At 44.4% G+C, this 248,850-nt stretch overlaps 8 protein-coding genes across 17 annotated transcripts; 2 read left to right on the top strand and 6 right to left on the bottom strand.

The window, feature by feature from the left end:
• Positions 1-14,378: 14,378 nt before the first annotated feature.
• MXD4 (MAX dimerization protein 4) lies at positions 14,379-41,034 on the bottom strand. 3 transcript variants are annotated; one of them, XR_014007560.1, is made up of 7 exons: positions 40,646-41,034; positions 40,171-40,258; positions 26,754-26,783; positions 23,478-23,592; positions 23,010-23,169; positions 16,617-18,037; positions 14,379-16,572 (listed from the first exon to the last, which is right to left on the bottom strand). XR_014007560.1 is itself a non-coding variant. In XM_081191919.1 (6 exons), the coding sequence occupies exons 1-6, from the start codon at positions 40,707-40,709 to the stop codon at positions 17,895-17,897; spliced, it is 600 nt and encodes a 199-aa protein (XP_081048045.1). In that variant the 5' UTR covers positions 40,710-41,034; the 3' UTR covers positions 14,379-17,894. The 3 variants fall into 3 exon arrangements, 2 of the variants coding, with proteins under 2 accessions (XP_081048045.1, XP_081048046.1); XM_081191919.1 differs by having other exon boundaries at positions 14,379-18,037; XM_081191920.1 differs by lacking the exons at positions 40,171-40,258; positions 40,646-41,034 and adding an exon at positions 39,121-40,147 and having other exon boundaries at positions 14,379-18,037.
• Positions 41,035-42,740: 1,706 nt separating this feature from the next.
• CFAP99 (cilia and flagella associated protein 99) lies at positions 42,741-81,559 on the top strand. The gene is made up of 16 exons (XM_081191958.1): positions 42,741-42,853; positions 44,260-44,390; positions 46,870-47,014; positions 47,851-47,945; positions 49,015-49,127; positions 58,866-59,034; positions 62,330-62,410; positions 63,249-63,320; positions 65,284-65,337; positions 65,786-65,874; positions 68,388-68,592; positions 69,761-69,902; positions 74,178-74,329; positions 75,508-75,713; positions 77,573-77,753; positions 81,043-81,559. The coding sequence occupies exons 2-16, from the start codon at positions 44,277-44,279 to the stop codon at positions 81,199-81,201; spliced, it is 1,977 nt and encodes a 658-aa protein (XP_081048084.1). The 5' UTR covers positions 42,741-42,853; positions 44,260-44,276; the 3' UTR covers positions 81,202-81,559.
• Positions 81,560-84,462: 2,903 nt separating this feature from the next.
• ZFAND4 (zinc finger AN1-type containing 4) lies at positions 84,463-110,911 on the bottom strand. Of its 5 annotated transcripts, none has more exons than XM_081191640.1 (10): positions 110,721-110,911; positions 107,549-107,860; positions 103,424-103,499; positions 103,268-103,335; positions 95,309-95,495; positions 94,083-94,230; positions 91,988-93,142; positions 88,285-88,336; positions 87,702-87,815; positions 84,463-84,826 (listed from the first exon to the last, which is right to left on the bottom strand). In XM_081191640.1, exons 2-10 carry the CDS (start codon positions 107,730-107,732, stop codon positions 84,657-84,659), a joined length of 2,154 nt encoding a protein of 717 aa, XP_081047766.1. In that variant the 5' UTR covers positions 107,733-107,860; positions 110,721-110,911; the 3' UTR covers positions 84,463-84,656. The 5 variants fall into 5 exon arrangements, with proteins under 5 accessions (XP_081047766.1, XP_081047769.1, XP_081047768.1 ...); XM_081191643.1 differs by having other exon boundaries at positions 87,698-87,815; positions 110,721-110,910; XM_081191642.1 differs by having other exon boundaries at positions 87,702-87,812; positions 110,721-110,910.
• Positions 110,912-112,837: 1,926 nt separating this feature from the next.
• Positions 112,838-151,823, bottom strand: LOC308585673 (WASH complex subunit 2-like). 4 transcript variants are annotated; one of them, XM_081191582.1, is made up of 27 exons: positions 151,649-151,823; positions 149,892-149,985; positions 148,447-148,505; positions 148,170-148,214; positions 145,626-145,727; positions 144,667-144,739; positions 142,883-142,936; positions 141,574-141,683; positions 139,401-139,473; positions 136,288-136,344; positions 135,588-135,755; positions 134,875-134,993; positions 132,647-132,736; positions 132,238-132,333; positions 130,156-130,242; positions 127,900-128,054; positions 125,439-125,550; positions 124,464-124,595; positions 122,553-122,669; positions 121,525-121,650; positions 120,673-120,774; positions 119,800-119,904; positions 118,422-118,484; positions 117,848-118,039; positions 116,627-117,235; positions 114,659-114,833; positions 112,838-113,265 (listed from the first exon to the last, which is right to left on the bottom strand). In XM_081191582.1, the coding sequence occupies exons 2-27, from the start codon at positions 149,932-149,934 to the stop codon at positions 113,126-113,128; spliced, it is 3,204 nt and encodes a 1,067-aa protein (XP_081047708.1). In that variant the 5' UTR covers positions 149,935-149,985; positions 151,649-151,823; the 3' UTR covers positions 112,838-113,125. The 4 variants fall into 4 exon arrangements, with proteins under 4 accessions (XP_081047708.1, XP_081047707.1, XP_081047710.1 ...); XM_081191581.1 differs by having other exon boundaries at positions 124,464-124,592; positions 151,649-151,782; XM_081191584.1 differs by lacking the exon at positions 118,422-118,484.
• A 1,497-nt stretch (positions 151,824-153,320) lies between these two features.
• On the bottom strand, positions 153,321-157,744 carry LOC308586129 (WASH complex subunit 2-like; the record flags this gene model as incomplete). The annotated part of the gene is made up of 4 exons (XM_081192404.1): positions 157,462-157,744; positions 155,019-155,183; positions 154,235-154,304; positions 153,321-153,373 (listed from the first exon to the last, which is right to left on the bottom strand). Exons 1-4 carry the CDS (start codon positions 157,642-157,644, stop codon positions 153,321-153,323), a joined length of 471 nt encoding a protein of 156 aa, XP_081048530.1. The 5' UTR covers positions 157,645-157,744.
• Positions 157,745-158,587: 843 nt separating this feature from the next.
• On the top strand, positions 158,588-170,559 carry MSMB (microseminoprotein beta; the record flags this gene model as incomplete). Its single annotated transcript, XM_081192403.1, has 4 exons — positions 158,588-158,620; positions 167,820-167,907; positions 169,568-169,670; positions 170,430-170,559. 4 exons carry the CDS (start codon positions 158,588-158,590, stop codon positions 170,557-170,559), a joined length of 354 nt encoding a protein of 117 aa, XP_081048529.1.
• A 14,191-nt stretch (positions 170,560-184,750) lies between these two features.
• Positions 184,751-190,476, bottom strand: NPY4R2 (neuropeptide Y receptor Y4-2). Its single transcript, XM_081191207.1, has 2 exons — positions 190,126-190,476; positions 184,751-186,774 (listed from the first exon to the last, which is right to left on the bottom strand). Exon 2 carries the CDS (start codon positions 186,695-186,697, stop codon positions 185,591-185,593), a length of 1,107 nt encoding a protein of 368 aa, XP_081047333.1. The 5' UTR covers positions 186,698-186,774; positions 190,126-190,476; the 3' UTR covers positions 184,751-185,590.
• Positions 190,477-195,648: 5,172 nt separating this feature from the next.
• ANTXRL (ANTXR like) lies at positions 195,649-248,460 on the bottom strand. Its single transcript, XM_081191702.1, has 18 exons — positions 248,245-248,460; positions 239,343-239,414; positions 239,161-239,232; positions 236,996-237,077; positions 236,197-236,227; positions 234,621-234,700; positions 234,195-234,263; positions 232,173-232,253; positions 232,025-232,085; positions 229,470-229,568; positions 227,961-228,030; positions 227,167-227,245; positions 223,854-223,949; positions 218,114-218,152; positions 215,925-216,023; positions 212,451-212,618; positions 210,156-210,236; positions 195,649-197,372 (listed from the first exon to the last, which is right to left on the bottom strand). The coding sequence occupies exons 1-18, from the start codon at positions 248,430-248,432 to the stop codon at positions 197,145-197,147; spliced, it is 1,695 nt and encodes a 564-aa protein (XP_081047828.1). The 5' UTR covers positions 248,433-248,460; the 3' UTR covers positions 195,649-197,144.
• Positions 248,461-248,850: the final 390 nt, after the last annotated feature.

The following is a 248,850-nucleotide window of genomic DNA, read 5'->3' as shown; positions in this document are numbered from 1 at the left end:
TTTGCCTTGTGACAGTCTTTAAACCTCTTTTGTTGACCACAAGTGTTATGCTTTCCATTTTTAAGTTCTCCTAGTGTGGAACCCCTCTAATGACCCAATGGATTTTGTTGTTTTGGGGCACAACTCAGCCTAGGAAGCAAACCTTGCACTTAGCTATCTCTGCTCATCCATAAGTTTGGTATAACCTGCCCCTGCTTCTTCAAGAGGCAAATCTGGCTTGTAGATTCAGCAGTGTCTGCCTTATACTTTTTTACTGTTCTGGCAATGAGCATTGCTTTTGGTTGCCATAGCCCTGGTTTACGGAAAGCAAGTGGCACCCTAATAAAGGCAAAGGGACCCCTGACCATTAGGTCCAGTCGTGGCCGACTTGGGTTGCGGCGCTCATCTTGCTTTATTGGCCAAGGGAGCTGGCGTACAGCTTCTGGGTCATGTGGCCAGCATGACTAAGCCGCTTCTGGCGAACCAGAGCAGCGCATGGAAACGCCATTTACCTTCCCGCCAGAGTGATGCCTATTTATCTACTTGTATTTTGATGTGCTTTCGAACTGCTAGGTTGGCAGGAGCAGGGACCAAGCAATGGGAGCCCACCCCGTCGCGGGGATTCGAACCGCCAACCTTTTGATCGGCAAGCCCTAGGCTCTGTGGTTTAACCCACAGCGCCACCCTAATAAGTCTGCCTAAATGTACGTTTGTGCCTATGGGCTTTCAGTAGATTCCTCGACCTGGCATTGCCACTTCCACCACCATAGAACTCTAAATAATAATGTGGCTAAATTGCTGGTACTTGGAATACTTTGGCGAATTGGTTAAGTTGAATACTTTGGCTGCGTATCGGTAGCAGAACCTCTCTCACATTGTTAAGTTGTGGGTGAACATATCAGACGACACAGCGATTCTTCAAACAGCTCTTGTTTATTCACAGGCCAGAACTGAACTGAACTGGTTCAGCCAGCCCGCTTATATAGAGCTCCACTAGAATGCAACAGTAACCAATTTCTGTAACTATCCAATCACTGAACATCACTTTCGATCCCTTATTTGCATATGTGGACCTGAGTGAAAAGTATCCCCCTGCTGGCCCAGGGTGAGAACTTCAGTACATAACACACACAATCAGCTCACTAATGCCAAAGACGGCCGTGACAGCTGATGTGAGTTCTTTCTGTTGCGTTGTATAGATGACATAGTCAACCAAACCCAAAGAGCCTTGTCTGGCCATTATTTCAACCCTAAATCTGGGAATGAACGGGTTACTTACACAAGGTGTGGCGCCATGATTTGTGGAGGGCAAAAAATCTCTCTAAGAATAAATATTTTTATTGCTTTTCCAATAACAGCCTTGTTATAGCAATGCCAATTTTATCCAATGAATACAATCATTAAAACCAATTGTTTATATACCAAATTCTACAATTTAGTTAAAGTGGCCTCCTCATGTGCTAGATTTGATGGCAGCTTCCTCTTTGTTTGTTTTCTGTGTTCCAAGAGCTTAATAATTTCAATCACATTCTCTTCAAGATAATAATCCCTTCTACAACGGTTACCATCTTATGGTTTCAATTCATGTTAATATATTAAGTACTTTATAAAGTTTCAAGCGAGGTACTCCTATTGGATTCATAGTTCTTCCTGAGTATGGCAATTCTCTCCCCTCCCCCCCCACCCAATGATGTTGTCCCAATGGTGTTTTGTCCTTCATTCTTCCAACTGTTGATCTTTCCCGTCATGACTTGGGGGAAGCGGTTGTGTCACAGTTTTCCAAAAGCCTTCATCGCTTTGTCCCATGATTCAGAATCTTGTCGAGACAAATAAACTGTCCTCGCCATTATTATTTTTCAACCTAGGAAGAGTGGTCCTGATTCCGGAGGGCAAAAATTCCCATTCTCCCTGGTTGAACTTGTGAGGTCCTGTCTGGTCTGCCCCACCAAAGTTGTGATCAATGATGGTGCCTTAGAACAGTGAGCTGCCTTTGAACTGTCCGATCTGATCTGGTGCAGGATGTCAGTGTTGTCTAACCACTCAGAAACTATCACCACAGCACAATTAAACTGAACATGAGTGAGTAGAATGTTTACCAGAAATTATGAACTGAGTGGTTGGCTGCAGTGGACAGAAACAAGCTTTTCAAGCTCTCAGTATTAGAATTTAGGTTCTTCAGATTAAGCTGATTTGTGATAGGTTAAGGACTCAAAAGGAAGAGCTTCATGTGAAGCAGAACTGGCATACGGAAATCATAATCACAAAATATGGGGGTTGCCACTAGCTTAGATGGTTTCTAAACTTGGCCCTATCTTGCTTGCAAATATGTGCATGCCCAAATAACAAAACAGAAGGCTGAATCTTTCTACGAATGAGAGCTGGAACTGCCTTTCACAATCTCCCATCTTTACAGATTCCCCATAATACCGCTTGCCATTCTTCCAAATCTCCAACACAACCACCTTTGCCAGACTATTCCTCTTTCGTTATTGCTGAACCTCATTTCATAGTCCCTTGGGTCTACAGTTTTGATGCTCAGTTAGGAATAATTTTATATTTCTGCTTTAGGCAAACGGCGACTCCTATAATTCCACTGTCAGTGAACAACTAGTGCATTGACTTCTAAAATCACAAAACCAAACACTTCAGGCTGGCAGGGACAACCTGTAGCAAATTGCCTCCTTTCGCACCTCATTCTTTCTTACTTAAACCTTTGAAGTCTTACAGTGAGGGCCAAATGCATCTAACATCTGTGCCTGGATCTTCTGATACACTTTTCTGAAAAGCAGTCACAGATTGTCTGATTTGCACGGGGGTCATGGCATGTAACCTGTTCCCCATGTATGAGTTTCCCAAAGCAAATACACCCCCCAAGAGCTGCTATTATCACAACTATTGAATTCACACCTGTTCACACATTCTGGGGAGTAGTGAAAAAGCCCACATAGAAAAGGATCATGTCATTGTGTTTGAAGACGAAAAAAGGAGAGCAAACATTGTTTTGATATTTTAAATCACCAGTAAAATTAGAGGGTTATACCAGAAATGCTTATGTTTTTCTATTCTGTATTAAGTCTGTTAGATATGTGATTTAACACATTTCCAGTAGTATTGTTCAGACCCAACTGGGAGTTCAACACAAACTTACGAAGAGATCCACAATCAGATGATTAGTGGCAGGCAGAGAAGTTGCAAGAAAGACAGCTTATCCTCTTTTGCCAATGTTTCCTCTAGCAAGCATTCTCAGTTTACGTTAACAGATCCTCCAAGCATATTCCAAAACTGAGAATATGCTGAATTCAAAGGCTGCTGTCTTCCACCATCTGCGTTTCTCTAGTGATGTGTGGAGGGGACAATATTGGATGGATTTACGTCTGTTCAGTGGACCAGTGAAGGTGGTGAAGGTCCTTTGTGAGTGTCTGGAGACAGCTGGAAGATGAATGGTGGCTAACAGATTGATGTTGAATCCTGACAAGACAGAAGTACTGTTTTTGGGGGACAGGAGGTGGGCAGGTGTGGAGGACTCCCTGGTCCTGAATGGGGTAACTGTGCCCCTGAAGGACCAGGTGCGCAGCCTGGGAGTCATTCTGGACTCACAGCTGTCCATGGAGGCGCAGGTCAATTCTGTGTCCACCCTACCTGCCTGTGGACTGTCTCGCCAGAGTGGTGCATGCTCTAGTAATCTCCCGCTTGGACTACTGCAATGCGCTCTATGTGGGGCTACCTTTGAAGGTGACGCAGAAACTACAGCGAATCCACAATGTGGCAGCTAGACTGGTGACTGGGAGCAGCCGACAAGACCACATAACACTGGTCTTGAAAGACCTACACTGGCTACCAGTACGTTTCCGAGCACAATTCAAATTGTTGGTGTTGACCTTTAAAGCCCTAAATGGCCTCGGTCCAGTATACCTGAAGGAGGGTCTCCACCCCCATCGTTCTGCCCAGACACTGAGGTCCAGCGCCGAGGGCCTTCTGGCAGTTCCCTGGCTGCGAGATGCCAAGTTACAGGGAACCAGGCAGAGGGCCTTCTCGGTAGTGGCACCTGCCCTGTGGAACGCCCTCCCACCAGATGTCAAAGAGAAAAACAACTACCAGACTTTTAGAAGACATCTAAAGGCAACAATCAAGGTACAAAAATACCTTTATAGCATTCTAATGTCAGGAAGGTGAATGCACTTGGAAACCTGTGTGCAAGAAACTCTGGATTTCTCAGGGTTCCTGACAAGAGAGAACATTTCTCAGTGCATTCAAGGGAACACACTTGAAAAAACCTCTTCTGTCCTTGGACCTAAAAGTACGTATGCCTAGGGATGTTGTCTCTGTTCACAGTTTCTATTCAGGCAAATGCCTGAATATAGTTTGCATCTCAACAATAAAACATTGACTGAATGTATTATTTCCTGTGGTGGAAGAGAAAGGGGGGAACTATTTTGGGAACATATTTGGACACTTAATACTGAGCAGGTATCAGTACTTCAGCCAATGTTCAACACGCAAGCTTTTCATCAATTTAGATGTTTGATACTTAGCTCTGAGCTGCTTCCCTCAGCAGCTGGTGGTCAGCACTCAATCTTCCATTGCCACTTTACTGAAATAGTATATGTACGTACGACTTAAATTATTGTTAATTTGCCTCAACAAACATTGGGATAAATGAATTGCTTGGTACTTTTCAGTAGCCGCAATAACTGAAAATCAAGCAAGTTTTGCTGTGGTTAAAAATTGACTAAGGGTCATTTGGTTTCATTTTATTACGTGGAACTGGAAAAAAATAAAAGGATTATACTTTCAAGTGCCACTTCTGTAAATAATGAGAGGGTGGAGTAGAAGAGATATCACTGATAACATCTTTTTATAAAAATTCATTAATTGCAGCCTAAACATCTATTACCTTCCCCCAAACAATTTAATATATGATCTACTGATCTTTTAAATATGTTGTTCTTTAGTCGTTTAGTCGTGTCCGACTCTTCGTGACCCCATGGGCCAGAGCACGCCAGGCATCCCTGTCTTCCACTGCCTCCCATAGTTTGGTCAAACTCATGCTAGTAGCTTTGAGAACACTGTCCAACCATGTCGTCCTCTGTCGTCCCCTTCTCCTTGTGCCCTCCATCTTTCCCAACATCAGGGTCTTTTCCAGGGAGTCTTCTCTTCTCATGAAGTGGCCAAAGTATTGGAGCCTCAGCTTCACGATCTGTCCTTCCAGTGAGCACTCAAGGCTGATTTCCTCAAGAATGGATAGGTTTGATCTTCTTGCAGTCCATGGGACTCTCAAGAGTCTCCTCCAGCACCATAATTCAAATATATGTATTTAATAAAAATTGTGCTGCTGGTAAACTTTACACTCCTATATTTTGAAAACAGACACTTGAGTCTTGCAGAGTTATAAAAAGACGGCAGTTGTCTTTGGCAAACATATCTACAACTAAACATTAATGTTTGCTGTTTCATCATAACGGAAATTTAATTTCTTACATATTGCCCTATGGTTGAAGTGGACCACTTTCCAACTTCCTACAAAACTCAAATCCCTATATTCCTTGTAAGGCTCAGGATCTGTAGATGACTTACAGAGGGCAAATTCTCCATCACAGTGGGATTTCCCCCACAATCCTTTTGGGGGCCAATCCCCATCCTTGGTTGCCATCATTTTTAATGGAGCACCGTTAGCCGTTTGCATTCCCATGTTTCCTCAACAATTTCCTGTTTTGTTCCAGATCTGATTTCTTGCAATATTTTTGTGACAAGTTCCATCCAGAATGCATTGGTCTTAAAGCCGTATTATGGCTATTCCGGGCTCTTCCAGGGTCAAGACAGAGGAGACGATATAACAATGAAACTTGCAGAAAGCTTGTGGAATATTGGTTATAATTTATCTTTAAGACTAGCTACCTCATTGTTAAACCACAGAGCCTAAGACTTGCCGATCAGAAGGTCGGTGGTTCGAATCCCCACGACGGGGTGAGCTCCCTTTGCTTGGTCCCTGCTCAGGCCAACCTAGCAGATCAAAAGCACCTCAAAGTGCAAGTAGCTAAATAGGCGGGAAGGTAAACGGCGTTTCCGTGTGCTGCTCTGGTTCGCCAGAAGTGGCTTAGTCATGCTGGCCACGTAACCTAGAAGCTGTACGCCGGCTCCCTCGGCCAGTAAAGCGAGATGAGCGCTGCAACCCCAGAGTCGGCCACGACTGGACCTAATGGTCAGCGGTCCCTTTACCTTTACCTTTACCTCATTGTAGGCCCATTATCTGGTGAAGTCTTGGTCTTAGTCCTGGAATATGCACTACATTTAAGAAGTTCGGCATCTTTCATTAAATTGCATTCCAACCAGGGCTTTTTTTTCAGCCGGAACTCAATTCTAGCACCTCTCAAGTGGGCATCATTGCCGTTCCAAGAGAACAAGGGAGGCGTTCATGGTGAGTTCCAGCACCTGTTTTTCTACAAAAATAACACTGATTCCAACTCCCATATTTTTTGCTCTATAGGACGCACCTGACCATAGGACGCACCTTGTTTTAGAGGGGGAGAACAAGAAAAAAAAACTCTCCCTCTCTGCGCAGCGCCCTTTCAGCGAAGCGGGAGGAGAAACGGAGCCCCTTCCATTTCTCCTCCCGCTTCGCTGAAGGGGCGCTGCACAGAGAGGGAAAGCTGCGCAGCGCCTCTCCAGCGAAGCAAAGCCAGGAGAGCAAGAGGGATCGGTGCGCACTGACCCCTCGCGCTATCCAGGCTTCAGTGAAAGCAACGTGAAGCCTCCAGAGCGCAGCGGGAGCGCTCCCACTGCGCTTCAGAGGCTTCTTGTTGCTATCGCTGAAGCCATGGAGCCTGCATTCGCTCCATAGGACGCACACACATTTCCCCTTAATTTTTGGAGAGGAAAAGGTCTGTCTTACAGAGCGAAAAATACGGTATTTTAAAGGCACCACCAGACCATGAAGTACAGGTCCTGAGTGCAGTGAGGCAGCCAGCCAAGCACTTGGTGCGGGCTTCCTCAACCTCGGCCCTCCAGATGTTTTTGGCCTACAACTCCCATGATCTCTAGCTAGCAGCACCAGTGATCAGGGATGATGGGAACTGTAGTCTCAAAATATCTGGAGGGCCGAGGTGGAGGAAGCCTGACTTGGTGCTTTGGCACTGGAAGAAGTAATAGTCTTCCATGTAACAGTGAATTGATTGTTCCTGTTTACTGGTCTTGTTTGAGCACAAAGAGGAATAGAACCTCAATTGGCCTTTCTTGAGAAATACGTAGCGTTGTCGGCCATCCAGAATATTTGTATCTACAGTTTATATGGTCCAAAACACATCTAACCCATGTTCCCCTTTCCTCTTTTGGCTGCCCCTTTATATATATTTTTGTTCATAAGTTACTTGAATTGTATTACTCAAAAACTGCCATAAAGAAAAACTTATGGAAAAGGAACAAAAAATAAATAACAACAACAAAGCCATAGGAAGGAACACAGCTACAGCAAAACTCTATGGAATTTGTATGTAGACGGTTGTTGGTTTAATTTTGGGGCATCTTCCATTCAATAGACAGAAAACTCTTGTCCTCACACATGGCTTGCTTGTAGGGAGCAAAGGGGAACGACAGGGGCTGGCCCCCCAACATATCTTACATGTGGGGCTCGTGTGAAAAGTAAGCCGAACACACAAGCACTGGCATAATTGGGGGGGGGGGTTCCCCAATCACATGGACCTCCTAACTTACACGCAGGAGAAAGGCAGCACTTTTTGCTCTGCAGACTTCAGACCTATGCAACTAAATCTAGATGCACGAGTCAGCGGGAATGGAAGTTTATCAGTCAATTATGTCTGCATATCAATTAAGCAAATAACTGCAGGACATTTCCATTTCTTACATTTTGCGCATATTTTCACGTTATCATCCATCTGCGCGCACACTGCCTAATTTTGTCATAGGCATTCATGGGTCAGGAAAACCATCATAACGCCTGAGAGGCGGCTCAGAGCATGCCCACATCAATGAAAGATTTCTTTGACAAGCTCGATTAACGGACATCGCTCTTTTTCGCGCAAATCGGTGTGCCCGTTCACATAAAGTAAATGTGTCGCTTATCAGCACATTTTAACTGCCTTTTACTGGTGGTGGCAACTCTGATCAGGATTCGGTGGAAACTTAGCACACTCATAGACCACATCAATGCCAAATTACTAGTTCCGCTGGTATAATGTTGAGGTTCATATGTCTGCTTTTCTTGCTGCTCGCTTGGCAGTTTGTGTGGCCTTTTCGTAAATGACCTAGAATAATAGAATGATAACATTGTAGGGTCAGAGGGGGATCCTGAAGGACATCAGGGATCACATTCATTCAGTGCTTTACCAACTGCATTGGCTCCCGGTGGAGTACAGGGTCAGGGTCAGGTTTAAGGCTGGTTTTGACGTTTAAAGCCCTATGCGGCCTAGGACCCACGTACCTACGGGACCGCCTCTCCTGGTATGCCCCGTGGAGGACCTTTAGGTCCACAAATGACAACATTTTGGAGATCCCAAGTTGCAAGGTGGTTAGATTGGTCTCAACTAGGGCCAGGGCCTTTGCAGTACTGGCCCCGACTTGGTGGAACGCTCTGTCACAAGAGACTAGGGCCCTGCGGGACTTGACATCTTTCCGCAGGGCCTGCAAGACAGAGCTGTACCGCATGGCCTTTGGTTTGGACTCAATCTGACCCTTATGTGTCCCTCCCCTTATGGTTTTGATCTGTGGGCTACTTTTAAAATGAGGCTGCATTTTAAATTGTATTTTAACCTGTATTTTAAATTGGTGTCTGTCCCCCCCTATTATTTTTTTACTGTGATTTTACTGGTGTTAGCCGCCCTGAGCCTGGTTCTGGCCTGGGAGGGTGGGGTATAAATAAAATTTATTATTATCTTTTTTTAAAAAAATAATTTTATTCATTTTAAAACATACTAATTGTCATACATACCACAAAATTTCACATCTTATACAATTTTTTGGACTTCCATCAGCACCTTTGATGATCCCCCATTTTTATGATTTCTTCTGCATTTCTTAAATTCATATTGCTTTTAATTATCTTAACTAACGTCTTCCTTTTCATCCAATTATGCAATAATTCAAATTATTCACCTCACAAAACTTCCTGCAAACCTACAAATGTATCTGATCATCACAATTACTTTTCAGATAGTCTGTAAATTTATGCCAATCTTCTGTGAATCTCTGGTCCCGCCGGTTTTGAATTCTTCCCGTTCGTTTATCTAATTCTGCATAGTCCATCAATTTCATCCTCCAATCTTCTTTCCTCGGTAAATACTTCTTGCTTCCATTTTTGTGCCAATAATATTCTTTCTGCCGTCACTGCATATAAAAACAGCTTACAATCATTTCTATTTATATCATCCCCTACAATGCCCAATAAAAAAGCTTCTGGTTTTTAAAAAAATGTATATTTGAAATGTTGAAATATTATTATTATTATCTTGTCCAACCCCCAGCAACGCAGGAAATAGCTCACCCCTTTATTCTGGCCTTGAAGAACTGATCTCCCTTCTCTGCCTTCCCCCTTAGTCCCTTCCCTCGTGTGTTTTGTCTTCTTAATTTGCAAGCATCATGACAGATCTCCCTCCCTTCCCGGGGCATTCCACCAGGTATGTACTGAGCTTTTCAGCGCTATGGGGAGGAGGGGGAAGCCCCATGTATATTAAACGACGAGTAATAATTATTTTGCCCGGCTTGTTTCAGTATTGCCTTTCATTGAATAAAACAAGATACTGAGAAAGCTTAGGAGCCTCAGGAAAGATGTGTCTTAATGGCCGTTCTACTTAGATTGGTTGTGTTGCCAAGGGGTCGATATGGTAATTTTTCATTTCTCGCTTGCTGTAATTCAGCCGTGTGAGGAAGCGGCTCTTTGCTAATTGCTCTGGCTGCAGCGAAATGCTACGACCTTTGGCTTGGAACCAAGGGAAGTGGAATTAAGTTTGAAAATTCACATGCAGGGGATTATGGGTGCTGTAAGCGGTCCTGCCGAGAGCTGTTGCCTAGCAATTCGGTAAGGAATCAGACCAGCCAATAAGGAAATTTATCTCTGCCTGAAGTACACCACCCTGATTTCCTAAGGATTACACAAACGACGATAGGGTTGGCTGGTTGAAATCAATATGTGAAATTCACAGGGTGTTCATTCGCAGGGGAGGTGGGAAGAGAGGAATACCAGGCAAGCTGTCGAGGAGAACTGGGAGTTGAAGGAGACGGTTGTTTGGTTAGACTGCATGAAATATACTCGGAGTCGAGAGTGGATTTCATGCTCTTTATTCAGCTCATAGTGGTGAGGAGGAATGGAAGTTCCCCCACAATATCTGCTTTATATACATTATTTACACAATGGGCTGCACGTGATTGGCTAATTCCGGGATTCTCCTGTAGGCCAATCAGGTTGCGGATTCACTTCCACCTGGAGCTGGATTGGGTGGCTCCTGCAGACCAATCATACTGCTGCATTGTTCTAGGACCAATCAGACTGCTGCATTGTTCTAGGACCAATCAGACTGCTGCCTTTTGGATCCTATTCAACTCAGTACATAACACTGCACAAGTAGGAGAAACTGGCTGGGCAAAAGCACTGCTGGGACCTGGGCCAGCTCACCTATGAGGCAAGGTGAGGTAACTGCCTCAGGCGGCAGGATCCACGGGGGCAGCAGATCCTGCCTCCAAGTAATGCATTGCCCACTGCTGCTGTTGCTGCCCCTCTGCCTCCTTCTCCTTAGCAGCCGTCCAATGCCATATCTACAGAGGGTTTTGGCGAAGAGGAGGTCCTGCTGGCCTCATTCCCTCCTTGTTCCTGGTGTAGATCTTCACTCACCCCTTATTCCCTGGCTGGGGGTGGGGTAGGGGAGGCACCACTTTGTGGGGCACTACTACTACTATTAATAATAATAATAATAATAATAATAATAATAATAATATTACTTATACTCCGCCCATCTGGCTGGCCTCTTAGCCACTCTGGGCGGCTTCCAACAGGATATTAAAAACACCAAACATTAAAAACATCCCTAAACAGGGCTGCCTTCAGATGTATTCTAAAAGTGTTTATTTCCTTGACATCTGATGGGAGGGTGCCACTACCGATAAGGCCCTCTGCCTGGTTCCCTGTAACCTCACTTCTCGCAGTGAGGGAACCGCCAGAAGGCCCTCGGAGCTGGACCTCAGTGTCCGGGCTAAACGATGAGGGCGGAGACGCTCCTTCATGTATATTGGACTGAGGCCGTTTAGGGCTTTAAAGGTCAGCACCAACACTTTGAATTGTGCCCGGAAACGTCCTGGGAGCCAATGTAGGTCCTTCAAGACCGGTGTTATGTGGTCTCGGCGGCCGCTCCCAGTCACCAGTCTAGCTGCTGCATTCTGGATTAGTTGTAGTTTCCGGGTCACCTTCAAAGGTAGCCCCATGTAGAGCGCATTGCATTGGTCCATACTGATTTCGACTTCAGGTGCCAAAACATCTTGGGAAAGCCCTGGCCAAAACCAGCAGCTAAGGGGAATGGGGCAAGGAACCCGAGGGGAAAAGGTGTGGCTGGGACAAAGATAAGGGAGACCTAAGGAGAAAGCAGAACCAGGTCAGAACTTCATACTGGACAGACATGGGAGAAGTAAAAAGACCATGGAAGTTTGGGCGATAGGGGTCTGTGGGTCAGGGAGACAAAAGGGGATTAGGCCAAGGCTCCAAAAGGACTCATCAACCTTGAAGTCACATAGAAGTGGGCTTTTGCTAGCTGTTGTTTATAAAGCACACAAAAGATTTCTAGAGATTTAAGTGCAAGACAAGCCCTCTGCAGACACTCTTATTTTAGATTAAGTAAACAATCAAGGGAGAGGTTGAGGATTCCCCATGCAATTTAGAACCATGGTTTTCAGAGCTGCTGTCAGAACCTCTATCGGCATGAAGAAATCCTGTTGAATTCATGAAGCACCACCGGTCTGGAGAGGAAATTCATTTCGTTTCGCATCTTAAGGCAGACTTGCCTAACCAGCACTTTCCTGAACAAGAACCAAAACACAGCCATCCTTTGACATTTGAATTTTTGCAATCGTTTTCCAGCCACGTAAAATGCATTGTTGAAGACATCCAAAAACGCACTGTTTTAGGGGAAATAAATGTGTATATGTCAGGGGTTTAGGTGCAGAGGCACGGGCAAGGGAGGAAACAGAGAGCGAAGGGGAGGAGACAGAGGAAAGGATGAGTGATGACGACGACCCGAGATCTCCCAGTCTTTCCAGTGAATCAGAGGATTCACAGAAAGGAGCACCAGTGGCCAGGGCAAGGGGGGAGTCTAGGGAGGCACCCCAGGAAGATAGAGCCAGAGGAGACTCAGGGGGGAGCAGCTGGAAATCGGGACCAGCGTCACCGCCAGGAAGCAGGGAAGAGGAAAGGAGCCAGGGGGGAAGCGCTGGCAGCTCACCACAGGAGGGAGGGCAGGAGTCAGGAGTGGCCACACCTCCATCGGGGAGCGAAGAAACGGTTAAGAGGAAAGTGGAAGGTTGGGCGCGCGCGCCAAGTTCAAATGCAGAGGAAGGCGGCGCAGTGAGCAGCCCCGAAAGGGAACCAGGTCCTAAAGCCCGGCGCAAGGAGGCAGAAGGGTCCGGGTCAGCGTCAGAAGAATCCCGGAAGGAAGAAGCCCCGGGGGGTAGAGGGACCCAGAGGAGGACAGTCAGGAGGAAAAGGTGGAGCAAGGCTAGGATATTAAGTTGGTGCGCACGGGGCGGAGACTCAGACGGAGCCTCGCCGATCTAGCTAGTAGACGTAGAGTTGCAGACAGCAGCGTGAGAATGGAAACTGTAATTCAATAAAGACTTTTACTTAATGACCGCTGGCTAGCGTGATCCTCTGTGAGCTAGGATCTTGAAGCAGCTCTGACAGTATATTAGGGGAAATGGCACCAAGGGAGACCTGCCATGAAGAGAAATTAACGCTAAGATGCTTTTGAGTTTTCATGAAGATTTCCTTTGAAAAATTCAGGAATCACAAGACAGAGAAACCAGTAGGAGAATAATAATAATAATAATAATAATAATAATAATAACAACAACAACAACAATTTATTTATACCCCGCCCATCTGGCAGGGCTTCCCCAGCCACTCTGGGCGGCTTCCAAAAAAATATTAAATTACTATAATACATCAAACATTAAAAGCTTCCCTAAACAGGGCTGCCTTCAGAACACTTCAATCTCCCAGGACATTCTATACAAGATCTCAAAGTAGCTGTCTTATTACAAAAGAATTTCAGAAATAGACTGGAAAAAGCAGTTGCTGAATTGCAACTTATTACCAAACTTAAAACCATGGAGAGACCTGGTCTGAATAGAGACATTGAATTCTTATCTCATTATACACGAGAAAGCTATTTTTAGCCATTTCACCCCTTGCTTTTTCCTGTAAGACCAAAAGCAGTTGTTAACAGTCGTCAACAGGTTTACCACACCTATCAGCCAATCACCCATTCCCACCACCCTTCTGAGCAATACCCCTCCCCACCCTCTCACTATATATAAGGGTCTGGTGACTTCTGTTTCAGTGTATCCGAAGAAGTGTGCATGCAGACGAAAGCTCATACCAATAACAAACTTAGTTGGTCTCCAAGGTGCTACTGGGATGCGGGTGGCGCTGTCAGGATGCGGGTAGCACTGTGGGTTAAACCACAGAGCCTAGGACTTGCCGATCAGAAGGTCGGCAGTTCAAATCCCCGCGACGGGGTGAGCTCCTGTTGCTCGATCCCAGCTCCTGCCAACCTAGCAGTTCGAAAGCACGTCAAAGTGCAAGTAGATAAATAGGTACTGCTCCAACGGGAAGGTAAATGGCGTTTCCGTGCGCTGCTCTGGTTCGCCAGAAGCAGCTTAGTCATGCTGGCCACATGACCCAGAAGCTGTATGCTGGCTCCCTCGGCCAATAAAGCGAGATGATCGCCGCAACCCCAGAGTCGGTCACCACTAGACCTAATGGCCAGGGGTCCCTTTACCTTTACCTTAAGGTGCTACTGGAAAGAATTTATTTATTTTGTTTCAACTATGGCAGACCAACATGGCTACCTACCTGTACCTTTGAAAAATTCGCACACTGATGTGGAAATGTCAAGAACGGAACTTTATAGTGACGTGGTATTGAGACATAGTGAGAAACCAAAATGGACAAGATTCGCCTGCCCTTAGCAACAACAGGCCATGGTGGTTGGGACTGATGGTAGTTGCGTATCAAAACATCTTGGGGAAGTATTCCTTAGGAAATTCCACTTATGTGCGCAAGACTTTGGAACGCTGTGTACTAAGTTAAGCTTTGCTACCTGAAAACGTTTCTCACGTTACCAATATGCCTTGGCTTTCTAGAAGTTATCGCAGCAATGATTGAACAAGGAGAAACCAGGAAAACCTTTTTATATGCAACTTAGAATACTGGAGTAATCTTTATTGAAAATATAAAAGATATACAAAGCCACTTATACCCAGCATGGAAGAGTTCATTAAATTGTACACATTCATTATTATTTTTAAAGAGTAGCATAAAGTCAACAATGTTTTACATGAGATCTCTTTTCCATTCGCTCAGATTTTTATGTTTGAAATGTTCTGTGCAAGAGCTGCTTTTTTATGAAAGCCAACATTTTACAAGCCATGAATCCATTCATTATATAGTAAAAGAAACACAACAACGCAACTGTTTTCCCCAGTAACAGTTAAAGTAAACTTCTAAAAAATAGATATCATGATTTTCAACATTAAATGCAATCAAGAGGAGCTAGTAATTAATGCTGCTTTCCACTACACACAATGCTTATATTGCTGTGTATCTTTTCTCACGAAAGGTTTTAATCATATGCAAAGTGTACAATGCAAGAGCATTAACAGAGGTTTATTTCCAATTTAGCTGCCGGTTTATAGCTTTAGGCGCCTTCCCCCTGGTTAAAGGAGGGATGACTACAAAACAGATGGCTGCTTTTGAAGTAGCATGGTTTGGTTAGTAAGTTCCGGGCTAACAAGGTCTGTAAGCTGCCAAAAGTATAGCCGACCTTTTGTTTTCCGCACTGTGAGCACCACGGGGAAAATAATACGCTGAGTATTAAAGGAAGCAGCAAAGGCTGCAATCTTAAGGTGTGTTTTGAAAATGCTTCGCCCTACATCCTGCTGGGGCTTGAGCTGGCAGAATGAAGAGCAGGACACCAGCATGCCTGCCTCCGTCTATTTCTAGGCTGCCTGATTTTAAAAAAATGTTAAAATTCCCACTTGTTAACCCCCAGTTTGAAAATAGTAGGAAGGAAAGCGGAAAGGTTTATTGATGCTCAGAAGCAGGAGCTGGCAGTGATGGGGGCAGGTCTTGATGCCAGAAAGGCACCCAAAATATTTTGTTTCACCCTTCTCACCAGTTCGTTGCCGTATAAAATTTAGTTCAACGCTAAGACTATTCCATTGCAGCCTTAGGTTGTAGCAGCTGACAGCATGGCCCTGATCCTGCGGTCTACTCAGTAGACCCCTGTCCCTAGAGCGAGTCTCCCAATTAATTTAAACGGAAAGAATAGTTTTCTCACAGAGTGACCCCTCTCCGTTTAAATCAGGAGCAGAAAATATCCTTATGTGCATCTGAACACATGGACTTCTGGAACAGAGTTTATATGGCTTTCTTGGAAGCCACTGATCAGAGACGCATGAATATTACACGTTTTTAAAGTGGGGTTAAATTATTGGGTATAGGCATTGGAATGATTATTTTCCCTGCACTAAAAGCATCTTTTTTAAAAAAAACAAAGAGGTCTCAGAGCTTCACCTTCAGCAAGATGATACACTCAAACATGCTGACTGGTGCTTAGTAATCACACTAAGGTTTAAAAACAAGGAAAGCAAAAGGAATAGATCAATGGTCACCAAGGCACAATTTGACTAAGGTGAAGAGTCCCTGAGACTCCGATTCAGGTATGTAACTATTCCCTTTCTCTATATGAGCAAATGGGAAGAGTTAGGAAAAATATAATACAGAGTATTTAATAGGAGATGTATTTACAGGCAATATAACATGTCTAAAGTCTATATAGCTTTTAATCTTTTTCATTTATTTAAAAAAAGACCTTAAAGTAGCGATGCAAAGATTGGTCCATTTTTAATTACCAGCAAGTCAAACTCTAATGACTTCACTAAGCTTAAAGTGTATTAAAAGGCAAAGTCGCAGTATTGCTACATTCGGGGTAATTATATTCTAAACATATTGATGAACGCTAAATAAACGATGCAATTTTACAGCATTTTCTTTGCATTTTGTAAGGAATTCAAATTTCAATGATAGCATACAAAAGAAAGAAAGAAAAAGGTTTAATATGAATACTGTAATTTAAAGCCATGCCTTCCATTTAAGTGTATTTGCAGCTGTAGAAAGCAATATAACATTAAAAACAAAAAACCTTAAGCAAACAGTTTTGCTTTCTTCTAAACAACTATTTGATAATCCAGCTCTGGTTCATTCGAGCTCTGAATCCTTCACGAAGAATACTGAAATATTGAATGGTAAACATTAAAATCAATTAGGAAAAAAAGAGTGTGTTGGCCCCAATCCAGCTTGTCCCATCTGACTACGTGAGACTAAATGACCTGAATGGAGATACATAATGCAATGTACACCTGACACTTCCATCAGTTAAAACGGGAACTAGATAAGCATCATAATATATGATATGTATCAGCTGCAGACATGGGCCTCCTCTGCTGAATTGACATTCACTCGTTTGGATGTGGCACAATCATCAGAATCACGGTCTGAGAAGGCGAGAATAAATGCAAATACAAAAAATGAAAATCCTGAGGGCCGAGTGCTACATACGCAGTCAAAGCATTTCGTGGAGAGTAAAAACAGGAGTACGAGAAACAACCCTTGCTAAAAATCATCAAATGAGAGGCAACTGATCTTTGTGCACAATAATCCTGACCCTCAAAAGTTAGCAGTGTGTTGTTTTTTTTACATGTGCAAGCAAACACGATTTATTTTTTCCTGGAGTTAGTCACTATAAAAACATAGAAAGCTAGGGTCATTGCACATTAAGTCCTGATTTGAATCAGCTTTCCCCTCATCTTTTGAAGATGAACAGTACGCTTGATGATAAATCAAGAGAATATACATTTTTTTGTGTGTGTCTCAAAAATATCGAAAGAACTTCTCCTATAGGAATATTTGCTAACCAAAGTTGTTTGGGTTTTTTTTGTAAAATGATAATGTACTTTTAAAAAAGTATATCCTCCCCACTAACTTTTCAATCCTTGGTCCACTATAGCCAGAATCCAAAGAACGAGGGGGTGATCCCAAGCAAACCACGAGCAGAGATTTAGGGTTAAGTCCACGCTTCCATTTGACCTGTGCAAAGAAATGGTCTGAGCAGTTTTGCCTTTGCCATGCCACTTTCTCCTGGAAAACCCGCTCTTAATTCAGAGAAATCCCAATCAGATTCAGCGGTAAAAAGGAGGTTTTCCTGGGAAAGACTGTTGTGGCAAGCGGAACTACGGACGAGCCTTTAACGCGCCGTTTCGGCTACAGAAGTTCCTATTGCCAGAGACAAACCCATTTTTGAGTGGCTAACAGAAAATCTCCATCTTCGTGTGTAAATATTTGCTATGCCCACTTTGTATTTTAAAATATTTTTTAAAAGCACACACACACACCCAGAACTAACAGTGTGTACAATGGCTACAATAAAGGACTTTAAGCCGCAAGTGTATCTAATCACATTTTGTAGGGAAAAAAACATGATTTGCAATTTATTGAATATACCAATCGTCGTTCTGCGAACCCTGGGCACGAAACCTCCTTTCAGATTACTGTGGGCTGAGGTTTTCTGGAAGAATGGCAGTCCGGCATATTTCGTGTAAGTGCTTTAGTCAGAACGTCCTGAGTTGAACGGTGCCCTTCGACGCTACAGAAGCCTGGCATTGAGTCTGTGCGAATGTGTGTAGCCGCTGTCGCTTGAGCTCCCTTGCAAACTGTCTTCCGCATCGCTGGGACTTCTGCTACTGTCCATTTCAGCTGGTGGGAATTCCATTCCTTCGATGTCTACTTCTAAATTGAAACGGGAGAGAAGACGGAAGTTTCAAAACTGTGACAAGCAGAACCGAACCATCTGATGTTTATACAGTGCTTTAGAGCGTTCAAGTTAGGATTTGAAAAAGAAATATCAAAATTCGATAAATACTTAATACAAGAAAAATAAAAAAATATATATCTAAATGGTATAATCTGATCTTAGAGTGGGAAACAAAGGATGAACTGGTTAAAGCATCCATGATTAAATGGGAGCAAGATATTGGGAAAAATATTATGTTTGAACAATGGGAAACATTGTGGAAAGAAGATATGAAATTCCCTATGTGTTATATATTGAAAGAAAATTACCTCAAAATACAACATAGACGGTATTTAACACCCAAAAGAATAGAAAAAATGAATAAAAATTGTACCGATGTCTGCTGGCGATGCAACACTGGAAAAGGTACTATGATGCATATATGGTGGAATTGTTTAAACATCAAACAATTTTGGGAAACAATATATAACAAAATGAAAAAAATGTTCAGATATTCATTTAGGAAAACACCAGAAGGTTTTCTATTGGGAATAGTACCAGGAAGAAGACAAGACATTATATTTATACACAACAGTAGCCGCAAGGCTACTGATTGCGAAAAATTGAAAAAGTGGTATTATACCAACAAAAACAGAGTGGCTTGCCAAATTATTGGAGTATTACAATATATCCAAAACAATGGGAGAAATTGGAAGGATCTCAAAAGAGAAGATAGATAGGGACTGGAAGGTGTTTAAAGGATGCTTACAAAACCATATTGAAAAATCAGAACTCCTATTAGAATAAACAAGTTCTGTTTTAAAAACTGAAATACTAAATAAGATGGATAACAATGTGTAATAGAAAAAGAAGCATGAAATTAGGTTAAAGGTGTGTGAAAGAAAGCAATAGAAGTGGAAAGAAATTGCAATTGAGTAGATTGGAAGTCTAACACAAAGGTGGGGTGAGGGCTGGTGGGTGGTGATGGGAAAAGGAATTATCTGTGGGATTGAGTGTAGGTATGTTTGAACATTTTTAAGGATTGTATGAAATGTATGTTTGTATGCTTGTATATTCGCAATATGTGTGTATTAATGCTGAATTATTTTAATAATAAAAACTTTTTTAAAAAATAAAAATAGAGTGTTCGGAGGGACCTTGGTTGCTGAACGGCTTAGTTGTCGAACAAATCGGCTCCCGAATGCCGCAAACCCGGAAGTAAGTGTTCCTGTTTGCGAACCTTTTTCGGAAGCCGAACGGCCGCCGCGGCTTCCACTTGAGTGCAGGAAGCTCCCGCAGCCAATCAGAAGCCACGCCTTGGTTTTTGAACTGTTTTGGGAGTCGAACGGACTCCCAGAACAGATTAAGTTCGAGAAACAAGATACTACTGTAGCAATATTTACAACTTTGTAAGGCAGGTCATTGCAGATGGTGACAGCAGTCACGAAATTAAAAGATGCCTGCTTCTTGGGAGAAAAGCAATGACAAACCTAGACAGCATCTTAAAAAGTAGAGACATCACCTTGCCAACAAAGGTCCGTATAGTAAAAGCTATGGTTTCCCAGTAGTGATGTATGGAAGTGAGAGCTGGACCATAAAGAAGGCTGATCGCCAAAGAATTTATGCTTTTGAATTATGGTGCTGGAGGAAACTCTTGAGAGTCCCATGGACTGCAAGAAGATCAAACCTCTCCATTCTGAAGGAAATCAGCCCTGAGTGCTCACTGGAAGGACAGATCCTGAAGCTGAGATTCCAATACTTTGGCCACCTCATGAGAAGAGAAGACTCCCTGGAAAAGACCCTGATGTTGGGAAAGATGGAGGGCACAAGGAGAAGGGGGTGACAGAGGACAAGATGGTTGGATAGTGGAACGGATTAAGTTCAAAAACAGTATTCGGCGCTTTTGTTTTTGCTATTTATTTTGTGGTTGTTGTTTTTTTGAGGCTTTTTCGGTTGACTTGTTTTTGTGACTGTGTGGAACCCAGTTCAGCTACTGATTGATTGATTGTGTGACTGCGGCAATGGATAAAAGCGATGACTATCATCAGTGCAGGTAAGAAATTTTTTTAATTTTAATTTTATCATCTACAATACTGTCTTATTTATTTTATAGTAAATTCATTATTGCTTTCATTTTCTAGTTCAGTTGTCTTGTTAAATAGTAAATTTCATGTTAAATTGATGTTTTAGGGTTTGTTTTTAAAGGTCTGGAATGGATTAATCTGTTTTGCATTACTTTCTATGGGAAAGCGCGCCTCGGTTTTGGAACGCTTTGGATTTGGAACGGATTTCCGGAACGAATTAGGTTTGAGAACCAAGGTACCACTGCATACAGAAATCTGCCAAATATGGAGGAGGAGAAGTGGTGGTTGGCAAATCCTATCATGATATCAAGAATCCTGCTTAATGCCAGCTGGGATTCAGGCCCTTTTTGTTGACTATTTGGGGCTGAAAAGCTTTGTTCGTAATTACAAAGCAACTTGATATGTTATGTTAGAGCCCAGGACCCAAATTTAAGCACTGTATATTTCATCTGCTGCATACATCCTCCCACGTATTTACTTTCGTTATGACTAACATCCTACACCAAATTGCTGACTGGCCCAAGCAAAATATAAAAGACAAAGTGACTGACAGTTTACTGGCAATCGTCTTCTGCCTGCTTAAAAGTGTTCCACAAAAAAAAATTATTATTATTTTGAAGCCACATTGTTTTCATCTTACATCCTTAAATATTTGATTTTGGATTTTGACCAGTTCCACTTATAAGCCAGTTAATACAATGGTTGCAAACTATACAGCAGGACTTTCCGAAATGGCTCGTTCCAAGTCCCTCTCAAAGCTCTGACTTCTCATGAACACTAAGGAACAAAACTGTTCCAAGCCCCCTCTGGTCTGTAGCTGTCAACCGTCCCTTATTTGGCGGGAAACTCCCTTATCCCAGCGCTGTGTCCCGCTGCTGTCCCTTATTGATGATGTCCCTTAAATTTCCCAGGTTTCAAAGGAAGCAGCTCCTCTCCCTCCCTCCCTGCCGGCCAGGGAGGAGGGAGGCTCCAACTGTGTTGCTTGGCTGCGTTGCTCACCCAATAAGGAGTCTAAGAACGACTGGGGGGTGGAGCTTGCATGCCTTGTGCCGATCAAATCGGCCGCGTTGCCTGGGAACTCGCCTTTGCTCAGCGCTTCCCAGCGGAGAGGTGACGGTGGTTTCCTTGCTGCATCCCCTTTGCCGGGTTGCTGCGCTGTGGGAACCACTGCTTGAGGCTTCGTTTGGCTGCTGGCTGGGCTTTCTGCCTTTGGCTCGGAGGGGCTCAGAAGTTGAAAATACCTGTGCTCAGAATCGGATGGATACGTCATTGACGTATATTGTAGAGTTGGAAGGGACCCTGAGGGTCATCTAGTCCAACCCCCTGCAATGCAAGAATCTCAACTAAAGTGTCCATGACAGATGGCCATCCAACCTCTGCTGAGAAACCTCCAAGGAAGGAGAGTCTTCAAGAGGGGGTCTGTTACATCGTCCAACTGCTCTTGCCACCAGAAAGTTCTTCCTGGTGTTTAGCTGAAATCTCTTCTTGTTCAGTTCAAGCCCTAGCCTTCAGAGCAGGAGAAAACAAGCTTGCTCCACTCTCCATGTGACAGCCCTTCATATATTTGAATATGCCTTAAAAGAAAATGTGATGAAAACGATGTATAGATGGTATATTACACCTGTTAAATTAGCTAAAATGTATAAAGTGAGCAATAAATGTTGGAAATGCAAAGAAAAAGAAGGAGCATTTTATCATATGTGGTGGGAATGTAAAAAAGTGAAAAACCTCTGGGAAATGATATATAATGAGATGAAAAAAATGTTGAAATATACATTTATTAAGAAACCAGAAGCATTTTTACTTGGCATTGTAGGAGATGATATAAATAGAAAGGATTGTAAATTATTTTTATATGCAATGACAGCAGCAAGAATATTATTGGCACAAAATTGGAAGCAAGAAGAACTACCGACAAAAGAAGAATGGAGAATGAAACTGATGGACTATGCAGAATTAGACAAATGAACAGGAAGAATTCGAAACCTGTGGGACCAGAGATTCACAGAAGACTGGTGTAAATTTACGGACTATTTGAAAAGGATTTGTCATGATCAGATTACGCTTGTAGGTTTGCAAGAAGTTTTGTAAGGTGAATTATTTGAATTATTGCAAAAATGGTAAAGAGGAGAATTGTTAGTTAAGATAATTAAAGGCAATATGAATTTAAGAAATGCAGAAGAAGTGATAAGAATGGTGGATCATCAGAGGTGCTGATGGAAGTCCAAAAAGATTGTATACATGTACTACTGGCAATGCAGGTGACCTCCATCTTACATTTGGCCGCTGGTTCTTCCTGCCTAAGTGCATAACCTGTCACCTGTCCCTGCTGAAATTCATTTGTTTTGGCCCAGTAATCCAATCCGTGAAGGTAATCTTGAATCCTAATACTGTCTTCTGCGGCATTAGCTACCCCTCCGAGTTTGGTGTCATCTGTGAATTTGATGAGCATCCCCTCAATTCCTTCACCCAAGTCGTTTATAAAGTCGTCGAACAACAACAGACCCAGGACAGAACCCTGCAGCACCCCACTTGTCACGAGAAACCATTAATGGGTACTCTGTGGGTTCAATCAATCAACCAGCTACAAATCCACCTAACAGTTACCTTGTCCAGCCCACATTCTACCAGCTTCTCTGCAAGAATATAATAGGAGACTTTTGTCAAAAGCCTTACTGCAATCAAGTTACAGTACATCCACAGCATTCCCCTGATTTATTGTTTTTTAAAGAATTGACTATTATGCTTTGAACTGTGTCTACTTCCGGCGCTGGACATTCTAACATACATGCTTGTTTTGGGATGCCCAGTATATACCCCATAGAAATATACAGTCTTAGTTTAGTTAACAGTCCCATGGTGATTTCTAGGCCCCACCACCTACCTTGCTCAGAATCCGTAGATATTGTTGATCCCAGGCTGTCTGTGCGAATTCGTTCCAGGCCCTGCATGGAGAGCTGTTCCAATCTACGCTTGAGGTATCGATGTTCTCGCTGTAACTGTTCTTTAATATTTAGAGCTTTCCGGTCTTGTTCTTCCAATTTCTATGGAGTTAGAATAATTTTAACAGTAAAAACAGTATTCTGGCTGCACTGATTATCCGGTGCTCTCATTAAAAAGCAAAACCAAAAAAACTGTTTAAAAAGTGGACAAGTTCTCCATTCACTAAATTATTTGGGCTTTAGCCTACCACATCAGCATCGAAGACTGAAAAAGGTATACCATTAAGTAAGAGCAGCACCTTTTAAATTAGGAAATCTACAATCCCGCCCTCTCACAAAAAAAAAGGGTGTGTGTGTGTCAGATTGTTGTTTAAGTAAAACAAAATAAAAGGTAACTTGCTTTTTTTTACCTTAATATGCATCTTGGCTCTTTTCAGCAGACTGAGTGTAGTGTGTCTAGTGCTATCTGCTCCCAAAGGGACAAGTTGTTTTAACTCTTCTAAATATAGTCGTAGTTTAGCTCGTCTGAAATGAAAAAAACCCAAACACATTTAGTGTTGTTACAGTGCACTTTAGCTCACTAGAGTGCAATAGATAGCATATAACTTTAGGATTTCTGCACAATGCTACCTTCAAACAAGCAAAAAGGACATTCATCCCAGCACTAAAATGACAACCCTTGTAAAGATCTGATGAACAAAGTTCAAAGCATCAAACCCACTTTTTCTCGTCATAGTCCCCCCCCCCCCCGCCCCCAATTGTTGCACTCTTTGTTTTAACATATTTATATCCTGTTTTGATTTCCAGGGCAGCTGGCACCGTGTAAAAGACTCAACACACTAGAAGGACACAGAATGTTAAGAGGCAGAGGAGAAAATGCAACAAGGGCTCGTTCTACGGTTGGAAGCTTCCCCTGGACTAAAAGCTAAATGATACATTGACAGTTATAATAAGAACCTGTGAAGACCCCCCCCCCCCGACTGCTCAGAAATTGATTGGTATCAGTGAAGACTTATTGGGGTTGCTAGGGCAGAGCCCAGAGGGAAATCGCTAAGCATTTACCCAAAATCTCAAAGCCACTCTCTCCTGCCCTTCCTACACTGATACCAGGGTCGTCTTTACCAGGGGGTGTAAGGGGTGCAGGGCACCTGGGTGCCAAATTCTGGCGGGCGCCAATTGTATACCTACTGTATACTGGTCCCTCTCGATCGGCGGCAGTGAAAAGCAATGGAGCAAAAGTCCCCACTCCCCTCCTCTGTCGCTCTGTTACTCCGTAGCATCAAATATCAATTTTTTTCTGCTGTGTTGTTGTTACAGGTGAGCAGCAATTCCCCCCTCCCCAAAAAAGCTCAACAACTTTGGCTTTCCCCCTTCCAAAAAAAGCTCAATAAAAGTTAATTTGGGGGCGGCTAAACTGGGTGGCGCTGTGGATTAAACCACAGAGCCTAGGACTTGCTGATCAGAAGGTCAGCGGTTCGAATCCCCATGATGGTGTGAGCTCCCGTTGCTCGGTCCCTGCTCCTGCCAACCTAGCAGTTCATAAGCACGTCAAAGTGCAAGTAGATAAATAGGTACTGCTCCGGCGGGAAGGTAAACGGCATTTCCGTGCGCTGCTCTGGTTCGTCAGAAGCGGCTTAGTCATGCTGGCCACATGACCCGGAAGCTGTACGCCGGCTCCCTCGGCCAATAAAGCGAGATGAGCGCAGCAACCCCAGAGTTGGTCACGACTGGACCTAATGGTCAGGGGTCCCCTTTACCTTAAACTACATTTGGAGGCGCATCTTTGCACACCAGCAGCACATATGCTAAAGACGGCCCTGATCAATACCCTTCGATTTCCACCTAGAAACTCCCTTTGTTGTTGTTGTTTAGTCGTTTAGTCGTGTCCGACTCTTCGTGACCCCATGGACCAGAGCACGCCAGGCACTTCTGTCCTCCACTGCCTCCCGCAGTTTGATCAAACTCATGCTGGTAGCTTCAAGACCTACATCTGCCAATCAACCAACCAACCAACCAACCAACCAACCAACCAATCACAGAACAATGTTATGGCCTGGTCCTTTCTACCCATCTCCAGGCAGATGTTTTGCTTTTCAAAAACAGCGTTTTTCTAGGGCATCTGGACCCTACGATCTTGCAGACTTGCATTTCAACCCCACCAGGATGCAAGGATTAGCGTCTAAGATAGCCACACACTGAACACAGGGAACAGGGTGAGGGTCACGGCATTCCAATTAGCGGGCCATGCCTTTGGCTGTTGCTCCACTGAGCTTGCATAGACTGACAGCAGCAGGCTTTGAGATCCAGGCTGCAGGAGGCTCCGCTCTTGTTCGGAGCATGCCTTCTGTGCACTGTCTGCTGCTGCCTTGGCCCTGCCTCCTGCTGAAACAGAAAGAGTTGTGAATGAGTGAGTGAATGAATGAATGAGTGAGTGAGAGGGACAGCCAGCACACAAGCACCAGCCTACTGGTGCCTTTTATTTGAGCTCCAGTGAACAGCAGGTTTCCCCAGTAGTGATGTATGGAAGTGAGAGCTACACCATAAAGAAGGCCGATCGCTGAAGAATTGATGCTTTTGAATTATGGTGCTGGAGGAGACTCTTGAGAGTCCCATGGACTGCAAGAAGATCAAACTTATCCATTCTGAAGGAAATCAGCCCTGAGTGCTCACTGGAAGGACAGATCCTGAAGCTGAGGCTCCAATATTTTGGCCACCTCATGAGAAGAGAAGACTCCCTGGAAAAGACCCTGATGTTGGGAAAGATGGAGGGCACAAGGAGAAGGGGACGACACAGGACGGGATGGTTGGACAGTGTTCTCGAAGCTACCAGCATGAGTTTGACCAAACTGCGAGAGGCAGTGGAAGACAGGAGGGCCTCGCGTGTTCTGGTCCAGGGGGTCACGAAGAGTTGGACACGACTAAACAACAACAATGAACAGCAGGTTGGTTTATTTAATCTGGGACCCGTGTGTTTGTGTGGGGGGGCATGGGCACTAGCACTAAGTTGGAGGGTGAAATCAAGTTGCTGGAGCGAAATTCTATTCTCGACTATGTGTGCCCCTACATCTAGGAGCCCAGCACCAATACGGGGAGGCAATTTGTTGCATTGATTCTCTCCCTTTCTCCTCACTCCAGCCCTTATTTCTCCAGCTCTATGTCTGCCCTTGCTGAAAGAATGCATTGCAAATGCCCTGTCTGCCTACCCTGTTAACTGCTCAAACTTTCTGGTGCCCCTATATACACCCTTCAGGAGGTGTGCTGTCAGAGGTGAGAAACCATGTGCAATTTCTCTCTCGGCTCTCTGTAGTCGCTAGGCACTGCCTTACTTTTCTAGTGTCTGTGGAAAGGTGCCATTTGTTTCTGGTGCTCCAGCAAGCAACAGAGCTGCCAATTATTAGCCAGGAACGTGCCCCTTAAGAGCTACAGTGGACAGATTCAGAAATATTTTAATGTCATTGAAACCTTAAGTATAAACAGCATTATTCACATAGTATAGTTCAACGTTTAGATGCCTGTTTCTTAAAACGAGTGGTTGGAACTTGATAGCAAACACTTTCATAAAATAAACACGAGTTAAACAGATATAATTCCCTGTTATTTCCAATTTAAAAATGTTTCTCTTGCAGGATTGTGCCACGGCAGAATAATAGTGTCCGTACTGGTTCTGTTTGATTCGTACTACTTACCTATGCTTTTCTAGTTCATTATGTGAAGACCTATAGAAACAACAACAACAGAAAGTATGATATATTATAGAGTTTTACTTGCTAATAACCCAAAATTCAAATAAAACAATGCACTTTCAATCAGTTCCTGTCAGAAATCCATTAAAAAAATATATATTAGGGACCTATTTTGACATATCCAGAACACTATTAGCACATCTTATTTTCTCCCCCAAGGCTCAACCTTGAATCTGGTTGGGATTTTTATATTTCACACTTCACAAAATTAAATAACCCCTCTGCATACAAAAATAGTTTAAAAAAAAAAGGAAGATGGTTTTGTAGGACTGAAGTCTGCAGGCCACGTGTCTCTTAAACAGCACTACAGTGGTACTTCAGGTTAAGTACTTAATTCATTCCGGAGGTCTGTTCTTAACCTGAAACTGTTCTTAACCTGAAGGACCACTTTAGCTAACGGAGCCTCCTGCTGCTGTCGTGCCGCCGGAGCACGATTTCTGTTCTCATCCCGAAGCAAAGTTCTTAACCTGAAGCACTATTTCTGGGTTAGCGGAGTCTGTAACCTGAAGCGTATGTAACCCGAGGTACCACTGTATTGCTTATGGCAGTTAGCTATTCTAGGAGCAATGGTGCCCCCAGATGTTGCTGGACCACAGCTGCCTTTGGACCCAGCTGGCATGACCAATGTCAGAGCTGATGGAAGCTGCTTCCCAACAGCATTTGGGGGGCACCATATTTTCTACAATAAATGCCAAATGTAGTACACTTAAGCCGTATGATCAGCGGAAGAATGCTCTCATGTTCCTTTGGGAACAGATGAACTAATGTCTGGCAATCAGTTACAGATAGGTAGCCGTGTTGGTCTGCCATAGTCAAAATAAAAAAATTCCTTCCAGTAGCACCTTAAAGACCAACTAAGTTAGTTCTTGGTATGAGCTTTCGTGTGCACTTCTGAAGAAGTGTGCATGCACACGAAAGCTCATACCAAGAACTAACTTAGTTGGTCTTTAAGGTGCTACTGGAAGGAATTTTTTTATAATGTCTGGCAATGTGAGCCTGTTATGTGGCAGATCCTACTTTGGACAAGAGCCACAAGACGCAGCCTATGTCATTGCAACTGTTATCAAGAGAACATTTGCCCTGTTATGGTGGGAAGGCCCATCATTTCACAGTTCCAAAACCAGACAGTTTAAGAGAGAGGCTGGGAGAAGCTTCCCACTTTCGCCTGTTACCTCAGAAAGGCTCACGGAGCGGCAACAGGGGGGCAGGGGCTTTTGGGTTGTGGCCCCGCCACTAGTCTGTGGAATGCTCTCCCAGCAAAGCCCACCAGGTGTCTCTTCAGCACCAGGCGTGTGAAGGCAAGTGATTGGGGTTGTTTTTAAAGACCATTAATTATTTATTTGGTTTTGGTGAACCGTATAGTCTGCTGGTTTTGATTTTAGGACGGGGAAGTGTCCTTTTAGTATCATATAGATTCGTTATTTTTACCGTTTGTGGTTTTAAAGATTGCATGTTTTCAGTATTTGATCTTCCTGTAATTTGACCTCGGGTGGTTTCTGAGAAAGGTGGCGAAGAAATTTAAAAGGCAAATTCTTTGGGTCAGGCTGTTTGCGAAGGACACAGGCGGCGGCAGCGCAACTGAGTACTATATGAAACTTTTACTGGCACACAAGCTGAGCAGCGAAATCGCTAACCCTAACCATGTGTAAGCTAGTCCCCATCTCACCTTTTCTTTGGCCACCCCTTTGGCCCTGTCTGCCAAACATTTATTTGCTCAAGTCCCCGGATTTTGTCCCTACTCCTTTATCCATCCTGATTTCTCCAGCCTTCTCTGCCCCGCATTTTTAGTTCTTCCATGCTCCCTGTTGAAACATTTAGCTCTTCTCCACAGACATTGCAAGAGCTTAGTCTAACCTGTCCACCATGCTTTCGTTAATCCTTTCTTCCCCCTCCACATCAACTCAGTAAACAGATGCCAGGAGGTTCTTTACGACCGCAGCTCGTGACAGTCACAAAATCTAGTGGCGTATTATTAGTATCGGCTAGTAACTAAGGCTGCCACTATCTGAAAATCTCAACCGTCTGAAGACTGTTACTGATTCCACATGTTATTGCACACTTAGATCATTGAAGACCTAAATAAAAATAAAATAAAATAAAATAAAAGACCTCTCAAGTCACAATAAGGATTTGTTTTTTAATTTTAAAAATCACGGCATAAAAAGTTGATACCACCCTTCGCCCGAAGATCACAGAGCAATTTACAATATAAAACACAGCTTTAGCCTCAAGCTCTCCGTTAGCAAGCCAGTGCCTTATTCTATTGGTGCAACTTTATAAGGCTGCTACCTATCAAGGGAGGAGAGTCAACATTGTTAATTTTGTAGGAAAATGCAGAAATGCCTGAGCTATATAGTCTGGAACATCAATGTATTATGAGACAGAGCATGAGTCCCACCAAAATGCGTTCAGCTGAGTGCTTTCCATAATAAATAAATAAATTAATAATAATAATAATAATAATAATAATAATAATAATAATAATAGTATCAGCCTCTTTCTCCCTTTGCTTGTTTTCCTGTGGTTAGCTTACTCTAAGGTAGGGGAAACCTTTTCAGCCTGAGGGTTGAAACCTTCTCAGCAACCTTCCATGCCATTAAAGGTAAAGGGACCCCTGACCATTAGGTCCAGTTGTGACCGACTCTGGGGTTGCGGCGCTCATCTTGCTTTATTGGCTGAGGGAGCCGGCGTACAGCTTCCGGGTCATGTGGCCAGCATGACTAAGTCGCTTCTGGTGAATCAGAGCAGCGCACGGAAACGTCGTTTACCTCCTGCCGGAGCAGTACCTATTTATCTACTTGCACTTTGACGTGCTTTCGAACTCCTAGGTTGGCAGGAGCAGGGACCGAGCAACGGGAGCTCACCCCGTCACAGGGATTCGAACCGCCGACCTTCTGATCAGCAAGTCCTAGGGCTCTGTGGTTTAACCCACAGCACCAAAAATGGGCAGAGCAATGAATGCAGAAGGTTATCTTTGCAGAGTAAGCTTGTTTCTACACACGGCCGCATACCCGTTTCTGTGCACTACCCAGGCAGAGAAGAGGTCCAAGGATGAAACCCAGCCAGGGGAGAACACGCAAGGGGGATGCAGGGCTGGGGAGGAGTGGGTTTCAGAAGGGTGGGTTCAGAGGGCCAGACAGAGCGGCCTGGAGGGCCACAATTGGCCGCTGGATCTGAAGTCCCCTATTCCTATTCTGAGAAATGCCTCCTTTTTCTCGACAGCGCTCCTGTGTCTTTAAAAGCTCCATGGCTGGCAGAAATATGCTTTCCAGAGGGGTAGCCTTGTTAGGTCGCTGCAGCAAAAACAACAGTCTGGTGGTGCCAAATTTAATATGGCGGAAGCTTTTTTGAATTGAAGTCGGCTTCACTGGATGTGTGAACTGTGTTCACCCAAGCTAGAAAGGCAGAAAAGCAAATGTGTAACACAGAGAACAATACTGCTGTGGATGCTCAACCTACTGCCAATGAGCTTGCCTTGCCTCTCCAATGACATTTCAATTTCTTTGATGGGTCAGGACTGGAATACCCAGCCCATGATTTGCTGCTTAACCCGCAACCCTCATCCTGTTGTTGTTTAGTCGTGTCCGACTCTTCGTGACCCCATGGACCAGAGCATGCCAGGCACTCCTGTCTTCCACTGCCTCCCGCAGTTTGGGCAAACTCATGCCGGTAGCTTCGAGAACACTATCCAACCATCTCGTCCTCTGTCGTCCCCTTCTCCTTGTGCCCTCCATCTTTCCCAACATCAGTGTCTTTTCCAGGGAGTCTTCTCTTCTCATGAGGTGGCCAAAGTATTGGAGCCTCAGCTTCAGGATCTGTCCTTCCAGTGAGCACTCAGGGCTGATTTCCTTCAGAATGGATAGGTTTGATCTTCTTGCAGTCCATGGGACTCTCAAGAGTCTCCTCCAGCACCATAATTCAAAAGCATCACTTCTTCGGGGATCTGCCTTCTTTATGGTCCAGCTCTCACTTCCATACATCACTACAGTGGTACCTCACAAGACGAATGCCTCGCAAGACGAATGCCTCGCAAGACAAAAGAGTTTTCCATTTTTTGAGTCGTTCCGCAAGACGAATTTCCCTATGGGCTTGCTTCGCAAGACGAAATGTCTTGCGAGTTCTTGCAAGTTTGTTTCCTTTTTCTTAAAGCCGCTAAGCCGTTAATAGCCGCTAAGCCGCTAATAGCCGTGCTTCGCAAGACGAAAAAACCGCAAGACGAAGAGACTCGCGGAACGGATTAATTTCGTCTTGCGACGTACCACTGTACTGGGAAAACCATAGCTTTAACTATACGGACTTTTGTTGGCAAGGTGATGTCTCTGCTTTTTAAGATGCTGTCTAGGTTTGCAATCGCTTTTCTTCCAAGAAGCAGGTGTCTTTTAATTTCGTGGCTGCTGTCACCATCTGCAGTGATCATGGAGCCCAAGAAGGTAAAATCTCTCACTGCCTCCATTTCTTCCCCTTCTATTTGCCAGGACGTGATGGGCCCAGTGGCCATGATCTTTTTTTTTTTTTTGATGTTGAGCTTCAGACTATATTTTGCGCTCTTCTCTTTCACCCTCATTAAAAGGTTCTTTAATTCCTCCTCACCTTCTGCCATCAAGGTTGTGTCATCTGCATATCTGAGATTGTTGATATTTCTTCCGGCAATCTTGCCTCCGGCTTGGGATTCATCCAGCCCAGCCTTTCGCATGATGAATTTGCATGAACCCTCATCCTACTGCGGTTTGATTCAGATTTGTTTGTTATATATAGCTTCCATCGCTCTACCTGGGCAATCCCATGGCAGCTCTGCCTCTTCAGGATTATTAGGTTGCAGACCATGAGGGGACCCTTGTACTCAGCGACTTCCCATGAGAAATTTCACACGGTGAGGTTATTCCTACCCTAGTCTTCTAGTTCCACAAAATGGTGTACGAAAGAAGCAAACGTGGCATTTGCAAATGAAGGACGAGGTTCTCAACCTTGCATTTCCTTGTGATGTTAGCTGCCTTGAGGTGTTTCGTGTTAGGAAACAAAAGGTAGGGCTTATTCTTCTTCAGTATCGCTGAATGAATAATATTGGCCCCCAAGCCACAATTTCTTGCATGCACCAGTGTCGAGCACCTGTTGGGGAAAGGAAATTTTAGGGGAAATTTCTTTCCCCACCCCTGCAAGCAATGCAGTTTAATTAAGGGCTGGAAAGATTAATTTGAAGCAGGGAGAAGTGCACCCATTTTGTTCAGTCCCTCTCGTAGCAGTTTTTTCTTTTTATGAAGGTACATTGGGGCAACGTTTTACGGATCTATACGGAACATCTAAAATATGCGTTTGATATTATTACACCGTTATCGCTTTTGATGAAGCACAAAAATGCAACGGATGCTCTTAAAACAGGATATTTAACTCTGAATATATTGAAAACCCTGCCTGCCGAGAATTCCACACACCTCCCTAATCTGAAACGGTGACCCCACAATGCACAGAAGAGACTTTGAATTTCTTGAGGCTGTGCATACTATTTCTTGAAAGTGAAACAACTGGAGGAAGGTTGTCTGTATCAGGGTGACTGAAATGTTGTTGGACTACAACTGTTGACAACCCTGACCATTTGCCATGCTGGCTGCGGCTGAAGAGAGTTTGCTCCCAGGGTTTTTCTGCAGGTACTTGCAGAATGCATGGGTCTTCCTTTAAAGTCTTCCCGCATCTACAAGGTGGACTTCCAGAAACAAAATTCGACATCAGATTTTTGAGTTGATCCAATTACAAAGCAAAAAACAACGTTCCTTTCCTATGGCTAAAACTTCCATCTGCTGCTGTGTCTTTGAACCCAGACAGGGGAGCAGACTTGGATCCCAGGTTATGGGTGCCCAGTGCGAGACCTTGGAAGTTGCGCAGGTAACCCTAAGGTGTGGATACCTGAGCATCCACAACAAAGATTTTGTGGGGGCTCAGGCATCCAGAGTCCCCCATAGTTGGCACCCCTGAACCCAGATATTGTTCAGTTTCGGTTTCAGTTTCTGTTAATTGGTTCTCGTGGGAAACTTGCAGATTCTAGCTTCACCAATTAACTCCAGCTGGTGTCAATTTACTCTTGGCAGAAAGCCCAGGTCTGCTTGACCTAGAAACTACTCACTCTGATTGGTTAACGAGCAGCACTCAACTCTGTTATCTAGGGATTGCTAGCACAGTTTGATGTGAGGTGTGTTAGGAGTTAGAAGTGCTGTGTATGGTTTTGAGAGAGAGGAAGAGAGGGTTTATTTTGCTTTTATTTGTATGCAGAAACTCTGCTGGTTTTATTTTCTCCTTTTAATAAATCCTGTAAATAGTTATTCTGAGTCTAGCTGACTAGTCATTACTGCCGCAACTAGCTTCTTCGCTGTGCAGGAAAACTCTGCTACGTTTGGGCTAAAGCCAGTAGGGCTATGCCTGACACTCCAAAGTTCCATGAGGTTATGGGCATTGTGCTGCCAGCCTGAGTTGCGGTGGTGTCAGCATCAACGGCGTTGGTTCCAGTAGTTCCAGAGGTTGTTGTTCCTGGCTGGTTCCTGACCGTGGTGAGCTGGTGACGCAGCGGACACAAGGACAACAGCTGCAGCGTGTGAGTGCTGGGTGCTGTGGTTCCTGTTTTCTCTCTCGGTGGTCGTGAGTAGCTGGTTCCGGGTTCCAGGGACATCGCTCTCAAGATGGCCTCACAACCAGTTCAGATGGCTTTTGAGCGTCTGAATGACTCCAATTACTTGCTGTGGTCGGAACGCATGCAGGCAGTGCTGCAGAGGGATCGTCTCTGGCAAGTGGTGAGTAAGTTTCCTACGAAGCCTGATGATGAAGACCTCGATAAAGACCAAAGAGCAAGGGCCACAATTGTCTTGGGGCTGGAAGATTCCCAGTTGCCGTATGTGAGGGGAATCAAGACAGCTAGAGGTGTGTGGCAAGCACTTAAAGAACTCCATGTGCGTGAGACAGCGGTTTCCAAGCTGTTCATTCGCAAGGCATTGTACAAGGCAATGTTACAGCCTGGGGTTACAATGCAGGAACACCTACACAGTTTACAGTTAAAGTTTGCTGCGCTACAGGAAAGAGACTGTGCATTAGACCAGCAGGAGAAGGTGGCTATTATTTTGAGTTCTCTCCCGGAAAGCTGGGATAATTTAGTTTTGTCTCTAGAAGGCATGCAGGAGCGTGATTTATCAGTCAGTTATGTTACTGGGCGTTTGATTGAAGAATGGCAGAAGAGGCAAGAAAGGTTGTTGGCTGCAGAGGCTTCTACAGGTGGGCGGTTTGGAAGGAGTTCTCATGCCGTGCCAGAGGTGAAGCAAGAGCAGCGTACCGGTGAGGAGTCAGCGTTTGCTGTTAGGCGTTGTTTCCGATGTGGGTCTTCAGCGCATCTAAAACAACAATGTCCGGAGTTGGTCAAGTCTCAGTTGCCGGTGCAGGAGCAGAGACGAGATCAGCAGCAGCAGCAGCGTAAAAGGAAATTCTTCAAACGAAAACAGTCGGCTCAGCTGGTGACCGGCGAGGTCAAGAGTGCTGATGAGAAACAAGCGGTCTGGGTGGTCGATTCGGGAGCATCTCGCCACATCGTGAATTCAGATGAATTGTTTGTTTCCAAGAACTCAGCACAGCGCAGCCAGGTGGCTCTAGCAGACGGAAGTACTTCCGAAGTGATTTCGGGGGGTGCAGTTTTTGTTCCTTGTCTTCGTGAATGCCTGCAAAATGTACTTTGTGTGCCTTCATTAAGGAGCAATCTGATGTCTGTAGATTGTTTGCTAAAAGCTGGGTTTAAAGTGCATTTTGAAGGAGACAGTTGCATTATTAAGAAGGCTGGTGAGATTTTAGGCACTGCTAAGTCAGAGGGAGGCTTGTTTTGGCTTAAAGCAGGATCCCAAGTTGCAGCAGTAGTCAGTAAATCTCAGCCTGCTAACAAAGCTATACATGACAACTGTGTGCACTTATTGCATAGGAAAATGGGGCATGCTTGCTGGAAAAGTGTACTAAAAATGTCTGAATTAGCTGATGGGGGTAATTTAAAGAGTTGTAACAAGTACCTTGATTGTAATGTTTGTAAAAAGGTTAAAACCCACAGAGTCTCTTACCCCAGAAGTGACAGAGTTAGTGAGTCACCGCTACAGCTGGTTCACATGGATGTAATTGGTCCATTTGCTGTAAGCAGGGGTGGATCGCGCTTTTCACTAACAATTGTGGATGACGCCACGCGTTATTCTTGGGTTTTTCCCATGAAGAATAAGGGTGACGTGTTCACTAAGTTTAAAGGCTGGGTGGCATCTGTGGAAAGATTTCTGTCCATTAAACTCAAAAGGATACAGACGGACAGAGGCGGCGAGTTTATGTCAAATGCCTTTAGAGATTGGTTACAAAAGCGTGGCATTGGGCATAGAAAAACGAACGTTTTTTCCCCTGAGGAGAATGGCGTTGCAGAGCGAAAAAACAGATCTTTACAAGATATGATGTTTGCCATGCTTGAGGATGCTGATTTGCCCATGTCTTATTGGGGGGAGAGCATGCTCACCGCGTGTTATCTCCAAAATAGGCTCTTTCATCAAACAATAGGTACAACCCCGTACTTTAAATTGTTTCAGAAAAAACCTAAAATTGACCACTTGCATGTGTTTGGATCAAAAGCCTGGGTATTAATTCCGAAACAAATGAGGAAGAAGGGAGATCCTAAGACCAAACAGTTAGTGTTTGTGGGTTACCAGGAGCTGGGAAAAGGTTTCCGCTTTGCTGAAGGGACAAATGGCATTGTGATCTCCAGGAATGCCAGTTTTTGTGAACATAGTGGCTGGGAGAGACTACATGCCAATACTGAGGTTTGGTTTGAACCTTCCCAGGAGCTTCATGACTCTGAAAGTAGACACAGAGAATCAGAGTCTGAGGGGGAGGAAAGTTCAGATAAGAGCTCTCAAGAAAGTGGAAGACCAGTTGCTAAGCAACAAAAGAGAGGTCATAGTTCTGAGGAGGAAAGTGGGTCAGAAGAAAAATTTTCTCCCAGAAGATCTAAAAGACAAAACAAAGGAGTGCCTCCGGTGCGTTTTTCCCCAGATACTGCAAATGTGTTTAGTGTAAGTGCAGAGCCCAAAAGTTTTCAGGAGGTGTTAAAGTTACCAAAAGAGGAGGCAGAGCGCTGGAAACAGGCAATGGAGGAAGAGATGTCCTCTCTGAATGAGCACAAGGTTTTTACACCAGTAGCAGCGCCTGAGGGGGCAAAGATTGTAGGCTGCAGGTGGGTGTACAAAGGACTTAGGCCCGGTTAGGACATATCTAGGGTTGGAAGTGTGCTGGGCCCAAGATGGCAGCTGTCTAATTAGTCAGCAGAACAAAGTTAAACAACTACTGACTACGTACAGGATGCAGGATTGCAAAGGGGCAGCGGTGCCTATGGATCCAGGTTTCATAAAAACACTTCACATAGATGAGAGTCCTGAATTTGAACATCCTGATGTATATCACTCTGTAATTGGAAGTTTATTGTATATAGCACAGTGGTCCAGACCTGATATTAGCTATGCAGTAGGCATATTAAGTAGATTGGTCTCAAAACCCACACTAAATGCCTGGAAAGGGGTAAAACAAGTTCTGAGGTATCTCAAACAGACAATTGGCTATATGTTACAATTAAATTCTTCCGAGGATGAAATGTTGAGTTGCTACTGTGATAGTGACTGGGGAAATTTGCCAGATAGAAAATCTGTCACAGGACTAGTTATAATGGTCGGTGGAGCTTTAATCAGCTGGCGGTCACGCAAGCAAGACGTTGTAAGTGTGTCATCAACGGAATCAGAGTATGCCGCATTGAGTGAATTGTGCAACGAGGTGATTTATTTCAAGCATTTGTTAACAGATTTAAATGTAAATTGTGGAGAACCAGTACAAGTTTACATTGATAATCAAGCTTGTATAACCTTAAGTAAAACAGAGGGTTTCAAATCGCGTTCCAAACATATCTCTGTAAAATACCAAAATGTACGTTGCTGTGTACAAGACAATGTAATCACCTGTACTTATGTGTCAAGTGAAGAAAATGTAGCAGATGTGTTAACTAAACCATTGGCAAAGATAAAGAACAAGCGAATGTGCAAGGGTTTAGGTTTGCTGGAAAAATGATCTCCTACATAGGTGTATTTGGAGTTAATTGTTCAGCAGAATCTGTGAGGGGGTGTTCAGTTTCGGTTTCAGTTTCTGTTAATTGGTTCTCGTGGGAAACTTGCAGATTCTAGCTTCACCAATTAACTCCAGCTGGTGTCAATTTACTCTTGGCAGAAAGCCCAGGTCTGCTTGACCTAGAAACTACTCACTCTGATTGGTTAACGAGCAGCACTCAACTCTGTTATCTAGGGATTGCTAGCACAGTTTGATGTGAGGTGTGTTAGGAGTTAGAAGTGCTGTGTATGGTTTTGAGAGAGAGGAAGAGAGGGTTTATTTTGCTTTTATTTGTATGCAGAAACTCTGCTGGTTTTATTTTCTCCTTTTAATAAATCCTGTAAATAGTTATTCTGAGTCTAGCTGACTAGTCATTACTGCCGCAACTAGCTTCTTCGCTGTGCAGGAAAACTCTGCTACGTTTGGGCTAAAGCCAGTAGGGCTATGCCTGACACTCCAAAGTTCCATGAGATATGGTTTGTGACAAGGTTAAGAAAACTGGGTACTTAATTTTGATTCTGGGAGGGACAATAGTAGGGGACGGATCACTGCCTTGTCGTGGTGAAGGGGCCTGAATAACTCAGAGAAGCTATGAGCTATGCCGTGCAGGGCCACCCAAGACGGACAGGTCATAGCCGAGAGTTTAGACTAAATGTGATCCACCCGGAAAAGGAACTGGCAATCCACTCCAGTATTTTGCCGAGAAAACTCCATGGATATAAAAAAGAGAAGCTATGAGAAGAAATTGAGAGTTTCCTATGCATGCTCTGGTCCATGGGGTCACGGAGAGTTGAACACAACTAAGATGACTAAACAACAACAACAAGTGCTTTCATGTTCTTTTTGTAGGCTTCTTAGAGTCATCTGGGTAGTTAATGTGAGAAACAAGATCTGGACCGGAGAGGCCTGTGATCTAATGCGACAGGGCTCATATGAGTTGGAAGAAGCCCTGCATTTAATTGTATATTAAATGTTGCAGTACAGATATATTGTGGTGCCTTAAGTATCTAATTGGCTAGAGTAATAAAAATGCATCGAAACATCACTAGACTCATTCCTGATTTCAGTTATACTGCAACGTTTTGTTGGCTGCACTCAGGAACAGCAAGCGAGTGAGAAGTTTGTCTGATATGGCGAGCGCTTGCGATTATTTCAGATTCCTTTGTAGGTAGTTTTTTCTCTCTCTCCAAGATGATATTTTGCATGAACAAAGAGAAGGATAAGCGAAGGGGGGCAACAAGAACAATGAATAGGTATTTCAGGAAGTCAAGGAAGAAGCAGGCACGTTCTTTAAAACACAGGGTGTCCTGGACTTTGTTTGGGGCAAGCCAGACAAATCTGCTGAGTTTGCAAAACAATCCTAAGCAGCTCCTTCTGATCATTAGGACAGGAGTCCCTGCAAGGGGGGTGGGTTTGAAGGGTGTGTGTGTGTGTAGTTTGTGCTTCACAAGCTCCTGCTTCCAAGGCCTCCCTGGTGCTCTCTTCAACAACCAGTATAAACGGCCAGATGAAACTCCCCTTTCATACACTTACTGTATATAGAACAAGCAAAGAATAAAGGCACCATCCCACTCTATCCAGGAACAGATCCAGTTAAGCAGAGCAGGAAAGCTCAGAGTAAAGCATCCAGAGCCCCCGGGATGCACTTTTAATCATGTGTCATTATAAACCTGGATAGGGACGTGGGTGGCGCTGTGGGTTAAACCACAGAGCCTAGGACTTGCCGATCAGAAGGTTGGCGGTTCGAATCCCCGCGATGGGGTGAGCTCCCGTAGCTCGGTCCCTGCTCCTGCCAACCTAGCAGTTCGAAAGCACGTCAAAGTGCAAGAAGATAAATAGGTACTGCTCCGGCGGGAAGGTAAACGGTGTTTCCGTGCACTGCTCTGGTTTGCCAGAAGCGGCTTAGTCATGCTGGCCACATGACCCGGAAGCTGTACGCCGGCTCCCTTGGCCAATAAAGCGAGATGAGCACTGCAACCCCAGAGTCGGCCACGACTGGACCTAATGGTCAGGGGTCCCTTTACCTTTATAAACCTGGACAAAGATAAGGAGATGCAAGGAAATATTAAATAACTCCCTTTATGCCAGTCTTACAGCGTTCTGCCACCTTGCTACTCTCTTAGTGCATCTATTAAGTTGTACTTTTTATAGAGACCATGCAGAATCTCACCTGCAAGTCCCACTGAATCCAGTGGAAATCACTTCCAGGTTAAGCATGCAAAAAAAGCAAAAAACAAACAAACACAGAAGCTTACAAGTGTGGTATGTGGTAGCAGCGGGGCTGGCATAATCATTAGGATGCAGACCTCAGAGGACACAGCTTTATACAGATTAGTTTTTGTTATAACTGCCTGATAACATTTTACTTTTTATTTTTAATGCAGTTTTCCAAAGCTCAAGCTTACATGCGATCAACAATCTTGCAAAACTGACCTGTTGGGGTGGCAACTAATTCAACCCGTATTTATCAGCACTCGGCCCAGAGGAACAGGTGACAAAATTTGCAAAGTAAAGGTGCCCAAAGTGCAGTTTTGATGCGCCTGTAACTGAAACTCGCAAGATACTTTTAACACCACAGTTCCCAAGATTGTTCAGAACGATCTGTGCGCTGAAACACCTTTTTGCATTTGAGAAAGATAATCAAAGATCGCTGCGCTGCTTATTCTTGCAATTTAAAACAAGTTCAGCAGGTTCGACTTTCGTGCTTTTCACCCCCCCCCCCCGGCACCTGCTTTTGAAAACTGAAGTTGGCAATTTTGGGGTGTTAGCGATCCTGCCCTCGCCCAAGTCGAAATCCCTGGAGCCAAGGAGCAAAAGGGGACTGCGGGGTGGGGGTGGGTAGCATCCAGTGGAGGTTGCTTGGGAGAAAGGAACCCACGCTGTACGCGTGGCAGCTTCTTCAGGAGAGACCAAAGCATAAACCCAGCCCAGAAAAGAGGGGTCGGCAGAAGGAAATGGCGACCTCCTGCTTCTGTGCTGGTGCTGAAGTCGCTGCAAAATACCTTCTGCTAGTGCATCAACACGGCCTCTGGGTCCTATCAGGTGGTGGGAGGACTACAGCTCCCATCATCCTCAGCTAGCAGGAGCAGAGGTCAGGGATGATGGGAGTTGTAGTGCAGAAACACATGCAGCCCACCCATAAATAAGGCCGAGGGAAGAGCTGCATTTAAGCAGAGGGCTCCTGGGTGGGGGGTAGGGGATCGCAGCCCCCCGCACTCACCGGCTGCTCTGGGGCTTCCCGGCCTTGCTTTTCCTCCTGGCGTAGCCGCTGTCGAAGGGCAGCACCGAGGCGTAGCCGTGCTCCGCTTCTGGTTGGGGGGAAAGAGGCAAAAAGACACACACAAAAGCTGAGCTCGTGACAACTGCCGCGTATTGCTGCTGCTGCCTGTGCAAACGTTGCAAGCAACTTATTGCAAAGGGAGGAAGCAGTTGCAAAGGGAGCGAGTTGGCGGAGAAGGGAGCAAAGGCGGACCTGCAGCGCCACCAGACCAACGGTGGGGAGATTTTCCTTCATTTCGTGGCTTTTGCTTTTATTTTATTTTTTTAAAGTCCTTCTTGCAACAAAACAAACCCATCTCCCCACCCCCCACCCCCACTCAAGGTGACTTTTCAATAAAAATAAATCCGGGGTGCATCGCAGCCCTGGGGTGGGGTGGAAACCCCTCAACATTTGCAGGGAATCTTGCTGTATGTACCTCTCTCTCGCCTTTCCAAGTATTCCGCAGCTTCCAGCAGCATCAGCAGGGAATTCCACTCCATTTTCACAGCCTTTTGCTTTTTTTGCAATTTAAGCAGCAAGGTAGGAAGGGAAAAAATAACAGCAATAGTAGCAATTAGCAATGGTTTTGGTGTTGTTTTTTTCCGCACCCGGGAGCTCACAAACGCGCGCAGGGAGGCTCCTCCAAAGTGTTGCTCTCTGAGCCCAAGTCTACAAACCCCCACACTTTGGGCATATTACTTTCCCAGCTGACGGACGGCTGGCTGGGCCAGTCGATAGCGTCACCCGCAGGGTCCTGAGACATCGCGGAGCCAATCAGAGGCGAGGTGGGTGGGAGGGGGAAGGAAGGAAGGGGGGAAAAACACGCACACAACCCAACCAGCTGCCCGCCCTCCCTCCCTCCGGCGCAGAGAATGTTGACAGATCAAGAGCCTCGCCCTCTGATAGGCCGGCGACTATAGCAACAACTTCAGAAGCCGAAGCTTAGCAACAGCACGTGGTAGCCCGGCCCCCCGGCTCTGTGAGTGGCCGGCCGGGCTCCATGCAAAACAAGCGGCGGCCAGTGATTGGGCACGGGGAGCCCATGCAAATGAGCTTTGAAGTTGAACGCCTTCGCGGGAGGTGGCGCCTCAGTTTGGGATGGGAGAGGGCGGCGCCGGGAGCACGGCTGGGCGCGCTTGCGCAGTGAAGGAAGCGAGCGGGCGGAACTGTCGAGGCCGGGGCCGCCCTGATGGGGGGGAAATTAGCCTGGGGAATAACCAGCGTGCTCTGGTCTAATTGGTGCATGGAAGGGGTTAAAAGCGTAGAATGAACTATTTCATACTGATATAGGGACACAATAAAAATATATAGTGACATACAAGAAACCCCGCATTTTAGTACAGTGGTACCTCGGGTTACATACGCTTCAGGTTACACACTCTGCTAACCCAGAAATAGTGCTTCAGGTTAAGAACTTTGCTTCAGGATAAGAACAGAAACCGTGCTCTGGCAGCGCAGCGGCAGCAGGAGGCACCATTAGCTAAAGTGGTGCTTCAGGTTAAGAACAGTTTCAGGTCAAGAACAGTTTCAGGTTAAGAACAGTTTCAGGTTAAGAACAGAAACTACTTGAAACTACTAAATAGGCCTAGGATGAAAGTAAGAGTTTAAAATAACTGAGATTCAGAACTTCAAGAAAAGTTAATAAAATTAGAACTTAATTGGAATAATGATTTTTAATAATATTAGAAAACCGCTACATTTAGATACAAGGAAATTCAGATGGGAGAGCTCAGAGGAAGTCCAAACTATGTTAATGACGTTAGAGGTTTGAGCAGCTAATTAATTTGTATGGTCTGGGTGTTGGTCAATATGTATTTTTATTTTCTTATATTCTTTTTTGTTTATATTTGTGATTTTGTCTTTATTTTTGTTGTAGTGTGTGGTATATTTGTAAGAAACTTAATAAAAATTATTTTTTTAAAAAATGAAATAGCTTAAGGAGGCCAGCAGAATTTTGGCTACAGGGGTGTAAAGGCTGGATCTACACCTGCAGCAGAATTGTCAATGCACGTGGGGAAAATGGGTGAGATGAATCAAGGATGGGCAGGCTTCAGACTTGTGTGATCCACTTTAAGCCACAACCTCAAGCTCTGCCAGGCAGAGTGAAGTGCAAAAAGACCTGAGCACATTCTGAACCGTGGGAATTGGTTTCCATGTTCAGAACTGAACTCCCTCCGTTTCTCACGGGACTCCACTCCTGCCTCTGACCCGCTTTCCCTTCGGGAAAAAAAGCACGTGGCGTCTCCCTCGAACTCGGATCTTCTTCCTTCACGCTCGCACACCCCATCCTCACGTTATATTATACACCCGAAGCGGGAAGAGCAGAGCCGGTGGGTGAACTGGGACCCGGGACCCTCTATCCAGCGGCAGCTCCCGGAGCAAGAGGGCGCAGGAGCGGGGCAAGAGCGCGCCGGTTCGGAAGAGGGAAGAAGCCAGCTTTCTAAATCCCGCGGCCGGGCGGCGTCGGGCTTCGCAGGCCGCCGCCGCCGGCCGCTGCCATTGGTTGCCAGGCAACCGAGGCGGCGTCCGCGAGGGCGGCCATTTTCTCTCGCTCGGGACGGGGAAAGCGTCTCTCTATCTCTCTCTCTCTCAGCGGAAGGTGAGAGAAGCGGCGTCTCTCTCCATCTCTCGGGTCGTCGGTCAGGTGAGTGCCAGACTCACCTGCTGGATCAGGCCATTGGCCCAGCCAGCCCAGCCTCGCAGGTGCCCGACCCAGGCAGGAGAGAAGCATTTCTCCACATGAACTTCTATCAGGGCGCCAATTTGAATTTTAAATATATATATATATATTTTTTGGGGGGGTTGTCAGCTAAGCCCTGTCCCGCATAATGAATCACACGATGCAGCACACAAACACCATTTCAATGGCCATCAACTTTTTTTGGGGGGGGAGGGCAGCTTCCCCAAATATTTTATGGGGGGGAGGGCAAAGGGACCTCGACCCCTAGGTGTGGGATCCGAGGACTTCTGTCATGTTGCCTCTTCATCGCTTTTCCTAGTCTAAACCAAGTGGTTCCGAACCTTTTTTTGGCCATGCCTCACCTAAGCATCTCTAAATTCCTGATGACCCCCCCCCCCACATATAATTCTTATTATTCAAAAAGTGATCTCCTATTCACGTGGAGTAAGCCTAAAAGGCCATAAACTTGGTCTGAACAAGCTCGAATTGCCACCCCTTAAAAATCAAATTGCCCCCCTGTTGGGAAGCACGTCTGCAACTGTTCCTTACAAGGGAGTCGCTCCAATCCCTTGATAATTTTGGTGGCCTTTTTTTCTGAATCTTTCCCAGCTCCTTGAGGTGAGGCAACCAGAACCGTACGCAGTACTTCAAATAGGTCACCCCACAGATTTGGATAATTGGCATTATGATATTGACTGTTCCCTTTCCCCCAATTTCTTTGTAGTGTGGAATTTGCCTTATTATTTTTTTATGGCCACCTCACACTGGGTCAACATCTTCATTGAGCTATCTAGTATGACCCCAAAGTCTTATTCCTGGCATCATGAATGTGGAGTCTCAACTTAATATTTAGTGTGTAAATATTAAGTAGGAACTTCTGGCGTATTCTGAGCTCCCACGCCCCAGTAAACCTTTTCAGTAGCATCCAGACTTGCAGTGCACAAGGACACCCAGGCAAGGAAACTATTATACCTCCTCCCCTGAAATCTGGGAGCAGGGGCTAGATACAACAGAGAGTCCATAGTTTAGGGCTTTTGAAATTTTATTTATTTAACAATTGTGTTGTGAACTCAAGAGTACGTACCTCGAAATAAGCAAAGTGGCATTAAAGAATTAAATGCATATTTTTGAAAAGAAAGAAATTGAAACGTCACAAAATGTATTTTAATAGTAATTGTAAAGAAACCTGGCATTTAGAATTCAATTCTGAAAGTCCCCCCCCCTCATCTTTTCAAATACTACCCCCTTAGCATAAATCTCAGCATATATTTGGAAGAGTAGCAACACTGGTATATTCATGAAAAATAGTATCTATACTTAGATTAAACTGCAACTGATGACAATATGTATATATATTTAATGATTTACAGGAATCTTGCATGTGAAGATGGCCAGCCAGCTGAAGCACATTGAAATTGTAGTCCAGCAGCTTAATCGTTTCAATTCTGAAAATGAGAGTGTTGGGCATTTCTTGGATGAAACAGCTGCTAAAGCATTTCAGGTATGCAGAATCCTACTTCATCCTGCACAGTTTTCACATTTTAAGTTGGCTTTCTTCCTTTCTTAGAACTAAGCAAGATTAATCTTAATGTCACCAGATATCAAAATGCTTTAAGTGGATGGGGGGAGAAGTAGGAGCAATAATAATAATAATAATAATAATAATAATAATAATAATAATAATAAAAAATTTTATTTATATCCCACCCTCCCCAGCCGAAGCCGGGCTCAGGGCAGCTAACAACAATAAAACAGTACAAAAGTACAACACAACACAACACTCTAAAATCATTCATTATAAAAGCAAACTAGATCAAAATCCCATGGTGGTGGTGGTGGGGGAATAATCTGAAATATCTGGCTTGGCATGTTGTTAGACTAGTCCTCTGAAATATTAAGTGCAAACACTTAAAGTTTGTTATTTTTAAGCCTCTAGATAAATGCATTAGTTATAGGTTGGATTTCCATTTAAACTAGTAAGAAGATTGTATGCCTCTACTTTAGAAGAAGGAAATTAATTTTAGGAATAGCACAAGAATATTGACATAAACAGGCCTGAGTGTGATGCATTAATGGATGCCCAGGTGTCAGTTGCTGGACTGTGGAAATTATCTTACAAGCTCCACTTGGTTTGGGATGTATGCCAACCATTCCTTTCTTTGTCTCTGCTACTTTATATGATGGAAAGATAAGTGGGGAGACAGGAGCAGTGGGGGAGATTCTTAAAAATAGAGTCCTCAGCCCTTTGTTGATCTTGCCATGGAATCCAGGAGAAGTGTGGATTCCAAAGTGGACCTACGTCAAATCTGCTCATTAATCTTGGAAGTGTGGATCAAGTGAGTCTGCTTTGGAAGCTGAATTTGCCAAATTCCTTTCCTATTCCTAATACGTTTACACAGAAATCTCATCCATTCACCTTGACAGAGCATTAATCAATCCTATTTTGTCCCCTCTCCCTACATCATCTCTCTGCACAACTGTCATCAAGTGGGTGAAAGGAATAATGCTCCTGTTTCTTATCCCTATTCCATTCTTTCATTTGCTCTTTCCCCATAAATCTCCTACTCCTATTCTTCCCTGTTCCCCCTTTTCTGCCCGTTAGCCTCCTTTCATCCTCTTCCAGGTCCTTAATATGCTCCAGAAGTGCTTCCTCCCTAGAACATGTGAGATCTTAATCCCAGACCGACTGACAACCTTCCCTCCACAGAAAGAGACTGGACTGCAAAGCTGGTTGTCAAACAAACCTTTGTTCCTTTAGCAGCTGGAACATTTGAGAGTTCAGTGGCAACACATTAGCTCACCATCCATTGTCAGAGGCTTCTGTGCCACAAGTACAGAATGTTTGCATTGTTATTTTCCACCACTGCAGATGTTGTTGCAACAGGTCAGGGGGCAATAGAAAGCTTGACCTGGTCCACAGGCCTGAGATCCACTACCCTTCTCTAAACCCTGACTTGTTGTCTTGATAATTCCTATTAGGAAGCTCAGATTTTGCTGTGAGGAACTGTAGTTCTTGATTAATTATCAAAATATATGTATCATTTGGGAACATGTATGTGTTGTTGTGCATGTGTAACAGTAAAATGCACCAGCTGTGGTTTCTTGCTTTAGCACAGGGGTCAGCAAACCTTTTCAGCAGTGGGCTGCTCCACTGTTCCTCAGACCTATTTTGGGGGAAAAATGAACAAATTCCACAAATAACCCAGAGATGCATTTTAAATAAAAACACACATTCTGCTCATGTAAAAAAACCAGGCAGGCCCCACCCACAAATAACCCAGAGATGCATTTTAAATAAAAGGACACATTCTACTCATGTAAAAAAAAGCTGATTCCTGGACCGTCCACGGGCAGGATTGAGGAGGCGATTGGGCTGGATCCGGCCCCCAGGCCTTAGTTTGCCTACCCATGCCTTAGCACTATGAGATGAGGGGCAACAACACTTTGCAGAGATCTCACTTTGACAAGCATGAAATAAATTACACAGCAACTGACTTCAGAGAGCAGCCCATCATGACAAACGTCACTGTAGATTTTGTTATGGGACAAAAGGAATTGGTCCACCAGATGTTCCACTGTTACAGAAAATGGTTTAGAAAGAGCTACAACATAGAGCACAAGGTGGAATACAGGAAACACTCCTCTACACATAAAATGATGTTTGTCCACTGCAAGAACTGGACCAACCTCTCTTTCAAAGTAATCTTGAACCATATGGCTGACCTCACTCAGAGTAGCTATGCTGGAAAAACTCATGAGCACAGTGCATAACAAGGAGCTTCCTTTTCCAGCAAATTATTTGTGGGCTTCATCTTGTCAGAGACCTTGGATTGTTAGCTCTATGGAGTAGTGACTCAAGCCAGTGGCAATAGTTCCTTCCTTAATGGCCAATCCATGTTATCATTGGGCAGAGAATTGTGGTGTTTTGTTCCATGCGTTGGACTTTGCTCCCCAAATTGTAATCAATTTAATCTCTACAGGATTTCAGTGTAACAGATGAAACCTTTTTGATGGCAACTTTATCTGGCTGTATAGAATATAAACCTCTGTTGGATGTGGTGGTCAATGCATTTTATACCAGAGATGGAAAACATTGCCTGTTGTCTGAGCATAATCTTTACGTTGGTAGGTATTATCTAATCAGAATATAATGATTTAGTGTTGGGTATTACATAATTACAATATAATGACATAGGAAATTTACATGGGGTTGTCATTATCATTTATTTGCAGTCAACAGACTATATATATGTGTGTGTGTGTGTGTGTGTGTGTGTATGCGAGCCATAGGTTCGCCACCACTGACTCAGGGCCTCTGGATGAGCATATTCTGCCTAAAATGGTGAGGCTGAGTCATGATACCTCTAGACACACTGTAATGAGCTTGAGAAAAGCTGAACCAGAGAACTCCTTGCCACAAGAAAATCACTGTGGCAAAGAAGTTGGGAATTTCTCCTGCCAACCTAGCAGTCCGAAAGCACTTCAAAGTGCAAGTAGATAAATAGGTACCGCTGCGGCGGGAAGATAAACGGTGTTTCCATGCGCTGCTCTGGTTCGCCAGAAATGGCTTAGTCATGCTGGCCACATGACCTGGAAGCTGTACACCGGCTCCCTCGGCCAATAAAGCGAGATGAGCGCCGCAACCCCAGAGTTGTCTGCGACTGGACCTAATGGTCAGGGGTCCCTTTACCTAAGATATCAATAGAAAATAATGTCTGTCATTGGCAGCTGACTATGCCAAACTCTAATTCCACCTGCTACAATTATGTGATGTGACATGCTTTGCTTCTGCACCATCATTTTGTAACTGGTGGGCCTCAGTAATTTTCATGTGACTCCTGGGGATCAAAAATTTGAGAACCCTTCTATATACTAACTTTGCACTATTCCAGTAACGTTATCAATTTTGTATCATTATCCATATTCATCCATATAATGCAAATCTATTTTGTTTCTGATAGTTGTTTGTTATTTGGCCACTTTTCAATTGGATGAACTTGGACTTCAGCAGTTCTCAAGAATGGTTAAGGCAGCAGATCCTGTTAAAATATGTAAGGTAAATAAAACTGATGTAGTTAAGCAATTAATTTTTTTTTAAAAATCCAACATTTTTGTTATCCATTATGGGTTAACTGGTTCCCCCCAATAATGTATTAAATTACATATCTGGATATCAATAATGAAAAGGTTTCATTGTCAATCAACCAGACAAAGGTTGTCCACCATATAATTACTTGCCTCAGCAAATGGCAAGCTACCCCTCCTAGTGGTGCAGCAATAAAACTGCTGTCACATTTGCAAAGCTAAGCAGGGTCCTTTATGGTTTTAAATTGGATCGGAGACTGTTCAGATTGCTGCATTGCAGAGGGTTGTACTAGAATCACTAGATGACACTTGGGATCCCTTTCCAATTCTATGATTCTGTACCAGATGGGTCGGATCCAGAGTTGTTTGTCCACAAAAGGAAGGGCTTCTTCCATTCACAGAAGGCACTGAGATCCAGTGAAGGCTGTTATTTTCAGTTCCCCCTGCAGCCTTCCCCTGCCTCCTCCCATATTGCTCTGTACTTTCTCCCAGCCTAGTGAAACAGATTTCTATTACACAGGGGACTGCAGGAAGAAGTAGAAATCAGCTAAAATTGCCTCTCAACTTCTTCTAGATATTTATTTATTTAATATATTGCCCAATACCCTCAGGTCTCAGGGTGGTTCACAGGATAAAATCAGAATAGAAAACCACAAAGTACACAATCAAAATAAAAAACCCCCCAATAACCCCCCCACCCCCAATAACTCTCAATCTAACCCTGTGGTTGCAGGATATTCAGTAATCTCAACAGAATTCAAATAGACATAGGAACGGATGTGGACTGGTTGCAGTCAGTGCTTTTTTTCTAAAAAAAATGTTTAGGGGTACTCTCATTTTCCTACTCATATTGAAATACTGCCCCGCAATGAGGCCAAACTTAGATTCACAAAATGTTTAGGGGTATGCGTACACCTGCGCCCCCCCCGAAAAAAGCACTGGATGCAGTTCTTAGGACAAACAAAGTAAAATATCTGACCCAATGTTTAAGGCGGCTACTGGGTTTTCTCTGATTTTAATTCAGAGCAAATTCTTTTTAGTTCCTTAGATTCTTTTTCGATGTTGTAAATTTGCACACATGGATAAAAGATGAATGGAACCAGATATATGATTCTGCCTATGTAAAAGAAAACTGGATCGAACCATTGCTAAGGTAAGCAATAATCAGTACAATCCCATTCGTGTTAAATCAGAAGTGAGTCTCATTATGTCTGATGGTGATTACTCCCAGAAAGCGGCATAGGATTGCAGTTTGTGTCTGTTAATAAATTAATGATAATTAGAGTATCTTAAGCATCACTTGCATCCCAGAAATTCCAGTTCGCCGTGGTTAGTTTATAATTTATATATTTATTTGCAAGGAGGCTGAACTGTTTGTTTTACCAAGACTTGGGTAAGCAAACAGGATGGGGTTGGTCTTACCTGGGTACTTGATGCATCATCAGGGCAGATTTGAGGGGTAGGGTGGGGCTGTAGTCTGTAGGAATTCCATCTCTCTTCCAGTCTGCTTAAGTTGGGATCTAGTGTATCTGTACTGGGAAGTCAGGACAGATTAGGGATTCTGTCGGTTTACCACCTGCCCTGGTGCCCAGTTGTCTTCCTGCCTGAGCCGACAGGTGGTCTCAGATGTGGTCTTGAGGACTCCCAGACTGTTGGTTCTGGAGAACTTTAACATACATGCCTAGTCCACTAAATCTGAGGTGTCTCAGAATTTCATGACCACCATAACAACCATGGGTCTGTCCCAATATCATGTGGCAGTCCTCAGCATAATGTCAACCCTCCCTTATTTGGCGAGAAAGTCCCTTATCCCAGCGCCGTGTCCCGCTGCTGTCCCTTATTGATGATGTCCCTTAAATTTCCCGGGTTTCAAAGGAAGCAGCTCCTCTCCCTCCCTCCCTGCCGCCCAGGGAGGAGGGAGGCTCCAACTGTGTTGCTTGGCTGCGTTGCTCACCCAATAAGGAGTCTAAGAATGACTGGGGGGTGGAGCTTGCATGCCTTGTGCCGATCAAATCGGTCGCGTTTCCTGGGGACTCGCCTTTGCTCAGCGCTTCCCAGTGGAGAGGAGACGGTGGTTTTCCTTGCTGCATCCGCTTTGCCGGGTTGCTGTGCTGTGGGAACCACCGCTTGAGACTTCGTTTGGCTGCTGGCTGGGCTTTCTGCCTTTGGCTCGGAGAGGCTCAGAAGCTGAACATACCTGTGGCCGGAAAATCCCTTATTTTCGCTGCTGGTCCCTTATTTTCGAGGCTGCTGGTCCCTTATTTTCAAATCTGTAAGTTGACAGCTATGGTCCTCAGCCCTGATCTGATTTTCTCAACCAGGTAGAAGGAGGATGATCTGAGAATGCAACAGGTGAGATCACATCCTGCTGAGATTTAGCGAAGTTTTTAATGACTGATGTTTTAATGTATTTTTAATCTTTATTGGAAGCTGCCCAGAGTGGCTGGGGAAACCCAGCCAGATGGGCAGAGTATAAATAATAAATTATTATTATTATTATTATTATTATTATTATTATTATTATTATTATTATTATTATTATTATTATTATTATTATTTATGGCTTCAGCCATTTCCCCCCTCCTCAAAAGTGGAGGCCCTGATACAATTATCTACCCTCAGAGGTTAATGGCGGCAGCTCTGTAGGATTTTCCATCTGATGTGACTGGCAGTCCTGTCCAATCCCAGGATGACCCGTGGAATATACAGCTGAACTAGGCCACTGACATACTCATCGCTAGGCACCCTTTCTGACTTGCCTGCTTGTTATATTCCAAAGTTTAGGGCAATGAAACAGGCTGGGCAGTGGCTTGAATGCCAGTGGAAGAAAACTCAAGACGAACGAGCCTATTCATTGTTAGTGAAGACAGCGAAGAAGAACGTAGCTGTTTCACTATGCCACCCAGTGGAGTTTTTCTAGGTAGTAATGAGGCATTTTACATTACGGAGGTGGAACAGACAGTGGCCTGCTTTGAAAAACATTTTGAAGATAAAATTGCTTGGACCCATCATGACTTTGATTAGGTTATCATCACAAGTGAATCTCAAGAAGTCTCTAGAGTGCAGTCTAGTCCTGTTTTGTTGCCAAAATTTCAGTTGGTGCGACTCGAGGACAAGTAACTTGGACCAGTATGGAAAACTGTGGCTCCTTGCTCCTTATGGCTGATAAAAGCTAGCAAGGAGGTTTGGGTCAGGGAGCCTATAGAAAATGGTCCTTTTGTATCTAAGAGAGCTAAGAAGCAGGGTTCATTGATTCCGCTTTGCTGGAGGCCCAGCTCCATCAGGCAACTCCTGGGCGCCTTTTTGGCTGAAGAGCAGGTACAAATGCTCTAACTAAGTAAATAAAGTAAAGACAGCAGTGGTAAGGAAATGCCTTATAAATCCAGAAAATTAAATTAATATTGTCCATTTCCTGGGCAGGATTTTTGAGCGGGTGGTCACTAACTAGCTCCAGGCTTTCTTGGATGTAACTTTTTTTTTTTTTAGCTCTATTTCAATCAGAATTCAGCCCTGGTTTTACCATGGAAGCTGCCTTGGCTACCTCTGTGTTGTTGAGCATTTTTAGGAATTCATACTGTATTTTGTTTTTACATTTTCTGGCTTTTAATGGATTTTATCTGATTTGTATTCTATCTCTTTAACTTGCTTTTAAACCTTTGTGTATAGCAACTAACAAATGTAATACATAATAACAATAACAACAATAACTAATAATAAGCAAGGAAAACAAAAGTTATTCAGAATAAAACGTAAATATATGACTTTATTAGTGACCCAAAACAAGCAGAAGCAGAAACTTTGAACATTGAAGTTATGAACAGTGCAAACCTATGCATATTTATTTATTTAGTAAGCTGTGTTCCATAGAGCTTACTCCCAGGTAAGTGTGCATAGGAAAGCAGCCTAAGTAACTGTAGTGCATTGGCCCTCCTGCTTTGCCATACAGGAAGTGTCTGAGTCAGCTGTTGGGCACTGTGGTTTCCGCATCAGTTTGGTGCTGTATGACCTTTTCTCTGTAAACCTCTTGTTATTAAGGTTCTTAGGAACAGGGGAAGCTGCCTTATACCAAGTCAGACCATCGGATCCTTTAGCTAAGTGTTGTTTAGACTTACAGGCAGCAGCTCTCCAGGGGTTCAGACAGAGAAATCCTGGTGGGTTATGTATCCTCTGCTTGGCCTCCTCTTCATGATACTACTTACTAGGGGTAGTGCACAGGGACCAAAATTTATCTTGTATCTGTGTTTTAAACAATAATAACAATCCAATATTGTCAGGGAACTGCCATCGGAGGAACAGGTGGTGGAGGGGCTCAGGGAGGTAGACAGAGACTCAACAGCTGAAGCAGGAACCAGCAGGGGGAGGAGTGGCTCTCTGAGGGAATGCGAGCAGGTGGGAGGGCTCAGAGACACTTCCAGCGAGAACAGTGGGGAGGTATCTGAAGCTCCCATAGGGAGACCCACGCCTCGCCGGAAACTGTCACGCCGTGAGTCCAGAAGGCGGGTTTCCGTTAAGGAGCTCTTATGCTGGAAACGATTCCGAAAACAACCACTGTCGGAATCTATGAGTGACTAGGGCAGACATGTTTGAGGAGCTCTGTCACACACAGAGGTTTGTGGAGTTGCACAAACTCTGAGGGACCACGATTTTACGCACAAGCAGCTAATCATCCCATCACAGCATTCCGACAGTCTCTGTACGCTGCCTGTGCAGAAGAAGGCATCATGAGCGACCCAGCCGGAACCGAAGGAGCAGGGGTTGGAGCTGGTCCAAGCTTGGAAGAAAGGTACCGAGCGTTGGAAATCCAATTGGCGCTGCAGACGGCTAGGCTTGAGGAGAGAAGGGCTCAGGATGCAGACAAGAAGGGGAGAGCCACCCAGTTCACCAGAAAGGTACCAGGATTGGTGCAGAAATTTGGGGGGGACCCCAAGGACTACCATGCCTTTAGAACAGAGATGCAATATGCCCTCAATGTGCAGTTTGATGAATTCCCTGACGAGGAATCGCGAGTGGCTTTTGTGATTGGGCATCTTGAAAAAGGGGCGAGGGACTGGGTTAGACCCCTGATGGCAACGCATAATGACGTCCTAAAGGACACCATGAAGTTCTTTCGTGCAATGGATCTCATGTTTTCCAGCGATATTGAGGAGGGAGTGGTGCGCAGACAGTTAATGGCTTGCAAGCAGGGAAGCCGATCTGTCCGTGAGTACTGGACTGAGTTCACCATGCTGGTTCACAGATTGGGGTGGGATTTATCGGCGGCACCCATTCAGATGCTATTTGAAGAAGGTCTTTCTTCGGCTGTGAAAGACGAACTGTCCCGGAGCCCCAGAGCGGTTTCTATGGATCAGCTGACCAAATCTGCGCTGACCATAGGAGCGCGCCAGGAGGCGAGAGCCTGGGAGAGGCGGGAAGGTAAGGGGGAACGTTGGAAGGAGTTCCGCATTCCAGACATTCCTGAGCCAGCTTTCCCGCCGGCAGAGCCGATGGAAATCGGAACAGCGCGTGCGCGCGCAGTTTCAAAGCCCAGTGAAGGGGGTAGGAAGGAGGGAAAAGGCGCCCGGAAATGCTATCTCTGCCAACAGCCAGGTCACTTTGCCAGAGTCTGCCCCCAGAGGAAGGAATGGCAAGGGATGGTGGGAGCTGTTGAGGGAGGAGTGGAAGAGATATCGGAGCAAGTAAAAGCCAACGCCTGGCTGCCACCGTCGGGGCACAGCAGCCAGGCCAAAGAGAAGTGAAAGTGCCCACGCCAGAACCTCCCAAACCTGCCCTAGTGATAGAAGTGTCACTAGAGTTGCAAAACGGATACCCTCTGAAGATTAAGGCGCTGTTGGACTCAGGCAGCTCCTGCAATTTCATGAGCAAAGAGTTTGCAGCTGAACACCAGATACAGACGATCCCTTTAAGCAACCCCCTACAGGTGACCACGATCGATGGCAGGGAGCTGTTGGGAGGGGAAGTCAGCTTGCAGACCGTCCCAATGATAATGAAGGTGGCAAGGCACACAGAACTGATAGCGTTTAATGTGGCCACCTTGGGAGGGGCTCCCATTATTTTGGGGATGAGCTGGCTGGCGTTACATGATCCACTGGTGGGCTGGCATCAGAGAGTGGTTTCCTTTGGTTCCGCACATTGCTTAGAACACTGCAGGGAGGGAAAGGGTTCAGCAGGAGCCCAAGCTACCCTAGCAGGGACAGAAGTAACGGAGAAGGTGAAGGTACCACGACAATACGCAGATCTCAGTGATGTGTTCAGCGAAAGGGAAGCTGACCAACTACCCCCGCATAGACCCTTCGATTGTCAAATCAATTTACTGCCTGGGGCGCAGCTCCCCGCAGGCAAGTTGTATGCCATGTCAGACAGAGAAATGCAGGAGTTACGAGAGTTCATTGACAAGAACCTGAAGAGGGGTTTCATCAGAGAGTCAAGAGCGGTGGGAGGTAGTCCAGTGTTTTTTGTGGATAAGAAAAACACGGACAAGCCGAGACTTGTGTGTGACTTTCGGGCCTTAAACGCAGTGTCAGAACCATTGGCCTTTCCCATGCCTAGAATAGATGACATTTTGAACAGGGTGCGGAAGGGAAAGATTTTTACCAAGCTGGACCTAAGGGGGGCGTACAATCTGATACGTATAAGGAAAGGGGATGAATGGAAAACCATCATGTTCACCCCTTTGGGGGCATTTGAATATCTCGTTATGCCATTTGGATTACAAGCAGGCTCAGCGTGCTTTCAATCGCTGATGAACCACGTACTAGGGCCTTTGCTTTACAAGAATTGTGTGGCCTTCCTGGATGACGTGTTGGTGTATTCTGAGAATGAGGAGCTAAAAAGGGCCTTCGCCTCTGAAGAACAACTTCTGCATGTGGATTTACAAAAAAAGATGAGAGTCGAAACAGACGCATCAGACAGAGCCATAGGGGCGGTGCTTCTTCTGCAGCCAGGGAAGGAGGAGTCAGAGTGGAGACCGTGTGCTTTTTTTCCGCGAAAGCTGAACAAATCCGAGAGGAACTACACGGTGTACGATCGAGAACTTCTTGCTATTCATGAGGCTTTTCGGAGATGGAGGCACCTGCTAATTGGCGCACAACATAAGGTGCAAGTGTGCACTGACCACAAGAACCTAGAGTATTGGAGAACGGCACGAGTGCTCAACCAACGGCAGTTGAGATGGGCCCAGGAGTTCTCCAGATTTAACTTTGAGATTTGTTATGTGCCAGGCCCAGAGAACGTTAGGGCGGACGCTCTCTCACGTAAACCTGAATATTTGGAGGGGGAGGGAGCACCCGAAGAGAGACATGTCATTCCAGAGGACCGCTGGGTGTGTGGGGCGGCATTGGTGGGGCAAAGAGAACTGGTAGAGGGAACGGAGAATGATGAATACGCACAGGACAAACTCAGGGGACTCAGGAGGGAGGGAGATAAACCCGGAGGTTTTGAGGAGAGAAACGGGGCGTTGTACTACAAGGGAGCGTTATATATACCTGAAGGAGAGTTGAGGGGGAAGGTACTCAAGCAGCTGCACGATAGCCCCACAGCGGGGCATTTTGGGCAACACAGAACCATGTGGCTGGTGACCAGGGAATTTTGGTGGCCCAAAGTCAGGGAAGACGTGCGGGAGTATGTGAGGAGTTGTGACCAATGCCAGCGCGCCAAAGGGGAAAGGCGAGCGCCGGCAGGGTTGTTAGAACCGCTACCCACACCAGAAAGACCATGGGAAGCAGTGGCCATAGATTTCATGACTGATCTGCCAAGGTCCAGAGGGAAAACAGCCATCATGGTTGTGGTAGACCTGTTAACCAAAATGGCACACTTTATAGCCTGCTCACATGCGGTCACGGCAGAAGAAACAGCTAAATTGTTTGTAGAAAATGTGTTTAGGTTGCATGGCGCCCCCTTGAGGGTGGTTTCAGACCGAGGGAAACAATTTACTTCCAGGTTCTGGAGGAAGCTCATGAGCTTACTGCATGTAGAGGTTAATTTCTCGACTGCCCGGCATCCTGAAACCAATGGGCAGGCGGAAAGAGCCAATGGCATCCTCCAGCAATATTTGAGGTGTTATGTTAATGACAGAGAGAATGATTGGGTGGAGAAGTTGGCATTGGCGGAATTTGCCTACAACAATGTGGAGAACGTGTCCACGGGGATGAGCCCCTTTTTGGCTAATTACGGGTGCCATCCCAGGGCTTTCCCAGGGGGGGAAGGGGAGAGATGGAGCGTTCCAGCTGCCGAACAGTTCGTAGAAGAAATGGAAGCGATCCATCGCCAGCTCCAACTTAACTTAGACAGGGCCAAGGAGGAATATAAGAGGCAGGCAGACAAACACAGGAGAGAAGGTGAAACCATTAGGGTGGGGGACCAAGTGTGGCTGTCAACCCAAGGGTTACCCTTCAAAGGGGGTTGTAAGAAGTTAAGACCCAAAAGATTGGGTCCATTTGAAATCACACAACAGGTCAATCCAGTGGCTTTCAGACTCCGGTTACCGAACCACATGAAGCTGCACCCAGTTTTCCACAGGTCATTGCTGTCACTGTATAAAGGGGACAGAGAAGGGAGGGTCACTCGGGGACCAGCAATGGAGGAAAGGGAACAAAGCTACCATGTAGCGGAGATCCTCGATTCCAGGTGGAAGGGAGATCAAGTAGAGTATTTGGTAATGTGGGAAGGGGAACCGGAGTCGGAAAACACCTGGGTCAGGGCAGAGGATGTCAATGACGAGGTTTTAATAGAAACTTTTCATCAGAGGTTCCCACGTAAACCTCAGCCTGTAGCGAGGTTCCGGAGGGAATACTTTGCCACCACCAACGAAGAAGAGGAGTTGGAGGGGTTCACAGATTCCGAGGAGGAGGAGGATTCAGCGAGCCAGGACGGCGATCGATGGAGGGAATTGTTCGAGACGTCTGAAGATGAAGAAGATTCTTTTCGGGGTTTTACCTCCTCACCTCCCAGAGGAGAGGAAACGGGAGGGGGTGAGGGGGGCCCTGGAGGGGAGGTGGATGTCAGGGAACTGCCATCGGAGGAACAGGTGGTGGAGGGGCTCAGGGAGGTAGACAGAGACTCAACAGCTGAAGCAGGAACCAGCAGGGGGAGGAGTGGCTCTCTGAGGGAATGCGAGCAGGTGGGAGGGCTCAGAGACACTTCCAGCGAGAACAGTGGGGAGGTATCTGAAGCTCCCATAGGGAGACCCACGCCTCGCCGGAAACTGTCACGCCGTGAGTCCAGAAGGCGGGTTTCCGTTAAGGAGCTCTTATGCTGGAAACGATTCCGAAAACAACCACTGTCGGAATCTACGAGTGACTAGGGCAGACATGTTTGAGGAGCTCTGTCACACACAGAGGTTTGTGGAGTTGCACAAACTCTGAGGGACCACGATTTTACGCACAAGCAGCTAATCATCCCATCACAAATATGTTTTTGACTCGCTCTGTCCATTTTGATTTGTAATTTAGATTCCAAGCTAGGTAAAGGTAAAGGGACCCCTGACCATTAGGTCCAGTCGTGGCCGACTCTGGGGTTGCGGCTCTCATCTCGCTTTATTGGCCGAGGGAGCCGGCATACAGCTTCCAGGTCATGTGGCCAGTATGACTAAGCCACTTCTGGCGAACCAGAGCAGCTCACGGAAACGCCGTTTACCTTCCCACCAGAGCGGTACCTATTTATCTACTTGCACTTTGACGTGCTTTCGAACTGCTAGGTGGGGAGGAGCAGAGACCGAGCAATGGGAGCTCACCCCGTCACGGGGATTCGAACTGCCGACCTTCAGATCAGCAAGTCCTAGGCTCTGTGGTTTAACCCACAGTGCCACCCGGGTCCCAGATTCCAAGCTACTCTGTATAAAATAAAGCTCTGTGCCTCTGGCTTCACTCTTCTAGGGAATTTAGTTATAACTTGCTCCCCGTTGGGCAGAATTAATTATTTTTTTTAAGGCACAGGAGTGCCCCCCCCCCGAGTGGATTAAACCTCCCAAATGGCAGACATATAGGTCCAGGGGTTTTTATGGGGAAAGTAAAAGGGATTCACTTTTCCTCTGTAATCCATATTATGGAGGGCAACCCCTTCCTTCTTTAAGCCAACTAAAACTCTTAAATTCATATTTGTTTTATGTATTTGAGGGGAGGGGAGCGGTGGGTTGTCTCTTGTACTTTCCTACCTTAAAATAAGTAAGAGGTGACTGAGTGGTGTGTATTCTTGATTGTACATTTTTAAAAAGATTAGCAGCTTCAGATTGGTGCTTTTTGGTGTTGGGAGAAGACATCCTCCAATAGACATTACAAGATGAGGCTGCCCTTTATTCGGCCTGCTGGATTCTCTGCTGGGTAGCAGGGAGACCTCATTATCTTGCTGTTGGGTAGTATAGCATCACAGGTACTTCCCAGAATCCAATTGGTGCATTCCATCGGAAATGGTATGTTGAGGAAATGTGGATCTCAACATCGAATACTTGAAACTGTACTTCCCAAAAATTTACTACAAATTGGGTCATTCAGGCCACATATGATATGGTCATGGATTTCATGAAACTGGAAGACATTCTGCATTAATGTTTATATTATCCTCAACCTAAAAGACAGGGTAAATAAAATTTTAAAAGGCATTGGGGAAAACTGTATATAGTTTATATTTACCAAAGTTAACAGGCATAAAGGGACTTGATTTTAACCATGTCAGACTGTTTCTCCACCTAACTCAGTTAGATGGCTGCAACTCTCAAGGCAGAAGTGTTTCACATGACCTGATTCTTTTAAGTGGAGGTTCCAGGAATTTAACCTGGAAACGTCCACATAAAAAAAATGTACTTCCCACTGAACTGTGATTCCTCCCTTCCATAGTCTGTTAGAAAAGAATATAAGATTAAAAAAATGAAAATAAGGTTATATATTCTTTTTGTTTGAAGATGGCAGCCCAAAATGAAACAACTGATTGATCAGCTTGATGACAAATCAATTAAATGCACTGCTACAGCGTCAAAGACAACTGAACCAAAGGCGTTTAACTTGACAGTCCCTCATCCACGAACTATTATGGTTCCTGAGCTAATTCCACAAGTAGAAAAAACGAAGCCTGTGAGTGCTGCTTTTTTTACCAAAGAAAGTTTGTCTGATTTCTGATAATATCTGAACCGTAAATAAATTAACAGACTCTAAAAGGCAAACCTCAGTTGAAGAAAGCGCTACGTATTAGTTATTGAAGATAAATCCTATAAAAATCGTGTTTTTCTGTAGGGCAGTATCACTGCTGCTCCCATCAGCCCCAGCAAGCACGCCACTGGGCCTTGCCAGAGCTACCTGCAGCTGTGGGGGCTCCAGTGGGCCTCCCTGGGCCATATGTGTACATGCCAGGAACCCCTGAAGTTGGGCGATACCCGGCACCTATACTTTCTCATAATACTATAATTGGGACTGGAAGTAGATTCAGAAAAGAAAGTACATCAGATGCGCTGGTGGCCACGGCTTTAAAAGAAGTTTAAACAAATCCATGAATGATCATGGAGCTCTCAATGTCTGCTTGTCACGATGACTGTATGGAAATTGTAGATTCGAAGGCAATATGCCACTGAACAGGGTGGATGAAAATCAATTTTATATATATATATATATATATATATATATATATATATATATATATATATGCTTTCGTAGATTTTCACGGGTACAGGAATGTAGGTTTTGGTGTCTTCGGGTGTCTTCCCGTGTAAGAGTTGGGGTGTCTAGGCGACGTTTCGACGAGGTCTCACTCGTCATCTTCAGGCTGGTGCTTTCGGCTTCTTGTTACTAGAACAGAGCCAAGCTCTGTTCTAGTAACAAGAAGCCGAAAGCACCAGCCTGAAGATGACGAGTGAGACCTCGTCGAAACGTCGCCTAGACACCCCAACTCTTACACGGGAAGACACCCGAAGACACCAAAACCTACATATATATATATATATATATATATATATATATATATATATATATATATTTGCTTTCGTAGATTTTCACGGGTACAGGAATGCAGGTAGGTTTTGGTGTCTTCGGGTGTCTTCCCGTGTAAGAGTTGGGGTGTCTAGGCGACGTTTCGACGAGGTCTCACTCGTCATCTTCAGGCTGGTGCTTTCGGCTTCTTGTTACTAGAACAGAGCAGGATCTCAGTGTTTGAGTTCCTATAAATACTGTTGAGGGGGTGTGGTGTATAGCCTCCAACGTTCTGGGCAGAGAGGGAGTTCCCAGGTTAGTGTGCCTTTTCTTCTTTTGTTCCTTAATTACTTGAGGGATATCTTGAGTGATTTCTTGAGTGATATTCTGAGTACCACTTAGGAGGGTCATTAGGTGTGGATTAGTTGCTAAAGCTTTCGTGTCTTGACCTCTTGAGCTTGTGAAAAGTTTTTCTGAGAAGATGGCTGTACTGCACTTAGTTGTGCTCTGGCTTGGCTTCGTGTATAGGGGCGAGCTGTGGTTTTGTGCCCTGTGCCAGCCAGATCTGTGTAGGGATTGCAGGGGGGTGCAGCATCCGGAGGTGCCACTATGGTTTGGCTACTGGATGGTATCTGTACTTTATCTGTTTTTGTGGGGAGGGCTAATTTCCAGATGTCTGGCAGGCGGGACGTGTCGTCACGCTTGTTCATGTTGTGAGGGTGTTTCTCTATCTCGATGGCTTCCATGATTATTCTCTTGTGGTGATGTTCCATGTTAAAGAGCAATTTGGAATCTGCAAAATTAATTTCGTGTCCTGTTTCTTTCATGTGTTGGTAAAGAGAGGAAGTTTTTTCTTCTTTTTTGACGGCATTCTTGTGTTCTGCGATACGTGCATTTATTCGTCTGTTTGTTTGTCCAATGTACGTGGAAATTAGCCCTCCCCACAAAAACCGACACCAGAACCAGAGACACACAGAACGCCATCTCCAATCAACCACACCAGACCCAAACCCAGACCCTCTCCACAGATAAAGTACAGATACCATCCAGTAGCCAAACCATAGTGGCACCTCCGGATGCTGCACCCCCCTGCAATCCCTACACAGATCTGGCTGGCACAGGGCACAAAACCACAGCTCGCCCCTATACACGAAGCCAAGCCAGAGCACAACTAAGTGCAGTACAGCCATCTTCTCAGAAAAACTTTTCACAAGCTCAAGAGGTCAAGACACGAAAGCTTTAGCAACTAATCCACACCTAATGACCCTCCTAAGTGGTACTCAGAATATCACTCAAGAAATCACTCAAGATATCCCTCAAGTAATTAAGGAACAAAAGAAGAAAAGGCACACTAACCTGGGAACTCCCTCTCTGCCCAGAACGTTGGAGGCTATACACCACACCCCCTCAACAGTATTTATAGGAACTCAAACACTGAGATCCTGCTCTGTTCTAGTAACAAGAAGCCGAAAGCACCAGCCTGAAGATGACGAGTGAGACCTCGTCGAAACGTCGCCTAGACACCCCAACTCTTACACGGGAAGACACCCGAAGACACCAAAACCTGCATATATATATATATATATATATATATATATATATATATATATATATATAGTTTTTTTAAATTTATTTTTTAAAAAAATTTAAATCGGATTTTTAAAATAAAATGCTTTTGAGGGAAAAATCTAAAGATAGTTATCCATTTAAGTTACATTACAGTCCAAAGGCTATTCATCAGGAAATAAGGATTCCTTTTAAGTTTTTCATGTGTGTTAAAACTCAGTCTAAGTTTTTTTTTAATTGTTTAACCACATCAGTTAACAAATATGGATACATATGCTATAATGTTATTGTTTTAGTTCAATAAATTGTTATTAAGGAAATGATTATTTTTCTCCTTCCAATAAAGCACAGCAGAAAAGTTGTCCAGATATAAACTGTTAACTTATGAAACCTTACAATAATTTCATAGTTATCTGTCTATGTAATTCTCATAGTATAACCAAATCAGTAATTTTTGATATAACTGTAAAAACTACTCTGAAAATTTATTATTCCAAAAATGAAACCTTCATCTGGTTGTAAGTATTAAGATGATACCAGCAAGAATGAGTCTTTCTGTAAAAAAATGATTTAAGTCAAGTCTTACTGACTAGTGATTTAAACCGTGGTTTAAATAAATTTGATCTAAATCAAATCCACCCTGCCACTGAATACTAGTTGCTGGCAAGCAATGGGAAAGTGGTACTTACTGTGCTCACGCGTTGCTTGTGGGCTTCCCAGAAGCAATTGGTTAGGCATTGTCAAAAACAGGTTGCTGGACTAGATATGCCTTTGGTCTAAATCAGCAGGGGTTTTCTTTAGTTCTAAAGCAAACTGTTGACATATATGTTATTCAAATCTTTTCAGACCTCTTTGTTACCTAGTACTTTCTAACTCTAAATTATTGTTTCTGTGTGCTTAGGTTCCTAAAAGTACTTATAAACCCCAAAAACTGAAGCAGCAGCTAGAAGGAATTAAACTGAAGAATCGTCGCAAAGCAGAGGCAAGTTCAGTATTATCTCTTTATAATCTATTTAGGGCTTGTCCGCACTGCTGTTTGCCCCACAACTTTCCTTCAGGGGAAACTAAACGTCAAGCAGGTTTTCTGTGGATTGACATTTGCTCCTTCAGCGGCAAAGAGCAGAAAAGAGTGGGGCAGTTGGAAAACCACTTCCAAAAGTTGCTTGCACGCACAAATAACAATGGATTTGCAATAAAAATGATGTCTCAGGGGACCTTTAGACACTCTACTTTGCATCTTCAATTCATCCCAGTCCTCTACCCTGGATGCATTTGATCTACTCCTCCCACAAACTGTTAAACCTTTTCATCCCTGTTGATGTTTAGTTGTTTAGTCGTGTCCAACTCTTCGTGACCCCATGGACCAGAGCACGCCAGGCACTCCTTTCTTCCACTGCCTCCCGCAGTTTGGGCAAACTCATGCTGGTAGCTTCAACAACACTGTCCAACCATCTCGTCCTCTGTCGTCCCCTTCTCCTTGTGCCCTCCATCTTTCCCAACATCAGGGTCTTTTCCAGGGAGTCTTCTCTTCTCATGAGGTGACCAAAGTCTTGGAGCCTCAGCTTCAGGATCTGTCCTTCCAGTGAGCACTCAGGGCTGGGGCTGATTTCCTTAAGAATTTTCACCCCTAGCTTACCATTAATATCTTTATTGATGTTTTCACACAGCCAAACATCCCTGGAGGAGAACTAAAGGAGAACTAAAGTGTTAGCCAACTTCATCCACTTTTAACTTCATCTTCTCTTTCTACACCCGCTGCGCCCCCACTGCACAAAGTGGGGAAAGGTATCATGTTACTAAAATTATTGTGTCCCCTATAGGAACTGCTGCTGGAAGCAAATGTTAACCAGTTCTCCTGTGCAGCCCCCAAACCTGGATGTCACTGTGGTGCTGTAAGTAAAATCAGCATGAATATACATATTCAGTAGTGTGGGAATGAATAATAAGTCTGCCTCTAGTATTGGGATGTTAGGATCAATCATTTTATTGAGATTTCCTTGTTGAGATTTCCTTGTTGAGATCATAATATTGAACTGCAGTTTTTGTATTGACTATTAAAAAAAACACAACTAGAATAGAAGAATGACATACAGTGTAATCCTTACTTGGATTGCAGCTATGACCAGGTAGTTCCTACTACACATCTCATTGGGGCCACAAGCTCACTAAGTGGCCTAGGCAAGACATTTCTACCCCAGCCTCAATCCCACCTCCTTGGCCTGTAATAGTGGGGGGAAGGATATAACTCTGGACCACCTTATTGGGTTGTTGCAAACATTACATGAATAATGTAACCTATCACACATTCCCCATAGCCACTTCCGATCTTGGGAGGAGGTGGTGTTGCAGGCTTCACGCCCCCAACACGTGCTCGGAGGCTGGCTTCCAGCCCCCACACGATCAGGGGAATCCTTGGGCCGCGTACTCCCCTGAGCCAGCCAGTCGGCTGGCTCGGGGTGTGTGGCTTGCCTCATTTAAGGCAAGCGCGGGCCCGGGATCTCCCTCTTTGGCCACTCAGCTGCGTTTGTTTCCCACCCGCCCACCCTTTAAGTTTCCCCTTCTGACCTTGCTATGGACCTCGGTTGGTCGTCGTTGAGGGGCCTGGTAGGAATTTTTTCCACTTGGGAAATTGGCACCGGTTTTTCGCCTACCTCATAGCAAATTGTCACAACTCCTTTGGTTTGGGCAGTTAGACATTGGTAGGGGGATTGTTATGTAGATGGGTTGGGGGGGAGGAGCGCCATCACCTCCCCCAAATATTGAAGGGTAGTCTGGTAAAGGATTCCGGGGGGCGTGGCCTCGTCCGAAGCCTATGGAGGTCAGGGCCTAAAGCACGCCCCCGAGCGGTGACCCCGGGGGAGTCCCTAGTTGATGTGCATCAGCAGGGCTCCCCCTGCTGGTGTTAACCCTTCCCCGGCCTTCAAGCAAACAGGCTGAAGCCGGATAGTCGGATAGGACCAATGCCTAAGCCAATACCGCTCTTTACCTGTAACCAGTAAAGTTGTGGCCAATTTAACCCATTAACCTAAAATGATGGTGTCATGTGTCTTTATTTTTACTGGTGGGAGGCGGGAACCTGCCACACAACCTGTCATAACCCTAAGTAAGCAAATTGAAGGCTTTCTGGGGGGAGGAAGATGGGGCACTTTGCTTCTCCAGCTACGGTTTCTTTCTTGCCCTTCCTGATCTATCGGCTGCCACATTTTCAAGCCCCACAAATCTTGCTTTGACAGAGCAGGCCTTTTGAGCCTTAACCTTTGAAGCCTTACTCGTTTTAGGATCCATATATTTACTGGACCTCCTTCTCATGTTTCAGTCTGCTGTAATGGTCACCTGGGGCTTTCTCTGGATGGCCCCCGTCATTTGAAGTGCAGTATGGTGCCACCTGAAAGGAAAGCCTTTTCTGTGAAATGCCCTCGCCAAGGAGGCCCACTGGGAGACCTCACTGCTATCATTTAGGCACCCGGCAAAAGCATTTGTTTCCCCAGGCTTCCAAGAATTGCTGGTGTTACCATTTTAAACTTACCACAGTGTGATTTTGCTGTCTATTTGAGTGGTCTGCCCCTGCTTTAGTTCTTTTGAACTTGCTATATTAGTATAGTATAGTATTAGTAGCATCAGTGTTATTTTTCTTACTACTCTTTTAGTTACCATCGGGACATAAATTTATGGAGAATGTGTGCGATAGAACTTAAAAATAAATAAATACTGACTTTTCGTGTTCAGAGGCAATATACCACAAAATGAAATAATTTTTATATTATATTATATTATATTATATTATATTATATTATATTATATTATATTATATTATATTATATTATATTATATTATATTATATTATTATATTTTTAGGGTATAATTCAGACTGTTGCGGAGACCTTTCAAGCTCAGAAGATCCAAGGGGAGGTGAGCAACTTGTTTGATTATGTTATCCAGGACGTAAGAGGTAAAATTTCAGATTTGGTATGAAAGTTAATAGTTCTGCATTTGAGAGGCACACCTCTCTTTAATAATTAAATATCTTAGTTAGGTAAGAATCCTGGTTTTAATGATACTTTCCTTGTCCATCATACCCTTAGCTCAGTGTAATACATGGGGGATACTGAAGTGTTCAGAATACAAATTAAGGTATTACATTAACCATTTGAAGTCCTTAAAAAGTTCTTTAGAATTTTATTGGCTGGTTTTATTGGCTGAATATCAGCTGTGGATTCAAACTTTCAGAACCATTTATTAAAGTTTTTCTAAACTGCCTTTATTATATTTAAATCATTCCAAGATTCGTTACTGCTTTTGTAATTCTTTTTGTATTGCTTTTTGTAATTCTCTATTGTTGTGCTAAATTTCCTGGCAGATTGACAACGTACCTGTGAAACTAAACACAACAGCGATCTTAAGAGAAGGTGTCCTTTACCAACGAAAAGTGGAGCAGGAGCTTAATAGGTACTTTTTACTCTTTGTGCATATGCATTAACTGAAAGATGTCACAGAATCATAGAATTGTAGAGTTGGACAGTACCTCAAGGGTCATGTAGTCCACACCCCTGTAATTCTGGAATCTCAGTATTGCATTCAAGTGAATTAATCAGTTGTTCTTAATATAATTATTCGCTTCTTTTCCAAACCTTCATGAAAGATTCCAGAAGCCAGCTCATCAGAAGCTTGTTGCTTGTTCAGGTGATGACAAGGCCAGAGCCCTGCCTGAGGAGAAGGCATACTAAGAATATGCCATACAGTCCTCTACAGTCCAGCCCAAATTTGGGGTGGTGAAGGACTGCAATGCAGGCCTCTTAAATAGTGCTTTACTGGTAATACATTACAAAACAAATCAATATTTCAAATCACTGTACCCCAAGATCACACTGCTGAAATACAGTGGTGCCTCGCAAGACGAAAAGAATCCGTTCTGTGATTCTCTTCATCTAGCGGTTTTTTCGTCTTGCGAAGCAAGCCCATTGACGGATTAGCGCTATTAGCGGCTTTTATCGGCTTATCGGCTTATCAGATCAGCTGATAAGCGGCTTAGCGGCTTAGAAAAAGGGGGGGGGAACCCGCAGGAACTCGCAAGACATTTTCGTCTTGCGAAGCAAGCCCATAGGAGATTCGTTTTGCGAAGCACCTCCAAAACGGAAAACTCTTTCGTCTAGCGAGTTTTCCGTCTTGCGAGGCATTCGTCTTGCGGGGCACCACTGTACAGTCAAATATTTTCCAAAATAATAGGTATATGCCGCCATGGCTTGATAGAAGTTTATATAATTATCTGTATAAAATTATAGAGATAATAGAAAGTTTTCTCGTTCATAGTACAGTATTACGAGTTCCAGACAAATGGCATTGACTGACAGTAGGTTTTTTATTTTTTTATTTCTATACCGCTTTATATTTTTAATAAAATCTCAAAGCGGTTTACAGCATATTAAATCAATAAATCAATGAAACATTAGCCAGGCGATGTTCCTCCAGCCTCATGAGGAGCCTCTTCAGTAGGGCTGGTGAGTGTAGGTTGAGGACAGGCAAAAGGAATGATTTCAAACAATACATGGAATTCACTAGCACAAGATTGGTGATGCCCAGGAACCTTGTTGTTGTTTAGTCATTTAGTCGTGTCCGACTCTTCCTGACCCCATGGACCAGAGCACGCCAGGCGCTTCTGTCTTCCACTGCCTCCCACAGTTTGGTCAAACTCATGTTTGTAGCTTCGAGAACACTGTCCAACCATCTCGTCCTCTGTCGTCCCCTTCTCCTTGTGCCCTCCATCTTTCCCAGCATCAGGGTCTTTTCCAGGGAGTCTTCTCTTCTCAGGAACCTAGACAACCCAGGAACCTAGACAGCTTTTTAAAAAGGGATTAGTTATGGACATTTATGGAGGAAAGCTCTATCAAATATTTGCAGAATAGATACATGTACAGAAGTGGGATACCTGTGGACTAGCTATTGGAGACAAAGAACACGTAGAGGCAATTGTTCCTGCCCTAGGTAGGAGCTGACCACTGCTGAAAACCGAATGCTTCATTAGATGAATGAAACAAAAACTAACTGAAGCAAAGACTTCATTATTGGACAACAGAGACCTTGTAGCAATTACCGTATTTTTCGCTCCATAAGATGCACTTTTTTCTTCCTAAAAAGTGAGGGGAAATGTCTGTGCGTCTTATGGAGCGAATGCGTGGTCCCTGGAGCCGAATTGCCCAGGGGCAAAAAGCAGATCATGCTTTTTTTTTTTAAAGAGGGAAGTGGGTGTGGAAACAAAGCCACTAATCAGCAAGCGATCGGGGAGGGAGATAAGGGATACTAGCAATAAAGGAGGCTGCCTGGGAGGGAGGAGGTAAAGTACAGCAAACTTGCAAAGGGCGGAAACAGGAAGACTAAATCAATGAGGAGAGAAATTAGAAGAAAAGGAGGAGCAAAAAAGTGCTCCAGCTAAGGAAAAGACACTAAGGCAAACAAGAGGGAAGGGAGTGTTGAAAGGAAGCAGCTGATCGGTGGGATTGGGAGAGAGATAAGGGACGCTAGGGGAGGCTGCCTGGGAGAGGGGAGGTAAAAGCCCATGGATCCTCAAGATTTTTACATTGGGTCGCCCCAAATTCACCAACAAATCACATAGCATGTCCATGACTATAGCCTGCACCAAAAAAATCACGCACCCACTGTTTCGTTCAGAATGTTTTTTCTTGTTTTCCTCCTCTAAAAACTATGTGCGTCTTATGGTCAGGTGCATCTTATGGAGCGAAAAATACGGCACTATACATTTATGAATGGGATTTTTATTTTCACTACTTGTGAACTCTGAGGTAATGTTTTCAGTGAGTTCTTTACCATAGTCCCAAAATCCTCCCAAGGTAGCCACAGACCAGTTCGGGCACCCTGATTTTAAAAATATTTTTTTTGCCTCATTTAAACTCACTTATTATGTTGTATTATGTTCCTCAGAGTAGCCTGTTTTCTTTTCCTTACAGGATTGAACAGCTTTTACGAGGGGCTCGGGATCCTTCTGAGTTTCTGGACTGGCAAAAAGAAATGTATGAGAGAGATTTGAACCAAAAGCTGGCAGAAGCAGAATGTAAGAGGCTGCAAGGACAGCTAAGCCACGAGGAGGCCATTCTTGCACGTCAGAATCGCATTCTGGAAAACCATAGAAAAGCTGAGCAGAAGAGGGAAGAGGTACTTTATTAGTATACTGTTCGTATTTTATCTCACCACGACTCCTGTGTATGGGTATGTTCAGTGGCAAAATGAGGAAAAGGGTGTGCAGAAGAGGCAAAGTCCACATCAAGAGACAACATCGATTTCAAAAAGGAGTGGGAACCATCTATAAACTACCGTATTTTTTGCTCTATAAGACTCACTTTTTCCCTCCTAAAAAGTAAGGGGAAATGTGTGTGCGTCTTATGGAGCGAATGCAGGCTGTGCAGCTATCCCAGAAGCCAGAACAGCAAGAGGGATTGCTGCTTTCACTGCAATTTTTATCTTGTTTTCCTCTTCCAAAAACTAGGTGTGTCTGGTGGTCTGGTGCGTCTTATAGAGCGAAAAATACGGTATATAAAAAGACGGTATAAAAATTTGGACTCATTGGCAGGTTTTGACTAAACTTTTACAACTATATAATAGGTAAAACCAGCAGGGTACAGAATTTGTTTAATAAATCAATACGGAAATACGGGGGAAGCCAAAGAGGGGGGAGGGGAGAAATATGGATCTTTAAATTGTTCAATTTAGATTTGTAGAAAATTTCTACACCATGTTTGACCAACTTCCTTTATCTGCCTATTTAATGCTGATGTCAGTACTGTTTGAGAGGCAGTGGGTGGCATCACACAAGATTAGTTTTATAAGGAGTGCATCTGCCACCATGCCCAATCAGTAAAGAGCATATCAATAATCAATATCAATAAAGAGCATCATTTGCCACTCAGCGGCTGCCTTGTAGAACATGATGCAGTCTACAGCCTCAGAAACAATACCGGTATCAGAATTAAAGAAATGGACAAAGGAGATCCAAGAATGTCATAATAAAGTTGTTAGCCTTTAAGGTACAACAGTAATCTTTGCCGATTTTGCTGCAACAGTCTAACCCAGGTAATCTTCAGCCAGGTGTAGGAAAATGATTAAAATCAGGTTTGTTTCTTTATCTGTAGCTCTAACAATCTCAGGTTTAGGGCTTTCATTCAGATTTGAAAGAGTAAAGAATGCTTAGCGTTTTAAGGTCAAGGAAGCTTGCTTGCTTATTTATTTATTTTAGAAATGCATGCTTAAAGTTTTTTAGAAAAAATAAAGCAAGAAGCTTTCATTGTAATTAATTTATCTGGCTTCAATTTTGCTTGGAGTTTAGGAAGCGGAAATGAGCCAACAAATTGCAGAAAGGCGCATTCAAGAAAGGAAGGAAAGGGAAAAAATGGTGCAGCAAGTGGTGGAAGGACGCAAAAATGTGAAGCAAGCCCGAATGAAGCTCCAAAAACAGAAGCACCAAATAGGTACGAGTAGGGCCAAATCCGTATGTCTTTTTAAAAGGTACATTTTCTTCTGATTTGCTCAGCAAAGCATTGCTATAGAGAGAGAGGGATTCAAGTGCCGTGTTATAAATAGCTATTGAAAAGCTCCTGTTGAGAGATATACGAAATCCTGAGAAATTCCACCTATAAATATGTCTGCACAGAATTTGAGAGCCAAGTGACAAATTTGCTTTTGTTGAAGGATTCACCTAAAATATGCTTACTGTGTGTAGGCTGGCATGGGAAACATGATGGCTTGCTTGTCCTGATTTGCCAAGACCTTGTGACTTTGCAGATTAGTATAGCATCCTTTCTATAGTTTCCTTCCAGTGCTTTGTCCTTGCCCCCCCCAATATATAAAATCAGAATAAAAACAATAATCCTATAACATGCCCCCCCCCAAAAAAAACCAGTCACATTTTAAAGGGTATAGGATGTTGATTAGGTCAGCCAAATGCCTGGTTAAAAAGGAACGTTTTTGCTGGGCGCCTAAAGGTGTATAATGAAGGTGCCAGGCGAACTTCCCTGGGGAGAGTATTCCACAGGTGGGGAGCCACTGCAGAGAAGCCCCGTTTTTGTGTTGCCACCCTCCGGACCTCTCAAGGAGGAGTCACATGAAAAAGGGCCTCAGAAGATGACCTCAGGGTCCAGGTAGGTTCATATGGAAAGCGGCGTTCTCTTTGTTTCCCCTCCATTTTCTTGGATCCCTTGCTTCGCACAGCTATTTCTGACTCTTTCCCCCTTGATGTGTGTGTCTCACACACATACAAAGTCTTTACCTTTCTTTCCACTCCTCCTCTTCTCTGTCTTTTCCATGGCGCCTGCAAGCAAGGACGAGCTAAATGAGTCAGTCATACCTCCCAGACGAGCCTTTCATCTCTTTCTCCAGGCAAAACAACCCACAGTTTTAGTGGCATCTGAGGGAGGGGGAGCACCTTCAACACATCTATTATTAGTTTATTCCATAAAATTTATTCAGTGGATCCTCGGGTTATGTACCTCTCTGGATACGTAATCTTTGGGTTGTGAAAGCGGCAAACCCAAAAGTATTTTTCTGGGTTTAGCCACTCGCACATGCGCAGAAGCGCTCTGTGCGCATGTGCAGAAGTGGCGCCTCTGGTTACGGATATTTCGGGGTGCACACGGACCCCCAGAACAAATTAAATCCGTATCAAGAAGGTCCACTGTATAATGCTTGATTGTATGTATGTATATATGAATAAATAATCAATCTCCAAGTGTTTTACAAAATGTAGAGAGGTCACATATTTGCTAGGGTTTATCTGTAATTTGTGGGTAATAAATAAAAAAAAATTTGGATCTCTGTGGCTCAGCAGATCCTTCCGTTGGCAGACAAATAATGCACAACGTTCTGCCTCCTCAGTGAAGAAGAGCCCTGCACACAGCATTTCTGTAGCTCCAATAAGTCCCGTCATGTGGATGCCTCAGCCAGCCTAGGAATGAAGTACTGATGCGCTTACATTGAATGGGGCTTCTGGGCTGGCAGAGTGAGCCATCCCTTCTCCCATTTCTAGTTGCACTCTTCACAGCCTAGGACCCTCGTACCTATGGGACTGCCTCTCCCGGTATGCCCCACGGAGAGCCTCTAGCAGTGGCGTAGCGTGGGGGGTGCAGGGGGTGCCGGCCGCACCGGGCGCAACATCTGGGGGTTAGGGTTAGGGGGCGCAAATCCACGGGTTAGGGGGCGCAAATCCACGGGTTAGGGGGCGCAAATTACTTGCCTTGCCCCGGGTGCTGACAACCCACGCTACGCCACTGGCCTCTAGGTCCATAAATAGCAACACCCTAGTGGTCCCGGGCCCTAAGGAAGTTAGATTAGCTTCAACCAGAGCCAGGGCCTTTTCAACACTGGCCCCGGCCTGGTGGAACGCTCTGCCTCTTGAGACTAGGGCCCTGCAGGATCTGATTTCTTTCTGCAGGGCCTGTAAGACAGAGTTGTTCCCCCTGGCCTTTGGCTTGCAGCAAATTTGATTCCCTCCCCCTCTTTCTTTTCCCTTTTTCCTTTCTCCTCCTGTGATGAGGCTGCATTTTAATGTTTCAATATTTTACTGTTTTTTAATCTTGTTTTTAAGTTGTATTCATTCAACTTGTTTTTATTATTGCTTGTTAGCCACCCTGAGCCCGGCCTTGGCTGGGGAGGGCGGGGTATAAATAAAAATTATTATTATTATTATTATTATTATTATTATTATTATTATTATTATTATTTATTAATGCCTCGGTCTCATGAGTTTTCCCCCTTAAAAATAGTTTTATTGAAGATTTTCTTGTGTAATAAAAAAGCACACCCACTTTCAATGCATAGAGTCGTTTTCACAGTTTACAAGCGGTAGGAGACACTTGTCATAGACATTACACGGTTGGGGGAAAAGATAGGAGAGAGATGGGGGGGTGTGCTATTTTGTTCTATTGCATAGCGTTTGTGCAGTGGTTTTGTGTCCGCGTCACTCGAGAAGGTCCTTTGTTTATACAGTGGTGCCTCGCAAGACGAAAAGAATCCGTTCTGTGATTCTCTTCGTCTAGCGGTTTTTTCGTATTGTGAAGCAATCCTATTAGCGGCTTAGCGGATTAGTGCTATTAGCGACTTTTAGCGGCTTATCGGATCAGCTGATAAGCGGCTTAGCGACTTAGAAAAAGGGGGGGAGGGGGAAAACCCCGCAGGAACTTGCAAGACGTTTTTGTCTTGCGAAGCAAGCCCATAGGAGATTCGTTTTGCGAAGCACCTCCAAAACGGAAAACTCTTTCGTCTAGCGAGTTTTCCGTCTTGCGAGGCATTCGTCTTGCGGGGCACCACTGTATATTTCTTTTTGTTGGCAGTGCAAGAGATTAGAGGATGCAGAGCTTGGTTGGTTGAGTTCAGGTGGTTGCTGTGGGGTTTGTTTGTATGCAGGATGGGAAGTTGGGTCAGATTAGCCATATCGGTTTGTATGCTGTTGTCGGGGATATGTCATTGCTTTGTTGTGCTGCATATGTGATAAAGGGGAGCCACACCGGGGTGAAGACATATGCCTGAGTCTCATGGGTTGAAGGGGAGGAAGCCACTGTAGGGGTTGGTCTGTTCTGTGGATTTTTCTTTCTTTCTCTGTCATCCTTCTTCTGAATCCGACTTAGTCAGAGCTTTGTCACATACAAAAAACTGGGTAAAGGTAAAGGACCCCTGGACGATTAAGTCCAGTCAAAGGCGACTATGGGTTTGCAGCACTCATCTCACTTTCAAGCCAAGGGAGCTGGCGTTTGTCCACAGACAGCTTTCCGGGTCATGTGGCCAGCAGGACTAAACCGCTTCTGGCGCAACAGGACACCATGACAGAAACCAGAGCAAATGGAAACGCTGTTTACCTTCCTGCCGCAGCGGTGCATATTTATCTACTCGCACTGGTGTGCTTTAGAACTGCTAGGTTGGCAGGAGCTGGGACAGAGCAACGGGAGCTCACCCCGTCGCGGGGATTCGAACTGCCAACCTTCCGAATGGCAAGCCCAAGAGGCTCAGTGGTTTAGACCACAACTGGAGGGAAGGTGGAAGAAGGATGCTAAATTAATCTGCAAAATCACATGGCCACTGCTCAGGTGAATCGAGACAAATAACTCATCATGTGGGAGCTTTGCTGTGTGAGCTCAGAAGGCTCATTCATGGTAAGCGAGTCAATGGGCCATTCCCTGTGCAAACATGCAACTCCTATGTCACTTTCAGAGTTTACAGGATATAATACAGCACTAACTTTGAGACAATGAATAATTGAGGCTTCAAGCTAGTGAGCTACTGAGGGATTTTTGAAAGCTAGAATCCCATGAATTGTCCAGCCATATTTTGCTTGAAAATTGGAGGTAGGGGCCTCAAAATGGGTTCGGGAGCCTTGTTGGGTCCAGAGATTTCCATAACACCTAAAGGTCTCACGGGGCCAGCCCAAATACTTTTTGCAAATTTCGGTAATTGTGTCATTAGAAAACTCCAGAAGCTAGAGGTCTCTGGATAAGCAAAGGTAGAGGGGAATATATCCCTGTAAGTCTACACTGATAGAATCAATAAGCACAGTCTCCTAAACACCAGAGAAAAGGGTAGATTTTGATATGATTGCCTGAAAGATCACCATGTGTTCTGCTTACTGAGAACCCCAAATCCAATTCAAATTCCAGTCTTGACAGAATTGGACAGCATCCCAACTTACATTACTAATCCACTCTACTTAACCTTATGCACTGCTATGGAGATTGCACATCTTTCCTACCATTCTACAGCTCAGGAAGTTGCTGAAGAAAGCCAGGAAATCCTACTTCAGAGTTTGAAAGAAGAAGAAGAGAGATTCAAAAAAAGATATGAACTGATTCAGCAAATAAGAGCGATAGAGTATCTGCCTTTAATGAAGCAAAAATTTGTTGACTTAACTCAGGTGAGTTCATTAGACAGATTACAAAAGTGCATGTGTGCATTTATTTGTTACTTTCCCATCTTGTTCTTCCTCCAAAGATCTCAATCCATCACCTGACTTTACAGCTCCTTTGTGAGATAGATTAGGATGAACGAGAGTGGCCTTCTTGGAAGTCTCCAGCCATAGGTTGCTAGGGCTTGACAGCCTTAAAGCAACTTCTGGTCAATGCAATAACTAGCCATTTCTATACCCAGTCATGGTTCTCCATTCCAACTCAAACCTCAAATAATTTTCTAATGAAGTCAGAGTTGTGTGTCATTTAATGTGCAGGCGACTCCCCACTTATAGGGGGGTTACATTCCAGGCCGCTGTGCACATAAGCAAAATGCGTGTTAGTGGGGATCCTTGTCAGAGCAGAGCAGAGCAGAAATTTCTTTTCTTTTGCAACAAAACATTCAGAGCTGTTCCCAACCCTACATAACCAAAAGCAACCCATACTCTTAACCTTTGCCTCCAGAGCACCAGAAACGGCAGGGAACAGCACGCCCAATCTTGCCGCATTACAGGTTCCCTGCCCAACAGCGTGGTAGCAGTGAGAGCTTCCACATGCCATCTTGAAACCCATACAGTGGTGCCCCGCAAGACGAATGCCTTGCAAGACGGAAAACTCGCTAGACGAAAGGGTTTTCCGTTTTGGAGGTGCTTCGCAAAATGAATCTCCTATGGGCTTGCTTCGCAAGACGAAAATGTCTTGCAAGTTCCTTGGGGGGTCCCCCCCCCTTTTTCTAAGCCGCTAAGCTGCTTATCAGCTGATCCAATAAGCTGATAAGCTGCTAAAAGCCGCTAAAAGCCGCTAATAGTGCTAATCCTCTAATCCGTCAATGGGTTTGTTTCGCAAGACGAAAAAACCGCTAGACGAAGAGAATCACGGAACGGATTCTTTTCGTCTTGCGAGGCACCACTGTACATTATTTTTAAAGCCTTTTTGGGCTCCGGGAAGGGGTTTCTCACAAGCCACGAGGACTTTCCAGCTCTCTCCTGCCATTTCTAGGTTTGAATTGAAATCAATTGGTTGACTCATTGATTGATTTTCTGGTACTGCACACATACGTGGTCACACGCAAGTTGATCATGCATAATTGGGGGGGACGCTTGTATAGTAAAAAAAGATAGAATTTGCCGGTTTCTCTTCTCTATAGACTCCTAACCATGGTGTTCTTGGTGAGATGTCCATCGTAGAACTGCAGGAACGCTTAGCCTTACTGAAACAAGCTCAGAAGAAGGCCGAAGAGGAGAAGAGGGATCAGATAATCCAAGAAAAATATGCGAAGGAACAGCTTCTTTTGGACAAACTTGAGCAGATCTCCATGTTCAGAGACCAATTTGGAAGAGCAGCTGCGCTGAGGTTGGTTTCAAGAACTGTAGCATTTATAATACATAATTGTGGATTATGTATTTACAGAAACAAAACAAATAATTGCTCTTCAAGTTAATAGATAGGAAATAGCTGTATTCTGAGACGAATTTCAGAAGTTTAATTAATACTGCTTTTTAGTAATATTCACAAGTTGAGGGACCCAGCAGCTAACATGAGTAAGTTTTGACATTTAAATAGTAAATCTGAATTCTTTGTGTTCTCACTTGATGACCAGAATCACCATTTCAGAGGTAAAGGACCTTGCATGTGGGGGAAATGTCAAAAACAAGTCTCAAGAGTAGATTATTCTGTCATTCACCCTTTCAGAACAAGAACCACTAAATGCCTTCAAAACAAAACACAAAAGCCAGGGTGTGTCCTTACAGAGGGGACAGAAATGGATGTTTTGGGTAATTTTTAAAATTTCATTCTATAATGTATATAAATCAGAGAGAACAATTATAACATGTGCCAATTAAAAGATGAAAATAAAACCATTGAATAGGCATGTAGAATAAGTGGTTACATATCACACCCCTCAGCAGTCCTGAATTAAGAGGGACATCCTGGAATTACAGAAGCCATTCCGGGTTCTGATTGTATCCCGGAATGCCTTGCAGGAATCAGCTGGCTCACACGAGTGCCAGACCAAAAGACGCTTGGGTTTTTCCGTCTTGCACTCTTTCACAAATCACCTGGCTCCTGCGAGAGCTCAGGACCAAAAAACAAGCATCTTTGATCAGTGGGTCAGTGGGATTTTGGAGAGTGTGACATACGAGTTAAGTAGCAATGTCCAAGCCATTAAAGCAAAAATAAAAGTTGTCTTCATATAAAGAAATAATATTAGTGCTGTTTTATTGTCAAGTATAGTTGCAAATTTGCCATGCTTGTGATGATGGTTGTCTTAAAAGGATGCTTCTGCTGTTTATGTAATGAAGGAATGACAAACCATATAATATAACAAGTGTCTGGAGGCTCTAGTCGTCGTCAAAATATGCATAATTTTCTCTATCATAGCTATATTCCATCGTGAATGGTACTGTGTCCAATGTAAGATTTGGGGCTGTTTCCCATTGAGTTGCAATTAATACAGTATGTGAGCTGCCAGGACCATACATGAGGCCAATTCTCATTTTTATATATCTACCTTTATATCATGAAAAATATTCCATATCTGTAATTTTGGACAATAGTTTATTTAGTAATATTTATCCTTTCTGCCAAAATTAAATTCCAGAAATCTTGTACCAATGTGCATTGTCACCAGAAACGATAAGCACCAAATTTATTGCAGCTTCCCCAAGAATTAGGTGACAGAGAAGAAAACATTTTGGGCATTTGCAAAGTAATGCGATACCATCTGTGTAGTAATTTCAAGGAGTTTCCCCGAAGGAAACTAGAAACAGATTTTAAGGGTTGTGATTCCCAAATTTTATTCTAACCTTTGGGGAGAATTCATGTGCCAATATCATGTTCCTAAGTTGCATTAAGCAACACAGAGTGCAACTTAGAAATTAATCCTTTTTGCTCTCTACGCATTGTGTTCAATAATTTTAAAATTGTGTTAAGGGTCTCAGAGCTTGTTTCTTAATTGTTATTTTATGACTGAACTATGAGTTTGATTAAAATAAGTTCGCATTAAGGTTTGACAGAGCTAATTTTATCTGGTTGGTTAATAGGTGTAGGTTGATTAGCGGTATAAAAAATCACAATGTGTGTAAAATCTTTGGATTCCCATTGTTCAAATCACTTATTTCTCCCCTGCTAGAAAAAATGGGTCATCTGATACTGTGATTAATGGGAAAATAACAGCATTTGTTCTTACTTTTTTCTTATTTGCACTGCAGGCTGGAGGAAAAGAAAACCAAGCCACCACTTCGCGAACGCATTTTGAAAGATCAACAAGTTTTGGAGCTGAAACAGAAGATTATGGAAAAATCTATGGAGCGTAAAATGCAAGCTGAGAAAATGCAGACTGCATCCCTAAAGTACGACGAAGGGTCAGTCACATCTTGGAGGCCAAAGAAAGTAAGAAATTTCTTGTTCTTGTGTAACTCACTGTCCAAACATAGCGTGGAAATAAGTTCTTTGCAGCTGGAACTGGACACAGTGTTCCAAGTGTGGTGACACCATAGGTTTGTATAAAGACATTGCAATCTTCAGTTTCACTGTCAGCCACTTTCCTAATGATACCTATCATGAAATTTGCATTGCACAGCTGCCACACACTGGATCATGTTCACTGAGCTGTTCATCGGGCTCCTAATATCTTGTCTGGTCAGTCACTACCAATTCGCACCCCATTAATGTACAGTGGTACCTTGGTTCTCAAACGCCTTGGTTCTCAAACAACTTGGAACCCAAACACTGCAAACCCGCAAGTAAGTGTTCCGGTTTGCGAACTTTTTTCGGAAGTCGAACGTGGTCCATTTTGAGTTTCACACTTCCGTTTTAAGTGTTACGCTGAGGCCTGTCTGTTTTTGCTAGCTATTTATTTTGCGTTTTTGTGGCTGTTTTTTGTGTGACTGTGTGGAACCCCGTTTAGCTACGGATTGATTGTGTGACTGCAGTACATTGTTTATTGCTTTCATTTTATGGAACAATGGTCTCGTTTAGATAGTAAAATTCATGTTAAATTGCTGTTTTAGGGGTTGTTTTTAGAAGTGTGGAACGGATTATTCTGTTTTGCATTACTTTCTATGGGAAAGTGCACCTTGATTTTGGAATGCTTTGGTTTTGGAGTGGACTTCTGGAACGGATTAAGTTTGAGAACCAAAGTACCACTGTATATTTAAAGTTAATATTCCTGCTCCCCCCCCCAAAAAAAATATCACTTTATATTTGCTTATGCTAAACTCTTATTTGCCACTTTACTTTTTACCACCTCGAACAATTTGGTGCCTGCAGCAAACTTGCTCCCCTTACTGCTGATCCCTAACTTCAGATAGTTTGTGAACAAGCTAGAAAGTACCATTCCCAGTGCAGGTCATCATTGGCGGGTCTCACATCCATTGTGAGAATTGTCTCTGCTTCCTGCCTTTACTGATCCGTAAGATGACCTGCCCCATGACTGCTAAGCTTACTCAAGAGTCTGGTGAGGAACCTTTTGAAGATTTGTTAGGAGCTATTTGAAAGACGGCGGAAACGCCTCTTTCTGTTCACTTACAGACTTACTGGAGAACTCTTCAAGGTTAGTTAGAATAGGACATAACCTGGTGGAAGCCATGCTGATGATTCTTCAGAAATACTTGCTCTTCTGTATGCTTGGTAATTTTATCTTTAATAATATTTTCCAGAACAGATGTTAAACTAACTGGCCTGTAAGGTTAGCAGTTTCGTATTTGAGTTCTTTAGAAAGCTCAAGTGGTTACCATCTGGGTATGGGTATTTGTTAGCTTTTAATTTGTCGTTGCAGCTTAGAACTTCATGTCTTGCCACCACTATTTGCCTGAGTTTTTGAGACCCTTTTCCTGAGCAGTCTGCTGTATACTGCAGTGAAGACAGAAGCAAATAATTCAGTTTCTCTGCAGTCTCCCTTTCCTCCTAAGCGCACCTCTAACTCCCTTGCTATCCAATGATCCAACTATCCCCCAGCCACTTTCCTGCTTCCAATGTTTAAAGAATTGTTTTGGCGATCTTTTCCCCTCAAAGAATCATTCCTGCCTCTGATAGCTTTCGTGACTCTGTTCATCAACTCTGCTAGCAACCTCTTGGACTTGCCAGTACCTTTCCTGATCTGCAGAAGCTTCTCTTAATTGTAGTTTTGAATAACCACCAAACCTTCTGGAGATTTGACTCTCTTGACTTTCCCCTTTCAACTTGCTTTTCCCCAGTCTCCTCGTTTTTGAGAAGCTTCCTCTTTTGAAGTCAAATAGGACCGTGAGATTTTTGATTTTCACAATTGTTCAGTTATGTTGAATTTGATAGCACTGTGTTCATTCTTGCCAGTTAGTTCCACAGCTCTTAGTTCTTGTGCCAGGTTTTGGGTGCCCCTTAAGATTAAGTTCAGGGCCTTCATCTCCCCTCTCATCAGCTCCATAAGCAACTCTTGTAAGGCACTGCGATTTACCGTATTTTTTGCTCTAGAAGACTCACTTTTCCCCTCCTAAAAAGTAAGGGGAAATGTGTGTGCGTCTTATGGAGCGAATGCAGGCTGCGCAGCTATCCCAGAAGCCAGAACAGCAAGAGGGATTGCTGCTTTCACTGCACAGTGATCCCTCTTGCTGTTCTGGCTTCTAAGATTCAGAATTTTTTTTTTTCTTGTTTTCCTCCTCCAAAAACTAGGTGCGTCTTGTGGTCTGGTGCATCTTATAGAGCGGAAAACACAGTATATTTAGAAATGTTACCTTTTTGTTGTGACCAGAACATGCATTTACCCAATCTATGTGAGGGTGTAATTGTGGTCACGTTACTACAACACACACTTCTTGGGATGCCTCCTTACTTTCATGCTCCATCTCAAATTTTTGGTCAGGAGGTGATACGATGATAGTATGTCACCTGTGCCAATTTCCTTTTGGTGCCTGGTATTGCAGTTTACAATTCTGTGGAGCAGTCTGCCTCTGGAGGTTTCTAGCTTGTTTGCCTCAGTGTCCTCTAAGCAACACCCACCACCTGGCATACATCTGGGATCTCCTGGATATTACTGGGATCTCAAAGGCAGAAGTGATTCCTGGGGGGGGGGGGAGAATCTGTGGAAGGCAGTGGGTTTTTTTGGTGTTTCCGTAAAAAAAAGCTCAAGAACTTTGGGGTTATTCTAGAAAAAAAGCTGAACAATTTTGGGGTCTTCCTGAAAAAAACCTCAACTTTCAGGGTGTCCTGCTTTTTTACTCTTTGAAATATGACATCTCTCCCCTTGTCTGTCTTTCCAGTAGAATCTGCATGTAGAAATAAATATCCCACTGGTTCTCTCCGTTCTACTAGGTTTGTTATTCCCAGCATATAGCCAGTGTGGTATAGCAGTTAGCATGTCGGACTAGGACCTGGGAGACCAGGGTTCAAAATCCCTATCTGGCCATGAAGCACACTGGGTGACCTTGGACCAGCCACTGCCTCTACCTCACAGGGTTGTTGCGGGCATTAAATGTGGAGGAGGAGAATCACGTATGCCACCATGAGCTCCCGGGAAAAAACAGTGATCCCTTCCCCACAAGCAGTATCCAGGAAAGCTGTACTGATGCTGGCAACGGGAGTGTGATTCTGCTTCTAATAGGACTGCCTCTGATCTACATTTGTGGTGGACGAGACCATAAAATGCTTTTATCTTATTGAACACCTTTGTACCAGTACTAGAATATTCTATGTGTTGCTTCCACAGAAATCTCAGCGTGAGGATCACTGGAAGAAGTTGGAAGAAAGTCAACAGCAGCAGTTCAAGATGCTTCAACATGGTTTTATGGCAAGAGAATTGACTCAGAAAAGGATGACCAATGAGACTTTGAGAACTGGAACCAAGGCTTGTATATTGCGCTCTTAAGTCAGACAAAGCTATTTCTACGTTTATTTCTGTTTATGAGACGTTTACTAGGTCTTTTATACTGTAAGCACCAAGAGCTAGTTTTGGTTCACAGTATCTCAGTATTCTTTTTCAGCTGTTTCCTACCATTACAAGATTTCCCTCCCATTGATATCAATGGGAGAGAGAATTAATGCACTAAGGCTTGCGCCCTCCCTCCCTCCCCAACCCCCGCCTCCTACTCCTGCCCCAGCCAGCACAGCCCCTTTTTGTCATTACCTCCATTGGAGCATCAGTGTCAGACCAGCAAGAGTGGTGGAAATTTCCATGTCCACAGTGGGGAGGTTTGTTCCATTAAAGATAACCCACATTGTGAAAACGTGTCTGGCTGAGTATGTCCTCCTCATCACATGCAATTTACAATGCTCTGCTAAGGCAGTGCCCAGACCACAAATTTGGCAAGAATTCTCTTGCGCTCCTCCACTGCTTGACAATCTCTAGGCTTGCCGACACTAAAAGGAAAGTTACCAACTCTCAGTAACACATAATTCTTGGGAAGAAGCCCTCCTGAATATGATGGGATTTATTTTTGAGTAGACACGCACACCAGACTTTGGCGTAAAACAGGTGTTTTGAGCTGGTGGGAGTTAAACTTGTTTTTATTCACCCCCTTCACTGTTCTGCCAGGCTTCAGTGCAATGCATCAAAAAGTAACCGGGGTCCACTGTGCCAACCAGTCATTCGGTCCTGCCTTTGCCAGTTAACCCCCTGATCCCTGATAAATGGTGATTCTGTAATGCAGAAAATAAGACGGTAACCTACATTATGACCTCTTGATCATATAAGCTCTGTTAATGCATTCAAAGGAATGCATTACACATACACAGCTTAAACGAAGCTACTGGGAGGTGGGTTTGTAGCTGGTTGACTGACCAAACCCAGAGTGTGCTCACCAATGGTTCCTTGTCATCCTCAAAAAAGGTGACAAGTGGAGTGCCACAGGCTTCTGTCCTGAGCCCAATATTGTTCATCATCTTTGTAAAATGACCTGCATGATGGAATTGAGTGGATGCCCATCAAATATGCAGATTACACCAACCTTCCTCAGCTTTCAGGAACTAGTAACAATAGATATAGCATTAACTATATAGCCCTGTTTAGGGAAGTTTTAAATCTTTGATGTTTTATTCTGTTTTCAATCTGTTGGGAGCCGCCCCAGTTTGAGCAGATGTCTTATCTGAAGCTGCGTGTCCATTTTAAAAGATACAGATGTGTTTTCTTAGCCTTTAAATTGTTTGCACTGAAACACAAGCAATAGGGGAGACTTTTCACACACACACCCCCAGCTCCTGCCCACGTTTGCCATGCTTGAAAGAGGCTTCACATTTGCTCACAAATCCTCCTGTATGTGTGGTTTTACGATGATGCCAACTAGCCACATAAGGCTACTTTCCAAGCCTCTGAAATAATGTTTCAAGTTTGGGCTTTTCAAATGGCTGGTAGTCTGAGGAAGACAAAAGTATATTAGCAGGATTATTGTCTCCCAGTTTCCCATTGTCTTTGTGGTCCAAGGCGTGTGCAAAATTCAAGGAAAACTATGGGCAAGGTAGGTGAAGTATCTTACTCTTTTTTAAAATCATTGGCCATTTCCATTTCTTCCGCATCTTCACAGATGTGGTATATCGCACCGAGTTTCTTGATGTACTGGAAGAAGGGAGGACCAGGGTTCAAATCTCATTTAGCTATGGAGCCTGGGCCAATCGCTTTCTCAGCAAAACTCGCCTCACAGGATTGATGAGGAAAAGGGCGGGTGGTGATGATTGTGAGAACTTTGTACATTAGCCTGAGCCCCTTAAAGAAGCGGTGGAATCAAAGTATAATAAATAAATTCAAATTGAGCTCGCAAATGCCTTGGGGGGGAAATACAGTGCAACATCTTAGCTGCAAAAGGCGAGAGCTATGCCTGCTGCCTTTTAAGCACCCCCACTGCACCCCCACCACCAGCCTATTTTCTAAAGAAGGGTGGATGTGTGCTCAGTTATCAGGACAAAACTTGAGCTCAGCCTGCAGAAGAGCTGAAGCTGACTCGGGAAAGGTGGAGAAGTGCTGTCATGAATGTGTGCGCTATCATTTCACGTTCTTTAATGTACCGAGTAGACCTGTTGCACCAAATTGCAGCCATGTTTCAGGTCTCCTGAAAGTGGCAAAAAAGGAAGAGTCCTCATGCTCTTAGGAATCCTACACGTTGCCAGCTGCACATATATTTCCAGAAATAAATGCAACCGCAGATAAGTAAAAACTTCCAGCAACTGACAGGTAATTCGGCGAAAGTAGAGTTATGTTTCTGCTAAAGGAAGGGGGGGGGGGGAGAAAGGAAGAAAAGACAGTGTTAACAGTCACTAAAATCCCCTCCATATTTTTGTGAAAGTAGAAAGGAGATCAAGGCTGCTGGTGCCACTCCTATGTGGATTCAACATTTCTGAGAAAGCCAGAAATGTTCAATGAGGAATGCCAGAAAAAGGCGTTAAGAGTCAGGAGGATGGCATGTGAAGATTCTGACGGAACCTGCAACCTAGCTGGGATACTTTGAAATTGCCTTGCAGTACAGCACTCTCTGCAGTCTGCTGGCTTTCATATGTTTTAATGGGATAAACAATGGCATAGCTTCTTAATCATTGCTCCTACTTGCCATCAGCCTGTAAAACAGTAGAAGTCAGTTGCTCTGTTTATAACTGCATGAAAATTTAATTTTAATAGATTCTCCCCGCACCCCCCTAGTAATAGCACTCAACATTTTTAACAAACCCAGTCTTTTGAAAAAGGGAATTACAAAAAGGTAAAATAAGTTGTCTCTTCTATTTAAGGGCAAGGTAAACTTTCTCTTTTGTAAAAATGTGAAAACGAAAGAACTGCCTCCTAAGAAATAGCAGGATTAACATGATATGTTATTTGAGACTGGATCACACAATGTATGTATGGCTGACCATCTGAATGGAACCTAGTGCAGCCGATAGAGCACTTTCTAAACTCTGAAAGGGTAAGGCTTGATGTGCTGGGAAAATTTATACTAAAATAACTTACGCCCCAGAATGGACAAAAACCAAGGTAGAACATAGAAGAGATTACATGACACCCTCATTACAGAACCTCCTCAAGTCTCATTATAAAATTTGTATTAAAACTTAGTAAAGTGCATCTTTTAAAAGACTTGTCTAGTGAAAGAGCATTTGGAAAATATAAAACACTTAACACAAGACATATAATAATAGTTAAATCAGAATGTACATTTTCAAAAACTACTTTTTTAAATTTTTTGATTCACTCAAGAATAAATGGTGTCAGCTACAGTAGTGTTCACATTATTCTTCAGTATTATGCAGCCTCATATGATTTTGTTAGTTGGCAATCTTTAGATTCGGAGCATGGCAAAAGAAGCAGTCTAAACCACCGCTACTTCTCTCTGTGTAATAAGGCTCCTATGGCAGACAGATGCATGCCATAAAACCATGCTCAGATTTTGGGAAGCTTTGGTGCACTGACCACAGGATTGGCCTCCTGCAAGTACCTCCGCCCTGCATTCTTGTAGTCATAAGTACATGTGTGAGTCTCTGCATAGCGGTGAGTTGCACAGAAGTTGTTTCCACATCTGAAAAGAGAAAGGCAAGTGTTAGAGATCTTCCACAAATCTCATAGTCCAGATACTGTCCCGGAAATAAAATAATGCCGTTTTTGATGGTTGAAGGTCTCATCTAAACGAGTTGAGCAATACAGGAAGGCTAGTAAAACCAGAGAGACAAAATCACTAACTCTTGATGCGAGATCTGCATTCTTTGTACAGCACAATCTACTGTATGCTCACTGGAAAAAAAGTCCCATTGTGTTGGATAAGGAAGAATTTGGGACTATGCAGAACTGGCAAAATCAACAGCAAAATTAAGAAAATCTAATGATGAGTGTTTTGTGGAAGAATGGATGCTTTTTCAGACTACTTAAATATTATATAGTATGGTGAACATGTGAGCAGGATTTCAGCTATAAGAAACAGAAGTAATTTGATTGTAATAATTGAGTTATGTTTTGATAGATGGAAGATAGGCTGTAGCAGAAGGCGAATAAAAACAACTGCATGGGAAAAGGGGTGGGAAGTCAACAAAAATATGAGAAAAGGCGAACTTGTGTTATGTTAAAAATGTTGAAACTCAATAAAATATAATTGAGAAAAACCAAGTCCCACTGTGCTGAATGAGGCTCACTCCCAGGAAACTGTGAATCAGATTCCAACCTAAAAGGGTTAAAAGTATAGCACTAGAGGAGGAACACTGGCTTTGGATGGAAAGGGGGCGTTGGGAGGAAGAGCACAACAGAGGAGTGGAGAAGAGAGATGCCATAAGCTGGATGGGATCATGCTAGGGGTTCTATCCTTGCTTGTGGAGGCCCATGCTAACCACAAATAGAAAGGGGAAGGTTGATTTCTCTTGCAGTCTGCTCTGTTACACCTCACAATGTCCTCCAGGGTCACGTGAGTCCTGACCTTCTGGAGCAAATTTCTGAGCGGCATTGGGATCTACAGGGAAAACTGCTGAAGACTGCCTCCCGCCCACCTCCCAAATCCATTCACAAAATCCACCCTCTGCTGTTGTTATCAGAAGCCCTTCTGAGGATGGAAGGGCACAGTAACTTAATCTGAGGCAGCAGCATTCGTAAAGGTAAAGGGACCCTTGACTATTAGGTCCAGTCGTGGCCGACTCTGGGGTTGCGGTGCTCATCTCACTTTATTGGCCGAGGGAGCTGGCGTACAGCATCCAGGTCATGTGGCCAGCATGACTAAGTCGCTTCTGGCGAACCAGAGCAGCACACGGAAACGCCGTTTACCTTCCTGCCGGAGTGGTACCTATTTATCTACTTGCACTTTGATGTGCTTTCAAACTGCTATGTTGGCAGGAGCAGGGACCGAGCAACGGGAGCTCACCCCGTCACGGGGATTCGAACCGCCAACCTTCTGATCAACAAGTCCTAGGCTCTGTGGTTTAACCCACAGCGCCACCCGCATCCCAGCAGCACTCATACACCGGATTAATAACCCGGGTTCAGACCAGTCAAATGGAGGTACTGGACTTTGATACTGATGAACAGTGGGCAGAGTCAGTGGGACTGAGGTTTATGAAGGCCTTGAGAAGATAGCAGGAGGTGACAGTCTGACAAATGTTTCATGTTTGCAAATGAGGAACCTAATGAGGCGATCGTATTTGCTTAGCTTGTCTGGAACAGCAGGGTGAGAGGGAGTCAATCAAAAAGGAATATCTGAAGTTGGAGAGAGATAGAAAAAGGGGATAAAAAGGTGACGGTCAGAGACAGAGGAAAAACTACCTAGAGTGGGACCAAGTAATCAAGACAAGAAAGAGCAGAGGAGGGGGGAGACCAGGGTCAATGAGAGTCACTCAGGCTTGCAAATTCAGAGATCATGATGTCTAAGAACCAATAGCTTTGTATTTGTGGCTTTGTCTCGCGTGTCTGCTGTAGCTGCAGCTTAACAACATTGCAAAGCCATTTGAACTTGTCTGACCTGTCACTGCTTGGTTCAAACAGTGAGAAGAACGCTAATGGATTCCAGGTATGCACTTCAAACAGGGCGATAGTGTCCCTGCCGGGGTCCTTTTATAAAATGCCACAAAAATCCCCACAACCACCACTTCGAAGTGTCTATCAAACAGCTTGTAGGAAGGAAATAACTCATTTCACCAATTGTCTTGGCCAGCCAATTCCACTGGATTAGAGCAGGCATAAAGAACTAGTGCCTGAACACAATTTGGCAGACATTTTGCAATTCCCTTTGTCGTGTATGACTTAGCTGAGATTCCTGCATAGAAGGGGGTTGGGCTAGATGACCCCTGAAGTTCCTTCCAACTCTACGATTCTATTGTATCTGGAAGAAGAGGGTGGTTTTATTCAGCGTAAGCCCACTGAAATTAGTCATGGGGGAGGGGAGAGCAGAAGAATCCAATTATTTTAACAGTAGGGCATACATTATGGTTTCTCCCAGCAGGACCAGGACTAACTCCTGGACACGACAACTTTCAACTTCCAGCAGCAACTCTGGTAAATTTCTGTGATTCCACAGGGCCTAAGCGTGCCCTCCATCCCATTCACACAAATCTCTACCACCTGTAAAAGGAAGATCAAGGTGTGACCCCTTTTAAATGAGATGCAAAATATTTGGAGATATTTTACAATGGACAGCCCTTCATCCCTTGGAGATTTACGTCAAGAAATTTCACATATAAAATTTAGGGAATGCGTAACTAAAGATTAAATATGGATGATTAACAGAGAAGCTGAAGGAAGTCCAAAAAGAGATATTCTGTGAAAATCTGGATATGGAATTTTTGTACATTTGTATTGGAAATCAATAAAAATTATTATAAAAAAAAGAAATTTCACATTTTATCAATGAAGAAATAATAACCATTAATAAGTGACAAAGTATGGCAACAAGCTTTCGTTTGCAAACTCAACCTACCTACATTCATAGCTAGTAGCTAATCCAGTTTTCTTTCCACAGAAGAAACAGTGCTTTGTCATTTTCTTTTTAGGCTGAACTGAACCATTCACAGGTGGGAGATGAGTTGCATCACCTGCTTTCCAAAAGCAAAACGTTCTCAATTTATACGTGCTCTCAGAGAAATGGTGTAAGAGAGAAACAGCACACACGGAAAACCTTGCTTCACAGGTGAAAAACAGTTTCTTGTTTCAAGTGACTTTTCTACGCCCCCCAAAATTACATAATGCAAACTTTGGCAGCAGTAAACATGTTAGCCTGACACATGTTGTTTGATTAATGTGTTTTAATAATAATTAAATACTGCATATTTTTTTGTTAGCGCAATACACGCTATATAGAAAACTAAGTAGTTTTAGTTATGTGAGATCTATGCTGCCCAGAAGAACTACTTTTTTTATTTAGAATGATTACCTTTGAAGAGTTTTGGTTCCAGAACTGCTGTCTATAGAAAAGAGAGTTTGGATACTCCCTCTTAGATCCTAGTTCAGTTTCAAATGAGACAAGCACTTTCTAGCTGATAACAGCTATACGGATTTATTACTCACCTATTCTTTTTCCTGCAGCCACAATACTTCCATTCAATCCAAGTCCAGGAGACTAAAAAGAGAGAGGTTTTTTTGTATTAGTGGATTAGGTGAAAAAAACGCTGGGTTGGGAAATGGGCACTAAAGCAAGATAAATGCATTAAGCTGTAGCAATTCAAGAACCAGTTGATGAATTTGAACCAAATTTGGTACGTAGGACTCTCATAGTGTACATAAGCACGGATTAGTTTTTGCTTGAAAAAACACAGTGGGAGGTGGATAAAATATTGCATTTGCTATCACACCTTTCTCACAGGGTAGGACCCAAAGTGGTTCACAACATGAGTTAAAAGCAAATACAGCTAGAAGACACACCAGATGCAAATATAAAAAACAATTAAACAAGTTGCCGTAGTATTGATATATATATATATATATATATCTTCAACTTACATTTTTTTGCTGACGTGAAATTTCATACAATAAATTGTTGGAAAGAATGCAAACCCCTCCACAATTTTTTAATGACAGCAACTTGTTCAGGGTTTAATGTCAAACTTTAAAGAGAAAGATGAGGGTGATGACGCCCTGACTATTTTAGTTCAGGAAGAATTTTATTTATCTAAATATTTACATACCGCTATTTCATAAAACACATCAAAGCAGTTTTACGACAGAAGTTACATTAAACCATACGGTAAAAACCATATAAAAACGATTAAAACCAGACATCGATTAACTATAGTGTGGAAAAATGCATTGCAGTATATGCAAGATTTAGAAGAATTAAGGGTGTTAAACTGTTACACATGTCATAGACAGCATTCCATACATCTGCTGCTACTACTTTCTACAAAACCCTAGCATGAAAGAGAAATATCTGTGTATCTGAAGAAGTGTGCATGCACACGAAAGCTCATACCAAGAACTAACTTAGTTGGTCTTTAAGGTGCTACTGGAAGGATTTTTTTTATTATGAAAGAGAAAGAAATCATTCCTCGTTTCCTCCACAAAGAACTTAGGGAACGAGGAAGTGACTGGGGAGGAAAACACCAGTAAGAAGCATTTTTCCCCTTCCCCCCCAGGCACCTGTTATCTCCCATTATCCCCTGCTTTATTTGGGCACCAAGATACACAGAACAATCTCCTCTCTTCTGCTAGTGATGCTATGGGAGCCTTATCCTTCACCAGGCAAATTGTGCTGCTTGTTAAACAAGGTGAACTTATGTAGGTAAGGTGCGGAAAGGGAGCAGGGCTGCAAAATATCGGTTTCATGTTAAACAAATCATTATATTCACTTAGAGGTAAACAACTGCTGGAATAATTGTTATCAGCGCGTTTTCTGCACTTACAACTTTTGGTTAATGGACTGTTAATAACATAACTATATCACTATAATAACATAATTATATCACTGTTTGTACTTCTCTGCATTTCACATCCCTCTGATCTGCTTACAACCACTAACGATGAAGTAAATCCATGAAACTTGAACCAGAAAAGTTTTGTCAGTTCTTAAGGCGTTACAAAGGGACGCGGGTGGCGCTGTGGGTTAAACCTCAGCGCCTAGGACTTGCCGATCACATGGTCGGCGGTTCGAATCCCCGCGGCGGGGTGCGCTCCTGTTGCTTGGTCCCAGCGCCTGCCAACCTAGCAGTTCGAAAGCACCCCCGGGTGCAAGTAGATAAATAGGGACCGCTTACTAGCGGGAAGGTAAACGGCGTTTCCGTGTGCGGCTCTGGCTCGCCAGAGCAGCTTTGTCACGCTGGCCACGTGACCCGGAAGTGTCTGCGGACAGCGCTGGCTCCCGGCCTATAGAGTGAGATGAGCGCACAACCCCAGAGTCTGTCAACCTTTAAGGCGTTAGAAGACTTTTTGAAGTTTTTGCTGCAACGGCCTAACAAAGTACAGCAAGCACTTTCCCGTCCTTCCCCTGCCCCACAAACATTGCCAGGCAATATTCCCATCACCAGCCCAAACCAGGGAAGAAATGTAAAAACACATTATCTCAGTAAGACCCTAAAGCGAATGAGACTTTTATGTACAATTTTTGTCGTTTTTGTGTTGCCCTTGATATGGTTGGCGTCAAAAGCTGAGCAACTTGAATCAAAACAAGAGGCCAAGAACTCAAGAGTCATATTCAGCCATCAACGCTCCCAGTACAATAAGCATTTGGGTAAGGGGAGATTTCTGATCACAGGGAGAGCCTAGGGGCGTTTCAGTGTCTTACTTTTTGCAGATATATCCCAATGCTTGGTTGGCAACTCAAGAGTCAGTGGTTATAGTTCCACACTCTCACTTGTACAATTTGCTTATTGGAGTGTGAAATATCTGAATAAGGCTGATGTACTGAAGATGGGTGTTTTATATCGCCTTTCAGTAAAATTCCCATGTGCAATTTGCATAAGCAAATGCAGATTAATTCATGCTCCTGGTTTCACTGAACATGTTGATAGGCGAGACTTGGAGGTCTCTAGTGGGCCACAGTGCATCAAAATAACAGTTCCCTTCTATATTACTCATAATTTGGATGTAGACAGCAGTAAACTATTAACATGCCTTAGAGGAGAGCGCAAAATATGGTTTGAAGCTCAACATCAAAAAACCGAAGATCATGGCCACTGGTCCCATCACCTCCTGGCAAATAGAAGGGGAAGAAATGGAGGCAGTGAGAGATTTTACTTTCTTGGGCTCCATGATCATTGCAGATGGTGACAGCAGCCACGAAATTAAAATACGCCTGCTTCTTGGGAGGAAAGCAATGACAAACCTAGACAGCATCTTAAAAAGCAGAGACATCACCTTGCCAACAAAGGTCCGTATAGTTAAAGCTATGGTTTTCCCAGTAGTGATGTATGGAAGTGAGAGTTGGACCATAAAGAAGGCTGATCGCCGAAGAATTAATGCTTTTGAATTCTGGTGCTGGAGGAGACTCTTGAGAGTCCCATGGACTGCAAGAAGATCAAACGTATCCATTCTGAAGGAAATCAGCCCTAAGTGCTCACTGGAAGGACAGATTGTGAAGCTGAGGCTCCAATACTTTGGCCACCTCATGAGAAGAGAAGACTCCCTGGAAAAGACCCTGATGTTGGGGAAGATGGAGGGCACAAGGAGAAGGGAACGACAGAAGACGAGTTGGTTGGATAGTATTCTCGAAACTACCAGCATGAGTTTGACCAAACTGTGGGAGGCAGTGGAAGACAGGAGTGCTTGGCATGCTCTGGTCCAGGGGGTCACGAAGAGTCAGACACGACTAAACGACTAAACAACAACAACAAAGAACCGCATATGGCTTAGCTAATGCAGCAAAGTGTGAAACTGGATAGACAGATAGGAAGATTAAGCAAAAGCTTTTTGGATGATCAAACTGGAAGTCACAAGAAAATTAATGAATGGAATTTATCACCAAGATAGAAATTAAATGCCAAAATTATGAAGTCCTAGGCTTCTGAAAAGTATGGCTGATACCTACCTGAAAGGTAGTTTTCCACTGGCAGTGCAAGGCTATTGGGTTGGGCTTACTGCTTGAAGAGGTGGTCAAAGGCACCATGAACAAGCCCAACATGCCTAAGAAATACTGATACAAACAGTACTGAACACCCACATTTAGTTCTCAATTCCAGCTGCAATCAGCTTTGTGACTCTTAACAGAAACAAACACTAATCAAGCCTTCTAAGGAACACAAAGAGGAATCTCATCTATTTAGAAAGCTTATGTACTTACTAGGAAGTATCCGGGCATTTCATTGTGGGGAGCGGCCATGTTGTAGCTTTCTCCTTGAAAATGTTGGAGGTTTGTAGTCCGCGCAATACCAGAAGTCCGAAACCTGCTTGTCCCACAGGAATTCTGCGAAGCATCTCTGTTTGCGCTCCGGGCCAGCGAACTTAGGAACCCCACATTATTTACAGAGACAACAGGATCTTTGGATGCCTTGACCGCTACTTCTGTGACTTCCCGTGCCTCCATTTTAGAAAGGAGGTCGGGTCTTTTGCCGGGCGAGTCTAAACCTATGCCGTGGAATTTGGAAGTCCTTGGGTATGAGGAGTCGGCTAAATTGTGCAACTCCAAGGATCGCAGAACATTTGGCGAGGCAGCAGGCCTCAAGTTACCAACCTCGAAAAACTTGGACTGAGCTGGAGGTTTCCGAGGACTGTAACGTGTCATCTGCGCGGAGCAGTGAAGAGGCGACAACTGTGTGTTCTTCTGGGGACTTAGTTCGCAAGAATTAAGAATACTAGTATCTGCTGCTGCTGCTGCAGGGGTCAGGAGTTTTGTAATGGTCTTGTTTGGAAGATCGGCAGAAGCAGAGTCCTCATCCCCCTCGGATAAATGGAGCTCTGTGTTGACTTTTCCTATTCCATATAAATCACTGCATGGTTCAGCTAACAAGGCAAAAGTGTCAGAGTTTGGTATAGCCTTTTCTTCTGCAGCATACAGCTTTACATTGGTGAGATTTGGATATAAGAAAGGACCAGCTTCATTTGTTGCCGAACTGTTATCTATATTTCTCCCAGGGTGCCTAAGTGGAGCAGGGACCGGAAGAACCACGCTGTTTGGAGGAAGCTTTGAATCTTCTTTTTCCATGCGTGGAATTTTAGGGGGCAGCCTAAGGCTGCTAAGTGACTGTGGAGCGGTCTCCCACCTGTCATTTTCCTTCACGAAGTCATTACTAGTGGAGGGCATCCTTCTGCCAGCAGATGGTAAAAACGAAAGTGCATTTTGAGAAAAGTCTGAGGTATTTGAATTCCTAGGAGGTAGGCACGGTTGTCCCATACGGCGGAGCGCTCGCAAAAATCTCTGGTGAGCAGCTGTGACTGAGCCACTAGATGGGCGAGGAGCCAATGGAGGGTGGGGGTTCACTTTAATCATTTTTTTAGGCTGTGAAAAAAGAAAAAGGAGACGTGGTTATTATTACTTTTTCTGCATTACAATATCCACAAAAATTCCGAGATGACTTTTCAAATTTAAAAATAGCCTCTTCTCACTTTCTTTAACTGCATACCTTTCCAAGCATGGCCAATTAAGAAATTAAGTGAATTTAAATGTTGCTCAGTGTCCAGATTAATAAAAGTTCAAAACTATAAGCCTGCATAGACGGCAATGTTAATAACTAATTCTTTTCTAATAAATAATGAGAATATTGGGGGGAAATCAGACACTAAATAACACCGCTTTGCATTTATTAAGTATAAAAACAGATTCTCATTTAGAAGTTGTTTACTATATACAGTCGTACCTCGGCTCTCTAACGCCTTGGGAGTTGAACATTCCGGCTCCCGAAAGATTGAAAACTGGAAGTGAATGTTCTGGTATTTTAACGTTCTTCTGAAAGCCGAACGTCTGATGGGGCTTCCGATTGGCTGCAGGAGTTTCCTGTAGCAAATAGAAGCCACGCTTTGGAAGTCAAACGTTTCGGAAGTTGAAGGGACTTCCGGAACGGATTCTGTTCAACTTCCGAGGTACAACTGTACCTTATACTAAAAATACATCTTTGTAAGAAGTGGGACACACATATATTCTGGGCATATTATATAGTAAAGTGTTATCTTTTGTTGGAACAATGTCTGCTATTGAAATAAAAAAACTGCTACAGGCAGATCAGGATGTTTTTGTCTCTCCCTTACTAAAGTTTTGGTCCAATAAAAGCAGCCTTATTTCTATATGTTTCCTCGCTTTAAGGCCAACAAAGCAATAATTCCCTCTAACAGTTCTGTGATGAATACTTGTAGTCCATAAAGGTTAAGGCAGTCAGCTAACTCTTCAAAAGAAATGAATATGCATACAGTTCTGTATGGGATAGAAGAATCTGTGCCTTCACCTTTTTACTCAGATTCATGTTCTCCATCTTTGCTCTAAGAAGCTTCATTTTATTCATCGTAATAGAATTCTCAATAATCTGTTCACCAGAAGGAGATGCCTCTGTATCTTCTTCATCATCCGCATACAAATTATAAACAGAACCACCACTGGCAAGGAGAGAGTGCAAATTTACATTTAATATTAGGTATTTAAGTTGTAAATATAGATGCCAAACATACAAAGCAATGGGGGGGGGGGGGAGGTGTCAAAAGCTTTCAAAATTAAGCAGGATAATATGGGAAGAGGTGGTACCCTGAATACATTTATGGCTCTGAAGGTAAGCCCTGACACTCTGAATTGTGCTTAGGGACATACCAGGGCAGCTGTTTCAAGATCAATATAACATGATCTCATGCGCAAGCACTGGACAACATTAACGCACTTGGATCCTGGACCGAGTAAAGTTTCTGAAGAGTCTTCAATGGTAGCCCCAAGCAGAGTGCATTGCAGTTAACGCAATATGGATGTGTGTTACCACAGCAAATTTGACCTCATCAGGAACATGTGTCACTGGTGGCCCATCAGGCTGCAACGCAGAGGGAGAGAAGAAAACCAGGGCTATTCCACTGCCTCTTCTGAAACAGCCTTTGACCCTTCCTCTATCATCACTCCATCAAGGCTACCGGAACTGCTTCCATCCCACCTGGTTATTCTAATTTTTAGAACTGGTGCCGGAGCTTGCTTTCTCCCTCCTTCACCTGTCAAGCCTCTTCTCCTTGAGTCTCTTGACTTTTGTGTTGTAAGGACAGGGCCTAGTTTTTGTCAGCTGCTCAAGAAATCTTTTCAGCTGAAGAGCAAATATATAAGCAAGCAAGCAAGTTGGGTGAAAGGCACTTCTGGCTACAGCTGCCACCTGAATCCAGAGGTGTCCCAAACTTGTGAACCTGATTCTTCAAAACATCCAAAACAGTTCCAGTCACTGTACTCTGGTTGCACGCCCCCAAGGTCTTTCAACGCCACATTTTCAGGATCCATTGTTGCATAATTTTAGAATTCTGTGCCTTTTCCTTCCCCCTCAAACCTATGGGCCTGTCACGACTCCAATCTGCCTCATCAGCTGTAGCAAAAAGTTGAAGCGCTTCTTCAGAATGGGGGCCCTGCAGATTATTCCTACCAAATCTGTAAGAAAAGTTTCTATGTTAGACATTTTTTTACTTTTCCGAAAAGAAGTAAAACCCAGTATACCTTAATGATTCAGACAATGGTGTTAAAGTTCCATCTCCCTTGTCTATAATACGGAAAAAATTCAGTTGATCTCCTTCGCGGTATACTAAGAAGGTAACCTGTTTGCTGGATGGAACCTTCTCCCAAATATCGTCACAACTGAGATCCATGTATTCTGTTATTTCCCTAATTGGGTCTCCCACAGGAACTAAGAGGAAAAACAACCAGAAATATTTTATTCTCTGAAAGCAAAGATGCACACTTATCACCTAGGCAACATACTGAAAAGATTTATCTCCTGAAGCTATCTTAAAGTGTCTCAAATAGGCCAAATTAAGTGATTGTCCACCTAACTTCCTCAAATAAATAACCTATGATCAAGTTACTGTCAAGTAAGAACCATTTTCAAATAGAAATTTAATAAATAAAATCAATAACTGGCTAGACCTTGTAATACTTCAGCAAACTTTACGGCAGCTCAGAAAAAGAGACAGCCCTTTTACCCTTACCAGCAAAATTGTCAACAAAAAGACTGGGCTGCACTTGCAGACAGATCTCTAGAGCTGACGCAGGTCATTGTGTGGGCCAGAGTTTGCCCATCTTTTTGGGCCAGTGGCCACATTTCAGATTTGAAACTGCTATGGCTGCCGGTCATGACATGAGGGGCATGATATGACACAAAATCAAGAGCACTGTCATTGTTGCTCAAGACTACCTTGTGCTTACCATGGGAAGCCAGCTATGTCCTGCTGGTCTTGATTGTGGAGATCACACAATATAGATCTCTCTCGCTCACATACACACACGCGCGCACACACACACTTTACTGGGGTAATGCAACTGCTAGCTCAAGACTGGCAGGCAACAAGCAAGCAATGAGGCAGGGGGGTGAGGAAGCCTTCTCTGCCATCTCCCCCCCCAAAAAAAAAGAATCCTTCCAAACCAACCAGGGCAAGGGGCAGACCCATCCAGCTCCAGCAACCACTCTGAACTGTTCTGCCGTGTAAAGAACCAAAGCAAACCAAAATAATAGTAATAATATATACAGATAGATATAGATGGGTGTAGATATGCAGTGGGTTGCCAACCCAATGGGGACGTGAGTGGAGCTGTGGTCTAAACCACTGAGCCTAGGGCTTGCCGATTGGAAGGTTGGCGGTTCAAATCCCCACAAAGGGGTGAGCGCCCGTTGCTTGGTCCCAGCTCCTGCCAACCTAGCAGTTCGAAAGCACATCAAAGTGCAAGTAGATAAATAGGTACCGCTCCGGCGGGAGGGTAAATGACGTTTCTATGCGCTGCTCTGGTTTCGCCAGAAGCGGCTTAAGTCATGCTGGCCACATGACCGGGGAAAACTGTTTGCGGACAAACGCCGGCTCCCTCGGCCTGTAAAGTGAGATGAGCGCCGCAACCCCAGAGTTGTTCGCAACTGGACTTAACTGTCAGGGGTCCTTTACCTTTACCCTTTTTTAACTAACCCAATGCCCATGACAAGGTTGATAAAAGGAACCTGAGGCCTGGTGGGCCCCAAACTGACAATGCTGGATAAAGGAGCACCCCCAAACTGTGAACCAACTCTTTCAGGAGAAGTGCAATGCCAAACAAAGCAAGATAAAACACCAAAGTCCTAGGAACTACCTGCTCATATCCTGTCTTATCAGGATTCAGTTTTAGTTTATTGGTTGTCATCCAGCCCATTATGGAGTCCAGATGATGCACCTGTACAGCTTCACTCAGTTGCGTGGTGAGTTCCCACCTCCCACCAGAAGAAATAAAGACACGAGACACCATAATTAAGGTTAATGGGCAAAAATTGGCCACAACTTTATTGGTTACAGGTGATGAGCGGTATTGGCCTAGGCATTGGTCCTAATCAACTATCTGGCTTCAGGCTGTCTGCCTGAGAGGCCGGGAAGGGTTAACACCACCAGGGGGAGCCCTGCTGATGCACATCAACTAGGCACTCCCCCGGGGTCACCGCTCGGGGGCGTGCCTTGGGCCCTGGCCTCCCTAGGCTTTGGACGGAGCCACGCCCCCCGGAGTCCTTTACCGGACTACCCTTCGCAACCAGGGGAGGTGAAGGCACTCCTCCCCCACATTCATCTACATAACAATACCCCGACCAATGCCTCGCCGCCAAACCGTGGAAGTTGTGACAATTTGCTACGAGGTAGGTGAAAAACCAAGTGGCCGGTGCCAATTTGCCAAGTGGAAAAAATTCCTACCAGGCCCCTCAACGGCGACCAACCAAAGTCCATAGCAAGGTCAAAGAGAAATCTTAAAGGGAGGGTGGGTGGGAAATTCCCCAGCTGATCGGCGACAAAGAGGAAGCTCCTCTGCCGCGCTTTCCTTAAATGCGGCAAGTCACGCCCCCTGATCCAGACAATAGGCTGGCCAGGGGATGACGCGGAAGAGGATTCCCCCTGTACACGTGGGGCTGGGAGCCAGCCACTGTGTGGGTGTTGGGGGCGGGAAGTCCGCAACCCCACCTCCTCCCTAGGGTTGGAAGTGGCTTTCCAATATCAGAGGGAAATAGCTCAGTCATGACTCTGCATTCTAAGCCCTGGGGTGACCTCATGCAGATACTTCATATTGGTGTCTAAGAGCGTGGGGGATAAGGAGGAATCTAGCTGAATCCCACCCCCTGTGCCATCTTCTGAAACTAATCTTGGTTTTAGTACCAATTAGTACAAATGTTTTGAGTTTAGTGGCTTCATCTGTACTTTCCGAAAGTTAACTACATTTTCTCAGGATTAAGGAACCCCCTCATAGTTCTGGTCTTTCCTGCAGTGGCATAGCGTGGGTTGTCAGCACCCGGGGCAAGGCAAGTAATTTGCGCCCCTAACCCGTGGATTTGCGCCCCCTAACCCGTGGATTTGCGCCCCCTAACCCGTGGATTTGCACCCCCTAACCCTAACCCCCAGGTGTTGCGCCCGGTGCGGCAGGCCCCCCCTGCACCCCCCACGCTACGCCACTGCTTTCCTGCAGTATTTATATGACCTCTCAGATGAAAGCGTCAGAACCAATGAGAGTTTATATGTTGCTCACAAAACTATACCGCACCCATCCACCTGCGGCCGTTTCAAGTTATAGAAAGGCCAGATGAGGGTATCTGGACAAATGTATCTGGCACATTTTCCAAAGTGAATGCACAGCCCTAGTGCGTATGGTAATACAGGAAAAGCTGTAATACAAGGAAAAGGAGACGCACTCTCCTTTCTGCCCCCATTCTGCTGTCCTGTCACATCAAGAAATCCAAGTTTGACTGTTGGAGTGGCATACAAAGGATGAACAAGTTAAATCTGTTATGATAGACTGGGCAAGAGATGTTGGACACAATATAATGTTTGAAGACTGGGAAAGGTTATGGAAGAAAGGGGTTAAGTTTACTGCATGTACGGTGTTAAAGGAAAACATTATGAAATTGATGTATCGATAGTACTTAACCCCTGTAAAACTAGCAAAGATTTACCATAAGAGTGATAATTTATGTTGGAAATGTAGAGAAAAAGAAGGTACTTATTATCATATGTGGTGGACGTGTCCAAAGGTGAAAGACTTCTGGGAAAAGATATATAATGAGTTGAAAAAAATGTTGAAATATACATTCATTAAGAAACCAGAAGCCTTTCTACTTGGAATAGTGGGTTTGGAATTGCCCAAGAAAGATGTTAAGATTGTTTTTGTATGCCACAACTGCAGCTAGAATTTTGTTAGCCAAAAATTGGAAATCACAAGAAATACCAACAGTGGAGGAATGGCAGATGAAGATGATAGACTTTTTGGAGCTGGCTGACCTGACCGGAAGAATCCGCGACCAGAAGGAGGAGGAGTATCAAGATGAATGGAAGAAATTTAAGGATTATTTCGTTAAATAAGTTAAGATAACATAATTAGAATCACTTGTGAATAACAGATAGGCCTAGGAGTTAAATATGTCAAATTGCATAATACTATGGATAGAAGTCAATATGAAAAGGAAGAAAGACGTTAATTGCCAAGTAAATTTTAATGGAAAATAGTGTTGGAAAACTGCTATAATGAGCTACATGGAAACTCAGCTAGGGGGATTTGAGGAAGTCACTCAACAATGTTAAAAAAAGGGGGGGAGTATAACAGTTAGGAGTAATGTCTGTTTATTTGTTTCTTTTATATTGTAATGTTTTTTTCTTTATTATTGTTATGTTTGTTATAAATTTGGAAAATCAATTAAAAAAATTGCGGGGAAAAAAGAAGAAATCCAAGTTTGACATCAATGGCACCACAATATTTTATTAATATAGCACCAGTAGCTAGCAAAGCATGCTTTCACTATGATTTAATTATGGATGCAGCAAAACTGGACTGAAACAAGCAGGCTCCCTCTGACCCTTTCGATATTACTTTTGAAATTATTACTTTTTTGCCCATGGGGCGGAAAGGTATTTCTCAATATTTCAGAGTTTCCCCTAGACTGGTGCTCCCAGATGATGTTGGAGTAAACTCCCATCATCCCTGACCATGCTAACTACAACTAATAATAATAATAAAAAAAATTATTTATACCCCACCCTCCCTGGCCAGAGCCGGGCTCAGGGTGGCTAACACCAGTAAAATTACAATAGAAACATAATAGGGGGGAAAAGAAAAAAAAGAAACCCAATTTAAAATACAGTGGTGCCCCGCAAGACGAATGCCTCGCAAGACGGAAAACTCGCTAGACGAAAGGGTTTTCCGTTTTGGAGGTGCTTCGCAAAACGAATCTCCTATGGGCTTGCTTTGCAAGACGAAAATGTCTTGCAAGTTCCTGCGGTCCCCCCCCCCTTTTCTAAGCTGCTAAGCCGCTTATCAGCTGACCCGATAAGCCGCTAAAAGCCGCTAATAGCGCTAATCCGCTAATCCGTCAATGGGCTTGCTTCGCAAGACGAAAAAACCGCTAGACGAAGAGAATCACAGAACGGATTCTTTTCGTCTTGCGAGGCACCACTGTACAGGTTAAAATGCTATTTAAAATGCAGCCTCATTTTAAAAATAGCCCATAGATCAAAACCATAAGGGGAGGGAAGACATAAGGGTCAGACTGATGCGTGTTGCAATGCAAAGCATTTGCAAAGTAACAGGATGGGGAAGGCTGGCCTATCAAGAGACACTCTAAAATGGGTTTATCTTGTGCAAACCCTTGCCTTTTTTAAAAACACACTTCCAGGCATGAGGACTCTGATAGTGCACTACAGAGTGAGGGCTGAGAGATTTCCTGGGAGAGTCGATCTGAGTCATCTCTAATGATAAAATTGCCACTCTAATGATAATTGGGATTTTTAACATCCATGCAGGTATCTGCGCTGTCACAGGCAGTATCATTGAATGCCTGTTTTTGACTTTGGGCTACGGATTCAGACACTATGGATGATTTGATTTGCTGGATATAGTGATTTGCTGTGAGCACTGCTAAAAAGAATGATTATGAAACCACAGTTGTGTCTTAGGTACTAACACTAAGACCCAGCCTCTCCTGGCATGCTCCGTGGAGGACCTTAAGGTCCACAAATGACAACACTTTGGAGGCCCCAAGTCGCAAGGTGGTTAGATTGGTCTCAACTAGGGCCAGGGCCTTTTCAGTACTGGCCCCGGCTTGGTGGAACGCTCTGTCACAAGAGATTAGGGCCCTGCGGGACTTGACATCTTTCTGCAGGGCCTGCAAGACAGAGCTGTTCCGCCTGGCCTTTGGTTTGGACTCAGTCTGACCCTTATGTTTTCCCTTCCCTTACGGTTTTGATCCATGGACTACTTTTAAAATGAGGCTGCATTTTAACCTGTATTTTAAATTCCCCCCTATTATGCTTTTATTGTAATTTTACTGGTGTTAGCCGCCCTGAACAGCTAATAATAATATTATTAAATTATTATTAATAATTATTAAATTATTAAATAATAATAATAATAATAATAATAATAATAATAATAATAATAATAATAATAATTATTATTATTATTATTATTATTATTATTATTATTATACATCTTCTGTGATAATGATAAAGTAAAGGGTAAAGGGACCCCTGACCATTAGGTCCAGTCGCGGACAACTCTGGGGTTGTGCGCTCATTTCGCTCTATAGGCTGAGGGAGCTGGCGTACAGCTTCCGGGTCATGTGGCCAGCATGACTAAGCCGCTTCTGGCGAACCAGAGCAGCGCACAGAAACGCCGTTTACCTTCCTGCCGGAGCGGTACCTATTTATCTACTTGCACTTTGAGGTGCTTTCGAACTGCAGGAGCAGGGACCGAGCAATGGGAGCTCACCCCGTCGTGGGGATTCGAACCGCCAACCTTCTGATCGGCAAGTCCTAGGCTCTGTGGTTTAACGATACTTTGCAAATAATAATGCTAAGGGCTTCCAATGTGGGAACCAAAGGTGCCCCATAGTTAGAACATGCTTCCCACTGTCAGGTGATATGCCCATAGAAACCAATCATCTGTGTGTTTGCCCAGCATATTGAAAAGGGGAGGGGGAGGGGAGAGAATTGCAGAACACATTTGACATTTACTCTTCAGCATTAGGACTTCTGTGTTGGTCAAATTGCTGAAACTATCTGCAGTAGTCCATTGAGTGCTTTGAACACTCATTCTCACTTTTAATTTTGTATACAATGATAGACATTTCTGTAAATACGAGGGATCGAATGTTTGACCCACTTAATAATAAAGTAAACCACCTTTCTTTCAGCACTTGGTTCATACCACTCAGCTTCATACAATATTTATGGGTTTCTTTTGATGCAAGTTACCAAGAGTAACTACAGAGCAAATGCAGTAACATTTGAGCGAGCGCTAAGAACACACGTCTCACAATGTTTGTTTCTTCATTTCACTGATTTCGGAAATAAAAATGTTGTATCTTCCCTTGCATGTAAGTGTAGTAACTGGCCACTTTGCCTGCCTCCGCACCTACTATTTCATTGCAGACATTACAATGGCAGAAAGGACGCAAAGTGTAGTTTCTCCCACTTTTCTTTAAAGAATTTGTAAAAATAAAATTGCAAATATGTTGCTGTTATTTTTCCTTTTTTTTGGAAAGCAATTAGCTTTTAATATGATTGTCCAATTTAAGTCTAGATTTGAATCTAACAAGTCAAAGAAATGAATATACTTTTGGTGTTCCCCTTTTCGTTCCTCAAAGACAGGCTGTGGCTACCCAACAATTATCCTCTTTTAGGTACACCAAGGCTTGTGCTGCAACAGCTAAAGGAAGATGTCAATGGCACGCAAAAATTTCAGCCCAAACTACACAGCGATACTTTAGTGGTGAAGAGAGAATGATCCAATAACTCTTGGGGCGAGATATATAGGTTGGGCCTTTTACCAGAACTGGGAGCCTATTGCCAAGTTACTAAAAAGGTAAAGGTAAAGGGACCCCTGACCATTAGGTCCAGTTGTGACCGACTCTGGGGTTGCGGCGCTCATCTTGCTTTATTGGCTGAGGGAGCCGGCGTACAGCTTCCGGGTCATGTGGCCAGCATGACTAAACCACTTCTGGCGAACCAGAGCAGCTCACGGAAACGCCATTTACCTTCCCGCCGGAGTGGTACCTATTTATCTACTTGCACTGGCCTGCTTTCGAACTGCTAGGTTGGCAGGAGCAGGGACCGAGCAACGGGAGCTCACCCCGCTGCGGGGATTCGAACCGCCAACCTTCCGATTGGCAAGTCCTAGGCTCTGTGGTTTAACCCACAGCGCCACCCGCAGGCAGAAGTATATAGAATCAATTACCACAGCACTTTAACTCTTATGTCACTGGGGTGTAATTGATTTATTACTGAACAGAAGCACAAAAAGGAAAGAAGCTCTCATTCACTTCAATAGTTAAGCATGTGATCCATAATGGGAAAGTGAAGCATGTGCTTTACTCCCTCTCACCCGTCAGTGGGATCATAGTAAGTTTAGCTTTCAGGTGGATTGTACTGACTTTGCAAAAAATACTTCAGAGACAATTTAATAGGCACCTACCTCTTCTAGTATTAATAGGTCCACCTCGCATTGCCAATATCAACTTCAAAGTGCAGCCCTCTGAAATGCTGTAAACCAATCAAAAATGTTTTGTAGCCTTTTTCCCACAACAGAAATTGTATTTAGAAACATCTGTAATTGCATTTAAATACTCACTTGTAATCATTCAAGCAATAGTCGTCCTCCAGCTCTACATTATTCCAGATTAAGTGTTGCTGAGATACGGGGATACCTTAAAATGACATCGAAAAAATTTAATTGGCTTACTGACCTTGTAAAGCTGTGCCCCAAATCACCATGGTAAACCACTGAAATTAATTTTAAGTATACTTGGTTATGTAAATTCATTTAGGTTAAAGGTACTAAAGAGCTGAAAAGATGTGAATACGTAGTAGAAAGTGCCTTGAAAATATATAAAGGAACATCCTTACATTACTATCAAGTGAACACAAGCTACTGTCCTTTTCTGTCCTTGAGATTAAATGGTAACAACATAAAAACAGAATACAGTGGTACCGTGGTTTAAGAACAGTCCGATTTAAGAACGATTTGGTTTAAAAACTCCACAAAACCGGAAATAGTGTCTTACTTTGATAACTTTACCTCGGTCTAAGAACGGAATCCGAATGGTGGAAGGGCACTGGCGGTGGGAGGCCTCATTAGGGAAAGCGCGTCTCTGTTTAAGAACGGACTTCTGGAATGGATTAAGTTCGTAAACCAAGATACTACTGTAGCTACTTTGCTTGAAAAGTACATGGTTTGAACTAGCCTGCTTCCAAAAGCAAGGAGCCAGATGCAACAAGAAACTTACAAGTGACACGCTGTGCAAAGTGTGCCTTTCATCTATCTTGAAATTACTACAAATCAATTTCACTCTACGTACAAAGTAGGAACCCACAGGGTGGCATTCTAGAGGTTAGTGCCACCACTGAAAAGGCTCCATCTCCAATTCCTCACATACCATGCCATTCTCTAAGGCGATCTTATGCAGGTAGAGTTCACGAGAGAAGGAAACAACTGTATTCTCTAATTTGGGGTTATGCTATTCTTTCTAGGAGAGCTGTGTGTGTTATGCCATGCCCACACCACAGCCATTATGTGTTATGCCACGTCCCCATGGCAACCATTTGAGATCACTGGACTCCTCTCCAAAAACCGTATGACCATCATTGCTATTTACTGTTGTTGCAACAGAGACCAGGCAAATTTAACCCATATGATTTGGGAAGGTTCTGTTCTTATTTCCTTTTGGGCAGAGGTTGTTGACTGTGTCAATGTAGTATTGAATATCGCATTTCAATGTAAAGAGATCAATATGAAGTTAACTGATAAGAATTTTTTTTATGCTGTCTGAGAGCACTCATGGTGGCTAAAGAGACTGATCCTATAACACTAGAGCTACAAATCTTGGCTTGCTGTGTACAATGCTGGGGTGCTGAATTTTGCACTAGCTGAAACTTCTGAGCACTTAGATGTTAAAACTACTACCAGTGAGTACTTGGGTTCTTGTGAAAGCAAGCACTAATGATGAAGAACTCTCTGAAGATACAGTGGTACCTCAGGTTAAGTACTTAATTCAATCCGGAGGTCCGTATTTAACCTGAAACTGTTCTTAACCTGAAGCACCACTTTAGCTAATGGGGCCTCCTGCTGCTGCCACGCTGCCGGAGCACGATTTCTGTTCTCATCCTGAAGCAAAGATCTTAACCTGAAGCACTATTTCTAGGTTAGCGGAGTCTGTAACCTGAAGCGTATGTAACCTGAAGCGTATGTAACTCAAGGTACCACTGTACTTCTATAGCATGAACAGTTGATAGATTACTCATACAGAAAAGTGTAGATATTTCTAAGAATAAGTTACTACCAAAATGTATCAGCTATCATTTAAATTGGCTAATTCACTGTCTTTTTAAATATCTCAATGATATACCTCAATGAGAATTCTAAACTTATGTAAAAAACAAAATACCAGTACAATTCAATGGATGTTGTTGAATGGATGCTCATCAAATTTGCAGGTGACTCCAAACTGGGAGGGGTAGCTACTGCCACAGAAAACAGAATCGGGATTCAAGATGACCTTAACTGATTGGAGAACTGGGCCCAAACTAACAAAATGAATTTCAAAAGGGACAAATGCCAAGTTCCACACTTAGGCAGGAAGAACCAGCTGCAGAAATATAGGATGGGAGACACCGGGATGACCAGTTGTACAAGTGGAAAGGGTCACGGGGTCTTAGTAGACCACGAGCTGAACATGAGTCAACAGTGTGATGCAGCAGCAGAAAAGGCTAATGCTATTCTAGGCTGCCTCAGCAGAAGCACAGTGTCACGATCAGGGGTCGGCAAGGCTTACCTGGCATGGGCCAGATCACTCCCACGGAGATCCTCTGTGGGCCGGGCTGGTGCAGCGCTGGAAATTGCACCTGCGCATGCCCAGAAGCGATTTCCGGAGCCGCGGAAGAGAGTCCCTGCGCCACTCAGCATCGGTTTAGCGTAGCGTGCGGGGACTCACTGAGCGGGCGGCTCGGTTCGGGGGTGGCTCATGGGCCGGTTAAGCGACCCTCATGGGCTGCTTCTGGCCCATGGGCCTTAGGTTGCCGACGTATGGTCCAGATCAAGGGAAGTAGTAATACTACTCTATTCTGCCTTGGTCAGACCCAACCTGCAATCCTGTGTCCAGTTCTGGACACCACAATTTAAGGATATTGGTAAGCTGGAACCGGTGCAGAGAAGGGCAACCAATATAATAAAGGGCCTGGAAACCAATCCTTATGAGGCATGGCTGAGCCTGGAAAAGAGGAGCCTGAAAGGAGATATGAGGGCTGTCACATGGTAGATCCTAGAATTGCAGAGCTGGGATCTCGAGGGACATCTAGTTTAACCCCCTGTAATGCAGGAATCTCAATTAAGCATCCATGACAGATGGCCACCCAACCTCTGCTTAAAACTTCCATCAAAGTATACCACCTTCCAATGGAGTCCGTTCTATGGTCAAACGGCTCCTACCATCCAAAAGTTCTTCCTGATATTTAGTCAGAATCTCCTTTCTGTGGCAGGAGAAAACAAGTTTGCTCCATAGAATCATAGAGTTGGAAGAGACCACAAGGGCCATCGAGTCCAACCCCCTGCCAAGCAGGAAACACCATCAGAGCACTCCTGACATATGGCTGTCAAGCCTCTGCTTAAAGACCTCCAAAGTAGGAGACTCCACCACACTCCGTGGCAGCAAATTCCACTGTCAAACAGCTCTTACTGTCAGGAAGTTCTTCCTAATGTTTAGGTGGAATCTTCTTTCTTGTAGTTTGGATCCATTGCTCCGTGTCCGCTTCTCTGGAGCAGCAGAAAACAACCTTTCTCCCTCCTCTATGTGACATCCTTTTATATATTTGAACATGGCTATCATATCACCCCTTAACCTCCTCTTCTCCAGGCTAAACATGCCCAGCTCCCTTAGCCGTTCCTCATAAGGCATCGTTTCCAGGCCTTTGACCATTTTGGTTGCCCTCCTCTGGACACGTTCCAGTTTGTCAGTGCCCTTCTTGAACTGTGGTGCCCAGAACTGGACACAGTACTCCAGGTGAGGTCTGACCAGAGCAGAATACAGTGGCACTATTACTTCCCTTGATCTAGATGCTATACTCCTATTGATGCAGCCCAGAATTGCATTGGCTTTTTTAGCTGCCGCGTCACACTGTTGGCTCATGTCAAGTTTGTGGTCAACCAAGACTCCTAGATCCTTTTCACATGTACTGCTCTCAAGCCAGGTGTCACCCATCTTGTATTTGTGCCTCTCATTTTTTTGCCCAAGTGCAATACTTTACATTTCTCCCTGTTAAAATTCATCTTGTTTGTTTTTGCCCAGTTCTCTAATCTGTCAAGGTCGTTTTGAAGTGTGATCCATCTTCCAGGTACAGTCATACCTCGGGTTAAAATAGCTTCGGGATAAGTATTTTTGGGTTGCGCGCTGCGGCGACCCGGAAGTAATGGAGAGCGTTACTTCCGGGTTTCGCCGCTCGCGCAGACGGTCAAAATGATGTCACGCGCATGCGCAGAAGCACCGAATCATGGGTTGCATTCGCTTCTGGATGCGAACGGTGCTCCGGAACGGATCCCGTTCGCATCCAGAGGTACCACTGTATTTCACACTGCTAGCTAGCTCTTTACACTGATCACCACTGCATTACAGATCACAATGGCATGTTTTCTATAAAATAACCGCCTTTTCAAGTGCTAAGTTAAAAACCTTTCTAGATTTTTATAGCTTAAAAGGACACAAACCTTCCAATCTCTGGATTTTAGTTTTCACAGAAATCACTGTTTCAAAAGGAGATACCAGCAACTCAAAGTATGTTCCTGTTAGAGTTTCAATGAAGAGCTCCATAGTCTCATAGAAAGCAAATTTGTAATGGCATGGTCCCATGTTATTATCATTGTAGAAAGGAGGTTCTTTCTTGTTGGCCATTCTAGGTACTTTAAAAATGCCTTGTGGGGAAGTCAGTTGGGAAGCGTTGGGCACTGAGCTCCACGACAAGCCAAGTCAGCTCTGAACACGGGACATGGGTGATGCTGTTCATGTTTCAAAGTTTGCACCTAAGACAGACGCAGAGTCAGTAAACATGGTATTTGAGGGAAACAACATTCTTTAAAAAACAAACAACAAACAAACAATTGTCTCTGAACTTCTTGTGTGAGTGGTGACACAAAATAGTTACCTGACAACAGGCTACAGGTCAAAAGAAGGGACTGTTTATGGGCTGTGCTTACCCATCAAAACATTTGCTTGTCTGGGGCGTTATTTGACTCGGGAGTAATTTTCTCAGCGATATTTAAACAAACTAATAAATCCATATTAAGCACTGTTGTATCATAACCGAATTCTTTTCTATTCACACATGCAGCACATAACCACTCGCTTGCAAGAAGTTAAGGAGATAGAATATCTGCAAAATCACACATACTGGTCAAGAGAGACAATGCAGTATGCCTCTGGGGATGAAGTCAACCCAGTGTCTGCAGCACCAAAGTGACCTTCCATGGTGTGCAAGCCTGGACAGTGTGTATGGGGGGGGGGGGTCCTGGGCTGCCCCAAAGACAAGACACTCCTCTTGGTCTTGATGATGTGGTCCAAAAGAAAGCAGAGCACTACGTTTGGCAACAGCTTGGCTGCAGGAGTTGCCAGGAGGAGGTGTACAAGACGCCATCCAATCGTCTTTGGGACTGGATTTGTGTATGGTTTTCTCCTTAGCCTTTTCTTCTCCTGAAGATATCCCTCAAGGCAGCTGAGGTTTGGGGCCAGAGTTTTCCTTCTCGTAGATAGGCTACCTTACAGGTTGACAAACTCCATCCGCCTCTCACTTCCCTCTACAACACACTGGGGAAGTCCCTAACTCACTGAGGGTTTGACACCCATCAGCTACCCTCACCCGATTTAGCTTTAAATTTGAAAGGTAGAAAAATTAATTACTGGGTTATTTATTATTTTCAAAACTGTTCTACATTTTGCAACACATAAAGCAGCATACTTGATAACTTGGACAGATTTTTAGCAAGCCATGAAGGCAAGCACACGAGTTAGGCACTTGGAAAGTTCACTTTCCTTGCTTCACATCTGATTTTGGGCCAAATTATAAACAGTAACCAAACAGGTACGATAACTTAAGCCTACCTCCTGCTGTCCCAAATGGAAGCAGCCATTTAACTGCCAGCTGTATGCTCTAGGCTGCGCCGATTGTTTTGTCTGTCTGTCATTGTAAAGGCTTCTAGAAGTTCACACAAGAGATTGCTGTACAATCTCTAACATCCCAATTCCATGCACGTTTATTCAGAAGTATGAACAATTGCATTCAACATGGCTTACTGCTAAGTAAACATGCACGGAATCGCAGCCTAAGTCAATCAAAACATTTCAGTGGGAAGGTGGCTAGAGTACCTGGGCTGAGCAGTGGAAACAAGCATGAACTTTTTTCTTCACTAGCACAATTCCGCCCAGATTTATGAAATCCAACAAACACTGTGTGGGAAATGGGGCTTTGAAACTGAAACACTTGTGAAGCGGTTGCACAGAGAAAGAAGCAAAACCCACAGCTTCACCACTGCCAACCTGACTATGCTCATTAGCCTTTCACCAAAGCAGCCTTACAGCCGAGTGCTGTGAAGTCTAAGAGGTTGAAAACTGCTATTGCTCACTCTGGATGCCCAAGGAGGAAGAGGTCTCCCATTATGAACCTGACACTTCAAGGAGCGGCTTTGGGCTTCCGGTTCCGACTGGCAGCCTCTGGACTAACTTCCAGTTAGTGCAGTGTGCCAAAGGTAGTGCTGTGTGCCAAAGTGACAATTGCCTGCAGCACCCTGCAGCTGAAACATGAAGCCTGTATAGCATGAGTAATTTATTAAGGGTCTGTTTTTATCTATTAACAATCTCAATAATACTAATAAAAGGAAATCATAAATAAACTTGGGATGGGGGAATCATTTTTTGTTTGTTTTCTATTAACAATCTCAATGATATGGATAAAAGGGATGTATGAATAAAAATGGGGGCGAGGTTCACCAGAACCCCACCACCTTTTGACCTTTTTTTTTTTGCCAAGCACATAAAGCCGAATGCACACGAGTTCAATGTGCGCAAGCTGCGCATTCAATGTGCATAAAATTCCATTTGCTGCGTTGGCATCAAGAAGGAAACGTGAACACTTGTGTTTCAACCACTGCCGTGTGAGGCTCGTAATACTTGGCTGCGGGAACCCTTGAAAAAATAATAATTCAAAGGGTGTGCATGGGAGGATGCGCTTTTTGTATTCTTTGCAAGGGAAAAGTGAGGGAACTAAACACTGAGGTGAAGCATATAGATAGGAACTATCATATATATATATATATATATATATATATATAAGTCTCTCTCTATATATAGTTACATAAGTATATATAAGTACATAGCTATATAAGATTATAACTAGATCTATATAAAACTATCTATAACTATATCTAGATCTATATAGGAACTATATTTAGATCTAATAGGTTATTGTATTTTAATGTTATGTTGGAAGCCGCCCAGAGTGGCTGGGGAAACCCAGCCAGATGGGCGGGGTATAAATTATTATTATTATTATTATTATTATTATTATTATTATTATTATTTAAAGCTATCTAAAACTATATATGGATAGTTATATAACTAAATCTATCTATATCTATAAAGCTATAAAACTACTTTCTCTCTCTCTCTCTCTAAATAACTAGTAGCCTTCCTTGAGTCCGTCAGGACAAAAAGGTGGGGTGTAAATAAATATATAACAAATGACATAACAAATCCATATATAGTTAGTAGTGCTAAGAATGCCAATTCCCAAAGCAAAACTCTTTTGGAGGGCGTCTAGTCACTAAACAAGCGCGTCCCGCGAAGGAGGGAGGAGGGGAATGAGCGCAACGGCCGCCTCATCCTCCTCACCTGCCTGCCGGTCGCCTCCGCCTCTCCCCCCTTCGGTCGCTGGACGGGGCGGGGCCAAGCGCCGCCTCACAGGACCACCGGTGCCGCCGCCGAGCACGCGACCATCACGAGAAGGCTGGGAGGAAGGCGCGGAAGGAGAACCGGCGGCCGCCGCTGCCGTTAGCCGCACTCACTCACTCCCGCCCCCGCCCGCCCCCTCCCCTCACAACGCGGCGCGCAGCCCGCCTCCTCCCTCGTCCGCCCACCGGGCCTTTGTGACGCGGCCAGGCGGGCTCCGGGCCAAGCCGCCCAGAGGTCTCCGCCCTCCCGAGCGCCGCCGCCCAATCGCCGGGCGCTCCCGCGGCTGGGAAAGAGCGGGGGGCGGGACTTCCCGCCGACGCCGGGGTGCTGTTGGTCGTTAACGGAGCGTGGGAGGGACACCGGATGTTGGGACCCCGTTGCCGCTAGCAACGCGCCCTCGGCGCTTCCGCAAGGCCCGCAAAAGCTGCCGGGAAATGTAGTTTCGGCAGAGAGCCTCGCCCGCGGTAGCCGAGCCCCAGTTAAAAAAGGTGGACTACTCGCGTCTGGCATTTCAGTAACTAGGAGGGAGACATGCGGTCAGGACAATGGGTTAGCGCCTATCACAAAATCAACGCCAAAAAGATAAGCTCTCAGGTTTGCTTCCACCCTTGGGAGTCATAAGAACAGGCATAGGCAGCCTTTGGCCCTCCAGATGTTTTGGCCTACAACTCCCATGATCCCTAGCGAACAGGCCCACTGATCAGGGATGCTGGGAATTGTAGTCCCAAAACATCTGGAGGGCCAAAGGTTTCCTATGCCTGTTTAAGAATATTGGGAGGCAGGAAATAAGCCCCCATCTGTCTGGAGAGACAATGGAGTGCGCCTTTGGGGGTGAACTGCTGCCCAGACACACTGGGCATGGGGGTCCTGGGCTGCCCGGATGACATGCCTCTCGGACTCACTGATGTGATCCAAAAGAAAGCAGAGCAATACATTTGGCACCAGTTTGGCTGCGGGAGTTGCTGGAAGGAGGCGTACGAGATTCCTCCTTCCACTCTGGATTTGTGTAGGACCTTGTTGTTGTTGTTGTTTAGTAGTCTAGTCATGTCCGACTCTTCGTGACCCCATGGACCAGAGCAAGCCAGGCACTCCTGTCTTCCACTGCCTCCCGCAGTTTGGTCAAACTCATGCTGGTAGCTTCGAGAACACTGTCCAACCATCTCATCCTTTGTTGTCCCCTTCTCCTTGTGCCATCCATCTTTCCCAACAGCAGGGTCTTTTCCAGGGAATCTTCTCTTCTCATGAGGTGGCCAAAGTATTGGAGTCCTTCCAGTGAGCACTCAGGGCTGATTTCCTTAAGAATGGAGAGGTTTGATCTTCTTGCAGTCCATGGGACTCTCAAGAGTCTCCTCCAGCACCATTCAAAAGCATCAATTCTTCGGCAATGCCTTCTTTATGGTCCAGCTCTCACTTCCATGCATCACTACTGGGAAAACCATAGCTTTTACTATACGGACCTTTGTTGGCAAGGTGTAGGACCTTACTTAGCCTTTAGAGTTTGGATTTGATACCCCGCCTTTCACTCCCTTTTAAGGAGTCTCAAAGCGGCTAACATTCTCCTTTCCCTTCCTCCCCCACAACAAACACTCTGTGAGGTGAGTGGGGCTGAGGGACTTCAAAGAAGTGTGACTGGCCCAAGGTCACCCAGCAGCTGCATGTGGAGGAGCGGAGTCGCGAATCCGGTTCCCCAGATTTCAAGACTACCGCTCTTAACCACTACATTACACCACACCACACTACACCACACTTTACTCTTCCCAAAGATAGCCTTTCTCCTAGATGAGCTACCTTTCCAGGTTGACGAGCCCCATTTGCCCCTCCTTTCTCTCTCCACCTTGACTGTTGGACTGACTGTCTGAGGGTTTGAGACCCACTGGCTACCCCCATCAAGTTTAGCCAGCCATTCGAAGCCACATCCTGGCAGCATCCAGGAGCCACAGGTGAGAGCTGAGTGCAGGGTGGGGACCCAAGGTGCAACCCAGAAGGAGCATGTGTCCCCCACCAGAGGTCCTACCCCTCTCCCCTAACACCCCATACACAAAAACTGGTTTTACAAATTGTATTTATCAATATCAGATTTATTTTGACAGTTCTGATTAATAAAATCTATACTCTGTACAAAAGATTACATTAGCAGGTCAATGTATAAGCTACTGAACTGGAACAGAAGTGCTACAGGGTACTGAAATTATTTTTGGAACACTATGTTTCTTTTGATGCCCTGGAAGGAGAAATATTTAGATGCGAGCCTGAACAGCTCCGTCATACCAGGAGTTTAATCGGAAAGCAAGGGAATTAGTACTGGGCAGGATAAGAGTGTTACAGAAGAGTCAACGGCTACATTTTCATTGACCTTCAAATACATTGAGCGGGTCTTCAAATGTACTTGATGATCTGATTTCGGATTTAGTTCCTGAAGCTGCCTGAAAGGACTGGGCCTTCTTGATGGTTGTCTTGGATTGACTACTAGGTGAGAAGATATCATCTAAAGACACACACACAGACAGACAGAGAGAGAGAGAGAAAGGGAAATGGAAATACACAATTACTGCCAATGGTAAAAAAAAGCTACATTTGGCTGAGAATGTTGTCTGTGTGCAAGTGTGATGAACCTGGTTTATATTGCCAATGACTTCTAAAGTTTTGCCAAATTGATATTGCTGGCTTCCATTTTAAAAGGGAGACAGACACTACTAGGTTTGTGTGTTTTGTCACCTTTCACCACCACCCTTTTCTGCCCATTGCTGAATTGTTTTAAGGCAATGGTCATGGAAAAGTCCCAGCTCCTGCTCAGATTATCTCAGACTCAAAAATTACATGACCTGCCTCAAGTATTAACTAGACAATATTCTGTCTCTTGCCATTTTAATGATCTTGAAAGATACTCATCAGTGCACATTACATGGGAAGATAGTAATCTTTTCTATTTTTTCCTATTAAAAGGCAGAACTTTAGTTTCTATAAGATTCTTGTTCCTTGAAACAACTGCCGTTTCTCCCATCCTGTCCCTTAGGCCTTAAATTGCCTTCCAAATAGTCTCTATGGAATTTCACCCTTATTTACGTCAAATCCCTCCTCAAAACTCACAAAGCCTTTAGACCATTCCAGATGTAATTTCCTACTGTAACTAAATGTGTAGCAGAAATAATTGCATCATATTTGCCCATTTAGTTTTGTCTCCATTTGCTTCTCTATTTTCTATTTTTGGATAGTGTCTCTAGCTATATAAAAAACAACAAAATATCAAGTATGTACATATTTGCTGTATTTATTTTTTTCTGCCATCCTAACTATGGATACCCCCAAACCTCTAGAGAATGAGAAGGAAATTATTACGGTTCAAATGGAGTTGTGAAAGTCAAATAATAGGTTTTGTGACTGGTGTGAATTTAACCGGATACAAAACAAGGTTAGTAGCTATGGCCCGGGAAGCAACACTGAACCTGCTCATGGAATTTAGTGGGTCAGTAATGACAGATACAGGAGCTGTTGACTGTGCCAAAAGCGTTTGAGCCAAGTACTGAGATACTTTGGATGTTTCACATTTTAGTCTATTCTGTAAACACTGTTAACACCAAAACTTTGTTGGAAGTAACAGAACATTTGAAAACACAGCACCCCTCTGCCGTGTATTAACAAAAAACACACTTTCACATTATGCAGGCTTTTCAAAATGCAAATATAGCATCATCTGGGATGGGGACTGATTATTGGGATAGCTACAGACAAGCAGTGGGAATTTTCTTTCAATGGGAGGATATCCTTTCAATGCAAACTGCTCATTCAGAGGAGATAATAAATTTTCTCTACCCTATGAAAACCACCACTTGGCACTTGTAACCATATTACAGACCTAATTGCTTACATTAACTCCTTACCTATCTCCTCATCAAATATAGATTTAGATTCCATCTTCTTTTTGGCGCTCCTTTCTTTTGGTTTTACTGCAAGATCAGCAAAGATGTCAACGTCATCATCAAACAGGTTCACTTCCAGCTCTTTTGATTTTGCTTTGACAGGCGGCTTAAGAGCTTCTGATGCAAATATATCATCCTTGAATAAAAGAAGAGAAGTTTCAGTATAGGACAAGTTTGTGTAGCCACATTTCCCTACTCTCGCTACTTGGAGGCTGGTAATTCAGAATACAGCTGCTCTCATTCTGCCTGGTTTGGGGTTGGAGGGAATGAGTATTACCAGTTTTCCGTTTGTAGTGTCTGTGCCATTTCTTCAATTTTCAAATGTACCTTGGGACCCAATAAGGTTGGCGTCCCCTGCTATAGGCAATCATGGTATTTATCAAATTTCTATCCCACCCCTCCTTGCTTAATAATCCTAGGGCAGATCACAAGTCACAACACAACAACTCATACACAACAATTCAATTCTAAAATCGCAAAAACTGCAGTAAAAAGACATAAAACATCTATATATATATAGGAACAAAAGAAGAAAAGGCACACTAACCTGGGAACTCCCTCTCTGCCCAGAACGTTGGAGGCTATACACCACACCCCCTCAACAGTATTTATAGGAACTCAAACACTGAGATCCTGCTCTGTTCTAGTAACAAGAAGCCGAAAGCACCAGCCTGAAGATGACGAGTGAGACCTCGTCGAAACGTCGCCTAGACACCCTAACTCTTACACGGGAAGACACCCGAAGACACCAAAACCTGCATTCCTGTACCCGTGAAAATCTACGAAAGCATATATATATATATATATATAAAATAAAAATCCTTAAATGTTCACAGTACAGTAGGCAATTAACTGGCAACTGGCCTCATCAACTGAGCCCACCCCCCAAAAAAACAAAATTCTGGGCAAAGAGGCATATCTTCAGCTGGTGCTGAAGGTAAAATGTGCGTAGCTCCTTTGCAGTGAGATTTGCAAAGTGTACCTATCTTTCTCTGGCATCAACACATTTCTATCAACATGAGCAAGTTACTTCTTTATATGCTACATAGCAAGGTTTTTAAAAAATAAATAAAAAAGAAGTGTGATGTGAGTTGGCAATGTTTCTTTTTGTTGTATTTGAAAAATAATTCCAAAATTAAAAAGTGGGAGTTTTCAGGCTACCTCTGTGTGTGATACCTGACACAGATGCCAGTGGTACAACATAGAATCTAGCCAAGTTGAATTCTCTTCCCTGCTACTCCAGTAACACATAAAGCAGCCCATTAATAACTTCTGCCGAATGTGTAAGAATTTTAAAGCACACTACACATCACAACAAAATCTACATAAATGCTTGATAGATAAATAAAGCAACTGCCTCTTCACTGAGAAAATCCAGTGGAGGGGAAAAATGGAAATGAACTGGGTGAATTGTACTCAGGATTTGCCAAAGTATCATCATGTTTCAAAGGCTGGCCCAGGAAAGAAAACCCACAGAGACCAGGTAAAAGGAGGAGACTGGCAATGAAGAAGTTAAACATGCCTATGTTTCCTACACCTTTCCAGAGTTAATCAAGATTTCCAAATCACAACATAGCCACCTCCCCATTCTACAATATGACATCACACCCTTGTGCTATCTAATTTTCAGAGGAATTTATGCAGTGGACTGTAAGCCCATGCTTACAGAGTTGCTGAGCCAGGAACAGAGAGGCTGTGGTCTTCCCTATGTTGTCTGACTCCAACTCCCATTGGCCCCAACAAGGCCAATGGTCAGGAATGACGGGGAAATGGAGCTCAACATCTGGAAGATGCACATTTCCCATCCCTGTGCTAAGCAAAAGTAGCAGAGCACAAAAGAAGCCATATCCAGGCCCGAAGGAACAAGATTCCAACATTCACATACTGGCAGGTCTCTTCCAACTCTAAAATTCTATGTTTCTATATTACCTCAAAAATATCTGGGACGGAAGGATCCTGGACTAACTGAGGAATGGGTTTTGGATCTTTCCTCTTCACAGTTTTTTTACTGGTGGCAAAGAGATCATCTTCATCCTCCAAGAATGGAGTTGGGTCGGGTTTCTTTGAGGGCTTTTCAGCCTGGAAGAGGCCTTCACTATTTGCACCATCCAATGTCAATGGAACAGGCAGACCTTCCCCACCTTTAGGGACCTGGCTCATGAGGCTTTCCGTTTCCACCTTTGCCTTTGGTCTCGTGGTCACTTTAGATGCTATGCTGTCAGCAAAAATATCATTTGGCTCAAAGAGATCATGCACAATAGGCTGGGCTGCTGATTTTGAGCCAGGGATACCAGCTGCCTCGTGAAGCTGCTCACTGCTGTTGGTTGGTAGAGGCGATTGAGATTCTTCAGTGTTTTCCTTCCTATGCAGTTTTACGTTGGAGGGATGCAATGTGGCTGGTGGCTCAGAGCTTTCTTTGAAGAGAGGCGGGGATGGATCCTCAGCAATGTTCATGTCATTCAAGTTATCCCGTTGAGCAGCCAATCGCCTGGCATTTCTGGTAGGTGGCCTTCGTTTCCCAGTCACCTTGATTCTGCACTGCAATAACAATGAAGCCAAGGTGACAACAGGACACAAAATGAGAAACAAGTAAACTTACTGTATTTTTCGCTCTACAGGACGCACCCGACCATAGGACGCACCTTGTTTTAGAGGGGGAGAACAAGAAAAAAAAATTCTCCCCCTCTCTGCTCAGCTCCCCTTCAGCGAAGCGGCAGGAGAAACGGAGCCCCTTCCATTTCTCCTCCCGCTTAGCTGAAGGGGCACTGCGTAGCTCTCCCTCTCTGCTGAAGCCGGGAGAGTCTTGCTCTCCTGGCTTCAGCAAAAGGAACCCGAAGCCTGAGGAGCGCATCGGGAACTCGCACTGAGCTCCAAAGGCTTCAGGCGGCTATCCCTGAAGCCTGGAGAGCGAGAGGGGTCGGTGCGCACCAACCCCTCTTGCACTCCAGGCTTCAGCGAAAGCAACGCAAAGCCTCCGGAGACTTTGCGTTGCTATCGCTGAAGCCAATGAGCCTGCATTTGCTCCATAGGACGCACACACATCTCCCCTTAATTTTTGAAGGGGAAAAAGTGCGTCTTATAAAGCAAAAAATACGGTACATTCCAAATAGCATCAAGGATGCTGCTGCATGAAGTATTACAAAGTTATACCTTGTTGGCATTTTGCAGTGTGTCTGCTTGCATGGGATCATCAAAGCTGACTCCCATCTCCTTATTACTTCCTACAGCAGAGGCTGTTTCAACATGCTGTACGCCATGAGGTTCATGAATCGGAGTCTTTGGATACAATGAAGGTGGCTTCGCACTGGGCAGCAAAACTGCTGGATTAATATCCAAGCTTGCCTTAGAAAGGGATGGAGAGGCCATTGTTAATGGGAGCAGTAGATAAGGAAAATATAAATGTGAAATCCAAGAAAAATAAAATCACCAAGAGCATTTCCACATTTGACAAAGATCAGGAAAAACAAGAATAGTGCATGCGCACAGAAGGACATGCCCTCTCGCCCTTTCCCCCTCAGTTTAGGAATTTTAGTCCTGTCCAGAGACATGTCTTTCCCAAAAGGAAAAAAGCACATCCTGTGAAACATGCATTTACAGAAAGCAGATGTTGCATTCACAAGAAAGGACTGAAGCCGGAAGTGGGGGAAAAAGAATTTTATTGTGGAAGAACCACAGTTAGCAGGAAAAGTACACTGAAAGCTAAAATGCCAGTAAAATAAATTACTTGTAATTTTCCAATCCTAGATGAGGACTCTCTATGTTTACTTGCACCAAGGCCAGTGGATTTCTGTATAAAAATTACATTAGATATACATTAATCCAAGTGAATAAAAGTAATGCACTCAGTATTTTACAGGAGCATCTCAGAAGCAGTATGATAGCCCAGAAAGTATGGTTGCCGCCCCCGCCCCCCCACCTGAGCCCTTTCTGCAACAGCGCAGGGTGGCCTGCAGCCTATGGGCCTCATTAGATTCAATAGGGGGAGGCCTGAATTTAGCCCACAATGCCATTTCCCCGAAGGCCATAAAGCATCAGGTGTGAGACAGGAAAATACATGGTTGAAAAGGAACCATCTTGAAAATGTGCTCTTGGCTGTTCCTTGACATGTGGGTTACAGATTCACTGTCTTCTAAATTTGGCGTGAAATGTAACCCCAACTGGGAACTTAAAAGCCCCACTTTGATCTTCCTTTGCAGCACAGCGTGACTTCAAGCCATGCTGGAAAGGAAATGTAAGTGACCTAACATTGTGGCACCATGTGATTTGAGAGGTCGGAAGGCCCACTCAGCTGCCAACATAGCCTGCTGGGAGTGAAGAACTAAGGAGCCAGCCCTCCAGCAAAATCCTGTTCCCCACCCTTGCCTTAGTGACTAGGTGAAGAAGGGTGGAGAAAGGGCAGGATCATAGCTGTCAACTTACAGATTTGAAAATAAGGGACCAGCAGCCTCAAAAATAAGGGATCAGCAGCCAAAATAAGGGATTTTCTGGGCACAGGTAGGTTCGACTTCTGAGCCTCTCTGAGCCAAAGGCAGAAAGCCCAGCCAGCAGCCAAACGAAGCCTCAAGCTGTGGTTCCCACAGTGCAGCAACCCGGCAAAGGGGATGCAGCAAGGAAAACCACCAACACCTCTCCGCTGGGAAGCGCTGAGCAAAGGCGAGTCCCCAGGCAACGCGGCCGATCTGATCGGCACAAGGCATGCAAGCTCCCCCCCCCCGTTGTTCTTAAACTCCTTATTGGATGAGCAATGCAGCCAAGCAACACAGTTGGAGCTTCCCTTCTCCCTGGCCGGCAGTGAGGGAGGGAGAGGAGCTGCTTCCTTTGAAACTCGGGAAATTTAAGGGACATCATCAATAAGGGACAGCAGCGGGAAACGGCACTGGGATAAGGGAGTTTCCCGCCAAATAAGGGACGGTTGACAGCTATGGGCAGGATGCCAGGAGGCAGTTAAAGGAGCAATGAGAATATCTATGTAGATTGCAAAGAGAATATCTATGTAGATATTTGAGTGTCTTATGTGCTTGCTTAGATAGAAAATGGGGGTAGTTCAGGAACTGCATTTAGGAACAAGCTCTCGAAGCTCTCTAAAATTGGAACTTACAAACCTCAGTGGCCTTTAAGTTTGATTCTTCTTGTTTGGCGTTTTTATTACTTTCCGGAACTTCACTATCCTCTTCCAAAGAGGAGATTACTGTTTTCTTCTCTGCTACCTTCCAAAAAGTAAAATAAAGAAGTGTAAGTGAACAAGAAGAGGAATACCCTAAATTCTGCACACTTATATATATTTTCCCATCTTAAAAATGAATACTAAGATGGGGGTGGGGAGAGGCAATTTGCATTGGGTCGGCAGCGCGTGGGGGATGGTTAACGGTAATTCTCCCCTCCTGTGCTGGAACCTGTTCTGATTAGGCAACATTCAAAAGCAGAAAAGAACCACACAGACAATGTGAGGAGCCTGGGATATTCCTTTTCCTGTGCCACATCTAGCACAAATGTGGAACTCGAAAAAGCTGCTGTGCAGAGTTGTTGGCTGCAAAGACTGGCTGGTGAGGGTTTTTAAAAACAAACAAACAAACAAACAAACAAAACAAAACAAAACAAGAGGAGGGCTGCTTCATCCTAAAAAGTACAGTACAGCCAACTCCCATTAACTGAAAGTATGAGGCATTTGTCTCATCTCCTCCCTGTTTTCAGGAGAATTTCCTTGTTCAAAAAGAGCGGAGCTGAAAAAAATCAGTCTAGCTCTAGTCCCAAAATCTTCTTTCCACAAAAAGTGAGTCAAAAATCTAAATCCTGCAACAATGAGCAAGAACACTACTTGCATGAACAGTGCATCTTCCCAATTTGCTTAATTTATGTGGCTGCAGAACAGGTTTTTTTTAAGCCGTAACATTCCATGTGATTAATATGCAAGGCAACGGGCAACTTTGCTCTGCGCATTACTGCTCCTCAAATTCTCAGGACAAAATGGCAAGTACCAAGGGCTTTGCTTTAGAAGGGCTGAATAGACCATCATCACCATCATCATCAGCTCCAAACAGCCCTCCATCAGATGGAAGTTTTACCCTGGGCTTTGGAACCTGAAATTAATAATGGAAATAAATCAGTCTCTTATAAGTAAAATAAAGCAAAATATTAAATTCCTTTACAGAACAGTAGAGGCAGATTTTTTGTGTGGTTCTAGACTTTTTTTTACCTTTTCTCACAAAGAGTCACTTTCTGACTATGTCCCCTTTAAACCACAGATAGGGAATATTTAGGGCCCAAGGACAGCTTTCCCTCCCAAGCAGATTTCTGGGGGCCACATTCCAGAGGTGGGCAGGGCCAGAGGCAAAAGAAGGCAAAGCAGCTGATGTGAGTCTTATCTCTGCACAGTAGAGGCTACATTCCAGCAATGCAGAAATCTCAAGTTTCTCTACTCTGCCCCTTCTCAACACACTCCTTTCCATTCCCCAACCAGGTAAGCAAGAGCCATTATCACTGCTCAGACACATAATCTAGACAGGCAAAAGCACAAGAAAGGAATGTAGCCCAGGAAGAATCTTAAAGTCCATTTAAACCAGCTTGGAGGCTCCCCACTAAATGGGTGGAGGGCTTCTATGATGCAAGAGTCTTCCACAAAAAGACATTGAATTGACTTAAGATTTCAACTACTGTTAATTTTTTTATTACATGCATATGCATGGCCGCCTTGATTAACTGCACGAAGTCAGCAGGGTTTGAATAACATCCTTTGTAAAGTTCTTTCTGCTAGTGCTCTAACAGGAATTGTTCTTTTTGGTTTTAATTTTTTCAGACACCCACTTTAAAGGTATTTTGGACTGACTGACCTCTTTTTTGCTGCGAGCAAAAAGATCAACATCAGGATCATTGTCTTTCTGCAGCTTATGACTGAAGAGAAGTTCTTCATCCTGAAAGACGCCTGTGCTCTTGGAAGGGATACTGTTCTCGGAGGGCTGGAAAAGAAGCAAGGCTCAAGAGGCTTTGTGGACTCCTTAATAACTTGAGTTTATAACATCTGTCAACTTGTAAATTTATTTCTAAGTTTTTAATTCAATTTTCCAGATACCTGCGTGAATGCACATGACACGCTCGTGTACACAACCTCACCACCACCTAGTAGCAGAGGTCCCTTATCCATGCTTGCCTGCTCCCTGATTCATGATGTTAATTAAGTAATACTGATTCAATTTTATGTGTCCTTAAGTAACTGTTGCTGCTATGTGTTTACAGTGCAGACATCTTTCTTCATAGCCGTTTACCTTCCTGCCGGAGCGGTACCTATTTATCTACTTTCACTTTGACGTGCTTTCGAACTGCTAGGTTGGCAGGAGCAGGGACCGAGCAATGGGAGCTCACCCCATCGCAGGGATTCGAACCACCGACCTTCTGATCGGCAAGTCCTAGGCTCTGTGGTTTAACCCACACAGCGGGAAGGTAAACAGCGTCTCCGTGTGCTGCTCTGGTTCGCCAGAAGTGGCTTAGTCATGCTGGCCACATGACCAGGAAGCTGTACACCGGCTCCCTTGGCCAATAAAGCAAGATGAGTGCCACAACCCCAGAGTCGGTCACGACTAGACCTAATGGTCAGGAGTCCCTTTACCCTTTAAACACTTGGTTAGGAACTTTCTCTTACCTGGCATCTTGGCTGTGAGCCCTGGAAGATGTGCTCCCTGACTTGTAGACATTTTCCCAATTGGCCTGGGAGGGCAAAGCCCTGACTGACTCCAGATACAAAAGCTACTGAACAGACTCTTGGGTTGTAGTATTGTTTAGGGTGTTTCGGTGGTGTTTTAAAAAATTTTTTTTATATTAATTGTTGTATCTTTATTTTTAGGATGACTCCAGTATCACTCACCTTTTCAATTTCCCTCTGTGTCATTTTATCAGCATCCACAGCTTCATTTTTCTCCTCTTCGTCAAATAAACTAAAGACACTTTTAATCCTTTTTTTGACATCTTTCTCCAAAAGGGGCTAAGAGTTATCAAACAAATGTAAGTTATCCACTGGATCTAGAGCAGATTGCGCTAAATGCTCATGCTAGATTTAGAAGTAGTTGAATTGATTTTACACCCCCTTATCCAGTACTTGGAACAACAAATTAAAAGGTTCCCTCTCTCATTTATTAATTTACTTTCTGTTTCTGTTTTCCCTACCACCATTCAGAAAATATGCTCAAGGTAGCAATAAACTGTCTATTGAGTTGCACGCTTAAGGTGCAAGGTCACATCTGCCTGGAACACACAAATGATCATGGTTCCCAAACAAACCTCAAAACTCTCTGAACCTTCAAACACATTCATTTTTGACATTTCAAAGGCCAGTCTTCTCTCTCTCTCTCTCTCCCCCCCTCTCTCTGTATACACATATAAATGTACATCTATATGTAGTTGCTGAAAGTCATCTGTATATTACTTAGCAATCTGTAGACACCTTTCCTTTTTTTTTTTTTAAGTATAGTGACCCCAACATCGGCTGACTTCCTTGCCAAAAATGGCTACATGGATTGACAGCTGATTTCTATAACTGGAGGTCTTTGGAGAAATTGTTACACAACAATAGCTACCACTTACTTTCATGACCGCTGTCTTTCATTACATATTAATTTTATAGGCAGTTTCATTCTGTCAATTGATACATCACTTTTGGACTATTTTCACTGCTTTGGCAGTTCCTGTGATCTTGTCCGTGGTTTCTCCCTATACAGCGCTGCAAAGGTTCAGCTCTTCCTCTGTTCCCTCACTGAAACCTTCAATTTATTCTCTATTACAACCTTCTCTTTCACTCTCACCTCTAAGATTCTGTTTCCAAGATGCTTCACTTGTCTCATATTCACGCCATGTGAAAGATCTCTTTAAACTCCTGCATTGCTTTCTTGCCCACTCCCATATATAATGCAAATTATTTGTCCTGGCATTTAAAACCTTCTCAGCCTTGACCCATTATACAGATATATCTCTGCTCCTGACCTTTCCTTCTTCAACTTTGACATCCTCAGCTACCCAAAAGATACCATTCTCCCTTAAACAAGACTGCCTATTCTACCTTACTACCCCTTATTCCTAAAACACCCCTCCCATAAAGCCACCTCTCTCTCTCAACTCTGCCCACAAAGCTTAGTTTATGCTTGTAGACCTTGTTCTCTAAGACAACTAAGCCCAAGCATATATTGCTACACTGGTTCCTACTTTTACCCCCAACATCTCTGCCTAACTACCTCCTGGCCTCTCCCTTCAAAAAAACTCAAGACAGTAACATCCTTGGGGCAAGAGCCTATAATTTTGCTTACGTTACTTTGTAAACTGTCCAATGGTGCTAAATATATTAAAATAGCGTTATTAAAATAGTGAACTTCTGCTGGAAGAAAAGATTTCTGTACCAAAGGTTCCTTGGTTACTAATCACTGATTTACTGATGTCTGAATTTACTAATACTGCTTCTCTGCCCTGCTCCCCAGCAATACCATGCCTTAATATATTATTTTATTAGATTTTATTCTGATATTGTGTTTAATTTTTGAATGCTGCTTTGAGTCTATTTTAATACAGGACTTGTCCAATACAGCTAAAGCAGGAAGAGCTAATGTCCAGGTCACAGAAGAGGCTAAAAATGGCAGAATGTGACTTATTTAGTGAAAATCAAACCAAGTTAACAGGATCAAAGTTTCCTAAGACCAACTCTAACAACTAGACTCCACTATCATTGAAGAGATACTTGCCAAAGGAATGTTTTTCAGGGGTTTGTTCAACATAAATAGATTTTCCTTACTTCATCCTTCCTCTGCTGCTCTCCTGCATCCCCACCTCCAAGATCAGACCTGTGAAGTGTACCAGGTTCACCCAAAGGTCCTGCCTTCTCTTCCACTGGTTTCTTTTGACGTGTTCCCAGCAAATCCTCCTGCTGATCAATAAATGAAAGTTTAAAATCTGAAATGACTTAGAAGGTGAATGTATTTATAGACATATGGTGCTTCTGAAAGGGGGGATTGTAAAAAAAATAAAATAAAATAAATCAGCTATGTATGAATCGCTGTTTATGACTGGTATATACTATAAATAAAGAAAACCACAATAAAAAAGAGCTAACAATGAAGGGCAAGGAACTCACCCCTTTCTCAATGGACTTGGAAAACTTGCCAATTTCAACAATGCAAAATGGAGTGTTACAGAATCACATTCAGTTGAGAATGGCTGACACGTTTAAGATAATTTTTACAGCAATTCATATGATGAGGTTGCTTCTGGTCCATAAATGCTTTTGCCATAATAAATTTGTCAGTATTTAAAGTGCGACAAAATTTCATTTCATTTTTGCTGTTTTTCTCGGATTTCTCTAAGGAAGGCACTATCTCCCACAAAGCAGCCTAAGGATAAGCTATAGACTGCAGCTGCCTGGCTTTCTCTCCAGAATCCTCACTGGATGTGTAAAGTTGGGGAACCTGTAGTCAACCAGATGTTGCTGGAATTCAGTCTTCCACCTGTTGGAATTCATTTCCATCAGTCCCAGCCAGATTGGTCAATGGTCAGGGATGATGGGAGTTGTAGTCCAAAAACATCTGGCAGGTTACAGGTTCCACGTTTGTGGTGAAGAGACTAGGCAGAGGGAGTTAGAGCATGTCTCCATCCTTTGAATAGCAGAAATAGGTGGGGATTAGAGCAGAGCTGTGAAGCCTCTGGAAAAAAGGTTGGGAGCAAAGTGTTGAGAAATTCCCACTTTAGAACACTGTATTTGAGCTGTATATACCGTTACTTCTTGTACACCTGATGGAAGATGGGACGGTTGAATGCTGAAGAATGAGTCTCCATTTACAGCATCTTCTTGGAACAAGAGCGCAGCTTTGGGCAGTTTTCTTTGACTGCAACAAGTAAAAAAAAAAAAAAAAGCCCCATTAAATCACACAAATCAGATTATCAAATGTTGCAGTTCTTGATAGAAGATCCAAGCCCAATGCCTACCTGCTGATTACAACAGTGGTAGGATAAGTAACCATGGCCCTTCCCTGAAATTTAGGCCACTGGTTCCACACAGGGGGACAAACTTCTAGGTCATAAGCAGGGAGCCTCTGGCCTGTGGTTTTATGCTTTCATATTGCTGTATACGTCTGTGATATATATTATGATGCAGTGGGGGTGGGGGTGTAAAATAGATAGATAGACAGATAGATAGATAGACAGACAGACACACAAAACAAAGTATTGGAAAAATATTAAAGTCATATTTATTTATTATTAAAAAGGCTACTTCATAAAGTCCCCCTCCACTCTTTTCCTTTTAAATGATGGGAAAGGATTAGGGGGGGAAATAGAAGAGATTTCCTATACGTTGACCACAGCTAAAGTATTTGTTGCAAAAGAATGTGTAGAAAAATTGTGGCAGTTTGTTAAAAAGAGTTAATTTGACTATTGCATCAAAAACAGAGGGATGATAGTTTTGCAACAAGGTGGAATAATTTTGTTAATTAAACAACGTAACATGATGAATAGAAATTAAGTATGTTTTGTGTTTCAATTCAACATATACTAGTGGTATTTATCGCTTAATAATTAACTGTTCTTATGTGTTCCCTCAATCCAGAGCTAACCACAGGCTCAAGCAACATATGCAAACCAGGTTTGTTGTGGGACCTCTATTGTATATTGTGCACCAGCAACATAAAGTTATGTTACTAAAGTGGCTAAACAAAGTAGTACAGTACAGTGGTACCCCGCAAGACGAACGCCTCGCGAGACGAAAAACTCGCAAAACGAAAGGTTTTTTCGTTTTCGAGTTGCCTTGCAAGACGAATTTCCCTATGGGCTTGCTTCGCAAAACGAAGCTTGCCCCGGGGACAGCGGGTCTTCTCTTTTGAAGCAAGGGGCGGCGGGGAGAAGCGATCTTCTCCCTGGAGCCCCAGGTCCGGGGACAGCGGGAAGCGCTTCCCGCTGCCCCTGGACCTCTTTTGAAGCAAGGGACTGTGGGGAGATCGCTTCTCCCCACCGCCCCTTGCTTCAAAAGACGTCCGGGGACAGCGGGAAGCGCTTCCCGCTGCCCCCGGACCTCTTTTGAAGCAAGGGGCTGCGGGGAGATCGCTTCTCCCGGTGCTCCGAAGCCGGGCGGGGGGGAGGGAACACCTGCCCCCACCGCCCGGCTTCGGAACGCTGCTCCGAAGCGGGGCAGGGGGGCGGGAACACCTGCCCCAGCCGCCCCGCTTCGGAACGCTGCTCCAAAGCGGGGCGGGGGGGCGGGAACACCTGCCCCAGCCGCCCCGCTTCGGAACGCTGCTCCGAAGCGGGGCGGGGGGCGGGAACACCTGCCCCCACCGCCCGGCTTCGGAACGCTGCTCCGAAGCGGGGCGGGGGCGGGAACACCTGCCCCCACCGCCTGGCTTCGGAACGCTGCTCCGAAGCGGGGCGGGGGGGGCGGGAACACCTGCCCCCGCCGCCCGGCTGCGGAACGCTGCTCCGAAGCGGGGCGGGGGCGGGAACACCTGCCCCAGCCGCCCCGCTTCGGAACGCTGCTCCGAAGCGGGGCGGGGGGGCGGGAACACCTTCTGAAGGCGGGCGGGGGGCGAAAGTCTTTGTCCCCCCTGCCTGCCTTCCCAGGGGCTTTTAAATCGCCCCGGACAGCGGAGAAGTCCTCCGCTGTCTCGGGGCGATTTTAAAATGCCGCCCGCCAGCATTTTAAGATCGCCCGGACAGCGGAGAAGTCCTCCGCTGTCCCGGGGTTTTTTAAAATGCTGGGGGTGGGAAGAAAAGCCCTTGTCCCCCCCCCCCAGCCTTCAGAAGAGGTCCGGGGACAGACTGTCCCCGGACCTGGTCTGAAGGCGGTTTCCCTAGGAACGCATTAATTGATTTTCAGTGCATTCCTATGGGAAACCGTGCATCGCAAGACGAAAAACTCGCAAGACGAAGAGACTTGCGGAACGAATTAATTTCGTCTTGCGAGGCACCACTGTAGTTATATAGAAAGCACTGTAGTGAAATAAAGCATACAAACCAACAGAACAAACTAAAACTGCAAATGTACATTCAAATAGCAGGCAAAAAGTCCAAGCTGCTTCAAGTTCAAAATTTTGCCTGCCTAGGCAGTAGACAGAGTTAATCCACTCTTGCTTGGCTTACTCCTGTGGGAAAAGTGTTTAAAAAAAGCACTATATCCATTGCCAAGGGAAGAACTAGACACAGCAGCTGCAATAGAAGATAGATTTCTAATGCCCACATTTTACCTGTCTTTAGTGATAACAAACAAATCTTCTTCGCCTTCTTCCTCAAAGAGGCCGGTCTTAACTGTGTGGCTGGCAGCAGAGGCAGATTTTGTAGGTTCCTTTTTCTGGATGGATTCAGAGGCAGGTTTGACCTCTTGGCCAATATTCCAGTGGTCCTAAAAATACAGCAATTATTCATACCTTTGTTGTCCTACAGGTTGTCTTTTCATCCCATTCCTCAAATTCACTGGGTTAAGCATGTATGAAGTATTTCTGAACACAGTGATTAACCAAGAAGCTACCAGAACAGTGAAACACAATGATCAAGTTCAGCCAAGTCAACCCCCCAGAATGCTTAGCATTTGCCTCTCTTGGGTGCATTAAATCAAAGCCAATTTAAGCTGTAGCATAGTTCTCGTACGAACATATGAAACAGTCTTGCACCAAATCAAGTCACTGGTTCACCTAGCCTAGTTTAGTCTAATAATAATAATAATAATTTATTCTTTATACCCCGCCCATCTGGCTGAGTTTCCCCAGCCACTCTGGGCGGCTCCCAATCAGTGTTAAAAACAGTACAGCGTTACATATTAAAAATTTCCCTGAACAGGGCTGCCTTAAGATGTCTTCTGAATGTCAGGTAATTATTTATCTCTTTGACATCTGTTGGGAGGGCGTTCCACAGGGTGGGCGCCACTACCGAGAAGGCCATCTGTCTGGTTCCCTGTAGCCTCACTTCTCGCAATGAGGGAACCGCCAGAAGGATCTCAGTGTCCGGGCTGAATGATGGGGGTGGAGACGCTCCTTCAGGTATACAGGACCGAGGCCGTTTAGGGCTTTAAGGGTCAGCACCAACACTTTGAATCATGCTCGGAAACGTACTAGTCTATTCAGACTAGTTGTTCTACAAGACCTAAGATATGGGTCTTTTCTTTTTTTATATAAATTTATTTGTTTTTTCAAATTAAAAATTTACAATCACAAACATGCAACATAAAGACAAGATTCCAAAGAATCTCCTGGACTTTCCCCCTCCCTTTGTGGGTCCTATTATTAATCATTTCCTCCTGCATCTTTTATAATAATCCTAATCTTTTACATCTCCATCATATCTAAAATTCACCATTAAACTTCAAGTGCTCAAGATATGGGTCTTTTCCAGCTCTGCTGTAAGATAGCCTTTCAGCAAGAGATGCCAGGGATTTAACTAGCAGCCTTTGACAATAACGGCATATATTCTATCCATGAACTATAGACCCTTTCACATCTAGAAGCTGATGGGTGGGTGAGCACGATTTGGGGGAAATGGCGTTGTGGACCAATACTGGCCCACCCGTTCTAATGAGACAACATGGACTGTGATGTCTTATACACATGTACTTCAACAAAGCAATTTCCAAAGATGTTGTCAAGTTATTCTCTCACAAAACCCTTTGGTGTTTATGCTGCACACTACTTCATAATGGTTCCCTAATTGCTCAACAATGGAGTTAGCCTGGACCTGACACTTTTAGAAGGACAGAGGTTTTACTAGTTATGTCAGTTTCTCAAGCTTTGAAAATTTGCAGGGCAACTTTTCTCTGTCAGACCTTTCCAACAGAAATTCTCTAGATCCCAGATGTTTCTTCTATGTGCCCAACTTCTCATCTTCTGAACAGAAGACCCAGTTTTCAGAAGATGCTGCCTGGAGTTTTTTAAAGAGATGTTGCCTTGAGTTTTGTAGAGGCTGTTAGTTTTGAATATACCATATTTTTTGCTCTATAAGACTCACTTTTTCCCTCCTAAAAAGTAAGGGGAAGTGTGTGCGCGTATTATGGAGCGAATGCAGGCTGCGCAGCTATCCCAGAAGCCAGAACAGCAAGAGGGAATGCTGCTTTCACTGCGCAGCAATCCCTTTTGCTGTTCTGGCTTCTGAGATTCAGAATATTTTTTTTCCCTTGTTTTCCTCCTCCAAAAACTAGGTGCGTCTTGTGGTCTGGTGCGTCTTATAGAGCGAAAAATACGGCACTTATTATAGGGGGTTTAGAGTACTATCTCAGATTTGACAACAACCTTTTTTTTAAATTAACTCAGTGAAAAGCCTTCCCATTACGGCTGCTTGTAAAATCTTTGACTTTGAAGCAGTACAGCTGAAATAAATATCTTGCACAGACAGCTCTGACACATAGCAGCGGAAAACTAAACCCGAGAGTGAAAGTTCTGTATTAAATAATATCACTTTCACTTAACTGAGAGCTATAAAACCAGCCACCCTTTAACAACCTCTGCACATGTTACCTCCTCATCACTGCTGAAGAGCAAACTGGTTGCTTTCTTTACTGGTGGTTTTGAAATTTGTGCCTTGGGCGTAGACCCAAAGAGTCCCTAGAAAATGCAAAGGGAAGAGATGGTTACTTTCCCCAAAGATGCAATCACTGTGGCATTCAACGAAAAACTGTAGAGGTAGGTGGGAGCCATGCCCCTCTAGTGTGCATCAAGACAGTCAAGGGTGCCCCCCCCAAATGCTTCATTGCCTAGTCCTAAGTCCCAAATGTTGCTTTGAGCAGGTTCGGAACCCTTATGTGAGACTGTTCCAAATTTCCATGAATGTGCTCTTTATTGCACAATATGTTGAGGGCACATCACAATTTGTTTGTGTTTAATTTTTTTTCCATACAGACTGAAATAGCTGCTGGCTCAATAGTATTAGGAACCAGAGAAAACCAGGGAAGTTACTGTATTTTTTGCCCCATAGGACGCACTTTTTCCCCTCCAAAAATGAAGGGGAAATGTGTATGCGTCCTATGGGGCGAATGCAGGCTTTTGCTGAAGCCTGGAGAGCGAGAGGGGTCGGTGCGCACGGACTCCTCTCGCTCTCCAGGCTTCAGGAAGCTATCCGCAAGCCTTGGGAGCTCTGCGGGAGTTCCCGTCGGGCTCCCAAGGCTTGCGGATAGCAGCCTGCATCCCGAAGCCTGGGGCGCGCTGCACAGCTTCGTGCAGATATCGGGCAGCCCCAGAAGCTTGGGGGATAGCGGGGAGGCGGAACACCGCCATCCCGCTATTCCCCGACCTGGTTTGGAGGCTGGCGGTGGGGAGAAACGCGCTTCTCCCCACCGTCAGTGCCACAAGCTCGGGGGACAGCAGGGAGGCGGAGCGCCGCCATCCCGCTGTTCCCCAACTTGGTTTGCAGAGTTGCCTGCATCCCGAAGAGAGATGCCTGCATCCCGAAGCCTTCGGGCACGACTTCCCGCGGGCTTCCTAGGCTTGCGGATAGCAGTCTGTTCTGGGGGCTGGGGTCGGGGGAAGCTCAGGCTTTCCCCGCCCCAGCCCCGCGCCTGGGGGGGAAATAAAAATTTGTTTCTTTATTCCCCCCCCCAAAAAAACTAGGTGTGCCCTATGGGCCGGTGCGCCCTATGGGGCGAAAAATACGGTAATTTATTGGACTTGGAGCCAATGAAAGCTAGTGGGTGCCTTCAAGAAAGTGTTTTTATCCTTTTATAGATAAAAATGTTACCCAACTCCTCTTTCAGTTCCAAGCAACCATGAGGACTAGGTACTTCAGAAAGGAAATTGGAATTCTCAGGATTCTGTACCTATGACTAAATTAAGTATGTCTTACATTCTGCGTTCCGAGATACCCTCTAGACATGGCTTCCCATCAACGTCAGGCTTGTCTAGTGGCCCTACTGTCAAATAACTTGTTTAAGCAAGACTGGCTCCTGAACAATCAAATTCTGAAAGAATGAAGCTGAGCTCTCCCCTGCCCCCCCCCCCAGCTGAAGACCTGTATGTCCAATGCTGTATTGGGGCTCCTCAAAACCTTTGTGTTGCTCTCTGATTGAGATCCTGCAACTTCCATATGTGTTAAACTCTATTTTGTTGTTTGCTTCATTTCTCAGTCACACCTGCTTTTCTTCCTTTAAGCTCCTTATTTGCTCTTACTGCCCTCCGTGCTCCCGGTTCTTATATCCACTCCTCCTTGTTGAAGTTTGTGGCACACAAGGCTCTTTCCCCTACCCAGCAATTAAATCAACCTAGAGAGAGTCTCAGTTGCAGATACACCATGACCGGCTGGCAGGCAAAGAAGGCACCAATTCCACCAAATGCCAGCAAGTCCAGGAAAAGGAAGAGCAATATTTCCTCACGCTCATTCTCCATGGTTGTTGGGCTCGTGGGGCCAGGCAGTTAATTTCCCCACAAAGAGGTAAGAATGGGCTGCAAACAATTGATGTTTGGAAATCCCCAGTAGGGACACAAATGGGGGGGGGGGAGAAGGGAGAACCACAATCAGCCCACAGGCATTGTGTCATGCAGGCCTGCATCAGAAAGCATACTTTGCTCTGAAGTAGAACCTAGTTTCTGCTTCCAGGCAACACCTACTTCTTCATCCTCATCCTCAAACAAAGATAGTGATGTCTTTGTTGTCACTTTGCTAGAAGATGAACTCTTTGATTTTGATGGATAAGAAAACAAATCCTGTTGGACAGAAAAGAAAGCTGGCATCAGCAATTTCCACCCCCAGAAATACATTTACTCTTCTGGAATATTCAGCATCAATGGGCAGACATGAAGGGTAGCATTCTCTCTTTGTGGACTTCTGGGAACCTTACCTTTTCCTCCACTACTTGTAGTTTTGCTCAGCTGATTAGACAACAAGGGAGGCACAACTGCAGACAATCAACATAAAGGTGGACCAAACATCTTTTGTGGCATGCAGGCCAAATCCACTGACAAGTTTGCAGCTCAGTTGGGTTTGGTGCAAAAGTGAATGGTTAGGTTAATAACTTACTTCAGAATCCTCCTCATCAGAAAACAGGCTTTTGTGGCCTTTGGAAAATGTCTGAGTTGAAGACCGGACGTTTTCAGCAGACGGTTGACTCTTAAACGACAACAACAAAACACACACACATTTATGTTGATTTGCAAAGGTTTTGCAAATAATCATGCTTTGGAATTGGTTCTCAACTAGTCGTTGACGAATGCCTTGCAACTCAAACATTTTGGCTCCTGAATGCCACAAACCCAGGAGTGAGTCTTCTGGTTTGCGAACGTTCTTTGGAACCCAAATGTCTGACATGGCTTTTGATTGGCTGCAGGAGCTTCCTGCAGCTAATCGGAAGCCGCACCTTGGTTTCCAAATGATTTATAAGTTGAATGGACTTCTGGAACAGATTCTGTTTGACTTCCGAGGTACCACTGTAATTGCTTTTCCAATTTTGCGACTCAAAATGTGCCCTTTTTTGATGTCAGTTTGTTAGCTTTATCTTTGTATTCTTTTTCATCTCTGCAAAATACTGCTGCTGCAAAAAAGCCAAGCCTAGAGAAACCCAATACCCGTGTCCTGCTCATATAAAAGAAGACCACGCAGAAGAATGTGAGAAGTAAAAATGCCGTGTGGGTACTTTCTAAGGGAATTTGGAATCATTATTGGCAATTCACTGATCCTAGACCCCAAATTGTGTCTTCCAGGAATAAATGCTTAAAAATCTTTGGCAATTTCCCTTTCAGTTACACTCAAGACTGGTTGGGGAAGGATAGATGTTTCTGTTATTAATGTGAACTGCTGGCATAAGAAAGCTTTGTTCTTAGTTGTCTCAGAAAAATTAATCCATTATCTTTAAGGTTTGAAGGGGACTGCTTAAACTGGAGCTTTCCAAACCGTGTTGCAACACGTTCGTGTGTCGGCAGCAGTATGTAGGTGTGTCACACGAACACTCCCCTCGGTCCTCCCAAGGCTGGAGAGGGGTTAGTTTAACCTCTGGTTTGCTAGTAAAACTGAATTACTGTGTCACGAAATAATGCATGTCTAAAAAGTGTGTCACCAACTTGAAAAGTCTGGAAAGCTCTGGCTTAAACCAATGGATTTGCTGCCACTTGGAGGACTTTTATGATGCACGTAAGCAAACAACATAGAAAGCCACTTATGCTAGTGAAGTTATGACTATCTGGCATTACCTGTAACATATAACTTTGCTTAACTGGTGCAAATCATGCCACCTTCCCCTGATGCCACGAAAAAGACTATGTTCCTCCTTTTCATTTATTGCCTTCTGCCTCACTCTCTGTTTTGTACTTACCTAGGTTTTCTATTAAGCCATTTCAATAACTTTTTTTGTTCTTCTTCAGTACATCTTGTGTTATTGTACAGTAGTACTTCAGAGGGACGCAGGTGGCACTGTGGGTTAAACCACAGAGCCTAGGACTTGCCGATCAGAAGGTCGGCGGTTCGAATCCCTGTGACGGGGTGAGCTCCCGTTGCTCGGTCCCTGCTCCTGCCCACCTAGCAGTTCGAAAGCACGTCAAAGTGCAAGTAAATAAATAGGTACCACTCCGGCGGGAAGGTAAATGGTGTTTCCGTGCGCTGCTCTGGTTCACCAGAAGTGGCTTAGTCATGCTGGCCACATGACCAGGAAGCTGTATGCCGGCTCCCTTGGCCAATAAAGCGAGATGAGCACGCAACCCCAGAGTCGGTCACGACTGGACCTAATGGTCAGGGGTCCCTTTGCCTTTACCTTTACCTCAGAGGTTGAACAGAATCCATTCTGAAAGTCTGTTGAACTTCCAAAACGTTCAGAAGCCAAAGAAGCCATGTCGGACTTTCGGGTTCCAAAGAACGTTCTCAAACCAGAACACTCACTTCCGGGTTTGCGGTGTTCAGGAGACAAAACGTTCGACTCGCAAGGCGTTCGGGATCCAAGGTACAACTGTATTAAGATTTACTAGTGCTGCTGTCTTTTTAAAGTCTTGATAGTAAAAAGTTTTGTTGTTTTTTTAAACACAGCTTTCTCCGGAGCAAGATCTCACAATCCTTTCAGAAAGAGTAGATTTGTCAGCAGCTATTGTTTTGAACTGCATGCCAGAAATGTCCAAGGAAGAAGCCAATGGTGAACTTAATGATAGCCAAAAGTGGGTAAAACCACCCCTTTCTCTCCCTAGGCTGCTGGATAGTGGAAGATCAATGAACTGAGAATCTGTCATTCTTATTATTGTTTTTTAAAGTTTATTTATGTTGATTACCTTATCTCCTGCTGTAAAGTCTTTATTTTCTTTAGCTGCTTTGTTTGTAACAGTGGTAATGTCAGGCTTTTCCTTGAACAGATCTTCCTCACCTTCAAAGAGATCAGTTGCAGGTTTGGCTGTTTAAAAACAAAAGGTTTAATTCAGGGAAAACGTTAACTCATTAAGAAAGAAGTCAACTATCAAAGACACTGTGTATATTTTATTGTATTTGCAATGGCTTATGGCTAAAGCACCATATCATATCATACTCATCAGAAAAACAGTGCATAGTCACAAACCCAGGTTTATTACTCAATACATGTCAAGGACCTTTCAACAGGAGCTTGTAATTCAAACATATTACAACGGAAGCTTTTCCCATCATTTTACTTTCACACCAACAAAAGCTTCACCTGCTAGATTTATGCATGTTGAGGCACTGTCAAAGGCACAAGGCACTAAAAGAAGTGGCAGTCTTAAATATAAAGAGACCTCTGGGTCTAGGGCAGTATCTAAATTCAACAAATAATAATAAAGGGTGGCTTTACGTTGCTTGGATTTGCTTGGCATTGCTTGGATGATTAAATAACCCATTGCTGCCACACTTCTCCTTCCAAAGTTCTAACCAAAGACTTCTTCAGCACTTCTGTTCCAAGCAAGGCTTTGTGGGAAGAACAAGTTATCAGAATGCTTAAAGGAAGATTCCAAATGAATGAAGTGTAGCAGCTTACCTGAAATGAAACTTTTCTTATTTGACTCAAGCTTGCCGCCATCATCATCATCATCATCAAAAAGCCCAACATCTTCATGTCTAGGTGCTTTATCTGTGACAGGTTCTGCCTGTTTCTTATCCTCTTTCCCCTTTAGAAACGAGGAGGGGCTAAACACATCATTTCCACCTATAGAGGACATACATTGTCATCTCATGTTTAACAGAAGTTCCTATTATTGTTGAAACTAATTAACTGTTGTTTATAAAAGTTCCTCCCAAATCTCCGATGCAAATATTGGACAAGCTAATGGTGACTTCTAGACCTCGCTTTTTAAAATCATTAGGAACATTATCACTTGGTATTTAACACCAGCAGCGATTAACAAGTAAATTGGAAAGGCAAATCATCATAATTGGAGAACTATATGAATATGCAAGCTTACTGATTCCCAACCCCACTCAGTCGTGACTTAACATCACAAAATAAAACAGCTGGGAATCTCTAGCCTACAAGCCAAATGTGAACCTGTAGCCTCCCAATTTCAGCTCCACCCAGTTAGGCTTTCCTTAGGGGAGCAGATGAGATCAAATGACCTACAGGTGTCCTAGAACTTACCCTGGAATCCACTGTAATGCACAGGTGTTTGCAACAGACACATTGATGTGAAGGTAGAAAGTATAAAAAACACTATTTTAAGTCAACTCTAGATTACTCATACCTGGAAAGAGAGATACTGCACCAGCAGGAACTTTCCTTGTAGGTTTTGACGATGGCTCTAAAAAGCATATAATGCGGTCAAATTGAAAATGCAAAACATTCACTTCAGAGTTACTCCTGATCGATTATAAAATGGAACACTAGAAGGAGCATTTTTCTAATAAGTTAACCAGTTTACAAGGAGTGGGGAGGTATAACTCGAAGAAAATACAAGGGAAATCTCACAGGTACAGTTTGTCCTATTTCTACTTTTCTGGCTGACATTAAAGGCTCTTAACCCTCCACTCAGTAGCTGCTTCAAGGGTAATAAGAATGACCTCACCTAGAACAATGTTACATTCAAAACTTTGGACATTAAGACATATGAGGTCCCCAGACCTGTTCAGTGAACCCAAAGAATGGATTGCAACCACACCTACAAGTCACACCCTCTAAGACAATTGCACGTTCAATGTTAACCTGAAGGAGACCTACACCGTATATCTGAATGCATGTACCGTATTTTTCATTCCATAAGACGCACCTGACCATAAGATGCACCTAGTTTTTAGAGGAGGAAAGGGGGAAAGCCCCATTTTGGGGGGGATCAGCTTACAGTTGTGCAGCTTCTTTTGCAAAGGGGAAAAGCCCCTTTTTTGAGGATCAGCTCAAAGTTATTGAGCTTACTTTGCAAAGGGGGAAAATCCTGTTTTTTTGTGGTTCAACTCACAGTTCTGCAGCTTCTTTAGGAAAGGAAAGGGAGCCGTTTCTACAGTTTCCAGACAGATAATCTAATTAGTCAGTCACGTCACTGGGAAAACAAACAGTCTCTGTCTGCAGAACGTTCAACAATGGAGGCCTGGGCAAGGAGCTGGGGCCCGAAAGGGAGCCAGTGATCGACCACACATTTGCTCCATAAGACACACAGACGTTTCCCCTTACTTTTTAGGAGGAAAAAAGTGTGTCTTATCGAGCGAAAAATACGGTACATCCCCCTTCACATGAACACTGAATATGTAGGTACTGGGGACATGGCTGGTGCTCATTATCATCCCCTTCACTGTATACATGGGGGAAAAGAGTTAAACTCCTCTTTTATGTCCCTAAGTTTGAGGGAGATAAAATGCCCTGCTCATACAGTTCTAATAATCAAGATGGCTTAGATCATATTCAGATCAAATCTCTATCTGAAGTACTTAATCATAGATATTCTCACCACCATCACCCATGGTCTTTATAAATATCAGTACAGTGGTGCCTCGCAAGACGAAATTAATTCGTTCTGCAAGTTTTTTCTTCTTGCGAGTTTTTCGTCTTGCGAAGCACGGTTTCCCATAGGAATGCATTGAAAATCAATCAATGCGTTCCTATGGAGACAGTCCGGGGACAGAGGGGAAGCGCGCTCTGTCCCCTCTTTTGAAGCAAGGGGCTGCGGGGAGAAGATTGCTTCTCCCCGCCGCCCCTTGCTTCAAAATAGATCCGGGGACAGCGGGGAAGACGCGCTGCGCTTCCCGCTGTCCCTGGACCTGCGGGGAGAAGATCGCTTCTCCCCGCCGCCCCTTGCTTCAAAAGAGGTCCGGGGACAGCGGGAAGCGCTTCCCGCTGTCCCCGGACCTGGGGCTGCGGGGAGAAGATCGCTTCTCCCCGCCGCCCCTTGCTTCAAAAGAGGTCCGGGGACAGCGGGGAAGACCCGCTGTCCCCGGAGCTTGCGGGGCAAGCTTCGTTTTGCGAAGCAAGCCCATAGGGAAATTCGTCTTGCGAGGCAACTCGAAAACGAAAAAAACTTTCGTTTTGCGAGTTTTTCGTCTCGCGAGGCGTTTGTCTTGCGGGGCACCACTGTATATGAAGACGGCATTCAGCAAACTCACCCCATTCTGGTCTGCTAATAAAGGTGTGTGAAGGAGAACCACAACTCCCACAGCTGACTACAGCAGCCTACATGTGGCTCTTGGCCTCTAATAGCTGCCGTCCTGTGGTGAAATGGGTCAGTGTGGCTGTTAAGCAGAAAGTTGGTAGTGGCAGGATTCCTGAATTGCAAGGAGTTGGACTGCAAACTCCTTCCAACTCTACAGTTCTATGATTCTATGAAGCACCGTATTTTTTGCTCTATAAGACGCAACAGACCACAAGACGCACCTAGTTTTTGGAGGAGGAAAACAAGAAAAAAAATATTCTGAATCTCAGAAGCCAGAAGAGCAAGAGGGATCGCTGCGCAGTGAAAGCAGCAATCCCTCTTGCTGTTCTGGCTTCTGGGATAGCTGCGCAGCCTGCATTCGCTCCACAAGACGCACACACATTTCCCCTTACTTTTTAGGAGGGAAAAAGTGAGGCTTATAGAGCAAAAAATACGGTAAGCATAACCCCCTTAGTTTTGCCTGTTTTCGTTTTAAAAGTGTCCCATTTTCAAAGCCTTGCTCCAGGACTCACTAGTTGCTTTTAGGGGTTTGAGCATGCCATTTTTTGTTCCTTGCCCCTGCACTCTATTTACCGTCCCACCCCGCAACCCCTTCAAAAGACATCCTAGTATTCCTTGCCTCAACTGCTCTCAACCAGAGACTTGATGGGCAGACCGTGAAAAAAAAAAACTTCCGGTTCCCAAGGAAGCTTCCTATGTTCCTAACATGTAGGCTCCTACCTATATCCTGAACCTCCTTAAGACTCCTACTTCAGATGTTACAAGGAAGCAGCACTAGCCAACTCTGCAGTGACTGTGGTTCAGATGTCCGAAGTTGCTGCTTTGCAGGTGGGGCGAATCCTTGACTGTCAAAAGCTACTATGTCAAGGAGAATGATTGCCACGTAAGTTTCCTCTCCAGCATGCCATTTCCCCCAAATTCAATGCGTTTTTGTCACCTAAAGATGTACACTTGAAGGGATGCTCTGCTTCCTAAATGTCAAAACTGGCTCTTGATTTGACCCATCATCAGATGCTACTTTCAAATTTGAAAGGTTTTCTTCACCACCATAAGCACTTGGAAAGTTGCACATTAGAACTCAAGCCAAGGTTTTCTGGCTTCTAATGTATACATCATATAATCAGCACTATGCTCATGTCCAGCATTCCCAATTAATATATCTCCATTACATTTAGAAAATCTCCGTAGTTCAGTCTGTTCCACATTTCAGAAATCCTCACCATCATTTATTGGGACCCGCGATTCTTTTTCCATCACATCTTCCCCTTTTGGCAATTCAGAGAAAAGGTCACTCTGGATGAAAAGAGAGAGACCAACAGTAAATAGTTTCTGCATGAGATAAATGGTAAATAGGGTAACTGCATGAACAATAGGGACCAAATGCTACAGAATAAAACAATGCTAGACTCAAAAAAGGTGACATTTTGGAAATATACTTCACAAGGACATGTAGCAAACCACCATTTTGCTTCCTGGCTATTAATGAGACTACCGGGGTAAACAGCATTAGAGAAGGAACCATTTTAATTTAGTTTTCCTTACTGGCTGCAGATTGCAACATGAAAAGTTTAGATTCATTGGGTGCAGAAATCAACCAGTGTGAGATAATAGGACATCCACAACTTCAGGATTAGGTTATCAAACTATGGGATGAGATATCCGGGAATGATACTTTGTTGCCCATTTCAACATACCATTTTTATTTATATTTATTTATTTCAATCTCATAACATTTATATACTACTTGATTGTAAAAAAACAACAACCCTCAAATTGGTTTACTATCCCTTATCTTCAACCCAAGCAGGAATTCTGCAAGCTACATCTAAAAGGTGCCACTCAATTCCTAACTTTGGAGAGTTGCCCTGGTACCACAGTTTCATCTGCTCTTCTTCCTTTTAGCACTGGAAAAAATACCTGCCTGTGTGGACTGAACTTTATTCGCCAGATGCTCAAACAGCCTGTGACAGTCACTCAATGCTCTACAATGACTCAATGATATGAAACAGTAGCAACAGAATTATATACTTGTGGTTACCTAACTGTGTTTGAAGAAAGCAAAAGGACAGGATTAGATCCACTGCCTTTAAACTGGATCGCCTTCAACAACCATCTGGATCTCCTGAAGCCTTAAGTGGTTTCCTGCCATTTACAATGATATTGAAAGTGGCTATACCATGCAACAACGGCAGGGAGAATGCTACTAGCTCAGAGATGGAAGGAAGGAGAAGTACCAGCGAAAGAAAAATGGCAGATGAAACTGATGGAGTATGCAGAGATGGCGAAACTGATGGAGATCTGAAACCAGGAAGATCAAGTATTTACTAAAGACTGGAGTAAATCTGTAATTTACTTAAAAGACCATTGTAAACAGTTAAAATCTTTGGCAGGGATGTAATGACACTTGTAATGTGGAATTATTTATGATAACTATGGTTAATTAATAGATAGATGATGGTAAAAGATGTGGAAAACTTATATTTAAATATGGAATCCATGGAGGGAGGGAAGGAGGTCCGAAGGTTCAAAAGAACCTTGTATTTGAATGTTTGAAAAGGTTATGTTTTTTATGTATAAAATTATCAAAAACCTAATAATTTTTTTATATATAAAAAAAGAAGAAAAGAAAGTGGCTATACCATGCGGATGCCTCAACTGAAGCCAATGGTGCAGCATAATATTTGGGGAATTGTAAATGGGCTCAGCATATCTAAGAATGCTGAATATGAGAGAAATAAGTGACTTCCAAAAAATGTTCAGCTGATGATGGTAATTGAGACGCTGTGTTAGGTATAACCATCTAGAGCAGGAGGGTATCATCTCTGAGCTCTTTGTTTGATTCTGTACATGGATTAATACTACTACTACTACTACTACTACTACTACTACTACTACTACTAATTTATTATTTATACCCCGCCCATCTGGCTGGGCTTCCCCAGCCACTCTGGGTGGCTTCCCAAAAAATATTAAATTACTGTAATACATCAAACATTAAAAGCTTCCCTAAACAGGGCTGCCTTCAGATGTCTTCTAAAAGTCTGGTAGTTGTTGTTCTCTTTGACATCTGGTGGGAGGGCGTTCCACAGGGAGGGCGCCACCACCGAGAAGGCCCTCTGCCTGGTTCCCTGTAACCTCACTTCTCACAATGAGGGAACCGCCAGAAGGCCCTCGGTGCTGGACCTCAGTCCCCGGGTAGAATGATGGGTGTGGAGACGCTTCTTCAGATATACTGGACCGAGGCCGTTTAGGGCTTTAAAGGTCAGCACCAACACTTTGAATTGTGCTCGGAAACGTCCTGGGAGCCAATGTAGGTCTTTCAAGACCGGTGTTATATGGTCCCAGCGGCCGCTCCCAGTCACCAGTCTGGCTGCCGATTTGAATCATACCAACCTCTTCATCATCAAAGAGTCCTGTCCCACCACTGAAGAGGCCATCTTTAGAGCAAAATGGTGAGAAGTCTTCATCCGTCAACTTGGGGGGCTTAAAAATATCCCCATCATCTAGGAAGAGGGAATACATGTATCAATGTATTTTACAGTTACTGGAAAAAAAGTTCACTATGTGTCACAGAGTGAGCCAGTTAGTAAATTACAGTTCCAAATTGGAGTTAACTCTTTATTAGCAAAAGCAGGATCTTCACAGACTTGCCTGTTTCAGGCCTAACTGGCACGGCAGCTTATTCCCTGTAGGCCTTACTCCATGAAATGAGTGGCCAAGACTAAAGGTCCCTGACTACCCATAGCCATCTATGTCTTCTCCTTTCCAGGGCTTTTCCCAAACAATCAGAGACTGTGCTTGTATGCAGCCTGTCTTTGCTCTTCCCATTTCACGTCTCTCCTTGTTCTGGGAGTCAGGGGGAGGGAAGTTTGTTGCAGCGGGAGGGGGAGACACCCATGACTCTTCACCAAACCGACCCATCTCTGCCTCTTGACCTCTCCCACTCGCCTGCTTCAGCTTCTGCATCTGATTTTGGCCTTCTCTCTGCCACAGACTCTCCCAACTCACTGAGCCCTGTTACTCCTTCAGCTTTCAACACTTCCTCTTCCTAGTCTTCTCCCTCTGACCACTCATCGTTGTCCCACCATCACTCCCCGGACTTCTTCCCTTGGTGGTTCCCCAGCTGGCTCGGCCCACCATGCCTGTGCATACAACCAGCCCATGACATTATGAAGAACTAAGTCATCCACCCCAGAAAGAAGCCAGGAACAACTCTGACAAATTTACTGTCTGAGGGCCACAAAGACTCAAGCTTCCCCTCTTCCCACTCCATTGTATTTGTGGCTATACAGTTCAATGGATAAAGTAACAAATTGGGACTCAGAGATGAAATTACACTTCATTTGATTCACTTTGGTGTCAAGCTCTTTTGTAGTTCCTTGTTATGTGCAAAAGGAGCAACAAGGGTCTAAAAACGCAATAAAGGGCATCCTCATCTCAGAGGAAACGTTTTAAAACTTAAGAACAGCAACAACAAGACTGAGGTCACAATAAGACATGCAGAAATTGCTCAACCTTCTCCATATGCCTCTTCTGTCTTGGCACTAAAAAAAGGGAACCTGAAACTTCCAACCCGCAGTAGTATTCATTAAGATTGAGAACATTAAGAAATTTAGAATAGGAATGACTAGGTGATGCCCCCATCAATTCCACCTCCATACGTCCAAAGAAAACTTAACACGTGGAAAAAACCAACACTTACCATCTGATGAGACACTTTCTTCCTTATTTGTCACTGTGGTTTTATTTTTTGTATCTACCAATGGTTGAAGTAGAAGAAAGTTAATTGATGATTAACTGTTCTTTGCCAATGCATCATTTATAGAAACATTTGACAAGCAATAAATAGAAAGCCAGGAAAAAATGAAATATTTATAAATCACCTTTTATCACAGTTCCCCTCAAAGGGCCTTCCATAACAGTAAAATACTATCTATCTATCTATCTATCTATCTATCTATCTATCTATCTATCTCACAAAGCCAACATAAGAATCAATCAGCACCATATCACTGAAAACCAGAAAGAAACCATAATGTTGCACTCTTATGCTTGGGTCTGTTAGGGTATACCCACTTTTAACAAAAATAATCTAAACAAGTGCTATAAATTTTCGTTTCTACCTCTCTTGGGGGGTGGAGGGAAAGGGGAAAGCTATTTTCGTAACAGAAAGACTTTACCCAAATGGAATATTTTTCAATCTTCTTTCTAGTCCCTGATCTCTCTTTGATAGCAGCTACTGATGGTTTTTTGAAAATTAGTAAAAATATGTAAAATGCCAGGCTTATGTGGTCCAAACAGCAGCAGGTACACACAAGAGGGAAGTGTCAAGAGGTTCAGGTTAACCTCAGGGTTTGCAGAAGAACGAAGCACCGTATTTTTTACTCTATAATACGCACTTCCCCCCTCCTAAAAAGGGGGAATGTGTGTGCGTCTTATGGAGCGAATGCAGGCTCCATGGCTTCAGTGAAAGCAACGCGAAGCCTCCGGAGTGCAGCGCCAGCGCTCCCGCTGTGCTCCGGAGGCCTTGCGTTGCTTTCACTGAAGCCAGGAGAGCAAGAGGGATCAATCCCTCTTGCTCTCCTGGCTTTGCTTCGCTGGAGAGCCACTGTGCAGCGCCCCTTCTGTGAAGCGGGAGGAGAAATGGAAGGGACTCCACTTCTCCTGTCGCTTTGCTGAAGGGGCGCTGCGCAGAGAGGGAGAGCTGTGCAGCGCCCCTTCAGCGAAGTGGGAGGAGAACAGAGCCCCTTCCATTTCTCCTCCTGCTTTGCTGGAGAGGTGCTGAGCAGAGAGGGAGAGAACATTTTTTTTCTTGTTCTCCTCCTCTAAAACTAGGTGCGTCTTATGGTCGGGTGCGTCTTATAGAGCAAAAAATACGGTATCTTTAGAAAAAGGCCAAGGGTGGAGGGACCTGAAAGACTGAGTATGTGTTGAGTAATCATGGTGGGCTGACTGTTGAGAGGAAAAACACTGAAAATTGGGTGGAAATTGAACATTGGAAAAGGACAAAGCAGTACACCAATATGAATACTTGTCCATTCTCTAGTTCTGTCAACAACTTGCTCTGCAACGTCTCCTGCCTGAGAAGAGAGAGATCTGAAGGATCACATTTGTTCCCTTTATTTCCAGAGTTCAGGCCGAAAGTGAACATCGCCCCAATACAAGAGGGAGGGGACAGCAGCCTTGGGATAGAAATACCAAAAAATCCTTAGGAAAAAACCTATGAGTTGAACCCCCAAACTGCCCAGTGAAGGTGAAGGATGTTCAGTGGCCATGGAATACTGACTGACTAGTTTGGGAAGGAATGAATGAGAATGAAATGGGAGTAGCTGAAATCCCCAGCAGCAGAATTCCACATTGCAACATTTTGCTGCAAGTCACACTTGTCCTGCACGTTTCCAAATGCCAACAGAAAATGTTTTTCACACCGCACACATGCATAAAATTCAACTTTATCAAAGAAAAAAGCTCTGAGAAGCAGCTTACATGATTGCTCTTCTTCTTCCCCTTTGATACGAGCGGCAAGCTCATCTGTAAATGATGTGGGCCTTTTCTTTTTCTGAAGTAGTCATATGCGAATAGAGGGAGGAGGGAAAGAAGGAAACATACACACATATTTCGTTTCAATTTGGTTTCAGAATTTTTAAAAAACTGCTGTTGAAAAAGGTGTATTTTTTTTTAGAAAACTGACCGTTTTTTCAGACTATGAAAGGAATAGGAGATCCCAAGAACAATTGCTCCCACTTCCCAAAAAATGGGTCAGGCGCCCTACTAGTTAACATCACTTTACCATCTAGATTGGAGATTCTCCCCTGGATTATCCAAAGAGTTAAATTAGTCTTAAGACCGCTCTCAGAGAATAGTCAGCGGGAAGCAGATTTGTAGAAATAGCACGCATGTGAACAGAAAACTTGCAGTTCCAATAAGCAACGTTTTGTATGAAAATAGTCTGTTAGTATTATTTTAGATGATTTTCTGTTTTTCAAAGCTATATATACAACCAAATGCAGGTTACTCGTGATCATTTAGGTACATAGCAGGGACTTTTTGGTCCTGTTCTTGGCTGCAAAACACATGGTGGTGTTAAAGCCTTAAACAAAGAAAAAGATGTAGTATAAAACTATTATTATGATTTTACAAATAAGAAGTCTTCAGTACAAATATATTATATTGAAACATTCTGCTGGGTCATATGCCAAGCAGAAACTAAGCAGGTTTTACTTAGTGTACTTTTAGATGTCATAACTAGTCTTAGGCTATTTACAGCACCAAGAAAGAAAGCCCTGCTTTGAGCCAACTGAACTGTATCAGAGAGTTTTCTGTCCTTTTCTAAACATGGAAGAGATAATCCATCAACTATGGTCAATATTTTTCCCCCATGCCTTTTTTTTGTCCGAAGTTTTTCTGAATAAAACTAGAAATGACGTCAGGCAGCAATCACTTACCAGCCTTGCGTTGTTCTCTTCTAAATCACCTTCTTCATCATCGTCTTCCCCTTTTTCAGAGTCACCAAAAAAATCATCTTCGTCACTCATCAGTGCCGTTCTCTGACAAAACAAACACACACCACACTTCATGCTCCAGGACACTTGAGACAGAAAGTTGTACTTTATTTTACTATTTTTCATTTAGTGGCTTTATAATAAATCTTCATCAAAAGATCTGAGAGTAGTTCACAATAGAAAAATACAACATAAAAAAGCACAAATAAATCATTAAAACAGAAACAACAAAACAATAACCCTCCCTCCCACAACCGCATTTAAAAGTCTGCAGAATATTAATCAGCCAAAGGCCTGGTAGAACAGGAACATTTTCACCTGGCAACAAAAAATATATAACGAAGGCATCAGATGAAGTATACTGAGCCAGCTTTAGAGTCAATGCTTGTTATGGAGTAGCTTTCCTTTCTGACAACAGGAGCATTCAACCTGCTGTCGAAAGCTGTATGACAAGTAGAGTATTCTTCTCTCACAAAGTCTTATGTTTCATTTCCATGAAAGCCTTTCCCAAGGCAGATATTGTCAGTTGAAGGGCCTGAAATCACTTTTACCTGCTAAGCTACACAGATTCAAGCAGGGCCAGTGCCACTGGTCATAATGGTTGGGCATTTGCCAATGAACCTAGGGTTCAGAAGGTTCCCCCATTAACTGTGCTCCCCAGATGGCCATCAGTCTTGGGGGCTAATCTGATCTTCACAACTGCAGCAAAAGCTGTAAGACCATACCCCCATCCCCATCATCAGGAAAATCAGCGCTGTGTGTGTGCAAACGTAGCCTGCCATAAAATAGCATCCAGGTACCATTTTCAGGAGCATCCACTGCCAACCTAACCCAACCCTGAAACAACTTCGTGATCTGCCTTTCTCCCCGCCAGAAATCAGCTGAGTACACTGAGCATACCTAGTATTATTTAGAGCTGGGTAAGGAAGCTGCAGGTACGCAGGTGGCGCTGTGGGTTAAACCAGAGCCTAGGACTTGCCGATCAGAAGGTCAGCGGTTTGAATCCCTGTGATGGGGTGAGCTCCCGTTGCTCGGTCCCTGCTCCTGCCAACCTAGCAGTTCGAAAGCACGTCAAAGTGCAAGTAGATAAATAGGTACTGCTCCAGCGGGAAGGTAAAAGGTGTTTACGTGCGCTGCTCCGGTTTACCAGAAGTGGCTTAGTCCTGCTGGCCACATGACCCGGAAGCTGTACGCCGGCTCCCTTGGCCAATAAAGTGAGATGAGCGCCGCAACCCCAGAGTCGGTCACGACTGGACCTAATGGTCAGGGGTCCCTTTGCCTTTGCCTAAGGAAGCTGCAACAGTGGTCACATGCACGCATATGCATACACAGAGCTGTATTTTGGCAGGCTGATTTTGCAAACCACAACCTCCACTGATTGTGCATCATGTTTGGTTGTCAAAATTGACAACTTCTCTACTTTTATAACAGTAGCTGCCGCTTGTTCTCAGTGCTGCTTGCAGCTTTCTTAAGGTTTTCCATTAGACAAGTGGAGGAATAGAGTGTGTCTCTGCTCAGAGCTGGAGCGTATCAGGTTTATTTGCTCTTTTTTATAAAAAAAATCAAACCTAAATAATCTAGCAGGGAGGAAGGCAAAGTAGAAGAAGGAAAGTCCTTCTTTTCTCTCAAAGCCATCAGGCCTTGCTTGCTCCCATTCATTTTATGGTTAGTTCCCCCAAACTCATACAAAAGGAAAATTTATTAAATATCACATTTAAAGTTAAAATCTTTAACCAGTGAACTCTGAACAATTCTAAATATATCCTAAATCTATTGAAAACATGTTAAGATTCTTTGATAGTCACTTTTACATCTCTTTGTTTCAGTTTAACAAAAAAAAAAATGCTTTCTATGAACGAAAAGCAATGGACTCTGTTCTGTAAAGAAAACTTGGGCAGTTAAGACAATAGCTACCTAAAATTATTTGTAGAACACTTTAAGAAAAATCAGTTTCCTTTTGTCTCTTTTTAAACACACACACATTTTATTAGGTTTGACCCATGATCTATGGGTTGCATTCAACATAGCACAAAGGCTAAGGTTCTGTCAGCACAATGATTTTCTCAAACAATGAAACCTTCCCCCCCTTCTGCCCCCCCCCAAAATTGTTCCAGGGTTTTCCCCAACCCTTCAGAGAAGTTTTAGGGATGGCATGTAGCACATGGAGGGGAGGAAAGGGGGGGGGAACCTCATTGTGCTAGCAGAAATCCTTGTGCTGGCTTCTGCTAGAGCAACAGTTTAGTTAAATACAGCCCTTTATCTATTTTGTACTTTTAAAATATTGGAGTTCAGTAGTCAGATCTAACAAGGAAGGTGCATATCTTAAAGAACATTGGAAAGATTACTATTTGCAAGATACCCCATGAGGCCATTTGTACACTTATGCCACTGTTAGATTTCTAACACTCAAAATCCATGGCCCACTCCCTACCCTTGGAAAAGTTGAAGGTTTACATTAGTAGAGAGTACACATGGTGGACTTCTTACCGGTTTGTGGTCTTCCTCACTTGCATTTTCAAATTCCTCCAGGTCCTGAAAGGCAAAAGCAGTTTCAGACTAAATTAAACAGCATTTATACAGGCTTTAGAATGTTCACTTCTTATGTCCACATAATCTTATGGTCTATACCACAGATAAAGTCGGGGACCCACCAACATGAAAATCCATAAATCCCTATAATTTCCCCAAAATGTTTCAATTTTACATTTTAAAGCTGGGGGGGGGGGGTGGATATCCAAGGGGAAAAAAATTCATGCCTTCTTACCTCTTCATCTTTGCCTTCGCTGTCAATCATGCTTCCACGATCACTGTCTACTGAACCTTCTGTTTCATAGAAGGGAAACAAAGAAGACTTAAGTGCATATCATCTTATTCACTATATACCAGGATCCTTTCCCCAGGTAATAATTATACACAACTATGCATATAACTTTCCACCTGACTCTTCTGTAACAATATGAAAGAGCTGACACCTGATTTACTTTTCCATCTGTATCATGTCTCCTACATTATTAAAAATATGAACTGTTTTGAGTGCTTTAGCAGAAAAGCAGTATATAAATGTAGTAAATACATAATCAGACAATCCTTTTCACTCACACAATGAATCACTTTCCTATTCACTTGCAACTTCAGTTCTTCAAACCCAGAGATATTGAGTGGAAGAGCAGTCCTCTTGGGTTCCCATGTCTAAGATGGCAGTGACAAGAAAAGTATTTTCTTTGCAAGAAAACTAGCAGTGGCTGCATGGATTCCCACAGAAAAGTTTCTGTGGATATCAGCACTCTGCATTTCCATGAAGGAACCATTTTTTTTGTACGCTTTCAAATTCATCCCTACAGCAATCAAATTCTGGATCCTGCAACACAGTCCATTTCCATCCCTGCACTACTGAATGAAAATAGGTTTCCTTTTTATTTTTGCACTAATCAGGAAACATAACCAGTGGAGCAAATGGGAAAACCAGGACTTCTTTTTACAAAGAACGTATGTGAGAATATACAGATCTTTATTCTTGAATGTCTGAGCACTGTCTTTATAACAATTTACCATATTTTTTGCTCTATAAGACTCACTTTTTCCCTCCTAAAAAGTAAGGGGAAATGTGTGTGCTTCTTATGGAGCGAATGCAGGCTGCTCAGCTATCCCTGAAGCCAGAACAGCAAGAGGGATTGCTGCTTTCACTGCGCAGCGATCCCTCTTGCTGTTCTGGCTTCTGAGATTCAGAATATTTTTTTTCTTGTTTTCCTCCTCTAAAAACTAGGTGCGTCTTGTGGTCTGGTGCGTCTTATAGAGCAAAAAATACGGTAGTTTGTATTCTCTGACTGCATTTGCTTTTGTTTCTTTTTGGAAAATTTAATAAGAACAACAGCAACAAAATTATGTGAGGGAGAAAGTTCATCAGAAGATACCCTGATAGGTTCCATAAGGACACAACTGAAAAAGATATGGTTTTGGGTACTCAAACATATTCAGTAGCCATCTCACACTTAAGTCATAACCAAAGTATCTAGTGGATTGTTCAAAATACTAAGACGAAAAAGCGACACATTTTTCAAAGCGTCAAAAATTAGCCATAGACTAGGTTTTCCAAGCTAGTTAAGATTTTCTCAGGCACCCTTACAACATTTTTAGTAATGAAGTATTTGGCCTGCCACAAGTCAAACACAAATCAATATTTACCAATACATTATTAATCCTATCACACACCTTCACTGGAGAGATCGCCAAGCCCAACATCATCTTGCTCCATGAAGAGCTGAGAACCAATTAAATACGGTAAAGGCCTGTCGATATAAAGATCCTGTAAAAAAAGGCAAAAAAGTATTTTTAGATTTCAAATGAATATGCCACAGGTCAAAATTACACATTTCATAGATAAAACTCCAAAACACATTGAATGATTTGTAGTGTCCTGTCTTGATGGTAACTCCCAATTCCAGGTTTGAAATTCGGTACTCGGACACCACCACGGAGTACAAAATTACCTCCAGGTGAGTCTCATCTTAGCAGATAAGGATAGAAGGAAGAATGAGAGCGCCTTACTGAATTAATTGCCAATTGGGATCTTCCTTCTAACTGTAATGTACAGTGGTACCTTGGGTTAAGAACTTAATTTGTTTGGGTGGTCCGTTATTAACCTGAGGTACCACTTTAGCTAATGGGGCCTCCCGCTGCTGCAGCGTGATTTCTGTTCTCATCCTGAAGCAAAGTTCTTAACCCGAGGTACTATTTCTGGGTTAGTGCAGTCTGTAACCTTAAGCGTCTGTAACCCGAGGTACCACTGTATATCAGCTCCCTAGGGCTAAAAGAAAAGACCAAAAGCTTCAGAAGTTAAGCACTGTGCAGACTCTTTGGGAGAGGGCTCTCTTCTTTGTGGTGCTGACAATGCCAAGGTTGCAGGTTCGATCCCCGTATGGGACAGCTGCATATTCCTGAACTGTAGGGAGTTGACCCTTCCTACATTTCTATGATTCCATAATTCTTGCTTTCTGCTAAGTCTCCAAGAGGACAGGTTCCCTTTCCTCTTTGGTCGCTGAGCTACTATCACATTCCATCTCCTGTCTTCATCTGCAGAGAAGGTGCTGAGTGTGTCTATGAAGACTGGCAGGGTGGACCAGCTCAGGCAAGAAGAATAACAGATAGACAGCACTGCCTTGATACTCTTCACCCCTCCACCACCATTTATAACACATTGTAGCCAAATTATTATGGAGGCCTGCTGTTGCTTCTAGTTCAGGATGTGAGAGCAAGACTCACTTGTTCAGCAGGTTTGAGGGAGACAGTGAGGACTTGCCAATCTTCAAGTATATGGCAATGATGGCTCACCAATGCCTGGATGTCTGTCATCTACTCTTTTGTGAATTGTCACTGCTAATAACTCTCTGTACTTTTCTGCATTTCACAATGGTTCTGTCTCAGTAACCCTGTAAGTAGAGACTTCAGTCTTGCTCTCCGCAGGGTTCTGAGCAGGATTTAACCCCACGGTCATCAAACTGATGAGCAGGGGATTAAATCCTGTTGCTTCTGCTGTGCATGCCAGTTCCCCTCGCTGTTAACATCACGCCTGTCAGAATGACATGAGGGGGTGTGATTTTGGGGGAATGGCATCACAGGCCAAACTGGACCCCGTGGTCGGTCAAGAGTGGCCAACAGGCAGGAGGTTACTCATCCCTGCTTTACTGTGTCATGAGCTTTCAGAGTTAATGTTACTGAAATTTAGAAATGCACCCAGATCAATTTCTCCGTGGTCTTATTTTCCAAGGTACAAGAGAAAGGCTATCAGTATTTACAGCTAAAAAATGGTAAAGGTAAAGGACCCCTGACAGATAATCAGCAACACCTTTCAGAAGCAGCGCTCACACTATTGTGTATCTTCCACTTTCCATCCTTCAAGTGTAGTTGCTCTGCAAAGTCTGAAATTAAAACATTGTAAATTTACTCTTTTAGAGACAAAGTTACATTACCTTTGGCTCCAATATTAGTTCTATCCTTTCATTAGTTTCTTCTTCAGAGTCTGAGTTCCCTGCTTTGATGTCCACCTGTTCAAAGGCACTGTCCAACACCTGCAGCCCATAATTCACAGCTTCTTGGATTTTGGGAATCAGATCGGCTTCTTTCTGTTCACGGGTTTTCTCCTTTAGAATCAAAAGAAACACATTTCATTGTTAATTTCCCATTATACTCATTTTTCAAAAATGTGATGGGGAAAGTTGGGATTTTGGTCAACATGGCTTGACCACTCTTAATGGGATGCATAACTAAATATGGAGCTAAAACGTCCTGAATAAATGGAATGCCTTCATAAAGCTGGACTGTTTTTTAAAAAAAATGCCCTCCTTTTCCCTTCCATGAAGAAGTCACTTAAAGTGCCTAACAAATAAAAAGCAAATATGCAAGCAATAATAATCCAATCATAAAAACACAAATAAGCTGAACTTAAAACTGCAGCACTAACTAACCATGATAAAAGAAGTCAACAGAACCTGATCACCAATAGTCATTTCCTACAAGACATGGAAGGGACGAGTACTCAGAATTGACAGTAATGAGCAGCAATACTGACAATCATGAGGCTGGATCAGAAAAGGGGAACCTGTGACCCTCCAGCTATTTTTGGACTTTAATCCCCATCAGCCCCAGCCAGCATGGCCAATAGTCAAGAATGATAGGAAATATAGTACAATAACATCTGGAGAACTACAACTTCCCCACCCTGGGCTAAATACACAAGGTTAAGGCATATATGGCAAGACTGACTTTAAAAGAGAGAGGAAAGAAGGTGGAAAGAAAAGCTTTCTTGAATCACAGGACTGCAAAGTACCTTTGTCTACTCCGGGGGTAGACAATGCAGTGCCAGTGGTCAAGGAGGATGGGAGTCCAACAATTTCTCAAGGGTACTACATTGGCTATCTCTGATCTAGTCCGATTCTTGTCTCAGTGCAGAATCTACAGGAAGCAACTACAGTATTCCTGACAGATGGCTATCTAGTTTCTATTTAAATACTTCCAGTAAAGGAGAGTTCACTACCTCTCTGTTGAACAGCTATTACACTAGGAAGTTTCTCCTATTTTTTAGTCAAAATCTGCCTCCCTTGAATTTTGGCCCATTGATCCTGCCCTCTGGAACAACAATGAACAAGTTTTAACTCAAATACAGGCAGATTTTACAGGACTAGGGCCAGTCCTTGAAAACAGTCCTTCTCTAATAAGTAAAAAGATTGTAATGGACAAAAAGAGCACTTGGAGCTTTTAAATTCAAAAGCGGCAGCGTGAATTGTGCCTGCAAGCCAGCAGTTTGCCAATTCAGTAGACTCAAGCCAAGTTGAATAGGCTTAGATTGCAAGAGGACATTCTGCACTGTACAAACAGCCTTTGATGGCAGCTCTACTTAAGAGCGCTCATTTTCCCATCAAAAGTGAAAAACAAAAGGACCCCAAATAACATTTACAGTACCCAACTGCAGAACTACTGCTTGGCTTGAGTGATAATTATTATATCTAACTGCAGCTTGACTAGTTGATGACCAGGTTTAGACATTTGCTGGGGTGAGAATTTTCATGTGGTGGTTAAGTGGGTACCCCTCTTTCTCACCACACAAATAACTTCATGCGTGTTATGGGCAATCAACATGGGTTCTCAAAACTGATGTTTCTCCATTTGCGACTGTGCAGAGAAGTTATCCACACCAGCTATCCACACAACTGGGAGCATGAGTGGAGTGTGTATATCATATATCATGTTGGGGAGGGGATGGGATGATTTCAATCTTGAAACAATTCACAGTCTTTGACACGTCTGCCTTTTAAACTGCACTCAAGAATGATAACACAACACAGGGCAGGAAATGCCAAAGATGGAATTACAGTCTCTCTTGAAGACTAAAGCCATAAAAAATAGGATCTTTAGCACTCAGGAACACTGTTCATCTGAAGGCTTGCAAATGGAATGATTCACCTGTGCCTGAAGCACATGAAATCCATTATTACACATTAGAGGAAGGAAGTGGGCAGCTGAGAGGGGAACAAAATACCATTGGACACCACCCTCTGAAACTATGTTACCTATAGCTCATCCTCCTGAACCTTTCAATAAGCAGACTCCCACCCTCCCCACCTCAGAGAAAGGAAGAGAATGGTGGAAAGAGAAAGGTAATTTGGGAGGTGTAAGGAGGCAGAGCATGCCCTCAAAGAGATTGAATGTGCTTGCCTGGCAGCTCCAGAGAGGACGTAGGAGCTGGTAGGCAGGAGGTGGTTGACACACACTGACTACTCTCAAAATATAACAATGGCCTGCAAATATTGCAGTTTTGCTCTTGCAGAGGAGAAGCTTCCTACCAGCCATCACTGCCCTCTGCATCTGAATCCTCCGTGATTAAAGCAGAACTCATTTTTTGGCAAGTGTGGGGAGATTCTGTCATTGATAAATACCTCTTCCCACCCTCCCTGAACTTTCAGTTTGTAATCTTCAGCATTGCAAATAAATATTGAAGGTTACCATTACCAATATATTGCATATTCTTATGTATTATTACATATTCTTATGTAACCCACTTGCCTGTTCTGGTCTGTCGCTCACTTCAGGTTTGGATATGGTTTCTTCCACTTCATCGTCATACACTCTCTATAAAATTAATTCAATTTTTTTTATTAAGTTTCAGCATCTGATACAAATAGCCTTCACAAGCAAAGGCAAATCACCATGCTACCTGTACTATTAATACTTTTCAGTGAAAGAGCTGAACAGCAAGTGCCCAATGAAACAAGATTACGGCATCTGTTTAGCCTGCACCATCACAGATAAAGTGGGTGGGGCGAGCTTTCAAGCCAAAGAGCCAAAGGGACAAACAATACCCCCTCCCCCATAGCCCCTCTCCTAAAATGATTCTTTTACTTCATGTACATGATCCCCAAGTGGAAAATATGATAGTGAAGAAAGGAGCTGGGGGTTGTAAATCTGGTGGTCTGTTCAGCTCCCCTTACCCATGTACTTTGGCTCCCTTTCACTTAAAACTAGTTATGCTATAGCATAATCTGAAAATTTACTGTTCAACAAGTCAGCCATTCCTCATTTTTCATATTTGCATTCCATTTCTTACACATCTCAGAGAGCAAGAATCTATCCTTGCATTATGGAATTCAAAAGCACCCAGTAATCAATTACATGCTTACATGATATTGTACTCGGAGTTGCAAGGGATAGGCACACAAATCAGATCTATTAGAACTATTGTGTTCATTACGAGCACTTCCTTCTATGATGCCTTCTCATACTACACCAGAGTTGGCTTAAGCATATCTCAGTTCATATCATAGTATTCAATTACTGCACACTCACATTTTCAATGAACTGTGTATTTGAAAGCATGAGGAAGCCATTGAAGACATTGTGCAGCCGGCAATCTACACTTTTGGTTTCATGGATCAGCCTGTCCATTTGCTTCTTGATTTCATGTGTCCTGGAGATAGTTTGCTGGGAGAATTCTTGCAAAAACCGCAACAGCTACAAAAACAGAATATGCACTTGCTCAGACTTTTAAGCCATAGCTTAGAAACTGAAGTAATGATGTAAGACAAGGAGAACAGGAAAGTGTTCTTCCTACAAAATAATCAAGCTTGCTATCTAGCAACTAAAAAATGCAACACAGGCAGTTTATAGAAAGCAGCTAAAAATATACTACCGACTGTGTAACAACCATATTTTGGGAGAATGAACTGAGAGTAGAATCTGAACTGTAATAAACAAAGATGAAGCTCATGGTGCTCTATGTACTATAGAAGGTGTGAGGAAACTCCAGCCCACAGGCCAAACTTGGCTCACAGGCCCATTTGGCCTACAAGGCTGTTCTCCCCAAGGAATTCCACAGGCAGAACATGGCTATTGGGAAGAGCTCTTATACCCTACCACACCCCACATGTCGGACATTAAGAGGGTTCAGATGACCACCACTCCCGTACACATTGTAAAAACAAGTACGTGCTTGCAGGGATGCATAGGTCAACCCTGCCACTCCCACCAACACATCTGGCAGCTAGCTATCCTTCTGGCATTTATTGAGTGCAAGGAAGGACCCTAATCAGATCAGGATCACTTGCAAGGAGGAGTATTATGTTCAGAGCTCTGGGTAGGGGGGGGGAGATGGCTGCTGTGTGAAGTGGGGTGGGTATGCATGGATTTATGTTGGGCTGCAGGACTTTTGTTGTGGGGGGCAGAACCAAACTATCAGCAACACGAATGGTCAGTTAGTTTAGTATTTTTATTTTTCTACTTGATTTGGGGGGTGGCAGCTGCCCCCCTGCAACTCCCTGGCCATGCCCATGTGGGCACAGTTTGCCACACACACACATTCTTTCCATGGGTGTGTGATGCACAAAGCAATGGGGTGAAAGGCTGCGTCCATCTCCTGGGTGATTTGCAAATGTTCACACTTGCAACACACAGGTGGTAGTGCCACAATTCGGCATCCCAACTGCCTTTAGGCACCACCACACTTAAGGAAGAGAGGTGGGGCACTAACATCGCACCACTTTTGCAACTCCACCGCCAGCGGAAGGATGGCTCATTTCTGAAAGGAAGACACAAGCCACTTCTTCCTTCTGTTCCGACAGCAAAATGGGACTTGCTTGGAAGGTGGTGGACTCTCCTTCATTGGAGGTTTTTAAGCAGAGTTTGGATGGTCATCTGTCATGGATGCTTTGTAGTTAAGATTTGGGGTCCCTTACAACCCTACAGTTCTACAATTCCTCTTATTCTTCTGGCAGTGCATGCCTGCTACCTGGAGCATGTCGTGCCCTTCTCCCTATGGCGGCCAAGCCTTTTAAAGCATAAGAAGTAGGGTTTGCCACCTTTGTTCTGGCAAAACATAGAGCGGGCTGGGTTTTTCTTTTCTTTTCTTTTCATCTGGCTCTGAAGTGACTTCAAAACAATCAATTACATTACAACCTAGAGCAGCCTAACGGGATGGCCCCTCTGGAATTTGTCACGCATGCATGCACACAAATTCGCAAATCTTGTGCTTGGCTATCTGGAGCTTAAACACACGACATTTCACACCCCCTTTAAAAAACCACATGCTTTTGGCCAAAGAATATGAAGAAGATTGGCAAAACAACTAATGAACTACGCAGGACATATTACACAATTTGAAACCCAAGAGAGAAAAGGACATCGGTGTGTTTTTTAAAAAGGCAAAATGTTTAAGGCATATATTGCAAGCTTTGTGTATAGGTTTCCACATTAGTCAAACTTCTAAATATCACTTGCAACAACATGAGTAAGATTTTAAAATTGGACTGTTAAGAATATAAGATTCTATAGATGTTCATGAATAAGTATAAAATAATGGAACCAGGACTGGGAGTGGAGAGAAGTCAATTAAGATATATGAGTTAAATTTTGGATATGATGTTATTTTGGTTTTGTTGTTGTTATTATTACAAAATTAATAAATTGTATCTATAAAAAAACAACACAACGCGCTTTTGGAGAGGATCCCTAACTTGGCAAAGAGAGAAAGAGACCTGAAATACAGGACGAAAACTGTTTATCAACACAGGACGTAGCATTTTACATTGAAGCAGGAGGCCATCCCGTATTACACAGGACAGGGGGCGACCCTAGCAGGACAGGGCAAGGGGAACGACAGCAACGCCCCCCGCCCTCCGCAGGCACCCTGGGCACGGGCTGCGCTCTCTGCACGCGCTCAGGAGCGCTGTTGCCGCCGCGAGGGTGGCAAACCCCCTAACGACGCGTTTATCCGGCAGCGGCCCCGGCCTCTCACCCCCGCGTCGGCGGCCAAGGACCAGCACGGGCTCCCGGCTCGGACCTCCTCCAGGGACCAGGCTCGCTCCCACAGCAGCAGCGCCGCCGCCGCAGCCGCCGTAGCCCCGGGGGGAGCCTCCGCCGCTGCCCCCGACGAGGACGACGAGGACGACGCGGGAGGAGAAGCGGCCGACGACGACATGGTCGCTGACAGGAAGACGCTGAGGCGCCCCTCGCGACGGCGGTTTAACTGCCGCCCTCGGCCCAGCGGTCAGCTGACTCCTCCCGGGCGGGTCGCGTGACTGGGCTGCCGGCTGTTAGAGGCAGGGGAAAAAAGGGCAGAGCCGCCCCGCGCTCCGCGGCTTCCGGCCTCATTTTCGAGATTTCGGAAGGGGGGGAACCGTGAGGGCGCCTGCGCGAGAAAGGGCTGGCGCGTGCGCACGCGCGCACGCCGAGGCTGGACGTTCCACATAGAGCCCCGCCCCCTTCTCATGGAATCGTTCAGAAAGGGGAAAGGGTCCCATGGGTCATCTAGTCCACCCCCGCCCCGGCATAGCTGTCAACTTACAGATTTGAAACTAAGGGACCAGCAGCCTCGAAAATTAGGGATCAGCAGCCAAAATAAGGGATTTTGGCTTAGCTTATACAGAAATCCACCACTGATGGAGCCCTGCTGCTTGGGCTGCCACTGACTGTGTTTTGCAGGGGTTGGACAAGATGACCCTAAGGGTCTACAACTCCCACCAAAGAAGAGGGGCAGACAAAACTAATGGACGACGTCCAGATGGCAAAGCTTACAGGCAGAATTAGAAACCAGGAAGAGGACCTCTTTAATAAAGAATGGGGACAGTTTATAATTTATTTGAAAAGCTATTGTAAAGAGTTACATACATTGGTAGGATTGACAGAAAACTTGTAATAAAAATTTGAACTGTGGATGGACAAATGATTTATAAAAATAGAGTTATGAAAGGGATGCAGAGGGGGAAATCACTACATTAAGATGCTGCACTGGTTGGAGGGGATGCTAAGCAGCACGGCGGGGCTGCCATTGTCCTGGTGCGAGGAGTTCCATTGGCCCTTCCCCGCCCAAGAGAGAGGGAGGGAGGGAGAGAGACTCTGCCCATGCTGCCCGTGAGCCCGGCATGAGGCAGATGCGGCGCTACCGCGGCCCTGAAGTGCCGCCCTTCTGCGTCCCTCCCCATCTCCTCCTCTTCCTCCTCCCTCAGGCCGCCTTCTCAGCTGCTGCCTCCGGCTTCCCCTGGCAGCGCAGCGGAAGTCTCGCAAGAGAGGGGCTGCTTGCCCGCCCGCCGCCACCCATCTCCTCATGACGCGCCCCTAAGGGGGAAAAGGGAGAGACGGAGATGCGTCAGCTTGTGCGCATGCGCTCTCTCACAGTGGAGGACCCTGAGCTGAGCTTCCCTCCCGAGCCGGGCGAGCATGAAACACGGGAAATTTAAGGGACATCATCAGTAAGGGACAGCAGCGGGACACGGCGCTGGGATAAGGGAGTTTCCCACCAAATAAGGGACGGTTGACAGCTATGCGCCCCGGCAGTGCAGGAATCTCAACCAAAGCATGTGGGGTTCTGAGGGTGAAGGCAATGAAGAGGAGGAAGATATTTATTTATAACCCGCCTTTCCCCCCGGCAACTAAAATAAGAGCAGCTCAAAACAAACCGGAGGACAAAGAAAAGAAGAAAAACCCAAGCTATATTATATATATTACAATTTAAAATACTCATTTTACATCCTTATCAATGACTTCGTCTCCTCTTTCCATGGTTCGTTTTACGTATCATAAATCCCTGCATATTTTACAAAAACTATACTGTTCAGTATTCCATTATTGCATCCATCAAAACCCGTTTACACTGTTGAATTTACAAGAAGAACCAAGTGTTTGTTCTGTTTAATTTGACAACTTTTTACAAATCCGTTGCATTCCATTGCCGACATTTACAACATTTACAAATTGATTCAAGGTCTCTGATTTTTTAAAATTAAATGTAACATTTTATTGATTGTGAAAATTGTATAGATATGAACAAAATGGTATATTATTTTTACAAAAGTTACAAAAAAGAAAACTCACATAACAGTAGGTTTCAAAACTCTTCATGATCAGTGTACCAGTATATACACTATCTTGTAATAAACATGTCAAGAATTATTCCAGAAGGTCTTACCAGCATGATTCCAGTGTAACATCTGCACCCTCAAATCCGCACCCTCAAATTAATTGTAATTAATGTTGGAATCTGCAGTTCTGCCCTTTGGAATCCAGAACTCAGCTTTGTGATCTTCCGGTACCTAGTTAATAGTGTACTGGATGGACTAAAACCATTTTATGTGGTGTATCTTGCAAGTCTTAGGCTGAACTCCTACAGCAATTCTGCAGAGTACTGTATATGAAGGCAAAAAAGTTTTTGTTTTTAAAGCCCGTTGGGTTTACATGAAATTACCTAGTCTTGGCCACAAGGTGGGGCAAGGGAACATGGAACCTCTGGAAGTGACTATTGATGTGATCATGAATTGGGCAACTTGCAAAAAGCAGGTGCAAAAATCCTTTCTTGGGCTGACTGGCAAAAGCAGTTGGTTTGTGGCCCTTTCCAGTGCTGTTCTCTAGCCGTCCCCTCACTGAATTACTCTTGGAAATGCCAAGCAGTCTGGAGTATCAATTTACTCTGATTTTGAGTAACATTTTTTTCCAGAGACATAGGTTAATAAACATTTCCTTGGGCTGTACTGTATTTGATACACTGATATATAGATTTTATTGGATAGGGGTTTACTTCATAAACACTCTCCATCAGTTCCAGTTGAAAACTTATCTTTAAAAGCCTGAAAAATAGTAAAAGATTACCAGAATCCTCTCTAGCCTTACATCACCAGGGTGGGGGGGGTTTCCACAATCAAGCATCCAAGATTATTTTATCAAGACAGCTTCCCTCACCCTTGAATTAAGTAAGCCTCAAAAATGTGTTTCCCTGTCTCCCATTCTAGCAGGCAAGAAAAAAGGACTAGCTGTTCAGACATTCAGGCTCCTTTCATCCTGTTCTTCTGACATAATTAGTTGTTACAAGGGGTGAAATGATAGCGTAGACATATTAACTTGTTCATTCTCAATTCTTTTTTCCGTTTCTGAAAAAGGTTAGACACTCAGGCTCTTCAGGCTAAAATAACCAAAGCGGACTCTTCCGACAATGCAATTAAAATCTCAGCTCCAGCCACGGAGCCATGAAAGCTCTGGCTCAACTATCTCCCTGCCCTAGATCTCAGTCTAACAAGTGAGGGATCAATAGGTTCATGGCTGGCCCAAGAGATTTTGGCAGCCGAGGTGAACGACAAAATGACACCTTCCCCATCTTGGGTGGAAGGGGTGAAGGAACCTATACATTGGGAACCGGGTGCGGGGATAAAGATCTACTTTGGGAACAAGCAGGAAGTGGGAATCAAAGGGCATTGCAGAGGGGAAAGGGGCCTGCTCTGTATTATATAGGACAAGTGGCAACCCTATGTGTAGATCCTGCTGCCTGAGGCACCTTGCCTCATGGGTGGGCCGGCCCAGAATATGTTAGCTCAAATGTAGACTAGGTGACCCAGCCGTAGTTGGTGAGCATATTCAGTTGCAAGCATATTGGGAGTGGGGAACATCAGGAGCATAGCTGTCAATTTACAGATTTGAAAATAAGGGACCAGCAGCCTCGAAAATAAGGGATCGGCAGCCAAAATAAGGGATTTTCCCAGCACAGGTATGTTCAACTTCCGAGCCAAAGGCAGGAAGCCCAGCCAGCAGCCAAACGAAGCCTCAAGCGGTGGTTCCCACAGCACAGCAACCTGGCAAAGGGGATGCAGCAAGGGAAACCACCGTCACCTCTCCGCTGGGAAGCGCTGAGCAAAGGCGAGTCCCCAGGCAATGCAGCCGATTTGATCGGCACAAGGCATGCAAGCTCCCCCCCCCCAGTCGTTCTTAGGCTCCTTATTGGGTGAGCAACGCAGCCAAGCAACACAGTTGGAGCCTCCCTCCTCCCTGGCCGGCAGGGAGGGAGGGAGAGGAGCTGCTTCCTTTGAAACCCGGGAAATTTAAGGGACATCATCAATAAGAGACAGCAGCGGGACACAGCACTGGGATAAGAGACTTTCCCACCAAATAAGGGACGGTTGACAGCTATGATCAGGAGCTGCTCTGGGAACCAGTAGCATACAATAGTGATGAGAAACCTTTTGCATTATTATCGTGGGTGCCATTTCCTTGGGGCCCACATGCCTTGGGTAGTCCAGAGCCTGCGGTGGGTGAGACCAGAGGCCAGAGGGTAGAACCATCCCTTTTCTCTCTTGTTTTCTGCTTTCTCCTTCTTTTGCTTCCTCCCATCCAACAGGCTGGCAGGAGAAGGACCAATTGCTCTTTTCAGAGAGGGGGCTTCTCCCTTCCTTGTCCCACCATCCCACTTTAGTCCCACCCCCCACTTTGCCCTTTCTCTCTCCCTCAGGGCTCCCAGGCTGTTATATACCGGAGTTCTCATTAACGGTTTTCGGTAATTCTCCATTTTGTTTATCAAAGGCTGCTTCACTCCACCGACTGATGTGACTCAAGGGGTTAAGTGTTTCATTTAGGAAATTGCGCTGTTCTCTGTGCTACTTAACATCATTTCGGACTCCATCTGGCATTAAGCTTTGACATCTGGGCTTATAGATGGACACTATCAAGGATTTAATTGGATTTTGCCACCAGGGGAAGAAATGCTCAACTTGCTGCAGCAACATGGTGGAAAGGAAGTGATGCCTGATCAGAATCCAGCACCAGTTTAAAGATTCCTGCATTTAGGATTCACCCTAGTCGCAGATTTCCAAGATATTAAATGGGTTGGTTCAGACAAAGCTGCTGAGCCAATGGGCAAAACATACAGGATGAATAACTTGCATGCCCTCCATGGCTTCTCCATGGCTACTGCTGCCTGCCTCCTCCCTTGGGCTGCAACCACCACAGCCCAGCCCCATGCAATACACCAGCTCTGGGGGGGGGGCAGGCAGAGGTTAGAGCCCCCAGGGTGGGAAGAAAGGGGGAGTGGAGCACAAGGAGTCTTTATTTTATTTTATTTTATTTTATTTTATTTTATTTTATTTTATTTTATTATTTTCAATGTTTTGTGCATCTGCATCTAATTTTGTTTCCTTCTAAAATTTATTGATTGGCATGTGTTTTCCTTTTTGTTAATCTACCAAAGAACAGTACAGAATAAAATAAAATCAGAATTAATGTGTTTTCTCAGGACTGGGAAGGGGGTGCGTGTGTGTCGTTGGTATAAGGGTGGTATAAATGCTCTGGGGGATGACAAAAAAATGGAACGGTCAAGGAGGGTCAGTTGGCAGGGGGGGAGTGAGAAATGTCCCTATTTTCATCTAAGGAATGTTGGCAAGCTTCCTCAGATGAACTTGGCAAACGTGTTCACAGATATGTGGTTGTTGTTGTTGTTTAGTTACTAAGAATGACAGGGGAATTCCATACAAATCTGGGGTGGAGGAGGAGGCTAAATGCAGAGCGATTTCCAAGAAAATACGCTGCTGGTGTTGTATTGGAACCAAGTGGAAGGAACCTAACACGAGGAATGGTTCTTGGGTTCCATAGATTTCAATATAGAAGCTTTGCCACCCGCAGAACTGAGTTTGGTGGAATTGTCAGCATCAGACGCTCTCAAAGGTTGCTGGGTAAAGAATAGAGGGCAAATACATCATTTTCTCAGAACTAGCAGGAACCTTTTCTTTACCCGTCCTGTTTGTTTAAAGCAAATTTTTATTTTGCAACACTCCCACCATTGTACCAAGCTTTAAGGCTGCAGTTTACACTTGTCTTGTTTTAATTAAGTATAAGGTCAAATCGCAACTAACACACTGAGCCAGAATTTCAGGGCAGCAAAGGAGCTTGCATCAAAGAGCTCAGTTGCTGAATGTGGCGTTTCACTGGTCCATCTGGCCTGACATTGCAGAGTTAGGTCCTCCAGAGTATGGGACTTATTAAAACTGATTTTCCTTCAGCTTTCGTCACCTATTTAACTTCTCCACCAGTAGGAAAATTGACTTTCAGATGTACCCCAAAGAAAGCCACACAAATAAAATGCCTCTTGAAAGTTATTAAGCAGGACACCATTTTCAATTTAAAAACAAAAAACCCATGACTTTATCATCGTAAGACCTTCCGTTTCCCCAAAAGATAATATAATTACACATGAATCATCAGGGTCAGCAATATGCCACAATACAAGGTACAAAAAACCTATTTGTTGTCTAAGTAACCTCACAGTTTAAAAAAACACAAACATGGTGTGCCATTAACATCCATATAATTATAACATTAAGGGATGCGGGTGGCTCTGTGGGTTAAACCACAGAGCCTAGGACTTGCCGATCAGAAGGTCAGCAGTTCGAATCCCCACGATGGGGTGAGCTCCCGTTGCTCGGTCCCAGCTCCTGCCAACCTAGCAGTTCAAAAGCACGTCAAAGTGCAAGTAGATAAATAGGTACTGCTTTGGCGGGAAGGTAAACGGCGTTTCCGTGCGCTGCTCTGGTTTGCCAGAAGCGGCTTAGTCATGCTGACCACATGACCCGGAAGCTGTACGCCGGCTCCCTTGGTCAATAAATCAAGATGAGCGCTGCAACCCCAGAGTCGGTCACGACTGGACCTAATGGTCAGGGGTCCCTTTACCTCTACCTTAATTATAATATTATAACATTATAACACAGGGGGTGTTATTTCCCACTGATAAGCAGCCCTCCTCTGCTCAGATTTAATGTTAATATACCCAAACTGAGGACTTAGAATTCTTCATATATTCTTCTTGTGCAAAAAGAATTTAGCAGAGAGAGTATTTAAGAGAGAGAGCCTTCTGGCAGTTCCCTCACTGTGGGAAGTGAGGTTACAGGGAACCAGGCAGAGGGTCTTCTCGGTGGTGGCGCGCGCCCTGTGGAACACCCTCCCACCAGATGTCAAGGAAATAAACAACTACCTGACTTTTAGAAGACATCTGAAGGCAGTTCTGTTCAGAGAAGTTTTTAATGTTTGATATTTTATTCCGTTTTTAATATTCTGTTGGGAGCTGCCCAGAGTGGCTGTGGCAACCCAGCCAGATGGGCGGCATATAAAATAATAATAAAATTGTTGTTGTTGTTATACTGAAAGGCCTTTTTGGTATTCTTACAAATACGTCCGTTTATTCCAGGACTGGCCCAAAACATTTTGGCCCCTGGGGCAAACCCCCAAATGGTGCCTCTCCTCCCCACTAGAGAAGAAGGGGTGAATGATGATCTACATCAGGAACAAGTGGGGAAGAAAGATTGACATCAGGATCTGTTGCCCCTGGGGATCCTGCCACCCGAGGCAGTGGCCTCACTTGGCCTCATGTGTGGGCCAGTCCTGGTTTATTCATAAGCATATGCTTCCATGTTTCGGTCAACCAAGGTAGCTGATCTGTTCACTTATTTTATTTTAGCAGCTTTTATCCTGGTTATATTGCTTATGCTATGGTGACAAAAGCAGCAAACTTAGTTACGGTAATTAGAAAGACAGATAAAGGTTGAGAGAGGGGGAATGGCATTTTATACTGGAAAATAGGAGTCTAAGACGGTAGTCCTATACTCAAGTTATCCAGCGGTGAGCTCCATTGAGCTCAATGGAGCAGACATGTAGGACAGTGATCTAGTTTATTGTGTTGTCAAAGAACAGAATGCTGTTGGGACACTTGTTATGGTCACTAAAACTGAACATGGAATATTTAAGCCATTTTTAGAACAAATGAGAAAGTCACATAGGCAAAGAGTTCAAGTCAAATAAGCAAATAAAATAACTTTTTATTCATGCGTTTTGGAATCAGTGGTCTAGAACTGAAATGTCTCATTCCTATCCAAATAAAACGACTATCACATAAAACGACTGCGAGGGGTAATTCATTGTTTGTTCCAGGGGACTTATTTAAACTTTGAATAGCTTACTCATAGCAGGTCAGTGCAACAATAGCTTTCCCCAAATGTGCTCTCCCCGACATTTGCGCTTTCCCCAAATAGCTCTTTGATGGTCTGCCAGAACACAGATCCCTTGAACTTAATTCTTCTTAATTCGCTTATTTTTGAATCAAAGTGAGGTGACTGCTTCATCATTCTCTTGAGGTTACAGGCAAACACAGGTGATCCGTATTAATGATCCATTGGCCTAACACTACGGTTCTAAAAATAACGTTGGAAGGCTGCCCTCCTAGAAAACGAGGCCAGGACAAATGAGACAAGCTTGCCCATTGTCCGATTGTGTTCGGGTTCCTGCAATTTGGCAACTATTGCTGATGCCCCCAGTATAAATTCACAAACAATGTTTGGAAAAAGCCTCAGAGGTCTCCGGACGTGTGGAACACCGCTGTGATGGTGAGTCACTCTCTTGTGGAATGTATGGTATTAGATTAAGAATGTGATCTTATATATACTTTCATGGAAGCAACTCATGATGACTTCAGTACTTTCAAATATCACTCTGATCCTTCGCAGAGTTAGGCACACACAAAGTCATTGATTTAAATTGGCTTAAGGTTTCCTAGGGATGTATAAGGCATTGATTTGTGTTCTGCTCTGCAGTCTTTTCATACAGCTCCGTTTCTATTCTTTTGCTGTCCAGCTTCTGATGAAACTATTATTATTATCTTCATTATTATTTAAATTTGTATACTGCCCTATACCCACAGGTCTCAGGGCAGTTATGTCATTAAACTCTCTATCCACTAATATAATAATACAGTCGGTTGTCGAACGTACAGTGGTACCTCGGGTTAAGTACTTAATTCGTTCCGGAGGTCTGTACTTAACCTGAAACTGTTCTTAACCTGAGAAATCACTTTAGCTAATGGGGCCTCCCGCTGCCGCCGCGCTGCCGGAGCACGATTTCTGTTCTCATCCTGAAGCAAAGTTCTTAACCCGAGGTACTATTTCTGGGTTAGCGGAGTCTGTAACCTGAAGCGCCTGTAACCTGAAGCGTATGTAACCCGAGGTACCACTGTCATCCGTTCCGGAAGCCCATTCGGCTTCTGAAATGTTCGACAACCGAGACATGGCTTCCGATTGGTTGCAGGAGATTCCTGCACTCAAGCGGAAGCTGTGTCGGACGTTTGACTTCCAAAAAATGTTTGAAAACCGGAGCATTTACTTCCAGGTTTTCAGTATTTGGGAGCCGAAACATTCCAAAACAGAGGCGTTCGGGATCAGATGTTTGGCTGTGTTATAATTGCATCAATCCACACCAATGCAAAGGAAACAGAATGCAAATCTGTGGGAGCGGGCCATCAGCCATGTATCATTTGTGAATAGCAAATACCCAACCTATTATCTGGATTGATAGCCATCCTGCGCGTGGGATGAATAAGTGAACATTGTCAATTTCTATTCCCGTCAGAATTCTCTGACATCTCTGTGTGCCTAACCTTCTGTTGGGTCAGTGGTCATGGGTTCTAGGAAAGTAAAAGAAGGAGCAACGCCTCAAATGGTCCTAAACAATGATGGTTGAGCCTTTTGTTGTTGTTGTTGTTTAGTCGTTTAGTCATGTCCGACTCTTCGTGACCCCATGGACCAGAGCACGCCAGGCACTCCTGTCTTCCACTGCCTCCCGCAGTTTGGTCAAACTCATGCTGGTAGCTTCAAGAACACTGTCCAACCATCTCGTCCTCTGTCACCCCCTTCTCCTTGTGCCCTCCATCTTTCCCAACATCAGGGTCTTTTCCAGGGAGTCTTCTCTTCTCATGAGGTGGCCAAAGTATTGGAGCCTCAGCTTCAGGATCTGTCCTTCCAGTGAGCACTCAGGGCTGATTTCCTTAAGAATGGATGCGTTTCATCTTCTTGCAGTCCATGGGACTCTCAAGAGTCTTCTCCAGCACCAGAATTCAAAAGCATCAATTCTTCGGCGATCAGCCTTCTTTATGGTCCAGCTCTCACTTCCATACATCACTATTGGGAAAACCATAGCTTTAACTATACGGACCTTTGTTGGCAAGGTGATATCTCTACTTTTTAAGATGCTGTCCAGGTTTGTCATTGAGCATTTTACTTTCATACAACTAGGATTATCTTCCTAGGAGCAGCCTTCTCCAAGCTTTGGCTCTCAGTGTTGTTGAACTACGGTAACCCGCTTCTTTTCTCAGCACTGGCCAGGCTCTCTGGGGGGCAATGCTGGTTTTGGAGACCCAAGGTTGGGGAAAGGCTGTTAAAAATGTTTAATCTTCCAGCAATATTTTTAGACTTTACTTCTTCTTTTGCTTTCTATGGTGTTTGCTGCTTCGCATGTCCATTCCAACAATTCACTGTAAAAACTGAGATGCTTGTTCCAATTCTGTCTCTCTCTCCCCCACAGAAGTTCCTGCTGTTCTCCTTCCTGATCCTTGCCCTCTTGGGGACCTTGTGTAACGCCCAGTGCTCAATAAAACCAGCTGACGAAAAGGGTAAGAATTCAGTGTTTGAATGTTGCCATGCTTAGAAAAACAGGATTTACGGAGGCAGAAGATGCTCCTCACGATTTTTCTCCAGCATGATCTAGGGTTGCACAAGAAGGACAGTCCCATGAGTTACTCTGATGCTACTCAGAGTAATTGCTGGAGTGATGCCCTGAGCTTAGAGTCTCTCTTTGCAGCCAGTGAGAATTGAGCCTTTTGCTATCTATATCGCCCAATTCCACCATAGGAGAGGCATGTCTTCTGATTCTAGGGTTATGCTCTACTGCAACCTTTGCCAGGTGTTTTGGATTACAGTTCCCATCAGGGTTAGGTAGAAAATTGTGGAGAAGGAACTTTGACAGTAAATTTAGAATTTGGCATATTCGGAGTGAATATGGGCTTTCAAAACCTTTTGCTGGGTTGGGAAGCGGCAGGCAAAATATCAGCCCCATTTTACCTGTATTCAAAGTTTGGCACCTCGGTGCCAAAACTATCATGGCAGCAAATAGTGGGACCAGAGGCAGCAGAAGGGCCAGGAAGAGGAAAGAGAGAGAGAGGGAGGGAGGGAGGGAGGGAGGGAGAGAGAGAGAGAGAGAGAGAGAGAGAGAGAGAGAGAGAGCTGGCACAGGTAGATCTGGCTGGCTGTTTTTGTGTAAACAGAAGTGATGTATAACACAAGAAGCAAGAATGGATGTTCTGAAGTTGAGACTCACACCGTGGGCTCCAAGATATTCTAAATTTATTTATTTATTTATTTATTTGACAAGGCTTATAAACAGCCTACAGTGGTACTTCAGGTTACATACGCTTCAGGTTACAGACTCCGCTAACCCAGAAATAGTGCTTCAGGTTAAGAACTTTGCTTCAGGATGAGAACAGAAATTGTGCTCCGGCGACGTGGCAGCAGCGGGAGGGCCCATTAGCTAAAGTGGTGCTTCAGGTTAAGAACAGTTTCAGGTTAAGTACGGACCTCCGGAACGAATTAAATACTTAACCCGAGGTACCACTGTAGTTGTTTTTTTAAAAACAACTTCTAGGCAGCTTACATGGAATGGTAGAAAACATTTGTTTATTTATTGCTTCTTAACATTTATATAAAAGGGATGCATGTGGCGCTGTGGTCTAAACCACTGAGCCTCTTGGGCTTGCCGATTGGAAGGTCGGCGGTTCGAATCCCCGCGACGGGGTGAGCTCCCGTTGTTCGGTCCCAGCTTCTGCCAACCTAGCAGTTCAAAAACACGTCAAAGTCCAAGTAGATAAATAGGTACCGCTCCGGTGGGAAGGTAAACAGTGTTTCCGTGCGCTGCTCTGGTTTCGCCAGAAGCGGTTTAGTCATGCTGGCCACATGACCCAGAAAAACTGTCTGCGGACAAACGTTGGCTCCCTCGGCAAGTAAAGCGAAATGAGCGCCACAACCCCAGAGTCGTCTTTGACTGGACTTAACTGTCAGGGGTCCTTTACCTTTTTAACATTTAAATAACAGCTTGATGGTAAGAAAAAGAAGCTCAAAGCAGTTCATAAGCGAATAGCAAAAAAGTCATGGACAGGTGGACTGAAGCTTCACTGAAGCAAGTCGTCTTGTAGCAAGCAAAAGCCCCAGTTTCTGACTCTGGTTTTTATAAATTTCTAGAGTCTGACCAGCATTTTTTGTTTGTTCTGCCCATTTCAGGGTGCTTTAAACATGGGAGGTGGCACCGTGTGAATGCTGTATGGAAAACTAACAACTGCCAAAGATGTGAATGCAAACCAAAAGAACTGATATGCTGCAGCTTGTAAGTTCAAGTTCTAAAAGCAAGTTTATGGGTGTTTTTTGTGTTTTTTAATTGCTGGCATTTCTTTCTAAGTACCCAAGAACATATGAGACACGTGGTTACATATGCAACCCTAGTTTATCCAGTACATGCTTGGGGCTGCAATGCTATTTATAGCCTTACCTGAGAGTAACTCCATAGAATGTAACAATTTTCTAAAACTATCCAATCATTGAACGTCACTTTCGATCCCTTATTTGCATAACTATCTACAGTATCCCCCTGCTGGCCCAGGGTGAGAACTTCAGTACATAACAATTGGAGAAACGTTGAAGGGTATGGAATAGGACAGGCATAGGCAAACTCGGCCCTCCAGATGTTTTGGGACTACAACTCCCATCATCCCTAGCCAACAGGACCAGTGGACCATCAGGGATGATGGGAACTGTAGTCTCAAAACATCTGGAGGGCCGAGTTTGCCTATGCCTGGAATAGGATGTTCCTATTTTCATTGGATAAATATTGGAGGGAGTGCACTTGTATGTAAGATTGCTGGAAAGTAACGCCTGTAATAATTAACATGTCAGGTTAGAGATTGTTTTCTGCTATTGAATGCATTCGCATGCCTCTGAAGTGGTTCTTCGTCTAAATTCCATTCCTAAAGTTTAAAACCACAAACGCTGCGGCCCTCTGGAGACTGTGCTGATTTTGACTCTAGTCCTCTTAGTTCTCCTGTCATCTCTGCCATATGGCCTGACTCTCTGTCTTCATTGTTTATAGAGTTTTCAGACCTATCAACTACGACAGGGAGAAGTGTGTTGCCATGTTCCACAAGCGAAGCTGCTCTATCCGTGTGGTGAACAAGACCGATCCTGCAAAACGTTGCGAGGTCTTTGCTGGCGTTGGTTAACACTTGTCTGTGGGTTTCTATTCTGGCCAGGTCTTTTAGGAAGACAAGGGGCAATAGGTCAAGGAATGTAATTCTCCACATTTATTTAGGGAACCACAAATGTACTAATTTCAACCTTTCCTGGTTGTTATCTTCTCAAATACTCCACCTCTATTACTAAGCAGCTTCTGATTTTGTAAGATGAGTTCATTCATTGTTTTTTTAATCAAAAAAAGAATCGCAGCTTGATTACTCAAATGCACCAAAAAGCTATCATAGATCACTATGCGATGATTTAGTTTGATTTCCTGGTCATTCATTATCTAGTACAGTTCCTGAAACAAAAATTCCCCTGTAGGAACGAGCTACAGAAAACATTCTCTAACTACTCTAGTATGAAAACATTGGAAAGCAAACTGAAATTTTTCAACATGGGAACAATCAGGTGTCAAGTCAAATTTCAAAAAGAAAGTATATCTTTCAATACTTGCATTAATATTAAACCTCAAATATCTGAAAGACCGTCTTTATCTCTTCAGACCAACTTCCATATTAAGATAAGCTGAAAGAGATCTTTTGGTAGTTTCAGCATCCAAAGAAATGGAAGAAATGGTGATCTGGGAGAGAGATTTGTCTGTGCTGAGGGGTGTATGAATATGCCTGAATCCATTCCAATATTCATTTGAACTGACACTTGGTATTTTCTATTCTACTGCGACTGGTTTATTTTGCACAAGTTTGCGTTCTGTTTTTTATTTAGGATACAATAGAAAGACATATCCCAACCACCAACAGATATTTACAAATCCAGTACTTTCCCTGTGTGTTCCAGAGGGGCAGCCCCATTAGCATTTTGCAGCAAAAATAAATAAAGAGTTTTAAAGACAAAATGAACTAAGTGACCCACCACAAAGCCATCCGTGGCCGCAAACCTAACAAGGGGCAGGTCCACACCACACACATCTAATGCACATTTAAAGCACATGATTTCCCTCAAAAAATCCCAGGAACTTCAAATGATATGAAACCTTTTGTGCAAAATTGTTAAGGGAACCAAGTAGCCCATTTTTTAAAATAATCGTTTTTATTAAGTTTTCCATTTTAACAATCCAATCACATCACATTGAATATTCCAAATTGTACAAATACATATCATAAAGTCCAAATATGTTGTCAAATTATATTTTTTTTGTTGGGGGTTCCCATGCTTCAAGTTCAGTAGGGTCCAATCATCTCATGTTTCTACTGCCTTGAGTGTCCACTAGTCCCTTCTTTAAATTTCCTGACAGTAAGAGCTGTTCGACAGTGGAATTTGCTGCCAAGGAGTGTGGTGGAGTCTCCTTCTTTGGAGGTCTTTAAGCAGAGGCTTGGCAACTATATGTCAGGAGTGCTCTGATGGTGTTTCCTGCTTGGCAGGGGGTTGGACTCGATGGCCCTTGTGGTCTCTTCCAACTCTATGATTCTATGATTCTAAATCCCAAGTAGCCCATTTTTAGCCTGTGGAAAGCATTAAAATGCTCTTGTACGGCAGTTGCAAGAAGGGGTCTTCCATGTTGATCCCTGCCACCAGTCCCTCCCCACGCATGATCTCCTAACTGAGGGCCTTCTGAAGCTTCTCTCGCTGTGAGAATCATCAAAATCACAGAATTGTAGAGTTGGAAGGGACCCCAAGGATAATCTAGTTCACACAAACAGATTGTCTGAAAACTTGTTATATATTTATTGGTCTGTGTTTGCCTGAGCTTGAGTCTGGACTAAGGATTCTGAGCCCCTGTGTTCTCGATACATGATATCCAATCACAGAACATTTCAGGATTTGGGCCTCTGCCACTGGCCCTTAAACTCCGAGTCATGATTCACAGCTTGGAAGTTTAGACAGCCAATCACATAGGGAGTGGGAGTGGCCCAGGCCTTCAGAAATGTATATAAGCTGTTACTTTGCCTCTGTTGTCCAGTTCTGTTGGTTCAATAATGGTTCTTGCTGTCGTTGCTGTGTCTTGCCTCTTGGGAACCCACCTACACTTCAACTTATATACTAAGTAAAACTGAAATAAAAAGGTGTCTGTGCTGGTCCCGAGGGCTAACCATGCGGCGAGGTCTGAGTCCAGTCCGAGGTCAAGGAGGCTGTCCGTCAAAGCTGAGGCAGGGTCCAAGGCAAGGAGTCGGGTGAGGTCAGGAACTCTTGCAGGAGAGCAGGACAGGGTTCAGGCAGGAACAGGCTACCAACAACGTTGCTCCCACAACCTGGGACTGGGACTGGGGCTGGCTGGCTGGCTTTTATCTGCCCCGAGGCATAGGGCGGCCCCAGTCCACAGGTGATTCGCCTCCCCTGGCCTGGAGGCGAGCACTCCTCCTGCGGGAACTTAGTTCCCTCTGCCTCTCTGCCCTGAGCCTCTGTAGCTCAGGAGAGGCTGGAGGGTTACTGGACCCAGAGGCAACCTCCGCCTCCCCTGATGGGGCTGAGAGTGGAGCACCTGCAGGCAATGGGTCCTCCATCACCCCAGGAGCCAGAGCAGACTCAGCTGGTGCCTGCACCTGAGGATCCAGCACAGGTGAGGACCCTTCAGGCTCAAGCCCCAGCCCCAGCTCAGCTGGTTCTGGAGGCGGGGACTCCTGTGCAGGCTGGGATTCCTCAGGTTCAGCCTCCGAGTCCGAATCCCAGGCCATCACAGTATTTATGGAAACCAATAAGGACAGATTCACCCATCCCAAATGCAGGCATGCAGCAGCCTGGGTGAGGGAGCTGCCGTTGTGATTAGGTGATATAATATGCTCTTTCTCTCCTCTAGCACTTCTAAAGGTAAAGGTAAAGGGACCCCTGACCATTAGGTCCAGTCGTGACCAACTCTGGGGTTGTGGTGCTCCTCTCGCTTTATTGGCCAAGGGAGCCGGCGTACAGCTTCCGGGTCATGTGGCCAGCATGACTAAGCCGCTTCTGGAGGACCAGAGCAGCGCACAGAAATGCCGTTTACCTTCCCGCCAGAGCGGTACCTATTTATCTACTTGCACTGGTGTGCTTTCGCACTGCTAGGTGGGCAGGAGCAGGGACCGAGCAACGGGAGCTCACCCCGTCGTGGGGATTCGAACCGCCGACCTTCTGATCGGCAAGTCCTAGGCTCTGTGGTTTAACCCACAGTAGTGAGGGGCGAGGATGGGTTGCTGGTCCTATCCTAGCCCTCGCCCCGATCAGTGGAATTAAAATGTGAATTGAACCAAATTTCTCCCCTATCTTTAAAAGACACGTAACAGATCTCGCAAAATCTAACGGATCTTGCCAAATCCAAGGAGTAATCTGGAACTAAGCCGTTCCATGGGACGATACCTTTTAATTTGGTATCTTATTACTGATGGAGAATGAAATCGTTCTATTCATTAGAGGCAGCGCTGGAAATGAATGGGGAACATTCCACGGTAATGGGCTTTAATCAAATTTCCGCACAGCAAATATTAGCTAGGCAGGAAGCAAGCTGTGGGAAAGCTGTAAAAGTCTGTAAAGGTAGACATTAGAAAAGACCACGAGATGATCATTTCGTAGAAGCTGAATATTCATTCCTTATCACCTTATATGTTTTGTAAGTTTATTGCGGGCGGGATGGGGGGGGGATATTCAATATTTCTGCTTCTGACTTTTAGCTAGCTGCCAAGACCCAGAGTAATTGTTCCCCGTGTAGTATGGTAATGGTCCGTGGAAATGGCAATCAAACATTGGACATTCCAGTGTTTCTGCCATGTCATCGGGATTCCAAGTCAGATACAACGGAGTAAAATGGTTTTTACAGTATAGTTTCCCATGAAAATATCAAGTTCAGTGTATTTGGATTAATATTATAATGGAGCTGCGCTTCAAACAAATTAAGCAACATTGATTGTCTGAATAAGCAGTTATTGCCAGAGGAAATGGGAGGGGAAGCTGTTTATTTTGTGTCTCTCTGTGTACACTGACACCGAATGTACAAGAGTCAAGATGAATCCAACCTCCACTCAGAGATTTAACCTCTAGAGATCTGGCAGGAGCCGAGGTCCAAGGAATAGCCATCTCTCCCTCCCACTTCGCAACTCTTAGGAAAATATTTCCAACATTTCTATGTAAGGCAAAATAGGGACAAAGGGAAACAGAAAATTAAAACCGTCCCTCGTTAACAGAAACAACCCAAGCATATAAATCCTTAAGTTTCACAATAGTGTGATTAACTTTGCGTTTTCTGCCAGATGTTGCAGCATCCAAATTTCACATTTCCCCATATCAGTCTAATTCTTACAGAGTTCCTCTCAACGCTCTGCATTTGTAGCTTTGAATAACTCCTGCCCTGTCTTGGCCTCTTATTTGAATTCTTTCATAACACCAACATAGTCCATCTTGCTCAAAGCTATATAGGCAGCTTCAGCTTTTGAGATGACTATATCCATTCTTTGCACACAAAAAAGCAACAACAAAGAATTGAAGAATGGAGGTAGCCCGAAGAAGAATATAAAATTACCACAAACCGAGCAAAACAGCTATCCATAGCAACCAAGGCCGGAAATCGAATCAGCGTGCTAATTGAAAATGTTTGGTTAGCATCAATTACAGCCATTTGGAGGAAGGGAATGTCACTTGGAATGAGCTTGGCCAGATCATGTACTTAAGGTCATGTCTTGTTGCTAGATACATTTCTCACAGGGAATTTAAGGGCATCGTTATGGCACAAGCAGCCACTAGAAACTTCATGACATGGAGTTCCAGGGCTTTCTTTCAGCCGGAACTTGCCAGAACCTCTCAGGTGGGCGCCATTGCCATTACCAGGAGAACAAGGGAGGTGTTCATGGGGAGATCTGGCACCTCTTTTTCTAGAAAAATAGCTCTGTGGAGTGCTAGGGATGGTGGAGGGATCTCTCGACACAAACATATAGATGATAGATAGATAGATGATAGATAGATAGATAGATAGATAGATTTTAACATATAAATTATAAAATATACCACAAAACTTATACACTCTTTTTAGACTTCCATCAGCACCTCTGATGATCCACCGTTTTAACCACTTCTTATGCATTTCTTAACTTTATATTGCCTTTACCTCACTTAACAAATCATCCTTCCCCTTCTCCATTTTTGCAATACTTCCAATAATACTCCTCACAAAACTTCTTGAAAACCTACAAATGTTGTCTGATCTTCACAAATACTTTTCAAGTAGTCTGTAAATTTACTCCAGTCTTCCGTGAATTTCTGGTCCCGCCGGTTTCGAATCCTTCCTGTTAGTTTATCTAGTTCTGCATAGTCCATTAACTTCATTCTCTATTCTTCAATCGTCGGTAATTCTTCTTGCTTCCATTTCTGGGCCAGTAATATTCTTGCTGCTGTTACTGCATATAAAAAGAGCTTACATTCCTTTCTATTTATATCACTCCCCACAATGCCCAGTAAAAATGCTTCTGGTTTCTTTATGAATGTATATTTCAACATTTTTTTCATCTCATTATATATCATCTCCTGTCGACACAAACTTATCAAGCAGATTTTCTCCTGCCTGCCCATCCTGGCATGACTCCTGCCATGAATGCTTCCCTCACACCCCTCGTTCTCTGCAATGGAAGGTTTTTGGCACCTGAGTTGAACCACACTACGGTAAGGTTACCAGATTTTTTTTAATGAATCCAGGGACAATTTTCAACTTCAGTGGATTTTCTATGGGGACTGATTTGTAAATCTGGGGACTGTCCCTGGGAAATGGGGACATCTGGTAACCTTACACTACGGCACCCCTCCTCTCCCCTAGGGAACGAGGTGGTGGTGGGGATAAAGATCTACATCGGGATCTGCTGCCCCTGTGGATCCTGCCACCTGAGGCGGTCACCTCACGTGGCCTCAGAAGTGGTCTCACCCTGCACTGATAGATAGTTGCTGCTGTTCCAATGGAGGAAGGGGTCTCATTGCCTCTCCACTTGCCCTGAAGTGTTGCTTGTTGACTTTGCGTGCGTAGAAGTTCCTCATCGCTAGACGGGTGCTAAGGCTGAAAGCCGAACCACATTTACGCAATGGGATTTGCCCTCAGGTAAGTGGTGTTGTGACTGCAGCCTTAGTTTGCTTTTTACCACAAATTTTAAAAACCAGTAGGACGCATCACTCGTTATACAGTGGTACCTCGTGTTACAGACGCTTCACGTTACAGACACGTTAGGTTACAGACTCCACTAACCCAGAAATAGTACCTCGGGTTAAGAACCTTGCTTCAGGGTGAGAACCAAAATCGCGTGGCGGCGGTGCTAAAGTGGTGCTTCAGGTTAAGAACATTTTTAGGTTAAGAACGGACCTTCCGAATGAATTAAGTTCTTAACTCGAGGTACCACTGTAGCTGTTTTCATGTAGAAATCTCCATTGTTACCTGTGTAGACTTCAACTGTGTTCCTCAGTTAAAGTCTGAGGTTTTCAAGCCGTCAAACACAGAAGCATGTTCATGACAAATATTTAAAACCCATTACTTTGTGTGTCTCTTGCCAACCTAGCAGTTCGAAAGCACGTCAAAGTGCAAGTAGATAAATAGGTACCGCTCTGGCGGGAAGGTAAACGATGTTTCCATGTGCTGCTCTGCTTCGCCAGAAGCGGCTTAGTCATGCTGGCCACATGACCCGGAAGCTGTACGCCGGCTCCCTCGGCCAATAAAGCGAGATGAGCGCCGCAACCCCAGAGTCGTCCGCAACTGGACCTAACGGTCAGGGGTCCCTTTACCTTTACATTACTTTGCATGTTACGTTTCAACAGATGGGCACGAACTCATGGTCACTTTGAGCTTCACATTTATGAAATGTTGCATTACAAAGGAGACTTATATAAGTGAATTAAACTGAGCAAAGGAGAAGGCCTGTAAATGTTTAATATGACCACGGGAATTCATGCAATCCAGGATACAAAGGTGGTCTATTTAGTAAAATATCAACAGGGTGCTAAACTGCCCTTTCATTAATGCCTGAGTGAGGGAAATGAAATCGGATTCAGTTCACACCAAAGTGTAAAATCAAGATAGCTAAATTGCAATCCTAAGCCTACTTACCTGGGAGTGAGCCCCACTTAATTCAGTGGGCTTTGCTACTGAGCAGGCATGGTGCGGTTTGCTGCCCTAGATGAGTTTGTGATGGGCCATTAAAGGTAAAGGGACCCCTGACCATTAGGTCCAGTCGTGACCGACTCTGGGGTTGCGGCGCTCATCTCACTTTATTGGCCGAGGGAGTTGGCGTACAGCTTCCGGGTCACGTGGCCAGCATGACTAAGCCACTTCTGGCAAACCAGAGCAGTGCAAGGAAACACCGTTTACCTTCCCGCTGGAGCGGTACCTATTTATCTACTTGCACTTTGAAGTGCTTTCGAACTGCTAGGTTGTGCAGGAGCAGGGATGAGCAACGGGAGCACACCCCTTCGCAGGGATTCGAACCGCCAACCATACGATCAGCAAGTCCTAGGCACTGAGGTTTTACCCACAGCGCCACCCACGTCCCCGTGATGGGCCATTAGCCACATCATTAACTTTGCCTTTAAGGTGCCAAGACTCTTGTTGTTTTCGCTGCAAAAGACCAAGAGGACACCCCTCTGCAAATTCATTACTCTTGAAAGGAAACACGCAGGGGAGGTGATTTATTTGATTTGCTGATGGTTGAGATATGCATGTCTATTGTGTTCTATAATAGATGGAGTATTTTTCCACATCACTGGATGATGAAACAGAAGACCTGTGCAGAATGGCGGGGTGGGGGTGGGGAACAGATGAAAGTTTGAATGAGAAAGGCTATGGAAATAAACGCCAAGGAAAAATCTGTACCTGCTGCCTCGTAGAACATCTTCAGGAGAAGAAAAGGCTATGTGAGGTCCTACACAAATCCAGAGTGGAGTCCCTAATACGGCTGGATGGCGTCTCGTACGCCTCCTTCCAGCAACTCCTGCAGACAAGCTGGTGCCAAACGTATTGCTCTGCTTTCTTTTGGATCACATCAGCGAGACTAAGAGGCCTGTCATCTGGGCAGCCCAGGACCCCCATGCCCAGTGTGTCTGGGCAGCAGTTCACCCCCAGAGGCGCACTCCATTGTCTCTCCAGACAGACAGATGCAGACAGTTTATTTCCTGTTCCCCAGTGTTCTTAAGACTCCCCAGGGTGAAAGAAAACCTGAGAGCTTATCTTTGTAGAGTTGATTTTGTGATAGGCTGATCCATTGTCCTAGGGATGCGGGTGGCATTGTGGGTTAAACCACAGAGCCTAGGACTTGCCGATCAGAAGGTTGGCGGTTCGAATTCCTGCGGCGGGGTGAGCTCCCGTTGCTCAGTCCCTGCTCCTGCCAACCTAGCAGTTCGAAAGCACATCAAGTGCAAGTAGATAAATAGGTACTGCTCTGGCGGGAAGGTAAACAGCGTTTCCGTGTGCTGCTCTGGTTCACCAGAAGCGGCTTAGTCGTGCTGGCTCCCTCGGCCAGTGAAGCGAGATGAGTGCCGCAACCCCAGAGTTGGCCATGACTGGACCTAATGTTCAGGGGTCCCTTTACCTTTAACCCATTGTCCTACTTCTGACCGCATGTCTCCCTCCTAGTTACTGAAATGCCAGACGCAAGTCCACCTTTTAACTAGGGCTCGGCTACCGCAGGCAATGCTCTCCAAAACTACATTTCCAGAGGGGAGTTATGTATTGAAGTTCTCACCCTGGCCACCAGGGGTATTGTGTACAGTCATACCTTGGGTTGAAGTAGCTTCGGGTTAAGCATTTTTGGGTTGCGCTCTGTGGCAATCCGGAAGTAAAGGAGTGTGTTACTTCCAGGTTTCGCTGCTCGCGCATGCACAGACACTCAAAATGACATCATGCGCGGAAGTGGCAAATTGCAGCACGCGCAGACGCACGGATGCAGGTTGCATTCGCTTCAGGATTTGAACGGGGCTCCGGAACGGATCCCATTTATATACAGTGGTACCTCTGGATGCGTTTTCACTCAGGTCCACGTCAGTTAATTTAGGCGGGAAACCCTGGGTTGTTGTTGACAGCCGGCTGAAAATAAAAGCAAGCCGGCTGAACTGTTTGCTGTTCAGTTCAGTTCCAGCTTACTTATAAAGAACTACTTGGAGAAATCTCTGTGTTGTCTGCTATGTCCACCCACTACTTAATAGAGTCCCTAAGATGGCTGGCAACTCCCGCCAAATGTATTGCGCCGCTTTCCTTTAGACCACATCAGTGAGGCTGAGGGGGGTCAGGTTGTCTGGGCAGCCCAGGACTAATATACACACTGACCAGGATTGCACCCTGAGGAGCTCATCTGAGTGCTGTTAACGCAGTGGTTTGACTTCACCTCCGGAGTCTCAATCCATTGTCTTTCGAGACAGACGGATGCCTACAACAGTAGGATGCGTTCAAATTCACCACTGAATATAATCAAATGCTTTGATCACTTCCTTTGGGATCCCAAGTGCTATATGATAGGCTGAAATCTTTTATTCCCCCTCCCCCACCATTTATTCACATATAATATTGTTTATTAAAAATTGGTTTAATATGACATAGTGATATGGAATTGCATTAAGGTAAACATGTATTTCGATTGTCTTGCTTACACAAACACACCAAATAAACCGTTCAGATCAACGGAATCATATTTAGCAAGGCTTTTGGCGAAATTCTAGCAACAACAACAATTTGTTTTCGCGTCTTAAAGGTTAATTGCCGCACCCCAGTCTTGTGGAGTCACCTATATGTACTGCCAACCCTAACACAGCATCTTAAATCGATTTCTTATGCTATACTACTCCTGGGGTGGGTGGGAATTAAATAACTTTCCCTTTGCTCCTGTTCCTTTTGAATCAGCTTCTGTATACAGAATAATATTTATTCATGATAGCAATAATCATAATGCAAACTCCTTTCTACTGTCCCAAGCAAACACTGATTAGCTGGACAGAGCCATATAATTTGCTTTTCTAATAAACCAAGGGCCCCTGCACTTCTAAAAACCAGCATCCTGGTTTCAAATCTGCTTTCATATCAGATACAAGAAAAGAGTCGAGTAGCTCCTGTCACTGTTTCCGAGCTTTTAATAGCAGCCTGCGTTGCGCAAATAAATCTAGCGAAGTTTTCCAGTAGCTGGGATTCACTCTCTTCCTAAGTAGGAAGCCTAATAAGGGTTGCCAAGTCGTTACTGGATTGCCAACTGACCAGGAAAAACACCACCACCAATTGGCCTTTCTCTTCACATTCTCCCCTGCAGGGTGTGTTTCGAAATAATCATTTTCTTCTACTGCCATTTCTGAAGCGGCAGCCATTTCTGAAGCAGTACAGTTGTCCTTTCCATCACTTGTCTTCTCCCCAGAGCTGTCAAGCGTCCCTTATTTGGCGGGACAGTCCCTTATCCCAGCGCCATGTCCCACTGCTGTCCCTTATTGATGATGTCTCTTAAATAAGCTACTGAAGGTAATGGGGCCCTTTCTATGTGCAGCTTGCTTTGTCAACAACAAATTGTTGCTTTTTTGTGTGTTGAATATATGCTATATGGTAATTTATGGACCTAATAGGTATGTAAAGCCATTTGCACACAACAAAATATGTATTTTATAACAGTAATTGTTGATCCCTTATTTTGGCTGCGGATCCCTTATTTTCGAGGCTGCTGGTCCCTTATTTTCAAATCTGTAAGTTGACAGCTATGCTTCTCCCCATATCACAAGATCCAGCTTCAGAGTTTAGGTGGGGTGGGGGTTTTTTTGCAACAAGCCTTGAAACAACAGCGAACCAGGGCAAACACTGCAGTTCAGAATGGGGTTACTATTTGCTGCAAACCAATGAATGACGGGGTGGGTTGTGTGCACACAGCCTACAGGCGTGATTAGGTGCCTTAACGAAGACAAAACTGCACGCCACATCCTCAGACTTTGACGGCCAAGCCCCGTGGACAAATATTTCCATTTTGACTCTTTATCGACTTTCCTGGAACATCTGGCTGCTGAATGCTAGGAGATAACGGCTGAGTGAGATGTGCCAGCTGGCAGATCCAGCGTGGCAGTTCGCAGGGGCTGGCTTCCTTTTCTTCTGCGTCTGTGAATATATCTTATATGTTCGAACATTGCCGGTTGACTGTTAGTCCACCGCTGCTAATTTCACCCCCCCCAATTTTTATTAGTTTTCACAATATTATAAACAAACAAACAAACAAACAAACACACAAGACAAACAAACATAGATCATAGCCTTATTGAAAATTACAGTTATTAACTTTGTTAAGTGACTTCCTCGCTTCCCCTTGGTTGAATTTCATTGCATGCCCTTTTAACGGTTTTCCAAATCCCAATTTTTATGAAATTTAACTTAAACATTAACATCCTTGGATCTTCACCTTACCTGATGGAATTAAACATATTAATTCATCACTTAACATAAATAAAATCCTAAGCCCATTAAGTATCTGCAAGCTATGTTCAGTTAGTTTAACTTAACAAATTTTACTAAATAATCATTAAATTTATTCCACTCTTCCTGGTACTCCTCCTCCTTCTGGTTGCGGACTCTTCCGGTTAGGTCGGCTAGCTCTGAAAAATCCATCATCTTCATCTGCCATTTTTTTCAATTCATTATAAATCTTTTCCCAGAAGTCTTTCACCTTGGGCCACCGCTGCTAATTTCAGCTTTGCTTTGTAGGTGCTTGCTAAACGCTTCCTCCAATAGCAAACGTTATAGGCGTTGGCATAAATAGAGGCAAAATGGGGGCACCGAGAAACAAGAAAGATGGGTCCCCGTGCTACAAAACACCAGAGGTTTGGAGAAGTAGAAAATACCTTTTTAAAAAAAACACACAACCCAGAGGTAAGGAAAAAACAAAGAAGCCCAAAAGAGCAGTGTTAGGATTGGTGATGCTTAGAAGCCACTGACAATGGGGTGCAGTTCTTGGGCCCCACAAGCGAGAGAGGTCCCAATCACAGCTGTGTGTCCCTGGGCACAATAGCTTTGCTTTCTTTCCCCCACTTGTGACAGAGCAGGTGTGCTGCTGCTGCCGCGGAATGAAGACGCTCCAGTTGCATCCGCCATTTTTATTTCCCAAGGTGCTTTGCTCATGTGGGTTCTGTCCTCTGCAGTAGCAAAACACCTGCTCAGCAAAATGGTTTTTTAAAAAATAAAAACATTTTTAAAAAAGGAAACATATTGCTGCCACCTGAGGGTGGAGAGCAGAGATGGAATGCATGGAACCCCCTTTGTTTGGGAATGAGGAAAGAAGCCCATTCATTCCCTTCCTGCTACCAGGCAAGGAGGAGGGAGGAAATGACAGGATGATTTTCAATCACACCCACGCACCCCTTTGCAGGTAGCATGAGACCCACCACCTAGATAGAAGGGCAGTGGGGTGGGGGTGGGCATAGGGGTGGGGGTCCCTTAGAGGGCATCTTGCTTAGGAAACCCTCAGACTTGGCAGTACCATTGTCAATCACCCTGGAAAGCCTCTCCTCCTCAGGGAGGGGAGGAGTTGTGAGCAGGAGCCATCCCCTGCCCAGCTGCTCTGGCTGCCGTGCCACGCCCCCCCAGGTGGCCAGCCAATCGGCTGGAGGCTTGGGGGCGGGGTTTAGCCGCTCAAACGCGGCCCGGCAGCGTTCCTCAGCCATTTAGGGAAGCTTTTAATGTTTGATGTATCATAGTATTTTAATATTCTTTTGGAAGCCTCTCTGAGTGGCTGGGGAAACCCAGCCAGATGGGCGGGGTATAAATAATAAATTATTATTATTATTATTATTGTGCGGCTGCTTCTCGTGGATCACCCACCTTCCCTCCCATAGTTCATTGCTTGGTTCTTGACATTGCTATGGACCTGTGGTTGGTCGCCTTGGTTGGCCAAGGGGCCTGGTAGGAATTTTTATCCAACTGGCAAATTGGCACCAGCCACTTGGTTTTTCGCCTGCCTCGTAGCAAATCATCACAACTTTTGGGTATTGGCAGTTAGGCATTGGAATATGGTTGTGTGTTGGAGGGCAGGGTGTGGCCATCGCCTACCCCTCCATTTTATGGGTAAAGGAATCTGGTGGTCATGGATCCTGTCTGACGCCCTTGCTGGTGGCTAGGGCCATGGCACGACCCCCGGTGACATCAGGGGGAGCTTTCAGTTGTATTTGCATCAACAGGCTCCTCCCACTGGTGGTTAACCCTTGATAGACTCACCCCTCCCCGAGGGGGTGGAGTCACGCTCTGTTGTTTTATCCAGGGCCTAAGCCAATACTTCTCACATGCTGTAATCAATAAAGTTGTGGCCTTTTTTAGCCCATTAACCTAATATACCGTGTCCATGTGTGTCTTCATTATCCTCAAGCGGGTGGTGGGTCCTTGAATCACAATGCTGAATGCCGGTTGCAAAAGAAAAAGGGAAAACGGTGGAAGAAGTGGAATTCCCTGCTCATAACAGGGATGGGGAATATTTGGCCCAGCAGCAGGATGCTGCCGGGCTCCAAGTCCCATCGGCTTCGGACAAGATAGCCAATGGATATGGATGATGGATGAGTCTATCTCCAATAACTGCATCCCCTCGCAAAATTGTATTTTAAAATTAAGTTTAAAAACGCGAAAGTTTGGATCGGGCAGCCCTCCAGTGCCAGGTAGCAAAGCAGGTGAAGGATGAGAGTGCAGGAATAGATTTCCTGCTCCTGAAATTCAGGGTCACTGAATGTTCTCATTCCAGGCTATCAAGAGTCACTTCTTTTAGGATGTCAAGATAGCAGTGGAACCTGCAACACTAGGGTTCCGTGTGTGCTATTAAATAAATAAAGCGAAACGACAATTTTTTAAAAAACGGAGGAACAGGATAATTCATGTCCTCTATGCTGCAGGGCGCAAACTCAATTACTTGCCAAATCCTTGGTTCTAAAATGTGTGGGGAGCTTCCAGAACTTGAGTATGGTGGCATTGCTGGACGGAAGATGCTTCACTGGGGCACCGATGGTGGAGTTCAAATGGCAGCGCCCTTCCTGATAGGTGGAGGGGGCATAAGCCCCTGCCGCCTATGGGAACCCAGATCTTAGCCTGACCCTCTTTGGCAAATGGGGAGGCAGCCTGGGATATGGGCTGTGCCAGGGGGCGTAGCTGATGGAGCCGACGGTGGGCTTTCCTCGGATCCGCCTCTTGCCCATTTAAGCAGCCCATACCTGGGGCACAGCCTGTTTCCCCATCCCACCCACCCTCAGTTTAAGCTGATAGTCAATTGCTTTGCTGTGGCTGCTGTGGTTGCACCATTCTTTACAGGGCTGGGTAGGAATTTGCCCACCAGGATAATTGGCACTTACCTGGTGGTTTTGCCTAAAAAAGTAAAGGGACCCCTGACCATTAGGTCAGGTCGTGGCCGATTCTGGGGTTGCGACGCTCATCTCGCTTTATTGGCCGAGGGAGCCGACATACAGCTTCCGGGTCATGTGGCCAGCATGACTAAGCCGCTTCTGGCGAACCAGAGCAGCGCACAGAAACGCCATTTACCTTCCCGCCAGAGCGGTACCTATTTATCTACTTGCACTTGGACGTGCTTCATAGCAATTCCTCACAACTGGTTGCGCATTGGGGGCAATCCCTTGTTTTGGGCAGAGGGGAGGTTGTAGTCCCCACCTGCCCCTCCAAACGTTGGGGTATCCCATTAAAGGGATCCGGGCAGAGTGGCCATGTTTGTTTGCCCAGGTGGGGCCGGGGCCGAAAGCACTCCCCCAGACGGCGGTCCCTGTGGGGGTCACCCTATTGGATGTAAGTCTTAGTGAAGGACCCATTATTAGGAACCCCCACCTGGATTGACCACGCGTCACTTCCAGCAGGCAGGCTGGAAGTATTTAGATTGCCCCAAGCCAAACCTCTTCCATCTGTATTCAATAAAGTTGTGGCCTGTTTTTACCCAAAACCCAGTCTGATTTATATGGGTTGGGGTATGGGAAGTCCGATGCCTTATCCTGCAAGTCTCCTTCAGACAGTTGTCCTCTGCAAATTGGAGAATGGCAGATACTGCAACTTGGTGGTGGTGGTGGTGGTGGTGATGGAGGAGCTAGCAGACATAGGTGAGCTCCAACCCTCAGGACTCTGAAGGTTCAGCCTAGGAGTTAGATAGGATTCTGCTGACAGCTTATCCTCAGTGAATCCTTGGAGAGCTCCATCTGCCTGGTCGATACAGGTATCGTCTCATATTCCTGCGCCGAGGTGCGGTGATGGCAACCCAGAACCAGGGCCTTCACTTCTTTTTTGAAGTTCTTGTTGAGAAAGCCGTAGATGACGGGGTTGATGCAGACTGATGCCATGGCGACCAAATGGCACAGGGAGAAGATCAGATCGTGGATACAGTGGGGGATGATTTTGTAGTTCCAGTCATCAATGGTGTTGAAAACATGAAGTGGCAGCCAGCAGACTGCGAAGGCGGCGACCATTAACGCCAGCAGAATATTGATCTGCTTCAGGTGGCTCGCCCGGCAACTGCACTCATGCTTCTTCTGAAACATGTCCTCCCTCTTCCGGAGGCGCAGGTAGATGTTCAGGTAGCACACCGCAATGAGGAGAAGAGGGATGCAGTACTGCACGAGCAGCAAGACAGTGGTGTAGGTGAGCTTGTAAACCTTCGACGGCCAGGAGGGGAAGCAAACGACCTTGCTCGCCAAAGAATCCGTTCTGCGGAGCTGCTTCGGGAAGTCATCGTCCAAGATGCTGTAAGTGACGAAAGGCAAGGACAAGAAAGAAGCAAAGATCCAAGCGATGGCAATGGCCAGGTAGGCTTGGGAGAGGCTGGGCCTCCAGCCGGTGGGGTTTATGATGAGCTGGCGCCTTTCTAAAGCAATGAGCACAAGCGACAGGATGGAGACGGTCAAAGACGTGCACTGGATGAACAAGGTCACCCTGCACATGGCTTCGCCAAATATCCAGTGCTTCAACAAGACTGTGGTGACAGTGAACGGCAAGCAGAATATGCACATAGTCAAGCTTGAGACTATCAGATTGGCAATAAATACATTGGTGACGGCGGCTTTCTCTTTATGTCTGGCCAGGATACCAATAAAGCACAAGTTTCCTAAAATGCCTACCAGGGTCTCCAAGCTGTAAGAGGCGACTAGAAACAGAGTAATATCTGTGCTGTTTCTACATGGCTGGATGGCGTGGAAAGGGAAACTCCAGTTGCTCTGGGGTGGAGACGATGTGTTAGAAGCCACAGTCCTGTTCATTATGGAGCCAAAGAGGTGTGTCGTCGGTCTGAGGGTTAGGAACTTCCTGTGATCTTACTACAATCTGTCGGGGTGATCTGCAAAAGAGAGAGACGGTTTTATTTCTTACTGACACAGTCTCAACACTGGAGCAGACTAGGGGATGTAAAAACATCTTGCAGCAGTCTCAACTTTCTCAGCGGACTCTGTGCACATCCGCACTGCATTCAAAGCTCTCTTATACCCTCCTTTTAACAATTGTGGGGGATCCTGGCAACGACAGCTTGTTAAAGATGCTGAAGTGTGAGGTCAGTACCCATAACAAACTACACTTCCCAAGATCCTTTGGGGGAAGTCATTGTGGCGTTCGTACGGAGCCCCCGGTTGTCTCACACACTATTGACCCGTACACCACTAATCCGCTGCCACCAACCAGGTCCTGCCTGGTAAAATCATAGAATCATAGAATCACTTCAGTCTCAGTCAGCTTCTCAATTAATGAAGAAGAGTGTATTTTATTTCAGACACAACCAAACTTTTACGGCATTCCAAATGTTGTTGCTCTTTACTTTCATAGTCTTATTTTCCTGTCTCTATCTCTTCTACCTCCCCACACTCAAGAACCCACTGCCCTAACTATCTCTCTATTACCAACTGCCTTTCCCAACCAGCCAACCCGCTAAAACCAACCAACTACCCACCCACAACTCCCAACGAACTCCTCCCAGAGCTGGTTTTATAGTCCCACTGACTCCACCCCCTGGGTCCTGACTGGGCAACCTGTTTAACTATTTCACCTCCAGCACTCTCTCTTATGTTAATGTCACAGTCATGACTGTTAAAAGTGGTACAAGAAAGGGTTTAAACCAGGGGTCGGCAACCTTTTTCAGCTGTGGGCCAGTCCACCGTCCCGCAGACCATGTGGTGGGCCGGACTATATTTTGAAGGGGGGGAAATGAACGAATTCCTATGCCCCACAAATAACCCAGAGATGCATTTTAAATAAAAGGACACATTCTACTCATGTAAAAACACGCTGATTCCTGGACCGTCCGCGGGCCGGATTGAGAAGGCGGTTGGGCCACATCTGGCTCCTGGGCCTTAGGTTGCCTACCCCTGGTTCAAACATAACGGAGTGGCTCTGGCCCTAATGTAAACCGAAAGATTTCTTTTTTTTATAATAAATATTTTATTAAGTTTTAACAATAGAAGAAAATTTAAAAAAAAATACAAAAACAAGGAGAATACAAAGTCACAAAATACAGTACAAAAATACAAACATTAAACACAACAAAAGAAAAAAGGAAAAAAGAAGAAAAAAAGATAAAAACACATATAATGACAAAAGAACAAAAATTCCCTCTTTCTTAATTTCTCATCTTCAATTAACTTATTTTCCCGACTTCCTCACGTCTCCCGTTCTTGTATCCCTTTTAAAAATTAATTCAGCAAATTCATATCCTATTAGTTTATCTGTTATTGATCCAATCTTACATTTTACTTTGTTGCTAGAACCCCTGCGATTCATTTCAATGTCATCAACATTCAAAAATTTTACAATATTTCTGCAAATAAATTTTAAATTTCCTCCAATCTTCTTCCACCGACTCCTCTCCCTGGTCTCGGATTCTGCCAGTCATTTCCGCCATCTCCATATAGTCTATTAGTTGCATCTGCCAGTCTTCCAGCAAACCGAAAGATTTCTGCCCCTGCATAATCTCAAGGTGGATGACACTTGATCAAGTATGACAACACAGACATCTCATGCACAGCTAAACATAGCTTTGAATGGGATTGGGACAGTTTATGATCCCAGCTTCCACTTTCTTTCAACCGGAGACAGGAGACAAGGTCAGCCAGCTCCAGAGATTTATGCTGAGCGGGATTTTGTAGAAAAGTTCCTTTTGGTGTTCTGGACTTTCATAGTCATATTTTAAAAGCCAAGTTTCTTTAAACTGTACGAATTTACTATGAATGCATATTTTGTGACACTCTTTATTTAAATAAGTGCATGTTTAATTATGTAAAATGAAGGCTGAAAATGCACTTTCAGATGATTTCATCCATTTGGAGTTCAGTAAAAATTCCTTTTAGAAAGCCCCAAGGAAAACTGTACACATTTCTTCAAATCCAAATTTCTCTGTGTATGCCTTAGAACTGATCTTGTAACTTAAAGAAATCAAATCATACACATAAGACACTGATGGGTTGCGCTGTTTGAACGTTCCTCTTAAGGCTTGCTTCCCCTAGACTTACCTAAATCTTACACGTTATCTTTCAGCAAACACAGAAATACTCATTTTCTCTACTCATTCAGGGTCTCTACTCTCACTACCTGCCATCCAACAACAAAACAACAACAACAACATCATAATAAGCCTTAAAGATCTATGTTGTGTTCAGGAGAGAAAGAAGTTTCAGTATTGCCAGTCTATGTTTCAGAATGATCAGTTGCCAGAAGGTTCTGAAGGCACAGGGATAGAAATATCTGATTTTGTTAAAATCTGTTAAAATTATAGCATGGTTTCACTGCTTCCATGGCTTTAAATGCCTTGGGGAAAAACAGCAAGGCATATCCTACCATAACATTTCTACTTGCGGGTTCTCTGTGCCATCCGTGGCATACATTATATTCCTTTCCCAGGGCCACATAAAGGACCAGGGTGCCACCATCCTCAATCATATACGGAACACAGAAATGCTCTCTTTTCCTTCACCTATAAACCACATTCCTCCCCCGTCTGTCTTCACATACACAATGCGCTCTGAGGGCGACTCCTGTGCGCCTGATTCTGATGCCTCCTTGGAAAATACAAACTATTTATTTGTTTGTTTGTTTGGAAAAATCACAATCTTAGCAGGGGTTTCATTGTTCTTTCAGGGTGCTAACTCTGGTGTGGAGAGAGTGGCCACACAGGGAATTTCCAAGAAACCCGTCCGTCGCTCCTGTCTGGCTTATTAACGATCGTTGTAAGCCACTCCGGGAGCCCTTTTTTGACCAAAGAGTGGGTTAAAAATACTTTTTAAAAAATCAATAGTTAGTGGATAGCATACCACTAATTCTAGAATGTTCTAGGGGCATGGGCAGCAAGTGGATTTTCTGGCTTATCTTCGCCAGCCACTTCTAAGTGCTTTTTTCCATGCTCTTGTGGAGGCTGAGTGGGGAAAGTACCGTATTTTTCGCTCTATAAGATGCACCAGACCACAAGACGCACCTAGTTTTTGGAGGAGGAAAACAAGAAAAAAAATATTCTGAATCTCAGAAGCCAGAACAGCAAGAGGGATCGCTGCGCAGCGAAAGCAGCAATCCCTCTTGCTGTTCTGGCTTCTGGGATAGCTGTGCAGCCTGCATTCGCTCCATAAGACGCGCACACATTTCCCCTTACTTTTTAGGAGGGAAAAAGTGAGTCTTATAGAGTAAAAAATAAGGTATGTGCAAAAAGACTTACCTTTGATACCCCCCAGGAGCATATCTGCTGCAAACATACACCAGGAATCTCCACCGGCAGAATCAAATGAGCAACAGGCCAGCAAAACCCGCATCCGATCACCTTCCTGGGCTTTAAAACTCGTCCCTCTCTTTTCTCTTTCATTGTGAAAAAATGGGTGCCAGCTCTTCGCCTCAATCTCTCTACCTCCAAAGGGACTTTAGTCCTGGAGTTTTGATGGGAATGCAAATCTCTGGCTCCCTCTTGTTGTCTCCTTAGAAAAGAAGCAAACTCTTAGCTGCAGGAGAAAGAGAGAAGGAACATGCAAATGATGTGAAGCAGCGAGTCAATGAGCATGGCAGCCAAATGAGTATAAACAACTCAGATTGGCTGCATTCATCCTTATATGCAGCCTGGGCATTGCAATCTGGGGTGGTGGTTTTTTTGGTCACCAACGGGGCATCTTTGATCTGTTTACCAGATGGCTCTGCAGAAAGTCACTCCCAGCATCAAGGCTTGGCACATCAGCCAGGGGTGGGGTTTTGCCTTACAATGACTCAGAGTCAGACCAAGGCTTGGAGCACCCAAGGGAATCAGTCCAGCTGGGGCAAATGGGACAGCAAGACAGTGGTACCTCGGGTTATAGACACTTCAGGTTACAGACTCTGCTAACCCAGAAATAGTACCTCGGGTTAAGACCTTTGCTTCAGGGTGAGAAATCGTGCTCCGGCGGCACGGCGGCAGCAGGAGGCCCCATTAGCTAAAGTGGTGCTTCAGGTTAAGAACAGTTTCAAGTTAAGAACGGACCTCCAGAACAAATTAAGTTCTTAACCTGAGGTACCACTGTAATAGTAGTAGTAGTAGTAATAATAATAATAATAATAGTAATAATACTTTATTATTTATACCCTGCCACCTGGCTGGGTTTCCCCAGTTGCTCTGGGCGGCTCCCAACAGAACACTAAAAACAGAATAAAACATCAACCATTAAAAACTTCCCTAAACAGGGCTGCCTTCAGATGTCTTCTAAAAGTCAGATGGTTGTTTATTTCCTTGATATCTGACAGGAGGGCGTTCCACAGGGAAGGCGCCACTACCGAGAAGGCCCTCTGCCTGGTTCTCTGTAACCTGGCTTCTCACAATGAGGGAACCGCCAGAAGGCACTCGGCGCTGGACCTCCGTGTCCGGGCTGAGCGATGGGGGTGGAGACGCTGCTTCAGGTATATAGGACCGAGGCAGTTAAAGGTCAGCACCAACACTTTGAATTGTGCTTGGAAATGTACTGGGAGCCAATGTAGGTCTTTCAAGACTGGTGTTACGTGGTCTCGGCAGCTGCTCCCAGTCACCCGTCTAGCTGCCGCATTCTGGATTAGTTGTAGTTTCTGGGTTATCTTCAGAGGCAGCCCCACACAGAGCACATTGCAGTAGTCCAAGCAGGAGATTACTAGAGCATTCACCACTCTGGCGAAACAGTCTGCAGGCAGGTAGGGTCTCAGCCTGCATACCAGATGGAGCTGGTAGACAGCTGCCCTGGATACAGAATTGACCTGCGCCTCCATGGACAGCTGTGAGTCCAAAATGCAAGCAAATGAGAGCTACACAGGAGGAACATGAAGCACTCGATAGAAGTCATGTTGCTGTTCTTCGGACAACTATCCAGGAGGGTAATCAAAGGCTCCTAACTTCCATGTGTCCTGCTTTTCCTGGGACAGTCCCGGAATTACAGAAGCCGTCCCGGTTTTTGATTTGACCCCGGAATGTCCCGATTTTCCTTTTTCCTCCCTTTCACATAAAAGGTAAAGGGTAAAGGGACCCCGACCGTTAGGTCCAGTCATGGCCGACTCTGGGGTTGCGGCGCTCATCTCGCTTCATTGGCCGAGGGAGCCGGCATACAGCTTCCGGGTCATGTGGACAGCATGACTAAGTCGCTTCTGGCGAACCAGAGCAGCGCACGGAAACGCCGTTTACCTTCCCGCCGGAGCGGTACCTATTTATCTACTTGCACTTTGACGTGCTTTCGAACTGCTAGGTTGGCAGGAGCAGGGACCAAGTAATGGGAGCTCACCCCATTGCGGGGATCTGAACCGCCAACCTTCTGATCGGCAAGCCCTAGGCTCTATGGTTTAACCCACAGCGCCACCGTGCAATGAATGTTGGCTCCCTAGTATGGACTCCCCTCACTGGTCGAAAGCCCTGCCTCTTCTCAAATTATTGTTCTCCCCAAAATTTTGCCCAATCAGTTCTTTTCCACTCTAGCGTAAGACAAAGGATGATGAATTAAAGGCTCCTGGACCACACAGAAACACCAGCTGGGACTGGAGTTAGGGGTTAAGCTCAGTGCCGGATTTATGTATAAGCTAAACAAGCTATAGCTTAGGGCCCCACTTTCTTGGTGCCCCCCAAAAAGTTTAAAGGAAGAAAACTGGATGTACATTTCCAAAATATAAGATAAAAAACAAATAAAATAAAACCTACATACAGCAACAGTGTTTTGTGTTGTGTAGGCTCCTGTGATGTAAGTAATGGGCCCCGCCTGCTAGCCTGCTCCCTAAAATATCACTGGTTTGCTCATTTCTATATATAGAGTGCCTACATTCTGCATGGACTGGTTGTATGGCAACATGTGCAAATGGCTTTAGATACCTATTAGGTCCATAAATTAAAGGGTAAAGGTAAAGGACCCCTGACAGTTAAGTCCAGTCGCAAACGACTCTGGGGTTGCAGCGCTCATCTCGCTTTACAGGCCAAGGGAGCCGACATTTGTCCGCAGACAGTTTTTCTGGGTCATGTGGCCAGCATGACTAAGCCTCTTTTGGCAAAACCAGAGCAGCGCACGGAAACGCCGTTTACCATAAACGCCCTAGGTCCATAAATTACCATATATAGCATATATTCAACACAAAAAAACAGCAACAATTTGTTGCTGAGGAAGAACAGCTGGACATATAAAGGGCCTCATTCCCTTCAGTAGCTTAGGGCCTCATCAAACCTAAATCTGCCCCTGGTAAAACTTAATATTTTGTTCACCTGTCAACCCCAACAAGGAGTCATCAACTGCAGGGGTCACTTCTGTGAGCTCCTTTTTCCATTCATTTGGTTTCATCTCGATTTATTAGAAGCTCAAGTGTGCATTCCTCTTTTAATATAGCATCTCGTATCATGTTGACTTTGTGGTCCTTTCTGTAAGATACGCTGGTGTGGTTGCCACCTAGTGGCCAAAAGGCAAAAGTGTTCCTTGAGAAAAAACGGAATTACAGTGGTACCTCGGGTTACATACACTTGAGGTTACTTACGCTTCAGGTTACACACTCTGCTAACCTAGAAATAGTGTTTCAGGTGAAGAACTTTGCTTCAGGATGAGAACAGAAATCGGGCTCCGGCAGCGCAGCGGCAGCAGGAGGCCCCATTACCTAAAGTGGTGCTTCAGGTTAAGAACAGTTTCAGGTTAAGTACGGACCTCCAGAACGAATTAAGTACTTAAGCTGAGGTACCACTGTACTATACAGTCATACCTTGGGTTGAATGCACTTCAGGTTGAGTGCTTTCAGGTTGCGCTCTGTGGCAACCCGGAAGTAACGGAGCACGTTACTTCTGGGTTTTGCCGCTCGCGTATGCGCAGACGCTCAAAATGACATCACACACATGCGTGGAAGCACAAAACGCAACCCGCGCATGCACCATCGCGTTTTACTTTCTGTTCAGGATGCGAACGGGGCTCCGGAACGGATCCTGTTCGCATCCCAGGGTACCACTGTGCAGTCATACATACAGCCGCTTCAGGTTGCATTTTTTTGGGTTGCAGACCGCCGAAACCCAGAAGTACCGAAACGGGTTGCTTCCGGGTTTTGGCGATCGCGCATGTGCAGAAGCACTAAGTCGTGCTTTGTGCATGCGCAGAAGCGCCGAATTGCAACCTGCGCGTGCTCAGATGTGCAGACGCAGGTTGTGAACGTGCATCCCGCACGCATCACGTTTGCAATCCGTGCGTCCACTGTACTGTGTTTTGAGGCCTGTGGTTTTTTCAGGGGTTGTTCTAACCTGCACACCAGACTGAAAAGTGTATAACACAAACTAATAAACTAAACCAGGTATTGGATTGTTCAGCATCTTTATGAACAACTTGGACGAAGGAATTGAGGGGATGCTCATCCAATTTGCAGTTGATACCAAACTGGGAGGAGTAGCTGATGCTGCAGCAGACAGAACCGGGATTCAATATGACCTTCCACAGCTTGGTTTACTGGGACCAAACTAACCAAAGGAATTTCAGTAGGGACAAATATCAGGTTGTGCACTTTTGCAGGAATAACCGGCTGCACAAATACAAGATGGGGGATACCTGGCTCACTAGCAGTACGTGTGAAAAGGATCTAGGGGTCTTGGTGGACCACAAGCTTAACGTGAGTCAACAGTGCGATGCAGCAGCAAAAAACAGCATCAACAGAAGTATAGCATCCAGATCAATAGGTAAAGGGTAAAGGGACCCCTGACCATTAGGTCCAGTCGTGGCTCTGGGGTTGCGGCGCTCATCTTGCTTTACTGGCCAAGTGAGCTTCCGGGTCATGTGGCCAGCATGACTAAGCCGCTTCTGGCGAACCAGAGCAGCACACGGAAACGCCGTTTACCTTCCCGCTGGAGCGGAACCTATTTATCTACTTGCACTTTGATGTGCTTTCAAACTGCTAGGTGGGCAGGAGCAAGGACCGAGCAACAGGAGCTCACCCCGTCACAGGGATTCGAACCGCTGACCTTCTGATTGGCAAGTCCTAGGCTCTGTGGTTTAACCCACAGCGCCACCCACGACCCTGTCCAGATCAACAGTCCCACTCTATTCTGCCTTGGTCAGACCATATCTGGAATACTGTGTCTAATTTTTTTCTCTCTCTGTGTGTGTGTGTGTGTGTGTGAGAGAGAGAGAGAGAGAGAGAGAGAGAGAGAGAGAGAAAGAAAGAAAGAAAGAAAGAAAGAAAGAAAGAAAGAAAGAAAGAGTGTTTTAGCTGTCGAGTGCCTGGGCCTCCCTCTTGGTTACTGACAGTAGACAGTCCGACCTGCCACAAACCGTTGGTGTGAAAGGAAAGGAAATAATTCTTGGTTTGTTCAGTATCAATTTTTGTGGCTGCAGGAACGACAGAGACTTGGAGAGGGATAGTTTGACTCAGCAATGAGAAAGAGAGCGAGAGAGGTTTTGGCAAGACCTCAGTCCAGGGCTATTTTTAAGCTCAGTTGGTTCCAAGGTCACTTCCTCCACCATCTGTAATTGCTGGTTTTGTGTGCATGTTAAGAATTTGTGTGCACATTGCAAACTCTGCATTGTTTTGTTCAAGACACCGAGCGAGAGAGAAGCAGTGGCTGAAGAAGCCTGGAAAAAGCATTAAGGAAATAAACAAATGTGAATTAAGGAACAGGGCAAGGTGGCCAGGACAGCCAACTCTTCCCCTTATTGATCTTACAAATCCCCCCCCCCCAGTAAACAAACTCAGTAACAACAATAGGAACGCAGGTAGAAAGTCAGAATTATCTTTTTCTTAATTCACCAAGACAATCTGTAGCTAATTTAGCAGTTTTATTGCTATTTTAAAATCCATGAGAACTACATAAAAGTTTGGATTATGAAATATTTTTTGCTACATAGCTTTCATCGCCACATACTTACCCTTGCAGATGTTGCTAACGAGATGTGCACAATGCACAAATCTTACACAAGTATAACATTGGAAGCACTTCGTTACTTACAGAAAGTTGTATACAAGATGGACCAGTGGACAGCATTCAATGACCTGCTCTGACACATACCCTATTTAAATTCTCAAGACGCTACACAGCCAAACGCCGTCTTTTTACTTTCTCAAAACCCCTCACCAGGCCACAACTGCAACGCGTATGCCTTTTTAAAAAAAGGCCATCTGTATAATCCTCCTCTTTTAATTTATTTTGTTATCGTGTATCTTTTACAGTTTTGTTGCGCGTGCACAAATCCCTGGCCCTCTTGGTGCTATTAATACTTTGCATAGATTTGCATGATTCAGTTGGATGAAGCTCTTAAAAACGCAGAAAAAGTACCAATGTTTCCCCCCCTAGCCCAGCTCAAAGCTGGAGAGTCATTTGATAACAGCACATGCAGCATGATCGCACCTGAACTGATAATTGTGTGGCGCCTTTGACGCACATTTGCCTGCAGTACTATTTAATAAGTTATTTTGACTGTCCAGCAGTAAAGTAGAAGGTGTACCATCTCTTCCACATCTATCTTTCTTTTCTATGCATGGAAGCAGAACAGTTTTATCAGTGAATAAAAAACAGGAACGATACTATATTGGAAAGGAGACGCCCAGCTGAATTTATCAGAAGACTGGCGCCCATCGACGAAGGATGCAATGCAATGGAAGTCCAACGGAAGTCGGTTTATGTGCAAAATGACCCCCCCCTCGTACCCTGCAAGAGTTGCTGCCTGGTAGTTGCTGCCCCATCAACTGTAAGGTGCAAAGAAATGGGAGACTTGGGAAGCTTTCTGAATTTTCCTCGCTACCGAATCCAAAACGAGCAAATGTTTAAGACACCGCCGCAACATGAAGTCGTTACTTTAGTCAGCTTAAAATTAGCAGGACCTTCCCGGTGGCATTGAAAGAACCTGAGACAGTGGGGGGGGGGATTTACAGAATCTAGCTTCCACTTAATCGGACCCTTCCTAGCATTACCATTAGGGATAGCAAAATTATTCGCGGGGAAACCTAACCCCATTCACCAGCGCAGGCTATTGCCATCTGGCTAACGACTTATAAAACATATCGAGGGTATGTGTGTGTGAATCATTAATGCATAATCTATTATCACTCACTGCCTGGATATTTTTCTTTTGTCAAATACCCAGCAGTTCCCAAAATTCAATCATGGAATGTTTATACGGCACTTGTGGCATAAATATACTTGACAGTACAAAAGGACGCCTGGCATTTTGTTCTGCTTTTTTGCTGACCAGCAACAAACTCTTGATTATAAACTAAGACTGGATATGCTCTGCTCCCATCTTGGTTCCCCACGCTTCAAGCCAGAAGCTGAGGTGGAGGGCGGGATGGAGGGGGCCCTGGTGGACATCTCGAAGGGGGAGGCGCAGGAGGAAGTTGCCTGCAGGGAGGGGGCTGCATTGGCGCTGGAGAAGATGGGCTTCTTGGAGCGTTGTTGAGGGTGTGGTGTTCTCTTGGCTGCTGAGGTGTGCTGTACGAGATGACCGTCCCATCTGATTTCACTCTGGTGAAATTTATGCATCGTCCCTGTAGAGGCAAACAAAGGGAAGGTTATTCTTTCCAAGTACCGACATCATTCTTTCCGCTATTTTTTTGGTAATACCTTGGTTTTCAACCTTAATCCGTTCTGGAAGCCGGTTCCAAAACCAAAGCGTTCCAAAGCCAAGGCGCGTTTTCCCACAGAAAGTAATGCAAAATGGATTAATCTGTTCCAGACTTTTAAAAACAACCCCTAAAACAGCAGTTTAAGATGGATTTTACTATCTAGCGAGACCACTGATCCACAAAATGAAAGCAATAAACAATGTATTGAAGTCACACAATCAATCAATCAATCAATCAATCAATCAGTAGCTGAACTGGGTTTCACACAGTCACAAAAACAAAAACAAAAGAGCAAAAATAAATAAAGAATAAATAGCAAAAACAGACAGACCTCAGCGTAACACTCAAAACGGAAGTGTGGCACTCAAATCAGAGCACGTTCAGCTTCCAAAAAATGTTTGAAAACTGGAACACTTACTTCTGGGTTTGCAGTGTTTGGGTTCCAAGTTGTTTGAGTACCAAGGCGTTTGAGAACTAAGGTACCACTGTAATCCTTTAATTGGTTAGTCATCAATACAGCACTACCAACGCACAGTGCTAACTAACTGCCCCTTTCCTTGGGATATATGAATCCAGGGGGAGCCACATCCGCAACTAACAGCCTAATTAAAAGATTAGGCTCATGTCTCATAGACCTGTTAATTTGGCACCGCGAGGCCTTTATGGCAGATATGCCGATGCCAACATACAGGGCAGGATCCACAAGTCATCTGCCAAGCCCTGGCAAACCCTAAGTAACTATGAAGCCTGTGTTTTACATAGTCCATTACTTCTGAATGGATGAGCAGCTGCGGCAGCTTTCAGGCAGAAACATGCTGCTGTGAACCTGTGGCTCTTGGCTGATAGCTGTTGAAACTGCTCCCACAAGTCAAAATAACCCCAAAGGCTAGTGTGGCATCCGGGCTCCAGGTACGCCTGATGTTTTCTGGTTCTGCAGGCTTGTGGTGCATGGTAATCTGAAATCCACCAAGCGGCCATTCCGTCTCAGCCGCCTGACCTCAAAACAGGAGCACTTTTTACTTTTGAGAATTAATTTGGTTAATGCTACATGGGATGCAGTGGGGTGGAATCACACCCATTTCATTTTTACTTGAAACTTTTAACTCCACAATGAAATAATACTCCAACTGCTTTGCCTAGGCAAACTCGGCCCTCCAGATGTTCTGGGACTACAACTCCCATGGTCCCTAGCTAACAGGACTAGTGGTCAGGGATGATGGGAACTGTAGTCCCAAAACATTTGGAGGGCTGAGTTTGCCTATGCCTGCTCTAGTAGAATGGATCGTACCGGGTTACAGCACATTGGTAAGAGAGGGGTGTGTGAGGGGGATTCCATTTTAAAAGACAGAGACAAAGACACATCAGTCGTGTTACCGATTGCTCTGCGATTAACAAGATGCTTCTTAATCTTTGCTAATGCCTGGATTATTATTATTTCAAAGCTTAGAAGCACTGCTGCCTGACGCTAGCTTTTGCTTTCTGCCTCCTTCGCTGCACCAAATATATTCACAGTCCATAATCAAAGCGAATCCTGTAGGATGATCACTTTGCATTACTTTCACTTCAATTAAACTGATGGGCAACGTCAAACTATTGCCAGTTCCTGCCACACCACTTGATTTGTCGGACAGATGGGTAATTTAAAGGCCAAGTGCTACGTTTGTCTTGGAAAATAAAGCTGGACTGGAACGCCTGACACAAAACTGGCCCGGTCATCAACAGATCTAGTGTGACATTTCCTTGCAAAATATCGCAGGAGTCTCGTCTCGTTTTGTACTGTGGTGCTCAAAGAAGATGAGACTTCAAGAAATCAAGATGAATTTCAGCCTTGTATTACTACAAGGGTGAAAGATAGCAACAAATAATTAATAATTCTTTTAATTTTGATGCCAGCCTGCATTCACCAGAACATTTAAGGGGTTTTGGGGCCTGTACTTATATGAGAGCAAGCCCAATTGAACTTATTTCAGAATAGCCATGCACAGAAATGTGCTCCTAGTTGCACAATGTAAATGTAAGCCAGCGCTGTCATTCTTTTTACAAGAATGGCAAATCCCAGCAGGGATAAGTCAATTTTAAAGCCGCCATATGAAAAACCCGTGAGACAGCAATGGCGCTTTATCCTGCGTTGGTTCAGCATAATCTGTTCTCAACCTCTTTCTTCTGTAAAAGCAGCCTGAGGAGCGCTCCAGGGCTGGCTTTGCTTAGCAAAGGGAAAATTCGGCCAAGGTGGACTATTGAAAAGAGACTTGGGTAGCATAAGTGGCAGAGGCACTAAGCTTCTAAACAGGAAGTCCCCTGCTCAACAGAAACTGCCCTCCGTATTTGACACATTGCCCAAAGCCAAAATAAGAATCACAGCGAAGACATGAAGCCTGCCACCTTCAAAGGCACATCTTGCTAGGGATGCGCAACAGGGCCTTCTTAGTGATGGCTGCTCCCAGGTTTTGGATCTCACTTCCTAGAGAAGCTAGACTGGCTCCTTCTTTGTTGTCCTTCCACTGACAGATGAATAGTTATTTTAACTCTCTGGGGAACTGATTGCTTTTAAGGGAAGGGCTAATAGTGTGCTGTTCCTTTATTTTTGGTTTAGTGCCTGCATTTCAGTACAGTGGTACCTGAGGTTAAGTACTTAATTCGTTCCGGAGGTCCGTTCTTAACCTGAAACTGTTCTTAACCTGAAGCACCACTTTAGCTAATGGGGTCTCCTGCTGCTGCCGCGCCACCGGAGCACGATTTCTGTTCTCATCCTGAAGCAAAGTTCTTAACCTGAAGCACTATTTCTGGGTTAGCGGAGTCTGTAACCTGAAGCGTATGTAACCTGAGGTACCACTGTGTAGGATGATGATTGATTACTATGTATTATACACATTTCTTATTATTATGCAAATTCATTATACAAATCCCATAACTAATCATAATTTTAGTAGTAAAGGTAAAAGGACCCCTGACAGTTAAGTCCAGTCACGAATGACTCTGGGGTTGCGGCACTCATCTCACTTTACAGGCCAAGGGAGCCGACGTTTGTCCGCAGACAGTTTTTCTGGGTCATGTGGCCAACATGACTAAGCCGCTTCCGGCAAAATCAGAGCAGCGCACGGAAATGCCGTTTACCTTCCTGCCAGAGTGGTACCTTTTTATCTACTTGCACTTTTTGGCGTGCTTTCGAACTGCTAGGTTGGCAGGAGCAGGGACTGAGCAATGGGAGCTCACCCTGTTGTGGGGATTCAAACCGCCGACCTTCTGATCGACAAGCCCAAGAGGCTCAGTGGTTTAAACCACAGCGCCACCCGCATCCAATTTTAGTAGTACATTGCCTTAATTCCATAGACAGTTTAATTGCTTTTTAACAGTAACAATAATTACATGCTTTTAAAAAGCTATGTGTGAATTTATCTCTATTTTTAAAATATCTTAAAAAATAAAGAAATTGTCCAGTAGCACCTTAGAGACCAACTAAGTTTGTTCTTGGTATGAGCTTTCGTGCACATGAAAGCTCATACCAAGAACAAACTTACAGTCATACCTTGGGTTACGAACATTGCGGGTTGCGCGTTTTCAGGTTGCGGACTGTGCCGAACCCAGAAGTACCAGAATGGGTTACTTCCGGGTTTTGGCACTCGCGCATGCGCAGAAATACCACATCATGTCACGCGAGTGTGCAGACGTGGTGCTTCAGGCTGCGAATACTGCGGTTGCGAGCGTGCCTCCCGCATGGATCACGTTCGCAACCTGAGGTATGACTGTAGTTGGTCTCTAAGGTGCTACAGTGGTACCTCAGATTACATATGCTTCAGGTTACAGGCTCTGCTAACCCAGAAATATTGCTTCAGGTTAAGAACTTTGCTTCAGGATGAGAACAGAAATCGTGCTCCAGCGGCGCGGCAGCAGTGGGCGGCCCCATTAGCTAAAGTGGTGCTTCAGGTTAAGAACAGTTTCACGTTAAGTACGGACCTCTGGAACGAATTAAATACTTTACCCGAGGTACCACTATACTGGACAATTTTTTTATATATTTCTACTGCGTCAGACCAACACGGCTACCTACCTGAATTTTAAATATCTGTGAGATGCCTGGTTCTGGAGAAAAGGTGAGATATGAATAAATAAAAACAAAACAAAACAATAACCGGAAGCGTTTCCAGTCAAAATGGAACCAGGGTGGCCACACAAGGCCCGTCACATAAAAAAAAATATCTGAAAAAGACAGGGCTTGTCTGTAAAGATTTGACGTCTCGATCTCAGGAATGCCACTTTGCAGCAGTAACATTTAGAGCGGCTTACTGAATGGATACCTTGCCAACAAAGGTCTGTATAGTTAAAGCTATGGTTTTCCCAGTAGTGATGTATGGAAGTGAGAGCTGGACCATAAAGAAGGCTGATCGCCAAATAACTGATGCATTTGAATTATGGTGCTGGAGGAGACTCTTGAGAGTCCCATGGACTGCAAGAACATCAAGCCTATCCATTCTGAAGGAAATCAGCCCTGAGTGCTCACTGGAAGGACAGATCCTGAAGCTGAGGCTCCAATACTTTGGCCACCTCATGAGAAGAGAAGACTCCCTGGAAAAGACCCTGATGTTGGGAAAGATGGAGGGCACAAGGAGAAGGGGACGACAGAGGACGAGATGGTTGGACAGTGTTCTCGAAGCTACCAGCATGAGTCTGACCAAACTGCAGGAGGCAGTGGAAGACAGGAGTGCCTGGTGTGCTCTGGTCCAGGGGGTCACGAAGAGTCGCACACGACTAAACAACTAAACAACAACAACTGAATGGATGCCCGTCTCCGCATTTTTCAGTTTCTGTGCCCTGAACTGCAAGGCCTCTGGTTTAGAAATACTTCACACTGCCCGTCTCTGTAGGAACTTGCTGAGGAGACGCTGCTTCGGACGAAAGCAACATGCGCCTCTCTGCTCTAAGTTAGCAGCCCTGGGCACTTGGCAAACGCATCTCATATCTGTCAGCTGATGATACCAACACAATGAAGTCCAGGAGGTTATTCTTTCTGATGGGCAGGTCCTTGCCGGGTTGGCTCTGTCTGGCTTGCGGTGCCAGCAAAGCAGAAAAGAAGGTGATGAGATTTATTGTTAAGATAGACGGACTTGGAATAAAGTTGATCACTGGCAATTCATGTTAACTAGATGGCCTGTATCGGAGGTTGTGCTTTAAGGAAATTGATGCTTGCTAAAAGCCATGGGCTGGCTGTCACGGCCGATTAAAAAACCTCCCTTGCTTCCCGTGGTATTTTACTGATTATCATGGAGAGCAGAGCTGGAAATTAGGAAGCCAGTGGCGCAGTTGGTCACTTAATGTATGCCTGGGTTAACTCACACCAGTTTGCAGCTTGCAAGAAACAAAGCCTTGGGTTTAGAAATCAGTTTTTGCCTCAGCGTTAATCAAAAGGGCGATTAAAACAGCTGCAACTTAAAGACAGTAGTGTGTTTTTCAGTCATGCCTGCTTTCTCTAACCCAACTCTTCACAGCTGAAAAGGTAGAAAAAATAACAGTTTCTATAACTGGGCTTCTGCTAATTGCTAAGTGCATTTATGCAGTACGATTTATCAGAGGAAACAAAAAAATGGGAGGGCCTTTATAGATCTATATTTAACCAAATCTTTCCCCACATGAGCACAATCAACTGACATTTGCACTGAAAAAAGGCAGTTACTTCACATATTTAATAAAACATTTTAGAATGCTAATCCACACATCCCTGAAAATTATTTTTTGTTAAATTATTTTTTATAAGCTGGACTGTCTCAGAGGATCAGACGCTCCAATTCTTCAGGTCACAGAAACGGTGAGCCTCAGAACATGAGCAGCTCTAGAATTATTAGCATCAAACTGGGTGATGGGGTTTTTGCGGAAGTTTGTCCTCAGCTCAGTAATGTCCATAGGTAAAGGTAAAGGGACCCCTGACGGTTAGGTCCAGTTGTGGCCGACTCTGGGGTTGCGGCGCTCATCTCGCTTTATTGGCCGAGGGAGCCGGCGTACAGCTTCCGGGTCGTGTGGCCAGCATGACCAAGCCGCTTCTGGCGAAGCAGAGCAGCGCACGGAAACGCCGTTGACCTTCCCGCCCGAGCGGTACCTATTTATCTACTTGCACGTTGACGTGCTTTGGAACTGCTAGGTTGGCAGGAGCAGGGACGAGCAATGGGAGCTCACCCCATCGCAGGGATTCGAACCGCCAACCTTCTGATCGGCAAGTCCTAGGCTCTGGGGCTTAACCCACAGCGCCATCCGCGTCCCCAACAGTACTGTCCATAATTTTTGTCATAAAGGCCATACAGCTTCAGGTATTAAAAATAGTTTTCAAGTAATATTTCTGAAATCTGTCGGCATGGATGATTCAAGTGACTGAAAGATTTTGCTTGGACTGATTTAGAGAACCCGCTGGGAAGGAATGGGCCTGGGAGGGAGCTGAACTGATTCTGGCTCTTCCTTGGTGGTTCTCAGGGGGTAGTGATGGAAGGAGAGTTTATGCTGTGCCACAAGGTTCATTTTTTTTGCCACCCATGCAATTGGAAACTGCTGGGTAAAATCATCAGGAGGGCTTGGGCTGAGAAGTCATCTTCAGTATGGTACACCAGTGGTTCTCAAACTTTGTTCTCTGGGCCATAAAAATTTGCTCGCACCACAGCAAATTTTTCACCGGTTAGAAATACATCGGAAAACACAACTAGGGTTGTCCTCCATATCACTTGATACTCTTGCTCTCGTCTTGAAAATATGCCTATATCAGGGGTAGGCAACCTAAGGCCCAGGGGCCGGATGCGGCCCAATCACCTACTAAATCCGGCTTGCGGACAGTCCGGGAATCGGCATGTTTTTACATGAGTAGAATGTGTCCTTTTATTTCAAATGCATCTTTGGGTTGTTTGTGGGGCATAGGAATTCGTTCATCTCCCCCCCCCCAAAAAAAAATAGTCCGGCCCACCACATGGTCTGAGGGACAGTGGGCCGGCCCACGGCTGAAAAAGGTTGCTGACCCCTGGTCTATATTCTGCAAATAAAAAAAAAAAAAATGTCACTGTACTACACTACACTGAAATGTTTAAATGTTTCTTTGATTGTCCTTGAATCTTCTCACCATCCTCTCCTTCCACACTGGGTGGGGTTTCATCCTTACATGAAAAAACTACAATGCCTTGCTCGAAGCAGCAGAGAATATACTTGAAAACTCGAGGGGTATGGGACATAAGAGGCAGATTTTCTTTTTTTTAAAAAAATGATATTTATTAAGGTTTCAAAGAAAAGAATTACAAGAATTAGGAAGAAAAGAAAGACAAAAGTAAAAAGAAAAGAAAAAATACAAAATACAAAAAAAGATAAAAAACACTTTAAAAAAATACATCAGTCTTTCCATACCTTACATTCATTTCCTTGTTTCCTTGACCTCCTCACACCTCCCTTTTTTGTATTCCAATTCAGCAATTTCTTTCCCTCTTTGTTTTTATCTTAGTCCTTTAACATAATATATTATAACTTTGGATTCTCACCTGTTAACAATCCATTTTTACATACACCTTTATAACATTGCTGCTTAAACCACTTAACTTCATTCTGACATCATTCTAACATTCATTAATTTTGCAATATTTCTGTAAATAGTCTCATAAGAGGCAGATTTTCAGCTGTGTTGCAAGCCCATGGTGCTCTTTGGCAAATCACTCAAAGCCAATTCATTTACGACCAGCAAATGATCTGCTTTTGCATTGCAGGGGGTGGACTAGATGGCTCTAGAGGTCCCTTCTAACTCTATAATTCCATGATTCCTCACCTATGAAACACTTCCCTCCATTCTGGGCAAGGAATCAAACAATGCCTGGCCAGAGAATGGAACGCTCCGGATTCTTGAGCACCCAAAACACAGATCCTATTAGACCGGCCTATGCCAAAAACTGATTTGTTGACTGCAGTCATCTAGCTATTATACTTCTGGGCCCAATTGCTTTATATCATTGAAGTGCTCTACCCCTAGACTAGGACACCCAGACATCACGGTCAGGGAACATCAGGAAACATTAAGACAGTGTCACTGATATTAAGCATATGCATCAAGCTGGGAGGCAGACAAGTCACTTGTCATGGCAACAAAAGTCTAGTCTAGGAAGCACTGCAAGAGAGCAATGAGGCTATGCAAAGCTCTCCCCAGCGAACTATCTATTATATCCAGAATGTTGTCATTTTCAAAAACAGCAGGAGACACTGGCGGGATCAGAAACCCCGCAGGAACTGCGCGGCGGTAACAGGGAAGCAAGCTGGTCACATGTGACTCACAAACTCATGGAAAATTAGATAAATTCACAGATTTATTCTACAGATATTAGCCATGACTCTCAATCAAATGCTGGGGTCAAGCAGAGGGGAAAGGATATGGCCTTTATGCCTTCTTTTCTCAGAGCTCAACTAAATGATGTGCCCTTTGAGCAAGGTGTGATTTTACCTGGATGGCTTTTAAAAATAAAAAGCACGCACCCGTTAAATTAGCTAAAATGTATAAAGCTAGCAATAAATGTTGGAAATACAAAGAAAAAGAGGGAACATTTTATCATATGTGGTGGGAATGTAAAAAGGTGAAAAACGTCTGGGAGATGATATATAATGAGATGAAAAAAATGTTGAAATATACATTTATTAAGAAGCCAGAAGCATTTTTACTTGGCATTGTAGGAGATGATATAAACAGAAAGGATTGTTAAGTTGTTTTTATATGCAATGACGGCAGCGAGAATATTGTTGGCGCAAAAATGGAAGCAAGAAGAATTACCGACAAAAGAAGAATGGAGGATGAAATTGATGGACTATGCAGAATTGGATAAACTAACCGGAAGAATTCGAAACCTGCGGGACCAGAGATTCACAGAAGACTGGTGTAAATTTACGGACTATTTGAAAAGTAATTGTGATGATCAGATTACATTTGTAGGTTTGCAGGAAGTTTTGTGAGGTAAATTATTTGAATTATTGCAAAAATGGTTAAAGAGGTGGATTGTGAGTTAAGGTAATTAAAGGCAATAGGAATTTAAGAAATGCAGAAGAAATGATAAAAATGGTGGATCATCAGAGGTGCTGATGGAAGTCCAAAAAGAATGTATAAGATGTGAAGTTCTGTGGCATGTATAATAATTGGTAAGTTGAAATTAATAAAAATTATATATATATAAAAAAAAAATAAAAAGCACATGCTAGTCCTTGACCATATGGACCTTGAACTTGTTTGCCCCCCCCCCCCGTGCTCCCACCTGCTCTTTCTATTTTCTTTAAAAAGCCATCTTCAGATATCTAAAGGACTGTCCCATGGAAGATGGAGCAAGCTTGTTTTCTCCTCCTCCGGAGGGTAAGACCGGAACCAACAGCTCCAAGTTACAAGGAAGGGGATTCCGACTAAACGTCAGGAACACCTTTCTGACGGTAAGAGCTGTTCGACAGTGGAATAGTCTCCTTCAGAAGGTGGTGGACTCTCCTTCCTTGGGAGGTTTTTAAGCAAAGGTTTTTAAGTACGGCAATTTAATACACTTACATTGTAAACGCTTGTACGTAGTAAAGGTAAAGGGACCCCTGACCATTAGGTCCAGTCATGGCCGACTCTGGGGTTGTGGCGCTCATCTCGCTTTATTGGCCGAGGGAGCCCCTCTCTTGCGATACTTCCACCGCGCTGCCAGGGGAAGCCAGAGGCGGCAGCGGCGGCGGCTGAGGAGGTGGCCTGAGGGAGGTGGAAGAGGAGGAGATAGGGAGGGACGCAGAAGGGCAGCACTTCACGGGCCGCGGTGGCACTGCAACCGCCTCATGCCAGGCTCACGGGCGGCGTGGGCGACAGTCTCTCTCCCTCCCCCCCTCTTGGGCGGGGAAGGGCCAATGGAACTCCTTGCACCAGGACGAAGGCAGCCCCGACATGCTGCTTAGCATCCCCTCCAACCAGCGCAGCATCTTAATGTAGTGATTTCCCCCTCTGCATCCCTTTCATAACTCTATTTTTATAAATCATTTGTCCATCCATAGTTCCAATTTTTACTACAAGTTTTCTGTCAATCCTACCAATGTATTGACAATGTAATGACAATGTAATTGACAATAGCTTTCCAACTAAATTATAAACTTTCCCCATTCTTTATTAAAGAGGTCCTCTTCCTGGTTTCTAATTCTGCCTGTAAGCTTTGCCATCTGGACGCCGTTCATCAGTTTTGTCTGCCACTCTTCTTTGGTGGGAGCTGTAGACCCTTTGGATCATCTAGTCCAACCCCCTGCAAAACACAGTCAGTCGCAGCCCAAGCAGCAGGGCTCCATCAGTGGTGGATTTCTGTATAAGCTAAGCCAAAATCCCTTATTTTGGCTGCTGATCCCATATTTTCGAGGCTGCTGGTCCCTTATTTTCAAATCTGTAAGTTGACAGCTATGGTTCTGATTAGTGGCTAGGCCACACTTAGCACTGGTTGTTGTTTTTTATTATTAAAAAAGAAACCTCATTGAATACGATGGGAGTAGACATGTATGGGATGGTGTTCAGCAACAGAGGGCATGCATTTTTCAGAGACAAATGGCGGGCTTTTCCATCTGGGCTGGAGTAAACATGAATGCTGACTCTTTTCAGCTGAGGTTTTTGGTCAACCAGGGCTTGGGGAATTTCCTGTGTGGTTATTTGCTGAAATGCATACTAGGGCAGATTCTTTTCGAAAACCAAATCAAAGGAGGATCTGAGAAGGACAAGGTCAGGGTTCCATAAGGCAAGCTTCTCTCCACCGCCTCCCCCCCCCCCGCTACCCGCAGAGATTTAGCTTACATGGGAAGCCTGCCCCATCCTTATGCCAGAAGCCTCATTGTTGCCACAGTCATAAAATTGTGGCATAACTGCAACTGCACACAGTACTTTAGGGACAGGAGTGGGAAGCGAAGGCACAGCGCTGCATTGCAATGCAATGCAGCATAACACAATTTTTGTATTTCTGTTGTTTAGTCGTTTAGTCGTGACCAACTCTTTGTGACCCCATGGACCAGAGCACACCATGCCCTCCTGTCTTCCACTGCCTGCCGCAGTTTGGTCAAACTCATGCTGGTAGCTTCGAGAACACTATCCCACCACCTCATCCTCTGTCGTCCCCTTCTCCTTGTGCCCTCAATCTTTCCCAACATCAGGGTCTTCTCCAGGGAGTCTTCTCTTCTCATGAGGTGGCCAAAGTCTTGGAGTCTCAGCTTCACGATCTGTCCTTCCAGTGAGCACTCAGGGCTGATTTCCTTAAGAATGGAGAGGTTTGATCTTCTTGCAGTCCATGGGACTCTCAAGAGTCTCCTCCAGCACCAGAATTCAAAAGCATCAATTCTTCAGCGATCAGCCTTCTTGATGGTCCAGCTCTCATAATCCAGCGCATGATTGCAATTTGGTCTCTGGTTCCTCTGCCCCTTCTAAATCCAGCTTGCACTTCTGGGAGTTCTCGGTCCACATACTGCTTGAGCCTTCCTTGTAGAATTTTAAGCATAACCTTGCTAGCGTGTGAAATGAGTGCAATTGTGCGGTAGTTGGAGCATTCTTTGGCACTGCCCTTCTTTGGGATTGGGATGTAGACTGATCTTCTCCAATCATCTGGCCACTGCTGAGTTTTCCAAACTTGCTGGCATACTACTCCTCTTCAAATAACCCATAACGTTCCATCTGCCTGTTTATGGGCAACAAAATTGTGTGCTATTTCACCCCACCTCAGCTGCTAAATATCATGATACGTTGATATATCACGATGTTCAGAATGTATCTTGGCTGCTTCTTCTTCCACACTGGAGAATAGAGCAGGGCTATTAACTTCCCTTGATCAGAACACTATACTTGGTTGATGCAGGCAAACCATCTTATATTTGTGTACCTGGTTCTTCTTGCTTAAGTGCACAAACGGACATTTGTCCCTATTGAAATTCATTTTGTTAGTCTGGGCTCAGTTCCCCAATCTCTTACGGTCATCTCGAATCCCGATTCTGTCTTCTGCAGTATGAGCTGTCTCTCCCAGTTTGGTGACATTTGCAAATTGGGCAAGAATCCACTCAATTCTTCCATCCAAGTCAGTTATAAAGACATTGAACAACAGGCCCAGGACAGAACCCTGCAGCACCCCACTCGTCACTTTTTTCCAGGATGATGAGAAACCACTCTGTGGGTTCGGTCATTTAACCAGCTACAAATCCACCTAACAGTTACTCATCTAGTCCACATTTTACCAGCTTCTCTGCCAGAATATCATGGGCGACTTTGCCAAAAGCCTTAGTGAAATCAAGATTTACTACATCCACAGCATTCCCGATCCACCAAGCTGGAACTGCATCAAAAAAGGAGAATCGTCTGCCATAACTTGTTTTTGAGAAAAACATGCTGCCGCTTAGTAATCACAGCATTTTCTAAGTGCTCACAGACCAACTGTTCAATTATCTGTTTTAGGACCTTTCTTGGTATCAATGGTGATTTGTTTGTTGGTCTGTTTTTTAACTGATTGTTTTAGTTTTGGAATGCAGTATTTAATTATTTTTTTCATTGCGAACCAGCTGGAAGATATTGTTGATTGCGTGTTAAATAATAAAACAGGATCCAGCTATGGCTTTGGGGTTCAGACTAATGCAGAATGATAATAGATACTTTTAGAAGGACACACAAGACAGAGAGAAAGATGAAAAACATAGCCTCTGACAAGAAGGAAGTGATGTGTCAAGGCACTTATAATACCTTACCTTATCCCCAGGCTGTGGTCTCATTAGAGAAACTTGATCATAGCCTCGTCGAACAAGGGCCCATAGGGCATCCAGCTTGCCCTGAAATAAGAAATGATTGACATATTGGACATTGGAAACGGTAGGTTTCCTAGACTGAGCTTAATGAGGACTAGCAAACTGAAACTAAATTCAGGCAAGAAAGAGGTTCTACCAAACAGTAGGGTTTTTATCTTGCATGTTAAACAAGGGGTTGCGTTACCTTTGAAAACTTAGACTTGGAGTTTAGGGTTGTTATTGTACCTGGTCACAGACCTGGCTTTTCAAGTCTCGTAGCCTTTGCAGAATTAATTAATAATCAGGAATCAGTCCAGCTGGGGCAAATGGGACAGCAAATATAATAATAATAATAATAATAATAATAATAATAATAATAATAATAATAATAATAATAATAATAATAATTTATACCCTGCCACCCTGGGCGGCTCCTAACACAATAATAAACAGAATAAAACATCAAACATTAAAAACTTCCCTAAACAGGGCTGCCTTCAGATGTCTTCTAAAAGTCAGATAGCTGTTTATTTCTTTGACATCTGATGGAAGGGCGTTCCACAGGGCGGGCGCCACCACCAAGAAGGCCCTCTGCCTGGTTCCCTGTAGCTTCACTTCTAGCAGGGAGAGAACCACTAGAAGGCCCTTGGTGCTGGACCTCAGTGTCCGGACTGAATGATGGGGGTAGAGACGCTCCTTCAGGTATACTCAAGGGAACATGAACTGGGTTTGACAGGGGCAGCCAACCTTGTTTATTCCTGACCCACTCACATCTAAAGCAGTGACTGGGTGGATGGGGTGGGGGGCTAATTTTAAAGCCAAGAAAGAGATCTGTGAGTGTAAGACCCCTTTTGTTTCCTTATTACCTCACTGCCACCTGCAGCCTGAAACACTCTTCTTGCTATCCCATCTTACTGTTCCTATTCCTATCGAAGCCGGGCTTTGAGAGAAGTCCCAGCAGTGATGGAGTGTAAGTCCTGAAGACAGGAGGGGAGGGAATGATGCATACAATTTCATCAATTGCATACAATTCACCAATTGCATACAATTGCATCCAGGCTGAACGATGGGGGTGGAGACGCTCCTTCAGCTATACAGAGCCAAGGCCGTTTAGGGCTTTAAAGGCCAGCACCAACACTTTGAATTAAGACAGAATTAAGGTGCACCAGTCTTTAGAAACAACATTTGAGGTCTTTAGCCATTCTAAGCAGTTCAGAAAGGTTAATCTATTGCATAGGAATCATATTGGGCAGGACAAAACGCTGGTTCCTCAGGTGTGGTTCGACGGCAACACCGTCATCCTTGATCATTAACCACATTGGCTAGATTTGGCTGGAATCCCAACTGTTACCCACATTTCTGAAAAAAAATTGTAACAAAATATTTCAGAAATCTTAACAACATGGCAATCAGATCAAGGGCCTATTAAACGGGCAAATATTATTTACACATAACTCATAACTTGCCCTATTCACATAATTTAAGTGGACTGCTTGCAGCATTTGCCTGCCTTGCCTTGGGACTTTTATATTATTATTACAGTGGAACCTTGGTTCTCGAACTTAATCTATTTGGGAGTCCATTCGACTCCCGAAACCGTTCAAAATCCAAGGCACGGCTTCCGATTGGCTGCAGGAACTTCTCGCACTCAATTGGAAGCCGCGACCGACGTTCGGTTTCCAAAAAACGTACGAAAACCAGAACACTTACTTCCGGGTTTTTGGCATTTGAGCACCAAAACGTCCGAATACCACGGCATTTGAGAACCAAGGTACGACTGTATTATGAATCGTAATTACCTGCCTTTCACCCTAAGGTCCCAAGGCAGGTTACAGCGGCAAAACACAAGATTAAAAGAGTTGAAAACAACTCGCAATCACAGAAAAAAGGGGGTATCACTGTTCTGCAGTGAGGCAGCCCACCCCATTTTGCCGCCTGAGGCAAAACAGGAAATTGTCTTCCTGCCGCTGCCACCCTTACCTGGATCCTGTGCCCACGAAGCAGCAACAATGGTGGCAGGTTCTGGCGAGATCACACGAGATCTTGCCTGAAACCGCTCCCACTTCTCTGCTTCTTGAGCAGCATATAAAAATTTAATAAAATTAAGAACTAGTTTGGTTTCTTTCTTTACAGTTAATATGTGAATGAGAGCAGGTCCCTAAGAAGATCGTGGCAAAGAACGACGGCGCCCGTTCTGGTGTTCAATTCTGGGAGCAGGTGTCTGGCAAAACCTAGAAGAAAATCAAATACGTGCGTTACCTTAATGGGAGTGTACCATTTCCTTTCGGAGGGCAACCTCCGGGGGTGATCTCTCTTTGGCTTGGGTTCCCAGGGCTCAAATTCCTCTTCTGGCAATTTGATGACGGCATTTTTGGGCTTCTCTAGCTTTGCTCCTTCCTCTGTCGATCCTTTGTCACCCCATCTCACCTGATTAAGGTAAAACACAACGGAATGGGATATTCTCTCTTGCAGGTGGGAAATCGGGTTTTTGTGTGCGAGGTGTTTGTGATTTTGACTGCGGAAATAGCCAGATGAATTGTCACAGGTCCTGTTTTTGCATTTCACTGCCATCTGACCCCACTGTTTTACATTTCCCCCCTCCACAGCTGTATGTGCAAGAGAATAAGACTTCCTCATGCACCTGATAAGGCTTTAGTCCACAAATGTTTATGCAGTTTCATTTGTCTTATCACAAGACTCTTCTATTATTTTTCTAACAGCACTACCATTACCCATGGTTAACACTTTTCATAATTCCCCCCCCCCCCAAGTCATGCATATTATGTTTTTCTCATTTTGAATTTCTATCTCTTTACAGCCTGTAATGCTTTGAAAGAGAATATGATGAAAATGATGTATAGATGGTATATTACACCAGTGAAATTAGCTAAAATGTATAAGACAAATAATAAATGTTGGAAATGTAAAGAACAAGAAGGAACATTTTATCATATGTGGTGGGAATGTAAAAAAGTAAAGAACTTCTGGGAAATGATATATAATGAGATGAAAAAGATGTTGAAATATACATTTTTTTAAAAAACCAGAAGCATTTTTACTTGGTGGTATAGGTCAGGACATTAATAGGCAAGATGTTAAATTGTTTTTATATGCAACAACTGCGGCCAGAGTATTGTTAGCCCAGAAATGGAAACAAGAAGAAATTCCGATGAAAGAAGAATGGCAGACAAAATTAATGGACTATGCAGAATTGGGCAAAATGACAGGAAGGATTCGAAACCTGCGGGACCAGAGATTTACAGAAGATTGAAAGAAGTATATGAATTATTTGAAGAGCAACTGTAATCAATAAATTACGCTAGTAGGACTACAAGAAGTTTTGTAAGGAGAAATATACGAAGTGTTACAAAGTAGAAAAATATAGAGATATTGGTTATGAGTTTGAAATGTAATAGGGAAGATAAGAAATGCATACTGAGAGATTAGATTGGAAAATTTTCAGGGAGGATTGATGGAAGTCAAAAATTTGAATAAGATGTAAAACGATGTTTAATTACTGTTGAAAACGATATGTTAAAAAAAACTAATACACATTATATATATAATTTTGAATTTCTATCTCAGATTGAATTTCTATTTATTTTAGGGGGGATGGGGGAAGGGGTAGTCTCATTCTATACCATTTATGCTTCCATACTTCAGTATTATTTTTTAATTATGAACTCGCATCTGCTTAAAACTGGTTATGTCCTTGAACTTTTAAGAATTACAGTGATCTCATCCTAATTTCGTTATATGAAGTGCTTTTTTCCTGGGGGGACGCAGGGGTATGCGTACCCCTAAAACATTTTGTGAATCTAACGGGAGAAGAAACTAATTTTTTTTTAAAAAAAATTAGTTTCTTCTCTAGTGCGGTGAATCGTCAGTTCCGGTGCTACCACCGATGGCGGACTCATATCCTGCCATGGTGTTTCATGAGTCTCAGGCGGAAGCGAGCGTTTAATGTGTGAAGTAGGAATTGGAATCTAGGGCTGTGATTGGTCAGTTTCGGGAAGATGTTAGTGCACACAACCTCATGCCAATGTGGAAGTTACTGTCAGCTGTCAGCTGTGCAATATGAGGTAATGAATGTTCTTTGTACTTTTGTCCATTTACTGTATTTACTTTTCCCGATTTGAACTATAAAATGGTGGTGTTCTTGAGTCAAAATGAGAGTACCCCTAAACATTAAAAAACACACAAAAAACCCACTGGTTATATGATTTCAGTAGAACTGTGAAACCTGAAAAACCTGTCACTACTGGATTACCTTGGGATTTCCCATGGGTCCAAGTGCAAAATACTTTGGGGTTTACCCACAGTGGCCAGGGCGACCCAGTCAGATGGGCGGGGTAAAAATAATAATAAATAAAAAAATTATTATTATAAAATTGTTAGTTTGTGATGTGTGGGCCAGGAACGATCTGGCATAACACCAATATTGCTCCACTGACGCCATCAGTGGAGAATCTGGCTTGATAAATGAATTGCCCATGTTGACATCCATGTAAAAGGTAAAGGTAAAGGATCCCTAGACGGTTAAGTTCAGTCAAAGGCGACTGGGGGTGTGGCGCTCATCTCACTTTTCAGGCCAAGGGAGCCAGCATTTGTCCCCAGACAGCTTTCCGGGTCATGTGGCCAGCATGCGCTTCTGGCGCAATGGAACACCGTGCCGGAAACCAGAGCACGGAAACGCCGTTTACCTTCCCGCCGCAGCGGGACCTATTTATCTACTTGCACTGGCGTGCTTTCAAAGTGCTGCGTTGGCAGGAGCTGGGACAAAGCAACGAGAGCTCACTCCATCGTGGGGATTCGAACCGCTGACCTTCTGATCGGCAAGCCCAAGAGGCTCAGTGGTTTGGACCACAGCGCCACCCGTGTCCCTGTGACACCCCTGGCACTAACAGGTGATTGATTGAAGGCCCCAAATTACGAAGATTTCTCAAACTTTGAGACTGGATCCTGCCTGTCCTTAACACCAATCATCTGAATGCGCACGGTCACATGCAAACCGTTTGCTTGTGTATGTGAGGAATTTTGCAGACGCAAACTTGACATGAGCCAACAGTGTGACGCGGCAGCTAAAAAAGCCAATGCAATTCTGGGCTGTATCAATAGGAGTATAGCATCTAGATCAAGGGAAGTAATAATGCCACTGTATTCTGCTCTGGTCAGACTTCACCTGGAGTACTGTGTCCAGTTCTGGGCACCACAGTTCAAGAAGGACACTGACAAACTGGAACGTGTCCAGAGGAGGGCAACCAAAATGGTCAAAGGCCTGGAAACGATGCCTTATGAGGAACGGCTAAGGGAGCTGGGCATGTTTAGCCTGGAGAAGAGGAGGTTAAGGGGTGATATGATAGCCATGTTCAAATATATAAAAGGATGTCACATAGAGGAGGGAGAAAGGTTGTTTTCTGCTGCTCCAGAGAAGCGGACACGGAGCAATGGATCCAAACTACAAGAAAGAAGATTCCACCTAAACATTAGGAAGAACTTCCTGACAGTAAGAGCTGTTCGACAGTGGAATTTGCTGCCAAGGAGTGTGGTAGAGTTTCCTTCTTTGGAGGTCTTTAAGCAGAGGCTTGACAACCATATGTCAGGAGTACTCTGATGGTGTTTCCTGCTTGGCAGGGGGTTGGACTCGATGGCCCTTGTGGTCTATTCCAACTCTATGATTCTATGATTCTATGAATTAGGAGCCCCACCCAGGCTTCAGAACAAATGCAATACCTCCATTCTTTTGATTCCACCGACACCTCTCCCTCCGTAATATGACGCATCCACTGTAGGCCACTTTTTCTTTGGAAAGCCATCTTCATCATCTGACTCCTGTGGGAAAGATACGGAAAGGGAGAGCGATCTGTGTGTGTATATTCTCAGGAAGCAGCTCAGTCAACTAGGAGGCATCTGAAATCTCTATTCTTGGCTTTGCATGTCTGCATTGATAGCCTGGCAGCAAACAGAAACCTTGTTGTTTTCCCAGCTGCAGCTCCTTCCAGGGCATAAAAAAAGGAGAGAGGGGCTCTTTGCCTTTTTAGCTAAGGCTATTTATCTGTAATCAAATATAGAGAGAGCTTCAAAAATCCATTTAGATTCTAAAGCTGTATTGTACGTTATAATCCTAGATATTCCAAAGGGCAATGCGTTAATAAAATATGACCTTATTTATTATATACTTTTGAAACTATCCACATTTCTCGCAAACTCCTGTTTATTAATTGCTCCAGTTATACAACTATTATTTTGATCATGGTTTCTTGTGGAAAATGCTACTACATCTGGAAGCAAATTACCCCTCAGACTTTCCTGGTCTGTCACTGTCAGCTCAAACTCCACTAGTCTGTACAGTGGTACCTCGGGTTACATATGCTAAAGGTTACATACGCTTCAGGTTACACACTCCGCTAACCCAGAAATATTACCTCAGGTTAAGAACTTTGCTTCAGGATGAGAACAGAAATCATGCTCCGGTGGTGCAGCAACAGCAGAAGGCCCCATTAGCTAAAGTGGTGCTTCAGGTTTAGAACAGTTTCAGGTTAAGTACGGACCTCCAGAACAAATTAAGTACTTAACCCGAGGTACCACTGTATCAGGAGTTTTTGCACCAATGTGCCTCATGTTACACTTATTTACACTGAACAGCGCCTGCACCCGTACACCCACGCTCCCGTTTACACATTTTTAGCACTGCTGGGACTCCTCTTCCGTTTTAAGTGTGCTAGCTCTGGCGTGGGTAACGGGCATTACCCTGCGCTAGCCAAACAGATTCAGCCGGAAAAGTGTCGAGTATCTCTAATGTAGATACTGGTTGGAGAAGGTGCCTCTTTTCCTTTTCCTTAAAAACAAAAACCTGTGTTAAGCAAAAGGAAGCTGGCAGCCGAGTGCAGCCCAGTGTGACCTCAAATATCTCAAGGAAAAGAAAACAACACCATTCCTGTTTCCTTCTGAGGGACAGGGAAAAAAGAGGAAAGCTCCAATGGTAGAGGTGGACCAGGCTTCCTCAACCTCGCCCCTCCAGATGTTTTGAGACTACAATTCCCATCATCCCTGACCACTGGTCCTGCTCGCTAGGGATCATGGGAGTCGTAGGCCAAAAACATCTGGAGGGCTGAGGTTGAGGAAGCCTGAGCTAGACAGCCCTTTCTTTGCCCCATAAAAATGAAATGGAAACCGTGTTGTTTTCCTTCCCAGAGAACTGGAAGTTTCAGTTTGCAATCGCTCACTTACTGGCTAAATTAATGGGAGACTCTTCTCCCTACCTAGCCTGCCCCATTCGCTGCCATTCCCAGAAGCCACTACGGCAGGGGTAGGCAACCTAAGGCGCGGGGGGCCGGATGTGGCCCAATCGCCTTCTCAATCCGGCCCGCGGACGGTCCGGGAATCAGCATGTAGAATGAGTAGAATGTGTGCTTTTATTTAAAATGCATCTCTGTGTTACAGTGGTACCTCGGGTTAAGTACTTAATTCTTTCCAGAGGTCCGTACTTAACCTGAAACTGTTCTTAACCTGAAGCACCACTTTAGCTAATGGGGCCTCTCGCTGCCGCTGCACCACCGGAGCACAATTTCTGTTCTCATCCTGAAGCAAAGTTCTTAACCTGAAGCAATATTTCTGGGTTAGCGGAGTCTGTAACCTGAAGCGTATGTAACCTGAAGCATATGTAACCCGAGGTACCACTGTATTTGTGAGGTCTGCCTGGTGTTTTTACATGAGTAGAATGTGTGCTTTTATTTAAAAGGCATCTCTGGGTTATTTGTGGGGCATAGGAATTCATTCATTCCCCCCCCCCCAATATAGACCAGCCCACCACATGGTCTGAAGGACAGTGGACCGGCCAACAGCTGAAAAAGGTTGCTGACCCCTGCCCTATGGGAATGGTGCTGCTTCCGGGGTAACAGCTTGAGTAACAACATACTTACAGGTTCCATTGGGGGTGGCGGTGGCGGTTCTTTGATGACCTGAAACACACACGCACAGGCCTGTCAGTGCCTGCAAGCTTTGTCCCCCATCTACATACAACCTTTTCACTCAATGAAACAGTCCGGCTCATCAACTTCATCTCTTCAAATGGTTCGCAAAGGTTGGCTTTACCTGAGCCCTTTAATGTCTTTAGACCAGTGGTGCCCCTCAGATGCCATTGGACCACAATCACAGACTGTTGAATATGATGGCAGAAATCACCCCCCAAAAATATTAAAGCAACTAGGATTTTACTGTATTGCCCCAAACATAAGCCACACTTTTTTTTCCAAATTCTGACCGTGAAAAATTAAAGTGCGGCTTAAATGCGTGATCTTACAAAAATTGGCTTTTATGATATCGCCGTAGGATTTTCTTCTACATTTGCCATTTACGGGTGTGAGTGCCTGTGGAATTTTAAGGGAATCGCTTATATTCGGGTATTGCCTTTTTTCCTCTCCCCCCCTCCCTTGAATTTTAAAGGTGCGGCTTATATTCGGGCCAATATGGTATATGCACAGAAATGGAGGGGAAGAATTTCCAACCAAAGAAAAATGGATAATGGACTAAGCGGAACCAACAAAATGATCGGGAAAACTGAGGGAATCTTATGGTGAGTGTTTTGTGGAAGAATGGTTGCCTTTTTCAGACTAGTTAAAGAAATATTATAGTATGATGAACCTGCCAGTACAATTTGATCTATGAGCAACAAAAGTAATTAGATTATAATATTGTGGTTACGATGCGATAGATAAAAGATGAGGTGTGACAGAAGGGGAGGATAAAACAACTGTTGGGAAACTGTGTACGTGCAGCTACTCACACAGAGTCAATTAAGGTTTGGCAGACAACCAGAAGGCAATCTGAAGGAGTAAGTCTGCCTGGTGATAACAGAGACATGAAGACTGCTCCCTGATTGGTCAAGCTCTCTCAAGAGAGTGATAATTAAAGGCCTACTAACTGGAATGAGAGCTAGTAGGAGTTGTAGGTGTTGGAGCTGAGAGTCGTATCAGAGAGAGCTAGCATAAGATCCGTGTTCTGTTCCTGTAAATAGTCCACTGTATATAATAAACACCTAACTACAAGTTCCTGGTTCCTGCTTCGTCTATCCTGTCTGCAGCCAAGTCGCCAATTGCTTCCGTGGATTCTGCGTTTACTCTGCTAGGTCTGGCTAAGGTCCTGCAACTAGTCAGAAAGTTGCGAAACACCAAATAGGTTTTACCAATAACAACTCCATGGGAAAAGGGGCAGGAAGGCGACAAAAATGAAAGACAAATTCGTGTTGTGACTATACATGTTAAAATATTGAAACTTAATAAAATATAATGGGGGGGGGGAGGAGGAATATGCTGGCTGGAGCTGATAGATGTTGGGAGTCCCAAAATATCTGCAGCCCCAGAAGTTAGCCACTCCTGCTCCAGCCTCAACAGTGCCGTTGCTAAAGCATGGGAAATGAACCTAAGGTTGGGATTGCTCCACCAATATTCCTTTTTGTTGTTGTTGAGTCGTTTAGTCGTGTCCGACTCTTCGTGACCCCATAGACCAGAGCACGCCAGGCACTTCTGTCTTCCACTGCCTCCCGCAGTTTGGTCAAACTCATGCTGGTAGCTTCGAGAACACTCTCCAATCATCTCATCTTCTGTCGTCCCCTTCTCCTTGTGCCCTCCATCTTTCCCAACATCAGGATCTTTTCCAGGGAGTCTTCTCTTCTCATGAGGTGGCCAAAGTATTGGAGCCTCAGCTTCACGATCTGTCCTTCCAGTGAGCACTCAGGGCTGATTTCCTTAAGAATGGAGGTTTGATCTTCTTGCAGTCCATGGGACTCTCAAGAGTCTCCTCCAGCACCAGAATTCAACAGCATCAATTCTTCGGCGATCAGCCTTCTTTATGGTCCAGCTCTCACTTCTATACATCACTACTGGGAAAACACCAATATTCCTAGCGAGGGGCAATGGAAAAGCCTCAGTATTCACTGCTGCCCTTTCAATCCTGCCAACTCCTGCAAAAGGGCAAAGCAAAAGGGAGGCACTTTTTTCTTTTTCGCTATACCAGCTCCAAAGATCAGGCCCCTCGGGAGATCTGTGGGGCATTGGGATCCAGCCTCTGGCATCGGGCCCTGAAACTCACAGATCACGGAATCGTAGAGTTGGAAGGGACCACAAGGGCCATCTAGTGTAACCCCGGGAAAGTAGCTTCCAGACCACAGGGGGAAAGCTCAGGGCTTTTGCGACAATGGAGCTCCCCCCAGAAGCAGAGGCAAAAATCAGCATTTGGGGCTGGGTGCAACCTTAGGATTGCAACCTTAGGCATTTAGTCATGGAGAATTGTGGCACCCATCCAGCCCACACATCTGTCTTTAACTTGTTGCCACTGGCTGTGCAGCTGTGGTGGGTGTGACTCTTTAAAACACCCCTGGCAAATCAGGGATAATTTGACAAAAATGAAAATGTACCCTGATGCAGAAACCGAGGAAGGACAGGCTACTACCATTGTGAACCAGCCGTGAACGAGTCAGTTATGCTTCTCGCATTTTAGTGTGCTCACATTCCTCTCCCTGTGAAGAAGTATTCTGCTTCTTGGCAATCTCGTTAAACTGTTCTTTTACAGTTTTTGTTTAATGGTATAAGATGGCGCGGATATAATTGGTCTGAGGAAATTAATGCAATCCACTCATATAATTCTACTGGCTTGCTAAATTTAGTTTAACAAGCAGTGGATACTTGAAGATTTTTTAAAAATGTACACAGAAAGTATAAACGCAGGAAATAAAAAGATCATACCAGGGCAGTCAGCTTGGCTGCTGGCCCAGGTTTCTAGCTGACAATATATGAAACAGCCCTCAGTGGCAGCTGAAATAGGATTGTTTGGCATTCCTTTTCTGAAGAAATAACTTATTGATTTATTTTTTAAAAATATGTTTGCTCCTTAGAAACCAAACCTTGCTTTGTTGTCTGTGGACCACTAATATCTAGTGAATTCTGTCTCTGCCTGAAACGTGGTTTCTGGGCTTTGTATCATTCTGCAAGCTCAGCCGCCACGAATCTTTTTCCAGTGCCCAGGAAAAAAAGCAAGTGTCTTCCAGATGAAAACCCTGCCAGGGGTATCTTGCAAAAGCAGAGCTGAGCAGCAAGGAAGTGACTCATTTTCTAAACTTACAAGCAAGTGCAAGTTCTGGGGTGGGATCCTGGCATGTAGCCCGAGACTCTAATCGCTTTGCTGCTGGCTGCAGAATCTACTAAGGGCTCTCTGTGCAATGAAAGCACACAGCACCCGTTCCTGCGAGAAAGGAGCTCACAGTCAAGCTTTCTTCAAGACACCCTTTTGTTAAACATAAGCCCCAAAGCTCTGGAAACATCTTGGCAGGAAACCAGGCAGAGGGCCTTCTTGGTAGTGGCCCCTGCCCTGTGGAAATAAACAACTATCTGACTTTTAGAAAACATCTGATGGCAGCTCTGTTTAGGGAAGTTTATAATGTTTGATGTATTATCGTGTTTTTAATATTCTATTGGGAGCTGGGGAAACCCAGCCAGATGGGTGGGGTACAAATAAATTATCATCATCATCATCATTATTCGGCTGCTACTTCTTTTTAAAAATTATTTTTATTAATTTTCCCAATTATTACAAATCAAGCCAAATTAATTTAATTTAATACAATTTCTTAAAATCAGGTTTCCTGCTCCTGTTCATGATGCTTCTCTGACCATTCCCACTCAGTACCCTATTGTTTTGCCTCCTTATAGCCAAGCTTAAGGACAGGCAACTCTATTTTTGCCTTAATAAATCTTCACAAAATCCCTGCAAGGAACGCTTACTGTTGTCGCCTTTTTACAAAACGGGAAAGATCAGCAGCAGGAAAGGGCAAAGTCGTCCCATCAGTTCATTACTGATCTGAGACTGAATCTCTCACTACGTTCACCTAGTTTATCCTGGCCCATCTCCTATGCCTTCATTGTTAGAAAAAAGGATGGAAATTGAGCAAAAGAAACAAGGACGGCCTGTCTTTGACCCTTTATCAGCACCTAGACCTCTCACTGCGTTAGGATGCTATTAATATATTTAAAATGTTTCCATGTGACCCTTTGGTGAAAAAAAATTTAAAAATATCCCAGGATAACAGCAGTCTACCACACAGAAATGAGGAAGCCTTTCCTGGCAGCAAACTAAAGTGAAAAGAAAAACCTTCCTTTCCTAAATCTGCACGTGTCGGCCTGCTGCTAAAAGTTCAGGAACCTAGTAAGAGAGGAGGCTGTTTTCTTAAGCCTTGTTATATTTGGAAAGCAATACAATTTTGGGCGTGCAGGGAAGGGAGGTGGAAGCACTGTATTTCTCAGGTCAAACAAGGGAGAGTGTTTCTCTTCCATTTACATTTCTCCTGGACTTTAAATCCTGCCCCTGGCCAAATAACAGCCTTGAATACTGGGAATGTAAGAAAATAAATAACTTCTGGGAAATGATATATGAGATGAAAAACCAGAAGCATTTTTACTTGGTATTATAGGTTAGGATATTAACAGGCAAGATGTAAAAAAAAAATTCATATGCAACAACAGCGGCAAGAGTATTGTTAGTCCAGAATTGGACAAAATGACAGGAAGGATTCGAAACCTGCGGGACCAGAGATTTAAAGAAGATTGGAAGAAGTATATTAACTATTTGAAGAGCAATTGTAACCAACAAATTACGCTAGTAGGACTACAAGAAGTTTTGTAGGGAGAAATATATGAAGTGCAACAAAGCAGATAAAGAATAGAGACATTGGTTATGAGTTTTAATGCAACAGGGAAAATAAGAAATGTATACTAAGAGATTGGATTGGAAAGTTTTCAGACAGGACTGATGGAAGTAAAAAAAATTGAATAAGATGTAAAAATATGTTTAATTACTGTTGAAAATGGTATGTTAAAAAAAACCTAATGAAAATTTATATCTAAAAAGAAAGACCGTATTTTTCGCCCTATACGGGGCACTGGCCCATAGGGCGCACCTAGTTTTCAGGGGGGGAAATCAAGGAAAAAAATATGACACCCCCCCACAGCTCTGGGAGCAGCGGACAGGCTGCACGCAGCCTGTGCACTACTCCAAGACCTTCTCCCTGCTTTTGCGGGAGGTGGGGGAATTCCCCCATCTCCCGCAAAAGCCTACAGGAGGGAGAAGGGACTGACTCGACCAGTCAGTCCCTTCTCCCTCCTTGGGGAAAAGCCCCCAAGAGTGGCGCGCTCTTTAAAGGCTGTACGGCTCCTGAGGGCTTTTCTATGAGGTGGGGGAATTCCCCCACCTCCTAGAAAAGCCCGCAGAAGCCCCGCACCCTTTAAAGAGCTTTTCTCTTTTTCCTGCGGGCTTTTCGACCCAGCTTGTGGGTCAAACCTACCGCCAGCCTCAAAGCCGGGTCGGGGAGCAGCGCGAAGGCATCACACACCTTCCCGCTGCCCCCCGAGCCTGTGGCGCTGGCGGTGGGGGGAAATGCTGCTTTCCCCCACCGCCAGCCTCAAAGAGCAGACTCTCCTGGCTTCAGCGAAAGCAATGCGAAGCCTCCGGAGCGCAGGCTTCGGAGGCTTCGCGTTGCTATCGCTGAAGCCAAGGAGCCTGCATTCGCCCCATAGGACGCACACTTCATTTCCCCTTCATTTTTGGAGGGGGAAAAGTGCATTCTATAGGGCGAAAAATACGGTAATAATAAAAACAGCCTTGAATACTTACCACGGTGCAGCAGAGCGGCCAAAACCACCAGAAGAGAGCCAAGGCCAGGAGCAGGAAGAGGATCAGAAGTACAATGAAAACAATGGTCCCACGATGCTGCAAGCAAGCAAGGTATTCCTAGGTTATGGATTTTGCAACAGAACCGGGCATTGTTTATTTTGCATTGCAATTGACGCAGTTCGGATTTAATCGCGGGTTTCAGACGTATGGTGTACGAGGTGATGGTGGCCAGGACAGGAAGATACATCACGGACAGAATAAATGTCACACACCGGGAAAGCAATGACTCAATACGAGATCTTCACTTGCACGCTTATAAATTATTTTATGTGTCAACATGAACAGAAGTTATTAATATTGCAGCTGTTGCATAAGGGATCACTATTACGACGGGCATGTAATTGAAATCGGTAAGGTTTTGGAACACAGGAACAAAGTAAACCATCAAACCATTAATTCTAGCATGCGGGGGGCCACCTAAATTATATACCGTATTTTTTGCTCTATAAGACTCACTTTTTCCCTCCTAAAAAGTAAGGGGAAATGTGTGTGCGTCTTATGGAGCGAATGCAGGCTGCGCAGCTATCCTGGAAGCCAGAACAGCAAGAGGGATCGCTGCTTTCGCTGCGCAGCGATCCCTCTTGCTGTTCTGGCTTCTGGGATTCAGATTTATTTTTTCCCCTTGTTTTCCTCCTCCAAAAACTAGGTGCGTCTTATGGTCTGGTGCGTCTTATAGAGTGACAAATACAGTACTTTGGTATTTGAATGATTTGTATTAGGAATTATATTACAATTTGGCATTGCTATAATGAGGCTATTATTGGATTGTTGTAATTGAAAACTAATTTTAAAAATATAAATAAATGAACAAATAAAGCACAGGTATTTTCTTCCCTCTCTTTCTTTAAAACAGCTACAACTGCAAACACCTTTGGGTTTCCACTGGACTCTATTACCCAGCATGCAGTGCTTCAGAGAAGGGTGAGGAGGAGGGCTGGGAACAAAAACTTCCTTCTTCCCACGGCTGCCCTGCTTGTTGAACTACTGGCAGCCACACGACTGTTTATCAGTGCCACAAGCTGCCCTCAGTACTCAGGGCACTCGTTAAAACATCTCCCCCCCCCCCGCTGAGCCCAGGGTGCCCATTGCTTCTGGCTTTGACACCCGGAAAATGCAGCCAAGGAACTTTTGCTGAGGGCTTTACTAAGGAAGCTCAGCCTTCTAAATTTCAACTAGATCAAAGAAACAGCGCTGGGTGGGAAACATTGCAAACCCCACCTTGCTTCCTTCGCTGCAACCAGTACAGTGGTACCTCAGGTTAAGTACTTAATTCGTTCCGGAGGTCCATACTTAACTTGAAACTGTTCTTAACCTGAAGCACCACTTTAGCTAATGCGGCCTCCTGCTGCCGCCGTGCTGCCAGAGCACCGTTTCTGTTCTCATCCTGAAGCAAAGTTCTTAACCCGGGGTACTATTTCTCGGTTAGCGGAGTCTGTAACCTGAAGCGTATGTAACCCGAGGTACCACTGTATAGGTAAAGGTAAAGGACCCCTGGACGGTTAAGTCTGATCAAAGGCGACTATGGGGTTGCGGCGCTCATCTCGCTTTTAGGCTGAGGGAGCCGGCGTTTGTCCACAGACAGCTTTCCAGGTCGTGTGGCCAGCATGACTAAACCGCTTCTGGAGCAAAGGGACACCGTGATAGAAGCAAGAGCGCACGGAAACACCGTTTACCTTCCTGCCGTAGCAGTACCTATTTATCTACTTGCACTGGTGTGCTTTCGAACTGCTAGGTTGGCAGGAGCTGGGACAGAGCAACGGGAGCTCACCCCGTTGCGGGGATTCGAACCGCCGACCTTCCAATCGGCAAGCCCAAGAGGCTCAGTGGTTTAGACCACAGTGCCACCCTCATCCAGTATCACCAATAACAGTTCCCCGTCTCCTGAGAGTGAAGCAGGGAGCTTCTGCAAGGCTACAGCTCTTCCCCATTAATCTACCGTTAATCGCAAGTCCTTTGCAATTAAGCATTGAATTTGCAAATCTTTATTCTTTTCATTCCATTATTTTTTTTATTATCTAACAAGCGTTTAATGACCCACTGTTGTTGTTTTTTTAAATGAAAGTTTGTATCATGGACTTTTACCATGCTTACTGCTGCTATATTAGTCGGCGTTTGTTGTTTTTCAATTTAACCTCTGCTGCATCGTTTTTTGTAAGCTGCTTCATGTGTCTTTGAAAGAAAAAATGGGATGCGAATAAATGTGCTACTTGTGACATCTGCGAGTGTCGTTTGGCTTCGGTCATGCCCTCAGGCAGAACATTAGATCAATTTCCTTGCTTTCTCCTTACGAAGAAGGAAGCCACACAAGCTCATCTCTTTGAAAGCCAGACACAGCTTCTCTAGTGCAAAGCAGTTTTCAGAGAGCAGTGTCCCCCTCTATCTAGGTTCGACACCCAGAGACTGAAACTCCAGACTGCAGCAGAACAAAAACAGTGCTAAAAACCTCATTTTAATTTTGTGTGTGTTTTCAAATATAACGCTGTCAAGCAGCCAACCACAACTGTTCCTGGCAGAATCTGCTTTAGATGTGAGTGGGTCAGGAATAAACAATGTTGGCTGCCCCTGTCAAACCCACTTCATGTTCCCTTGAGTATACCTGAAGGAGCGTCTCCACCCCCATTGCTCAGCCTGGACACTGTGGTCCAGCTCCGAGGGCCTTCTGGTGGTTCCCTCCCTGCGAGAAGTGAAGCTACAGGGAACCAGGCAGAGGGCCTTCTCGGTGGTGGCGCCCGGCCTGTGGAACGCCCTCCCATCAGATATCAAGTAATATCTGACTTTTAGAAGACACCTGAAGGCAGTCCTGTTTAGGGAAGTTTTTAATGTTTGATATCTTATTGTGTTTTTAATGTTCTGTTGGGAGCCACCCAGTGTGGCTGGTGAGGCCCAGCCAGATGGGTGGGGTATAAGTAATTTATTATTATTATTATTATTATTATTATTATTATTATTATTATTATTATTATTATTATTATTATTATTATTATTATTATTGAGAGCTGGATCGGTGCTCAAAAAGCAACACTTTCCCACCCAACCCCTTAGTCCTTGTTTCTGTGTTTTAGGCAGTGGCGTAGCGTGGGGGGTGCAGGGGGGGCCGGCCGCACCGGGCGCAACATCTGGGGGTTAGGGTTAGGGGGCGCAAATCCATGGGTTAGGGGGCACAAATTACTTGCCTTGCCCCGGGTGCTGACAACCCACGCTACGCCACTGGTTTTAGGTCCTTCCTTCCCTCAGTTTCCTGGTTCATACTTACACAGCGGGTGCTGGTGATGCTGACAGAGCTGGATATGAACGTCAGTCCGCTGTTCATGCTAACTTGCAGGTAAACCACCCTGGAGAGCCAACAGGGACGTCAATTAAAACAGTGGTCTTTCTCTCTGTTTTAATGTATTTTTAATCTTTTGTTGGAAGCCGCCCAGAGTGGCTGGGGAAACCCAGCCAGATGGGCGGGGTATAAATAATAAATTATAATTTTTACTATCTCTGTTCTCTGTTTATCGTAACAAACAATGAAATCAATGATTCTCCCCACCCCCACAAGTTTCTAACCCCTTAGAACTGATATATTTCAGTTGGCGGTTTTCACATTTTAGCATTTCAGTGGGGGTTTTTTTTTGGGGGGGGGGAAGAAAACACGACAAGTAAGAGGTGGTTTGGTAAAGGTACCCCTGCCCGTATGGGCCAGTCGTGTCCGACTCTAGGGTTGTGCGCTCATCTCACTTAAGAGGCCGGGGGCCAGCGCTGTCTGGAGACACTTCCGGGTCACGTGGCCAGCGTGACGAAGCTGCTCTGGCGAGCCAGCACCAGCGCAGCACACGGAAACGCCGTTTACCTTCCCGCTAGAAAGCGGTACCTATTTATCTACTTGCACTTAGGGGTGCTTTTGAACTGCTAGGTGGGCAGGAGCTGGGACCGAAAGACGGGAGCTCACCCTGCCGCGAGGATTCGAACCGCCGACCATACGATCGGCAAGTCCTAGGCACCCACAGTTTTACCCACAGCGCCAAGAGGTGGTGTGAGGAACAGGTAAAAGCACAATGTACTTACTGTCCGACATCTGCTATCACTGGAGCAGGGCAAAGTAAGTATGTGTCTTGAACAATTGTTGGCTTTTCATCTGAAGGGAAGAAACGAAAAATCACTTCTATGCTAGTACAAAGCAGCCATAAAAACTTTAGATGGCAAGTTTATGAAGAGTGCCGGTTTCATTTTTTTAAAAATTTCGTTACAGCAGCAAATAGTTTTAGGTTTCATTTCTGCTTTTTTTAACATTTCAGCCAGTGAGTTACAGGTTATATGTGTGTCTTCCCTTTCATTTCATTCAGAGTAGAACAAATTGAGATAGATAGATAGATAGATAGATAGATAGATAGATAGATAGATGATAGATAGAAAGATAGATGGATAGATAGATAGATAGATAATTATTTGTCTGTTCTGTTTTAGAGTGATTTGATTCCCTAACCGATGCTGGTTGAGTTGTTGCCCTTTTGTGCTAAGTATACGTTAAAGGTAAAGGTAAAGGTAAAGGGACCCCTGACCATTAGGTCCAGTCGTGACCGACTCTGGGGTTGCGGCGCTCATCTCGCTTTATTGGCCAAGGGAGCCGGCATACAGCTTCCAGGTCATGTGGCCAGCATGACGAAGCCACTTCTTGCGAACCAGAGCAGTGCACGGAAATGCCGTTTACCTTCCCGCCGGAGTGGTACCTATTTATCTACTTGCACTTTGACATGTTTTCGAAGTGCTAGGTTGGCAGGAGCAGGGACCGAGCAATGGGAGCTCACCCCGTTGCGGGGATTCGAACCGCCGACCTTCTGATCAGCAAGTCCTAGGCTCTGTGGTTTAACCCACAGTGCCACCCACGTCCCTAAGTATACGTTAGGGAGGTTCAAACTTGCTTCTTTCGGATGAAGTTCATGAAATCCTTATCTAGGAAAATAATGCAAACGCCCTTTTTGTGTGGCTATCTGGCTGCACTCCTTGACAGAGAATAAAGGCTGACATTATCAGCTGCAGGACATGCAGAAATTTAACTAGTGTAAGTTTCCTTATCTTCCTGAAACTTTGCAACTCTGCCTGTGCTTTTCTGTTCTGGATTATCAGATTCGTAACTTCCATTCCAACAATGACAAATGCTTTGGCCGAACATCTCTTGCACGTAGAAGAGTTTGGATTTGATATCCCGCTTTATCGCTACCCGAAGGAGTCTCAAAGTGGCTAACATTCTCCTTTCCCTTCTTCCCCCACAACAAACACTCTGTGAGGTGAGTGGGGCTGAGAGGCTTCAAAGAAGTGTGACTGGCCCAAGGTCACCCAGCAGCTGCATGTGGAGGAGCGGGAAATCGAACCCGGTTCACCAGATTACGTGTCCACCACTCTTAACCACTATACCACACTGGCTCTCTGACCAGCAAGACAAGCCCAGGTACGATGGGAATGATGCAGAAGTAGCCATGAGAGTGAAAATTCTTCCCCGTTACCATTTCACACCACAACATGGTGAAAGCACTTTTCTGGGGTGGGAAGGCACCATGCTGCAACCTGCCAACTTACTAAGAGTAATGGTGTTATTGATCTTGAAACTGCAGAGAACTTGGTCAATGTTCCTTGCGTAATAAAAGCCATTGCCTTTGACCACCACTTGGTAGGATTCTGTCAAGAGAAAACGTTACAATGAGGAAAACTGGTGTGGCCCAATAACATACAGCAGGGCTTCACGGGGAACGGTCCTTAGTGCACCGACTGTGAAATGGGAACACTATTTTACGGAGAATCTCAGACGATAAAGGAAATCAAGAAGTGCGACGCCGAGGAGCTATGAAATCACTATTAACATTAAAATATTATTGGGGAAAGCATTCAGTTCTGACCTATTTGAAGGCTGGAGAATTATGCTTTTGAGACACAGTCTTCCCTGACTATTACTGTCACCTCCTGAAAAAATGCTTTTTTGGACACTACAAAAATATTATGTTTTAATGACTGCATTCCCCACCCCCAATGTTATCGGTGTTTGTGAAAACGACCACTATGCATTTTCCACTCCCATTAACAGGTACAGAAACAAAAAAAGGGGGGAACTATTCCTTTTCATTGCGGGTTAGACGAGCGGTGGAAACTGTTGGGTTTGCAGCCTGTGCCCCCTTTTGCCCCGTTCTTAATCCCATACAGCGCGACTCAGTTCCGGGGAACCCAAGCCAGCTGAAAGGGCTAATTCTATTTAAATTGGGGCCCTGACTCGGCACGCGTCCTTTTCTTCCTTCGTTACTGTCAGAAACCAAATTGCCGATTTTGACAAGACAACGAAGGGGAAAAGGTCAGCGCAGAACCAAAGAGGCAGCGCTGGCAGCGAGAGGGTGGGTTGAAACTGGTGCGCACTGGCGGCGCTGTCGGTTTTGCTTCCGTGACTCTGATGAGGAGCTGACGGCTTGCATCCACACCTGGGAGTTGACGCGGCCGGTTGGGTGCCAACATCCAGCGCAACCTTTCAATCAAGCCAGGGCACTTGTGAGTATAATCAGAGCAACGAAGCTTCTGGGAAATCCGGACTCCAGACTGATGGGCCTCTTCGCAGGCTGCGCGTCTCGGTCACTTCTAATCAAGGAAGATCCAAATTTGCAGAGTGGACTACGAGTCGGGGGGCTTACAGATTGGGAGGGTCACAAAACATTAAGCCTCAGAGAACTGTCAGAACCCAGACAGACTAATCCATCTACAGCAGCTCAGTCAACATTCAGTTCTCTCCATCGCTAAAAACCAGCCTTGGGGGCTATCCATGATTCAACAGAGGCAGGTGGAAATATATGTGGAAAAACTATGAATACAGACACAGAGAGACCAGTTCTTAAACGCAAAGGATGCTTTAGTTGAGATTCTAGTTGCTATATTACAGTATTTTAATATTTTTTTGGAAGCCACCCAGAGTGGCTGGGGAAGCCCAGCCAGATGGACAGGGTATAAATAATAAATTATTATTATTATTATTATTATTATTATTATTATTATTATTATTATTATTATTATTATTATTATTATTATATTGCAGGGGTTGGGCTAGAACAGAGGTCAGCAAACTTTTTCAGCAGGGGGGGCCGGTCCACGGTCCCTCAGTCATTTTTACTGATCATAGTTTAGTCATTATTTATAATAAATATAATAATAATAAATAATAATAATTTATTTATACCCCACCCATCTGGCTGGGTTTTCCCAACCACTTTGGGTGGCTCCAACAGAATATTAAAAGCACAATAAAACATCAAACATTAAAAACTTCCCTAAACATGGCTGCCTTCAGATGTCTTCTAAAAGTCAGATAGTTGTTTATTTCCTTGACACGTGACGGGAGGGCGTTCCATGGGGAGTGAATTTCTGTTCAATTATTGTTTGCCGATGTTTTGATAGTTAATTTTAATGGTGTACTATTATATTCTAATAGATTACTTAATATTACTTTATTTGATACTAGTCATTCCATTTCAGAGTTATGTTTTATTATGACTTTCTGTCAGATTATTATAAAGGCGTGTGTTCTTTGTTGTATATTTTGTTGCTGTAAGCCGCCTTGCATACAGCAAAATAGAAAGGCGGAATACAAATTCAAAGTGAAACGAAACGAAATGATTTGCTTCGCTTTCTCAAGTCAACTGGAACCATTGTCTTCTGAAGAACCCATTCCAGTACACATCGGACCTCTCTTCTGATCTCGCACATTGTGATCTGGAATGCATATGGCGTCCTGCAGTCTATGGTTGTTCCTTCATGAGTGTAGGAGCCATTTGCATGTTATGGAATTTGACCATCAAGTCCTTCGTTCAGCAGGGAACAACAACACATCGTAGGCTATGGTTTGCCAAACAAACAGAAGGAGAAGAAGAAAGCATATTCCTAAAATGTGGATGCACCATGTAGCAAAAAACTAGTTGGTTAAGCAAGGATATTCTTGCATTGCTGGGGCTAGATGATGCTTGAGGTCCCTTCCAACTCTACGATTCTGTGATATTGTGTGGAAAATCAAAGCCAGAACTTTATTTAAAAGAGCCCAGCATTTCACATTGCCATCTAGAAAGATCACCAGAATCCATAACGGACGAGGTAGCATTACTCACCTCCTGCACAGATGCTTGATGGTTCGGCGGCCAGGATCTCAATGCACGATTTCTTCAGAATCTGTAGGATTGAAAGAACAGTGTTTGCAGTCAAGGGTAGCCTGACGCTGATTGACAAATTGAGAAGCTTATTGGATAAGCTACTTACTGAATCAATGGTGCCTCTGAGAGCGTAAAAACCTCCAGTCACAGGGAAAACGTGATCAATGCTATCCGCAATAGTCGATAGCTGCAAAGACAAGACACTCATAAATGTGGGGTGGGGAAAATAATATCTATTAAATTATAAACAGAGCCTGATTTCTGCTTATGCTCCTTTCCCGTTGGGAAGTTCTGAAGAAGGTGTGACCCAGGAGAGACTTAAATTATCCAGCGATATCCACCCAGAGACATGGTAGAATTGCGTGCCCAGAGTAGAGGCTGACTGGAAGAATTTAAGGCCACTTATTAAAATACATGCAGATTTCTTTGTCATAAAAGGCTTCGCATTTATAGAGATGCATTTGAAAGTTTGCAGCATTTCACATATATCAGTAATCTGCCTAACAGCGTTGCCATTAGGCCAGTTCTATTTCCCAATATTTCATGGGTGGGAGGCAACCAAGATTAAGAAAATAATGACCTACCCAAAGGCCAATCAATGAGCTGATGCAAAATTTGAACTTGCAACCCACACAGCTTAACTATAGCCATACACCAACATTTTGGAAAGGACACAGGTGTAGTATTTATTATTTAGTTCTTACTTACATTAATACTCAGCTTCTTGGCCAGAGGAGACCCTCAAAGCAGCATACATTAAAATAAGATGTACATAAAGCACAAAGCATAGTAATAAAACAAGAGAAAAGAAAGCAGCGTGATGAACCACAATCAATCAACCGCAGCAATAGAGATCATAAAAGCCTTCTTTAAAAGGGGGGTGCCGGGGGGGCACACGATTTTTGAGGCGGCGTGATCCAGGTGACCCAAAGAGACCAGTGCTACTCTCTGCACATGCAATACGCTCTACGTGGGGCTGCCTTTGAAGGTGACCTGGAAACTGCAATTAATCCAGAATGCGGCAGCTAGACTGGTGACTGGGAGCGGCTGCTGGGACCACGTAACACCAGTCCTGAGAGATTTGCATTGGCTCCCAGTACGTTTCCAAGCACAATTCAAAGTGTTGGTGCTGAACTTTAAAGTCCTAATCGGCCTTGGTCCAGTATATCTGAAGGAGCATCTCCACCCCCATCGTTCACCCACTGAGGTCCAGCTCTGAGGGCCTTCTGGTGCTTCCCTCGCTGTGAGAAGTGAGGTTACAGGGAACCAGGCAGAGGGCCTTCTCAGTAGTGGCACCCACCCTGTGGAACACCCTCCCTTTAGATGTGAAGGAAATAAGCAGCTATCTTTTCTTTAAAAGACATCTGAAGGCAGCCCTGTTCAGGGAAGTTTTTAATATTTAATGCTGTACTGTTTTTAACACTTGATTGGGAGCCGCCCAGAGTGGCTGGGGAAACTCAGCCAGATGGGCAGGGTATAAATAATAAATTATTATTATTGTTATTGTTATTGTTATTGTTATTGTTATTACTACTACAGTGGTACCTCGGGTTACATACACTTCAGGTTACATACGCTTCAGGTTACACACTCCACTAACCCAGAAATAGTGCTTCAGGATGAGAACAGAAATTGTGCTCCGGCAGCGCGGCAGCAGCAGGAGGCCCCATTAGCTAAACTGGTGCTTCAGGTTAAGAACAGTTTCAGGTTAAGAACGGACCTCCGGAACGAATTAAGTACTTAACCCGAGGTACCACTGTATTATTATTATTATTATTATTATTATTATTATTATTATTATCTGGATGCAAATGAGGTACAACTGGAAATTGAAAGAAGAAATGATAGCCATTCAAAGAGGCCAAAAAGTGCACAGAGGAAAATGTGTATGACAGAGTCATTTGAAGAAGGACACTGTGTATGGATGTTCATATGCTAATACTAGTAATTAGGGTGCTTGACCTTAAAGGAGAACAAAGACAAAGGTGTGTGTTACTTATTCAGACAAAATATTTGTCTTTGTTTACAGGTACAGGAGTGCCTTACAGGAACCATCCGTTGTCCTTTAATGCAATGGAAGAATCAAACTCCGTTTGTAGAAGAACGTTATTATTTTTTTGAAAATTACCTGAGTTTCATTAAAGTCTTTCACACCAACACAATAGACAATTGCGCCGAGGCTTCTCGCTCTGTCGGCCTAAAATGAGAGGTAGTATTTGTTAAGTTGTGGGTGAACACATCAGACGACACAGCGATTCTTCAAACAGCTTTTGTTTATTCAGAGGCCAGAACAGAACTGAGCTGAAGGGCTCAGTCAGCCTGCTTATATAGAGCTCTAGTACAACGTTACTGTAGCAACTTTCTAAAACTATCCAATCACTGAACGTCACTTTCGATCCTTCATTTGCATAACTATCTACAGTATCCCCCTGCTGGCCCAGGGTGAGAACTTCAGTACATAACAGTATTAAAAAACTCTATATAACTTCCAAGGGGCATGTTGTGCACACTTGAACATTTCCACATAGTCTGACGAAATTCAGGCTCCACTTACTTCTTTTTCTGCGTAATAAAACTGGGCCTCTTGCAGCTCTCCGTCTGTGAGAGCTATGATCACGCTAGCTGTCTGGAGTCCTGCAATACGGCAGCATAAAATATATATTAGATTCTTCAATTAAAAAAGAAAAAAAGGCTTCAGCTTAAGAGAAAAGCTAGTAATTTACTTGGGCATCAACCAGCAGAGAAACTGGATTGGGGCTGAATGACATGCACAGAAGCAAGACTCAAACATACAGTAGCCACTCTCATTGAAGCGCCTGGGGATTCTACAAACCGAGCCATTAGCAACAGGTAGGTAGCTCAATGAAGAATCTCAAGAAAACCGCTTTTGTGAAATTTGTTACATACATCAATCTGAAAGCGCCGCTAAGCAGTCGTTTAAAATATTGTTTTATTACTGGGTGCATTCCTAATACAATTCATCGTATTTTCAAATGTCTCTCTCAGTCTAGCTTGAAATTAAAGACACTGATCACTGTTGACAGGTGTTCTTAATGTCAAATATTCTCTTCTTGCTCATGCCACAGAGACACAAGATCTTCAAGGTGACCTTGGGAAGGGGGAGAGAGAGCGGGCGCATCCGTCTCGCTTCTTGGGAGAAACGCAGGCAAGAGAGGGGATTATCATTTGGCATCCAGATCTTCCCTTTGTTTCATATGAAATAGTGTAGTTCCTAGAAAATGTGGCTAAACGGAAAGCAAAAGCCATTTAAGTTTTGGTGTTAAAAAGATCAAGCTTGCATGGCACAAATGTTTTTTAAAAACCCATTTGGATGTAATAAGAAAAAATGGCAATAGTCGGTCGCTCTAACTTTTTTGCAGGCTGTGAAATGATACCTTCAGATTATCATATAAGAACAGCAATGACCTAAGAGTTAACGACTTCAAGAAAACATTCTGGACAGCAATTGTAAAAAATACCAAATCAAAACAGATAAATTAGGGAAGCTTTTAATATTTGATGAATTACTGCATTTTAATATTTTGCTGGAAGCCACCCAGAGTGGCTGGGGAAACCCAGCCAGATGGGCAGAGTATTCATAATAATAACAATTATTATTATTATTACTATTATTATTCAAGACGGTAAGGTAAAGGTAAAGGGTCCAGTAGGTCCAGTCGTGACCGACTCTGGGGTTGCGGCGCTCATCTCGCTTTATTGGCCGAGGGAGCCGGCGTTTGTCCGCAGACAGCTTCCGGGTCATGTGGCCAGCATGACTAAGCCGCTTCTGGTGAAGCAGAGCAGCACACGGAAACGCCGTTTATCTTCCCGCCGGAGCGGTACCTATTTATCTACTTGCACTTTGACGTGCTTTCGAACTGCTAGGTTGGCAGGAGCAGGGACCGAGCAACAGGAGCTCACCCCGTCGTGGGGATTCGAACCGCCGACCCTCTGATCGGCAAGTCCTAGGCGCTGTGGTTTAACCCACAGCACCACCCGCGTCCCTTATTCAAGATGGTAGGCATGGCCTAATCTAATGGCAACTCCTATTAGGCCTCCTCCCTCGCATATCCCTCCCTGGGATGCTTACAGCAGGAAGTGACAGTGCTCCTAACAGAAACATCTCCTACCTCCATAATTTTCATAGATTTGTTCATTTGCCTGCAACAGAGGACACAAATTTATTTATTACATATATTACATATCACTCACATAACTAAGGGCCTTCTTGGTAGTGGCACCCGCCCTGTGGAATGCCCTCCCATCCGATGTCAAAGAAATAAACAAGTATCTGACTTTTAGAAGACATCTGAAGGCAGCCCTGTTTAGGGAAGCTTTTAATATTTGATGAATTATTGTATTTTAATATTTTTCTGGAAGCTGCCCACAGTGGCTGGGGAAACCCAGCCAGATGGGCAGGGTATAAATAATAAATGATGATGATGATGTATTATTTGGGCCCTTTACATGCCACCAAAAGTGCATCACAACAATTAAATGGTTTAAAAACCCCACTAAAACCATTTACAAATAACCAGTATAGCTAAAACCAACATAAACAATGTAACCGAAGAACAACTTAAAACCAACATTAAGTCAGCAAGGGGAATAGCAAGTGCCTTGGGAGGAGAAGAAGATTCTTCGCTTGACAAGAGACCACAGCGTTCCATATATTGGGTGCCACCGCTACAAAGGCCCTGCTCACCACCCACGCCACCTCACTAAGCTAAAAATGGCCTCTTATTAAGGTCTCAACACTCAGGCAGGTATACTGCACCACATTTGAAGGTGATCCCTCAAATAGCCCAACCTCAAGCCTTTGGGGGCTTTAAAGGTAAAAAACAAACCAAAAACCCAGCATTTTGAATTGGGTCCCGAAATGAATTGGAAGCACTTAGTATGTGTAAATCACAGCACTGCAGCGTTTACCCTTTTAAAGCCTTCATGCATGAATGTGTCTCCTCCAGGCACTTGTCTCTGAAGAACTGCAAGGCCTCGCTGGATGACTTCCCTAGGGAAAAAGGCAGAGCTTTTCAACGTTTTTGCTTCGCCACCGCAAAACGTTGCAATAAGACAGCAAACCCTCAGCAAGCGACATGACTAAAAAGTGACCGGAAAGCGTGCGTTGTACATCACCTAAGCTCGCACGGAATTGCATCCCCCCGGGGACTTGAGTGCACGTAAATAAAAATAGGTGGTCCTGTTCACTGCTACATAGCCTATTGAACTGGAATACTTCTCTGAATTAACATATTCATAGATCTCTAGATCTCTCTATCTAATTGAAAATTATGCACAAACTCAACACGACCCAACAAAATGGAAGCCGTACATTAGACAGCGACAAGCCCTTGTGTTTCGACCCACAACCATCAGCCAACCAAGGTGGATTTGATTTAAATCAAATCGATTTAAATCACAATTTAAATCACTCGTCAGTAAGACTTGATTTAAATCATTACTATTTTTTTACAGAAAGACTCCTGCTGGTATCGTCTTAATATTTACAACCAGATGAAGGTTTCATTTCTGTAATGATAAATTTTCAGAGTGGTTTTTACAGTTATATCAAAAATTACTGATTTGGTTATACCATTAGAAATACATAGACAGATAATTATGAAATTTGTGAGATTTAATAAGTTAGCTGTTTATATTAGGAGAACTTTTCTGCTGTACTTTATTGGAAGGAGAAAAATAATCATTTCCTTAATAACAATTTAAACAATTTATTTAACTAAAACAATAACATTATAGCATATGTATCCGTGTTTGTTAACTGATGTGGTTAAACAATTTTTTAAAAACCCCAACTTAGACTGAGTTTTAGCACACATGAAAAACTGAAAACTAACCCTTATTTCCTGATGAATAGCCTTTGGACTATAATGTAACTTAAATAGAAAACTATCTTTAGAAAGCTTTTTCCTCCAAAAGCATTTTATTTTTTAAAATCTGATTTAAATTTTAAAAAATCCGATTTAAATTAAAAAAAACCTCTGATTTAAATTAAAAAATCTGATTTTTTAAATTATTATTTTAAAAATAAACCAACCCTGCAACCAACACATCCCACCCAGCTGACAACAACTTAACAAAACTTAACAAAACTCCCCCAGCAACCTCAACGGCTTCCGCTGGTTTCATGAAATCGGGGTTGTTGCTTTCAAGCGAGCTTTACTAACCATCAAGCAAGAACACAACGGAAGCAACAAGGATGGCAAGAAGCCTGGAAACCTACGAGCAGAGATGGCCAAGCTTGGCCCTCCAGCTGTTTTTGGACTACAACTCCCATCATCCCTAGCGAACAAGACCAGTGGTCAGGGATGATGGGAACTGTAGTCCCAAAACAGCTGGAGGGCCGAGTTTGGCCATCACTGCCTATGAAGAAAGGTCAAAGAGATTGGGCTGTCTGGCTTGGAGGAGAGATTGTTCACATGCAATATAATAGACACCTTCAAATATCTGAAGATGCCCATCACTGAGATGTCCTCTACGCTTGAAACTCTACAATTCAATGGCCTCAATATCAAGCAGACTGAAGGGGCATCTCCAGCTTTTAGTTACCTAAAGGGTCTTTCCATCGGCATCCTGGATCTGTTGCCGTGGTAACTGTAGTTGGTTTCTAGCACGCTGACCTTAATTTTAATATTTTTAATTTTTAATATTTTAAAATATTTAATGTTTAAATGGTTTTAATATTCTGTTTGGAGCCGCCTAGATGGGCGGGGTATGACTATTACCATTATTATTATTATTGTTATTATTATTATTATTATTATTTTCTCAGGCAAAATTAATTGCCTGCCTCTCTCAAGTTTCCAGCGTTCTGTGATTGTGAAGAAAGCTACACAACAAGCAGAACTGGAAAAAGTATCGCCATATGGCAAAATACGTTTCAATGCATACGAACTGAGGTTTTTTTCTTATTTCCCCAGTTGTAACTGGGCGAAAACTGCACAAACCAGTAACTACCAATGCTCTCTCCAAAACTAGCCCCTCTTTCATCCCAGGAAATTACCAACCAATTCACAGGAACACCTCTGCTCGCCTCCCCTCCCCTTCTTTATTTAATTAAAAATATAGACACTTGCCTGTCTTCAGTCAACTTCATAATTGTGGTCCCTCGCGAGGAAAACACAATGAAAGACATTCGAAGCATCGGACTGTGAGGCAAAGGCAGGGCAAAGCACAGTGAATAAGTGAATATGAATAAGGAGGGAGACTAGAAATACTGAAATCAACTGCTCTTAAATCTCCCGGTGTTTATTCTCACCTTATGAACTTCTCAGCCAGACTTTCAACAAAGGAATAAATTTCTATCCAGTGGTGTTTGACGCTTCCAGACCTGAAAGTGAATTATACTCAGATCAGCAATGGCCAACTTTTACTCAACTCTCTTATAGCTTCTGGCAGAAACTCAGTAAAAGGAGGATGGATGGCGGCTAACAGATTGAGGTTGAATCCTGGCAAGACAGAAGTGCTATTTTGGGGGGCCGGGGGCGGGTGAGTGTGGGGGACTCCCTGGTCCTGAATGGGGTAACTGTGCCCCTGAAGGACCAGGTGCACAGCCTGGGAGTCATTCTGGACTCACAGCTCTCCATGGAGGCACAGGTCAATTCTGTGTCCAGGGCGGCTGCTTACCAGCTCCATCTGGTACGCAGGATGAGACCCTACCTGCCTACGGACTGTCTTGCCAGAGTGGTGCATGCTCTAGTTATCTCCCGCCTAGACTACTGCTAAGCGCTCTATGTGGGGCTACCTTTGAAGGTGACCCAGAAACTACAACTAATCCAGAATGCGGCAGCTAGACTGGTGACTGGGAGTGGCCGCCGAGACCATATAACACTGGCCCTGAAAGACCTACATTGGCTCCCAGTATGTTTCCGAGCACAATCAAAAGTGTTGGTGCTGACCTTTAAAGCCCTAAACGGCCTGAAGGAGCGTCTCCACCCCCATCGTTCAGCCCGGACACTGAGGAACTCCTCCGAGGGTCTTCTGGTGGTTCCCTCACTGCAAGAAGTGAGGTTACAGGGAACCAGGCAGAGGGCCTTCTCGGTGGTGGCACCCGCCCTGTGGAACACCCTCCCACCAGATGTCAAGGAAATAAACAACTACCTGACTTTTAGAAGACATCTGAAGGCAGCCCTATACAGTGGTACCTCGGGTTAAGAACTTAATTCATTCTGGAGGTCTGTTCTTAACCTGAAGCACCACTTTAGCTAATGGGGCCTCCCGCCACCACCACTGCACAATTTCTTTTCTCATCCTGAAGCAAAGTTCTTAACCCGAGGTAATATTTTTGGGTTAGAGGAGTCTGTAACCTGAAGCGTATGTAACCTGAAGCGTATGTCACCAGAGGTACCAATTTTTAATGTCTGATGTTCTACCATTTTTTATGTGTGTTGTAAGCTGCCCAGAGTGGCTGGGGAAACCCAGCCAGATGGGCGGGGTATAAATAATAAAATCATCATCATCATCATCATTAAAAAACCAACAACCTTCCTCTGCACATTTGTTTAAGGTTACTGCTACCTGAACAAAATAATTACGGTAATACCTTAAAGCAGATACGGTAATACCTTAAAGCTCTCACCCCTTTTCAAATACCTTCCCTTGGGAGGGTATGCAACAACTGCTGCTTGTATTTTGTTAGCTAGAAAGTGGAAAACCCAAGAATTACCAACGATAGAAGAATGGCAGATGACGATGATGGATTTTTCGGAGCTGGCTGACCTAACTGGAAGAGTCTGCGACCAGAAGGAGGAGGAGTATCAGGAAGAGTGGATTAAATTTAATGATTACTTAGTTTAATGTGTTAAATTAACTGAAAACAGCTTGCAGATACTTAATGGGCTTAGGATTTTATTTATGTTAAGGGATGAATTAATATGTTTAATTTCATAATGTGAAGATCTAAGGATGTTAATGTTTAAGTTAAATTTTCTAAGAACTGTGATTTGGAAAACCGTTAAAAAGATATGCAATGAAATTCAACCGAGGGGAAGTGAGGAAGTCACTTAACAATGTTAATAAGTGTAATTTTCAATAAGGCTAAGATTTATGTTTGTTTGTCTTATGTGTTTGTTTGTTTATAATGTTGTGAAAACCAATAAAAAATTTTTGGAAAAAAATATCAAATACCCTCCCTTGGGAAGGGTTCTCTCAGCCTCCTCTCCTCTCCCTTCCCCTCTCCTTGGGGGTCCTCTGGACAGCTGCTGCCGCCATCCCTGGTCTCTCACACTGCCCCACAGGGGCCGGGGAAGAGGATGCCCCCAGCCTTAGTGCCCCAACAGAGAGTGGCCCAAATGTGAGGCCAGCATCTTACTCTCCTTAGGAGGCAGCAGCTGGCACCGCCGGGCCTGCATGGCAGCGCCGGGCACTCAGCTCCCACACAAGGAAGGCCAGCAGTGTGCCCACCTGCCTGGTCTCCCATCTGTCTGTCCATTCCCAACAGCAAGGGCTGGCGGACCGGCTGGCTGGGCTCCCTTGCCCGCTTGCTTGCTTGCTCCAAGGCCACCTCAGCTCCTGGCAACCAGCACCCCTGGACAGCCCCAGAGGCACCATTCGCCTACGGAGCTTGTAGCCAGGGCTGCTGCAACAAACAGTCGTGCAAGCCCTACATGAGTAGAATGTGTCCTTATATTTAAAAAGCATCTATGGGTTATTTGGGGGCCCTGCCTGGTGTTTTTACATGAGTAGAATGTGTGCTTTTATTTAAAATGCATCTCTGGGTTATCTGTGGGGCATAGGAATTCCTTCATTTCTCCCCCACCCAAAAAAAATGTAGTCCACCCCCCCACAAGGTCTGAGGGACAGTGGACCGGCCCCCTGCTGAAAAGAGAGCATCAGAGGAGGGAGAGAAGGAAAGAGGGACAGAGGCCAGTATTGCCCACGGCATCTCTGACCATCATTCAAGGCACCCCAGAGTGCCAGGGCACGCTGGTTGAAAACCACTGCCTTAAAGGCTCATAGCTGTCAAGCGTCCCTTATTTGGCGGGACAGTCCCTTATACCAGCGCCATGTCCCGCTGCTGTCCCTTACCGATGATGTTCCTTAAATAAGCTACTGAAGGTAATGGGGCCCTTTCTATGTGCAGCTGTGCTTTGTCAGCAACAAATTGTTGCTGTTTATTTGTGTTGAATATATGCTATATGGTAATTTATGGACCTACAATGGTGCCTCGCAAGACGAAAATAATCCGTTCCGCGAGTCTCTTCGTCTAGCGGTTTTTTCGTCTAGCGAAGCAACCCTATTAGCGGCTTAGCGCTATTAGCGGCTTAGCGGCTAAAAGGCTATTAGCGGCTTAGCAAAAGGGGGGGAGTGAAAAAAATCGCAAGACTCGCAATACGTTTTCATCTTGCGAAGCAAGCCCATAGGGAAATTCGTCTTGCGAAGTGCATCGAAAAACGGAAAACCCTTTCGCCTAGCGGGTTTTTCGTCTTGCGAGGCATTCGTCTTGCGGGGCACCACTGTAATAGGCATTCTAAAGCCATTTGCACGCAACAAAATATGTATTTTATCAAAGTAATTGTTGATCCCTTATTTTGGCTGCTGATCCCTTATTTTCGAGGCTGCCGGTCCCTTATTTTCAAATCTGTAAGTTGACAGCTATAATCAGGACAGAAGAGCTTTTTAAGCTGAGGGGCTCACCAATGTTGGCTTTTTGACCCTCAATCAAGGGGGAAAACTTTCCCAAGACAGAAATGAATTCAGGGTCTATATTGAGGAGATCAGATGCAACATGAGTGTCCACCTGGAAAATCCTCCACTGTCGCTCCTGGAGATAGCAGCAAAATTATCAACGTATGGAGGTTTTTGTGGAGGGGGGGGGTTGCTCCATAGCGAAGAAATAAGACAGAGAAGGCAGAGGGGAGTTCTACTTGTTAAGATATAGCGATTTGCAGTTTCTAAAGGTAAAGGGACCCCTGACCATTAGGTCCAGTCGTGACCGACTCTGGGGTTGCGGCGCTCATCTTGCTTTATTGGCTGAGGGAGCCGGCGTACAACTTCCGGGTCATGTGGCCAGCATGACTAAGCCGCTTCTGGCGAACCAGAGCAGCGCATGGAAACGCCGTTTAGCTTCCTGCCGGAGTGGTACCTATTTATCTACTTGCACTTTTTGGAATGCTTTCGAACTGCTAGGTTGGCAGGAGCAGGGACCGAGCAGTGGGAGCTCACCCCATTGTGCGGATTCGAACCACCAACCTTCTGATCGGCAAGTCCTAGGCTCTGTGGTTTAACCCACAGCGCCACCCGGGTCCCTTAGGATTATCCCTTAGGATTATCCCTTAGGATAATTACCGTGCTTTAAAAAGAACAAGTTATATTTGCATATAAAGGTTGTCCGAACGGTTTCGGGAGCAAGTAAATCTCTTATACAAACGGGATGCACGTTTTCACCTTTGCATTTTCATACGTATCCCTCTCTGCCATGCCCCTCGTCAAACGAAAAATGTGTGCAATGGATTTTAGATTTTGCTCCAATGTATATTTACCATAATGACTATCCCCTGGCAATAGTTTTTCATTGCTAGAAAATGAAAAGCTTGTGTGATAATTGTCACCACACCCTGCCCCGTGAAGACAGCAGAGAAAGCTGCAAGAACAGGCATGCAGTTCCAAATCAGGTGTTGGATTGGGCCGCCCAAAGTGCTTTGGTAAGACAAACTACCCATTACTTAGTGGCATCATGCCTTGCTGCTAGTCTGGCTCCTGTGCATAATTCCTCAGAAGCAACTTTGAAGTAAGTGTAAACAGGAGAGCTGTCACATTCCATCAAGGCATGGTCCTTCCTTTCAACAGCTTCATGTTAAAACATGAAGGACCAGGTGCGCAGCTTGGGAGTCTTTTTGGACTCACAGCTGTCCATGGAGGTGCAGTCAGTTCTGTGTCCAGGGCAGCTGTCTACCAGCTCCATCTGGTCCGCAGGCTGAGACCCTACCTGCCCGCAGACTGTCTCGCCAGAGTGGTGCATGCTCTGGTTATCTCCCGCTTGGACTACTGCAATACACTCTACGTGGGGCTACCTTTGAAGGTGACTCAGAAACTACAGCTAATCCAGAATGCGGCAGCTAGACTGGTGACTGGGAGCGGCCGCCGGGACCACATAACACTGGTTCTGAGAGATCTGCATTGGCTCCCCGTACGTTTCCAAGCACGATTCAAAGTGTTGGTGCTGACCTTGAAAGCCCCAAACGGCCTCGGTCCTGTATACCTGAAGGAGCGTCTCCACCCCCATCGTTCAGCCCGGACACTGAGATCCAGCGCTGAGGGCCTTCTGGCAGTTCCCTCATTGTGAGAAGTGAAGCTACAGGGAACCAGGCAGAGGGCCTTCTCGGTAGTGGCGCCCGCCCTGTGGAACGCCCTCCCATCAGATGTCAAAGAGATAAACAACTACCTGGCATTCAGAAGACATCTGAAGATAGCCCTGTTTAGGGAAGTTTTTAATATTTAACGCTGTACTGTTTTTAACATTTGATTGGGAGCCGCCCAGAGTGGCTAGGGAAACTCAGCCAGATGTTGTTGTTGTTGTTGTTGTTGTTGTTGTTGTTGTTGTTGTTGTTGTTGTTATTTCTTCTCTCTCTGATCATCCAGTACAGTGGTACCTTGGTTTACAACCATAATCTGTTCCGGAGGTCCAGATGTAAACCAAAACAGGTTGTAACCCAAGGTGCGCTTTCGCCAATGGGGCCTCCCCCCCCCCAATGGGTTGTAATCCAAAAAAAGGGACACACACTTTCGGGTTTGACGTGGTTGTAATCCAAAACGGTTATAATCCAAAACAGTTGCAAACCAAGGTACCACTGCACAGGCAAGGTTTTTTTTAATTCCGCGAGACTGACTGAAATCACACACACACACACACACACACACACACACACACACACACACACACAAAACCCACTAGGGGATCTTGGGCTATTTACGGTTTGGTTTGCTTTCTCTTTTTGAATAACAGTATTTATTTATTTTTTTCATTCCGTCTTTTCCTGGTGAAACATAGAACTCAGTTTTTGCTTTCTCACGAGGAAACACCGTTTATTCACTTTTGATAATTTCCACCCCATCTTTCTGCATAAAAGATAGCCACAATATTTAAGCAGAAAAAACCACCCCATTACCGTTCAAAGCCCTGAAAGCCTGATGCAAATTAACACTGAAATTGGCTAGAGCAAAACAGTCAGTGACACACCACAATAACATTAAGCTGTTGTGGTTTTATTTGCGGACGGCTAAGCATTCACACAAGCTTAACAAACCGGTGGGAAGCAGAGAATACATCCAAGGATACAAATATACACCAATTGCATACATAAAAACAACAAATGAACACAAATGCATAAAATAAAATTGCATCAGTTGCAAGGACGCTATCTCCCACTCTGGTGTTATTTATTTATTTATTTATTTATTTATATTATTATTGATTCCCGCATTGCAAGGGGGTGGACTAGATGACTCTTGTGGTCCCGCCCCCTGCAAATCTGCTCCAGAGAGTCACGGAAACCCCTAGAACAGATTCACGGGGCATGCGGGAGACAGGGAGGAGAGGGGAGAATGGCCCGTTGTACAAGCAGGAATCTCCACTCTGCTGTAACGTTCGCACTGCGCTGGACTCCTCCCTATGAAACAAATTAAACTGTAACAGGAGGTTGGGGGAGCAAATAGGGCCCCTGGAGACGGTAGGACGGTTTCAGCCCAACTTAGTGACAGAATGACACTGGCTTACTTCACCAACTTGGTGAAATATAATAAAATATACATGAACGCTAAGCATTATTAAAAAGAAAGGAAACGCGGAAATGAATAATTGCTGCCTTCAAAGGTGAACATAACAGTCTTATTAGAAAGTTGCTGGTTTACGTTTTATTATCCCCATTTGGAAAGAGGAAGGTAAAGAGCTCCAGTAGGTTTTTTTTACTGTCATCCTAAATATGTCTACTCAGAAGTAAACCTCACTGATTTCAACAGCATTTTTGCTTTGACTGACAATCCATGGGGGTCTCTCTGTTCTTTCCCCTTGTCTGATAAATCCGCACCTTCTGTGCTCTTTGTTGAGTTGGACAGTCTATAAATCAGTTCTACCCAGTGATTCAGACTGGGAGCTGAGCAATACACATGGGAATCTCTCTGCTGAAAACTTAAAAAGATCATTTTAAAAAGAGCCGCTGGCTGTTTTCTGCCTGTGCCACAATGACTCACAGCGCTGTGGTATCTGTCTCTATAGACACCGGTGTGCTGAGCCTGTAGAGAGGGGCAGCGAAATTATGGAAACCTTTATTTGTCGCCATGCACAGACTAGCTCCCTCCATCACACTCTTCATGTACAGATAGCACACAACTGGGTTGTGGGTTCGGGCCCCACGTTGGGCAAAAGGGGGTTGGAATAGATGACCCCTGGGGCCCCTCCCAACTCTACAATTCTATGATTCTACGATTCTATACTACAACTAGGTATGTTAGGCCAGCATAAACTGACCACCGGCTTGCCATTACTGTATCATTTTCGGAGGATCTTGAACGACAGTGACAGTTTGTATGGAATATATGTATTTTAAATTGCCACTCAGCATTAAGAGAAATGAAGCTGTCTCGGTTGTTTTCATCAACTGCGTGACAATCAACTCTTTTGGCTTCTCTTAATTTTGTGGGTTTGTTTGGTGATTAGTGAGACAATTTAAGCTGTCACTGCTGGAGGTCTGTTCCATCGGCTGCTATATTTTTCAGTCATGGTTCTAAACAGAGCGGCTTAAACGCACGGCAGAGTTAAGAGTTGCAAGCTATTTGTTCATGGGGGTCCACAGAACCGATTTCTCCGAAGGAGAAATGCTTTCAGCTCATGATGTGCATAAAGTAAAGGTAAAGGGACCCCTGACCATTAGGTCCAGTCGTGACCGACTCTGGGGTTGCGGAGCTCATCTCGCTTTATTGGCCGAGGGAGCCAACGTACAGCTTCCGGGTCATGTGGCCAGCATGACTAAGCCGCTTCTGGCAAAACCAGAGCAGCACACGGAAACGCCGTTTACCTTCCCGCTGGAGTGGTACCTATTTATCTACTTGCACTTTGACGTGCTTTTGAACTGCTAGGTTGGCAGGAGCAGGGACTGAACAACGGGAGCTCACTCCATCACGGGGATTCGAACCGCCGACCTTCTGATCGGCAAGCCCTAGGCTCTGTGGTTTAACCCACAGCACCACCCGCGTCCCTCCATGATGTGCATGCTAGGAAGTGAAACATTCTTTGTCTGAGCTCCATACTTGCTCGAGCAAAGAACAAGTTTTGGAGCTAACGTGTTTTCACTTAGGCTGTTAAGTCACTTAAGAAGTCTGAATATTAATCTTAATATGCAATAAAAGCAGCGTTGCTCAGTGCCAAACTATGAGGGAGACCCGGAACTTGATCCAGGTGCAGTTCAATGCAGACCGTCATGCGCTGACAGTGCACACAGAAGTCTTCACATCTGGCCAAAACTTGGCCTCTTGGAGAATTGCTGGAAATGAACCCATTTCCTTGGGATCGTGCTTTTTAAATGCTCTTTCTGCCGAACCTACTTTGTGCTGCTTGGATTTCTGTTTGTGATGGTTCTTCCTCACAATGACCAGAAAACTGGCAAAAAGTCTGGCCATTCAATCTGGTCTGGCAGAATATAAACGCCTCTGTACAACATCAGCAACGAGGCAGGAATAACCAGGACTGGTACGCTTCCATCAATCGCACTTTTCAACTCTCTCTGTAGGGCCTCTGTGCAGCTGATGCATAGGGGAGAGGAGGGGAGGGGACGCAATTACCCTCGGGTTGCAACTACACACAAGATACAACAAAGAGGTGCGGATTTGCAAGACAACGACCCTGGAGTAACTTCAGCTGGCAGAAAAAGAGTACTCCAATTCGCCCCTGTTAGGCTGGCGTCTGGGCAGCCCGACGACACCCCCCCCCTTTCTTGTCACGCATTTCGGTGCAACCCCGAAGTTTGCGCACTTCCCCGCAGCGGACGTTGCTCCGAGACAAAACGACGGTGCAACTCTCCGGACGAAACCTACACCGGGAGGCTGCAAGCCCACGACGGCTTCCTCGGGAGCCAGCCCCCCTGGAGGACGGACTACTCGGGAGTAAGCGCCCAGGGCACTTTGGGGAGGAGGCTTCTTCTTGGAGAGCCCCGACGGCAGGCACTTACTTGTCCAGGACGAAGTAGAGATCGAAGGCGCCGTGGCACGACGAGGGCCGCTCCCCTGGCCCGCCGCCTCCGTGCCCTCCTCCTCCGATGTCCTTCTCCTGGCGGGCTCCCGACGCCAGGCTGCCCGCGGCCAGCAGCAGGGCGGCGGCGCCGAGGAAGAGAGCCCCTCCGCTCCCCGGGCGCGCCATCTTCGCCTCCGCCAGCAGCTGCAGCAGCGCGCAGCGGGCCGCTCCTCCGACGTGCGCGCCCGGCTCAGCAGCCCCGGCGGACGGCTGCTTGGGTGGGGCGATCGGCGGAGGGCCGCGAAGGCTGGGCTGCTGCTGCTGCCCGCGGCGCTTGGCGAGACGTTACCTAAAGCCCCAGGAAGAGGCTGTCTGCCGCGCGGCCCCGGTTTCCTGCGCGCCCGCCTTGGCGGGGAGGGGAAGGAGGGCCGGACGGAGCGGGCCAGCAGGGAAGGAGGGCTGTTGCGCGCCCAGGCCGGGAGAAGGCGAGCCGGCCGCGCGGACCTTTCCTGTTCCGGGACGCGCGGCGCGGAGCTCCCTCGGACGGCCAGGCGGGCGCGCAGGGAACCGGGGCGCACAGGCGCGCACAGGACCCAGGAGATGG

The sequence above is a fragment of the Podarcis bocagei genome (assembly GCF_964188305.1).
Source record: "Podarcis bocagei genome assembly, chromosome: 4".
Taxonomy (NCBI): domain Eukaryota; kingdom Metazoa; phylum Chordata; class Lepidosauria; order Squamata; family Lacertidae; genus Podarcis; species Podarcis bocagei.
Note: the sequence above shows the minus strand (reverse complement) of the source record. Positions and strands in the feature narration are given on the sequence as shown.

Bases quoted from the DNA above. Each gene is read 5' to 3' on its own strand.
- MXD4 (XM_081191919.1), bottom strand. From the start codon at position 40,709: ATGGAGTGGAATTCCCTGCTGATGCTGCTGGAAGCTGCGGAATACTTG. The intron at 40,259-40,645 runs GTACATACAGCA...CCCCCCAACCAG, and splicing joins CTTGGAAAGGCGAGAGAGAG to AAGCGGAGCACGGCTACGCC. The intron at 23,593-26,753 runs GTAAGTAGTACG...TTTTCATTTCAG, and splicing joins AATGAACTAGAAAAGCATAG to ACGAGCTAAACTACGACTAT.
- CFAP99 (XM_081191958.1), top strand. From the start codon at position 44,277: ATGGCCAGCCAGCTGAAGCACATTGAAATTGTAGTCCAGCAGCTTAAT. The intron at 44,391-46,869 runs GTATGCAGAATC...TAATCTCTACAG, and splicing joins CAGCTGCTAAAGCATTTCAG to GATTTCAGTGTAACAGATGA. The intron at 65,875-68,387 runs GTACTTTTTACT...TTTTCCTTACAG, and splicing joins GTGGAGCAGGAGCTTAATAG to GATTGAACAGCTTTTACGAG.
- ZFAND4 (XM_081191640.1), bottom strand. From the start codon at position 107,732: ATGGCCAACAAGAAAGAACCTCCTTTCTACAATGATAATAACATGGGA. The intron at 93,143-94,082 runs GTGAAGGCACAG...CTTTTTTCACAG, and splicing joins ACATGAATCTGAGTAAAAAG to CCTAAAAAAATGATTAAAGT. The intron at 84,827-87,701 runs GTAGGTAGGTTG...TTCTCTTTTCAG, and splicing joins ATTAGCTACTAGCTATGAAT to ATGTGGAAACAACTTCTGTG.
- LOC308585673 (XM_081191582.1), bottom strand. From the start codon at position 149,934: ATGGAGCAAGATGATGTTGGGCTTGGCGATCTCTCCAGTGAAG. The intron at 117,236-117,847 runs GTATAACTTTGT...TTGTTATTGCAG, and splicing joins CACTGCAAAATGCCAACAAG to TGCAGAATCAAGGTGACTGG. The intron at 114,834-116,626 runs GTAATATAGAAA...CTTTTATTCAAG, and splicing joins CCGTCCCAGATATTTTTGAG to GATGATATATTTGCATCAGA.
- NPY4R2 (XM_081191207.1), bottom strand. From the start codon at position 186,697: ATGAACAGGACTGTGGCTTCTAACACATCGTCTCCACCCCAGAGCAAC.
- ANTXRL (XM_081191702.1), bottom strand. From the start codon at position 248,432: ATGGCGCGCCCGGGGAGCGGAGGGGCTCTCTTCCTCGGCGCCGCCGCC. The intron at 239,415-248,244 runs GTAAGTGCCTGC...ATTCACTTTCAG, and splicing joins CTCTACTTCGTCCTGGACAA to GTCTGGAAGCGTCAAACACC. The intron at 212,619-215,924 runs GTATTGCATTTG...TACCTTAATCAG, and splicing joins GTGGAATCAAAAGAATGGAG to GTGAGATGGGGTGACAAAGG.